At 40.2% G+C, this 249,115-nt stretch overlaps 6 protein-coding genes across 10 annotated transcripts; 3 read left to right on the top strand and 3 right to left on the bottom strand.

The window, feature by feature from the left end:
- Nucleotides 1–5,497: 5,497 nt before the first annotated feature.
- LOC111583110 (transcription factor 15-like) lies at nucleotides 5,498–7,952 on the bottom strand. The gene is made up of 2 exons (XM_023292048.3): nucleotides 7,289–7,952; nucleotides 5,498–6,359 (listed from the first exon to the last, which is right to left on the bottom strand). Exons 1-2 carry the CDS (start codon nucleotides 7,772–7,774, stop codon nucleotides 6,300–6,302), a joined length of 546 nt encoding a protein of 181 aa, XP_023147816.1. The 5' UTR covers nucleotides 7,775–7,952; the 3' UTR covers nucleotides 5,498–6,299.
- Nucleotides 7,953–24,765: 16,813 nt separating this feature from the next.
- LOC111583119 (transcriptional repressor scratch 1-like) lies at nucleotides 24,766–28,264 on the bottom strand. The gene is made up of 2 exons (XM_023292060.3): nucleotides 27,700–28,264; nucleotides 24,766–26,120 (listed from the first exon to the last, which is right to left on the bottom strand). The coding sequence occupies exons 1-2, from the start codon at nucleotides 27,863–27,865 to the stop codon at nucleotides 25,309–25,311; spliced, it is 978 nt and encodes a 325-aa protein (XP_023147828.1). The 5' UTR covers nucleotides 27,866–28,264; the 3' UTR covers nucleotides 24,766–25,308.
- A 16,456-nt stretch (nucleotides 28,265–44,720) lies between these two features.
- Nucleotides 44,721–53,243, bottom strand: ube2v1 (ubiquitin-conjugating enzyme E2 variant 1). Its single transcript, XM_023292036.3, has 4 exons — nucleotides 53,105–53,243; nucleotides 51,447–51,592; nucleotides 48,724–48,849; nucleotides 44,721–46,108 (listed from the first exon to the last, which is right to left on the bottom strand). Exons 1-4 carry the CDS (start codon nucleotides 53,121–53,123, stop codon nucleotides 45,962–45,964), a joined length of 438 nt encoding a protein of 145 aa, XP_023147804.1. The 5' UTR covers nucleotides 53,124–53,243; the 3' UTR covers nucleotides 44,721–45,961.
- A 6,405-nt stretch (nucleotides 53,244–59,648) lies between these two features.
- Nucleotides 59,649–189,721, top strand: plxnb1b (plexin b1b). 2 transcript variants are annotated; one of them, XM_023292067.3, is made up of 39 exons: nucleotides 59,649–60,034; nucleotides 105,528–105,634; nucleotides 133,329–133,417; nucleotides 134,692–135,862; nucleotides 139,474–139,656; nucleotides 149,751–149,879; nucleotides 150,155–150,255; nucleotides 152,421–152,553; nucleotides 156,619–156,775; nucleotides 160,108–160,216; nucleotides 162,310–162,418; nucleotides 163,410–164,354; nucleotides 166,660–166,794; nucleotides 166,877–166,999; nucleotides 167,889–167,982; nucleotides 168,462–168,628; nucleotides 169,210–169,361; nucleotides 169,448–169,553; nucleotides 170,620–170,756; nucleotides 171,717–171,893; nucleotides 171,976–172,201; nucleotides 172,293–172,535; nucleotides 174,371–174,550; nucleotides 174,661–174,809; nucleotides 176,416–176,516; nucleotides 176,896–177,113; nucleotides 177,196–177,374; nucleotides 177,464–177,530; nucleotides 178,621–178,767; nucleotides 178,852–179,017; nucleotides 180,312–180,415; nucleotides 180,529–180,613; nucleotides 181,493–181,659; nucleotides 183,603–183,763; nucleotides 183,848–183,995; nucleotides 184,210–184,274; nucleotides 184,529–184,604; nucleotides 184,683–184,757; nucleotides 187,399–189,721. In XM_023292067.3, exons 4-39 carry the CDS (start codon nucleotides 134,702–134,704, stop codon nucleotides 187,501–187,503), a joined length of 6,780 nt encoding a protein of 2,259 aa, XP_023147835.2. In that variant the 5' UTR covers nucleotides 59,649–60,034; nucleotides 105,528–105,634; nucleotides 133,329–133,417; nucleotides 134,692–134,701; the 3' UTR covers nucleotides 187,504–189,721. The 2 variants fall into 2 exon arrangements, with proteins under 2 accessions (XP_023147835.2, XP_023147836.2); XM_023292068.3 differs by lacking the exon at nucleotides 163,410–164,354 and having other exon boundaries at nucleotides 59,650–60,034.
- A 2,075-nt stretch (nucleotides 189,722–191,796) lies between these two features.
- Nucleotides 191,797–198,192, top strand: si:dkey-19e4.5 (UBA_like_SF and PTH2 domain-containing protein). The gene is made up of 7 exons (XM_023292047.3): nucleotides 191,797–192,000; nucleotides 192,781–192,894; nucleotides 193,418–193,489; nucleotides 193,601–193,675; nucleotides 195,276–195,373; nucleotides 196,384–196,498; nucleotides 196,772–198,192. The coding sequence occupies exons 2-7, from the start codon at nucleotides 192,787–192,789 to the stop codon at nucleotides 196,856–196,858; spliced, it is 555 nt and encodes a 184-aa protein (XP_023147815.1). The 5' UTR covers nucleotides 191,797–192,000; nucleotides 192,781–192,786; the 3' UTR covers nucleotides 196,859–198,192.
- A 2,550-nt stretch (nucleotides 198,193–200,742) lies between these two features.
- Nucleotides 200,743–234,159, top strand: setd5 (SET domain containing 5). 4 transcript variants are annotated; one of them, XM_023292037.3, is made up of 25 exons: nucleotides 200,743–201,164; nucleotides 214,836–215,098; nucleotides 216,851–216,953; nucleotides 217,356–217,618; nucleotides 217,930–217,988; nucleotides 218,098–218,285; nucleotides 218,483–218,521; nucleotides 218,620–218,910; nucleotides 219,215–219,363; nucleotides 219,526–219,643; nucleotides 219,753–219,862; nucleotides 219,974–220,223; nucleotides 220,431–220,514; nucleotides 220,630–220,791; nucleotides 220,878–221,255; nucleotides 221,371–221,631; nucleotides 222,053–222,170; nucleotides 222,431–222,654; nucleotides 224,071–224,127; nucleotides 224,227–224,703; nucleotides 225,119–225,211; nucleotides 228,002–228,288; nucleotides 229,536–229,657; nucleotides 230,241–230,323; nucleotides 231,476–234,159. In XM_023292037.3, the coding sequence occupies exons 2-25, from the start codon at nucleotides 215,028–215,030 to the stop codon at nucleotides 232,037–232,039; spliced, it is 4,551 nt and encodes a 1,516-aa protein (XP_023147805.2). In that variant the 5' UTR covers nucleotides 200,743–201,164; nucleotides 214,836–215,027; the 3' UTR covers nucleotides 232,040–234,159. The 4 variants fall into 4 exon arrangements, with proteins under 4 accessions (XP_023147805.2, XP_023147807.2, XP_023147808.2 ...); XM_023292039.3 differs by having other exon boundaries at nucleotides 217,386–217,618; XM_055010672.1 differs by lacking the exon at nucleotides 200,743–201,164 and adding an exon at nucleotides 203,067–203,087.
- Nucleotides 234,160–249,115: the final 14,956 nt, after the last annotated feature.

A 249,115-nucleotide genomic window follows, 5' to 3' on the forward strand; every position in this document is an offset into this window, starting at 1 on the left:
AATTAGTCACCTTTCACCTCTGCATCAAGGACCACCGCCTTACAGCTGAGGCAGAGCACAGCAGCAGGAACCGAGCTGAGGGCAGTCAGAGCCCTGCCCCGGTGGACTCATATTGTCTGTACTAATGTCTCAGGTCATTCCTCTGCTTCCTCATGGTGCATGTTGAGGGGAAACAACTGTCCCAAGTGTCCGCTGCAGAGAGTGTGTCAACACTACCACCCCGTACACAGCACACACCCATAAACACACTCTTATCTGCTCTGTTACACAATAAGACATCGTGATGTTGTTCCCATTAGACCAGCAAGTCATCCACCTCTGATATACAGTAATCTTTGTTCCTCACTTGCAATAGTTTGCGATGAAATGTCCATTATTTTATATATTATAAACATAGCTTAGATTTTTTTTCCCGATATAATCATCTCAAAGCTCCACTTGCTTGCTGTTTTTGGCGCTTTCAACTCCTTTGTTCATCAGCCAGTTGCTCCGGTGTCATCACACAATTTTAAGGTTTATGTAAAGCCAACTTACCTGTTGATGAGATTAAAGTATCAAAAATATCCCACAGGGTCAAGAAGAACACTCACCAAGCAGTTTATTAAAAACCCCAATTAATAGTTCCTTGCATAGATTCCATGGCCTATGCTAACATGGTGCCATCACATCGTTTCTGCAAATTTTTTTAAGCTGTACATTCATGTTGCAAATCCCCCATTACTCCACGTCCCACATGCGTTCCACTGGATATGAATGTGATCACCGGGCAGTCCACTGAAATCTACTTAACATGTTCATCAAACTGGTTTCATGTTTGCTGGAAGATGTAACAGGATGCACATTTTCAGCAACAACATTCAGACATTCTGTAGCATTTAAACATTGAATGATGATTAAGTGACCCAAAGATGTACCAAGAAAAACATTCCCCACACCATTACACTACCAACAGCAGCTTGGACTGTCTCTGTTAATTCTGGCCTATTATCTACAGGCTCAGCAGAAATGGAGATATGGTGTTCTATCATTGTAGCCCGTCCAGCTAAAAGGCCAAAGCAATGTCATCCAGAGTAACTATCTGGTTAAACAGTGCGTTTCTGAGGTGTTTAGGGCCAAACACAATAATTCCAGCTCTGAATGAACATAGTAGTAGAAAATTATACATCATCCAAGCCTTTAATTTCTTAAGAAATGCTTGGAAGTTTGAGTAACTGCTTAGTTTTTTTTTTTCCTGGCTTGACAGATAAATATAACTGAGTGTCATCTGTATAGCAGTGAATGTTTATGCAGTGTTTCCTATCATTGCCTGGGCAAGTGTCTGAACCTTGTGGAAATCCATAACTAACTCTTGGATGTGTGGAAGAATCTTGACTGACATGAACAAACTGGAACCTATCTGATAAATATGATTTAAATGAAGTGGTTTCATCATCCTAATGACACATTTCAGCTGATTTGTGATATGTCAGCTGAATAATTTGCCAAAAATTGACTTGTGCTTGAAGTGATAAAAACACGGGTAATAAAAGACTGAAGGAAGTTTATGTTACTCAAGTGTTAGTATGAATTTTTGCAAAACAAACTAGATGAAAGTAAGTTTTAAGCAAATATACTGTTGCCTTCAAATGGTCTAATAGGTCAAACTTACTGTACTGTCAAACACTGTCTGGCTTGTTTAACGCCTGTTTGGCTGCTGCAGAGGATTAGTATGCTCCCAGCTCTCCCACTCCACCCATCAATGGAAAACAATCATAAAAATCGGAAGCAGCCTATCCAAGGCCGCTGTCCCATGAAAGGGCCCACGGTGCGTATCCGATGGAGATTATCTCCTCCGACAGGCCGCCCGACCGGGGAACTAACTATAGGGTTGAAGGAGAGGCAGCGAAGGGGCGTAACGTATCTGTCCTGTCAGACCAGTTGAGCTAAAGCACCATAAGGGTCCGTTTAGGCCTAAGTGTGGTAGAGGGGAACTGTATCGCAATCTTAGCCCTTCCTATTTGCCCCATGGTATCCTCCACTAATGCTTACCAGATGGAGCTGAAGATGGGGAAAGCGCCGCTAACAACTCTGACAGATTAATTTACGTTCCGATGGAACTTTATACTGTCCTGTACAGGGATATCACTAACTTTTATAAAGAAAAAAAACACAGCAGTCTAAAGTGGTTGCTCCAATTTTCCCATCATACTTCGTCTGTCTATAAAGAAGATAATAAAGATAGACCTGTTAATGTTTCTCCATCTGTCTTACCATGACCAGCAGCATTCAGATTTGCTAAAATAGTACTAATGTTTTTCCTTTTTTCAAAGACATTGCACTTTTTTCTCAGAACCTATGAGTTACTTACAGAAAGGACATGTGTAATACAGTCCTGAACAAAAGTTTACATACACTTTATAGCAGTCTTGAGTCTCCAATGACTCCTATAAGTCTACATTTTCTAGAATGGAATTATGGAAACCCCCAGTTGCCCTAGAGAAGGGCGTGTTGTCATCCTGGAAGAGACCATCAGGATAGAAATGTGTCATCACAGGATTAAGGTGATCACTCAGAACAAATGTGTATTGCAATAGTTCACGTTTTTCCTTTGTCACTCGTTTGTATGTACTGTCTGTACATTTCACTGTTTATGCGTGCCTGTATTTCCCATTTTCCATTGTCCATAGATCGCTGTATGTGTCAAATTTCATATTTTCTTGACTTTTATCTGATAAGTGTCCATTAATGCTTTTCTTACATAAGGAAGAGGTGAATTCCTAACGTTATTAATTGCAGTTTAATGCGACCAGCGGGACAGAGCCATTAGTGAATTAGCTGTAAAACTGTTCATTGAGTCTGACTCAGAGTTTTGTTCGCTTTCCCACCCAGGAATTAAAATAAGCATCAGCTGAGCCTGACGGACCATCTGGGCTCCCATTGATGTCAAAGCTGGCACTGACCCAGGGCCCCGGGTCCCGCAGGGAGGGTCCTGGCAGGGTCAAGCACTCGGGCCTTTTCCTTCCTGTTCTTCTATGACATCTTCCTGCCTGGGGGGGCCTCGGGGAGCCATTGAACGGGGCCCCGCCGGGCCCTTGGACCTGCAGGATAAGCTCACACAGCAGCTTCTAATTAGTCTTTAGCACTGACAGGTGGAGAGAAACTGGAGGGCTGGGATGCTTTATGCAAGTGTGCAGTTATTTGTGCCGCCCCCGAGGACGGCGAGTGCAATAACTTTTTTCCAGAGGGGTGTACCTCCAAACATCACATCAGGGGTGATTTAAAGGATTCAGTTTAGTCATAACGGCATTGTCAAATGTTGAAAATCTGCAGTAAATCAGCGCATGGTTGGCTATGGCCTGTGATAACGAGAAACTTTTGAGTGGTTTTGTAAGAAATGGTTATGACAGAAATACTGTACACCGCTCTAGGTATCATGTACTGCTGTGACATACACAGATATGCTCAATAAAAATACAACAGAGCATCATATACACAAATATTCTTGTAAAAGCACAGCTACCATAGGAATAAATGCAAAAAAAAAAGAAAAAAAGTGCAGTACTAAATAGTAAGACTCAGATGGGATGATCACACTAAATATGTAGAGTTAGAGAAGTATAATCTTATAAACAGTCCAGTCCGGCTTCTTTAACTTGACAACAATAAAGTTATTAGCGATTGTTTCTTCAGTCTTTCAAGTATTCAAGTTATCTTTTTAAATCAAGTATTTAAAAAAATGTCAAACGCTGTTGTACTTTCTATAAATCCTGCAATGTTTTATCTGTTGATTTCACCAATAACATCAGCTTACAGTCACTTCAGACTTGCAAAACAGCAAACACCTTGTGTGCTTTTATTTTCACCACATTATGTGATGTTGGGAAGAAAAGTTGGTGCAGTTTTTTAGATCCATATGCTGGCATTCATCTTTTAAGCATTTTTGTGTTACTTCTGGCACATCTGATTAAAAATCTGCGCTTCTATCCATTGATATGTGTTCATATATTCTCACACTGGCCACAGTGCTGCTCTCCTGGTGTGATCTATAACATTAATTCATCAGCAGCTGTGTTTGTCTGGACACAGGGTGCCAGGTGATATTAACTGTGACTGATCAACACCACATGTGGATCCCAACCCGGGAGATTTACTACTAGAGCAGAGTCACACCAAAGATCAACCCTGAGATTTCTGCGTTTCCCTGGATCCTGACTGTAAAAGTGCAAAAATGCTGGAGTATGCTGAGACAGATTCCAAACGGGAGAAGACACAAGTATGAACCAAAGGAGCTTGAGGCCTAAAACCAAACTTTCAACTTCTTCCCCTCTGTGGTTGATCTTGCTGGCTGGGCTCCAGTAATGTGCTGCAGTCCCCGATGTTCTGCGTGAGCAATCATCAGTCACCACAATAGATCCAACGACACTAATTTGTCTCTTTCCTGTTTTGCCTTTATGGTGTTCCAGAGTAGACTCTGATTCATGCCTTCCTAACCGGCTCTCAGCACCTACCACCTCGACAGGGCTCTCTGCTCTCCCTTGCTGCTGAGATGCAACTGTTTCAGAGAGAACCCGCTGAGGAAAAGATGGATTACTTCCTCTGTTCGGATTCCATCGAGTTACGCAGACAGAGAGGGTAAAGCTTCACTGGAATTCCCCATGAAGGGTTCCTCCTCTGTACTGTTACAAGATGAAGAAGTGGTTAAGTCATTCTCTGGGCTCTGATTGTCCTAAACTTCCACATTTCATAGATATAAAAAGCAAAAGAATCGCAACCTCACTAATTTACACACTCAGCTTCCAGTGCTAAATTACATAAATTGTCATTTACAACTTGTGCACATACATTTGTATATATTTTTAAAGGTTTTTAGTTATCTGTATGCATTATCTGTCTGCTTCTACCTGGATGAAGCTTATCAGAACAGACAGTCAACACTTTCCATAGCAACTACTTCTTGATTAGAACTACAAACTTGACCTGCTGCAAGAACATTTTTAAGCTAATCCAGGTTCACAAAACTTTTCTAAATGTACCAACTTCGTCTAAATGGCTGCTTTCAATCTAATAAATGCAAACAGTTACAAGTTACAAATTACTTGCAATCTATTTGCATGAATGATTCCTACCTAAGGCTCAGTGAGTGTTTTTATAGAAGCTCTGATCTCTATTGTATTAAAAAGAGGCAGAGATCTCAGAGATAAATATTTCCAAACTAGCATGAATAAAAATATAACAAGGGGCCGCTGCAGGACATTTAAAAGGTTAAGAAAATATATAATTGAGTGAAACCACTTAAAAGAGAAAATAAACTCTGCCAATTTTTGATTAGTTCATATTTTGCTTGGAAGATCTAGTATTGGACAGCTACTCGCAAAACTCACAGAGCTTAGAGTTATAATTCCAAATATTACAAAATATTTCAAAACATGTCAATTACACCTCCTTAAGGATAGTCTGTGCATTATAAATGAAAATGATGTTAACAGGCTTGATCAAGGCAAAATACAAGAGCCACATCTATGTAAAAATAAATTTAATTTCAAAGTAGAGAGCAACAAGTAATGAAAGAAAACAAAGTAGAGTCCCACTGATGCGTCCTGTTGCATTCAGCGCCAGTTCAGGGAGGTTGGAGTGGTTTGTCCTTTTCACTCCTGCAGAGGCTCAGCTGGGTGAGTGTCCCCAGAAACATGTTGAGGATTTAACAATTGTCTTATTTGATCTTAAAGAGCTTTGCAAAGGAGTGTATCTCAACCAGTGCCAAACCCAAACGTCGATAAGATGATGGGTACCAAAGCGTCTCCAGATCCTGCCGCCATTTTTTGATCATCCGCAGTTAAGTCACACACAGACCTGAAACTGATGATAAACAAAACCTCTGGAAGCTACGACCAACAAATAAGCCGAATTTAATGTGAAGAGACATTAAGAGAACCCCTTTTGTTAACATTTAAGTCATTGTTTAGTATTCATAAGTGACTACCATCATCCAAAGTGCTGCATAATCATAAAACCATCAGTCGTCCAGAGCTGGTATTGATTTCCATCTGAGCTTCATCATCATGTGATTCGAATATCCCTGCATGACATTTGATAGCAAACACTGGACCTACTGTATCCGCTGGAGACACAGAAATGGTTTCTGTGCCGATCCTCCCATCTCACACTGGGTTTACTGACCAATCAGGCAAATGCCCAGAAAGTCAGAGAAGCTCTTTAAGACCGCTGTGCTGCTGAGATGCTTCAAGTGTTTAAGGAATGACTGCTGGAGGGATTTTACCCCCCCGACGTCTGCTCTGAAGAGAAGATCCCATCAAACGCTTTCACCGTCTGCTTATTTGTCTGCTTGTGTGTATTTTCACACAGTCTCGTCTGTATTTAACCTGTGGGGAAAGAAGGAAAATACCACCAATGTCAGTTCAAACTCTGTCATGGACACCGTGCACGTATGGGAAATAACTCACTCCTAAACGTCTTCAGAGTACATAAATAGATTCAGTGCAATTATCTATCGAGAATAAATATAAATACTGTCTTCCTTTAAAGGATATATCCATGCACTGAATGATATGGCACTTATAAATAAACTAAATCCCAACAGAGAGATCAGAACACCAACATGGATCACATCCAAATTCACTGGGATGCAGGCAACTCAATCCAAACCCCACAGTGTCAAGTTAAGCTGAGCAGAGACATTTTTCAAACACAGTTGTCAATACAACACAGAAAGTACCATAGGGGGGGGGGGGGGGGGGGGGGGGGGGGGGGGGATGATGTTAAATTAGTAGCTCAAATCATTAAATTTTGGTTTAAATTAACATAATAAGGCAGAAATAAAAGACATACAGAACAAAAAGTAAAATATGATGCTGTTCAGAAGGCCTACAGTACTTGAAAATAATATTTAATGAATGTTAATGTGATGTTGAGTTCACTGGCAACTTCTGAAACTGGTCAGACCCATTTGTAAATATTTTACTCAAGTTATTCACCAGTGCAGTATAAAGTTTTTATAGGAAAAAAGGAGGAAAAGATGCATTTTTTTTTGCTTAAACTAATAATATAAGCATTTATTAATTTAAGCATTTAAGTCTCACCAAAATTTCCATCCAGGTATTCTGCAGGGAAAATGGTGCACTAATGACAGGCCTGAATGTTGAAATTGTGGAATTGTAGAAGAAATATCTAAAATATATGTGCTTTTCCAATAAAATAATACAATTCTGACTCTGTTTCCTGAGTTGCGGGTATATGTGACCATGTGAGGACGTGTCTGGAGCGTTTTTTTGGGTTTTTTTGTTTTTCTTACCCCTTTTCGTTGGTTGCTGAGGCAGAATGTGCAGATAGTCCGGGGCTGTTTTCCGTCTCCACTGCCCTTCACCTCCTTGTAGACTGCGCTCAGACACGGCTGCCCGTCCTCCCTGCCGTCCCCGACCACCAGCACGTTGGCCAGGTGGGAGATGTAGCTGGACGCGAGGCGCAGCGTCTCGATCTTGGAGAGTTTTCTGTCCACCGGCTCCGTGGGGATGAGCGTCCGCAGCGCCGTGAAGGCCGTGTTCACGTTCTGGGTCCGGTGTCTCTCCCTGGCGTTGGCGGCGTTGCGCTGGCGGATCACCACGCCGCCGGACTCCCGCCGGTAAGTCTCCCCGGCGGCCCCGCAGCAGCCGTAGCTCTGGTCAGTGCTGCCGTCGCTCTCGCTGCGGTTCCCCTCCTCGTCGTCCGACATCAAGGTCAGGTCCGCGGGGTAGGAGAACGGATGCGTGGACACCGGCCTCAGCATAGCGAAAGCCATCATAGGTAGGCAAAAAAAGGGAGAAAGCGCTCACAGGGGAAACCAGTCCTGTTGTTTATTTCGAGCAGACAGCAGCTGCGTGCGCTGGAGAGCCGTGCGTAAAAGGCGCTGCAGCTCCGAGGTTCAGCCAGCAGAAGTCCCCGCTGTGTTCTGACACTTCCTCATAGGAGCCTCCGGTGTGGGAGTCATCATGACACGGAGCGTCTCTTATAGCGGCCACAGTAGCCTCAGCTGGGAGGGGAGGAGTGGAGCAGATGCTGGGACTCCTCTGTTCCCAAATGTTTCGGTCCTAAAAGTCTGGCGTGGTGAGGTGTGGACGCAACCAAACTGTGTGCGCCATTAGTTTTTACGACTGGAGTTAGAAATAATTGACATTGACATACAATTATTTCTGCATTTTATTAACACAAAGACATGACAAACTTTGACTTTGGGTTGATATTTTGGTGAAAGATGAGATCAGCAGTGGTGGACTGTGACTAAAAAGCTGCATTTACTCAGTTATTCCAGATCTTTATTTCACTGTATGATGCTTGACAGAGGATTTTCATCTGGCAGCTGTAGATCCAATGTAGCTTATGACTCATTTAGAGAATATGATGCACTGCTATAGATTAAACTGCACTACATGCATTCTTTTAAGATAAGAGGCCTTTATTAATCCCAAAGTGGGGAAATTGGCAACTTTGACTTTTTATTTGGTCGTTTTCACTTAAATATTTTACTTTTGCCTGTGCAGTATTGTGAATTTTACCTGTCAAAGATGTGAGAAACACCCAGCACCCTCCAACATTAAATTAAATCAACAAGTCTGAGCATTTTAACCTTTAGGAAGGGACAATTTAGTGTAGCATTAGACTACAATACTCAACCAGCTATATTAAATAGTGTTACTGACTAATTTTCCAGTATTTTAATGATTCCGTCCATGTGATATTTAGAGGATTTCTCTGTTGCTGTAAAGGTCTGGAATCAGACCATATATTTCTGCCGTGGCCTATAAACTAAACTAAAACATTTCTCTGACCATTCACTGAATTATTCTAAATGCCTCCACACACTTGAGAAGAAGAAAATGAGAATAATCTGTGATCTTCAGATTCAAATGTAGGATTACTGCACACAAAGTCATGAAGCTACCCTTAAAAGCAACTAAACAGTCACAGAATACATGAACTTAAATATTGTTCTTTACATGACAGGGTATAAAGAAGACCCTCCATTGTCACCTCCTTTATTGAGCTGCAGCACCTACACTTGACACATGAACCATGAACCAGGTTGTGTTTTTCAACCTTCTGATATGTATTTAGCTTATTTGCTTATCGAGTTCTAAATGCATTTTAAAAATATGTAGACACGTGGTTCAACTGGCCTAAATGGAACTATCCTTTATTAAAAAAAATAGTCCTTAGTCCGTCCACTGTAGCTACAGATTCAGATGCTCCTGAAATTTGCTTTATTACGCTTGTAGACTTCAGTGTTTTTAGTGACATGTGGTCTAAATGCCATGCAGCTTTAGTGACTTGTGGCGTTGTGCTTCACAGACATCTCATGTAGGTCAGCACTTTGGAATTTCCTCTCAAATTCTGTTTCAGCTACGGCAGGATTTCTTCACCTTTTATGATCTGTTTTTAAGCGTCAAAATTCCCATGATTCCAGCAATTAGACAGTTGTCAAGTGAATGTGATTTAGACAAAGGATGCTCCAAATGATAGATAGATAAATAGATAGATAGATACTTGGAGAAATTTAAGCCACCCAGTACCTCGCACATGTTACATTTAAGAATAATAAGGAAAATAGCATGTAAATCATTGGTAGAACAAATAAAATAAAAAAACAATAATTCTTGGCCCACCAGGAGTGCAAGAATGCCTCCTTAATGGTTATTGTTATGTCTGTTTTTATACTGTACTTAGACTTGTAACACCTTTTTGATTGTAAATACCAGCACAATATAAATCTGGAAGTATGATCAAATCGGCTGAGTTGAAAATATACATACAGCAAACTAAATTATCCAGGTTTGTGATGTAGAAAGTTGTGTTGATCGAATTTTCTTTGCGGCATGACCTCTAAACCTATTGTGAGTGATTACAGTTGACTACAGCTGGTGACTCCTCTGACATATTAACTCTACATAGTTACTTGGTGTTGCAAGTCTAAATATTTGCTTATAAAAAGGAGTGTTACAATGCTAAGTCCAGCATATAGACAGAAATAACACCAAGCATATAGGAGCGGTGTTTATGTCCTGGTCTACGAATGATTGTTGGGGTTTATTTTACTTCTTCTTCTTCTTCTTCTTCTAGCACAAATTGCATGTAATTTTCCTCATTTTTCTTATATCTAACGTGGGAGCTACTAGGTACCCTGAAATTCCCTTCTTCTCTGGATGAATAAAGTATCTATCTATCTATCTATCTATCTATCTATCTATCTATCTATCTATCTATCTATCTATCTATCTATCTATCTATCTATCTATCTATCTATCTATCTATCTATCTATCTATCTATCTATCTATCGGTGCAAAGCCATGCTGGTGAAGAGAAAGTTAAGGTGCTAGTAAAAACAGATGGTGCTGGTACAACAAAAAACAGTATTTAATAGTCTAAATACAGTAGAATAAGAAATATAAGAAGAAAAATCAGTTGCAGGAGATTGCTTGGGCCTGGTGGACAGTTGGTGGATTATTGCACATTTGAAGTGATTCATTTCAACAATTTCCGATCTGTAGCAGCGCAGTTGGCCCCGGCGCTGCTCCTGTCCTCAGAGGACCAACGTGACCAGTGGCTCTACAGTTGCCCCCTCTCAGTTTGTCTAATGGGTTAAGTGCTGTGGGTAAATAAACACTCAGCAGATGCTGGAGGTGATCAAGCCTGAACTTTTCCTGGTGGAAACTAAGCAAATGGCTTCCAGATTGACTGGTGCTGCTGGAGAGGGGCTGTTTTAACAAACACAACCCGTCCACACATCAAACCCCGGCACCAGCGGCCCCCAACCCGCCCCCCGACTCCTCCGGCTCAGCTGCACCAACAACGCTGTGACCTGTGTGCAACCTGGTGCCGCTCATAAAGCAGGACACCATGGTGTTTTAGCATCGCCCGGCCAGCCAGCAACACGACCCCGCTGCACTTTCTCTCCCACAGCACCATCCACCGCTTCACAGTTTGGAACCGTAAATCCTTCACCCGCCTCACCCGCCCAGCCCCTCACCCCCTGCATCAACTTAAAGGAATGCCATTAAATGCCTGTTGAGGTGATTAAAGTCCTAATGAAGTGTGCGGTGGGTGGCATGTGTGTCAGAGAAGACGTGAAAATGGTCCTTGCTTTATTATGTGGTTTCTCCAGATTATTGAGGCTGATTCCAGTCGCTCTGGGTGTAAAAGTTTTCTGAATGAACAGTCTGAACACAAGGTTTAAAGCTGCATTGATCTAATTTTCCTGTATTAAAAGTTAATTGTATTACTATGTAGCCATGTAGCTGTGATTTACGATATTACCATCTTCAACCAGCTAACCTGAGTGAAACTTTTTAGCCCATTTTAAGTCTTTGCTTTGGTTTTACAGCATCTTTTTGCTGTTATTCCATCTAAGAGCTCAAATCAAGCTTGTTTCCAGTTGTTTTCTGTCAAAAAAGAAAATAAAAATGCAGCACCTGACTGGACATTGCCAGCCAGTGCAGTTCAAAACAACAATCATCTAGTGGCTAATGAGCCAGATAACAGAAATACATTCGGATGCAAGAACACCTGAAACAAATAAAACATGTTTGCATACTAAATGTGGAAGTGGTTCTTTTGCTGACAGTTTTTCAGGGATGAGCACATTCTAGATGATTTCTGCCCCCAAGACACCAAAAAGAAGTAATTAATAGACCCGATTATTATTCCTGTGAAGGGAAATCCCTGGTGGATCTAAATACATTAATGCTTGCTGCATTTCTCTTAGATATTCTGCTTCTAGAGTTGTGGCACTACATGCTGGTTCACTCTTACTGGAAAAAACCTAAAGGGACAGAAAACATGATTAATATAACTGTTACAGGGATGCATTTCCTGCTATTATAAATCAGAATGCTTGTTTTAAAGCAGGTTTTACATTACAACAACCTGACCAAACTAAATTTTAACCAAACTGTCATTGGAGGAAACATTGCTTCTAAAATTTGAAACAGGTTTATTCTCCAATAAAGAGACTCCTGGGACAGTGTTTACGATCTTATGCAGTCTTTACCTGGTGGATCCTGACTGTGAACAGACAGTGAAGTGATCCAGAGTATCAGCAAACCCAGCTAGAATTATTTAGATATTTTTGCAGCTACACAATCTTCACACAGTGCCCAATAAAATGCATTTATCTGCAGGTTTCACTGCTTGTCTAACCAAAACATTGAACAAAAAGTGGAGAACTCTATCTGAAATGAACAACCAATCCAATGAAAGTGTTTCTCATTTAAACAATATACATATAAGAATATACAGACAGCGCAGGTTTTCCAGCATCAGGCTTTATCCCCCTGCTGCACAGTGTAGAGTGACGAGACAGTGAGGCCTGTCGGTGTTAATGCTGTAGTGTCTCCTGTGAGGGAATCTGCTGGGAAACACTGCAGTCAGATAACTTGACTCATCGGAAACAGCTGCAGTGGAGAGAAGAGCCCCTACTCCTAGCAGCCTGCTGCAAAGGGTCTTTTATTATGTACTGATGTTTGTGTGTATTTATGAGATGGAAAACAGCCGACTGACAGCAGACAGAGTTGGTGGGGCTGAAATATACTGACATAGTCTGAATAGTTTCAACTGGGGTTCACTGTACATGAAAACAACATCTCTTTTGTCTTCATAAAGAGCTGCTGTACAACTGGAACAGCTCCAGAACAATAACTGTTGGTGCAAAGCCCCTCGTGGTCATAATGTTGCAGTGAATAATCCTGAATTCCACCTGAAACCACCTGTTATACATAACTGTGATGTCCTCATCTTTTCCTTGTTTTTATCTGTTGGATATCAACAGACGTGACCAGGTTGTCTCGTTTAGATATTTAGTTGAATGCAAGGAGAGACTATGATAGAAGAGAGTCCATTTCTCCAGACGGACACTGAAAGTAGCCCATGAAAATGCTCTTCTAGTGATGTCAGGATGAATCACAGTTGAGGTTTCTGACTCATGACAGTCAAATAGAAAAACACACATTAATAATTCATTTTTTTAAAAAATGTTGCTGCTTTAAGTCTTAGAACAAAACCAACCAAACTGGACAGTAGATGGCTGGAATGTAATGAAATCAATTGTTTTGTCATGTTTCATGAAAATACTTTATTTTAATTTCATATCATTTTAAAGGTAAGTTAATTCTAAATGATTCACATTTTGTCAGATTTTGCAAATATCTCCTCATGGTCTGCTAGCTGTCCGCTCTGTGCTAACTATCTAAATAAGCTAACCAGCTAAATAGCAACAGTTTTTCTCCAGATTCACAGACTCCAGCTTTAACTTTTATATTGGGAAAGTGTGTCTCATTTCTAGTGTGCAAATTCTGATAATGTAAGAAAATTTTCGGTTATCTGACTCAACCAAAAGCTTAGATACAGAGATGAGCAAACACTTGAATACCCAACTCTGTCTCATTACACTCCTGTACAGCAGCAAAAGCAAACTTGTTAAAACACATTTGTGACCAAATGTTTTCTATCAGCACAATGAAGAAACATAAATTAACTTGCAAATATGTTGATATTGAATCGATTAATCAAGTTTTTTCCCCCAAAACTGTGGATCTTGCTTAAAAGTTGAGCACTTTGTACACCCGTCCATCCGCCCCACCACCTCCTGCTGACTCTGACCATAATCCAGCCAGTGATTAAGCAGCACCTAAACATTATTATTATTATTGTTAATATAATAATAATAATAATAATAATAATAATAATAATAATAATAATAATAATAATAATAATAATAAACTTGATTTATAGGCACCTTTCAGAACACTCAAGGTCACCATACAGAGGAAAGAAACATTCAAATATACAGTATAAAATGTAAAAAAAAAAAATTGCGAAAGCAATTTAGTTTTTGGGGACATAATTCCAAAGAGGGGCTGCACAGTGGCGTAGTGGTTAGCACTTTCGCCTTGCAGCAAGAAGGTCCCTGGTTCGCGTCCCGGCTTTCCCGGGATCTTTCTGCATGGAGTTTGCATGTTCTCCCTGTGCATGCGTGGGTTTTCTCCGGGTACTCCGGCTTCCTCCCACAGTCCAAAAATATGCTGAGGTTAATTGATTATTCTAAATTGCCCGTAGGTGTGAATGTGAGAGTGATTGTTTGTCTTTGTATGTAGCCCTGCGACGGACTGGCGACCTGTCTAGGGTGTCCCCTGCCTTCACCTGAGTCAGCTGGGATAGGCTCCAGCCCCCCCCACGACCCTAATGAGGATTAAGCGGTGTATAGATAATGGATGGATGGAATTCCAAAGAGACAGAGTTGGAATAGCGCATCAACTTTGTTATGTATCACCTGTAAAATGGGGCAAGATGTATTAATTAAATATTCTGATTTCTCTGAAATGTGCTTCTGACATGAATTCATTTATTTCACAGCTTGACGGTATGAGTTCTTAAACAACTACATTTGTGTTTCGTTAGCTCCTTATATCAAGTTTCAAGAGCCATATGAGGGCTAAAACTGTCCAAAAACCATTTTTTTCAGCTCTTCACTGGACACTTTTGCACTAGACAGACTGCAAAAAAGGAAGAAAAAAATCCTATAACCTCCCGCACTGCCTGTAGGCCCCAAGGTCCTATTATCACACTTGACCTTGTTTTACGGCACTTATCCAGGTTGTTTTCTCCCGACTAGATCCTTGCTTGTGTTGTATCTACTCTGAGATGTACGTCGCTTTGGATAAAACCATCTGCTAAATGAAATTGTAGAAATGGTAGAAATTGTATCTCAGCTTTGCAGTTTTAACATTAAGTTCAAGAAGATATTTGCTAAAATCTGGGAACACAGTAGCATTTTTAAAAACAACATCAGACATGTAACAAGAACCACAAAGCAGTGACAGAATCTGGCTGCTTTTTGAAAAGCAACAGGTTTTCATCCACCCTGGAGATTGATGCAACATAGCAAGGTTTTCCAGGTGTATTCATTAGAATTTATGATCTGAAAAGCAACAGTAGTACCAAACCTGACAACCTAACCGTGATCACAAGACTCATAAAGAATAGAATCTGGGATTGAGGCAAGCCAAAATGTCCATACTTAGGCTTATGCATCAAAAGTACAGTCATGGTTATGGAAGTCTGACTCACCAGATTTACTGCTGATAAAAGCTTGTCATTGGCCAACACATTTCACATTACTTTCTCCTCCCCTGCTGCTGTGTTGCCATTTTCAAAAGCCCCTCCACCACAGAACACAACAACAACCTGAAAAATAAGTTTTTCAAGTTTTGCCGAAGGTTCAATTCGAGTGTTTGAAAGAACACCGTTGCTGCTTCCTGTTTGTAGATCTGCCCAAGACAATTGTAATTGGTTTTAATAAAAAATACAAACAATATTTTACATTTTGTCCCAGATAAAAGTGTGATAATGAGGTGCAGCCAGACCAATCTACAAAGCACTGTGCTAGAGAAGGGGCTGGGTTTGGCTGAATGTGAATAAACTGGCCGGGTGGATGTTGTCTCTATAAAGCAAAAGACTGAGATTCACATGTACACTTTTGTCTGTGGTTTAGGCAACAAAACTAATTTATAAATGAATATTATGTTCATCAGAATCTGGTTTCAATTATATTTTCTGGAAATTAGTTGTGTATAAACATACTTTCTTACAGAGCGGGTTGTTTCTGTACCCAAGATTTTAAAGAGTTTTGTATTTTGCTGTGTTCTTCATCATCAGACTGCAGTAACAACTGATACAGTCATTTAAACCCTCAGTTAACCCAGATAAAGACTAAACGATATATTCATTAGTCCAGACGTCTCCTTGGGTAAATGAGCTGGGAAAAGTAAGCTACTGTAACCCCCCAGTACGGTAGCAACGGTATTATCTTTCATTTGACTTTTAGTGCGACCTCGAGATAAGACTCGGCCCATCTTCCTCTCATCCCGACACCCTCCTCCACCTTCTCCCTCGCATTTTTCTCCGTTTCCCTCCCGATCGTCTTTCACGGCCCCTGACAGTTTGAGCCATCAGGACAGGTGGCGGAGCGAGTCAGTAAAAGTTCAACAAATGGCCTCAGCTACACTTGTCTCACCTCTCATTTGGAGGATGACATGAAAACTCAAGTCTTCGTTTGAAGATGCCAGGTTGTCCTTTTATTTAAAATGACATCACTGTCAGGGATGAGTTCCAAATGTGGAAATGACAGTTTTATAGGTGGATTTTTCTAATGGTACACTTTGACCCGCTAAAGGTAACAGCAGAGTTAAAGTATAAAGCCTAGAAGAAGCAGGTGTTTCTTGAACCTGGAGCTGAAGAGCTGGGGTGTCATCGTTTCCCATGGGATCCCTGAAGTCCCGCAAACAGGCAGAACATCAAGTCAAGCCCTCACCATGCAGGAAGTTAACTCACACGCAAGGATTCTTTTGGAGAAGACCACCGCTGCCTTTAATGTCCGCCGTGCCGAGCTCCGGCCCACGTCTGTCGGCTTCCTCCAAAGCCGCCTGGGACCTCCGATCCAGGGGCCTCCACAGGTCACCAGATTTTATCACACCAGAGAAATCTACAAGTTGGCTATAAACCCTTGTCGTACATGATGTAAGCGACATGGCTCGTGATCTGATAAAGGAGGCTATAAAAAGGCTCATCCGTTTTGGCCTTGAGGCCATTCTGCCTGCTCAGGACATGGCGGTCATATCCTCCATGTTGATTGGCAAGCAGCACTGACCTACAGTCTGCTCCTTTGTTTGCGGTGGAAGCTTTTTGTTTGCCGACATGTACAGTACAGCATAACTGCTTGTTTTTATGGCTGTATCCTATACTAGTTCCAGAGTCTGCACAGAGGAGACAATGCTATACTATACAAAGATTCATGCCCATTTCTGGCAGTTTTTACACTCCATCGATTGTTTTTTCTGCAGTTACGCTACATTAATGGTTTAGTCAATAGAATACTAGAAAAAAAGTTTGTCCCAACTTCCCTGGACCTGAAGTGATGTCTTACAAACCCAAAGATAATAAACTTATAAACAGACTGTAAGCAAGTCAAACCTCATATTTCAGAAGCTGAAATTTGGCAGCATTGGGTCATTTATTTGTTCAAAACTGCCCATTTTCTGCCCTTTGTGTCTTTTTTGTGTTCACTTTCTGTCTTTTTGTGGTCATTTTGTGTGTGTTTATGGTCATTTTTTGCCCATTTGTGGGTGATTTTGTGTCCCTTTGTTGACACTTAATGTGGTTTCTTTTCCTAAACTTTAATTGTTTAGTCAATAAAATACCAGAAAAAAGGTTATCCTAATTTCCCTGGGCCTGAGGTCTACCAAACCCAAAGATAATAAACTTGTAACCAGACTGTCAGCAGATGAATTTTCACATTTGAGAAGCTAAAAATTGGCAGCTCTGGGTCATTCAGTTGTTCAAAACTGTACATTTTCTGTCATTTGTAGTCATTTTCTTTCATTTGTGGTCATTTTTTTTGTCCATTTGTGGGTGATTTTCTTTCTCTTTGTTGACACTTAATGTGGTTCCTTTCTCAATAAAACACCAGATGAAAAGCTTGTCCCAAAATCCCCTTGACGTGACGTGATCTCTTCAGTATCAAAAATAATAAATAACCAGACTGGAAGCAAGTGAATCTTCATATTTGTAAGGCTGAAAATCGGCGGAATTGGATCATTCACCTGTTCAAAACTGGTCATTTTCTGCCTTTTGTGCTCGTTTTGTGTGTGTTTGTGGTCATTTTTTGTCCATTGTTGGTGGTTTGTGTCCCTTTGTTGACGTTTTATGTGGTTTCTTTGCCTTAACATTAATTGTTTAGTCAATAAAATACCAGGGGAAAAAAAGCTTGTGTCAACCTGAGGTGATGTCTTCAAGTTACTGTCCCAAACCCAAACATAATAAATTTACAACCATATGACACTTTAATACTCTAAGTAAGGGAATTGTCACATTTGGAAGCTAAAACATGGTGGAATTGGGTCTTCCAGTTGTTCAAACCTGAGCTAGAAGTTGTGTTGATGGTCCAAAAATACCTCTGTAGGAATTATTTAAAGGAACCTAAGATTAAGCAGATTAACACAACAATATAACTAATTTTCTGTGATTGGAAATGAATAAAAAATAATGCAATTACGTTTTTTCAAAATGTATAATCTTTGTAGTTACCTCCTCAGCATTTATAGAGACAAAGATGATAAAAGTGAGACTTAATTAAACAGTAAAGTTCTGGCTGTAAAACTAGATTAATGGACTGAGAGACACTATAAAGCTCTGTGGACCTGAGGGGACTGCTGAGTTGGTGATGATTCTCTGTAAGTTGGTGCGACCAGTATCCCATTACACTGAGCCATCTGATTCATTGAAAACACCGACTGCTGCAGCTCTAATGTGGTTGGATATGTGTGGAAATAAACCCTTTCTGCAATGCTACTATGGTTTTATGCACAACACTTGGACAAAAGTTGATCTTTAGCCCCAGAGTTCATGACGTATTTTTATTTTCCCATCAGACTGAGCCAACCTCGAGTGCGTGTTGTGTGTATGTACACATCCATGCATACATGAAGACATGAATATGTGTTTTGAATGGTGGCCATTGTGTCTGAAAATAACCATCTCCCGTCTGCAGTCTATTGAGACACATACTTGCATTTCCCTCGAGGGGCTGCTGAGGGTTCAGCCCTGTCTGGTATGGACCAGCAGCTCAGTTCTCATGACACCCGACCCAGAGCACATCCTGTGGTCAGGCTGCAGTGCTGTGAAGATCCAGGATCTGATCTTGGGGACAGGGTTAGGGTTAGGGTTAGGGTTAGGGTTAGCGTGGACGCTGCTGACACACCCTGCTGCAGAGCTTCAGTTCCTGAATGTGGCTGTTTTGAGTGACACATTAATCCTCTTCATGAGTGTAGAGTCCTGACTGTTCCTGGAGAGGACTGATTGTGGATGTGTTGTGTTTATCTAGTTGCCCCCTCTTGTGGTCAGTAGAAGCACTGCAGCTGAAGGACATGGCCCACGGAAACTGAGATGTTCTAACCCTGACATTCTCATCCTGCACATTCACACCAGTCGGAAATGTAGAAGATAAATCTGAGAGCTGCTAAGATAAGACTAAAAAAATATTACTGGTACATGTTCACATGACCAATGTAATCACTGCTTTTAGGGAAATGTTGGACTGGGAGGGTAAAATTGCTGTTTGGTTTAACTATCTGCAACTCATACTCATGTTAGAAACCTCAAGATTATCACCAGGAACAAAAGAAAGTAATGTATGATTTAAGTATTTGACAACCAAAAAACCTATTTACCAACACCAGGTTTTTGGTCTAGCTTCTGGCCTGCACTATTTACATCCTACAGCGGCTTTTTAAAGTGGAATTAATTGTTTTGTGTTTCTTTGTGGTCATTTTCTTACCTTTGTGGTCATTTTGAGTGTCTCTGGAGTTGTTTTCTATCTGTTTGTGGTCATTTTGTATCTCTTTGTGATCGTTTTGCATTCCTTTGTGGTTATTTTATGTCTCCTTTTTGTCATTTGTAATTGTTTTAGTCCATTAGTGGTCATTTTCTTTCTTTTGTGGTCATTTTGAGCCTCTCCGTGGTCATTTTGCATCTCTTTTAGTTTTGTATCTGTTTGTGGTCATTTTGTGTCTCTATGTTATCATTTTTGCCTCTTTGTGGTTGTTTTGTATCTGTGGTCATTCTATGTCTCTTTGCAGTCGTTTTGTGTTCCTTGGTGTTTGTTTTATGTCTCCTTGTGGTAATTTTTTTGTCATTTGTGATAGCTTTGTGTCTCTTTGTGGTCATTGTGTCTCTTTGTTGTTGTTTTGTATCTATTAGTGATCATTTTATTCCTCTTTGCAGTTATTTTACATGCTGTTGTTTTTTTTGTGTTTTCTTGTGGTCATTTTATGTCTTTATAGTCATTCTGTGTCATGTTATGTTAATTTTCTGTCACTTGTGATCCTTTTGTGTCTATTTGTGATTTTTTTTGCTCATTTGTGTGTGATTTTGTGTCTCTTTGTTGGCACTTGATGTGTTTTTTTTGGCATTCCAGTGACTGATGATGTCCTTAGTTCAAATGTCTTGTCACCAGAAAGTTGTCAGGTGGGGTTTGTTCAACTTAACTTGACCCTGTCAAGCCATCATGGTCTATTAGATCTAAAAATTCCATCTCTAGAGAACACAACACCTTGAAAGTGTTGTTTCTTTTCAAAACAATAGACTGTAAATATCCCAGCATGCATTGAGTGGAGGAAACACAGATCCCCTGCTTGAAGTTTAAAGAAATGTTGAAACTGGTGAAATTCTTACATAATGTTGTCTTGGGAGGAGAAAACCCAGGACAATTACCCACATAACTTACTCATTAAAACTGATTATAACTGATCATAACCTTTTTGCCAGAAGTTAAGTTGTTGCTTTTTACTGCTATTTGTACCGTAGATTTTTTGTGTTGGATCTGTAGTAATTTGTGTCTTTGTTCAACATTTGCAACATATTTCTATCTGACCTACTGCAGCTGTGTAGCAGTAAACTGGGCTACTGCACAACATCAGTTATAGCATGCCAGTGGTGGGATTACACTTTTATTTAGGAACAACTCTTCTGTAAACGATTACAATTTTAAATTAAATAATTACATTACAGTTTTTAATCCCATTTGGGATTTGTTGGTCTGACAAGCAGTTGGCAGAGAGCTGATATCACTTTGGTATGTGTTCAGCTGACACACTAGTCTGGTATACAACAGAAGTGAAACATCATTGAAATGTCAAATATTTCCAGATTGCATCACCTTACAGTAACTGCATTAATTGTAAGTTTAACATTCGAATATTTGTCTTTATGTCAAAATAATTCTAACAGTCTACTTTTTACTATCATAAAAATACAGGCCCCACAGTAGGAAATCAATGCAATGAAGGTCAGCTCACCTTTCTTAATTGATATTATTTCATTTTTTTCAAAACTGTGAGTCCGCTTTTATTTTTGCTGGCAACCTCAATTCTGTTGCAGTGTTGCATGAATTTCTGGAGAGATATTCTGCCGTTCTTTTTAGCTGCTCTTTGCTGGAGGGGTTGTGACGTTCTGTTTCAAGTCAGGCAGCATTCTTGGTCAGATCACAGTTTTCAATCTTTTATTCTTCAGTACCTCTTTTGTGGTTATGACGGTATGCTTTGGATGGTTATCAACTGGAATATTCCTCTCCTGTAAAGCTTCTACACTGTAAAATTTTTTTTGGGTTATATTTATGGTAAAATGCCAGCAGCTGTGGTTGCCGGAACACTACCGTAAAATTACAGTCAAACACTTTCTACATTTATGGTACAGAAACGTATTCATATTGTTCATTTTCCAGTTAAAAAAAAAGTGCTTCATTCCATATTTTACTGTAAAAGAAAGTTTTAACCTTTAAATACTTGAAAATTTTAATGAAAATACCATATAAAATAAAGTTTGTGAAACTTGTAAATATTCCATAAATATTTCCATTATCAGCACAACAATTTGTATATTTAGCATTTAACATGTGTATTTTTAGAAAAAATTGCAGTTATAGCCGTCATAAATATTAGAGCATATGTCCGTTATAAACACAAAAGTACATCAATTTGACCATTAATAAACTGTAGTTTTTGTATGAAATAAATGAAAAAATTGCCATGTTCCTTGTCATGAATATTACAGTATGTTCACATTATCAGCACAACTGTGAAAAACTGTATTCTTTTGTAGAAATAAATGCAATAATTACAGTACTGATGTTGTACATATTATGGCATTTTTGCAGTAAATAACTGTACAAGAGTAGGGAAATGTATTTCTAAAAGAGAAAAAAATTTTAAAAGGCAGTTTTCTCCTGATCAACTTGTTTACAGTGATTTAGTGTCATATAAACAGCATCAAACTGTTTTAGAATTTACAGATTTTTACCATCATGGCCTGACAGTTTTTCACCGTACAATTTACAACCATTTTTACAGTGTATAGACTGGGAGTTACTTTGTAAGCGTTTTGGTGTATCAACAGGATTCATGATTTGTATATGTCACCTCCTTAATACTTTTCAGCCGTGCAGCCTCATATAATCATACTTCACTGTCAGGAATTTATCTTGGTGTCATTTAGCCATAGAATCTGATCCCAGAATTCATCGGGCTTCTTTTCATGTTCTTTAGCCCAATTTCTTTTGCAGTCTAGGTCAAAGAGCACTTGACTGAACACTGCACTTTAAGGCTGATGTTATGCAATGTCCTTCACATTGTCTGAGTTGTTACAGAACCTCTGATCTACACTGATAACCCCTGCACTAAGTCTGAAGCACAGGTCTTCCTGTTTTTCAGAGCTAGACTGTGAAAGTAACGCCCTGTCTGTGGCATCATTCAAGCAGGCCGACCACTGCAGCCATGATTAGTGGTGCTATGGCTCGTTATTTACCTCCTGATTACAGCTGCAGCTGAGTAGCCAATATTTTTAAGTTGGTTATCGATCTTCCTATGTCTTTTTCCATCTCTGTAAAGTCTCCCAATGAGATTTCAAATCCTATGGCAATTCTTTTCCATATGGAGCCATGATGCAGGCATGCAGATGCATACAGCCCTTAGGTTTAGATCTTTTAACATTTAGATCATATTACACAGGGGTGTAGTCACTTCTGTTGCATATTGTGTTAGCTTGTTGCAGCTTGGTTGGAGTAGGTGGCTTAGCAAAACATTAGTCAAGTGGTTGTTAATAACTGTTGTGTGTTCATAGCTGGCTTGCTAATGTTAACCAGTGTTGTATATACATTTGAGAGTCACCTAGCGGAGACTTGGATAAAATGTAACTATACCTCTGAGTTCAGGACTTGCAATCACTGAGGCTAATGCTAAGCTAACTGTGACTCACATCATGCAGGCACATGAACATACTGATAATTTCAAAATGGCATAAAAATATATTTAAGGCAACAATGAACTCCTGTTGGCAAAAAACACACAAAAAACTAAATTTTCATTGATTGAACAGTTCATAAATCCAGTCTGAAAAGTACTTTTCACTCAGTAAACCTGCCAAGAACCAGATTTCACACGCCTGCTGAAATTATGTCACATTAGCTGTTCTGGGGCATTTTGTCTGTTTCTCTCTACCTGAAGATGTTCACTGATTTATCAACATCAACAGTTTTTTTTTTACTGCCATTGAGCTCTTTAGGAAATTGCAAATCTCAATATTCTTGATCTGAAAATATCTTGAATACATCTTGATTTGGTAAGATGGCAGATTTGTGTTTTTAACCAACAACAGCAGCCTCCTGTCCTCCCCATCCAGTACCATTATTTCTAATAACAGCCAAATTGCACCAATATGAAATACCTGCAGGGTTTCCCACCTGCTAAGCTGTGTCGTTGACACATGCCAGCTGTTTTTGTTCCTGATCAAGAGTAAATTCCTCCAAACTGATAAATAATGCAATGTGTTACTTTGGCTGCTGAGTTATTAGCAGTTTAATGTTTTGTTTTTTTTAAAGAGAGAGTAGGTAATTGATTACAATTAGCCTGTCTGTCTTGGACATGTATAGTGTAGATCAAAAATATTTCCACATGTTGCCTCTCAGAGCATCTCCAGATTGATCTGTACTTTGCCTGAGTATGATGGCACTCACTTCAAACCGCCCTGGCTGGCCAGCATTGACAGTATTGATCCACACCTGAATGCGCCCGAGTTCTTTTTATCCTGTCCCTGCATTGCTTACTGCTTCTTGCATCTCTCTGAAGATCAAACCAAATATCTAGGTAACATTTCAATTTGTTGTGAGACCAAAGCAATCCTTAAACAGTGGCCAAGTTTGGAAAAAGTGACAGCTTGTTGAATAATATTAACATCATATCTTCATCACTATGCTCCCTGACTTTGACAGAGCTAGCTTTCACACATGATGCACACGACACCAACGTATGCCTGATCTGGACCTGAGTCTGGCTTTTCCGAACAAATCGTGGCACTGATGGTATATTATACTGTATTCAAAGGTAACAAATGTCCTGAAATTTGGGCTCAAGCATGTTTTAGAACTGCACAGAAAAGCAGCTGTGATTATTTGAGTAGCAAAGTCAGCTACAGACCATTATGCATTACCAGACCATTCTCTAGCGCTGACACAACACTGTGTAGAATGGTCTGACTGCAACGTATTATCATTCTGCTGTAGAATCATTTTCATGGCTTTAAGATGACAAGAGTGGTCTTGGGGTATGCTAAGCAACAGTATCTCCTCAAAATAGTGATTAATGAATAGTAATGGTGGAATGTTTGCATGCAGGTTGGTGAGCATTGTCATTAAAACGAACAATTCAATAGAAATAATAGTAGAGCCTTAATCAAAACTGGAAATATTCAATTATCTGTGTGGTAGGTTGCTTAGACAGAAGTTATTGTTGGCTCTTTCTGTAGTAAAGGGGATGCTGAAAATGGTTACATGTAGACAGCAGATAGAAAGGGAAAAGCTGTATGCAGTTTGTGGCCAATGGCAGATTTATACCTGTAGTCTACATCTGTTCAGTCAGACTGACTACAGAGTGACCAACAGGTATAAAGTGACACCCACTATAGGAAATCCAAGAACAGAAGCAATGTAGCAATGGAGATACGCCACTAAAACAGGAGCAACAACGCATCAGCCACTTTCCAATCTCAGCGCCACTCCATTTTGGATTTCAAGATAGAGAAAGTCAGTGAGAGAACTTAGGCCGTTTGCTGGAATAATGCTTGTCATTGGTGAGTAATATGACAAACGGAACAATGTCAGTTCTGCAAAGATGTTTGCACAGGCACGAGCAAAAGCGGAGTTTCAGTAATTATTTGAATCAGTGGTTTTATTGTCATCAACAAATTGATCAGACAGAGAAATATAGTGTCAGAATACATTTTGGCTTTTGTTCTCAACAAATCCAATCCATGGCTTGTAATAAATTCATGTCAATTTCACAAATACATCAACCAATAATAAATAAATAATCTTCAAATTGGCAAATAAATAGTTAAATAAATTAATAAATACGCAAGTACTTTATGTTACTAACAGAAACAGTTTGAGGTAAATTAAGAGCTAGATGGCATATAAAATAATACTGACGTGTAAATTATTGCAATTTGTTTTTTTAAAAAAAGAATATAAAATATTTTATATTTGTGATCAACACAGACATTTTGATGAATTTATCTACATACATGATTCCTGAAGAATTTAAAGTGAGGTTATTGCTTATATCAAAAGGCAGGATTATGATGCATGCATGTGACAAGCCTGAGAAGAGACGAGCTGTTCTCTGACTTTATGAACTCTGAAAAAGTGTATCATTTTAAAAAAGGAAAAAGTGAGTATTTCCCTTTCAGTCCTCGGAGCTGCAGTCGTCCTCCACGTGTTGCCCTTTGAAGCAGGCCGACTCGTAGTGCTTGTTCAGGTAGGACTTGAGTGCAAAGCTTTTTTGGCAGCGTTTGCAGGAGTAGTGCTTGAAGGCCGAGTGCGTCTGCATGTGGGCGCGCAGGTTGGAGCGGTCGGCGAAGGCTTTGCCACAGTGGGCGCAGGCGAACGGCTTCTCCCCGGTGTGAGACCTCATGTGGCCCTGCAGGAGCCACGGCCGGCTGAAGGCTTTGCCGCACACAGTGCACTCGTGCTTCAGGTCGTGGGTCAACATGTGCATGGCCAGCGCCGGCATGGACACGTACACCTTGTGGCAGGTGGGACACTTCCTGGCCTGCTGGCTGTCCAGGCTCCGGTGAGTCTGCTTGTGCCTGCTCAGATTGGACGACGTGGCGTAAGACTTTCCACACTCGCTGCACATGTGGCGCCCTTTGGATTTCCCCTTGATGGGGCTGCAGTCCGCCGAGTCGATGCCCTCGCTGCCGTCCGAGTAGCTGCCTCCCTTGCGAGGACACCTCTGGTTGGGCCTCCGGCGGGAGCGGCCGTCGGAAATGAGGAAGGCGCTGATGGTGCAGGCCTCCAGCTCTGGACCGCTGCTGTCCGACTCGACTGTGGCGCTAGAAACGGGGCTGTCCGGTTGCTCCATGTCGTGGTCGGAAAACTCTTCCCCACTGCTGCTCCCCGAGGAGTACAGGGGCCCTGAGGAGAGCCCGGTCTGCTCATGACTTGACTCCTTTGTGCTCTGCAACACTGAGGGGATGACGTAATCCTGGATGTAGCCTGGGAAAGAAAAAAAAAAACGCGTTTAATGTACAAACAGAAAAGATTTAGAAGTGAATGGAAGATCTTCAGGATCTGAATAACCTCTGATGAAAAGTGGCTTCTTACCACTCGAATGTGAACCTCTACAGGAAGCTATTTGTAAGCGCCAGGTTCAGCAAGCTTTAGAATTGAAATATTAATGAGCCTTTGGTGCCCAAATCAATACCTCCACTCACTCCAACAAGTGCTATCATTTAAAAAAAAAAAGAAAAAAGTGAAAGGCTCAATATAACACAATGTGCTGACACTGAAAAAAGGGGTCACGGAGCAATAGTGCCACCCAGTACTGATCGATCCACCTGTCGGCACCTCATAGCAGCAGCAGCAGTCTGAATCTGTGAGGGGCGTGGAGGGGGGGGCTGGCGATCAAAACAGAGTGTCTCAGCAGCGAAATCCCCTCAATCACTAAATCATTTTAATCAGATCATTCCCCATCTGTGGTGTTTTTGAGAGTGTTCATGAGTATGGTAATGGGGAGATTGAGTGACAGGTGGGGGCTGCGATTTGGCAAAGAAGGGGAAGGGAGGGCTTTGGAGAGAGTGTGAGGGAGGGAAGGGGGGGGGGGCGTTGTCTGATCTTGACAGCAGTCAATGGTATATTGTAGCCCCCCCACCTCCGTCTCCCACACACACACACTCATGAACACACGCTCTCACAAAGGGAAGCAGACAGCTGGCATCCTAAATCTGGGGGACAAATGATTCAACTCGAACACAAGATCTGTGATGCCTGGTGTTGTTGGGGGGTGGAGTAGGCTTGGTGGTGGTGGTGAGTTCCTCAGGGCCAGTATACACTCAAACACACTACATATTGTTTGTGTTGGAGTGCAGTTCTCACACCCAGTCTCTGTAGAAATCCCACAGATGAAAATCTACTGTCTGCCAGCGTGCTGCTCATGTTGCACTTTATTGAATTACCTGCAGCACTCTCTATTTTCCAGTCAATACCCATCCCTCTAAAAACCCCGTTCCATAACCTCTCACTGCTCCACATATGGATTGTGTTGCTGCAATCTTACTCCCTGTGGCTATCTAACATCCTGCAGGATCAGATGGAGAAAGATGGAGAGATGAATGGGGTGGAGGGTAAAAAGAGAGGGGGGGAGGAGGTTGGATGATAAGAGGAGAGACTCAAGGGCAACGGCACCATCTAAGGACAACACTGTCCCATGTGGATATTTGCTTTCTCCTGAGTTTTTTTTCCTCCAGTTGGACCTTGCATCACATTTTGTGCCTAATACCATGCACATCTCATCACTCATGTACACAATAGTATTAAATCCAAAGGCTGCCGTGCGATCTGGTTTGAGTATTAAGCTGACTGAGCCGTGACCTGAATACTATTTAGCATCCATCGAGTTAGAAAACAAAAGTCCTGAGGCATACGGAAGGAGGGTTAGCGCAGCTGGCGGGGGGCTTTTAGAGGGTTTCCAAGAGCAGATTAAAACATGTCTGTTGTTTTAGAATTTCCCAAGACCATGTGCAGCATCAGTGTGTACTGTAGCAGCAGAAATAAACAAGTAGAAAACTCAACTCACCGTTTTCACTCAGACGCACCGCCAAGTTGGTGGCCGACTCAGTGATGGCATGTGTCACAGTGTAAGAGTCGTCCCAGTGCTGCTGCTCCTGCTGGTCCTGGTGATAGTAGTTGGAAGACGAGAAATCGTGAACCTTCGGCTGCTTCACCAAAAAGGAGCGTGGCATTTTTTCTTTTTTCCTTTGATGAAACACTGATTCTAAATCCTCATAGAAAAACACTGCGATGATGATAACAAAAAAGAACCACTGAGCTTCTGGGCGGCCTTCTTGAAGAGGCCAAGAAAAAAAAAGGCAGCTGAGGATTGGTAGAAAAGAAAAAAAGGTGCAAGCAAATCTATCCTGGAATTAAAGCCAGAGGGGGGAGAAGAGAAAGAGAGAAGAAAGCAGCAAAGAGAGAGAGAAAGGAGGACAGAGAGGATGGAAGGGAAGATAGAAAGTGGCAAGAGGGAGAGACAGAGGCAGAGAGAGAAGAGAGAGAGATGCTGGACTAGCTGAGCTCAGCACTACTGCAGCCTTTTATATGTGGGGCACGAGCCCCAAAGATCAGGTGGTGCTTTGGAAGAGGGAGCTGCTTAGCATTAATCCATCAAACATCCCCGGGGACACACATCAAATTACCACGAGCCGTCTGTGCTTCTGCCTGCATGCACTCACACACACATATACACAAACACACACACACACACACACACACACACACACACACACACACACACACACACACACACACACACAGCAGCCAACCACCTCCTCCTCCTCCTCCTCTTCCCACATCCTCCTCCTCCTTTCACCCCTTTCGTCTCCCCTCTCCCAGGGAAGGAGAGCAGACAATAGTGGTGCAGAAGCACGTGGGTGACACTACACACAACATCTTGTCCTCCATTGTCTTTCAATGAAGTAGCTAACACAATTTGTGCTGCCCCCCCTTCACACGCACACACACCCATCCTGCCAACTCCACCACCAGCACCACCACCGATAATATTTTGTCATCATCATCATCCAGCTCATCAATGAAACGTTAAACGGCGAAGACGTGGCCTCAGAATGGAAATCAGAGTACAGTTTGGTTTGTGTGTGTTTTCATCGTGTTACATCTGACGTATCTGTGTTTACATTCTTGTTACGGAGCTACATGTGGAACCCCAGTATGTTCTGTAGTTCTTAACTCCATGTCCGTGGCAACAAGTATCAAAAACTGTAAGCTGGGATCGAATTAATGCAACATCTTCTAATTCTTAATCTTGTTCAGTCATTCTTTAGTGGTAAATATTCTTGTTCAGTTTGTCTGTTCTGTTTGTTCTTCTAGTGTTCCTCATCTCAAATACCAATTATATTGATATGCTAGTATATATTTGTTCATAAAACAGATCTTTTTTTAACTTAAAAAAAGTTTCTGATGGTAATTTTCAACCATATATATATTTCTTATGTATATGTTTAGTGTAGTTCAATTTTACACTGTACTTTATTGTACTTTTCTAATACTCTATTTTAAATTTTGCACCTTTTTGTAAAAAAAAAAAAAAAAGCAATTTTGCACCTTTTTTTGTAGATACCAGCACATTTCATTAAGTAGGACAATTTTCACATTAATTGCCCTTTTTTTTGTGCATTGTTTTACTTACCTGTCTTGAATGTAATGTGTGAGCTAATTGTGCTGGTATTTATAATAAAAAGGAGAGTTACAAGCCTAGGTACAGTATATAAAAAGAAATAATAATAAGCATATAGGAGAGGTGTTTGTGTCCTGTTTGACTAAGAATTATTTGGTTTTATTATATTTCTTCTACCAACACAATTTGCTAGTCATTTTCTTTGTTTGTCTTAAATGTAATGTGTTAGCTCCTGAATAACTTGACTTCCCCCAAAGAGATGAATTATCTATCTATCTATCTATCTATCTATCTATCTATCTATCTATCTATCTATCTATCTATCTATCTATCTATCTATCTATCTATCTATCTATCTATCTATCTATCTATCTATCTATCTATCTATCTATCTATCTATCTATCTATCTATCTATCTATTCTTTAGAATCGGTGGTTTAATTGTGCTTCTGTGAATTTTTCCAGTATTGAAACCTGCTATTGTGTAGCACAGAGTTACAACTGCAGGTGAGCTGGTGTGCTTAAACTGCACTGTGTAGGGGAAGACTTCAAAATGTGCAACTTTGATACAGAAAGATTAGTTATGAGTCATATCAATGACCACAAAGGGACATTAAAACAGCTTTAAATACATATCAAAAGTTCAAAATTCTAGATTATTTCCTTTATTGTAGAAAGGATCTGAAAAGAAACATGCAGTTTGATACAAAATATAGAGGAAGGGGAAATAATAGTTTAAATATTGTCCAGAGAAAAGCTTACAACAAACCGGACAAACAACTTTTCAAAAATCTTTGGATCTAATGGACCTTTGTCTCTTTTGAAAACTCATTAGTAGCTGAAGAAACTCTGGAATTTATCTGTTTAGAATGGGAAACAAATTAACGTGTCTCCTGCAGGAAACTATTAGAAATATTTTGATTTACTGTAAAGAAAATGGCAGAAGCTGTAAAAAATGAAGTTCTTATTTTGGTACCAGTGGTTTTGTATCACAGTGATGCTAGGACATGAAAACATACCCACTTTAAATAAAGGTGCTGCATCAGCTGACGTGCAGGGAATCAGATTATGTAACTTCCATTCACATTATTTAAATGTGCTGTATTAGACAATTGCAGTATGTAAAGTCCACCCAAAAAGATGTCATTTAATCAAACGCAACACAATTTCCTCTCCAAATCTGACAAGTTCTTGCAAACACCTGCAGCGTGAACATTTTCTAATTTTCACCTCCATCCTCTTTACGCTTTCTGGCAGTTTTATGTCTCTCTGAAGGCCCCCCAGCCCTCCACATAATCATGTAACCCTCATCAGGATAAAAAAGGCCCCCACGGTGACTTCCGGCCCGTCGGCTGTGGCAGGTCGACCTCTGGGTGCCTGCCGTGTCACGGGGTCATGTTGAGGTTGGGCGGAGGGACGACAGCAGCTTAAAATCAGGCTGGACGACTCGCTCACAGATGGCTGCGCAGGTTCGGTGTGACGGGATGATAAAAAGTATATAATCTCACAGACAGATGTTGGCGGGGGGATTTTTGATTCAGTAACCCCATACTGTGACATGTTTACAGAAGAGAAATCCTCTCCGGTCCGGGCTGAAGTGGCAGCACCTCAATGATAAGACAAAGAGCACCTGAAAGTATACATATAATATATCACACTTTTTTTCTTATTAAAAAGGACTATCATTCTAACAAGTGTCCTAAGTTGTATTTCTTCTCTGTGCTGCAGAAATTGTGCAGAAATGGTTAAAAACATGTCACATATCTCCATCCGATGTATGCCGATGATTGACTGAAACCCTCACAAAAGCTCCAAATGTGTAATAATCAGTTGCTGAAAATAGTCCACTATTTTCTCCAGTTTGAGTAACACTGTCAAAAACTACAACATTCTCATGACAATTTTGTGTTTTTGTTGTTTTGTTTTTTTTTACATTAAAAGTGTGTCTTATTACGACCTGGCTGTCATTTTTGATAGAATAACTCAACTAAATATACATTAAAATGAATAAAATAAAAGCAACGTGAGCAGTCAGATGCTCAGACGCACTTTTACCATATTATTGCATTTATTTTCATGTGGAGGAACAATATGGTGGAGTTGCAGCAGAAAGCAGGTCTGTAAACTGTGATGGATGAACACCAACAGCTAGCCTGGGTAAATAACTTGACTGTTTATTGTCTTTCAGCTGAGCTAACCTGGGCATTTGAATGTCTTTGTGAGATTATCTGACTGCTCATGGTTGCTGCACCTACTTTTCCGATGCTTCTGAACTTACTTTGGTGAGTAAAGTGTTATCACCTGGTAAAACTAGTGGTTTATTAGCAAACTGTTCTGTTTTTTTGACTTCTTAAAGCTGTAATTTTTGTAATAAGTCACAAAGAGAGACTGCACAGAGCCTGAGCATTCTGCTAGAGCGAGATCTGGTCATTGCAGTCCTTGTGCATGCGATACTGACTGCTGCGGAGTCTGATTAAATGCATGTTAAGTAGCACTGCAGAGAATGCGCCCAGAGACTGTCTATGTAAGCCTGTAGAGCTGTGATAAGTGAGATAATTTGTGTTAATCACATCCAGTCATTAGAGAGCCATCTGAAAAACAAACGCAGGTCCTTTTTACTGAGACGTCTTTTCAGCACCTCCACACGCACAAAAAAAATCTCCCACTTCTGCAATCTGACAATGAGTCAGCTGCACTCGCATGAATGAGAGTGATTGTCTCTTTTCTTTTAATCAGCACTTAGTGAGCGATGAAAAGGAGAATTTCCCCTCTTCACTCGGCGTGTTTTTTCAGGAGTTGATTGTGGTTAGCTGCGGAGGGCGACTTGTGATTAATGTTCGAACACATTTCACTTTTTCCCCCCCGCTTTTAACCAAGCAGTTTTGTGCAAATGGTGTGAGGATCGCTCCTCAGAGATTTGTCTCGCACACTGAAAAACGCCTCCAGTCAATCTGAAAGTGACTGGTTAAAGTCTCGCACAATCAGCCACGTCCACACCACCAGAGGTCAGCGGAGAAGATGGGGAGAAAATTCCCGAGCTGACTGACAGCGGATGGAGAGGGGATGCTAAGAACAGGGAAACCAAAAAAAGGGGGGAGGAGGCGTTGTACAACTGCATTTTAATCTAGTCAAGACCTCAATCCTGATAAAAGGAATCTGTCCATCTCTCTCTTTTCCATTTTGGGGGTCATCAATCACATGTGTCACTGGTCTCTGCTCTGGTTGATGTCAGAGTCTCTGGGGAGAAGCAGGCACAAGCTACAGATGCCGTCTGAAATGGGAAAAACCAGATGAAGAGGAAATATGGTGGATGAAGAGGATGACGACACGCCTGATGGCAGCTGAAGCTCCGCGACAGATTGCGAAACAACAGGTTTATTTATGTTCAATACAAATCTAGATAAAACCCATTACAAATATGCAAAAAAAGCAATCTTTAAGAAATAGTTAGTGAAGTGAATTGAGTGTTAAGGAGCTGGATTCAAGCTGATGGGATGTACTTAGCCTTAAGGCTTAAGACAGGTGAAGAAAAATCTAACCTGCTTCTGTTCTAATGTGTGTTTGGTTAAATGGAAGCAATTAGTTGTTTTTAATGGGGTTGAGATGCTATATGTTGTTAGTTAAAGCACCTACAATCACCCATAGATACATACTATTGAACTTCTAGATCTTTGGTGTCAAACTCCTTTTAGTTCAGGGGCCACATACAGGCTGATTTGATCTCAAGTCGGCCAGACCAGTAAAATCACAGCAACCTACAAATAACAACTCCAAATTTTCCCTTTGTCTTAGGGCAAAGAAGAGAATATTCTGAAATCGTTCACATTTAATGAACAATCTTCTTACAAAACATTATGAACAACCTGAAATTTCTTAAGAAAAATAAGTTCTATTTCAACAACATGTTGTCTTGGTTTATCATTTACACATTACAAACTAGAAAAGCACTCAGAGAGTGCAGTCCTTCTCCAAGGCTGCTCATTCCCCCATATGTCGTTGTCAGAAATGCAACATTTGTTTATTAGTTATTGATGATCAGAAATCACGACAACATAGAATGTGGCCATTTAATATAGATGTACTCACACACAAAATGACCTTGAGCACAGGTGTGTGTTATTCATGTATACGTTATGTATGAATACCAAATCACATGACCTAAATATGTAGCAGGTGGCAGGAATTGATGGGACTCGGAAACACCCCCACAATTTAATTAATTGTTCCTTATATAATTTCCAACGGATAAGTCCCGATAAGTCCATGATGGTGGATTTGTAGTAGTATCACAATCATGTGATCGTCAGCAGGCAGCTGATGTAGTGTTCACTTGTTGTCATAGTTACAGTGACACTGTGTCACTATCTCACAATGAGAAATCTTTAACAAATCCATGGATCCAGACTATAAGTTGCATAACTGCCAAAATCTAATCAGATGGTCCTTGTGTCATTTCTGACCTTCCCTGAAAATTTCATCCAAATCCCTTAGTCCTTTGTTGAGTAATGTTGTTACCAGGCAGAAAGATTCACGTACGCTGATCGTCACATAATTCCGCTGTGGTTTAGTCGTTGGTGGAGTAATTGCAGATCACAGTGTATCTACAAAGGCACAAAACAGGAATCTGGAACTTAACAATATAGTATTTTACTTTATGATCAAAGCAACTTGTCATATTCTAGAAATTATTTGAAACTTGCAGTTTTACAAATTTACAATTTGCAGTTAATGTGTTCTCTGTAATTTTTACCCTTTGCAAATTCATCTCGTGAGGCAGATTATACCCTCTGGAGCACCGGTTTTGGCTCGTGGGTCGTATGTTTCACACCCCTGTTCTAGAGGTTATGTGAGAAACCACTGGGTGTTTCAGCAAATTAACCAAAATTACATATAATTACATTTGTACGATGATGCTTTCTAGCAATTGGAGTAATTATGAAACCAGTAAGGAGGAAGTCAAGTGATGATATTGAGCCAGAGTTAGGGAGGAGGTCGGGGTGGATAGATAGATCCATTTGATGACCAAAACTATGCGGTTATTACTACAGCCATGAAGGTGCTCCAACCTTAACAGTCTACTTATTTCTCTTTCTTTTCCAGTAACTGCACAAATTCCCTGAGTTTTGTCACCACACAAGTGCTGGTGGATAACCTGTAGACCATCAGGAAATAGCTCCAACATGAGAGATAAAGTGTTTTCAGTAGTGTTCAATGGCTTTAAAAGTGTCAGCCTTGATGTTTCTGCTTCAGTCTTCTGTTTAGAACTTAGAGTGGTTTAGTAAAGTATTGACCTGTAAAGAAGACGGTAATCTTGTAATGTTGTGTGTACAATGGCACACAAAATGCATAAAAAAGTATTAATATAGATGATTATTTGTCATTCATTCATTCTTTTGCTTTTTTTGTACAGTATGTTGATGTACACGTGCTTGAACAAATTGATAACAAAAAAAGTGGCACAACGAAGACCAAAAAAGTCCATTCCCCTTGCTGGCTGTGGTGCTCCTCAGATAATTAGGGGGGAAAAGTGTCGTAATATGTGAAAATAACCTTAAGAGGGCTGTACAGGTGGGAAGACAGAAACCTCATAGACAGAACTTGCACTAATAATACCAAACCTGTCTGTTTGCCTTTTTTTGATTTATTAGTTTTTATGTAATCTGACAGAAACAACCTCTTTTGTTTTCAATCCTGTGGCCATTTACAGGAGGTCGATCTGTGCAAGGACATTGTCTTGGCATGTAGAGAACATTTCTGGACAAAGTGTCTTCTGCAGCCTGTAAAAAATGATCATGCAGCACACATTAGTGAAATAAGCCAGTTTATCGCCTCACTGTCCCCTGTCCTGGTGTCCTTGGCACCTGGTATTGACGTAGACCTCCACGTCGCCCCGCGTGGATTCATTTTTCCTTGGACGCTCGACTTAGATTTCACCCTGCCAATAATACTGCATATTTCTGGCCTGGGGGGGGGGGGGGGGGGGGTCTGCACGGCTCTGTTCAATACACAATCAACTGATGGTGTCATTGGGGGTGACATTGTCTCTACAAGTGTCATTCGTGGCCTTGAGAGCACTTTCACTAAATGGCTCTTCACCAAATAGCCCTTCAGCGCCGGCCAGTTCAATTGCACTGTCAAATGGAGAATTACCTGCCGCGGGGTCCCAGATGGGAGCTCTGGCTTGATAAAGGACGCGAGGAATCATCTAGGCTAATGTCTCCGCATTAAAGGAGCTCATTTCGCCCCAAGTGAGAGATTGAGGTTGAATTGCCACATCTGCATGAACGGGGGGACGTTTTAAGCACTGCAGGTCCGTCTTAATTGAGAGGCACGTGTCTGTGTGTTTTGAGGTTGGTTTTCGAACACATTTCAGCAGGTTCCAGCTGTAACCTCACAGAAACAGACTGCCGGCTCATTGTTCGGGGGGCTCGCGAGGAGAAGTGAGGTGGGGACGGTGGGGGGGAGGTGTTTAAATAGGTGGGGGCCTCTCACCCTCACACACCCTTTGTCTAGCGGCCATCTGCTGGGGTTTCATAATGACTCCGAGGGCGAGCGCATGCGGGAGGGGAGGTGGAGGAGCCGGACGAGGGGAGGGGGCTGCATTCCGTCACCTTACAGTCATCCACACTGCAGAGCCACAATGGGCCAGGCCAAGCCGGGCCAGGCCACAGGAGGCTGCAGACGTTCTGTCACACTGGGAGAGAAATTTACAGCTCTGGTGACCCCACTCAGATGACTCTCCATTTCCCAAACACTCACTCTGGTTTATTGCTCATTTTGTTAAGGAGCAGGAGGCTTTGGAAGGCTGAGCACATCTAAAATCAACCTGTCAACATTTTAAAAACAGATTTTTTTTGTGTGTGTGTGCGGATTTGTTTACACAATAGGTGCATTTCCATTCACGAAGTGTTGCGTATTTTTGAATTTGCACATTAGAAAAAGGTGGAAACAGGGAAAACGAGAGAAAAACTGTGCACATACATGAAGCTCAGGACGTCAGCATCCACTGTTACAGCAGCAAAGGGGACAGTGCAAACATTTTAGAAATAGTAAAATGCATAAAAATAAACCAAAAATATACAGAAGTACTAGTTCACATTATCCAAAGTTCTCTGAATGTGGAAATAACAATATTGCACATATCAATGCATTCTGAGGAAATTTGTTGTTTTGTTGTTGGAACAAAATCCACAAGAACTGGAACAAACTGTTTCTTAAGGATATTTAGCGCTTCGATAGGAAGTCTCATATTTTACGATACAATATAAGCCTTCATTAATCACACAGTGGATAATTTTGCATTGTTACAGCAGCAGTAGTAGTAGATAGTGCAAATATGTAGGAAATATCAGTTAGAAAAAAAATAATAAACCAATAATATGCATAAATCCAAGTTCAGATTGTCCAAATTACTCTAGATGTGGAAATATCAATACTGCACATATCAATGGTGGTGCACAGATTCCTTCATGAGTAGAAATACTGATAGAAAAGTGTTATTATTGCACAGAATTGTCCGTATGTCGCACATTTCCAAACATTTCTTCTCGAAAATATTGAAATTTCTCAAGATACATAATGTTTCACAGGCAAAAATAAAAGTATTTTTAGTGCAGAGATAAACAGTATTATCAAACAGGTGCGACTGAACAACAAGGTAACTTTAGACTGAACTAAAATATTGCACATCTCAATGGTACTGGACAGATTCTTATTGCAAAAATTTGTCTACATCCGACATTAATTTCACTGTTTCAGGTTTGACTGGAGCTTTTACGGTTACATCATCTCATTGCACGCCGTTCTTCTGCAACGGTTTAATCACACCTGACAGGAGAATTAGTGCCACCACCTGTTTATCCCAACAAACAAACTCCTGTTATTTGCATAACTGATTGGAAACAGCCTGAATGGAAAATCATTTCCCTAAAATATATGTTTATATTTAGCTTAAGTGAAAATACTTCATTTGCAAGAATTAAAACACTGGTGCTTTTTCATTACAATGGAGTAATGAAAATGCAAACATTTCATGCTTTTAGGTTCCTTTTCAATATTTAAAAGAGCTATCGGTTATATTTACACTGTAATTTTACAGATTTATTTTTCCATATTCATAATTTTTTAAAATCTGCAAAAATATGTCTCATGTAAAATAACGTTACAAACCTGTAACTGTGAATAGCCTTTCAATGTCTTTTTTTTTTTTTTAAAGACACCAAATTGGTAACATTTGTCAGCAGCTTTGCTGTTAGTGAGCTTCAGCGACAGGAAGGAAATGGTTAAATCTGGATGAAACTAAAATCAGCATCATCAGCTGAGCTGGTCAGACTGGGTTAGCAGGTTTTCACTGCACTGAGATTTACAGTTAAACTGGAGCACTGGAGCATACAGGAGGAAACTCATCAGTGTTAAACATTTAGCGACTAGACTTAAAGCAGGTTACATGGTATATATTTTATTTCTTACTATGCTGTCTAGCATTGCAACTCATGACTGTTTTTTGTATTAAGGACTGCTAATTATTTTCTCAGTAAATGTATTGTTTGGTTTGTAAAAAGCAAATCAGAAAATACCAGATAGCTTATTTTGTACAGTGCACCATTATTAGAAATTAAACCACCCAAAAGTGAAACAGCGAGTCCATTACCATGTTTAATCTATGACAAAACATCATATTTTATAAGTTACATGTGATTTGTTTGCAAAAACAGTAATTTGTAAAAAGAAAAAAGAAAAGTTGTCAGATAATCTAGCTGAAATGTACAATATTTCTGTATGAAATGTAGAGAAGTAAATGTACTTAGTTCATTCAGTCACAGCCACAATCAACCCTAACCTTTTATGTCAAAGACAAATGGTAACTAGAGATGGATAAAAGTGTAGAGGACAAGATGTGGAAGGATTGTTGATTGTCATGCTTGTGCTGTTGCCATTTCTGACACTAGTTCTTGTAGGACCTAAGTAACAGTATTTAATAAAAACCCTTCAACAGCCTTGTGTAGGAGAACATACAGCAACTACAGGGATTCTGGAAAGTATAAAAATGCAAGTAAAACAAAATCTGAATGTTGATAACCCAGTAGATCCATCATATTTTATAGTTCCTAAAGAGGTAAACAATAATTAGCAAATGTATATTTTACACTTTCTCTTAATGTTTGCAGGGAAAATGATGACTGGGATCAAAGTACTGGCATTAATGGATTCAGAACAAATCTACACAATGAACTATATGACCGCACAACTGCAAATAAAGATTAAAAACTATTTTGTAGCGTTATATCTGAGATTATGATGTTTCACACAAGAAAATGTGACCTGAGCTTCATATTATTTGTATCTATCCTGTCAACAAATGTGAAGAAATGTGTAAAACTGAAAAATTAATACATTTGACAGAAAATTATTTTTTTCTGGCCCATGGTTTTTGAATCTTCTTTTTCATTTCAGCCCATTAATGTGAGTATAGGAACCATGTGCTCGCCATAAAAACACAAATCACACTGAGCAAAAATCTGTCTCATTTAGCTAATTGGCATCACTCAGCATGGGGCTTTGAGTGTGTGTGTGTGTGTGTGTGTGTGTGTGTGTGTGTGTGTGTGTGTGTGTGTGTGTGTGTGTGTGTGTGTGTGTGTGTGTGTGTGTGTGTGTGTGTGTGTGTGTGGTGTGGGAGTTTGTGTGTCAGCGACCATCTGACACCTCCCACAACTGGTCTGCTCCCCCCAACTCACCACCACCACCATCGTCCCCTGTGCTTTACATGTGAATGTAACAAATAGAGTGCAATCAGGCCAGTGGAGTTAATTATCAAGATGGTCTATGAATGCAAATATTCAAGATGATAATCAGGGAGAATACAAGAACGTAAACCAAACAAAATGAAGGCAAAACTAGATAAAGGAAGTCATATAAGGAAGAGTGATTTCTCGTTTCAGGCTGAACTTTTGCTCTGCTAGTAAGTGTAAGTCTTTCTTTTGTTCTGTCACCAACAATGACAGGAAAATCAGGTTTAAATGTTACAAAATCTGCAATTAGATCCCCCTATACAGAGTCACTTAACTTTTCTTTGCTGCTTCACTCAGTCTACATAAACCTGAAAACATTTTCATTGTAAAAATGCACATCTTCTGCTATGTATCCACACTACTACAAAGTTTTAGGACCTCTAAAAAGAAGTCTTTTGAAAATGCTGAATGTAGAACAACTGGTCTATCTTCCAACTGTCACCGATTGAGTGTTTTGCCTTCCAGCTCAGCTCCGTCTCCACCACAGTGGCCCAGCACAACACCTGCATGACTGCTGATGCTGCACCAATCAGCTTGTCCATCCCACTCAACATGCCGAGTTACTTAAACTCCTTCGCTTGGGGTGGCAACTCACCTCCAACCCAGAGGGAGCAATTCACCATTTTCTGGCAAAGAATCATGGCCTCAAACTTGGAGGTTCTGACTCTCATTCGTCACACTCAAACCACCCCAATGTGCTAAAGATAATATTCTGATGAAGCCTACAGAAGTACGTCTTCTACAAAAAGCACTCTGAGGTCACCAGTGTGGACACCCTCCTCACCCTGGCTGGAAGGTCACCATCAGGAATGGAGACAATCCTGGTGGAGTCCAGCACCAACCGGAAACATGTTTGGCTTTGCATTGAGGATCCGGAAAGCTTTCATTCTGGGTATACAAGGATTGCATGGTTCTCAGCTATGACCCTGGTACCCTGTGCTGTTGCAGTGTCCATCAAAAAATATGGTTGTAGGCCTTCTCCAAGTCCATGACACACATGTGGACTGGGTGGTCAGACTCCTATGACTCTTTCAGGAACTGCAGATAAAGAGCTGTTCCACCATTCCACAGCCAGAACAGAATCCACATTGTTTCTTCTTAATTTGAGGTTTAACAGGAGTCTCCTTTTCAGCACCCTGGAATAACATTTCCTGGGGTTGCTGATAACTGGAACACAGCCTCACAGTCTTTTCTATCAGACAATATAAACTATTAGCAAGATTTGAAACAAATGCAACAAATACATAACAAAATCCAAAAGCAGACTAAAAGTGAACGCACCAGACATCGAGATTTATTCACTAATAGATAGAAAAGTGGTTTCAGTACTGATAGATAACTTGCAGAATAAAAAAGAAAAGACTCCAATAAGAGAAAGTCCTGTGAGCAGAAGTCTGACTTGTACCGTCTCAGGGGACAAGGAGCATCTCTAACCCACTTCTTAGGAGACTGAACAAGGACAAGCTGTTCTAGTAGCTTTAGGCCTTTTTCACATGCAGATGGGTAATTTTTGTATGTGCCGTTTTTATATGTGTTGTGAACTTCTATGCATAAAAATGAACCTTGAGGAAAATCCCTTCCAGAGTAAAGATTTTTTGAAGTTCAGTTTGCAGTGCAGACAAGGAGAAACTTTTGAAAATTAAGTTGTAGATACTCTCATTCACTTCCTGTTTGGATCATATCGGTCACTCTGTCCTTCCCTGGTTCTTCACAATTCATCAGTTGACTCTAAAACTAAGCAACCCAGGACACCAACAAACAATCTTTCAATATATAAGACAGCCCATTATAGCACCTCAGAATCAGCCACATCCATAACAAAAATACAAGACTGCTACTGGACACCTGCAGTGAATCAACTCCACCCCTGACCAAGGAGAAGTAGCACTCCATTGCTCATAGACATGTGGAAACATGTAGAGAAGGATTCATATTGTAGCAGGAAAACGAACACGAATGCACCTTAACGTTTTGACTCGAAGACCAAAGAAGACCAAGGAGTGTTGTGGACTTTCCCCCACAGTCAGCTGACCTCAAACCCACCGAACATTTGTGGAGAACTTGAAGCCTGAGAAAGTCAGACATTCCTGACATGAAAAGAAACTGCTGGAGTCAATGCTGACCAAGTCATTTTAAAAAAAGAATTCAAATAAATACTGAGAGATTCTAAAAGTCTGAAAACGCAGAAAAGAAGCAGAAAAGAACCTTCACAAGGGATTTCAGACCTTTGAACCCCAACGGATTTTCTTCTGATGGCTATCAAGCTGCTCTGTGATGGATTTGTCCGATGGGTGAAGTTCTGGATGGTTGGTCGCCCTGTTCCTACAAGACTGCAATGTCAGCAAGGAGGCAGAGTAATGATGACCTGGTGATATCGGCCTTCTCTTTATGGTCCCTGAGGGTCTTTTAATGACATTTGTAAGATATGTGGAGTTACCAACTGGCCATTTTCCTGCCATGATACGAAAACATTGTATGCTGCACAACTCATGCTGCGGTGATTAAAGAAGAAAAAAACCTTCTTCCAACGACAACAAACCTGTTGAGAACATGTACAGCAATCTTTAAAGGCAGATCTATGATGAGGGGCGGCAGTCTGTCCGGAAACAGCAGCTCCAAGAGACGATATTGGCCTCCTCAGATTAAAAGAAACTACACATGGACAAGTTCAGAGGTTAGAAGTGTGGTTAAAGCGATGTGTGAAAGAGTCACTCGAATGTAGCTAGATCCATAAAGTTCTTTTCAAATGTGCTAATTTTTGAAGAATATTATAATCATGCAATAAATACAGCACATTTCTGATTTTATACACTACATGCGCAAAATAATTCGGAACAATGTATTTGGTGTTATTAAAATATATAAAAATCTCCTGTTATCAGTCTAGGTCAGTATAAGCTGGTAGACAGTATGTGACTCATGTGTAAAGTGGTAATGATTCTGAGGGAATATTCTTGATCAAATAGTCCTTACACAGCTTGGAGATGTGTTTGGGCTCATTGTCCTGCTGAAAAATAAATGATGGTCTAACTAAACACAAACTGGATGTAATGTCATGTCGCTGCAGGATGCTGTGGTTGTCATGCTGGTTCAGTGTGTCTTCAATTCTGAATAAATCCCCAATGGTCTCATCAGCAAAGCACCCCCACACCATCACACCTCCTCCTCCATGCTTCACTGTGGGAACCATGCATGTAGAGACCATCCGTTTATCTTTTCTGCATCACACAAAGACACAGCAGGTGGAACCAAAGATCTCAAATTTGGACTCATCAGACCAAGGCACAGATTTCCACTGGTCTAATGTCCATTCCTTGTGTTTCTTGGCCCAAACGAATATCTTTTGCATCTTGCTTTTCCTTAGTAGTGGTCTCTTAGCAGCTATCTGCTAAAATCTGACGCTACAAACCAAGACCTGTGAAACTGTGTTTCGTTTTTATCGTCGCACGTGGTTTGAATGACAATTCAAGTTGAGTCTGAGTCTGTTTGATAGAGTTGGACCGATGGAGAGCTTGCCCATCACAGCTGATATAATCAGGGTGATTGAGGGCTACACACACACACACACACACGCACACACACACACACACACACACACAGAGTTAACGGTGGTGTCCTTCACGATTCAGACAGTCCTGGTCAGTGAAGACATCCCAATAATGGGATAAATAGTAACTATGGTAAAAACATAATTTCAATTTCATATCCCTTTTTTAGACTTTTCTCATTACGGACAAAAAAAGCACATTTTTAAATCTAATCTTAGCCCATAGAGCACCTCTTTTTATCTGCAGAATCTGTGTCCTTGAATCAAATCCACATATTTAACTCGGTTAGAATTGATAAGCCATCATTCAGTCTTTTTTCTCCCTCTGTGTTCAATCAGGAGTTGGTTTAGCTACCACAGCGCTGGATTTAATAGTTGATTGTGTCTCCTTGGAAGCCCTGCTCTGTTTGGTATTTTAGTTAGTGACTGGCACCCAGCTGTATCACCCACTGTGACTGATCCACCAGTGTTTTCTCCCCTCCGCTCAGGTCACGTGCCACTCTTTGTCCTGCTTCCCCTGAGAAGAGGCAAATCAAAGCGACAACAGCTGCTGAATGAGGATGCTGCTCGTGATTAGTCTGAGAGGAGCATCTTACTACCAACGACCCACACTGGCCAAAGTGATGGATGAGTCTGGAACACTCAAATGGGTGGGTTTCTCTCTTTTAGGCAGAAGGATGAATGTGCAAAGTGTAGTTCTGAAACTAGAGATGCTCACAAAATCAGCCTATTGTTAACCCATGTAAGAAATGGATCAGAATAAGGGTTTCCCAACACATTGTCAAGAATATAGTGCTAGTTATGTGAAATCCCTTATTTTTCTTTACAACGAGGACCTGAATACTAATTTAGTGCCACCTTGCGAATTCAAGCGCTGGCATGACAATAAAGAACCTTGAATCCTTAAAAGGAAAGAATTCTGCATCCATCCACTCTAGCTGTCTTCTGTGGTCTTTTGGGTGTTGCTGAGCTGACCAGTGAATTCCTTCTTTTTTTTTTTAAATATAAAAAATGAATCAATTTGTTGATTTCACAGCCCCTGAACTTTCTGTTCTGTCTCTGACAGGTTTTTTGTTTTTTCAGTCTAATGAACTCCTTCCCTTCATATTGCCTACTGAGTTACTATGAACAGCTACAAAGTGCAAATTTAATGATTGGAATCAGCTCTTAATCTGTCTTGAAATAAGGAGGAAGAAGGTCGCACCGGCCCATGAAACTTCAAAAATAGAAGGACTGGAAAAATAGCTCTGAGATATTGAATGTACTGTTCTTATTAAATCCACTGAATAATAGCTAAAAGTCTTCACTTCCATTGCATCTTGACTTCATTTCAAATCCAATGTGATGGCTTCAGAAGCAAGAGTTTGAACATTTCCATCACTGTTCAAATACTTGTGGACCTGACCATAGTAATGAGCAAATAGCATAAATCACTTCTTAAATCTTTAGTCTTTTGAGGCCACTCAAATGTGCTCAAACATCTTTCAGGATGGTTAAAGATGGTGGTTTCTTAGGTCAGCTTACGATTCCATTTGCCAATTTTGTCAGAAGCCACCAAGAATTGAAAGCAGCTAACCATACAGGGTACAAATACGTATGCCGTAGCCACATTTTAACAAAAATGAAACCGAAACACAGACAGCAGGGTAGTGGATTGTGTGGGTTGAGAGGTTCTTCAAGTACGTTCTGAACCTTTTTTCTGCTGGGAAATCTGGCACCACTGGAGCCCACTTAGTAAGAACCAAATTTTAACACACTTTACACAGGGTAAATGACATTTTCAGGAGGAAAAACTACTCACTTCATCTGATCAATTAGATATTAATCTGACAAACCAGCTGTTAGCTGCTTTTTGAAAAGGAAGGTTTGGTGTTCTAACTTCCATTTCTCGTCATCTGGCTGAGATGTTCTTGTTCTGGTGGTGGGGAGGAAGGGTTGGTGGGATAGTAAATATAAGTTGCTGAACAAAAAGACATTGATTAAAAGAAAAAGAGGAAGTAATTTTGCGTTGACCCGCTATTTTTCTTGCGTTAGATCATACGGAAATCAGTCTGGAGACGACACAAACGTGCAAAAGTAATAACGTTTAATTCAAATAAAACCATGCAACAGGTCACCGTCACCCTGATTAGATTCAACCCCCATTATAAAATAAACATCCAAAGCCATACATTGCGTTCACTGGGGCGGGGGGGGGATGAGAGGAGAGACGACTCCATGGAGTATACACAGGTCAGCCCAGAGACTAAAGAAACCTAAACAAGAACCCCAAAAAACTAAAACAGCAAACAAAAATAAATCACAGCTCCTCCTGTTCCACACAGGCCACAGTACAGTGGTGATCCCGAAAGGGTGCCAAGCACACAAAGCTACGTTCTCTAAAGAGAGAAAGCACAGGGACCAATATCCACCCCCCACCCCTCCGTTCCCTTTTCCCGCTGGCTGCTAATAATCAATCACCATCACAAAGCGCTATGAACCATATGGCACACAGAAGACAAGTCTGAGAACATGAGTGATGAGCCAGCAGTGCCCTGCTGATAGATACGTTGCTGAATGTCTAGTAGCAGTTTATTCCCCGTGTACTGGACATGCACTCGGTTTAAGGAAGGCCCCTCAAATTCACATCGTCGGGATATTGCGGAAGCTAGGGAATTTGAGACCAACACAGCTTGGGAGACCAAGCAAAAGGGGTATGTTTTTTTTTTTTTTTTTTAACTTTTGAAGGGAAATTTTTCAGCATACTGCGAGATATTGAGGTTTGTCGTGTGGAAAAACAACTTCAAATTATCCAAAACCTTTAACAGCCGTATTTCAGTCGGGCTTACAGAAGTGGATTTGTTTTCCTAAACAGTGAATCGATTCAAATTCCTCACCAATATATACCCATATAATAACAGGGACTGACTGTCACCACTTGTGAAGAACCCAGAACACACACATTATGAATACACTCAATCAGGTCATTTGTTATTTTACAATCCGGACATAGAAACACAAAGTAAATAAAAAATAACATTAGTAAGATGTACAGTATTCCTGTTTTTAATGTCTGGTCTGCACCGTGAACTTTAATGGATGACTGGGCACTGGGTGAGGAGGTCGGGTTCACCTATGCATCCCTCTCTCTGTCCAATGGAAGACTCCTGGAGGAGGAAGTGGGAGTCGAAGAGTCTTGGAAACCAATGGCGGTTGTGTATTTTCTTTTTTTTTTGGAAAGTGGCAGAGTCAGTGTTAAGTGTGTACGATGTTATGTGTGTGCGTGGTTGTGTGTGAGAGTGAGTGACAGGGAGGGATAGCAGCAGGAGGATCAGTTGCTGTACACTTGGCCCTCGGGCGGCTGGGAGAGCCGGTTGTTCTCTTTCATCATCATGTGCTGTCTGAGCTCCTGCAGCACCATCCGGATGTTGTAGGAGTTTTTCCACCGGGACAGCGCCGTCACTGACTTTATGTCCACCTGAAGAGAAAGGAAGGGTGGATGTGGAGCTGTGATTATTAGAGGCCACGATAATGCAGTTTAGACTACATGAAAAGGCGCAAAGCCAAGGCTCAAGAGAAACTTTTTCAGGTGGTGGTACCTCCCACCTGGGCACAGTCATTAAACCTATCGATAGACAGTTGAAGTTACAGATGTTCCCTCAAGATCCCACAGATAGACAGACAGACAGACAGACAGAGAGACAGACAGACAGACAGACAGACAGACAGAAAGACAGAGAGATAGACAGACAGACAGACAGACAGACAGACAGACAGACAGACAGACAGACAGACAGATAGATAGATAGAAACTTTATTCATCCTCATCTGGAGTCAGCAGCTGTAGTCAGTTACAATCAAGATAAATGAAGAGGCCATGCCACCAAGAAAATTTGATCAACACAGCTTTCTGCGTCAGCAAAACTGACATTTTAAGTGTAGGTAGATTTTTGATGCAGAGTTTATACTTTCACTCAACAATTTTAAACTGTAGGCAGACAGACAGACCTTTTATTCATCCTCTTGGGGAAATTCAAGATGGAATTCAGACAGGTGTGAGAGCAAAATTACACTGGAAAGATTAAAATAAGGTGTTCTAAAGTCAGATTTGGCCAAGATGGACCTGAATGGTTTTATTTACATGCACTTGTTTCTATGAGCACAGTTTTTTTTCCCAAATGTTTTATATGTATATACTACTATCGATCATGTTCATGTAATGGTGAGAGGCCAAAACCATGACTTATTAATATTAATCCAATTTTGCAGCTCTACCACTGCATTAGCGATTGTAATTGAATGTATAACATCCCTGCCTGCACCTGCACTCTGATCATCAGGTGTGTCGGTACCTCTTCCTCTCAACCAGCCGCCTCCTCTTGCCTCATTTTGTTTTTAAAATGATCAGCTTCAGACTGCTTTATCTTTGGAACACACTGCAGCTAAACAGCTTGTTTTATGCATCAGGAAAGAACAGACGGACAGGTCAAGAGAAGAAATTACCGTTCTACAGTCTACCACTGTGGCTAACGCAGTAGCTACCTGCGCTGATCATCATTCATTTGCACAAATGCAACCACTTGAAATTTTAACACACTCTCAAAAAACAGGTCACACGTGTAAACTTTTTGGTCGCCGCCTGGAGCCCTGCGTACACCATCATAACCAAAAAAAAAAAGCTGTAACCACTGATGATTGCATTCGGTGTGGTGTGTTAGAATGGACAACTGAAGCCCCACCTTGGATGCCTTCGCTCGCCTTGAATGACAGTAGAGACAGGTAATGTTCAGATTTTAACAGTAGTACTACTTTTACCAGTACTGCTTTTCGATCCAGTTCTTTAACGGTAATTTTAGTGGCCAGTTTTGTTACTTCCTTTCACTAAAAAACAGACTGTATACTGTTTTATTCTCACAAGCCACTGTCCCATTTCTAAAGTCTCAAAAGTCAACTAACAGGCGAGTGAGCGCTGAGCTGTTGTGAGTTCATTGGGAGGATTAAATGATCACAGTCCTCTGCTTATGAAACCACATTTGTGCACACAGATCAGAAATGCTCCCTCACGAGTACTGCTTTTCTATTTGCAAACGCTGTTCTGTGCACTCGGGGAGCAGAAATACTCTCGTGATTACAGTTATATGCTTGCAGATATTGTTTTCTGTGCTTGTATCATGTCTACACATCTGTTTTTAATTGTTTATGGGTTTTTAAAACCAATTAAACACCATGAGGGGCAGCCAAGGTTTTTAAGTATTATTACATTCAAATTCAAAAGGGACAGAAGTGAGTAATATGGAGGCAGGGAGGGACTAATGAAATGGGCTACTGAGTCGCTTTAGGGAATCTGGAGGATCCAGTGGTTTTGGAAAATGGCCCCTCCTAGGGACTAAAAGGCAGAATATCCCCGCCTCTGACGAATCCATTTTGACCATTCTTTTTTTATTTGTCTCTTGTGACTCTGGCAATTTTAGCGAGTGCAATACTCAATTGCTTGGTTTACCCATTCCATAGAATGTGGTGATAGCAACTGCACTACATGCAAATTAATAAGCAAGGCAGGTTTAAGGCATGTGTGATTTGTAGGAGAGCTTCTTCAATGTGATGAGGAACTTGGATTTATTTGGCATTCAACAGAGTGGATTAGCAGCATACTAAAGGAAATCCAAGTGTCTTAATGAGGTGCTGGGCCTTCTTCAAGTCACTAGAATGCTACTGGAGCCACAAACACCCTTCTTCTAAATAATACTCCCTCATTTAATGTTTTGATGGTGGTGGAGGAGAGCTCAGCCTAACAGGTGGGTCGAAATCCCTCTTAGGTGTTCAACTGGGCAGCAGTACTCCAACAAATTGTGCTTTTTTTTATATATATATATACTTTAACATGTTGAGTTCCTATAGTGCGCTCAAAAAGTGTAATTTTCACAGAGAGCTGACTGAAAATACATAATTCTCCAGCTACAGTATTGATCAACCTCCTGGTGTCACTGTCAGCTCTCTGTTTCACTTTCTCTTTGACTGAATTACGAATGATCTAACTTAAAATGTTGATCAATCAGGAAAGAATGGATGAGTAGTAAAACTCTCAATACTCACCACGCCGTTCGAACTGTTCACGCCAGTCAGGTTGATCTTGTTCACAAAGCGGACATGAGGAGGATGCTCTGGGTACCTGGTTCCGCAGTCTATTTTCAGACTGTATATCCTGCCGTCATAGACAGTCTGCAATTGAAGAAAAGGACAACAAGTTAGATGATGAACTAAAAGTCCAAGATGATATGTGCAATCCATTGCTTCTTCGTCAATAACTGACATCTGTTGACAGAGCTGGACAGTTCATTCTTGACCTTTGTACTAGGCTTAGGCGAAAAATGAGAGCAATTAGTGATCAGTCGACTATTGGCACAACTGATTTTTGCTGCCTATTTTTCTATTTAAGCAATCTGGCTTATGTGTGTGACGCTGGGTTCAGGGCTGTAGGAAGTGCAATAAGTGTGTAAGAAGTAACATTACCAGCATGTAGCCTGAGTGACTGTGAAGTGTATGTTCACAGGCAAAATTAAGTTACTGTAGTCAGCCATAAAGTGTCTGATAGGCCCAATATTATGTGATGGCCTAAAAGAAAGGAATTAACATTCAAGTCATTCTAGGGAACAACCATGACTTGACTGACAAAATTCTTACTCGGTACAGCCTTAATTTTGACATAATACTTTGTCAGCTTTATCACCCTACACCTACTACGGCTGCAGTTAAAAAAAAAATTGTTGCCACTTAAGCTTCCCCTACATGGCTGTTCTAAAAATTCTGACGGTATAACAGGAAGTCTGACTGTGATTTATACATTTCATCACATCTTTAATAAAGTCTGACAAAATAGAATGAAACAGAACATGAGAACTGAGGTTAGATCTTAGTGAAGACAAACCTTTAGTGGACTTTAACTGAAGAGGTGAGCAGATACTAAAATATTTATCGAAACTGAGTGAACTCTCAGCTCTGACTGCAGCTGCTCAAAAATTCTGTTTGTCATCAGTAATCCTACGGCATGACAAAGTCTAGCATACTTCAGTTTGTTCATAAAATAGAACATTGAGAACTGTGTTTTGTGTTAACAGTAAAGTGGATTTTTGCATGACACATTTTATTTTACTTTACACGTTGTTAAATTTCTCCCTGTACCATGGGGGTGAATGAGCGAAGTTATCATAAACGATACTGCAAAAATACAAACTAGCTAGTGCATGCATGCACTTCTCCTCATTTCTAAACCGCACAAGGAAGTGACGCATCATCACAACTCTCTAGAGGGTAAGCTGAACTGTGCAGGTGGCATCAAATGGAGCACAACCCCCACAATAATGGATCTGAGCAAAACATGCATCTGCCACCTCAGAACTTGTAACATGCTGCAACAGAATCTTCACAAGCTGAAACGCAGTTACTCAAGAGAACATTCACTATGTAAACATCCTGTTGCTCATCGTCGACAAGACTGTATGCTGTTTTATTACAAAATGCTGATGTTTAAAACTGTTGTTTTGCAATAACAAACACCCAGGTCACTCATTTAAAATCTTGTTTTTGCAATATATACTCCACATATGGTGAAATTCCACACAGATGCAAAGTGCTGCACTGACATAAATAAAACATGGCTACCCTGATTGACTTGAGGGAGGGTCACCCAGACTTGAACAGTCTCCTTTGCTCATCTAACTGCTTTATTGGGCCTGGAAACCATCTATTTGATATTTACCAATTTAAACTGCATATGTGGCATAATCCCTGTCAAAGGGTCTTTCAAAATCATCACACCAGATATTTGCCTTGTTTGAAGTTCACCTCACTGCAGCTCATCCTCAACAGCGATCATTACCACAATATCCACACTGTCCTGCTGCTCAGTCATTAGCTGACAAAGATTCAGAGACACAAACGTAGCCTCATTTGCCACATGCAATCAAGAGGTTTTTCCTGCCCGAGTTGTTACGTACATCCACACGGCTGCACAACATATTTATCATGTTGCTTGTGTTTCTTTTCTCAAGAACATAAGCTTAAAACATAAGCTCGTAGAAAGCCTTGAAAGACACATGGTAAAATCTGTGATCACTGATCCAAAACAGTGACTCTAAGTCGCATTGTGAGACATGTCGACCATATTTAGTTTAGAGCTTTGGTAACCAGTGACAGGTTGCTGCAAAACTTCAGTATCAGATATTTAGGAATAAACTCCCATCTACAAAGCACCCAAAAGAGTATCTCATAAAAATAAATGACTTTGACTACATTGGACAGCACAGTATGTTGCATGTGCTTTTTTTGACTAAAAAACACTTATGGAGAAATGGAAAAAAAGAGCTGGTGTGATTGGCAAATAAGAACACCTTGTAAAGTTGCCTTTTCAAAACATAAGATGCAGGAGATGGATGACACACACTGATAATGTGCCTATACAGTTTATATTTAAACTATAGTGGAAATATTCTGCACACGTTTATCACACAATCTTACAACCTAAAATTAATACTGTTGACTCCAAAAAAACAAGACTATGCTACAATCCTCTTGCACAGTGTGGCATGCAATAAACATTCACAATCTTTGCTGCACAGTTTAAAGATGTATTTAAGGACAAACTGAAACTGCACCACCTAACGTTTGGAGTGCACCCCGTGTTTTGCATTAACTCTCAAGTGTTAGATGGTGTCTTTCCTCTTACAGGGACAATTCAATGCAAGGCTGAAAGTGTACTGGACAACTGAGGAGGACAAGCGTTTTGTTTTTAAGTGTCATAATCCCTGAGTGTGGCTCACCTTGGCGGGGCCGATGATCATGCCATTCCAGTGAGTTAGCGTCATGTCATCATCATCTGCGAGGCCCCAGCTCACTGTACCGTCTCCACCTCCCTTCTGACCTTCTTCCAGTTCCTCCAGCAGCCGAAAGCTGCGGGGAACTACGACTTTAGACATGTGACACACACAAAAAGAACATTAAATGATCTGCCTCATCACATATTGGAAGACCGTACACTCACATCATACTAAATAATTTGCAATAACACAAAAAACTACCCAAAAGCATATTAACCTGGAGGAGGGTATGTGTAAAAAAACAAACTACTGACCCACTAATCACACTAAAATGACACAGTTGGGTTTGATTACTAACCACTATTTTGGCAATTCTGATATTTACAGGACATCAAGACAATACAGTGCAATTACAGCGAGGGGACTGATTGTTTCTGCGCTGTGAGTGCAAGTAGACTGTTGAGTGTATTTGCAACTCTGAGACTGTGGGGTAAAGGGGAGACAACAGAAACGGAAACAGAAAACCATGTGCCTTTCTTTGCATAATCTCTTTTTGTTCTTCATTCTTTCTCTCCTTGCTTAATTGTTTGCAACACCATTCATCAGCAAGAACGCCTTGGTGAGACAGCAAATTACCATTCTTCTTATAAGTCGCAGATAATCTTCTGTCATTACACCCTCAAGCGTACCTTACCCTTACCTTGAACTGTTGCTTTACAGCATACCTGTTCTTCAAGGTTTTTAGCATCACTGCAAAAGCTAAAAAGTTACAGGAGTTTTCAGAACATGGGCAATGGAAAGGGGTAACACCTAAAACACTTAATTGACATTCTGAGAGAATGTAAACTAACCACACAGGTGTAACACTTGAAACCATTAAACTTGGTTAACACTTATTTATTATCAAGTTACTAAGAGTGTCGGTCTGCTTTATAAATCACCTGAATTTATTTACAGCATTGCTTATCCACAGATCAATAAAATTATTGCTAGTCTGACCAACAGCAAGTTCTTGACTTTGGTTTAACGTGAGAAACTATGCTAGGTTGCTAGCTCTTTAAGGAGTTACCTGCTTAACAATAAAATGTAAACACGTGCCCCTAACGACAAATTTCCGCATTCAAGAAGCAGCTGGACTGTGCTTTCGAGGTGTAAAATCTTGCCTTAGGTACTATTACTTTGTTTTACTATTTCCGATATAACTCCAGTTGTTGCCCCCCTTTATTCAGCTGCCAGCTAACGTTATCTGAGCAACCAACTTATCCAGCTACCCATCAAGCTAGTCACGGGCGTCACCGCCTTGCTAACACAATAACCCACCAATATCCCTGGTAATTGTGATCTGTTATGTAGAATTAATCACTCTCTTAGCGTTTTTCTAACCGGCAAGCTACATAAAAACACACCAAGGTTGACGCAGATGGCCGTGTGGTGCTCAAAGACTGTGGGCCAGTTTCGCTAGCCATTTAGCCAGCTAGCTAGCAACGTTAGTGACAGTATTTTCTTTCAACCAGAGTCTCGTTCCAGTTAAAACTCCACCGCAGACGAACGGTATGGGATTGTTAAACTGTTATGCTACTAATGCGATGTGCTGGAAAGAGTGCATCGACGGGAAAATTAACAACAACACACTGGGTAAACTGTCGCTGAAGTCGGCTTACCTGATCCGGCGACCGCCATCTTTGTCACTGCTTTACGGAAGCGCGCACGTACGATCTCGCTGCGCGTGTCCGCCGCCACAAAAACACAACTTTGATTTTAAAGTTGTGTTTTACGTAAAGTATTTTTTATTTTCGTTAACGTCATCGTTTTTGCCGTGATTTTTTGAAAATATTTCTTACTATAGCTTAAGTAAAAGAAGAACACAGCAGATGGTAAATGGCATTTGATTTGGATTGTCTATATTATGGAAACAACTCAGAATATAATTACTGATCCGACGTCGCCGTCTCCTGGACAATGTGAAACTGTTAGACAAATCATTTTGTTTTAATACATATATGATTTTTTTTTTTTAAAAAGCTGAGTGAAAATATTGTTTAGAATTTTTATAACTCTCAGACCGGAAGTTGTCATAATATATTCCATCAGTCAACTTTACCCTGACAATGCAACACTTTCACCTAAAATAAATATTAAACACTGCTGCAGACAAAATAAGGTAATCCCACTTTTTCTCCCACTTTAAATATACTCTTACATCACGTGTGCTCTGTCTACAAATAAAACTAGTTCCTGTCCTGTTCCAGCAAATTTAGCAATAAAAAATAACAGTTTGCCAGCATTTGTACCAGTTACAGTAAACATATCTAATTTAAAGGCAGCTTTACTACATAAAGTGCCAAAGTCAACAGTCTACACTTATATGATGTGTGATTTCACGTGTACAACTGGATCCCCACCATATTTTAATGGGTTCTTCCTTTGCCTATGCTTCTCATCTCAAACAAGACATTTTTTAAAACAGCAATTTACTTGTATTTGCTTGAGGACAGTATTTGTATAGCAGCTTTCAACAACAAGGCATAACAAAGTGTTTTGCATGGGGCACAAAAGGCATCTAGTGAAGATATGAAAGTTACACAAGGCAATATAAAAAGACTTTTGAACATTTGATAACTTCTGCTAAAGATTTAGGAAAATATTTATAAATTTGTCTTCATGGAGTGGGAATAAGAGAAGGATTCATTCACAAAACCTCTACACAACAAGAAATACTGCAATACTGCCGCTGAGTTGGCTAAATTGCTCAAACATCGGATCAAAAAGTGATCACAGAGGATGGAGGGAAATCAGACAAGAACTTACTGCCCCCTTCAGTCCAATTGAGCTGCTGTCACAAAACAAAACATCTCTGGGAGTAAACATTTCACGGGCTAAACTGGGCTAGACTTCACAAATTCTTTAAGATTTTACATAATAAGTCGATACATTCTTCACAGTGAAATAACTCAGCGATAATGGTGGAGCAAAAAGCACTTTCTTGTCACCAGTGGTTGTCTATTGCACAGTTCAACCTACAAGATAATTATATTTTCAAAAAGGAAGTAGTTTGGGTAATATAGTTAAGCAGTTGCCTGGGAAGGAAACGTCATATAGCTCCATTTCAAATGGAAAAATCTTTTACAAGATAGCTGCTAATGCAACATATGGCAGCTGTGAGAACTACATGGTTTATATGACGGGTTATGAAAAGGATTTGAATCTAAATGCTCAAAAACACTCATGGGCAAAGATCATTTCTAGTGAAGGGGGTGTACAAGAGAAACTGAGGTAAATTTAACACTTTAAGAATCTTAAGATGTCCATGACACTGTTTTTAAATGGTGACATTATGTCAGCATATTATGACCCTAATTAAGAAAAGAACAAATGAAGCTTGACTGAAGGAACAAAGTTTTAAAAAACACTTGAAAGAGCAGCAAACTTTTTAAAGAACAGAGTTGATGGATCAGTTGGTTAAAATAATTCTCCAACTCCACATCCTGATTCAGGTTTTACACGCAGCCATGTGGAGGTGCTATTAAATCTGGAGCAGCACCAAAAACTAATGTTGTTCTGTCATTTAACTTTCCAGGAAATTGCATTGTTACTTTAGAAGATGAACTTACTAAAATAGATGACTGTAAAAGCACAGTCAATACCAACAGTAGTGCACAGTTTTACCAGAATACAGCTAAATACTGTAAAATGTGATGAATGACCATTGACAGCAGGCTGCTGTAAAAACAGAATTGGTGGAAACTGAGCAAAAAAGTTTTGCTTGTCAGTTCACAAAAGAATGTTTAGACAAGTGATTTGATTTATACAAGCAACTACATTTTTGTTAATGGTAATTACGGTGGCTACTCTAAATAAATACAGTATATTTGTTGATTGATTTGGTTGATGTAATGGATTTTGCTTTTTTTTAATCACACTTCTTAGCACTAATTTTATTTGTTGATTTCTTTATTTTTTCAGTTATTTAAATATTTTAGTCTATTCAATGTATAATTTGTTACTTCATTCTTTTTATTAGTATTTTTTGTAATATTATATTTTCAAATTAATTTTAGCTTCTAATTTGCACATCATTTATTTAGCTATGTATATGTTAATAATATTTATTTGATTTGAATTTGTCTGGTGTTTCTTAATTGCATGTGTTATTTAGGATAGTGTTTCTTCTGTTCCTTAATCCCTTTCTTTAGTTCCTTAATCCTTCATTTAGAGCACGATGGTGGTTTGGTTGCATTATTGGTACTGCTTTATTGCAATTGACTGATAGATTGATTATAAGGTTAAAGAAATTATTTATGTAAATTAATAAGCAAACAAATGGGATGAACCTCTGATAGTTAACACGATATTTCAAAGGACCCATCAGAAGTAAAATTTCAGCGTCATATATAAACAACTTTGTCAAAGCGAGCTTGAATTTTATCCGGGTCATTGCTGACAAATTTCCCCCAGATTACTGGTCGGATTTTTGAAAGGCGTGTGATTCGCAGCTGTTGGAAATCCTCATTTTTCCACCTATCAGTGTAGAGTATATTAAAGCAAATGGGGAGTCTGTCACTCTTTCTGGATACGTGATAATGAACACACTAGCAGAGGGGGAAGGTTGCCCTCTCTGCCTCCCATCCACCCTCCCACCCCTCCCCCAGCCATCCATGGCCTACCAACCCTCCATCCCCCAGAGCAGCCGGCAGCCCATCCAGCTCCTCTCCGCTCTCCAAAGACAAGTTAGTCTTCAGTGTGTGTGTACGTGAAGTTTTGAGATGAATGGCTCAGTGTTTTTCACAGGGATGTGAATGCAGCGTGTTGCCCCTGACAGACAGGAATCCTTATTCACACTCTGCTTTTCCACTTTTCTAGCTCAGTTCTCTGTCACCCAGCTATGAATACAGACTTGTGCTCATATGTACACGCAAATTCCCCACAAACAGGCCAAAGGGGTCCCAGGATCCTTGCGTGTTACAGTACTTTCTGCAGGAATGACAGCTAAAACATTAGACATATGGAGTTAAACAGTAATAACAATATCATTATTATCATTAGCAACTTTAATTTTCTCAATGGTTTGTTTAATATCAGTGTAGTATTTCAGTTTCATGTGTAATATTTTGCTTTCATGTACAAATTTGTCAATGTAATGCGCAATATTTCATTTTCATCTCAGTTTTAGGTGCAATATTTCATTATAATGTGTGGTATTACATATAATCTCAGTATAGTTGCCAGCATTACTTTACACTGTTCTATTCTAGTCTTATTTCATTTACTTATTTCAGTATTATACTTATATCTTTTTGCTTTTCTACTTTTCAGGTCCAGCATATCTTATGGTGTGTAATTCTGAGCAATGTCTGTCACAAGAATTTTCTTTTGGGATTAATAAAGGGTTTTCTTGCCATATCTTAAAAATGTATTACTAAAATACAGTAATTCCTCACACAGTGGCCCTGAGTGGTACATTTTTACATGTTCACATTTTATTTAGTTTATTTCTGTGTTGTTGATGTGCCAAACAGTATTTCCAGGATTCTACTGTTTTATGATCCACATGATTGATATGCAGCAGAGAACATTTTTACATTGGAATAGTAATCATTTCTAAGGTAACAGTAGTAATAATAATATTAGTAACTAGTAATATTCATTTACTGACAATTACATTTTTTATTACATTTGCTAAAATTTCTCATTGAATGAAATGTTTGTTTGGTGCAGTTAATGTTAAAAAAGTCTCATGACTTGTTCCTTTTTTCACTCTAATGGGAATCTTTGCTGCATGAATTCCCCAAAATTGTGATGAGTGAAATAAAATATAAAATCCAGTGACTGATTTCTGTATTTTCATTGACTTTATGACATATTTGCTTTTCACACAGTTCTCTTGGAGCTTTATGGATTAAAAAGGGATTCAGATTTTGCAATATTAACTGATGACTATAGTTGTGGTCTGTATTGGAGGAGCAGAGCTGAATCCACTGTCTTGTCTTTGAACTGGGAGTTGGGTGGGGTATTTAAGGGTTGGCATGGTGGGTGGGGCCCAGTGATCTTTGAAGTGAGTGTAGCTTATCTGCCTTCAGTCCTCATTACAGGAGAATTAAGAGGAGGGGAGATAAAAGGCTTCTTTTCACAAGAAGAGACAAAGATACAGGAGGAGAGACCCTCCTTACAGATGACAAGTGTGAGCTGAGGGCTCTGTGTGGTCTCTGTTGATTTGCATCCAGTGCCTCGTATTGAAGCGTGACCTCTATAATCTGAGGATTGAATAAAGAACTGCTCTGTGAACAACATCCTAGTAAATATTTACAGATTCATTTCCATTCGAACCATTTAAATGCTTTATGAATGCTTGTTTCATGCCTCATTATAGCACAAGACTGCTGTTTGTTACCAGTCAGTTCATTTTTCAGATTTTTTACAGCCCATGCATATGTTACATGCACTCACAAGATGAATTATAACCCTGGATAACCTATTTTTGTTTCATCTTCTGCCCCTTTGATTTATCTTCAAGTCTCAGTCTCTCTGAATAGATGTTGCTGCTGATTAGAAAACTGGATGTGTGTTTATTCAAGAGGGAGTCTGACAAATCACAAAGTTTGAGGGTCAAACCGTAACAGATTTGTAGGATGCATGTTTCCAGTTGACCAGAAGGGGTCTGCCAAGCACCAGTCATTTCTCTAGTAGCTAGTGATGCATTCAGGGACTGTGGGAAATACAGGACTTACAGTGGAAGCCCACATCATGTCACAATACAATAAAAATTTTAGTACGTTATTGATTTATTATACAACCTATATTAGCACATTGTAAAACCGAGAAATTATTTAGGTAATTTCTCCCCCAGAATGTCAAAGATTTATTGATGCTTGTCAAATGTTAAATCTTTGTTGCTTAATTCCCCTATTGTCAATGTCAATAACAATGTACGCACAGTTTTCTCTGTCCTGCAGTGGAATTCACATGTTAATATGAACATTTTTCATTGGATGGTTGAATTCTGGATGACTGACAGTTTTTTTATATGAGCATGTAACCATACAATTGTAAACAAAAGTTTATGTACATTGTAAAGACCCGAGAAAGACCTTGAATATAATTGTAGTTTTGAGTTTCCAATCACTCCTACAACTTCGAATTTTCTGTGATGGAATAATTGAAACACATGAATCCAAAATATATATACAATTAAAATGTCAGTATTGGTGATGTAGAAAACTGTGTCAATCACATTTTCTTGGTGGCATCGCTTCTTAACTTCTCTTGAGTGACTACAGTTGACTACAGCTGCTGATTCCTCTGATGAGGATGAATAAATTATCTATCTATCTATCTATCTATCTATCTATCTATCTATCTATCTATCTATCTATCTATCTATCTATCTATCTATCTATCTATCTATCTATCTATCTATCTGAGTTTAAATAACGATTAACTACAGCTGGGGACTCCTCTGAGCCAATCCAATTGGGGACTCATTTGATAACATAATTTGACTCAGCCACCAGCACTAAGTCATCAGTTTTGGTGATGTAGAAAGCTGTGCTAATCAAATTTTCTTAGTCCGTCTTTGAAGTGATTTTGATTGACTACAGCTGGTGACTCTTCTGAGCCAATTTAAAAGGGCCATTTAATACACTAATGAGACCCAGGCACAAACCCCAAATTATCCATTTTGGTAGAAAGTTTTCTTAGTTAGAAATTTTCTGAGTGGCATGACCCCTTACCTTTTTGTAGGGGATTATGACTGACTGCAGCTAGTGACTCCTCTGAGCCAATACACTACAAACACTACACGCTATTGTCCTTATTTTTCTTAAATGTAGCATACTGAACATGCGGAATGGATGAAGAAAGTATCTATCTATCTATCTGTCTGTCTGTCTGTCTGTCTGTCTGTCTGTCTGTCTGTCTGTCTGTCATGGAAAAGTCTAAATAACTTGACTACAGTTGGTGATTCTTCTGAGCCAATTGAAATAGAACCTATTTGATGCACTTTTCCCTTATTTTTCTTAAATGTAACATGCGTGAGCTACTAGATATCTTGAAGTTACCCAAAGGAATGAACGTGCAAGCAATTTTTTGTAAGAACAAGGAGCATGGCACAGTCTTGTCGCTGCCTGAGCTTGGTTTTAGAAAATACGAGGAGCCTCTGAAGGCAGCACAATATATCCCCTTTTGCCAAACCCCTTTTTACGCCTGTTGGAGAGCTGCACCAAACCGATCCCACCAGCACTTACCGGCTACATGTGGGGGGAGAAACCTGCAGAGTGAAACCAAGCAGAGGACGCAAACTGAACGCAGCGTTACTTTTCAGCGCACGGAGGAACTGCGCTGCTTTCTTCTTGTTCTGTCTCCAAACGGAGCGGTTCATTGCGCGTAAACTAGTGAAAGTTGGATTCCTGAGTGGAAATGTGTAAGTCTGGACAGTGAGGACTGGTGCTGTGTCCACCTCGAGGAATAACGTTACCTTCTCGGCGTGTACGAGCGCAGGTTGCGGATAAATTGGATAATTCAAAGGGAGAAAACTAGTGAAACTTTGCCGTGACGAGGAGCGAAGCTGCGTCCTGAGGAGTTGGACTCAGTTTAAGGTGAGCGTAGAAACACTATTACAAATGTTTACCAACTTGTTTCCCTCTAAATGTCCCAACGTCGACCTTGTGACCAGCGTTTATTTAATGAAGCTGTAACGTTATTTCACCCCATGTCACCATTAGTTTTCTTACCTCTCGCCTGCTTTGTTTTCATTCAGGGTTTTCTGCTTTATTTATCGCTAATTGTTCAGCAGTTCAGGTCAATATTAGCTAGTTGAGCTAAAGCTAACTGTGCACTTCACTGGAGTTCAGTCATCCCATTTATCCAGTACACTGTAAAAATATTTTAAAAAACATATTGGACTGATTTTAAAAAAAGTAGTGTTTATTACAGATATTTCCACATTTTGTTGAATTACAACTAATTCTAATGAATTCTGAATTTATTTTACATCTGAAATCTCTGCAAAACCACTTTTTCTACATTTACAAAAATCTGTGCAATATCAGTTTTTAATCAACTCGTAGACAAATCTGTGCAATATTAATACTTCAAAGGATTTCTACTCGTGAATGAATCTGTGCAATACCACTGAGATGTGTGATATTGTTATTTCCACATCTAGAGGAATTTAGATGTAAACTAGTATTTATGTATACTTTTTTGGTTTATTGTTTTATTTTTCTTCTAATGTTTTTTCAATGTTTGCACTATTCCGTTTGCTTATAGTATGATAAACACTCAAAGGACAATAATTTTTTGATTAAATCATAAAAAAAACTGGCCAAAAGTGTGATGTCCAAAAATTATTTCTGTTTCAATAGGTTCTTGTAATTTCTTTAATATAAACTTTGTTAACTTTATTGTCAATTAATTATTAAAAAGATATTATGTTAAATTACCATTTTTTTCTGCTGCTTTTAATATAAATCATTGTATTGTATATGTTTATATGTTTAATAGAAATAGCTATATACTCATTATATTTGACATACTACTGCCACATTTTCTGTTTTGTCACAATCATATATATTTTTTAACAGTGTTAGAATTGAAGCTTAAAGCCTCCAACTGTCCACTAATGAATAGTATTTTGTATGAGATGTGACCACTATTTAGTGAACTTTAAATAAGAAGTGATAAAACCACACCTCAGACACTGGCTAAGTTTTCTAAAGTTTCGATTTGATTGTGCTGCTCTACTCACAGGCACAGCTTCTCAGGAAATTTTACCATTAGTTTACCTCTGGGTCATTTCTTCCATAGATGATGCTAGTTTGACTCAAGGATATCTTTACTTTGTTTTATTTCTTCATGCTGTCTCCCAAAAAAAAGTAAAAACAAAACATTAAAGTTTCCATTTATTCTCTCACTGAATTTTCCATTTCAGTGAATACTTCTTCCTGTCCATGCATAACAAAAACACAATTAGTTGTCTTTTCCATTGAACTTCTGTTTGTGGAACTTCTTCCATTTATTACAATGTGAAAGTGAAAATCCCATGTGAAAATTTTTAGTTTGTTTTCAATTTAGCAAGACTTTTAATGTCCTGCATTGCAATCAATCATGGTTATGTTTTCAGTAAAACAAGCAAAAATGCTGCCAACATATAATGTCAATCAGAAATCATCAGTTTCCAGGACAGTTTGTGCTGTGAAGTTCCACTACCGGAACTTTTGTGCATGTTCCGATTTAAAGATCCGCCCCTTTAGACCAGCCTTCTCTCCAACATCACCATCAGATTCGTCATGTTGGCCAATATAACAAACCTTCATTGTTCTGTTTCCTACCTGCTCTTAGAACTGGAGTGATGCCCTCTAACTACTATTTGTCTTAGTTTTGTTGCATTCGGAATTTAGGTTGCGGTTGAAACTGTTCAATCCTGTAAATGTTTGCACCACCTCAGTCTCGGCAGTGGAAAGCCGCCTAATTATACTCTTCAAACTTAAACGTCAGACCCAGGTCTATGTGTTATTATGTCAACACAATAACTTGTTTACTATTTCATTGTGTTTATCAGTACACACTTAGTTACAAGTGTCATGGCTGGCAGTCCAGCAGTGGGACTATCTGTGAGGGTGTGTGACCTTTGTGTTTTTGTGTCCCCTGGGTGGTGGGCTGTCGTCTTAAACCGAGGCCATCTGCTCCTATTGCCTCATAACAGAATTGATGGCTTAGGATAAGCCAGGAAATGAGATGGAGTATCTCCTCCCAATGATGATGAGGATGATTGCTCATTTATTTCAGATTGTCGGCAGCATTTGGTGAATTAGACGTTGTGCCCGTTGGTTCTTGAGCTCACTCACATGATTGTCTGCCTTTTGAACGGAAACTCTTAAAAATCCCCACTTTAGTGCCATTAAAAAAAAATGAAACACATCTTTACACAGTTCGTTAGTGATGATATTTTTCTACTTGCAGACAGATTTGCATAAGTTTTTCTACTCAATACCACTGATGTATGCAATTTTGTTGATTCCACATCCAGTGTAATTTGGACAATTTGAACCAGTACTTGTGTACACTTTTAGTTTTCTATTTTTCTGCTGACATTTCTAAAATGTTTGCACTTTCCCCTGTTGCTGTAACCATGCAAATTTCCCTACTGTGGGATTAATTAAGGCTTATCATATAGCGTCTGTGCTGTATTGGTATTCAAACTGTTTAAAATATCTGAAGGGATAATATTTTTAGTGCATTTTTGACAGGAGTGTAAGACCATGGTAGCTGCACTATACAGAAGGTCCTTTGAGCTTTGACATATGGTTAATTTGCTGACAGAACAAACTCAAATTATCCGTAGTTCAGGTTCTAATATAATGAGAGACTGTAGCTATTGAAAATTGGATAAGTTTGCTGAATACAAATGAATCTTTCCATTGCTTCATGTTAAAGTTGCGGCTCGTGTCAGATTACGGCATTAGAAAGGATGTTTGAGGGGTCTGTTAGACTGAAGGGGAACACATGTTTTCATTGTCTCTAAAGTGAACGACTGTTTACCAGCAGAACCAGTAGCTGGCCGAGTATTTATACTTGTACCTGGATAAAGTCAGACACCAGCACCCAGTGTTGTCTGGATTTGTAAGTGGACCTTTGGCCCTGTGTATAAATACCGTCATTATGGTGTGCACATTTGACCTTTAGAGGCTTGACCTGTGGTGACCTTAGATGGGAAAAAAAGGGAATTTTCAAAGGGCAACAGATCAATATATATGTGATGTTTCAATTGTTTTACTTTCAAAAATCTGCAGGAAAAAAACTTGCTAAAGTAATGGAGAATTTCAGGGTCAATATAATTTTTTTTTCATGTTTCATAATGCAGAAGTAAGTCAACACTTTGGTAAAGACTTTAAAAGTGCTTAATTTTTTCCATTTCTTTCTACCAACTGAACAGACGTCTTGCGTAACGGCGATTACTTAAGGTCACTTAAATAATAATTAGCAATCGAATTTTACGGATTTCTGCATTTAACAGCCAGGATTTGTGACAACAGAGGTTCTTAAGTGTCTCTCCGATAAACAATAGTCACCTCACAAATTCTGTCAAAGTCAAGGTGCCAAAGGTGAGGAGGTGAAAGGGGGATGGGTGTCGACTGCTGTGCTTTGTGTCTGGCAGCTGGAAGGGCTGCGTGGAGGCATGAGGTGTCGAAACCTTTCACCATCACCCCACTTCTAACCAAACAAATGTGTCAATGCAGGCTGTAGTCAACTGGTGTTATCATTTGAAGTGAGGGTAAATATTGTCTGACGGGATAAGGTAACGCTATTGTCTGGCTTTGCGTCCGCGGTGACATTTATGCTCTCATTTCGGTAATGAACAGGTGGGGAGAGGTCAAGGACGGACCGAGGGCTTTGATAAACTGGCTGGTGGTGGCAGTAGATCATCAGCTCGGTTGTTGATTAAGTGTCTGTGAACGCTGCACCATCACGATAGCGCTTGACATCAAAAGGTGCTAAGTCACGTATGATGTAGAGATAAGGAAGTGTCGGGGCTGTGCTTGAATAGAGCTAGTTTGACTGATTTAGCGTTGTATTGTTAAAAGATGAGGGTAAAAGAGCACATTTTCCACACAGTTTCTCATTGAAGTGTTGTATTAGGTTATGAAAAATGACAGAAAAAGTTTTGTAAAGAATGTAGAAACGGATTGACAAGTTCATACTCAGGCTCTTTAGGGGGTAAACCTTCTTCTGCAATAAACATACTCTCTTATGAAGAGAAAAGTCTACTCACATGAGCCTTTACATTTCTCAATAGTTACCAAACCATTGTCTTGTCTTTATCGATTATCATGGGCCAGAAACCAACAGGTAAAGTTTCTTGAAAAAGTCAAAATTATGCTTGAAATTATGCATGAATCATCAAGGTGGGGATGATGGTGGATGTCATAGATAGATAGATAGATAGATAGATAGATAGATAGATAGATAGATAGTATCCAGTAGTAGTGTTTGTGTGTGAATATAATTATTGTATCAAATGGGATCTCTTTAAAACACTATATGGGTGCACCTAACTTGGAAGTCTCACCAATTAACTAGAAAGGGTAATTATGTCAAAGGAGTCACCAACTGTAGACAATTGCAATCACACACAAGAAAGTAGGGAAGGAATTTTGACCAATGCAGCAGTCTACATCACCAAAACTGATAATTTATGTTGCTGTATGTATATTCTTGACTCAGCAGGTTTTGTAATATTTCCAGAATGAAAAGAACCAAAATGCAAAATTGTTTTTTGTGACAGACACGTTTTTCAATGATTCTGATTCTGATAGGTATCACTGGAAACTCAAAACTGTCATTATATCCAAGGTCTTTACAAGTGTATGTAAACTTTAGTTCACGACTGTATGGTTATGAGTCCATACAAAAAACAAACTGTGAGTCATTCATAATTCAACCATCCAACCAAATATCATATTTGTTAGGCAGGCTCATGGTTTATCAGTCTAATGAATGTACTAAATGGCCCCTATTTAAATTGGCTCCGTGGAGTCACCAGCTGTAGTCAATCATAGTCACTCCCGATAAGTTAAGAGGCCATGCTACTAAAAAAATTTGATTAACACAACTTTCTACGTCACAAAAACTGATAGTTTACGTGGTATGTAAATTTTTGACTCATATTTCTCCATCTTATAGCCCTTAGCGTAGCCTTTTGCTTGTCACTGCCTCGCCATCAACGGTATGCTTTCTTCAACTCGACCATAATGGGATGTTTAACTGTTCTTTTCCCAGCTGTACACATTGTTCCAAGTAAAGAAAACTGCTAACAAACACTTTAAAAACACTTGCAGAACAGATACCCATGGAGCTACATGGACTTGCTGCCATTGGCAGATACCTCTGCTCATAACGAACATTCATTTTGTTTACCTGGTGTGTGTCATTGTGCATGTAGTGTCACAATGTTTGGGTTGCACACAGATGTCTGCAGAGTGGGCAGATGATGACATGTATGTCACCTGGACGCCTGCGTGAACGAAGAAGGCCTGAATTTTGCTCGACACCCTTCTCACCTGAGACATACATATGTGTGTGATTTTGCTGCCAGGTAATCCACGTGGAGGTAATTTTCTACTACTAGCCTTTATCATCTCGTTGGAGAGGACAGTCACCCCAAAGATGATCAAAGTACAAGTTATCTGAAATGGCAGCCTCAGGACTCGGGATATGACCGCTGTGTTTGCCCGGCCAGGGTCGAGGGCTCCTCTACGCTCATGGCCAGATTAAATACTCAATTTAATTATGTCACGGAGCATTAAGTCAGTAACCTTATCAGAGTGGTCTGGCTGTGTAATGGGGCTTTGTGAGCCAACAGATGCACCGAGATTAGAAACAATATGCTGGTGCTGCAAACCCTGAGTAGAGGGATAAAAGACGGACTTGGAATCTGATATGTGGTTCCCCGTCCTGCTGGATACCACCACTATGGTGCAGGACACCTCAAGATAGCTGACTATAAATATAACCTCATCTGAGGAAAGCGCAGTATGCAAAGCTCATAGTGCCTTAACAGTAGTAATGTAATCTGGGAAATTATTTAAAGAAGTTTAAATGCAAAATTAAATTGTGGAAATCTTAGTCCTTCTCAATTTGAGGCAGGATGGATGAGCCTCCTGTGATTCATCCTCTGAGATGTAAATGAACGGTAGCTGAAAGTGAAAATAAGTGGTCTTGATGGGAGTCATTATCTGAGTAAAAAAAGTGTGTGAAAGTATGCAGCTTGTAGAATTATTTCAGTTGAGCTAATTGCATGAACTTACAAGCATCTTAGAGTCTTCCTCGTGTATGAAAAGAAGGAGCGAGTAATTAACTGAGTGAGTAATTTACTGTATATACAAACGTTTGTTTGTTCTCTGGAGTAGGGTGAGTGGGTTTGCTTGGTGCTCTGTCATTTTCCAAAATGCTGTATGGGTGCAGTGCTTTTATTTTTTGAAATAGAAGTAGTTTCTTCATCTCACCAGAGTTGATCCAAGTTTTGCAAACAAGACGTATGCACCGTTCACCGCCTCAGCTTTTGTGTTCCTCCCTAAAGACAGCAGTTCTTATAAAAATCTACAGTTTTTTTTAACCCACTCCTAATTGGCGGTTTTATACTCTGTGCTATTTTGTGCATTTGTTCTGTTGCCGGGTCAAGTCACATCTCTTGCACATATTAATGTGCCAATTATGCACAATATTTGTTATTTAAAAATCACAGTCAGAGTGGCTGATTTAGTTTTTGTGCATATTGATGTAGAGTGTCAGGCTCATCCCTAAAGTAGCAACACTATGAATATCTAATGGTTTGCCACTGGGTACGCCAGTATAAGGAATCAGATCTGTCTACGCATTCCTTACAGTAGACACTAACTCTGAGCTGAACAGGATGGAGCTCCTGTCTTTTTGTTTCCCATTATGTGAATCAGCAAAGGCTTTAAAAAATGTTTTAAGGGGGCCGACGTTTTTCTGTGATAACAAGAGCAGTAATAACCCTCTTCGGGATTCTCCAAGGATTTAATTAGACATGGTAGCCTGTTCATTATTCAAATATGTAAATGGAGACCCAGATACATGTGGCGCTGCGGAATGTAAAATAGATTTGAGTGTCGAAACTCTTTTGAAGCAGCAAGTGAAGTGCTCTGTAAGAGTGTGAATTATTAACTCATCAGGATACGCTGCAGCTTCCACCCCATGCTGGTGATGTGTATGTATGTGTGTGTGTCCTCACAGTTGTTTCCCTTATGAATGAAGCTGGTGTGTTTGCGTAAGGTCAGTATGAAGCAGGAGTACACGTGATGGGATGGTTTACCCAAGCACACTCTGTCCCTGGCTGACTGACAACCACAAAAGAGCTCTTGTGCTGACGAATAAGACTGACATACTTACTTACATATTGCTTAATGTGATTTTTGTACGTCAGACATTTAACAGATCACAAATTAGAATGAATAACTTTTTCCATGTCTGTTCTCTAGCAGTATTTGGTTGAAGTGTGGCTGTTTGTGTGTGAGATGTTTGACTTATTTTGTGCATTTTGCAAGTTACTTCTTTAGTAGGAGAGTGTCAGAGTGCTAAAACTCAACTTTCACATTAGCACTAATAGATGTAGCGTGAACAGTATGCAGTCCAGTATGATTTGCACCAAGGCACTATGCAGTGAAGTGAACATGCATCTTGTGTATAAAGTTCATGGTGGCGAGAGGAGGAATTTAACTGAAGTGTTTAACTAAAACATCAGTTAAAAATTCTGTTGTGTGAAACAGTGAGTTACATTTTGAAGCATCTTCATGCAACATTCAGCAGTTTTCAATCAGTTCGCTGCCAATTAATTATTATTAATTTGGTATGAATTCAGCAACTACAGTACGATGCTTTTGTCTCCACTTTGCTACAATGAAACACGCAGAATTTCTTTGAAGCTCTGATTTAGGAGTGAAACTAGCTTCTTTAAAGCAACAAGAACATATTTTGCCAAGTTATATTTGTGAATCCACAGGACCTCAGTAGCCTGCATGATATGAATGTGTGCGTCTGTGCAGCAGCGGTTCGGACTGGACACCACCAAATGTTTGATCATGAATGCAGACATGCAGCACAGTAAAAACAGAACCCTGTCTATGTCTGTCTGCATCGGACTTCGTTTTGGACCATATGGGGCCCCTGAGGCTGCTGAGGATATATACATATCTTTAGTACAACTCACCGATCTGAAGAAATATACCCAAGAAAGTTGAGATAATGTGAACGGAATCAATAACAGAACAATCATTTTTTCCCCTTTCTCACCCTATTTTAACTTCTATACACTAAATATGATCACTCTTGTCTTGCAAAACTCCAGAAATTACATCTTTTCCCTTCCTCTCCTCAACCCATCACTCCTAACTCAACACTTTCTGCAGCTCTCGCTCTCTCAGTATTCCCTCGTGCCTGCATTCATGCACACCCAGGCTCCCGTATCATTTCCCATCTTTCTGTGCAGCTGAAGCAGCCGTTTGTAGGACGCCTTCAGAATAAGAGGCCCGGCTGGTAAGATAGGGTGACGTGTATGAGAAGGGCTTTATCACTGCTGTGGTGATGAGAAGACGAGACCTCCACCTGAACAATGAACACACACTAACATCATTCTTCTGTCCTTATGAGGCCCACCTGAAGGAATCCCTTCGCTTTAACCTGAGCTTCAATCCTCTCTACTGTCTTAAATTCTAGTTTAATCCAAATCTGATTCTAACAGACACTAATTATAAACCAAGGTCAACGTAGACACAAGGTTGGATAAATGGAAAATGATTTTAGAATTATTTTAATGTATAAGCAGCTGCACACAGATCTGATAATACACACCTGAGGCATAGTACAGATACCAAAATGGAAGATTTTTTCATTTCATGTCATTCTTTCATTGAACAAAAACATCAGTATTGAACATTTTCTGAACAGAATTGACCATAATCAAAGGATTGATGTAAATGACGACACATGGGAAAAGAGAATAAGCAAATTTGCACACTTTTCCTATTCTAGATTTTTGCTTTTTTTTTTTTTTTTTAAAAATGTCTGGTTTTGTAAATGCACGGACAGGACTTCTGCTTAATTTTGTACAATGACAATAAAGCAATTCTCTTGTATTCTAGATAAAAATAAGAATCAGACTAAGCAGTTGCTTTTCAACTGGCGTTTCTTTGCAAGTTTTGATGCTTTGTTTGGTTCTGTGGACGTAGTCAGAATTCACCTCCACCACCATCTTTTTGCAACAGTCTAAATATTGATGTATGAATGTCACTAAAACTGCAAAACTGCAACATGTTTCTCAGGTGTTTAATGTCATTTGTACAAAGATAAAACAGGTAAATGAGGGGAACTGAAGATCATTAAACAAAAAGGGTAAATTGAAACATTTAGTCGTGAAATCTCTGCATTGCTGTGATGGTAGTAGACTGATAATATGCTATTAGAGATGCACATTTTATACAACAGACTGTCACTGATATATCAGGGCAGTAAATGCTGACAACCAGCCGACACGGAGAACATTCTAGGGACAGAACAGACTGGATATCATAGAACATAATAGAACTGAATAGATCTTTAATGTCATTGTTAAACAACAGCGAAAAGCAGTTTAGCAGCTCTTTTGGTTAGCAGCAACAACAAAAACACAACAAAAGAGCACAGAACATTTCAGATAACAAAAATCATTACTAAAAATATAATAAAAAGCCAAATAAATTTTTTAAAAGGCATCATTGTTGTGGAATTACAATACTTGCGTATTGACAGAAGAGGTCCCAGCAATTCATTGTAATTAAATAGTAGATTTGTAAATTATTACAAAGTGCAGAATATTCCTAAATGACTATAGGAGGGAGAATGACTCATTGAGAAAAGCTGATCTCACCCCGAAGAAACATCGTTAGTCCAGCGGTCTAAATCAGTGACTAGTTCCTCCACCACAGAGCTCACTTCCATACTGTCCCACATTTTTCATTCACATTGGGCTGCACTGTGCATGCTTTAGCTGTGGGAAAACTGATCCAGAATGTACAAATGACAAAATAATTAAAGTTTTTGTTGTTTCCCGCTTTTGCCTTTTGTTTTGTCGCTGTCTGCACCTACACATTTCTGTGCATGCGCCACAGAGATGCTAGAAAAATGCTGAAATGTTGTTTTGCATCCTGTTTGCATGTCTTTTGCATGTGGCGATAAAAGTTTTGCTTGCAGATGCTTTTTGCCGTGCTTGGTCTTTACAACTTTGAAAGGGGTGGTCTTGTTACCCCCCTTCTTCTCCTCTCTGCAGGGGGGGTGTGGGGTGGGAAAGAGGGGAAAGTGGCCCTGCCTCCTTTGTTTCTTTTGTTGGAACGGAGGCTGAAAAGACCAGCCAACCAGACCGGGGGAATTGTAAGGGAGAAAGTGGGGGAGAGAGGTGAAGGCGAACCTTGAGGAGAGAGGGGGGATGTGAGAGAGTCGCTTCCTTCTCCTGTCAGTTGGAAAACAGCTGGTGTTGACTGGTGTTGTCTCCTCAGAGGAAGGACAGGTGAGTGGGTGTGACTGAAGAGGGAGTGTCCACCATCTGGAGGATAACGTTCAGCATCTAGCCTTCAGTGTCCGAATAACTCCCGTGGAAGTAAAGTCATCTTCAAAGTCAATCAATTGTATACGAGAACATTTTGAGACATGAGGATTAATTGGCAGATTTATTGGATTGTAATTAGTGTGAAATATCTGTTGCTGTTGCTGAATTGTTGCTGCTGCGTTCTCATGGCTGCAGCCAGACAGGTGGCCATTCACACCGGATTATGATTTAAAATGAATGGACTTAGAAGTGCGCTTGAAATTGAATATCGTCTTCATGACGTCAGGCGGCTAGCTTTTGACTCCAGAGGCAACAATACGAGAAGCATCTGCTGTGGTGACACTATCCGGCTTTTTTTTTCCTCATCTCATGCTAGCGTGTGTGTGGCTTTTCGTGGCACACTGACAAGCGTGAAAAGTGGCATTTTGAAATACCGACAGTCAACTGTTGCCAAGTGGCAACCATGAAAGCTGCCGGAGAACAGTGAACACTCAGTTGCCCTAGAAACGCCCTTTTTCTCAAGACAGCACCTCCACCAGAAAAAAAAGGAGAAAAACTTTAAATGCCTTGGTGGGAGAGACCCTCTGTCCTGGGAAAAGGGGGTTGCTATGGAAGGCTTAGACAAATGTTGAGCAGGCGTGTTAAAAGTTCAGGACCTTGGCCGGCTGCTGGTGGAGTCCACAAGTACAGAGCAGTGTTCCTGGGGCAACTAACACTACCTTACCTAGCTTTAGGTATGCAATCTGGATACTCCTGTCCATGGCACAGCTGCTTTTTAAAATGGTCTCACAATGAATGCCTTCAATTTTTTTTCCAAGACCAATGATTTAGTGCGTCAGTCAATCTTACGTTAGGACAGCTCATATGCCTATCTTCCTTAATCCTTTAAGAAGAATCATGAGATGCTGCTGACACCTCTTTAAAAAGCTAGTAAGGGGACCTTAAATTAGGATTTGTCTCTTTGCAGTGACATTAAACAGAAAATTGTAGATAGTAAAAGTGTACGTTTGCTGTGCAACATTAAATATATTCCTGTAGATGAGAAAACCTGAGGAGGAACATATGCATATTTTTAGAATGTGCAGTATTTTCCCAGTACAATATCAGTTTAAAACTATTGGCAGAAGTGTATTATCTCCTGCTCAAAAATTTGCATTTTTATAAGTTTTTTTCATTTACACAACTATATAAATTCACATTTTGACTTTTTGCTGTTGTTATTACATGGCTAAATGAGTTACTGGTACCCTCATGTTCTCTTACTTATGTTATGTACAGACAGAAGACACTAGACTGTCCCAGCAGAGCAGTATTTTTACAACCTGCCTTTCATGTGTCTTCTTGCCATGACACTAGCTGTTGGTTCACACTCTCACAGGGGTCAGGGGTCACAGCGCTCTGTTATCCTTGCACTGACACTAAACTCCCCCAATAGTCGGTATTTGCCCCTTTTGGCTTCAACAGCCCCGAGGTACTCGCACCCGCGTCGTAATGTTTGCATGAATACGTGACTTGATCTGCGTGTTTGTGTGTGAATGTGAACGCCCCGTGAGCCCACTGTTTCCTGGCAACCTTTGCCGCTAGCTGGTAAGCTGAGCTCCGGCACAGTGTCGCAGCACACTGGCTGCCCTGTAGCTCTCGCTGGGCTGGATTTACAAGGCTTTGATTTGGACATTCCTTAAGCCGATCTAAAAATTCTGGTTCCATTCCTCGTTTGGTGCGCTGTAATCCTGGTAAATAAAACCAGAACCGCACTGTGGGACTATTTCATGGTTCAGCGTGTGTTTGCACCTAGAAAGTGCCCGGCTGCTGTACGAGTCGTAACGCAGTAGCTCGACTTACAACATACTAGACGTCTGTGTGTGTACACCAGTGAGCCTTGAGGCGGCTTTCATAAATAAGGCTCTCTTCATGTTATTAATGGAGAGCTTAGGGCTTTTTTTCTTGCTTACCAGGAATAATCTTTTCCACCCGCTCCACCTCACTAGCTTTAATCTGGCTGCAAATGAACCAGGCCTCTGTTTCCAGGGTTATGGAGCGCTCTGAGGGGGTTTTATGTGTTTGTTGGTGTGTTTTAGGCCCCACCTCCCAGTTTCACCCAACTCAGACTTCACTACTTAGATTTTGCAGTTACTCCATAAGTGCAAAAATTCAAAAAAACAGTTTTGCATGTCCAGTTTGTCGGCTGTAAACTCTCCTCAATAAGAAATGTGATGGAAACTAGATTGGAATCTTAAGCATTATACAGGATTACACTGCAAAAAACGTTTGTCTCTGTTCCTATCTTGACCACCTGGTCTGCCACATTTAGTCAGCTTTTCAGTTGTCTGCTGTTTGGTTTCCCTTCGTTTTAGCCTGCATTAGCTGCCATACTAGCACAGAATCAAATATTTTAATTTATTTATTTTATTTAAACTCTCATTCTTTTGTTTCTTTGTCGCATCCTCATATTTATTTATTGTTTGCTACTGGTCTGCCCCAGTTTTTACAAATTTTCCCAAACAGGTGAGACATAGATTACTGTTCAAAAGTTTGGAGTCACCCAGACAATCTCTTGTTTTCCATGAAAACTCACATTTTTATTCATGTGCTAACATAACTGCACAAGGGTTTTCTAATCATCAATGAGCCTTTCAACACCATTAGTTAACACAATGTAGCATTAGAACACAGGAGTGATGGTTGCTGGAAATGTTCCTCTGTACCTCTATGTAGATATTCCATTAAAAATCAGCCGTTTCCAGCAAGAATAATCATTTACCACATTAACAATGTCCACACTGTATTTCTGATTCATTTAATGTTATCTTCATTTAAAAAAACTGCTTTTCTTTCAAAAATAAGGATGTTTCTAAATGACCCCAAACTTTTAAACGGTAATGTATGTTGACATATTAGAGTCATCTTAATAATATAAATAAATAAACAAAAGATTTGTCACATGGAAAAGTTGAGTACATTTGTTTATTCAGAATCTCGGCTTCCAGATTTGGTGGAACCTATCTTTTTTTTTAAACCTCTGCCCTGCTGTTCTCTTTGATATTTAAGTGTGTGATGTTATCGTGCTGAGATCTAATGAGCTCTCTTAGGCCTTGAGAAAACAGGTTACCTATGAATACCTATGAATCTGTCAAGAGATTTAAAAGTATCTCCACATTATTTGGAATAAATCATTCCACTTTGAGTAAAATCATTTACAAGTGGTGGAGATTTCATATGGCTTTCAGTTTGTCCGTTGCAGCAAATTCAGCCCAAATGTAGAGAAGTTGATGCACAAAACGTCTCCAAGAAGCGCAAAACTTCATCACAGGATCTGCAGGTAACTCTGCAGCTGTTAGTGTCAAACTGAAGTGTCTACAAAGAGGTTGGACAACTTTGACCTGCATGGGAGGCGTGCAAGGAAAGGTTTACTGCCAGAATTGAATTTTAGAACAAAACTACACTTTAACAACAAACATACAGGCAGATAACAGGACTTTTGGAATAATGTGCTGAGGACAAACAATGCAAAGATCCAGTTGCTTGTCTGCAGAAAGAGTCAACATGTTTGGATCAGAAGAAAAACCTGAGTTGTGGAAATGTTCAGGTTTTTTGTTGCAGCAGGAACTGGGAAACCTGCAGTCATTGATTCATCTATGAATTCTGTGTCACATCAAATAATGCAAGAACATGATGTGAGACCACCTTTAAGAAAGCTTCTGTTTATTTGAAGCTTCTATAAGATACTTTGGATGTTTCCTCAGAGGGAATATATATAATCTCAAATGTGTTTCTTCATATGCGTCTATTTATTTGTTTGCGTTATGGAGCTTTCCGTCATATTTATCTCCTCCTATGCTGCCTTGTTGACAGATAGTCAGAAGGACTATCTCATGCTGTCAGCTATTAACATTCCTTCCACTGAAACATCCATCCAACCCAAGTCCTGGAACCTGCTGAGTTGCTGCCGATAAAACTGAGCACAAGGCGCTGCTGCAGTAAAATCAAAAATGCCATTATTATTGCTAATTCTTCTCGATTCCGCATCTTTAAAATGTACCCAACTTGGCTTCCCCGTATTTAGTTTCCTTGTGTGCAGACAGAGAGCAGAGCTGTAAAGTGTTGCTGGTTTAGTTAATGTGTTGTACAGCAGGAGCGATGATCAGTGGAAGAAGCCATAAAAGTTTTACAGCACAAACTACCCTCCTGTTTTAATGTTATTGCTGCTTTCTGCAGAAACACATTAGACATTGTTTCCACTGGAGTAGCTCAGAATTGGTATTTATCATGTGCCCTTAGCTCACAATGACCTTGTGATACACTCATCAAAACATCGCCTACTACTGTTTTCTTGCATCTTAGTAGTGTAGATATGTGCAGACTAACGTTCTTTGGTTTTGCTGTGTGCGTTTACTGATATCTGGTTAAATATTCCTTGGTGATATTCACCGCAACTAGGCATTTTTTGAGTCATCCACAAGCTTCTGGTTGTACTACTGGTTCTTTATCACAGTCCACAGGTTCTTGTTGGTGTTCAAATAAGGGCTTTGATGAGACTTGTCTAAAACCTTATTCCTAGCCTGACTTAGCCACTTCTTCGCCACTTTTGATGTGTGTTTGAGGAAATTGTCTTGTTGAAACAGCCAAATGCATCCAACACCCAACATTCTGGCTGACTATTTTAGATTTTCCTTAAAAATCTCTTTTTATTATTTTATTTACTTTGTTTAAAGCAACAGTTCCACTGGCACCAAAACAGCCCCAGAGCATGATACTGCCGCCACCATGCTTAACTAAAAGGCCTCACCTTCATTCCTCAAAAGATATCACTGGTCATTGTGGCTGAATTGCACAATTTTTTTTGTAATTGACCACAAATCTTTCCTTCAGAAGATCTTTTCTTTGTTGAGTTGCAGGATTCATTGAAAACTCAGAAGTACTATGATATACATGGTCTTTACAACTGTATGTAAACTTCTGTTCACATCTGTACCAGAAGGCTTTATCTTCTCCCTAAAATATTGCTAGACTTTCCTACTTTTATCATCTGTCACCTTGAACCTTTGCTTCTGCAAAACATCGCAAAAATGTTCAGTTAGTTTTTGTGAGCAATTGGTTGCAAAACACTCCCTTATGCTTTTCTCTGAATTTAAATCAATGTTATCAATTTTTTGGATAACTTGTGTTTTCTGGATCACAACTGCTCTTTAAACTGCGCATGCATGAGCAACATGAAGTGTAAATGTTCAGCACAATGCCCCAGTGGGATCCAGCTGGAGTGCATTTCAGTAGCAGAATCCGTGTCAGGACCTCAATATGAAATGACACGTGAAAACACACACGAGTGCTCTCCCATCATCCTTTATTTTTGGCATGTCTCATTCCACAGTATCAGGGGTTAACCCAAATTATGACTAAATTATGTAAAACATTCAGTTGGAAACAGCATCACACACACTGAGAGAGCATGGGAGATCTCTCCCCTCAGATTTCATCTCAAATTTCTCAAATTACCTCTTGATGTGTGATGAGACGAGACAGTGGGAAACCTGCAGGAGGCTTTTGTGTCTTCATTAAAGTCTGGTTTGGTTATTTGCTTCCAAAATATGTGGTGAAGTAATCAGACCGTTAAACCACATATTCATACCAGCCAGCACTGTGCATGTAAATCAAACAATACAATACTGTAAATCTCTGAAAACCTTTTGTTGAATGCTCAAAAAAATCAGACTGAGGGGTTTGCTCCAGATCCCAAACCCTACGCCATACGTCAGACGTCATCAGACCATACTGACCCTGCCCTCCTGGCCCTTATTGATTACACATGTTCACTGTGCTGCCTATTGATCATAGACAACGAAGTGATTACTATACCGACCTCATGACCCCGATGCCCCACGTAGTTGAAGGCAATGGCCTCATTTAGATCTTATACTCATCAGTGTTACAGTTGGACTGCATGGACATGAGTCTCTGGTAGAGTTGATGTCTGATTTTCTTCAGATCTTTCACTGGAAATTCATGCAGAAGTCCTGAGCTTCAAGAAGCGGATTTCTTTAAATCAGTTCAGTTGAGCTGCATTGCTTAAACCGAAACCATTTTCATCGCTAAAGCGGTAGTATTAGCAGCTCATGAAGCAAGCAGATTACATGTATGGAAGCTTAGGAAATGAGCAATCCTCTGAGAAAGTTGGCCATAATCTTACCTGCTCCTGCAGCCGTTGTTTTTGGATTAAGTGGAAAAACTCGGACACGTTCTTTTTCCTTTCACTGAAGTTTGTATTGAATTGAATGAAATCTAGTAGATGGATAAAGAGTCCTTTAATTGCACAAAATGCCCAGTCTTTTCCTGAAACTGACCACTGTAGTTTTTGAAAATATTACTACATACGAGCAAACATTTTGTGGTCCGTTGGGTATTTCTGTTATCAAGACACTATATGCAGATTAAATATACAATATGTAGTAATGCCTCAAGATTCATTTAGTTGCTGTTTTGTGTAAAGTTTAGCAAAGTTCTTCTTTTGTTTGTCCCACATCTTTTTAATTAAAGACCAGAATTATCCTTAATTTTAGTTAAAAATAAAGTTTGGTTAATAGAAAGAAATTATTTTCTAGACGATTATTTCAGCAGGACATGAAATGTAATTTTACTTTATAAATTTGCTGCGCCAGGATGTTTCTTGACTTATTCAATTAAAATGCATGTTGGGATTCCTTGATTATTACTGTATGTTCTTCTAGTTTTAATGGTGCTTTCGTGTGCTTTGTTCCCATGAGAAATCTTGAGTTTTTACCTGCTGGACCTTGTAGAGCCTCAATTTTACACAAACAAACATTGTCTTTGGTTTGTCTGACTTGAAATCCTTTGGGAGTGTTGGTGGCAGCGGCTGCTGCTGCTGCTGCTGCTGAGTGAATGTAATGGAAACACACAATGTCCGTGATGTGATTTACTCACTATAATTTGAAAGAAATGAAAATTAAACAACCGTGCCCTGTAGTCAATTAGGCGTCAGTCCAGCTGTGTGTTTCCAAATCAGACAAATTAAGATCTAAGTCATCTGTGGTTAGATTTACGCTGCAGGACTAGTTCTTTTTCAGCAAATTTCAGTTTCCTTTACTAATAAACTCTGATTTGTTTAACATAAGTCATTACAATTATTGCTCTGTCACACTGATTTGTCCTGGTTTCCTGCCCTGTGTTTAACAACTGAACTAAATACTGTCTGCTTCATGAGTCTGGCTCAGTGCCAGCAGGGAATCTCCTCATTGATTGCCCCTGGGCCTGTGTTGCTGCTGCTGCTGCTGCTGCTGCTGCATATCCGATTCATTATCAAGCGCTGACCGAAAACAAAAGCACAAGTTTGCACTTATTCCATGCTCTGTTTGATGTTCAAAAGAACTCTCTGCTGCACAGCTTGTGATGCTGCAGGTGCATATTCGTGTGGCTGCTGTTGATGATTTAAGCAAGACGTCATGTTCAGTAAATTGAATCTTTGATGGCTTTGGGCCACACAGCCGCCCGAACCCGCCGCCTGCTGCCTCTAAATCAGACTGAGTCGGAGCGCTGTTGTAGTCTTTGACTCTGTGTGAAAGTAGCTGACAGGCATGACAGACACACACCACAGTACTGAGAGAAACCATGAAGCAGCAAAGGGGGAGTGACTCCCTTACTGATTCCTTCATGCATATTCATGTTAGAGCTGCAGCAATTAGTTCATGCATCAAAATGATTTAAGAGAATTAATTGACAACCATTCTGATGATTATCCCAAATAGCATAAATGATAAATATTATCTCCAGGTTCTCAAATATGGGAATTGCTCTATGCAAGACATGAAAGCTGGTAAAAACTGTTAGATGTGTGTTCATAAATTTATTTTACCGATGAATGCCGCCACGTATTTCTAACATGACAGCTGCACATTGAAGCTGTTAAACTTTAAACGTCATATATTTAAACACAATATTGTACTGAAGTGCATTTAGGTCCTACACTATCCCGTAATGCAGCATATCACTTTAATTTTTCAGCAAATCGAAGTAGAACTAATGTTACTGATTGAATATTCTCTGTAGTAAATGCCAGTAGAATAATCAATTTTCAATCAGCTGCAGTACCAGCAGTTGACGGCAAAACATAAAACCATATTTCTGCATCATCAGCTGAATACATGGCAATGCATACTGCGATACTGCAACGGCACAGCTTCATTCAGTAATATTACTAACATACGGCTCCACAGGTTGTGCAGATAAAACATATTCCTTAAGCTGAAAATCTGTACTACTCATAGAGAATCGTCAGGAAACGACTTGGTGAAAGAGAGGCGCTTTTTACAGCTGATTTAAATCCAAAACTCTGAGCATTTCTAATCACAGGATCAGTCTATGAAAGTCAAACACAATTCCCTGGGAACAGGGGAGTTGCAAAGCCAGGTCAGGTGATATACACCAACCCATTCAGTTCAACTACTGATGTAGTATTTATCTGTGTCAGTGTGTCACATGGAGAGGACCCTGAGTGTTACCCTTCAATTTAAACCCTGAAAATATGAATAAATCTGGGTTTATTTCAATCAGTCTTAGCCACATTTGTGCTCCCCACATGGCATCTAATGGTTGGATTGCTGTGATGTTTATACAGATGTTTACGCCTCCCACAGTTTGATTTGTAATGTTTCATCTAACACAATCATCAGATCGGAATTTTAATTTGTCCAATATTTTGGTTTATGATCACACCTGCAAAACTAATGCAATTCCCAGAAATCCCAACTTTAATTTATGTTCCAACTGCAAACAAATGGTTCTGCTAAGATGCTATACTGAAACGGTTAACAATGTAAAGATTACTTCTGGTAAACATGTAGAATTAGTATTGTGAGCATGTTTTCATGTTTGATTCAGCATATAGGTCAGAGGATGGCTGTTCCTATTTATTTACTCATCAAGTTAGTTACTGTATTTTGGTAATTGCCAAGAAGTCAAGAAATGTGGCAGCCAGTTAAGCAAAACTTAAAGACTGAAGAAGACAAAGACAGAAAAAAAGGATATGGCAGACATGATGTGTAAGTCAGTGGAGTCATTTTCATGGGTCTTTAAACTACAGTGGACAACCAAAGGTCTGAAGGAAGCTTTGGCCTACTGTAGTCAGTGTATTTAAATGCCCACAATGAGGGATATTTACCAGTATCAGTGACTAAAGCCTTATGTATCTGAGTAAACAGTCTTGCTTTGTTCCACTCTGCTGTAGTGATCTGTTCCCAGCTCTCAGGCTTTACTTTGATGAGTACAAGGTTATTATAATGGCTGTTTCAAACACTACAAAAACAAGATCAAAGATGTGCTAAAATAGGCTGGAATTATCCATTGAAGGGTGGAATCACAACTGAAAGCTAAATCCCCATCCTGTTCTCATAGACATTAAAAATTAAGAGTGAAACTCACGTCTATTCAAGGGAACAGTTGTTTAAGCTTGAAAAATAAAATGGGATTGAGACATAAAATTAAGCATTAATTTATATTAGGGGGAGTGTGTGTATAGATAAGAGATGATTAGCACATTTGAAAGGATGTTTGTGACATAGTAAAAAAAAATCTCTGCACCACAGTGAAACTATTAGACAGAGGGGGATGTGGGGGGATTGGACGGCGAGTTAAAAAGCATTGGTAATTAAAGTAGGCAGATGAGGCTTAGCTGATGACCCTTGTGTGTGCGTCTCCCCCAAAAAAATCAATCATGGCTAATACGGGTTGGGGAATTGGCACACATGCCATGTGTTGTTGTCAGATTATGATGATGACGTTTATCCTTTTTGCATGCCGTTACAAAACAAGGCATTACAAATAAATGAATTGGCCATAAAGACGGCATACAGCTTGTCACGCTTAGTGTGAGAACACAATTAGACTTAATGACCAAGCTGTCGCTGGAAAGCGTTCATCCTCTATCGTATTCATTAAGGCTTAGAGAGATGCCCAGTCTCTCATTAGTTCACTATAAAGTGAAAAGTTTAATCCCTGTGCTTCCACTTCTGTAGAGTTCTTCCAAGGAGGACTTCTGCTGTTTGGAAGCACCGACATATTTATTTATTTTTTTCCACAATATTTTTATTTTGTTTTTCACAGCAATGGAAACATCTTTACATTGTATAGAAACTTGAATACAAACTGTTTTGCTGCTTTTTAAAAAAACAACACAAAAAACAAACAAACAAAAAGTAACAGCAAACAAATAAACAAACTGCTTCTCTCCTCTATAAACTTTAGTGCAAGTCCAGTTACAGTCTATTTCAAAGATAACACAACAAAATCAGCACTTAACCCTCTAAGCGCCAAAGTCGCAATATTGCGACAAGCAACATTGCTGAACATAACAAGCTATAGCTGCAAATATGGTGCCTCATATGGTTAGTACTTTACACCAGGAGATGGCGGACATCTGGAACTTCAATCTGAGCATCATTTGTGGGCGTGTTTTCATTCAAAGTTTTGGAGTTTATAGCGTTTGAAAACCGCCTCCCGGTCGAGGAGACGAGGGTCGCAGTCGGAGCGCAGCAGAGCGCAAGACAGCGCGAGAAAACTCACCATTCTGAGAGGTTTGTTCACTGTTGACAAAGTACTTCGTCAAGTAAAGGCTGACTCAGATTCTGAAGAGGAATATTCACCCTCTGATGAAGACGTTCAGTCGTCCAGTGAGACAGAAAGTGATGCTGCGTCTGTGCGTAACGGCAGCGAGTCCGTGCGCCATGACAGTCCACAAGCAGCACATACTGGAGCCGATGCTTTGCTTCACTGTGTCCAGGGTGGCAGGAGGGGACGTGGTGGGTGTAGCAGGAGTGGTCAAAACACCGCTAATAGTGAGGTGGGTAGCGGGGATGCAAAAAACCGCGGAAATAGCGGCAGACGCGGGAGAAAATGCACTGATAATAGCGGCGGAGGCCGCAGTGGCGTTCAGGCCCCACCGTAAATGACGATCATGATGGCTGGGTTTGCTTGAGAGATGAGGAACAGTGTCACAAGTGGATCAGACGTTTAGATGAGCCTGCTGGGTATCGTGGAGAAAGGAATCTGACAAATTCTGAGCCAAGCAATGCCATCTTGATCGATAAACATCTGTGAAAGTTATGCAATCCATATGTCCGCCGCCTGGTGACGTCATGATATGCAAATTAGATGAGTGAACTTACTCCCATCACAAACTTTGGATCATACCGATGATTTTACTCATTTACAGTATGCCTTTATCTCTAATCATTTTCAAGTTACAACCTTTTGAAAAAGTGATATCAAAACTGAATATTTTATTGAAAAAACTGTGGCGCCTAAAGGGTTAAGTGCCCTTATATTAGTACATAAGTGCACATGCATTCCTATGAGAATATACACAAAAATAAAAATGCAGGTGCAGAAGCTGCATGGTCCATCAATCACTCGTCAATCTGAGGGTCTGCTAAATCTTGATCTTTGACGTACTTCACAAAGGGTCCCCATATGTTTTCAAAGACCTGCTGCTTGTCTTTCAAAATGCGAGTTATTTTTTCTACAGGGAGATTTGACAGCATCTGTCTCAACCACTGGCTGATACTTGGTCTGCTCATTGATTTCCAAAGTAATGCAATACACTTCTTAGCAGTAAGCAAACTGAGGTCTATAAAAGCTCTTTCATGTTTTTTATATTTGGAATTTTTTGGATACAGTCCCAGGAGGAAAAATTTTGGATTTGTTGGAATTTGTTTTGAAATAATTTTTTCTGTTGTTTTCCTCACCTCCTCCCAAAATGGGCTTATTTTCCTACATTGCCAGATACAGTGAAAAAAAAGTTCCCTTCGCATCTATGCATTTTGTGCAGATGTCTGGAATGTTTTTGTCATATTTATTTAATTCAACTGGAGTGATGTAAATCCTCATTAACCATTTGTAATGAATTAACTTATTGCGTGTGCTTATAGAATCGGTGTGTGCTTCAGCAGCACCGACATATTTACCTCTGGCCCTCAGGAATTCCACCGCAAATCTATTTAAGTTTCAGCTTGACAACATGGCTTGGCTTTATTTTTTTCATCTCACGATTTGTGGGAATAACCTTTGTTCATTCTGAGGTGAAACGACCAGATGTGGGCTGAGGAATGAAGCAGGATGGCATCAGCCTTGTGCCAGCGAGCCTGAGAGGGCAGGGCACGAGTTGTATTTAGACGCTGTATATATTTTCCAAGGAACAGAGAGGGGGAAAAACCTGAAATTTCTGGTGTTTAATTACAGAGCGGCCGTGGCCAAAGGCACACTGTCAATGGTAGTTTTAAGACCGACAGCTTAACAACCACAGGAATGGTGGCACTATTGGTTTTTGTGACGCTGTGTCATTTCCCCCTGTGAGGAGCCGTGTTTTTGATGTGTTTGGGATATGAACATGTTCCAGCTCCGTTGAATGGACAAAATTAAGACGCAAGTTTAGAAGAAAAAGAAATGTGGTGCTACCATGTTTACCAAAATTTACCACCGTTGCCAAGTCAAGGGTGAACACTTCCACTAATTTTAGGATTTTATACTGCCTGGAAATGGCTTTTTTTTTTTTTTTTTTTTTCCAAGTCTGTTTTCTCGTGAGAACCTTTTTTTCATGACAGCTGTAATTGCTTTGAAGGACTTGTCTGTTTGCCTCGGCTGTAGCGTTGATATTTTTCCTTCCCATGTTAATCTGACCTGATTAGTGTTGAGTCGGGTTCAAAAAGTCCTTGTGTACATGTAGCTGTGGATGTGTTTGAGAGGACTCTTTGGTGTGATGACCCTCTCTGTACAGTTTGTGATGGGAGGAGGCGGGTGTTTGCGCGCCTGATTTGGCCAGTGACTCACTGGTTTTGGCAAGAGTTAGTGAACACACCATGTAACCAGTTGAGTCACTCCATATTTCCCAACAACGGAAAGCCTGGCAGCAACTGGTGGAGTTCTCTTTCATAGTCACAAAGGGATCCATTAAGGCTTAAATGCATCCGGATTCAAGTCGCCCCCATAATCTGTGTATTCTTACATCAGGTTTCTTGATTTGGTCAAAAGATCTAATGCCTAAGGGACCAACATCCCTGCTTCTACTCCCTGAAAGCCCACTACTGTTGTCAGATGAAAGGTCCTCCAGGCTGTTCGATAGCTCTTCTACAGCCTGTTTGCTCAACCTGATGAACCACAATGTGATACAGGTCAGCTTTAATCCTTGAATAGGAAACTTACAGAGGGGAACAAACATTAGAGCAAAGACCGCAATCCTTCCTGTTCCTGTCACATCAATCCTATCAGCCCATCAATCTTGCCCACAGTTCCAACAAACTCCTCTTTGCACTTTCAACTTCAAGCTTGTCTCCACACAGCTCAACTCCAGGCCTCACCCTCACAGTCTGGGTCAAAGAAAAATTGGAACAATATATGCGTGGGCCAGCCCCTTGAGGCAAACAAGACCCAACAAATCCCAACCAGAGGCCAGAGGTAGGAGCTGCTGGATCAGCTGGTGAAGCCTTTACATTCTAAAGCCACTCTTTTTTACTGCTTTGAGAATAATTGGAAAAACTCCAAGTTTGTCCACATTTTGTCCATGTTAATGCAGCATTCCTAGACAATGACCGTCATTTGGTTCTCCTATGGGAAGGCTGTGGTGTAACCTTTACAGCTTCAGGACACCTGTGGTGAAAAACAAGCATAAAATGAGAATTTACTCAGGTTACAAAAGGCAATTTAGTTTATTAAATCCAAAGTATTTTTCAGACTTGCTGGCTTCATCTGCTAAAGTGACGGCATTCTGTCATTCAGACAGAGGTCACTTTTATGTTAATGTTCCTGTCTGCCTCATTCAGACAAACCGCTGCAGTGATGGATTATTACAAGCCCATACAAGTAGGATTGGACAGTAGATAAAGTGATGTATGGTGCACTTAAAAAACAAACGACTAAACTGAAACTGATAGCAGCTTATCAAACTGTCCAAAAACTAATAAATAGTTTATTTAGGTTTCCTAAAAACTGAAAATTCTGTCAATTTATGATGATGTTTTGCCTGAATACCATAACTTAAAATGTGTTTTCATTGTCACACGGCCTACTTTTGCCATATTTTGGTATTCACATTACATATTTAGGTGTGGGACGCATCCATTAACACAACAAGCCAGTACTGCAAATATCCTGTCTGGATAATTATGGAAGAAGTCTTTACACAACTCAAAAAAAGTCGTATTCTAATGTCTGTCTGTTAATGCAATGGCATGCAATCTAGACTTGAGGCATGCTGAAAGTGATATGGAAATGTTGCAAGGTCTGACCTAGCATCACTAGACGGTGCACAATTTGACTCAAGAAAGTCATGGCTAAAGCAAATCACACTTTTGATCACCATTCACACCTCAAAGTGGATCACTAATTAACTGCTTCATCATCAGACGGTACCCCAGTCGCAGGCTTTCCACATCACAATGAGCCCAAACCAGTCAGTTACAGCTGGTGCTTTTGCTAAATCGTACAAGTGCTAAAAGGATATCCAGAACTGGAAAGCATGGACAGAGACAAGGTCCAAATCTAGTCAGGCATTTATTATCATACATGCTACAATGGCTTTTCTCCATTGACTAAGCTGGTACTTTCTTAAAGACAGATGCTGTCAAACACTGTATACCCAAGTGAAATGTCAGGAATGTATGGAAAAATATACATTTCCAGCTTTATTCAGTGTGGCTGTGTATCTATTTAAGCCAACATTTCCAAAACACACAGGTTTTTGCACCATTGGATGTTTTCACAGGAACTTTTTTTAGTGGCTTTTGACTGTGATGATCCTTTAACCAGTCCCTCTCCTTAAGTTTCACTGTGAGTTCACAGTGACAAGGTTTCTGTTTAATATTACCTTTGTTTCGTTCTTAAAAGGAGACTCTTCTGTCTGCTCTGTCCTCTACATGTTCAGCAAAGGTCTGTTGTTGCACTGAACAATAGTTGCTTTGTATTCAAAGCGGAAGCCCTCACCTGCATATCATGAATTAGGAAGACATGGCAGGCGTTGCAAATAGTTTTAGCTCACTTTGCAGTGGAGAATTTTGCCGTCACTTACTCCTGCTATCATCATCTGTTTCCACATTATGGTTTCTCAAAGACCATTTGTGTTGCACATTATGTCATGTCTTGGCTTTTAGGAGAGAAAGCTGTTAAAAAATGCTCTCTGTGGATTTTCTAACTGCTTGTCTTCCTGCAGGTTTGTACTAGTCCTCATGGGAGCTATGGAAAGTTTGGAAATGACAGGAAAAGCGTATTGAGCTTCCACAGATAGGAAACTCATATTTTCTCTGTTTGTGTTCAAATTGTAGCCCTCATTTATCTTTATTCTCATATAATCATTATAAAGGTGATCTTTTTTTTGCACCATGCTAATGTAAATAGCCAGATATATCTAGAGAGCGATCCCTCAAGTCTTTTAAATGATTTCCTTCAATTCATCTGAATTACACAATGGCTCATGGGATTTGAGTTTCCTCCTCCTGCGGTGTCAAGTCCACTTCCCCCCAAACCGCATCCCACCGCAGTCAGCAGCTATTTAAAGTGTCAGCGGCTGCCTCCAATTACTCTTCCCTGCACCAAACCAGCAGCTCGGGCCACGCAAACGGAGTCCTCCCCACTGTGACTTTTATCTGTTTGTTTTCATATTTCCCTTCCTTCGGTCAGCCCTCCTCCCTTGTGCTCTTACTGTTTTTGCCTTCGCCAGGGATTATCGTGTTTTTCCTTCAGTTGACCTTGGTTACATAAACTAACTCCTGATCCCCCTTCCTTGATTCTCCTCCCTGTCCAAGTCCTCCTCCTCCTCCTTGTCCCACTGCTCTGCCAGGCGGCTATCCTCTGGGCGCTCCCACAAAGCCCAGTGTTTTGATTACATTGTGAAATTGGAGCCAGGACTATTTATTCCCAGGCTGAGGTAGAGTGGAGGACCTGGTTGGAGGATAAGCCAGAGACGGGAAAGCCAGGAAGCTGTTGCGGTTGAATCAGGCGGATGGTGTTGGTGGGTGAACTGTTTATGTCTTCTCATAACCTCTCTTTGTGGGCCGTACATCCAGACAGCTGTTTCAAATAAGCAGAAACACCGCGGGGTCGCATCCCACTGTCAGCAATTTCGGCACATAACCCAAAACCTGTATTTCGGCTCTGGACATTATAGGGTAGCAGATGTGCCAAGAAACCATCCAACTGCCCTTTAGCCCTTTAACATAGACTCTTTTTTTAGGGAAGCATACATCCTGTCAAAGTGTCAGATAAAGACACCAAATCTTTATTTTGTAAGTTTTATAACAGGAATACTATGCATTTACATATTTATATATCTTGCCCTTTGCATGTGTAGCCTCTTCTTGACTCTTTTTATATCCGTATCTGTCTTTGGTTTATGTTTTTGAGTTATCATCCAAACCAATTGTCTAGAATGTTGTTCTGACCAATGGAAAAGCAGTATTACAATATTGGTACATTTTGGCATCATTCATTGTTGTCATGTAATGATGGATAAGTTTGCCTAACACATACACTACCCTTCAAAAGTTTGGGATCACTTAGAAATGTCCTTATTTTTGAAAGAAAAGCAGTTTTTCTTCAATGAAGATAACATTAAATTAATCAGAAATACAGTCTGGACATTGTTAATGTAGTAAATAATTATTCTAGCTGGAAACGGCTGATTTTTAATGGAATATCTCCATAGGGGTACAGAGGATCATTTCCAGCAACCATCACTCCTGTGTTCTAATGCTACATTGTGTTAGCTAATGGTGTTGAAAGGCTGATTGATGATTAGAAAACCCTTGTACAATTATGTCAGCACATGAATAAAAGTGTGAGCTTTCATGGAAAACATGAAATTGTCTGGGTGACCCCAAACCTTTGAACGGTATTGCGTCTTATTTTGTGGGATGGTTGAGTTGTGGTTGACTGACAGTTTGGTTTTTATATGGGATTGTAACCATGTAGTTGTGAACAAAAGTTTACATACTTTTGTAAAGACCATGTATATCATTGCAGTTTTCAGTTTCCATTGATTCCTACTCATAATTTTCCTCGATGGAATGACTGAAAGCCGTGCATCTCTGTCACCAAAACACAATCATGCAGTTTAGTTCTTTCATAGATTTATTATAGGTCTTTCTGGAAATATGACAAAATCTGCTGGATCACTAAAATACATCCAGTAACTTTAATTGGCAGTTTTGATGATGTAGAAAAGCTTTTTTAATTAAATTATCTTGGTGGCATGGCCTTTTAACTTCTCGTCAGTGATTACAATTGACTACAGCTGCAGACTCCTCTGAGCCACTTTAAATAGGGCCTATTTGAGTTATTGGAAACTTAAGACTGCCGTGATAAACATGGTCTTTACAAACGTATGTAAACTTTTAATCTCGACTGTTTATGTGGCAATATTCAATGCTTTTCACAGTTTCGCACATTGTGTGTCTATTTAAGGCCTAAAATATGTTATTACCATAGAGCTCCCACATTAATCATTCTTACACTGTTACACAGGGTGACATGCTCCTCACTCTTCACATGTTCATACCCCGTGGTTTATTTTTTTGAGTTATAGTCCCACATACACTGCTGTAGGAATTATTCACTAGAACACAAATACAGAAGCTACTACCAATAGTGGCAAGATGTGTCAGCCAGTAACTAACTCTTTAGTTTTTGATTACTTTTTATTTGACAGTTTTATTCAACTTTGTGTCTTCAGTTGGAACGCACGACTTTCAGGTCTGTTGTCAAAGGCAGGAAAAGTGGGAAAGTACTGAGAGACAGACTAACACAATTGTTTTGTTCTTTTTTTTAAAAAATGTGGATACTGTCAGCCTTATTCTTTAATGTGACCTAATCTGAACCTAACTGAATGAATGCAGCAGCACTAGCCATCCACCGTCTGTTCTTCTGGTTGTTTTGGAAAAATCTGTCCTTAAATTTCTCCTAAGGTGTTCTGGAATATTTCTACCGAGGCTGAAATATTATTCCCCGACTGAAATTTCTTCTACGAGGTAATGACACCTGGTCAGGAAGTGCTGTCCAGCATGTCAAGCATATTTCTGAAAGGTTTATTAATCATGAAAGTAGAAATCATCTTGGAATCTCAAGTCTTTAAGGTGTATGTGGTATGAGTTACTACAACAGTAAAATCCTGGTTTTGCATTAATGCAGGAATAATAACAGTCTAATAATATAAAACCCTGCATCACAGTAAAGAGTGTATAAGAATCAGAGGAGATATTTTTCTGCATTGAGAGCTTTACTTTTACTTTAAGTGACATTTTTAATGCAGAACTTTTATACAATATAGATCTGAATAATTCCTTCACTGTTGCTCAACTTACTAACCCTAATGAACACTATGTAATTATAGGAATAGTATAATTATTATGTTTTTTAATCATTGAGTTTACACAGCCACAGCCTAACTGCACATTTAAGGAAGGAGGTGATGTAGACTAGTGGGTTTCTTTTGCTGAAGCTGGTCTCTACATGTGTGTGAGAGATGTAGCAGCATGTTGATATTGTCACAGAAAAGTTAAGTAACAAGCAAAATAGGTTTGAAAAGTTTCTTTGTTGTGTTCGCTGTCACAAGTTGCTGCAGCAAATTCCTGCACTCGTCTCAGCCAGACACTGTCATCTTCCACTAGCTGCTCCATTAAACTGCACTACTCATTGACTCATTTGTGTTTCTTCTGGTTTGTGGTCTGTACATGCTGAGTATTGCATGTAATAGTGACTGGTTTACCAGAGTTTTGTTAAAAAGCTATTTGCCTTAAACGATACAGTAGAATAATGGATTAGAAACTGTGTCTCTTTGGATGTCTTAAAAGATTTCATTGGTGTTGAACTTCAGTGCACTAGCTGTTTCCTGCTGTCACACTGCATTATCCCGTGCTATCTGATACCCTACTGTTGATGTCTGAGCAAAACCATTGAGGCCTCAGGTGACTTTTGGTTTGGGATGGGGTCAGCAGATTGCTTCATTTGGGAGGGGTTGGCTAGTAGCCCCCACTAATTATAGATGCACTATTGACCAGTCCGTAATAAACCCACCACTTCCTGCAGCTAGCTTCACACCCGTTGTCTATGTACATTTGCAACCTGATTGTACTGTCCCGTTGTTGGAGAGGAGATACAGCAGGCAGCTTATTACACTGAGTTTTTTGTTGTTATTTTCAGAATAAATGAAGATCATCTCCAAGAAATCCTAACATGTCACAGCATCCTCTTCATAATGACACAACACAGAGTTGCATTGTTTACACGTAGTACTGTGGCAAAAAGGCACTGAAAAGTTTTGGGTGCACCAAAATTCTGTTCAGGCAACGTATTTGGCCTGAGTGACCAGAAATATGCTTGGAGGAGAGAAAGTAAAGCCCTTAACCCCAACAACAGCAAACCTATTGTCAAGCATAGTGGTGGCAGTATTATGTTCTGGGGTTGTATTGGAGTAAATGGAAAAATGAGGAGGGTTACCACATTCTTCAGGAAAACCTAAAATCATCAGACAGAAAGTTTGATCTTGAATCCAATTGGGTGTTCCAACAAGACGATGACTGAAAACACACGTCAACAGTGTTAAAACTGGCTAAATCCGGCTGGGATTAAGGTTTTAGATTGGCCTACCCAAAGTCCTGACGTAAACAAATCAAGAAACTGTAGGTTGTGATGAAAAAACAAGTCTGTATCAGAAAGCCAACAAGTTAAAAGTTAGTGCACCAGTACAAACAATGTAAAAGTCTGAAACCCCGAGATGCATAACAATGTGGAATAGAAAAGGGTAACAAAGAGTTGAGAAGAACTGATTTGTGCTTAGTTGGCTTTTCACCTGAATTAAACTATGAAAAACTGTATTAAAGCTCATCATGTTAAAGTGTAACATGTTATAATTTGGTGTTTTAGGATCTTTCCAAAGTAGCTGTTTCCCCTCTACTTTTTCTACTTAATTTGCTGCTGAACAGAACACTTCTCAAAGGTTATCATTTAGTCACCTTTACTACACATGAACTCTTCCTGTGTTTAGCACTTAGCCGAGCCTCTGAAACACTTATTTACTCTACAAGACTTTTCACCTATCTGCTATTTCAGAACTCTCTATCACCATCTGATCAGGACACACATACAGTGTTCTCTAAACAAACACTTGACCTTGTGTTTGATGCAAAAACATTCAAATATTGAGGTGAACATGCTCGCCGGTGCACTTGCAAACTTTTGTACCTGTGCCTAAGCTAATTTCTATTAGAGAGCAAAGTTCATTTAAGCCAGCTGTCTTTGTCATTATTGAATCACCGGTTCAGTATTGTTTCCAGAAAATAAAATTGTGACACAGAGACGTGCACACGTGCGCATACACATGGGTAAAGCCAACCGGAGATGAGCAGCCAAGCGTTAGATTACAGTGAAATGATCAGCCGGGGTAGACAGGAAACACAGCAGGAGAGTGAAGTGTGTGTGTGTTTCACAGTGTGTGTGTGTGTGTGTGTGTTCTTACCACAGACGGTCTCATACCAAAAACAACCAGACCATGCAATGATTTCATTTGAAAATCCATGTTTGGCTTGGATAAAACACAAAGTTTGCCAGTAACAATTTATCAGTTTTCACACAAAGTGAAAGATTGATCACAGAGAAAGAGGTGAAGATAAAAGTGCATTCACAAACTGTTTCTGATCTGATTTAGGAATCATAGGATACACAAAGCGGGGCAGTACTTGCAAATAGGTCTTCTGTCTGGCTTCATCCAGCCATGATTTAGTTTGGTTTTATTTGCAGTTTGGTTGCAGGCCAGGGCCCATTATTGTAACTGTGCTGTTGTTGTCAGACTGAGTCACAGGGCTGCTTCCCATTCACAAATTTAAATACTGTAGCATGCTTGTACTGTTTAACTTGGTTTGAGCGTTAACACATTTTTCTACATCTTCATATAACTCAATAAGCCGAGTTCCTCTCAAGTGCATCTATTTTTGTTGTTTTTTCAACAGCACAGCAACTGTGCTGAGTAAAATTGCATTTACCATAAAAATAGCAGAACTGAAGTCAGAAAAAGATTGAGTAAACAACAGGCAAATGAAGTCTTCAATGTCAGCTTTTGATATTTGACTGCAGCTTTTGGAATCTCTTCATTTTTCAAGAAGAGATCGAAGCAGCTGGGCTTCTTGTAAAATGTTCAGGTTTATATTTAAATATTTGATGTAACAGCCGCCCTGGCAAACTTTTTACGGTGACTTCTAGAGGTTTAAATGTATTAATCTTGTTCAATTGGGGACAAATTGTCTTTGTGGCATTTCCTATGACCCAAACAATGGCAGTTCAAAGTCTATTTATGCCCACTTACTAGGTTACTTACTGAACATTTTGGCAGTGCACCAGCTTTTGTCTATTAGCTAGCATGCTAGCATGGTTAGCCTTCAATGTCACCATGGGGAGGCCTCACTGCACCAACACTAAGTCTCTGTTTTGTTTGTTCACTGACGGTAAGTTTTACTTTCTCAAATTTATTTTGGTTCGATCATTTTGACACAAATCTAATTCCATATTGGTGCAGTTGGAACTTATTTTGCTGGCAGTATTAGTCTGTCACAACTAGGTCTGCTGTGCCTGTTAGCCAGTGGCATCTTTCCAACATAAGATGAACCTTAACAAGCTCTCTAGCAGACACAACCTGCAAAATCTGAACAAGAAGCACTAGCCATTGCCACAAATCAGAACATTAGCTTCATTCTGTAGCACATAATGGTCTGGCTGCACCACACCATCATTCTGCTATAGTGGTAAAATCACAAACTGGTTTGTTTGTATCTTTTACAACCGATCACAATCACCATATGGCAGGGAGGTTAAGGCTAAGGCAACGATGCCACTATGGTGGTTCTTCAAAACAGGGATGGTGGAATTGTTTTGCTGGAACAGTTGCACACAAGGAGGCGAGCACTGTAATTAAAATGGATAATCCACCAAAATAAATAGTACGACTGCTTCACTACATGACCCAAATCCTCTGCAAAACTTCAAATTTACAGTGGTTGTTGTTGTTTTCCGGAGTGAATGGGATTTTAAGTCAGACTGGCAGTGAGCGAGACAGACTAATTTACATGTTGTTGCAGGTGCAATTATTTTCCATTTTTTAGGCCTAATTATGACCAGTTTTTGTTTTTATAGGCTATGGCTGTGATTTATCTTGTGTGATTATTGCATTTTTTGTAGACTTGCTATTTTCATTACAATTTCATTCCAAACAATACAATACAACAGAAACTGATTGAATCCATTTTTGTCTGTCTCTTATTTTCCTAACTCAGTCAATGCTTTGAATATTCACATTTATCTGACTGAAGGTTCGAAGCCCTGAAAATGGGTCCAATGTGTCCAGTTAAGTCCTTGGTTAAAAATATGTTTATGTATTTAGAATGGAGGAAAACCTTTCTGTGCCTGTTTTTTTTCAGTGCAAACCCTTACATTGCGAGCTATTTACAAGTCAGGTCTGTATTTTCTTTCTCTGTTCTAAAGTACAAAATATTTTCATAATCATTAAAGATGTACAAAGGCGCCAACTAGGTACACTTACATGATTAAGAAAAAGTAAAGCACCATAGATTCACCAAACTCATAATATACAAACACATACACAGAAAATGGTATAAAGAAAGAAGGGATGGCCTCATTTCTATTGCATTCCTTAAAATCACTAACGCTTCCTTCGTTTTAGTTAAAAAACATTTTTGCACCACACACTCGCTTTCATGCCTACAGTATTCCAAGCCTACGTACTAGAACACAGTTGGTGTGCTTTGCCACTAAATGATTTGAGCCTAAAGGGTGGCTCGGTGGTCTAGTGGTTAGCACTGTCAGCTCACTGCTAGAAGGTCATGGGGCTTTGTGGGTTTGGTCCGGGTGCTCCAGCTTCCTCTCACAGTCCAAAGACATGCCTGGGAGCTTAACTGATGATTCTAAATTGGTCGTAGTTGTGGGAGTGGGTGTGCATGGCTGTCTGTCTCTCTGTGTTAGCCCTATGATGGACTGACGAGACCTGCCCTGTCCTGTGGATTGACTGTTTCCCTGCTTCCTTTCACCCCATGTCAGCTGGGATGGACTCCAGCCCCACTGCGATCCTTCACAGGATGAAGCGGGTATAGCAAATAGATTGATTGCCTTGAGACCCAATTAAATAAGCTTTATCCAGCACATGTTATTTGTGTGATAGAAAGATCTAATTTAATAGCAAAGTATGTTCTAGTTCCAGACCAAAAGTCATCATGATAATGCATTACAGCACGTCTACGGCAGATCTAGCAGATCTAATGCTGTGGCTCTACACCACGCTGATCTCTGCTTGGAGGGATGGATCGAGGTCTGCAGATTAGTGTACTTTTAAGCGTATCAGACATCTTAACTACCATTAGGGGGTTTGATAAAGAATCTGGAGTGATACCAACTAAACCTGCTTAAATGGGCCCATACTGTGTCCACAGATTAGCTGAAGTCAAAGGCTTCATTAGGGGACTCTAAATGACTGTCACAGCTTCTAACACACTGCTTGTCATGTTGGAGGAGTCGCTGTGATGTGATGGTTGGATCCGTTGTAGATCTGTGCAGGTGCTCTTCGACTGTATGCATTTTTGGATAACATATTTCGGCACTGTTTTGGCTGTGCAGGCTTTAAGAAGGCATTGTCCAGAAATCATATCGTCATGAGACGGCTGTTTTCTGCTCCATGAGGTGCCTCTGCTGCACCAGATGAAAGAGACACAACAAAGTAGGAATGCCTTCTCAGACTGATGTTAAACAATGCTGCCAGCACATGTCACCACACTGAGGCTTATTGAAAGCAGGGTGAGACTTGCTAATGACGACAGTGATGACGAAAATGCTCTTCTCATACCAGTGCAACAGTCTGTCAAGAGTTAAGGGCCCCTTTCCCAGAAGCCTAGATTTTTGTTTGTTGCTGAGAAAAAATGGGAGGACTTGCGCTATTTGCTCATGTGAAAAATTAATACACATGGAAACTCTTGATTTCCTCATCATCCACTGCTTCATCTACCTTTTTCTGTATTGTATTGCAACTTAGATTTGAAGAAAGTTCAGCGGAGATTGACGGTGTTCTCTATTATAAACCCTTTTAAATAATCTGAAAAGAAAATTTAAACTACGTTTGCACCATCTTCATTTGAAACACATTGCAACCCATCTTGTAGCTCTGTGCTGCTGGCTGCTGCTGTCAGTGGTCCCTTCATTCCTTTATGCGTAATAAATGCTGCTTTTCAATCTCCCGGTGGAAACATCCTCATTTTCAGCTGTGGCACTAATGCAAACTTCTTTAAAATCACATGGCAAAGCGATGCTGCTGACCCGGACCAGCTCCCATTTAAGTAATGATTCTTAAATGTTTTAAATAATGAAGGATTTCATTCAGATTCAGATTGCTCTCCGATATTCACAATGCATTAGACCCTGGTGGAAATGAAAAGCACGGGAGGATTAGCAAATTGCTCCTGAAAGATGTGCAGCAAAAAGGACAAATGGCAACATTTCCCTCCTGAGGTAACCGCGAGGGATGAGATGCCGTTTGTAATTGGCACTCAGGTAGTTTAAGTCTTAGAGGTGTATATCCATTATCTCTTTGTGTGTGTGTTTTGTTGTGTGTATGCCTACAAAGATGCGGTCATCTCAGAAAGTGGCCACTAATCGCAAATCCATTCCCCATGGGGCTTTAAATCACCGGCAGACCATTCACTCCCTGAGACTTAATGTCCTGATGACAAAGATGCTACTTTTGTAAAACCCCTTTCAGACATGTAGCGTTTTCCATTAATCTGACAGCAGTTTATGTCTCAATAAGCAGCCGGATCACTTTTCTATGGAAATCACAATGACAGTTTTGCCAGATTGGACTCGATATTGGAGCAAGTCTGAGTGAGTGCAGTCATAATGACAGACAAGATGTTTTACATATTGTGTGAATACCAATCGCACAAGCCTTGAAAATACACTCATTTTCAATCATTTGGAAGCGGTGGGTTTAGAAGGAGGAAATTAAATGGAACGAGTGGAAATATTTACAAAAATGGCTGCAAATTGGTCAAAATTGAGCAAGATTGAGTCATTTTTTGGCTAAAGCTTGTTAGCTACACCCCCATTAGAGCAGGTAGGTACTTTATCAGTGTCACTGCCAGAAACTCTTTCAATGTTCAATTTTTGGTTAGCTTCAGAGGTAAACCTCAAAATTATTGAGTCTTCTTCTTTGTGTCTCCTCTGTGTGTTTGACATCATCTCAAACGAGTGATGTAATGCTAATCGACCCCGTTTATCTCCGTACCCTCGGCAAGACAAGGTGACTTTACCAGAGCGAAGCAGCTGCAACACTGGCAGCAAGCAGAACAATATAATCAAATCATGTCGTTTAGTTGCCCTCTTCTCCTCTTTTTTTCTTTCAACTACATTTTCCGAGTCGCACGAGCTTCACCTGAACTTCACATGACTTCTGCTTGCTCATTTCGCTGATTGTGTCCTTTTTATTTTTTTAATTTAAAGTCACCTACATTCGTCTCGGGCTTCCCAGACTAGCCGAACAGGGTGCAGAATCTCAATCACTCGCCTGACCACTTCTGTGTCATTCACTCTGGCTTTTCAGTGGTCTGTATCTTTTCTCCATTTAGTTCCATGTCTTTCTTCCTAATGCTCCCCTCCTCCTCCTAAGAGATGCTCCATACCTTAAGGATATTAAAGCCAGGAAGAGATGAGTGCTTTTACCGAGGGATGTACCTTTTTTTGATGTTGGGTGGATGGGAGAAGCTGTGAAAAGGTGAAAAAAGTGGGTCATCCATGCCTTTCCATACAGGTTCTGTAAGGAAAATTATAAAGTAAGGGTTTGGAGAGGAAGAAGTTTGATCATTTGTTGACATCCTCAACAATAATGCCCCACATGCAGAGAGCTTTTCTTGAATTCTGTCTAAAATTTGTAAATGCAAATTTGCACAAATCCCCAAGAGACACAAGAAAGAAGGCAAAAAAACACTTCAGCGTGAAATCTGACTCCATGTTCTCGTTGCAGTCCTAATTAGCTATTCTCAGCTGGGCCGTGGTCTGCATAACTCTCTGCTTTTTGCTATTCAAATATATTAAAATGAGAGGATATGCCAGTTGCTGCCCTGCTTTGTTGTTTTGATTGTGATTATTAAGGGTTTGGGCTTCATGAGAGGGGTTTCCAATTTGTTGCAGACGTTTAAAAAAGTAAATTTTATGTAAACCTTTATAAGGATTACAGTTATTGCAAGAGTGCGCCGTCTCTTCTTCTGAGGCATTTCTAAACCAGGATGGATGTCTCTTATTCCCATCCTCCACCTTGTCCCATACCATCGCCTCCATCTCATTTAACCGGTTGTCCTTCTCCCTCCCCCTCCATCCATCCAAGACAGACTAAATTAACAGACAGACTGAGAAAGCGCAAAGTAGAAAAAGGGACAGAAAAAGTAAATTAGATAGCGAGAGATGAGGCCGGTGGGGGTGGGGCTGGAAATGGATGAAATGGAGGCTGGTGGGAATAGAGTGATAAGATGAGACGAAAGAGTAGATTGGAAGAGACAATGGACAGATTAGGGATGGAGGCCAGATGATACCCAGAAGTACAGTTAAACACACATGAGGCCGATCAATAAAGTTTGCTCGTCCTGAGGGAGAAGGTCTGACCCAGTGACACAAACACAACCTCACAAACCTCCAGGGGATGAAAGGACAATGCGCACCCACGTTTCACAAACCTCAACCCCGCCGCCTCACTACATCCACATTTACACACAGACACCATCGCTGGTCTCTGGGGGGGCTCAGGCAGTTGACAAATTGGATGCTGTCCTCACTGTTTGCTTTTTGCTCTTAACCCATAGAGCAATTAAAGCCTGAGATAACAGTGATAAGCTGCTTTGTAGAAGTTCTCCATACAGTTTAGGACCTCCTGCCGCTGAAATAAATTGTGATCAGAATTGAGATCAGTGGGAAAATCTGGTGTGTTTACTGGAATTTGATTAGATTAGATTCAACTTTAATGTGATTGCACCGAGTACAAGAACTAAGACAAAGAAAGGCAGTTTAGCATCAAACCAGAAGTTACAGTATAAACAGAACAGTTTGGACAGAGTGCTATGAAAACACTCATATATGAATATATATATGTGGATTCAATATAAAACAATCTAAATCTAAGATAAATAGAGGTATGAGCAGTATAAACAGTATGAACAGTGTAAACAGTATTAATGCTATCAGATATATGCAGTATATATATACAGGATTAACAGTATGAACACTATGAACAGTATTAACAATGTATAAGATATGAGATGATGCATATCTGCAGTATAAACACAATATGAACAGTATAAACATTATAAACAGGGAATATGGAAACAAGGTGGGAGATACATGCAGTTAATACACAGTATGAAAACCAGGGTGAACATGGAGGAGGGGTTTGTTATAGTTAAGCCCAAAAATATTCATATCCATAACATTTTGTGATTTATGGTGAATTTTTATTTGACCAGGAGCTTTCTTCTGATTGAAAATGACATAAAGTGACAAAAGACAGTAAGAGATTGGGATCTTTTATATTAATATATATTTTTTACTTTCATTAGAAGTCAAAACTTGGCATGGATTTGAATCATTTTAGGCTGAACTGTATACTCTGCATTGACTGGGAACAACAGGCAAACTCTTTTACCTAACATTGCACATGAATACAGTGGCATTATCTAGCAGGGAATTGTGTAATAAACCAAATACAGGACTAGGAAGAATAAATATTAGCCCCCAAAGGTGCATTTCATTCAACATTCAAGTTTTGCAAAGTTTTAATGACAGCTGAGATAACATGGTGGGTGCTGATGTCTAGAGTGTGGATTCAAATCTCTGATAAACTCACTAAACACGAGTTTAACAGAACTGTGATGTGAATTCAGCAATATTTTGAGGGAATTTGAAACTACTTCCAAGTCACAGAAAACGAGTGGTTTGTGAAATATCAACTTTGTCCATGTTGTACTTTGTTTAATGTTCTGTTTCCATTAGAAGGATTAAGTGGAAACTCAGGTTTCTTTTGGCGTTGCACTCTATGTTGGAGTTTTCAGTTTTTCTCCTTTAATTTGTAAACCTTTGTTTCCGTTTCATACTGAGCTGCATTTTACAATGACATACAGTTTATCAAATTATACTTAAATAGAATGACCATTTTTACTCTTTTGGGAGAAAATCTACCATTTATATGATTTAACTCAAGGACTATACAATGGATAAAGTAATTGGTAAGAGGCAGCCCTATTAGTAGAACCAGGAAAACTGCCAAATATCTGTGAAAACTCTGGAAACAAAACAATGACACTATGTCAAAACAGAAGATGTAGCTGAACCAGCATTTTGGCAGAGCAGCAGGAGCTCTGTCTGGGTCTACAAAAGGAGATGTTTTTACATCTTTTTTGAAATGTTTGGGGCCGAGATACATTCACACTGACTGATGCACATGTACAATAAAGAAGCATAAAAATCCGCTTCAATTCATGTTTATGGACACACAACAGATGCATTTTGCCGATGCTAAACCGCATGAAACACTTAATCTGCTGCTGCTCAGGGTGTCCAGGTTACTTCCTTGTTTTCGACTGAGGTGTTATTCTGCCTTATTTGGCCACTCATACTACAATATTTCATCAAACATGCTGTATTTCCTAGTAAATGGGATGTCCTGGTTGAAGCTGGGAACATAAAATGACATGTAAACAGGGATGTGTAGACTCCACATAGCAGGAGGTCTGATGCTGAGTCTCCATGGCGATCATGTCTAATGAACGTACAGATTCTTGAAACTCACTAGAGAGTCGGCCACCTGATTGCGCTAGTGTGGACACATGGCCTGAAGGCAGTTAGTTAGCAAACCAGATCAGCTGGGGAGCGACTCTTCACTTAAAGTAGAGCTTTATTTGTAGTTGCAGAGCAGGAGAACAGGCCCAATGCAGAGGACTCGCTGCTGTGAGGAAGAATTAATGAAGACATTTGGGAATTGTAGAAGCTCTGCAGTGTGACTCTGTGTTTGCGCTAACATGCTGATTAGATGTTTGTGTGTGTGTGTGTGTGTGTTAGAGTGTGTAATTACTGGTCTCTAGTTTATTGCCAGCCTGCGCATCTGTTACCTGACTCCTTCAAAGCCTCCAAGATCCAAAGGACTGGCGACCAGCAGCCTGTGAAACCAAATACACTTTGTGTCTTTATCTGCTGTTTACTAGCTTTGCAAACACATCCGCAACATGCACGAGGAGACTAATGAATACCCAAACTTACTGAAGCTGTACTACACTGCAGCTGTCAACTGCTAAGAAACAGCCTGAGTGCAAACAAAGTGCTGGACTGAAGTTTAAAGTATCCATGAATTCGCTGTGTAATGTGTAATTACATGTGTGCGACTGTACCGGTGTCAACATTTGTGCAGCATCAGTCATGGTGTTACATTAAGCTGTGGCTGTGAGTCTGGCTCTATCTGAGCCGGCCAGCAGGGCGGACAGAGTAATGACTAGTATTTAGACTGCTGTCAGGCCACTGTGCTGATAACAGTGTGTGGGAGCGGCTGTGGAAATAGACTGTCAATCCTTCAATTTGACTCCCATAACCACTGCGGTACCCCCAATGCACACAACAGAGGGGAAGATAAAGTACAGGGGAGTTCTTGTGGAGCTTTAAACAGGCAATCCAAATATTTTCTGCCCCTTGAGGGTTTCAGACAAAGCAAAAATAAACACTGTTTTTCTTTGTGGTGTGGGACCGAAGCACATCACAACACAATGAAGTGCTACTGTGACAAGCCAGAGCGTTTCTTTTAATTTGGCCCTGCACATTTGAGACTCTCAGATTTGTAACTCCTCTCTTCTTTCCTGTTTTTTTCCACTTTCGACTAGGACTGAGCTATGAATCTTTTTAAAACTGAAATCGTGATTTGAACAATTCAAAATGCTGCAGTTTAGGGTACATGTTATGTTATGTGTCTGAGTCAGTGTGCAGACTGTTTTCCAAATTCATGCCGTTCTCCTGGTGTGACAGTCATGCTTTCAATTGTATCTCATATGGTAGATGCTCCATCACATGCTTTCTAATCTAATACAATCATAATACCACAAATCAAATTGCAGTGACAGTATGTGTCCATTGTTCAGCCCTTTGAACTTCATTCCTTTTAGTTATGGATTGTTTCCAGCGTCATTACAGAGATGAGGCCTGATCCAGAACCAAAAGTATGATCATATTTATTCTAATCAAGCTGAAGGTCTTGGGACTTGATTTTCTATTCTCGAATAACACAATTGGATTCAAGAGGACGGCATCATCACAGGAGAGGAATAGGTTTTTGATTAAATACGCCGAATATGAACTTTAAAGTTAAAGACAAATATGTATCAAGTGGGGACTGGTGGTAGCAGCTTCTCAATCACAAGCTGACCTCGATCCAAAACATAACCTGTTTTATCATCTGCTTTGCTCCTAATAGGACGATAATTTACAAAATTGGAGTCCTGGTGTTTTGAAGGAGATCTAAAACCTGTGATTCCAACCATAAACTCACTAGAAAATGGGTTATTGAGGTAACAAATCAAGTGAGAAGTACTCTCATTTTCACATAGATTTTAATGCAATCAGACTTCAGAGGAGGCGCCTCCTGTTGGCTGTTAGGAAGAATGCAAATCTAAGTCACTTCGGCACCATATTTAGTGATACATTCAACTTCATTTTCATTTCATTGTCCAAAACCAGAGCCTAGATGACCCATTAGAGAGTCAAGAACAAAGATTTGATCACCAATGGTCCCAAATCTCAGCAAAAAAATGAAGAATGACTAGAAAGGAAGAGTCAGAAGCAGCTGGTATATCCCAACCCATGAAAGTGTAAAAGCTGATGTACAGGCTTTGCTTAGGCAACAGCAAGGTTGCAAACAGTTACCAGTGTCAGGGATGGACTTTTCTCATGGACTGTAACTTTAAAAGAGCAGACAGACTGTAGACAAGAGCAAACAGAGATGTGTTTGTTGATAGTCTCTTGCAGAGTCAGGGTGTGGTTGGGTTCAGTGGCTGGAGGTCTATTGTTGTCTGATTGTCTAGTTGTAGGCCAGAAACAGTCGGGTGTGCACACACTCAAATCTGAACACTGATTTACCTTTTAAAAACCTGAAAGAGGGTATCTGACCCTGAAACACAGCAGCACACTACAGGGCGGTGACACTACTGACTGAAAAACTTACGTTGACATTGAGACATTTTTTAGAGGTATAGATTAGTCTAACTGAAATCTGCTTTTGTTTCAAATGCTTTGCCAGATTCTGAGCCCTGAAGGAGGACTGTACTACAACGTAAGATTAATGGTTTAGCGAGTAATGTTGAGCCTAAAGTCAGAGTTATGTGTCAGGAAGATTCCTCTCCTTTAACCTGCTAGTTAACCGATGCCTGAAAGCTAGCCTGCCCCTGAGGAGGTTATGTTCAGAGTTTAGGATTAAATCAACTCCCTTTCACCAGTTCTTTTCCCGATGATTCTGTATTAGCGATACTGATTCTACAGTTACAGTATCACACCCTATATGCATCATATTGCAATGGGAAACTAAATGCGTTTACTTTATGAGGCAGGAAATGCATAAACATGTTTTCATATTTAGTACTGATTTGCTGCTAAGTTCATTTTGCTGCAGCACGTGGAACATAGATTGATTCATCTGTTGTTATTTATCAGAGAATATTCAGTCAGTAACATTATTTCCATTTTAAATTCACCAAAATCTAAAGTACTTCCATATAACATTCATCATAGAACAGTTTCAGACCTAAATGCACTTCTTCAGTATCATATTTGATTGAAGTGTGAAGTTTAGCAGCTCTGATGTGCAGCTGTTGGGTTAGAAATTAGCCGTTGCATTGATCGGCAAATAAATAGTTAACTCACACAATCAACAGTTTTCTACCAGCATTCCTGTCTTGCATCATTTACAGTAGCAGCACTTTTTACTGTGAGGATTTTTTGTATTCCTCATAGCTCTCCATCTTAACAACTTGTTCCTTGTCACTTATCTGAGCACACAGAGCCTCATGAAGAAAACCTAACAAAGAAAGGCCTCTGTTGTAGAACCAGTTTACACAAAGAAGGCATGTCAAAGCAGTGATGAGATGTTTATCAGCCGTTATTGTAACCCAATATGGCAATAACTTTAAAATCTATATCTGGTTGTTGATTTAACCCTGAACAACTACAATTTTGTGTATAAAAGCTCCATATTTAGTTGTAAAATTTGAAGAATTCAGCCATATATATGTTTAAGTGATTCTGAAAAAGAGTAAAAGATAGAGAAATACCCACATTGCAAATTGACAGGATTGGTTTATTGGGTTGCATTAACTCTTATTTTCTCCTGATGTGTCTTCTAACATAAAAAACACCACATGGACATGATAAAAAGGAAAAAAAACTTGACTTTTACAGTTGAATTTTAACAATAGTAACATATAAGTTAACATTAGGGTGCCCAAATCAAACATAGACCCATTTTTTATCAAATGATAATAGTTCTAGATAGTTTGATTGTTGTAAAGAATTTGATCTGTATAAAGGAGTCCATCAGGTGCCGGAAAACGACTTAATCTGCAATTTGCATGGTGTTTTCCAAGGAAATCAGTTGTTCCTTGAATAGCTGCTGTGCTGTTAATGAGCATCTTTTTTTGGACCTTTTGATTAGTCACTGCCAACTGCTAGCTGCAAACTAGCAGGACAATGATGGGGGCTGGGAGGAAGCCTATTGTGTTTCTAATGCAGCTGACTGCCCCTTGTTTTGGAACTGAAGGGCCGACAGATACTCACACAGTATCAACCAGCCCTAACACGCACCCCCCTCTTGAAATTTCCCAGCCTCCCCTTCTTTTTCTGCCACCAGGGGAGGACGAAGTGGATGCAGAATGGGACCACTGATGCATTTTGATTGCACCACGATGGTTAGAATGAGTCATAAATCAAATCCCTGACTTGTCCCGGCCTCTACGTACATAAGAAAATGCATCGCCTTGTCTTCATTTCGGCTTGGGTTGGACTGGTCATACTGGGAATGTACTGGGACCATAATTACATGCTGATGGATGTCTGAAGTGTACCAGTGGCCCCTCCGGCTTTAGCTCTATGAGATGAGCACATTATGGATTTTTCTTTGTGTGGAGAGAGAGCTAAGAGTTTTCTACCTTGTGGATCATAAATTTATCTCTGAAAGTACACACGTTTATGTACAACTGCACCTTTATTCCATTTTTGCACTACTTTAAGCCATTACTTTTTCATATATGTTCAGCCATGTGCAAAATCCAAAAGTGCAGCATCGCTTAAACTGATGTTTTTATCACTTTTAATACACCAATTAAGCTATCTTTAAAAGAAAAAGCAATGTTTTCATAGATGTACTTGCACATACTGTTTCTCTACTAGATTTATTTTATATTTGCTTATTTCCTACTGTACTTTCAAAATGCTGTCTGATTTTGTGCATGCACTGACAAGATCGCAGCTTAGTTTCATTGTACACTGTGCAATGACGATAAAGGTGTCCTATTTTATTTTATTCTACCTCCTGGGGCTGGGAGGAGGAGGCCTGTCGTAACACTGAGTGGGAGGTTACTGTGTGCGAGTTGGAAGTCCTGACACACACCCCTCACCCCTTACCCAGCTTATCAGTGCCCAGGCAGCTGTGTACCTGATGCTGTGTAATCTCATTGATCCCATTAGCAGCAGTGTTGAACCACAGCTCAGGCTTGGGAGCTGCCTACGCTGGTGTCAAAGGGTCAGCTGGATGTGGTTGGTTTTAAAGGAGCACCGCAACATTTTGGGAAACATGTTTGGTTTCCATTTTTTGTGAGTTCGCTAAGAGGGTGGTTGTAGTCTGGGACCAAGCCGAGCCAGGATAGCTTGGGAGGAAGAAGGAAAACTGCTTGCTTAAAGGTGTCTGTACGCTCTACTTTCTTCTTCATTCAAGTGTAAGATTTTGATTGATTACTATTTGAATGTCTGAAATGGGATGGACCAGTAATTTCAATAATTATCCAGTTATCGGTATTGGTGTTTTTATTGACTGATTATTGATAAATTAAATGGGCTACTTCAGGTCTTCTCTCTGTCTTTCGTCACTCTGTGGTCTCAGAAATGTCTCTCAAGTAGAGACAGCAAAAACTGAACAAGAAACACAAGCCGTTGCCACAAACCAGGAAATTAGCTCCTCTCACAGTTGCTAAGGCTATGGTAAAGGCTAGCGGCTAAATTAGAAGGCAGCCATAGATTAACCTGAAACAGTCTGGAAAACAATAATTAATAATATGTTAAGGTCTGGACCTTAGTGGACAATAAAAGTGATAGAGGAACAGCAGATGGAACTGCAGGAGACAAGCTGATCAATCTCAGCTGACCTCACATAAACAGGGGAGAGCATCTTAATTTAATCACTGCTGTTTCTGTTTTACATATTCAGTTATAGTCACTCTTATTAATGAAAAAGCCAAGTTGTGAATGACAGGTTCTCTGCTATTACATGCTGTTAAAACATTGCATTTAATGTATGTCGTGTCAAAAAAATCGGTTATCTGCCTTTCTTGATTGTCAGTCATCAACATCGGTTTCAGCCCCATAAAAACAACGAAAAGCCCACAAAAATAAAACAAACCAACCAGCAAACAAATGAAAACATATCAGTAGATTCTGAGTGTTCACTAAGAGGATGATTTTAGTCTAGGACAAAGCCAAGCTGAGACTAGCTGGGGAAGAAAGAGGAAAACTGCTTGTTTAAAGGTTTCTTTACAGTCTCTACATGACTGATTACTATTTGAATGTCTGATGCAGATCACATAAAGGTTTTTTTTCACCTGTTTTTGCTCTGTAATCTGTATTTGACACTGATGAGAAAATGTTTTGTCTCCTTGTCTAATGTCTAGACGTCTCACCATCGAGTGCCATCCTGTCCGGCCATCAAACCTGGCAACCCCACTTCCTGTGAAAAGTCAAATGTCCGTTCTGTTGTAAGCAAACCGCAGTGAATCAGGTCAGTGTTTTTTTGTTTAGTTTTGTTTTTTTACCCAACTGTTTTCACCAAACACAGAAACATTTTGGGGGAGATATCAGTGAAACAGCTCCAGCAGAGATCCTGGCTGCTCCTGTTGGATGCCTGGTGTTGTTTACCTGCCTCCTGGCCAGATGAAAGCAAAGTGCTGGCTGCTGCCTGCCTTCCAAGGTCAGGTCACTCAGACCTTGTTTGGATGTGAATGACGCTTTGGGTGAATTTCGAGCAGAGCCAGTGGATGCTGTTATCCCTCGCCTCCCCGTATAATGAGGTGTATGTTCGTGTGCACAGTGGAGGGTTGGTGACCCTTGTGTTGTCTTGAGCACAATGATGAATGGGACTGTTAAGAGTGGAGGAGTGAGACTTCACAGAGAATCTCTTAACCATCATTCTCACACACTTTACACTTTGCTCTTGGATGAATCTGTACGAGCGGATCTTCATTTCTCTTTCTCTTCCTTGGAGGCGCATTTAAAAGCCAATGCATTATTTCTCCACCAATTTATTCCCCATATTGTCTTCTCCTGGGTGTAGGAGGAACATTTTTCAGTGCAGATGTCATCTTGAAACATGAATTTTCTTATTAATGCTAAAACAATGGCATTTCAAAGCTTTATGTTTCCATGAATCCTGTTTGGTAAAATGGAAGAAAACATCTCTTATGCATCAATTTTTTAATGTTTAAAGCTTTGCATATATAAAATTTGCACAATTGTCATTTAAATTAGTGAACCGCAGAATCAGAATGATTTATTGCCAAGTAGGTTTACACATACGAGGAATTTCACTTGGGGTTTCAGTGCAAAAATAATGGTAAAACAGCATGAATGTGTTGACAGATGTCACTATCAAGTGTAACAAGATATGCTATCTGAAGACAAGCAGACAAGACAGACATTGCAGTGCCACTGGGGTTAATTTGAAATTTATGATTTTTATCCTGACAGTTTTGGTTGAGTTCAGATTTAAGGTGCGAAAACAAATCTACTTATACACACTAGAAGATGTACATTGCACCTGCCGAGTGGAAAGAATGAGTCTGTAAGCCACGAGGACAGTGTGTGTTTAGTTGACCGAGTACTGAGAGTGTTTAGATTATTTTCTTTTGGCAATGTTCTTCTACAGCTGCTCAGACCAGTTTTTTTTAGAAAATGGGACTTTTTTATTGGTGAAAAAGACATTCATATTTCGAAGAGGCAGCCAAAGAGCAAAAGTGAAACTGGAACTTTTCGGCTCCAGCCCAGAAGTAAGAAAACTTTGCTGAAAACCTCATAGAAATTTACAACTATACTTATAAGTAGAAACCCAACCTTGGAGCACAGACGTTTTCTGGGGCCTTGATTTGTATTGCGGTAGTTTTCTGGAGAAATCATCAAATATTCTTCTTTCAATGTAAGAGTTTTAACTGATCTTTAACAACGCTATTTCACATCAGCATTAGATGTTCATGGGTGAAACACTGACAAACTTTGCCTGTACAAATATATCAGTGCGTTTAGTTGACCCCCTCAAGCCTTTAAGGTTTGAGATGTCACCTCAACACGTCTTGGTGTGGTGTTACATTTGACTGCAATGAGGCTGTCAACGTCATCTGCTGCTCCAAAAACAGTGTGAAGGCAGCTCTTCTCCTTCCAAATGAATGCCTTTCAGTTCTGCAGGCTTCTAATTTGATGAATGCACAGTGAACGGTTCTTGAGCTGCTGAAAATAGCCACCAAAATGATTTAACGTCCACCCAGAACACTGCAAGAACCACCAAAATCCAAACAATATCACCATGCAACAAGCAGCACACACAGTGACGTTACTGTGTACACTCGACCACATTTAAAACAAGCTGCTCCACTGTGTCCTCCCCGGAGGGAAAAAAAAAAACATGCTCTTCTCAAACGCAGATAAATTTTCAAGACCTTTTTAAATTTTTACATTCCCCATTGTCTAGTGTAACAGAAATAATTTAAAGCCACATTCTTTCTGGTTCACCTTTAAATGCATGCTGTGCGGCGCAGATTTTTACTGTATATTCCCTGTAGGAGGTGAAGCCGGAGCTAAGAGCAAAATGTTCCCAGTGTGAGCATTTAACTCTGAATGCAGAGAGTTGCTACAGAGATGCTGCACTATTTATGGGGAGAGAGTGAAGAAAGTGTAGTGAGCGACGAGGCATTCCTACATCTGTGCTGCAGGAGTGTAGACTCAAATGTTAGGGTTTAAAGGCGGGGGGATCTGTAGTAAACAGGCTTATTCCCCCGCATTGTGTAGTATTTTTCATTGGAATTAGTTGATTAAAAGAAAAGCCATGCTCTTTTAAAATGTAGACGTGTGATCAGTGATTTATAAAATGATGCCCGTCAGTTTGTGTCGTTGTTTACAAGTATAGTGGAAGCAGTAAATGATGGGCCAAGCTAAAGGAATGGGATGAGATCAAAAATAAGGGTCACTTACTATATTTAGGCACAAGTTTTTCTTTCAGTTTTGCATGCAAAAATAAGAGCCATGTGATGTTTCAGAACACAACAAAAACACAGCAAAACACCAATAGAGACTCACACTGAGCTAAAATGAAACAAGTGCACATAAATTATTAAAATAACATAAATAAAATACTATGTCTTTAAACTCACTGTTTCTGGAACGCCACCTGGCCACTTCAAACTACACTTTGGCTTTCATAGTGCAGTGTCGAAGGTACTCTCAGTATATTTATATGCATGGGAAGGTTTCAAAGGGAGGAACTCACATGCACAAACTTGTGCACACAGTCCTTCCAGCTGCTAAAACACAGAACGGAGAAGCTCAGATTACAGCAACAGAGAGCAAGTGTGACTTCAGACTCTTCTAAGGGCCCCCCTTTCTCCACTGGTAGTTGTTTGCTGCTGCATTATTGCTGTATTGTTTAAAATATTGCATATTGCACCTTAAAGAAAGAGTTGCAGTAAAATTACATTAAAGATAAAATCAAAGTTGGTTTAAGTCAGTGTGTTTTCTGTCACATCACCACATGGTGTAAACTGGCAGGAACTTTGTCCAGAAGTGGAACCTTTTGAGGACTTGAGGATTGGGGTTAGATGATCTTTAATCATGGACAATCTTAATACAATGATGGAGACATTCCAACAGCTACCATCTTGTTAGCAATAAACTGAGGTTATGGACACTTATGAATGGTTTTCAAATTGTAGTGCTGCATTTATAAAATGCAATGCGTTACATTGGGGAATTTCTAATAGAAAGTAGTGCCAGGAACACAACTTTTTATGTCTTAATTGTCAAGGGTTTTGAAGAAGTTTTATATACACAGTGAAATGGCAGAGTAGATACAGGGTACCGTTATGTGCCTGTTCTCCCTTCAGTGCTTCTGTCCCCACTTTGGGACTCACTCATATTATGTGACATATATATTATCTGCTCATTAGCTGGCTAAATGGTTAACCTAGAGGCCTTAGGACGCCATCAGTAACGACCACGTTGGCACTACCTCGCAACGCTGTTCTCACAACTTAATGTAACCCGTTGAGCACAGAGCATTTGACTTCCCAAGACTTAGTGGCAAATTCACAAGCTCAATTCAAAAGTAGCAATAATGTCTACCTATAGGGTTGTGAATTCTACAAGAGGTGCACATTCTTTTGGACTCTTGTGAAGACCCAAAACCTAATCCCATTAGAGGGAAGAAATTGTCCAACCAGCAAAACATTCAACTAACAGTGGTGGACTAAAACAAACTTTAATTAGTATTTTTAGCAGATTGTCCCAGAATGTGTAACATTTGAATTGCAACTTGCAGCTGACACAAGATACTACTGACACTATAACTGTGAAATTTGGGGTTAATTTAGGGCTTTATAGCAACACAGAAAGCGAGTTTAACTATCAAATGGTAAAGACTACAAGTATTTATCAGATCAATATATCTTTTGCACCTATATTTTGATTTGAAACAAAATGATTGACATTATTGTCTGGCAGGTAACTCATTCACTGAAGATTACTTTGATGAGACCTTACATGATCACAATATCTGAACCAACAAAAGAAAATCTAATTTTGGTGATTTAAAAAAAAAAAAAAAACATGCAACCATTGCCCCTTATACTGTAGTAACAGGGTGTAGTTGCAAGCTTTTGTGATTTTTTTAAATGAGCAACGGTAAAGAAAAAAGCCGGCTTTTCACTGTCTGAAATATGAGGGAAATTCAGGAAATGCATGACAAGCGTTCAGGAAATACATACATGTTTCTGTATAGGAAATATGTCTTGAAAACTGGATTATGAGGGCAAGCCGAAGCCCCTCTCTTCTCCTTTTACTACTCACTTTATCCCTCTTGACCTCTACAGTCCAATAACCAGACTGACAGTCGCGTCCTTCAGCCCCGTATTGTAAACCTCTGCCTTGTAAAACAGGCTGAGGTGATGATATCTCTTCTCTCTGCATGGAAGCACACTGCACTGTCAGTTGGTTAGCAAACAACATTATGCAGTCTGCAATCTGACAGGAATGCGCTGAGCTTTTATCTGTTGTTCTTTTTTAATTTACATTTCCCTTCCGTGACGTTCCTCCTTGTGTCAGTTCTGTCGGACCAGCATGCTTTGCTCCAGCCAGCGGTGACCTCATATGGGCGCGTTCACTAAGGGTGGCCCAAACCACAATGGCACGTCCACCTTCAGGGTGGTCCACTGTGGCAGAGTGGGTTTTCTGTTCGAGGTTGCTCATAGCTTCAGACAGTGTCATAGTTCTCTGGTTGTATTACACTGAAAGGTAACTGTAGCCGTAGTTATCATGGTGTTACCTCAGATAGTGTGACTTTAGCACAGCTGCACTGCCCTTCAAGGCATTTTCTAACATTAACTTGCACATTTACTTAGAAATGCATCCACAGAGGTGCACAAAAACATACCCTGAAATATGACAGGTAAGATAAGGTAAAACTTCATTAGACCTGAAGGAATAGAATAGAATAAATGTCATTGTTACACTACAACAAAAAGCAGTTTAGCAGCTCCTTGGGTTAGCAGCGTACAACAGAAGAGCACAAAGTCATGACAGAGAAATAAGTTAAAACAAAATCAAATAAGATTGCACTGTTTATAATATAGGGCTGCACAGTGGAGTAGTGGTTAGCACTTTCGCCTTGCAGCAAGAAGGTCCCTGGTTCGCGTCCCGGCTTTCCCGGGATCTTTCTGCATGGAGTTTGCATGTTCTCCCTGTGCATGCGTGGGTTTTCTCCGGGTACTCCGGCTTCCTCCCACAGTCCAAAAATATGCTGAGGTTAATTGGTCATTCTAAATTGCCCGTAGGTGTGAATGTGAGAGTGATTGTTTGTCTGTATATGTAGCCCTGCGACAGACTGGCGACCTGTCTAGGGTGTCCCCTGCCTTTGCCCGAGTCAGCTGGGATAGACTCCAGCACCCCCCGCGACCCTAGTGAGGATTAAGCGGTGTATAGATAATGGATGGATGGATGGATGTTTATAATATAATAAAAGAGCAGGTTATGTCCATTCTTGTTCAGAAAAGACCAAAATGACATAACATAAGAAAAGCAGTACCTAAAAAGTAGAAGGGCAATGAGATAAAAGCACGCTACATTACTGAAATAAAAAATATAAGCTAAAATAAGACAGTAAAAAGTAATGTTGGAAATGATACCATGAGGTAATAAGTAATACCACATGTTAATGAAATATTGCACCGGAAGAATGTGGTGAAAATGAAATATTGCACGTTACAATGACAATGTTGTACATAATAACGAAATACTACACGTGAGAGTGAAGTATTGCAGCTGAGAAATGAAAATATGAGATATTGCATTGCATTACATTTTGCACATTAAATGAAATGCTACACATGATATGGAAACTGATATTACACAAACTATTGAGAAAAGTAATAGTGGAATTATATTTATATTATTGTTTATATGGAAGTCCTTACAGTGACATAATATCACACATGATAATGAAATATTGCATGTTTCATCAACAATGTTACACATGAAAGCAAAATACTGCACACGTAATTACAGTTTCGCACATGAAAATGAAATATTATACACGACACTGAAAGTAATATTGCACAAACTAATGAGAAGAGTAAAATTGCAAATGCTATTGACATTATAGTTCAGATCTATGTGTCTTATGTTTTAGCCGTTAGCTTGCATTGAAAGCAGCTCATTAACTTAACCTTGTCTGAGCTCCATAAGAGGCTGTTGTGCTGTGGTTTCTTCTCCCACCCTGAACAACTAAATCTGGGATAAAGCAGCAGCAGCAGCAGGTCCAGCGCTGCGTCGCTCACCTCCATGAGGAATCCCAGACATTTGACAGGGTCTGGAGAAAAGAGGCGGCCGAGTGAAGTCAACAAGAATGTATTTAGGACAGAGTTTATCCCCAAGTGCCCTCTGTGGATGTTTCAATAACTTTAAGTAGCTTCTTTACTTATATTCCAGGAAATATAGGATATATTGAACAACAATGTCAAGAAACAAGGAAGTGCTCAAATCTGATCATGGTCAGAACTTAATTATGTCTGTTCAGCGTTTTAGGAAGCAGACTTTTGATAAATTTTTTTGATGTTAGGTTTAGAGAGAATTACAGATTTGTTAAGAAATAGTTATTTGGTTGAGCAGCCTAGCAAATTCAACTGTATTTAAGTGCTTCGTTCCATATTGGTCTTGGTTATCAGCCTAATATCAGCTGTAGAAATGCCCTCTGGCTCTTGATGGTTTCATGGCTTGTTAAAATGGTGCAGAAAAGGGCGATCTGTTGGTTGAGCGGTTAAGACACAAACCACATGGGTGCCTTCAAGCGGCAACCCAGACCTTCCCGACATGTCATTCCCTTTTTTTTCTTTCTTCACATATTATATCTCTACTCTACTCTTTTGCTTCTGTTAAAGGTGGAAATGCATTAAACTAAACCGTGCAATGGCTGGAAGCACTCTTCCTTTGATATGATAATGACTTTCTTCCTTTCTTATAATTTGTTGGTGAAGTTCATTTAGCTTTTACTCCTCTCCAGGCTCCTTTGCAGTCTGGATCATAAGAGCTGAATCTGTTTTACAGCTTCATTTTCACCTCTGTATGCTGCGCAACGAGCCTGGCTCCATAAGCAACACACACCGTAATGTTTTACTGAGGCAACACTATGGAAAAGCAGCATTAGCCACATGGGACCACAAAGAGGCTCTGTGTGTACCGGTGTGTTTTACACTCACAGCATTCAGAGAGGACCAGACAACACAGCAGTCACACTAACATTTACCCTTCACTCCCTCTGCACTGCCCTTGTTGTTGCCCAGGCAAGCACAGAAAGGACCCTTTATATACGTCCAAGTGTCTGTGTGTGTGTGTGTGTGTGTGTGTGTGTGTGTGTGTGTGTGTGTGTGTGTGTGTATGTGCAGGTCTGGCCGACCCCTCCGTGAGTTACCCAAAAATCACCTCCACTGCCCTTTTCTTCAAGAACACCGCCTTTAATGTTATCCTCAGGTTGCAACAGTTAACTGCTTCTCAGAAAAACACGAGCGTTACGAAGAAAAGAGGATTATGGTGGCGGTTTGTAGAGAGAATGAGACAGAGAGGGCTGTGCTGTGTAAAACTGCTTTGAGGTGAGTAACGTCAGTCGGAAATGAATTTCCAGAAGAGTTTCAGTGTTTTAGAGGATCGTTCGGGGCGAATCTCTGTTTCATAGCAACGCTGCTCTTCTTGTTACCTGAAGCTGAACATGTACAGTTAAGTTTTGTCTCACGATGTAAGAGGAAAAAAAAAGATTTGCAACCTCAAATCTATACTTATGATCTAACTCCTCAGGTGGAAGTCTTGAAAACTCATGTTCTGAGTGTAACACACTTCTAGAAAAAGGTTGTCTCTTCAGATGCCATTCGATCCCCAGCATCTGCGTGAATGAGAAAACTGTCTAATTGGTATTTTTCTGACAGATGTTGCAATTTGATTTACATTTTTTAAACTTCAGTGTTTACTGTGTGACAGATTTATGTATTTATACCACATGACAAACCAATAAAACCGTGACTGTCACACAAGGAGGACAACATAAATTGACAGTTTTTGTTAAATTCAGTGAATGTGTTTTTGTCGTCTGCTAGCAGTCCAAAAAAAATCCAGTTTTTGTACATTGTCAATGGGAAAACAAAGAAACTGGCTCGAATTTATCAATGCAACACCTTTCCATTGATCTAGCAACACTCGCCCTTATTTTTTTGCAGCGCATAGTATAACAGCAGATGTCGACAATTGCAGAGCAGGTGTAAGATGACACTAAACAAGCTAGCCTTTGCTCCCCAAACCAATTGGCGTCCGCGACCCTGTTGCTGATTCACTGGTTCTCCTTTATTGGACCACTTTTGATCGAGTTATATAGTCGTTGCAGTTTGGTTCTTCTCAAAGTTGCTCAGATTCTGCCCTTTTTTCCTGCCACATCAACCTCAAGAACTGGCTGTTCACCTGCTGCCTTCTATTTTCCACCCCTCGTTTTAATGTTTTTCACTTTCCCTGGCTGTGGTTTTAATTTTGACGCTGATCGGACCTCTTTGATGGTAACACTCGAGCACCTGCAGTGCTGACATGGTTTATCAAAGCTAAGAACAAAGGGGAACCGGCAGCTGCACAGGTGTGTTTACATCCAATGTGTGGTTATTTTTTCCTGAATTAATTTCCATACATTTGAATACTGTGCTGTTTATGCAGTAGAGTGCTGGTATCACACCCGTAGCTCCTATTCTGTGTTGGTAGTTCCCTAAACTACTGCTTCAGCCCATTGTCCTCTTTTTTACTGTAATGTGCCAATGGCATCAACTGAAACTAAATGGCACAGTGCACACCGACTGTCTTTTGGGGCGTTTTTCTGTGACAGCTGAACATTTGTGTGATTTAAGCAGTGCCTCCTGTTCTTTCTATTGTTCTCCGCCACACCACTCCTTTTCTTCAGGGCTCCGTATGTTTGTGAACAGCATAAATTCAGACTTTACTGTGGGTTGGACAACATTAGCATTGTGCTCTGGGTCGCTGTGACATTATTTCTCCATATTTTCTGAATTTTTACAACCCAAATAGTTGATTCACTGAGCGAATAATCCACAGATTCATGCATAATGGAAATGATCATAAGGCGCAGCCATTAACAGAGGAGTTAAAAATAATGCTCAACACATTGAGCTGTGACATCGAAGTGCTGCTTATTCATGGATTGTTATTTTCTACTCTAGATACAGGCTGATGATTAAATTACATACTTAAATGCCACTTTTAGCTTTTCCTTTTCATTGTGGTATTACTACGTCTACTCCAGTAAAGGATCTCAGTGTTCTTTGTAAATAGTACCAGGAACTATTGTGCACTATGAGCTGGGATCTTTACTTGAAATTCATCAAATATAAATTTTACATTTAATGTTGTAAATAAATGATTTTACACATTCTAAGATAAGATCAGGGACATTTCCATGTTACAGCAACTGGATACAAAGGTGCAATAAGGCTATAAATAAAGACTCCAGAAAGGTATAATAAACAGAATGGACAAGGCATGATGAATTTCCAGTACTGTAATGTTTTTGTTATGGATACGTAGAGATATGACTTGGCAAATTTGCATATGGATATGTAAATGATGGTTAATGTACTCAACATTTGTGTTATTGCAGTCAAAACATTATCAACATTGCACATGAAGAGCTGTAAGAGAACACAATTTTACATTTTGCTCTTGGATTATGGCAAAAAATAAGCTTTTACTTAGAATTTTTCATATAAACTAATAATGCACTATTGCCACTTCACATACCATGGTTTAGTAGACTGAGATTATTGGAGATCATGAGGATCTAGCAGGAATGTTATCTGTTGATGATTGCCAGCTCAGTTAGTGACTAAGTCAACTGAACGACCCCCTGCTGAGGTCCAGTGTTTGGTTTAAAGTTTAGAAAAGTAATAAGCGAAACGAGTCTCCTCATGTCGGTGTGTTTGCGTTCTTGTGTGCCACTGTGGTCACTTCTTCCATCCTCCCAGTGCACAAAGTCTCCAGCTCTCCCCTGAGAGCACCAGACTCTGTCCTCCCTCCATCTCCCATAACATCCATCTGTTGGTCGCTGGCTGCTGTCCCTCTCCCACTACTAATTCTAATAATAGCTTGTTTTTGTGCTGCAACGCTGCCAGTCATGATTGGGCTTCAGGAAACGTTTTTCTTTCTCCTCGGTGCTTGAAGTTGACACAAATGACAGGCTGATCTCAGTAACCAAGAGTCCATCTTTGCAGCATCTTACACAAACACTTCAGAGTTTATTTATTGTTTTTATTGGCTCCATCCATCACAGGGCAAGGTTTCCTCCCTTACTTTAGTGATTTAAAGCCATTACTCATTAGAGCGGCCTCAATCTGAATGCTCTAGAAGTTTTGTTTCAATGCTGTTTGCTCAGCCTGGCTGTTTGATGAAATGGCTAAATTTTGACAAGAATGTAACAAATGAAAATCTCATAAACTGGCCTTGAAGTTAGTACAGTCTTTCATGAAATATTACCTGTTTGCTGTCATTCATTCCTTTCTTTTTATTTAAGAGTAATAGTGTTGAATGTCATGGGGCCTTTAGAGAAGCTTCAATAATTAAATGTCAGTTAGTTTAACCCACTAAGTAACTTTAAGGATGGATTGATGTTCTCGTGATTGAAGAGCTGATAAATAATGCATTCATTTTAATGCTACATCCATGAACTAATGAAATAGTGCAGCTTTTTGTGTCTTGGATCTTAAATATTAATGGCACAGTGACATGCTGTATACTGAGGGTTCAAAGGAGACTCTCTGGTGTCTGTAGATCAGTGTCAGTGGACCACGTCGCTCTACCTGAAACACTTTATTTAAAATTTAATTTCAGATTCATGAGCCCGTGGAAGATGTGGATAAATATGCAGTCATGTTAGTAGAGCCAACGTTTAGCAGCATACAGTGGATTATGTCAGATAATTGTCAAACTGAAATCTCCTTACTGCAGAGCGGCATTAAAAATGACCACAATAATTAAAGCACAGAGAAAGTCTGAATTGTTTGAATGGAGCAGGGCCCAATAATGCAGCTAGAAAAGATAATCCCTGCCACACAGCTTTTCCTCCCTTCGACCTCGCTCTCTTGCATATTTATCCATTTTTGCCCAATATTATATTCTCTGCACTGGAGTGTGTCTGTGGTATTAAGCTTATTTGGTGGAAAATCCCCGAGTGGTATCCATGTTTGGAAAGAGGAATAGTTTTTAGATTCAGTGGGATGTGTAGCTGTATAAATACTAGCACTATGCAAACTGAAAATCAACTGCTCACTGGCACTTTGACCTCAGATTTGGTAGAATTTTTCCCAGTGTTACCGTCCCCTATACTAGTGTCATCTAGGTCATTTGATTTATTTATATTTTTGCTGTTGTCCAAAAAAGTCTGCACTGTACGTTAATATTATCATGATTTGAATCATGGGGAAACATACACTACTGTTCAAAAATTTGCTGTCACTCAGACAATTTCATGTTTTCCATGAAAACTCACACTTTTATTCATGTGCTAACATAATTGCACAAGGGTTTTCTAATCATCAATGAGCCTTTCAACACCATTAGCTAACACAATGTAGCATTAGAACACAGGAGTGATGGTTGCTGGAAATGTTCCTCTGTACCTCTATGTAGATAATCCATTAAAAATCAGCCGTTTCCAGCTAGAATAGTCATTTACCACATTAACAATGTCTAGACCGTATTTCTGATTAATTTGATGTTATCTTTATTAAAAAAAATGCTTTTCTTTAGCACAAACCTTTGAATGGTAGTGTACATAGTGTTGATGTCACAGGACTGCTGTGAGATTTTTCAGCTATCACCACATCTGGACAGGTGAAAGGTGTGAATCAGTGCTACTGCGAGCAGGCTAGGTAATCCCACACAAAATGAATGGTTTGGTATGACCTTGGTTGTGGAATCACAGATTTCAGCGAACAAAAAAAAAGCTTAAATTTTCATTTTTGTCATTCATTTTGGCGAGTGTAAATGTCCCCCTGTATCAGCCGAGGCACCTACATTTTGGTATATTTTCACTAACAAAAATAAATAACAAGTGCGTCATATTCATGATTATAAAGATTCATCATGAAAAGCAGTAGTTTAGTCTCGGCTTCAGCGTTACACAAAGTAATGCTTCCTTTCTCTTCTTTAGCGGCATTGAGGACACAGCCATCTTTTTTGAATAAACTTTATTACGATTGTCGACCTCAGGATTTGTGCGTTACTACGTTCACTGTGGGACAACTGGATAAAAACTAGAGCACTGTCAAAACGTTCTCCAGAATTTCTGTTAACTTAGAATTAAACAGACTTGTGACAGTGTGCCTCACACTTTATACCACAGCATGAAACAGTTTGAGACTTAATGCTAACCCCAACCGAACAGTCTGATGGAGTCTTACAAATATTAAACGTTGTAAAGTGGCAGGCAGCTTAAATCACTAATGGTTGTCCAAATATAGTTTTATCCTCTTTCTCAAAATTAGGAAGCTATGCATGCTACCTGTGGTATTCTGAACGTTCCTACCAAAAGCAAATGCAAGGTAGGCTTTTGTGATTTGAGCCATGCATGAGGAAGAAACACACAGTAGAAACACTCTTTGTACAATTACTCCAGTGCTTGTAATTTTAAAATACATAATCTACATTTGAAGTGTTATGTTTATGTAATTTCTATACTGCCACGCCTAGTTTAGTATTCTGAGATAGGACAGTAAAATGACTTATTGTCACTTTTATTTTTGAGTACACTTGTGTCTTGGTCCATAGTGGCCAAACAAGTAGCAGTGCTAGTAGTGTTTGATGTGTCGATGTGAAGATGACTGGCTCAGTGATCTTTGAGCAGCTCACAAATGAGATACAGTAAGACCGTAACACTGGACAAGTGAGGATAATTAACAGAAGTGAGAGTTTGAGCTGGTGTCTGTCTGACACACACAGGAAGAGACGGGAAAGCGAAGTTTTAATGTTGCTGTTACTGGGGATAAATCTTTCCTCTCTGTTGCTGGGAAACTTTGGCCAATCACACTCGGTTTCGCTGCTGCACTATTGGTTCGATTCTCGGAGTCAGCATTGTGCTGCCGGCATGAAATCCTGTACTGCAAGGCCAAGTAGCATTAACAAGCTGTCAAGGCCTGAGGGGGGAGTGTGTGTGTGTCTGGTCCCCTCTCCTGTGACTGGAGTCATAAATATGGAGCAGCTTCTGGCTTTGTTCAGTCACTCACACAGCATCAAACAAAAGATAAGGCTGTCAGGGTGAGAGTGTGCCTTCAGAGCAGGTTAGACCAGCTGAATTACAAGCCCTGAACCAGCATTTTATCTGGTGAAGCAGAGAGAAACACAGGTGGAGGTGAACCAGGGATGGCTGGAGGATGTGGCAGATGTGCTGCTCAAGTTCACTCCAAATTTGTGGGGATTTTACAAAGTTCGTGTTTAATTTAATTTAATATGAGTTAACATTCGATTAAGTTTTATGACATTATTAACTATTAGAATATATTTACATAATTTCCAGCACCTTTAAGTTTTAGTAACACATTTTCACCAAATAAAGTACTGAGATCCACTGCTTGGCACGTTTTTGACATTCCCTTAAGTAACGCATCAGCTCTCTGAAAGCATTATATATTTAACAATTTTAGAAACAACAAAACCTACTTGGGGTAAGAGGGAAACTGTGTGTGGACAGATAGATTTCTGCTGCAGAAACTGAGTGGAATAGATTAAAGGTAGGGGTGGGATCCCACAGAAAATTCATGGCTTGATAGTTGATTCAGTGTTAGGTGCATTTTCAGTACAACGGAAAAAACTAAGAAAATGCGTACACTTTCATTTTTGTGACTCATTTGGACCAATGTGAAGTGTCTATACAGCTGTAATTCTTCCTGAAGCAGTTGAGGCAGTTAAATTTTAGTATATTATTCATAACAAAGTGTCGCTGCCTTACTCTCCTTTGGCCACACTCAAGACACATCTTGTTTGAATAAACTTTCACAGCATTAGTGGCTATTATAAACGCGACTGGCAACACTCCTTTAAGTTGTAACAATTCATCTTCATCAAATTAACTACTGGGAACTACTGCTAGGCATGTTACTGACATGTACTCAAGTAAACTACCAGCTTTCTGGAGTGACATTATATATTTAACAGCTTGTAAACAACAAAACATTCTTGAGGTAAGAGAGAAACTACTGGATTTCTGCAGCAGAAGCCTATTTTAGACACAGTTTTGGCCATGGACGCCGCTGTATGAAAATTTTAAGCACTTTTGACGTTTGAGATTTGGATTCATCATGCAAACTCAATAGGGAAGCATCTGTTCCACCTCAAAATATGAAAACAAGCTCAAACATCCAGCCAAACAACAGTCTTCAGCCACAGGAAGCACTTGGCACAGATGATCTGGGCTGCACAGAGCCCTCTTCACGACATCATAGAGTTAGTCTGGGATTACTTTAGGCCTTCATGCCACCATTTTTGAAAACATCCTCACTTAAACCTAAAGCTTTTGCTCTAAGGATATTGATAATTAATGAGTAATCAATTGATTTCTGCTAATAATGTAACTGATTTAAAGAATATATTAACTGATCAGGCAGAAGATGAAGGGCATTCATTTCAGAAAATGTATTATAATTTAGTTCTTGTGCTTGATTGTGCCACTAGTTAACGCTTCTTACTGTTTACTGAGATGAAAGACTGTGTTTTTTATGTTTTATGACACTGTAGCACCTTGAGGAGTTTCATGTTGGCAAGTCAAGAGCATTGTGGGGGTTTAGCTAGCAATGGGGCACCATGACATAGACTTCTGTGGCGGTTAATGGGGTCTGGCCAGAACTCACATTCATAATATGAGCTGGAGTCTACTGGAGGACAGCGTTCCTATGGTCTGGTAGCTAATGAAACCAATTGCACTTTTAGTATATGGAAGCATGTACACTGCACTTTAGTTGATTTGATGAATAATTGATTGTTAATTGGTAATGCTGCCAGCTGTTTTTTTAAACCATTTAAAATTTGCATCCCTATTTTATGAGCTTCGTCCTCGCTAAAATAAGTGCAGATCAATACGACAAGCCTGCAGTAAATTCTACCTGTGTGAGAGTTGTTTACTATAGTTTTTGCTGAAATTCTTCCACTAAAGGTAGGGTGACTGTAGACTGCTTTGGTTTTAGCTCAGTTTGAATGATAGACAAATGACTGTATAGTTCTCCAAGGGCATTACAGAGACCACTTTTATGGAAGTACATCTAATCACAAAACAGTTATCTCAGCTGTCTGCCATAAACATCCATTATATTTTGCTGAACCCTTCCTGCTTTTTAAAAAACTTTCTATGCTATTTGCGTTCTTTCACTATTGTTTCCTTTCAAAGAGTTTAGATAGAATCATTGTAATGACTGAAATCAGTCTGGTTGTTACCTAATGGGGTTCACTGCTGAACAGCCCTGGAACACTTCAGATAAAGACCTTGTTGAATCAGCATCATTCTTAACACACATGCCTTCAGGAGAGACACATTTCTGATGTTCATTGTGTTGAGGCTTCAAAAGCACGTAAAAGACAGAATTCTTCAAGAGATGTCAGGGAAGCTAGTTGATGCAGCCGGGGGGAGACTTGTTACGAACCAGTAGAAACACTTTTACCTTTAGACATCGTCAGGCAATCATACAATTCATCGTCATACACTGTTATTAGTCTCAGTTGTAGAGTTTGGTTTCCACTGTGAGTTAAAACTGCCTCTCAATCAGAGCCTGATTGTGAATTTGAACACCTTTGATACACATTTCATTTTCACAAAGTTTTAGAGGTTTTATTTGTGGCTTGTCAGAAATGATGTCAGCGAATATGAATAGAAACATTCTTCAGGGACTCTGATGACTTGTTGAATAATTTAGTCCTGCGTTGTACTCATACTTCACTTCTCACCCATTAAACCTTACAACTCAGTATCTTGTGTATGAGAGTTTCTACTTCCTCACCACCTTGTCTTTCATGTGTTCTCCACTCTCGAGTGCTGCATTTCCAGCAGCGTGTCGATCCAGCAAACCTCTCGCAGCTCCTTATAGACCCATTACTGCTGTGCATTGTGCCGCTGGAAACGAGCAGACAGGAAAAAATAGCTCTTGTCCTTCCTACTTTTGCTCTCTGTCAGAGGAATTTCACTGCATTCTTTCTGATAATGTGTGCATAGTTCTCCTTGCCATAATCAGCATGTAAGAACACACGCTGTAATTTGCCTGTGAAGACGTTGCCTCATGAAAACACAAATACGCACCGGGTCGGGCGTGCATGTACGTGCACACTGATGTTTCTTCTCTGTCTACCGAGCTTGTTATCACTAGACAGCATTGTTTATATGAGCGTGATTGCAGCTGACATTGTGGTTCATTGAAACAGAGAGACAGTCTGTAGCTTCTGTTTGCGTCTAAAAGTCATAGAGTCCAAATGATCATTGACTTTATCTTAATGTTTGCTCTCTGGCCTCTTTTATGAAGTGTTATCATCTTCTCAGATTTTTTTTCCTGAAGGATTTTGGACAGAGGGTTATATGTCATGCACTGACTCGTACGTTTAGATTGAACTTATGCATGAAGTTTGCTGTTGTTTCTTGTGCAGATTGTCATTGAGAACCACTAAAGTGGGGTCACAGTTTGGTGCTTAAATTTTCCTTTTTCCATTCATTTTGACTAATCGGATAAATTTCTACCTGTAACAGTTGAGGCACTTAAATTCTGGTATATTTTTAAAAAATAGTGTCATTTCCATTTGTTTAATGAATAATTTCACTTTGGTCACCCTTTGGGCTGTTGCAAAGTGCTATAGAAATACATTATGATTGATTGATTTCAATCTTTTCTCACCTGAATATTGTGTCTCCATGCTCCAAATGGTTTTGTATTGGTCAAGATTGGAGTTGTCTTACATTGGAACCTCTTGGAGTTGATTTCTGTCGATAGAAAATGAGACGGAAAAATGGAAACCCAACAGCAAAGCATGTGCCAGCCACCGAGTCATCTGTATCCTCTCAAAACACACGACCTAAATGCGAAAAATGGCTGACCTTGTGGAAGCTACTGGGCCCAACAAGGGCTGTAAGCACACAGCTGTGTCCATCACTGTCCCAGGAACTGCAGCTGGCAGGGCCGAGCTGGCGGCCAGAACAAACCAATGTCAGAGGTCTTGTTTGGGTAATTTGCCCCAGGATAAGTGCCGTCCTGCCTACAGGGGCTTCTGGTGGAACAGCACTGCTCCTGACTGCACTCACTTAACTCATTTCCAGTCCGATGCTGAGTTCTGGGTGCTTCAGCTGGTACCGTACTCAGTGTCTCCTGCTGGAACGGATATTAGATTGTATTTACTGTTGTATTAATTTGTTGCACGTGTTTCCCCATCTCTTCTCTATAATGTTTCTTCTACTTGCTCTCCTCAGTGGTCCCTTTACTCCACTACTGTCTGACAATTCCCTCACCTGGTCACATGTTAGGCCCTTTGGCAGCTAAACACAGTGTCCAAAAAGTGCGTCTCAGTGTGTAAACCTGGTAATGACAGCATGCATTCTTGTGTCCCCACCCTTCTGTTCTGTATCAGTGTGAGTGCTTCACTGGACAGCTGCCATCTCCGCTGAACAATAGAATTATACACTAGGACTCAACACACACTCTCACCACTCTATACTTAGCCTGACCCACTGTGATGAAGAGGTTACACCATACATGTGTTCAATACACACCTACAACAAGCAGACCCCGGCACCCTCAGACATATTGGTTAACTATATGGAAACACAACTTTACATGTTTTTTAAGAAATTTCAATCATATATCTATAAAAACAAACAATTGTTTTAAACTTCTTTTTTAATTTAGTTTCATGTCCCACTACTGATACATAAAACAGCTGATTTCCCTTAATATTTGAGCCAGGGGTAGCATTGTCTGTGTCACATTTTTAAGTTGTGCGTAAAACAGTCAGTGGAAATGCTTAAAATGTTAAAAAAAAAAACAAATATCTCAAATTACAGACAAAAAATTTTTATGCTGGAGAGAAGTTGAAAGCTTGGTGTGTTGTGTCAAAAGTGGAATGGAAAAAGGTTTAGTTTAGTGTCACTCAAGCTCCAAGAGCACATTAGTTTTTTAAAACTCTCCATGTCAGTTATCCCGTTTGTTCTCTGCCACCAAGCTTTCCATCATGTTAATACATTCACAGTTTGTGTTTCTTCATTTGAGGTTTGACTCTTTAAAAACATATTCTCATTGTGCCCTTCTGTAGAATTAATTTTATTTACTGCTTATCTCGATGAATGAGCTCTTCTTATTTACATAACAGTCATAGATGGAACCTCGCCTACATTTGCATCCATGCTGTGTTCCGTGTTCCTTCAGATGCTGCACCAGTACAGAATTTGAGGGTCACCTGGACAATAACAGTTAGTGTTGGCAAAATTTTGTTAGCTGGCTCATCTGTATCATTGGATTTATACCTAAAATGTCCCCCAAATAGGCATTTCAAATATGATACTTTTGAATTTTACTAGACAGAGTTAAGATGAAGCAGGTGGCATGTAATAAATGTCACTGATCAGGTATGTAATTATGTTGTATCTATAATGCCACCAAAATGTCCTCATCTGTTCAGTTTTTAGGAGACATTTGTTGGCCAAAATGAAAACAGCTTCTCAAAAAATGTCCATACAGACAGACTCAATATGAATCTTTTAAATCCATAGTTTTCCATTATGATATATCAGCATTTAAAGTTTCTACCCATTGCAGCGCCAACATCGTCTGTATGTCATGTGAAAGTGTGTTAAAAGATAGCGATGGGAGTGGCCATTATACAGGATGTGTATTAAAGTTATATTTACAGCACTGTGCTACAGTTTCTTCTATCTATTAAGTGTTGCCTCAACATGCCTCATCTCTGTCTGAACTGTTTTGGTGCTTCTGGGCTAAAATGTGGCATGTAGATGAAGATGCCGCAAACATGTTGTGTCAACTATCAGAGTGGAACATATGATTTACCCTAAAGCATTATAGCTTCTCTCTCTGCTCGAGTGCATTGAAAAGTTGTTGCCCTGCACTACTGTAGATGCTTTATGATGTGTGTGCTGCTAGCCACACCTGTCTGTATATGAGTTACTATCCAGATAAACTCGACAGACTTTTATAGCTTCCTGTCTGGCGGTTGTGGCTGTTTGTTTATGATAGCCGTGTTGACTCGCTACTTGCTCCCATTTATGCCCCTTAACATCTGATTCCACCACACATTCGCCTTTTTGTCATGTCGGCACGAATCAAAGGACTGTTGCAGTGTGATCTGTCTGGTTTTTTGCTCCTTTTTTATTGCTGAAGTGAGTATGTTTTAAGTACTGGTAATAAAGTAGAACTCATTCATTTAACAGTTTTTTTTTTTTCAGGGCTGATAGCGATTGTGAGTAACCAAGGAGACAAAAGCTGATATTTGGAAATGAGATGCACTTGCAGTCCTTGCACTCCAACACAAATCTTTGTGGAAAAGTCAGATAGTACTGTGGGTGGGATGTTGCTTAAGACCATAGAATGGCTACAGATAGAAAAAAAAGAGGCTGCCTCAAGTACCACATTTTTCAATATATTTATCTGGAATCAGTCAAAAAATAATAAAAATGGGGATGCCAGTAATCAGCAAAATGCTTAATACCGAATCGGATATTTGGCCAGGCTGGTAATCAGTTGACCTCTCATTGAAACTGTAAAATCTTGTCTTTGGTTTGTCCGTTAATGGATGGTTGCTGACAGAAGTCTGATGGCAATAAAGATTTTGAGCTTGAGTAAATCTGAAATAGACCAACATCTGGAAGACATAAAAAAATAAATCTGTGATAGGCAAAAATGCTAAAAACAATTAAATGCCAAAATTTTAAAACGCATAATCCTCCTCTTGCTGCTCATCTCTTTCCCATGTGTGTTCTAAGCCCCCCGAACCCCAAGATAGTCGAGCTAAAAGTCAATATTCATTTGAGGTTTTTACGCCAGATTCAATTCCGGTCTGCCCAAATAAAAATCCTTAGCCTGATCCATTGCACCCCCCAATTCCACTCTTACTTTGGACTTTATTGCTTATCATACTATCTCTGATTGGATTAGTAAAAAGCCCAGTGATTGGCTACAATCTTCCACCATGGGCTAAATTGTCTAAAGCCTGACAATAAAACCATGAGAAGGAGCAGAAGTCTAGTTTCCTCTCAGATCACATTCCAATTGCAATGTTTGCCCAGTGATGCCAAAAAATACTGCCTACTCCAGCTGTAAAGTTGTAATTTCAGGGGAAATAATACAGAAAATAGACATAAAAAGATTAAATATGCATCTTATGTTGTTTCCAGTGTTCTTGAATGGAAGTATGAAAATTTAATTCTAAATCTTACATTTACATGCTAATAAATTAGCAGATTTGCAATATACAATACTTCCCAAACAACTTTTGACCAATGATGCCGAAAAAATACTGCCTGCTCTTGCTTTAGAGGTGCAATTTCAGGAAGGATAATTGAAAAATGAGACATTAAGTGTCATATGTTGCTTCCAGTGTTCTTGAATTAAAGTATGAATATTAAACAACGATAAATCTTGAAATTTATGTGCTAGTCAATTAGCAGCTTTGAAAGATCCATTTGTTGCGTTTTGTTTACTGACTGAATTAGAAATTTCTGCCGTCACATCTAGTAAACAGCAGCTTTTAGGACAGGAACAGTAATGTCCTTTTGCGCGTTTCAAGTTGTTGACATTGCATAGTATGTAGCCTTGTACTTTCTCAGGGGAATCATTTGCACCTTCCTGCACACTGGAAGCATTTTTATTACTTTGTGACTGATTACACTTACTTCTTATTTGTCTTGTAACACTTACTGTCTACTGACTATAAAAACCTTTTTAATCTATATGTTACTTTTTACTGTTATACACTGAAACTTTAAGCCAAACTTCTTCTCGGCACTGAAATCTTTTCTGATTCAGATTCATGTTGAGGAAAGAGGAGATGCGTGCACGTGTTCGTTCAAAGCCATTGAGTTCCACCCAAACGTGGAGGTGGTGCCTCAGATCCGGCTATCTGTCCTGTCGTGTATCCAGGCTCAGGCTCTGTCACCCGGGGGTGATTTCTTCAGGGCCATAAAGTTTAACAACCATGGGAACTTCCTTTACCCACCCAGCGACGAGTGGCTCTCCCCTGACCACTGAAACATGTCCAGAAAAGCTCATTGTCATGTCATTGAGGGACTTTATCCCTTAAATGGACCTGATCCTGGAAACCGAGGGACTTTTATGTCTTAATTTCTGGAAGGACGTTTTCCGGAAGAAAGAGCGCAGGGCGATGATTTCCCTCCTCCTCCTCTTTCCTCCCTCTCTATGAAGTTCATCAGCCAAGGAGGAATGTGTTCTTTTTTAGATGGGCGGCGATTCTTGAGGGTTTCTCTATAAATAACTTCTTGTCAGCCAGTCAGCCGGGCCTGTCCAGCTCCAGCACCAGCAGGGTGACTGGTGCAGCGACTGAGAGGGAATGCTGGATGTTGGAGCAGTAACTCCTGCTACTTCTGCACACGCTTGTGAATAAAAATGGAAGAAAGGCGGCGCTTTAAAAGTAGAACCAAGATTTGCTTTATGTGAAGGTCAAAAAGATTTACAGTCGTGTGCTTATGCATCGATATATTTTTGCAGTTTTATTCCTTCACGCTGTATAAATCATAGGAATCTAACACTTTGGCAGCTGTGCAGGTCCAGTGTGCAGCTCCAGCGTCTTAGAAGGCAATGTTGAACACATACAGCAAGATGAGTGATGTGGCCGCCTCTGATATTGCGTCTCTGTTGTTAACAGTTGTTGTACAGTAATGCTTTGCAGTTGTCCTGTTCACATTTGTTCATGCAGTGCCACAGTGGTGCTGAGCATAAGGTTTACATTGCATTCACTTTGTTAGATGTTTGTAACCGAGAAGGACATGAATAATTGAAGGTTTTCTTCACCTTCCTTTGTGTTTTCCTGACTCCTTCCCAGCTCCAGTTCTTTATAAACCTATAGGGGCGTAACCAGTTGTATTTTGCAGTATCGTATGAAGAATCTGAACGAGGATAAGTTTGCAATGATGCTCTCAACAAAATCCTCCAGTCAAACACAGCCATTAAAATGTTTTCCTACACAAAACAAATTTAACTTCAGAATTTGATTGTTAACCCTGGAAATATCTGTGCCCATAATATCTCTTACCTCTCTCATGGAACACAGTAGCAAAAAGGGAGAGGTAAAGATGGGAGACAGCTTTAATGGAGGAGGGATACTCACTAGGTATAGACCGATTACCATGTATTGTGGCTGGTTTTTGGCATTTTTCCGTTTACCTGTATCAGTATTTTTATTGACCAATTATCGCTAACTTAAATGCGCTACTTTCGATCTGAATTAGCCTCCTCTCTCTATCTGTCGACACTCTGTGCTCTCTGAAATGTTTCTCAGGCAGGGAAATAACCTGCAGAAACTGAACAAGCCGTTGGCGTTAGAAGGCAGCCGCAGATTAACCCGAACGATAAAGCTTTAAGATTTGGACCTTGGTGGACAATTAAAGTGATGGAACAGTGAAAGATTAAGAAAATAGAGAAGAACAGCGGGAGACAAACTGATCAATCTCAGTCGTTCCCACATAAACAGAGGAGAGGCTCCTAATTCAATAACTCCTGTTTGTGTTTTACATATTCAGCTGTTGTGACCCTTATTAATGAAGAAGCCTAGTTATGAATGACAGGTTCTCTGCTAAGCTGTTAACACATTACATTGAGTGTTGGTTATCTGCCTTTCTCATTTACCAATAGTCAGCATTGGTATTAGCCCTGAAAACCCCATATCGGTCAAACCGTATCACGTATCACAAAAGTAGACTTTGGGGCTCAGAGACGTAACATTCCATGTTCCATGTCTTAACTCTGGAAGTGTAACATTCTGTGCTACATCTATTTACATTCATTTTGTGTAATTATAACACAGAATATTGCTAACTCTGACTCTGTTATATCAGCCAGTGATGCAGCATCTGTCAATCCCCGCCTTCTGACTTGCAGTTACATTTCTGAGTCGTGTGTAAACTCGCAGCCTATAAATCCTGTTTTCCTCTCGAGTGACAGTAGCGAACATTTGCAGAGCCCCTCGTCTCTCGTGTGAAGTGTTACGAGGTAGTCCTGATGGTTTACGCCGCTCGTATAGCACAGCTTGTGTTGTGGAAAAGCAGGAGGAGGATGTTGGCAGCCAGTGTTTGTGTAATTGAACACCGTGGGCTCTCAGAGCTACTAAAGCATCCTTTGTAAACATTATTTGTTGATGTAAAGGCAGTGACTGATTGCAGATGGCCACAAGGCCTCGCTGCTGCTTCTCCATGTGTGTCTGTGTGTGCATTTTGGAGGGTGTTTATTTGTTTAAAATGTGCGGAGGAGGACTTCTCATTATAGTTGTGTGTGCGCGCGCTTGTGCACTTTTGTGTGTTTATGCTTACAATCATGTCACTAATTAGAAACTTGCTTTATTTCCCCTCCCCCTTGTTCTGCAAGTGAGTGAGTGTTGAATGGGGCCTTATGGGTAGGCACTGTAATTAATGGCCACCTCATCCTCCTCTTCCTTCACTCCCTCTCTCCCTCATTTCTCTCTCTCCCCCCTCTGTCTCCCTCGCTTTCTCTCTGGCTTATTATCATTAGTCACATTCCATCAGTTCTCAGAGAGCACTGAGGCTTGCTGGCACTTGTTTGTGGTGATTTCCCCTCGTCGTTTCCCCCACTTTTCTTCCACACCCCTTATTCCCATTTCGCCATTGTCTTCCTGTAACCCTGTTTTCTGTATGCTTGTACTCTGCCAGCCTTTTTTTGCTTCAGATATGCTCTGCCCGTCCCCCCTCCCTGCTGTTGTCTCCTCCAGAATGCTGAATTGAAAATGAATGAAAGGCTGGACTCAATGAAGCGGATGATGGCTCAATTGAATGTGCCTCTCAGGAATGCTCTGTTGTGTTGTGGAGTCTGGTAGACTTTGGTTTGTCGTACAGGGATTCCATCCTGCTGGTCTTGTCTATCTGCTACAGGTGCCGTAACTAGTTGTCACTTTAGCAATACATGAGTACAAGTAAAGAAGTACATTTACACTTAATCTCTGTCTTTGTGAACAAGGCAGGGGGGCCTTTTGCTTGCACCGTCTTTGGCAACTCAACATATCTGAAGGAATGCTGGTCTGGTCTCTAAGCTCACGCCAAACCAAACCCTTTCAGGCCATTTAGACATCTGAAAGGATGCTTTTCTATCAGCAGAACTATTCAGTATGACATTAGCGTTGTCACCTTCACACACCACAACAGTGTCTAACAAACAACAATCACCACCGTCAACTAGTCAGTTCATGGTATAGAATTTGGGTTCAAAGCGCTTACTACTACAGACGTTTAATATTCACTTAAAACTCCATTTGATATCAACTATTCAGTTCAGTTACACCGTCCTGGTAACTTTCAGTTACTTGAGGATTAGTCGGAAACCATTAACCAGCAAAGAAGGCTTTGTCATGGTGGCCTGTTGTTAGCTATTCCCCTATGATTATGCTGTCTTTTTGCTAACATGTAACTGCCTGTAATATGAGCGTCCACTAAACAGTAAAATACTCTACCTAGTGGGGAAACAAGGTACTACATCTGATCTACAATACATTTTCTGACTTGCATGCCCTTCATCTTCATAATTGATTATTCCCAATAATTATTTAATTAATCATTAATCGTTAACATCGTAATAGAAATCTGTATATGAATGGATAATGTTTTTTTACTTGAACATGCTTTATGATGTTACAGAAAGAATTGTGACAAAGATATATGCATATCAGGGAATTATTAAAATATATGCTGAAGTAGATTAGGGGTTGTCTGATTATTGGACATTAAGGAGACTGATAGCTACTATTTGGACAACATTTACAGTAAAATTTTGAATCCTGGTGTTAATGCTTGCTTAAAATAGAACAGTTAAATCTTCTGTCAAATCCTCAGTGTTGATTGCCTTTTACTCATGATATGTAATCAATCAGACACAAAAAAGACAATGATATTGATTATCAGAACATTGCTGAGTATGTCTAATGTGCTATCTTTGGCCTATATATTGAAAGAGGTGATTTACCAGTGGAGCACAATCTAAAATTTTATTTCCACTAGATTCTGCAAGACTTTTTAAGCCATCTAGTCTTAATAATACTAGTTTTGTTTTTAGGACACCTTTCAGAAATAAATAAAAAAGTGCTTGACAAAGATATAAGCAAAAGAAAGAAAGTTACTTGAATAATAATGTAATACTGGGTAAAGGTAGAGATGATACATATATATAATAAGTGAGGTCAAAGCTGGTGGAAAGGCAAATTTTAAAAGCAAATTTCCCTGCCAACCTCACCCTACAAAAAAAAAAAGCCATATAATCCATAGAAAGTGCATTAAATGCTGTACGATTTTGGCTCACTTGCACTTAACTTAATTATTATTTCTGATATTAATTATCTTATTTATTATTTAATTCTAAACTATTTTTCTTTATTAACATTTATGTTATGGTTTCCATTTATGCATTCTTTTTCTGCTCCAGTGTTTATTATAAGCTCTAAATCAGTAGTTACTTTGCAGCAGATTCAGTTGTGTTTTTTTAAAAATATTGTTATCTATATAATTTCTACCAAAGACTACATGTTTATACTACATATTGCACTGAAATAGATTGTTAACCATAAGGAATACTTTGACTTTGGGTATATTTTAATGTTAATATTTTTATACAGCAGTATAAGTATAGTATAAGAACAATGTAGGTGTTTCCACAGTGAACTATTGGTACGTTAACTTCCATGAACGATCTCATCTTCCACCAGTGCTGGAGTGCCTACTGTGTACACTTACCCTTTGAACTGAGGAACTGAGTTAAGTGACTATTTCTGCAGAAAGTGCCGGAATGCGGTAGAGTCCATTACACAAAAGCGAGAGAACATTTGGATAAAGGCAATTACAGGAACACATTTCCTTTCCACCTCTCTCGTCAATGTGATACCTTTTGACTCGCTGAAGTCACCTCAAAAAACTTCTGCCTTTCTGAGGCCGAGTGTGAGGAAATTGAATCAAGAGTCCATTCTCTTTGTCTCGGGTGTCAAAAACTCTGAATGAAGTTGAGCCTGATTGGATTATGTACTGCAGGAATTTGAAACTTTGTCTAAATAAGATCAGCCAGGTGTAATAGCAACCCGGTTTACTGTACTTTTTGACTACTTCATTTGCAGCTTTCAGCAAACAATAATTTGAGATAGACAAAAATCGCTATCATGGCTAAAGTGACATAATCTGTAAGTTGCATGGAAACAGGCGAAACACTGTATTAACTGAAATGGGGCTTCTATGCTGGGAGGCACTCTTCTACCAGAGAGTTGATGAATACTAAAAATGAACACTGGCTCTCCCCAACCCGACGGGTCAAAGGAGTCTGACTTGGTTTGGATTTAATGATTTCAGGATCTGTTACTGAATCAATCTGTAAGTCATTGTCAGTAGATATACATGCCTATGAGCGGAAAAACAGTTGCAAGGAGGCACCTCATGGGGACTTTTAAATTGCACTGACATTTGATTTAAATTATTTAGATAACAATGGTAATAACCATTATGCTCGTAGACATTTTTTTTTCCCCTTTTGGCCTCTTGCCAGGCCTTTACCCTCATTCCCACATACAGGAGATTGCCACCAACAAAGCATGCTTTCTAATGCTCTTAGTGTGGCAGGGAAAGAGTTGTGTGTGTGCAGAGTGTAGAGTGTGTGAGGTTCGGCGTGTTCACTGGGATGAATAGTGTCTTTTTCAGTCTTTGTCTGTCTTTTTCCCCAAATTCCCTTTTGGGTAAGCTCACTGCAGATCCGCCTGAACTGGTAAGGGATAATCTTGCTTCTGTGCCAGTGATGGAGTGTTGGGAGGCCGTGGAGGAGGTGGATTGAAAGTAGAGGGAGGTAACGAGCAGACTACACTGTATGTGGAATGCAAAGGAGAATTGAGTGTAATTTAGCAGTCATAACCAGAGGAGACATTATAGTATTTCACACTAAGTAAGCATGAAACCATAGATTCAGGTGTCAAAACACGGGAACTCTACTCCTCCTCTTAATGCTATTCTCTTTTACCTCCCAGCAACTTGTTTTTCTGGCAGGGACTCTGAAACTAAAGGGTTTTGTACCTTGTATCCTAGCAATGAGTGTGGATTGTATACTGGGAGAGAGTGTGTGGCACTGAAAGCCCCTCTTGGACTCATACTACTTGACTTGGCCTCTGCTGCAGGCTTTTTTACACACAAAAACGGATGTAGTCTGTCAGACATAGGTCTGACAGGAATTTCAATGGGAATGAGCTTCCCACAAAGTTTAGTGGACTGCAGTGATGCCAAAAATACGAGTGGTTTGAATGTCTGTGTTTGTGTTAGAAGCAAAGACTGAGACTTGGGATTGGCCTACAGTATCCTAAATATAAATATCCTTCAGGTGTGTCGTCTTTGCATTTGGTAAATCACACACAAACCTGATGTATCTTGTCTTTTCTTTGTTTTGCAGGTTGCATCAGGAAAGATGTGTTTTTAAACCAAAGCTGCCGGGAGATCAGGAGGTAACATGCCTCTGTAGAAGACCACTGGAAACAAATGGTGATGAGTCTGAGATGGTTTATTATGCTGTGTCTTCCTCTTCCTGTTTTAGCAACTGAATATCACTTTGTGTGGTCATAAATTCTAAAAGTAGCAAATATTTAGGTTTTCTTTTCTAGCTGTGGTTTTTCTAAGTTGTCCTTGCAGACAGAACAAACTTTTGCAGACACAAGCATGTGGCATATGTCAACAATAGGGGCTGATTAATATATATCTTTTAAGACAGCTACAAATGGTTAGTAATTAAACAAACTGACAACTGACAAATGGAACTAATACACGTGTATACATGTACATGGCACACATTTGCAGTAAAAATGAAAGTGTTGCTGTGAGAATTTACAATAACAAATTCCATCACAAAACTTCAATGAGAACTTTTCAGTAATTCTCCTTCAGTATTGATAAGCCTTTACCTGCTATGTAACTATGAGTAGAGTCATGATTTGTCTATTACAACTCATAGTTCAGGCCCACTACCTACACTGCTTCCTTTGAAGAAGCCCCAGAAGCCAAGTTGTGTGTTAATTCTTCTTTGTTCAATTCTTGGATCGAAGGACACATTATCAGCTGGATATGGTCCTGACTGACGCCCAAGTTCTGCTTTTGTTGGTGCCATATAAACAGTTTAGAGAGTCTCTGCTGTCTGCTTCCTAATCGCATTGGTCATGGAGGACAACAAAAATAGTTTTGTTGGGGACCAGCATGTCATCTGCCGTACCTGTCAGCCAAGTCATGGCAAGAATTTATGACTTTTTACCTAATGATACTAAAAACTCAACGACCCCAGTAGGGAGGAATCTGCCAGACCCAGCATTAGCTAGATAGTTCCAGCAGTGATTGGAACAAAGAACATGCAGTTCGAATAGGTAAGATGTCATCACATACTGAGGCCCCAAATGACTTCATTTATAAAACAATATGTTGTTGTGGATAAGGAAGACTCATTTGGCTTTCTTGTGGCCTTGAAACAAATGTTCCTTGGCCTGTTTACAGCCTGATCCACAGTGTGCACAGGAAATGAAGAACAGTTTTTAATATTATTTACTTGAAATGGACTAAATTAAGGATTGTCTCATAACAACACTGTTTCCTCTATGTTCAACAAAAACAGCAAGTTACAGCATATACCACAAAGAAGTTCAAGAGGCTTTATCCAGCAAGTCGTGATATCTGTTTTTATGTCTGTAATATTAACAAAAATGTTTGACAAATCCTGTTAGACTGAATAGCAACATCCTTTCTGACATCCTGTCTTGTCTCCTTTCCCTCAGCTCTGCTGCCATGCCTCCGGGGATGGTACGTCGTCTTTCAGTGCTAGCAGTCCACGCACTGCTGTCCCTCCTGCTGCTAGCCATCGGCTGGCCCTTCACTTCACTACCCAGTGTTGTGGCCCAAGCATCAGACTCTTCCCACTCTGATCTTTATCCCACCTTTATCCGGAATGACACTCTATTCGAGCACCTGGCCCTGCATCCTGACCCCAGCGTGGGTCGGGTCTACGTTGGAGCCCGGGATCACCTGTTCCAGTTAGATCGATTTCTCCAACCTGAACTCCAGGATGACACCGGACCGGTCACAGACAGCCGGGAGTGTTTGCCTCCTGTAACCGAGAGCAACTGCCCTCAGGCGAGAGAAACCAGCAACCATAACAAGCTGCTGCTGGTTGATCCTTACTCTATGGAACTTATTACCTGTGGGAGCGTCAACCAGGGAATATGCCAGAAACGTAGTCTGGATTCTGTGGATATGGTACTTTTCTCCACGGAGAGGCCGGTGGATACTCAATATGTAGCAGCTAACCACCCCAATGTTAGTACTGTCGGACTCGTGGTTCGCTCTCATCCTGACAGGCAGCCGGTGCTGTTTGTGGGTCGGGGTTACACCAGCAGCCATCCACCTATTTCCACACGAAACCTCGCCCAGGATCCTGTCTTTTCTTACGAAGAGACTGCCAAGTTGGCCGTGGCTGGCCGCCTCTCAGAGTACGACCATCATTTTGTGGCCTCGTTTGCTCACCGTCACCATGTTTACTTCCTCTTCTACAGACGGGACCTAAAGTCACAGTCGCGCGAGTACCGAACCTACATATCTCGCGTGTGTTTGGACGACCAGGCCTATTACTCCTACGTGGAAGTACCTTTGACGTGTCGATCCAGGGCAGGTAAAATTTACAACCTTCTGCAAGCTGTCCAACTGGGATTGTCCAAGGATGGTGGAGAGAGCCAAGGTTCAGAGTCTTTACTTGGTGTCTTCTCTACTCGTTTGGCTTCATCTACTCGGCCCAGCGAAGACTCGGCTCTTTGCCAGTTTAACCTCGAAGATGTGGACCGAAGGATCAACTCCACCAGAGACCTGTGCTACACACAGATGGGCAAAGAAGCTGGTTTGGAGGCGGCCTACATCGAGTACGAAGTCAAATCCAACTGTGCCAACCTGCCAGAGGTGAGGTTAAATTAATTGTTTCTCAATTTGTGTTGCTCATTTTTCCAAAAAACTTACCAAGTGCAAAGCAGTAAACACATAATTTGTTCTAGAATTAATTTGGATTGAATCATTGGAGTCAAATCCTAAACTTACAAGTGACTGTGGATTTGTTGCCGTGGTAACTTTACTGAAAGGCTTTGACCGGACTGTCACTCTGTGGTGTGTTGGGATTGTAAAACTTATCTATGATCAAAGCATTTCTTTGACTGAGTCTTACACAAGCAAATGTATGTTGTCAGATTTCAGGAGTTACTGTGTGGGAAAGTGAATAATATATTTCTCATTGGCATGGAAAATGTATTTGTATTTGTAAAAAACAAGAAAAAAATTACAGGTAGAAAAAAGGGGAACCACATGCACTCGAGAAATTCAAAAGAAAGGATTATGCCAAAGCTTTAAATAGGCAGTAGTCTTGTCACATTTTTCCTCACTGTGGCCTCATTTTTTTTACTGCATTATAAATGCCTATGGAAACAGCACAACAATGGCCAGAAGTAACATGGAGTCAAAAATATCTTCTACGCAGTATGACTTGTAAATTTAAAAAAAAAAAGGCTTTTTTTTTTTTTTTTTTAACAGAAGTCAAGAAGATGCTTCTAACTCTGCTGGAGAAAGTCAAATAGTTGTTCTAAGCTTGAACTCAGTTAATGTTTGCTTTAGTTCGTCCAAACTGCACCAACAAAGAGGAACTGCAGCTACCTAGTTTAATGACAGGGCATACGATAGATTAAAGTAACATTTCGCTATATTTAATGCTCAACTTGTAGTGCCAATGGAGTGGAGACAAATAGAGTTGGTTAATATAACAATAATAGTGCCATAGACTATAAAAATTGCGAACCTAAAAATAATTCTGATTTTAAAAAACAAGTTTTATTATCTTCCTTCTTTTAACAACCACCACAGAATTGCACATTAGTTAGTAGCTTTTGCCAATGAGACCACAAGTTGAACACAGATAGCAGTGACGGCGCTCCATTCCCTCTTGTCAGTGTGTGTAATTGCACGTTTGTGTGACAGGGTGTTTCTAAAGAAGAAAAATGACTGCCTGCAAGAATAATGGTGGCCTTGTGTTTTATGGTGTAAAAATGTCATTTGTGGCTATTAAGATCTTCAGGGGGGTATTTATTCTTGAGTGAAAATCTTCTCATAGACGCTAAATTGCAAGCCCAGCAGCCTGCCATGCCTAAACATGATGGAAGATGCTTTTTAAACTACATTTACAGTGAGGTGGCTCACTTTAAAAAGATATAATGGCTGGAAAGTTCACCAATTGTGTCAAAGATTTGCGTCTCCACCAAGTCAGCAATGCTTGGCGAGCGCCTCGTCCTTGATAAGTTACCTCAGAGACTATAGCAGCCGACCTGACTGCTGCCATCAGTCTGTCCAGCACTAGATCCCCATTAATTAACACAGTTGGCTGCAGTTGTGTAGCTACTAGATCAGTCAAAAAATCCATTAAGTTTTTAAGCAGCCGTCTCTTTACCTGCCCACTTTGTGTGCCTGTCATTCATGGTGTGAATAAAAGCAACTTTTCTGGCCGAAATTGTGAAACCAATCACTAAATAACCCAATGGACATGACATTCACCTACATAAACCTCCTTGTTTTTTATGGTTCTGTTTGCAGAACACGTCCTATTCTGTGTTGTCCAAGTCATTTTTTTATTTACTTCTTTGGCCACGACTATCCTGAATAAAAGCTTCCATCTGCCAGAGCTCGTGCCATGCATCTGAAGCTGTCCAGGTCTGTCCCCTTCCAGCAAAGTGACCTTTGCATGAGAGAGGATGAAATTTAATTTGACTTCTTTTTTTTTGTAACAGACAAATGTAGTGCTGTGGAGGAAGGATTGAATCAGATGTCATAATACTATATGTGAACATCCTGACACAAGATGATGTGTTTGTGTGTATTCTGGTAAAACTTTGCATTTGGAGAGATATTTTTCTGTTATCGCGTCCTTTTCTGTTCAGGATGTAGGACCTTCAACCTGTGCAGCCACGTACAGCAGACTGGCTCGAGGGGAGAAGGTAGTGCTGGTGGTGTAATTAAATAAAATTGCTGTTGAGGGAGGCATCGATCGGCGGCATTAACCGTACTTAGTTGGGTGGGGTTGGCGGTGATGTTTAACAAGGCCTGACAAGGACGGGGATAAAGACACACCGTGCAGAGACAAAGGTCTGAAGGGCGAAGACGAAAAAGTGAAAGAAAATAAAATAGCTGGACAGAATGGACAGATGGGAATATGTGTTTTTTGAAAGTCAGCGTTAAAAAAAGGGGGAAATCAAAGGAAGCCTTATGGTTAGCAGGGAACAATGCGGAGAAAAATGAGACTAAAAAGAGATTTACAGCATGATTAGGATGTCAAATCTTGATTGGATCCCTGTACACAAACAACACACAAATCAGGCTTCATCCCTGGTCAGTTTTTGCAGCCCATCTGCAGACTCGCACGCGAGCTCTAAGCTGTTGGAAAGAAACGCATTGTTACTCGTGATCAGGTTTTTGGGCCTTGTACTGAATGTTAGTGGCCAAAAAATGCAACTTTAGCAATCTTTTGTTATCATCTTACTGCCTCGTGGTTATTATTCTCCTTAGATGATTGCAGTCTGCACAGCACTCATCAGCATGTGTCATTACAGTGTAATCACAGGCTCCTAGAAGCCAAACCAGTGACAAGCCAAAAGTTAAGCTTCCAAGCCATGTTCCTAGACTGGACGTCATAACTTCATAACTATTCCAATAGCTGTAATGCAGTTTGGATCTATTCTTAGCATCCAGTCATCTCTGCTTGTTGTCCTTTAATTTCTGGGGCCTCGTACATGCTGGATAAACTACTCTTCACTCCCCATGCTTATCTTATTTTTACAACCAAAGCTCTGTGCAGTGCTGAAGTCAGGAAAATATCTCGACTGTACTGATTGTATGTGTCTCAGTCATGTAAATTCTGCAGTGCTTGTACATAAGAAATCTCTATTTCTTAAGCACAGTCCAAATAAGGAATCCATTCATAACATTGCACCAGCCAACAACATGCAATCCATCAAAACAAGTAGCTTTCAGCGGCCAGGGCTCTCAGGTTCATTGCCTCTATTTCCCATTGTTAAGATTACCAATGATGAAGCAATGACCCCGCTTTCAAACATTCTTGTGGAAAAATAAATTGCTCGGAACAAAAAACAACAGCCCTGCCGCCAGAGCAAAGACTCCCTACTGCCAAACTGTGGAAGCAAAAACAAATCTTGTGTAAGCTTTAAAGCACAAGAGCGTAGAGGCCACTGGATCCCAGTTCTACTTTGTTCCCAAACCCCAACCCCCTTCACAATAAATCCTGCTGGGATTTTACAAACCACATTAAAAGCAGCGCTGTTATATTTTTGGCTACTGGCAAACAGGCTGAAAAATTAATAACAAATCACCTGAAGGGCTTCATTTCTGTTCAGAACAAGCCATGCAGTTGACAGTTTTTCAACTTATATGGAATTTATTGTGTCTTTTTTTTCTTTTTTCTTGAACTTGATGTTGTGGTCACTGTACACTGACTTCTCTCCACTATCCACCTCTATTAGAACACCCTGGACGCCTACCCCTGCGGCTCTGACCACACCCCCAGCCCAATGGCCAGTCGCATCGCCGTGGAGGTTGAGACTATATTGGACAGCCCGTCCGCCCGTCTCACCGCCGTGGCCGTCAGTGTGAGGGCGGGACATACCATCGCCTTCCTGGGAGACTCCAGAGGGAACCTGCACAAGGTAGCTCACCGTTGTAGACTCTAAGACATGCACAGACAGGTTGTCGACCTGCGTCCTGCTCTGAATCTGTTCAGGCACTCAAAAAATCCATAACAAGGTGCATTACATACATGTGCTAACTGTGATGTTATGCAGAGATTGTGATGTTATTTCTGGAAATCTGAACTAATGCTCTGGTATGCTTGACATCTTGGGTCCTTATTTTGACTGCAGAGCCTTTTTGGGCAACGTGTGTTGGGTGTTTCTTATGCAACTGTAATACCTGCACAGATGTGGCAGTCAACAGATGCCGGTTCAAGTCTTCTCTCCGTTCATCTCCAGATGCTGCTTGTTGTCTGTTCTTGTGCCAGACAGTGGAGGTTTAAAACAGTCTGTGTGAGGAGGAAGGCACTGTAGAAATAATCTCAAGAGCAGGGTCCTGGTTTGAAGACTTTATGTAAATGGTCTATGACAAGAACACCAAAATCGTCAATGTTTTCCTGGTAAATCAGCACTTCCTGAGCTCCTGCAACTGATCCACTGTTAATACACAGTCTATAAGACTGGGTATTTTCAGTTTGTAGTGCTAAAGTAGCAAGGTTTTTATTTTTACAACTTTAGAACATCAACATGTTCATATGCGTATTCATTACTTAGACCTCAGCTTTTTGCCAGTGGACTGCAAAAAACTGGTAGACCTGCTTGCAAATGAGCCTCACTCTGTGTTTTGTGTTAGAGCCGTTTCCTGATAAATTAATGGGGAGTCCAAGGGTAGAAAAGAAGGGCAGTTGCTGCAGCTGCCCAATTTGTTGCAGCTGTTATTATGTTTGGTTTTCTCACCTTTAGGTCGTAATTACAAATTACTCAACATAGTCTCATCCTGTGTTTACAAGGGTTGTCACAAGATACAAACTACCCCTGATAGTTTAAATCTGCTTGAAGTCCTTAAAATTGAAGAACGGTGTTTGTCTCATTGTTTAAGTGCTACACGCTGTATATCCTAAATAGACGCAATAATTGCGATTTTCATTTATAATCGATTGATTGTTGAGTTCTGTCAGATATGTTTGAGGTGTTTCATCCTTTAAATGATCTGTTCCATTTGCATTCTGGCTTTTGGTATTCTATAAGCAGTCACTGATCATCAACTCAGACACTGATTTCCTCCATTCATGAGTTTTGCAGTGCTTTTCTGTTTTTGCACATGTTGTCTGTTTCTGTTGTTATTGCCCAGTATCTGCAGTATGATGCTTTCTCTACTTTCAGTACCACAGAAAAACAAGTTCTTTGAATGTTTGCATCCACTGTGTTGCAGAAGCACTTGTTCTTGTGGCCTGCCTTGTGTCTACACATTCAGTGTTCTTACATTTTTCATCCATCTCACGCAAATCTGATGGAACAGATGTGCTCTGATTTAGTTAAATTAATTTGTCTGCACAGGTGGAGAAACAGTCTGTACACCTGAGCTGAAGCAAATTAAAAGCTTTCGGATTATTTTCTAGCATTTCAGCTCTCGGCTTGAATAGAAAACCTAGAAATCCTGCACACTGTCAGTCGCACCATATTAACAAAACCATATTCCATCTTCCACGAAGTAGTAGATTGTGAAAAATCACTGAAGTCTTAATTTCCTGTTAATATTTTTTGTATTTTAATTTAAAAGTAGCAATACTTCAAATCTTCAAAATCATGTTCTGGAAACGGGAATGTTCTCCTGGAGTTGGATTAATTATGGCAATTAGTTAAATACTGTAATTAGTTATTGTAGAAAACACCTTAATGTTAGAAACTAACTAACCTCATTACATCTAGTAGGAACTAAGGCTCTCATTAGACTCTTTTTACACTGTGTTTGTTGGGTTTTAGTCATTTCTGGGTTTTTTTTTTTTTTTTTTTTTTAGTTTGTTTTGGTGTTGAATTAAAGTGCATGTTGTGAAATGTCAGTCTTTAAAGCACAATCTTTCTTTTTTTTGTGGTCAGAGCCTGGCTGGAGGTCAGGGGCAGGAAGCAGTAAGTCAGAACTTGCCTATTTTTAACAAAAGCTCTGTCTGTGAGTTGGGGGGGATAGTTGAGCTGCTACTTGGTCCCACTGATCATAAATGCTCGCACCTTGCTGTCATGTTGAAATGTAGACTGCAAGCGTCGGGCTCAATGGTCGGATAGCGTGAAGCTCCACTGAGGTGATGCGCTGCAAGTCTGATTTGCAACGTGCTGCAGTTGAACTCAGGGGTGTCATTTGAGTCACAGTGGGGGTCACTCATGACAGCATCCTTTGTAGGTTCAGATGGAGGCCAGGGTGAAACTCAGTCACGCACAACAAGACAAGGAATGCCCTGTTGTGGATAGAAAATCAGGGAAAGTAAGGGCATAACAAGTGTTTGTGATTGAATAGAACATGTATATCTGTTGTTGTGTTTCTTGTAATAGTGTATTTGTTTGTATTTTGATTATTTATAACTTCCACTAGGAGGTCAGTGGATCAGGGAGGTTGTAGAGAGATCCACTGATAACAGGAGTTTACAGATTCTGAGCCCACTTTCACACAGTTGGCTCTTTGTGTTGTTTTTTTTTCAGCAGTGACTTGTGGTCGGGGCCCCCCCGCAGAAGCAGAAATAGCACAATGAAAGCCATTAACATATTTTTACACAGTTACGTCACAAAGATCCCAGCTAAACCTCGAGTTGTACATCACTGTGTGCATCTTATGGAGCTCCATACTTTTGTTGTGCACCGTCATCGCTGACTGGCAGACACGCACTTCCTAACAGAGAGGCTCATTCACATTTCTGCAGTTATCAATCAACAGCAGTGTCAGTGTCACTGTCATTAATAGACACATTGTCAGTCTGTGACCTCCTGACTGCATCCACCAACCATGAACATTTACATTCAAACTTGGGCAGCCGCCTGCTGTTCTCCTGACGTACCAGACTGTATGTGTTTGGGATTTTCCAACTTGTGTCTGGTATCACTTTGCAGATCAATCTTCATGACAAGTCTTTGTGGAAAAGCAAAATACAGACTTTTAGACATGAATAACTTGCAAATCCATACAGTTACTTTCTTCGTTTCTTTCTTTTTTCTTGTGCAGCAGAGAAAATATACTTTGTCCTCTCAGTATTCAGTTGCGCTGTAAAGCAGTACACTGTGCCCTCTATTGGCTGTCATCATTAAAGTGTGAGGAAAAAGTTGGCAAACTGACAAATAGGACAAAAATAAACCTTGGTATGCTTTTTATTTAACAATATATATTCAGGAAATGTATGTACAGTCAGAATATTTAGACAGTTTTGCTTTTGGCGCAGTAAATAATGTTGTATATTTAATTTTAAAGGTGTGCACTCAGTAACTCAATGAAAGTGAAAATGTATACTTAGAAATGTTTGCAAATCTGTAAGAATTTTTCATTTAAAAAAGTATTCAAACTCTTAGGTTACTACTATGTAGAGGCTTCTTTGGCTGCAGTTTGAGCCTCCAGTATTCTCAGTTAAGTCTTTTCAGGCTTTGTATGCCTGAATTTGGATAGTTTATCCCATTCTTCCTGGAAGATCATCTCAGGCTCTGTCAGATTGCATGGGAAGTATTAGAACTTCCATCTTCAGGTTTAAGTCTGGGCAGTGGTTGGGCCACTCAGGGACAATCAGACTTGTCCTGAAACGACTCCAGTGTTGCTTTAGGTCACTTTGTATAGCATTAAAATCCTAAAACAGAGACTCATTAAAGCAACAAAGCTTTGTACTTGTTGACATTATAAGACTGTTCCTCAGTCATCCTAGCCACAGGTCAAGCAGTCTGAAGCAGTTTTTCCTCCGTATGCATTTGTGTATTGGTTGCTTTCATCCATGCATGATGCTGCCCCACCATGCTTCACTGTAGGGACACTATTAGCAGGGGATCGGCAATTTTTAGAGGTCAATTTATGTCTGAGAAAGGGGATTGTTTTTGTCACACTCTCAAAGTTCTGTCATGTGCTTGTAACTAAAGTTGCTTCCATCTGGCTACCCAACCATAAAGGCCTAATTGATGGAGAGCTGCTGAGATGGTCATCCTTCCAGTAGGCTTCTGTCTCTGCAGACGACTGTTGGGTTCTTGTCCACCTCCCTGACACAGCCCCTTGTTGCCGGGTTACTCATTTTGAGTGTAGATTGATGGACTAAATGTATCCAGATAGATAAAATTCGCAGAAAATGAAGATGTCTGATTGCTTTCCAAAGCAACTGTGTTTGTCATAGTTACTTTGTATAGCGTTAAAATTGTAGAATTCTGGAAAATCCTAAAACAGAACTTGATTAAAGCAATAAACCTTTGTACTTGGTGATTCTTATTCTTTGTGGAGCGGGTTTTCTTTAAATACATCTGTGTATTTAATTGCTTTCATCCATGCATGATGCTGCCACCACCATGCTTCATTGTAGGGACGTTATTAGCAGGTGATGAGCAACATATGTAGTTTAGTTCTTGTCCAGGAACAGAGAATCTTTTTCTCGTGGTCTCAGTTCTTTAAATGCAGGCTGTCATGTGCCTCAAGTTGCTTCTGTCCAGCTATCATTAAGGCCTGAATGATGGAAAGTTTCTTAGATGGTCATCCTTCCAGTAGGTTCTTCTGAAGCTCTGTTAGAGACTGTTGGCTTCTTGGTTACCTTTCTGACCCAGTCCCTTCTCATTCAGTTATTCAGTTTGAGTGTAGATTGACGGACTAAATGCACCAGATAGATAAAATTTGCAAAAAGGGAGGGTGTCTGATTGCTTTCCAACCAATTGTGTATGTAATATGTCCATGTTGACTTGTCTTTTCTACCACGCTACGTTAAATGTGTGCTCAGACCCAAGGCAGTGAAAGTTTGCCTTGTGTAATGTGTGATTTTGACTGCCTGACCATTTGTACACAGGGCAGTTATTTTTGGTATTTATATCCCTGTACTAGCTGTACTGTTTGTGACACGGATAAGGTTTTCATTGATTTATGTCTCTTAACTGTGCTCACACTAAACACTGTGATGCTGTGTCAGTGCTCCAGTTGAAAATGGACTCTCTGTTTGTTGTTGTTGTTGAATCTCTTCAAACACTCAGCAGTTTATTTCCCAGCTGATTAAAGCGCTCTCCTTTGTAGATCAGTGTTTATGTTCATGTTAAATCATGGGGCTTCCTGTCTGCTCTGCCAAGTCAGCAGCCAGTAATTCCTCAAGTGGCAAGTAAAGTTTTTTTTATTAGTCATTCCATTTAGTCATTCCACGGCTTTGGTAACAATACAGTAAATGAACTGAATGGTCACAAGCACGTAGACACATGACAGTAGAACGCCTATTTCTGGAAAGGCAACAGGAAAAACTACAAATGTCTCCACAAAATTGGAAGTACACTTTTGTAGAGGATGCTTTAGCATTAACAGATCAAGTTATTGATGTCTCTATGAGGCCTTTGTGGCAAAGCACGATTTAATGTTGGCAAAGGAACTTTAGCTTTAACCCTGTATTTCCAGGATGAGGTTGGTAGTTCACGTACATCATGACAGTAACTTGCTGCATAGTTGACGTGCTCCAGAGCAGGATATGTTCAAGATCAACACACCATCATTCCTGGAAAGTTCATCATCATTCCTGGAAAGTCCATCAGAGTTCTATGCTCAGATAGTGAGAGGTTGCTGGGAAGGCAGTGGTTTTACATACTGTCTAAACCCTGATGAGAATAGATATGAAAGATACAGATCCTCAGTGGAGAGAATTTCAATCATTCTCACCTTTTCTTTTTCTGTTGATGGCAAGAAATGTCAAAGCAGTTATAATGTTCTCAAGGCCTTTGTATAGCAGTATGAGCCTTAAACAGACTGATTAAAGCAATAAGGCCTTGTACTTGTTGACCTTATAATTACTTACAGTGAGCCCAGTCACCGGTATGAATTATGTTTTTATATTTTGTTCTTTAATGCTCACAAGAATGAAACAAGGCCAAAACTAAACTAAAGAACACATATAAGCCACACATTAATCTAACAGAGTACATAAGAGTCCCATCTGTTCATGGGGGGCAATGATATTGATCAGCTTTCCTTCCTGACTTCAGCTGCTGCAGTTGTGCTGCTTTTAGTCTGGATTATAGTTTTTAAACTCCGCATATTGGTTAAGGATTATAGTTTGATCCCATTGTGAGAAATATGCAGCTTCAGACCTGTGCATGTGTGCAATTGGTCATCTGGTACTCACACTGAATGAGCTTATAGTGAGATTCATTCATTCTTGTTTATATTTCTCATCTTGTCAGTGACTGCTGATCCTTAGAGCAGCAGAGACTTTAATCTGTTTTTGAAAAATTAAGTGTTAATATATGTGTTGGCAGTCTCTATTAAATAATGCATGGAATCAGAAGCTAGTTTTTCTGTCAAAGGTGTAAGAATTCATCTCAGAAGGGTGAAAAACAGTGAATGCTAACATTGCTTAACAATTTATAACAGGAAAATTGTCATGATACACATACATAAACATGTACAGATCCATGAGCATTCTTATCAGCAATTTCTGTTCTACTCTCTGAACCCCACAACACACAGGTGAGCTTGAAAAGCCTGTTTATGTGAAAATAAATGATAAAAATATACAATTTATCATCTAAAAACTGTAAAAACAGAATGAATCCTTGAACTAAACAGGTGTGACATTAAAAAAAAGGTTTTAAATTAACTGTAGTATGGTGATAATTGTTAACACTTGTGGGCACTAGGAAAATACTGTGCATGTTGATTTCAGGCTTTTTTTTTAGAAGGCCGTGCTGTTTCCAAAGAGATGCAAAAAACAAACAAAAAAAACCAAACATCCAGAAACTTCTTGCAGTTCATAGTTTGAAATTATGTGTAACTATTCTTGTTATGATGTTGTGTTATCAATACAAGGAGACAGATACGGTAGCTGAATCTGCAACTTTGTTCAGCTTAGTCCTATTTAGCTGCATATAGGGATGATAAGAATAGAGCCAATATTTCGATGTAGGCTGCTGACACGTTTTTACTGTATGACAGAAACAATAGGCCTTGAAGTATTAAGTAGAAAGGGGGTTGATGACGACCAAGTCAAGGAAATATGTTGTTATGATTTATGCTAAAAGGGAAGGAATCATTAATGTTGACTTACATTTTTTGATTTGAAAGAACACAACTCCAAGGCTTGCTTTTTAAAGAAACCTTCTGCTTGGTGAGAAAAGATAAAGTCGAAGTAACCAAGCCGAGCTGTTCGAGGTTTGTTTGCAGCTTGTACTACTGACCTATCACTGGCTCGTTTGCAGTCAAACACGGTGCGCTTTGATTGGTTAATTGCAACTGCTAGGAATAACAAGAAAACTAAATGAAGCCAAGTTGGTGCTTTGGGCACAGGAACCAGTATAATTGTAGGGGGGAGTCTAATTCCTGAAACCTCACCCGTCTTATAAAACGCTGCTGACTAGTTAGGATTCCACCTCTAAATGTTTGTTTTGCTGAGGGCAGCTCAGTGCATAATGGTGGAAGAAAGAAGGGTTTGTGCTGCAAGCATGCAACAGTTGTTATGCAGCATTCAGTTTACCTTCCTGTCTTACATTTCCCACTCCTGTTTTGACAGTTGTAGTAGATTTCATTTTCCAAATTTTGTGTTTTTTCAGGGCAGACAGAACAGAAGATGGTGTCCTAATTTGTGTTCCTTTTTGTTTACCTGCAGGACAACAGAAATGTTATTCAGTCACTCGTCTTTGTCCCTCCATCTGTTGTGTACTTTGAATAATTCAGTGTAGTCTGAATGGACAGGTATTACATCCTGGACTGTCTGTCTTTGAAGAGTTGTGGGATCAAAGAGTGCTGGACTGCATAGCTGACCTCAAATCTCCCTCATACCTGAAGGATTAGATTAGCCTGGCATCAGTGAGCCATATCACCATATCATATTCATCACACCCTACGGACTCTGCTCCTGCACACACACACACACACACACACACACACACACACGCACACACACACACACACACACACACACACACACACACACACTGAGTGATATGTAAGGCTGAACTCACAGTACAGATCCTCCTGACCTGCACTGGATTTTCCCATTTGGATGATTGCCATCTTTGTTCCAGCAGACTTGCCCTCACAGTGAAATATCTCGCTAATGACATTAGATGGAATGAAGCTGATGTTCAGGCTCCTGTAAATAACATCAAAAGGCTGATGTGGAGCAGTTGGTCAGGCTGCCCCCTCGTATTAACCCACATTACAGCAACTATAGACTTTTAATAGCCAGCACGTTGTCGGACTGAGGCCTCCTAATGCCGTCTGACTGTTTATTGGTTTCGACTGTTTGGATTCGTGTCTGCGTTCTGTCAGACTTCACTTTGTCTCGCCAGCCTGTGGGCTTGAAAACGCTTCCAAACACGACTGTGTGTTGGCACCGACCATCTGGATTTGCCCCATCATCCTCATTTCCTTTATTGGTGTTGCTCTGCACAATTAAATTCTGCTGATTTTACTGCTCAGTGTGCTTGCAGTTGTTGGCGCGTATAACTCTATATGCGAAAATAGATGCATAAAACCCAGTTCAATCTACCCAGATGGAGCTGTGTGCAATGAAATGATGTCACTGAGGTCAATTGGGTCTGACAACAACAAATTTGAAGTATAAATCTGACCTCTGTGGCCTGCTGGTCGACTCTGTTGCAGCTGAGACTCTCCAGGCTTCATTAGATGCCACTAACACAACAATTTCAGAATAAATAGTCATCGGTTGACGTGCATTGAGGGTAATGGAGTGTTCTTTTAGAGCTTAGGAAATTTTCCTTCAATGTTTTTTCAAAGTAACTTGCTGAAACTTCTGACAAAACCAGTGTAGTGTTTTAATATTTTCCACACATAGATTTAAGGTTTTTAGTTTGAAGCTATACTCTGGAGTGCGATATGGAGCAATGTTTTTCTGCTAACGTTTCACACTCCTATACTGTCTACAGGTAGTGTTCACATACCAAGAAATGCAACAAAGAAATTAATACTGTTAGCAAATATAACTTGATGCAAACAATGTAAGTTAACGAATCCCTCAAGCAACTAGACTTCTGTTTAAGATCGTAAAAGAGAAGTCCAGCTGCTTTCTACTGAAGCTCCAATGATTACAATGACCTGGATGACTGAGAATTGACACAGAAATCTGTGGATAATGTTTAATAATGAAGGAATCACATTCAACATGTTTAACTGCAAGAAAACTCTGAAGGGTGATTCTTGAAGCATCTGAGGTCCTTCCTCATCTTGAAAACATCAGAAATAGTTTTACCAAATAAATCAGTCTGGACTAAGGTTTAAGGTCAGAACTTCCAATGTTACAAAAAGACAAATTAAATTCTTACATCATGTCTGGTTTATGTCCTTTAATAGACCTTAGAGTGTAATGAAAATGACGAAAATGAAAAACAGTTAAGCTGTCTATTTTTGTCCCTCTGCACCTTCAGTAAATTTCTTGAGATTTGGCACAAACATTCACTTTGACTGAAAGATGAGCTGGTTAGAATTTGAAGGACACAACACATCTTTTGGCCGTAACGCAAGCTTTAAATCTTTCATGCTAATATCTAGAATAATAAACTAATGAGATAGTGACATTTTCCATCCAAAACTTCAAAGATCAGCTTCACTGTGACACCAAAATGTTCCGCTAAAAGAGTGTCCTGGACATTTTTCAACAGCATCGTTCAGAGGCTTTGTTACTATAGTTCACATTTGTTCAGATACTGAATTGTTGACAGTTATCTTGGGTGTCTACTTTAAAACTGTGGTGATTGTTTAAGGTTGAAGATGTGTGTGAAGCTTCTATGTTTTAGAATCTGTAGCTTCTTTGCAGCAGCAGTTGAAGAAATGTCTACTGGCATTGCAACAGCTTTTTGTTCTGTCAGAATCAGTTTTATTGGCCAAACATGTGAACACATACAAGGACATAAATGATATAAATCTGGACAGACGCGGGTGTAAAATGCAACTTGACTAGTTGGTGGAGGTGTATATCTATGTTATGTTCTCATCCTGAATGGAGGTTTTTATGAATAAACTCCCATGTTCAGTTACAGCTCGGTGTGCGTATTTAAAAATGTGTGTATTTGTATTTCCTCAGGTGTTCTTGGGTCCAAACGGTGAGGTGGAGGAGTACTCTGTGATCCCTGTACAGGTGAACACAGCCATCAGCTCAGACCTGATCCTGGACCAGAAAGAGGAGCATCTCTTCATCATGACCAAAAACATGGTATATATAAAACACACACAGATACAACACACAGTACCCTTCCTGTGTTGCAGCGGTAAATAAAGAGAAATCATTTTGACTCTCCTGTTTCTGCCCCAATTCTCCCTCTTCCGTGAAGGCAGCATGTAGTTGGGATTATTCTAATGACCATATCTTCAATTTGCATTGTTGTGCTGTGAAATGTGGGCCAGCTATTCTTGTTTTAATCAGATTTTTAGAAGCTTAGTGTGGGTGGTTTGCACGACTGAACATGACTGTCGCTGTCCCGGTTCCAGCTGCAGAAGAGGCCGGTGGCTGAATGCCAGCAGCACACCGACTGTCACTCCTGTCTGCTGGCCCACGACCCCTACTGTGGCTGGTGTGTCCTGGAGGGAAGGTGAGACAAACACTTGCAAAGATGTTCTCGTCTAGCGAAAGGATGCACTGACGGTAGCACATTAATCATAAGAAAGTTTACGAAGTGAGTTTCCAAAGTTCTTCACAGACAGGACGAAAAGAAGAGAAGGAAACTCAGGAAGACTATTGAACAGCAGAAGGTCGGTCAGTCCAAACAGAAAGAGGCAAAAGTGGAAAAATAGACTTAAACATGCTAAAAGATTTACAGAATACATCAATACAGTAACACCAGATAAAATATTGATAGAAACAAAAGTGCTGCATCCAACTATGGAAGAAGAACAAGCGGAATAAAAGAAAATAGAGCGTAAATTCATAAAGACAAGGCTAGAATATTAATAACAGTTGGGGTAATTAATAAGTAAATGCATAAATAAATAAATGGTAAATGAGAATAGAATGAGCAATGCAATAAATATAATTAACAATAAATAACTGAGTAATGGAGATGTGAGAAAATTAATTCGTGAATAACTTTTTCCAGATCTCATTGTAAAAAAAAATATTTCAGTCTGGAGAGGATTCAAGTATGAAGAACGAACAGCACGATATCATATCAACTAGTGAATTAGATTTCTGTCTTTTATTTGCATTTCATCAATGCAGAAGCTCAGTAGTTGCAGCGCTTATTTGTTCTTGAATTTTCAGTTTTGTATCAATCTCATTTAAATGTATGTTTATGCTTCTTGTTTGTCAGCAAAATCTTCCTACCCCCCTTCAAATGAAACGTACAAAAGGGATGATTGCCTGCCTATAGAAAGTAATCTAAAACGCACAGTCACAGTTAAAGCTCCTTAATATTACTAATCAGATTTACTATTATTAACTTACATTGCTACTGTTAAAGCCAATCCAAATATGTTTTCCTGAGTACCAGACACTTACATGCTAAATGCTAAAACATAGGGCTAACATTCTTTCTGTTTATTTCTTTATTGTATGTGTGAATCAGTATGAATGTATTTATGTAGGTATATTTTGTATGGATGTTTGACTGCTAATATACTTAAAATATAATACTTCTATAAGTTTTAACATTAAATGATGATTAGCCACCATAGTGACTAGCAGTATAGTGAGAGTTTTGGTAAAACTTTTTGTCTGTTACGACTAGTCAAGTCAAATAAAGTCACTGGTTTTAATTTTGCTATATAAATAACGCTAAGTTGACTTGACTTGCTAATAAATTTATCTTTAAGGTTGAGCGTTTAACTATTATTTGAACTCAAAAACAACAAACTTCTGCTTTAAATGTATGATGCATTTAGCTGCCTGTTGGTCACCACAGCAACACTTCCAGTCAGTTGTGATGAGTCATTTTAGTTTTTTGCTGAAAAAAAAATATACTATTTTAGTGTTTTTTGTACAACATTTTTCCTGAGCAGCAGCCACAACTGCATGATAATTCACTACAACACAAGTAGAGACGAGTTGTAAAGTGTGAAGACCCATGATGACATAAAGCTAAGTTAACATGAGCTTACCGGTCATTTAAGACCAAGTAAAGTTGAAGCAGCAGCCATTTGTGTGTGTTAAAACAAAGAACATGTGCTTGTTTTGCTTATAAATTGTACTTTTTTATTTTTCTGGGGCACTAACAAGATTTGTTATGAGCAGAATCCATTATAAATGACCTGCAAATGAAGTTGTGCAAATGTTTTCATGAGTATTCGTGCAGATCTGACTGGAAAAAAGGACGAGAATCCTGACAGCATCCTTTTTAGCTTTTGATGTGTTTTTGCAAAGTCACGTTTAAAACTGATGGGATTATGTTTGAGTCTGATGAAAGAAAAACACCGACTCTGTCCCATCTGTGTCTCCTCCCCTGTCCTCTCCTTTCCCCCTCTGCTCTGCCTCACCAGCTGGCCTCCGCCTCTTTTCTTAGATGTTTTACGATCTTTTTTCCATGTTTACTTCTTCTATTCCTTCCATTCTGCCTGAGTAGCCTTGATTAATTTTGTAATTTTTTTTTTTTTTTTTTACAATATATATTGAGGTTTTTGTAGCTGGAGTGGAAATTAGTCTGGTATGAACCATCAATATACACTGAAGATCACTTTCAGGGTTTAATTTGATAGTGAGGCTAACTTCCTTTAAAAAAAAAGGGCGAATACAGTGTCCATAATGTCTGTGTTTCCCCTGCAGGTGTGTGTTGAAGTCACAGTGCAGTCGTGGGAACCAGCCTGGTCAGTGGCTGTGGAGCTTCGACATGGAGCAACAGTGTTTGACCGTCCAGGACCTCAGCCCCTCCAACGTCAGCAGGGAGGAGAGCAGGATGGTGAGTCTGTAATTCATTAAGTCAGGGAGTCAAGGAGCAAAACAGAACTCCAGTACAGGCAAAGGATTTGAGGGAGGAGGATGATAATCTTTCTTTACAGAGCCGGTTGACAGAAACGCACCTTTTTTTTTTTTTTTTTTTGCTTTCTTTTCAATGAGGTCAGATAATCATCCACCTCAAGCACCTCAGAGCTTGCAGAATGGAGTCATAGTCTCCTCACATACCTAAACACCCCAAAGCTCAGGGCAACACATCGACTCGCTGTAACTCATCCCGGATCCCTTATCGGCTGAGCTCAGAGCTTTACTGTTCCTGAGGATGGGGGTAATGTGTGTGTGTGTGTGTGTGTGTGTGTGTGTGTGTGTGTGTGTGTGTGTGTGTGTGTGTGTGTGTGTGTGTGTGTGTGTGTGTGTGTGTGTGTGTGTGTGTGTGTGTGTGTGCTGATGTGTGATTTTCAGTGTCATGGGAAGACGACGATCGCGGCCCTGTCCTGTCATGTTCTGGTGTTGTAGAAAAACATGGCATCTGTAATCTGTCTGGAAGATAGAAACAGAAAATATATACACAATACACACACTGTGTTTCTTCATAGGACGACTCAAGGACGGTGTGTGATTAAATACGTCTAAATAACTTTGTTGCTGTAAATTAGACCTGAATCAAGCCTGTATTTATTTGGGAATATTCCCTCACCTTCACTTTATTAGGTACAGCTTACTAGCACTGGGTTGGACTACCGTTTGTGTTCAGAACTGTTTTAACTCTTCATGGTGTAGATTCAACAAGATGCTGGAAAGATTCCAGAGAGATTGTGGTCCATGATGCGAGTCTTTTGTTCCACCACATCCCAAAATACCTCTATTGGATTGAGGTCTGGTGACTGTGGAGGCTATTGGAGTGCAGTTAAATCATTATCATGTTCAAGAAACCAGTTTCAGATGATTTGAGCTTTGTGAGATGGAGCATTATCCTGCTGGAAGTAGAGATCAGAAGATGTGTCATGAAGGGATGGACATGGTTAGCAACAATACTCAGGTAGGATGTGCAGTTTAGGTGATGCTCTGTTGGTACTAAGGGGCACAAAGTGTTCCAAGAAAATGTCCCCCAAGCCTGAACCATTGATACAAGGAAGGATGGATCCATGTTTTCATGTTGTTTAGGCCAAGTTCTGATCATCTGAATGTTCCAGTAGAAATGGAAACTCATCAGACCAGGCAACGTTTTTCAAATCTTCTGTTGTCCTTTTTTGGTGAAACTGTAGCTTCAGTTTCCTGATATTGGCTGACAGTAGTTGTACCCGGTGTGGTCTTCTGCCGCTGTATCTGCTTCAAGGTTGGATGTGTTGTGTGTTTAGAGATGGTCCTCTGTGTGCTTTGGTTGTAACGAGTGGTTATTTGAGTTGCTGTTGCCTTTCTATCATCTCCAACCAGTCTGCCCATTCTCCTCTGACCTCTCACATCAACGAGGCATTTTCATCCACACAACTGCTGCTCACTGGACATCTTCTCTTTTTCGGATTATTCTCTGTAAACTCTAGAGATGGTTGTGGGTGAAAATCCCAGTAGATCAGCAGTTTCTCAAATAGTCAGGCCAAGTTGTAAAAATTAATAGTCACTTAAATCACCTTTTTTCCTCATTCTTATGCTCAGTTTGAACTTCAGCAGGTCATCTTGACCTCATCTACCAGTCTAAATGCATTGAGATACAGCCATGTCACTGGCTGATTAGATATTTGCGTTAACAAGCAGCTGAATAGGTGTATCTAATGACATGGCCTATGAGTGTAAATACTCTGTAACATTAACTAGCTAAATGTCAGGTATCATGGATGAGGTCACAGCTCCTGGATAATGATCTGTTCTGGTAGCTCTAACTGTAAATGTGTTCATCCTGAGCACTGAGCTACTTTCATATTGTATGAGTGTCACTAGAAGTTAATTGAGCTTTTATTTTAGGTTCTTGATGATGAGAGAGGTGAAATGTCTTCAAGAATTTATAAAAAAAGGCATTCCAGTCTTAGGATTACCATTAGCTGGATGACTGAGAATCTACAGACTAGTTTCATATTAGAGCCTTCAATTTACATTTAAACTATCTGAGACACAAGGCTGAAACAATTAGTTAATTAATCTCTTGGTTGATGTACAGAAAGACAAGCGGCTATTTCTATAATGAGCTCTTTAGGAGATTTTTCAGGTGGAAATGCCAAATATTTCCAGTTCCATTTTCTCAGTATTTATCATTTGCTTCTGTTGTTTGTCTTATGAGAAGAGAAATTAACTGAATGAATCTTTGGATTTGTAAATGGACAAAACAAACACATACGATGGCATCAGCTCAAGCTTTTATGATGGGGTTTCTGTTTTCTTATGTTTTCTGGACCATGTGATTTAATTTAAAAAAATAACTGGCTGGTTAATAGATGGAAAAGAGAATTGTTAGTTCAAGCCATCATTTGTGGACCATTTTATGAATCACCCTCGTCCTATTTCACATGTTGCCTCGAGACATTCTTTGAGAAAGATGATGTGAATCTATGCAGAAAGGTTTAGTGTAACGAATCGGGAAGCAGGAGTCACTAAATAAGTTGCTAAATAACATAAATATAGTCAAATTAGTTATAAAAAACAAAGAAATCCATCTGTTTTTATCAGCTAATTCAACTTATATGGACTCAAGTCAAAGTCTGTTGCTGTGGGTGAATTGTTTGTGCACATCAGTAGCTGCTCTTTGTATATATGATTTAATTTTATTCATTTTGATTTGCTGCAAGGGGAAACAGGACATTTTCAGTATGTACGCTTTATCTGTATCTGTAAGCTACTGTTGTATACACTGTTTAATGTAATACAGCTTCTATTGGATTATGAGGATATGCTGTCTGTTCATATTGCTGCAACCATACAGCATAGAAGCAGCTTGTTGCATCTATAAAAATATAGCCTTAAAATGGCTCTGTGCTGATTCAAATCAGGAAATAAGTTAACAAAGGCAACTTTTAATACGTGAAAGTAAGTTTCCGTCTGAGGTTTCGGATGCTGTTCCACCAGTAAATAGTTGAAATGAGCACAAATAGGCAACGTTGCAGAGCAGAGACACTTTATCAAAAGAAAATCCAAGGAAGACATCACTGTAGAGGACGTCCTGTTTGATTGACAGATGATATCTTTGAAGTGCAGCACAGAAACATCACATGGCTGAGAAACATACAGCAGATGGAGCCAGAAAGTATAAAGTACAATAACTCAAAGAGCTCCTTTGTCACTGTGATTCATGTTCCTCTGGAAGGAAAATGCAATTTAGTTTTCAAATCCGATTTTTGCACATTGACATTTACAGGTGAGCGGATCAGATTTGTGTGTCTCGCTGTCATCGTGACCTCTGATGTCCTCTGCAACAGCACAGGTGTGGAGTTAATGAGGTCGAGGTTTCTGTCCCACAACTCTGGAAGTTGTTTCCGTCATTCTGTTTTTTTTACAATGTTAGTAGATGCTCAGTGGGTCTGCTGCTGCTGCTGGTTCACAATGATGTTTTGATAATAAAATGACAAGAAGAAAAAAGAGAAAGAGAAGGAAGAAGAAGGCAATCAGAACATAGAGAAGGAGGTAGAAGAAGGAAGAAGAAAATGGAAGAAGAAGAAAATAGTGAAGGCAGAAGAAGAAAATAGAGGAAGAAGAAGAAAATAGAGGGAGAAGAAGAAGAAGGGAAGAGGAAGAAGACACATCCAAGACATACTGGAATAAAACAAAATACAGGGTAAAACCATAAACACAGAACTAAAAACTATAATAGTAATAATAAATACATAAATAAGTAAATAAATAAAGGGGAAAAGAAAATGAACAATAAAATATAGTGCAAAAAATGAATTAGACGATAAAAATATGCAATAGAAATAGATGTCACATAAAAGCAAGCCTGTAAATAGGGTTTTAAGAAGTGATTTAAAAGAAGATTCACCATTTCAGCACCTGTAAATGTGATATAGATGTAGTTTAAGTCTAACCTGCAGACATGAATTTAATTTTTCCCATCTTATTTTTCACTTTCATTATCTTTCCTCAGGTTTCTCTGTCCATCCCAGGACTTCCAGTGTTAGAAAAAGGTGAATCCTACTCCTGCGTCTTTGAGGACAGCCACAGTCCGGCCACCGTCACTGAAACTGGAGTCACCTGTCATTCTCCCGACACCAGCCGAGTTCCCATGGTGCCTCCAGGACAGGGTGAGTGTCTTTCAAACCCCAGATCTGACCAAAACTCATGTACCTGGAGATTAATTATTGCTTTGAACTTTTCAACTTAGTGCCTGGAGGATTTGACTGCTCCCTGGATTAATCTTTGTGTGCGTCTGTTTTTGCATGCACAGTATGTTTGTGTTTGCATGACCAGAGATGCCCAACATGTATTCACTTCGGTCTTTTTTTTGTCAGTAAATTTAGGCTAACCCAATCCATTTTTCTAAGCCAGCTTACACAGCAGGGAGTAATCTCTATTTTAAAGCGCAGATCTCCCTGTAAATCAATTTCAGCCAGTGATTCTATGCCTGGACGGCAGATTTTGGTTTTCCTGGTTTGGTTGTTGTTGCAGTGCAATAAGAGCAGCTTGAGAGTCAACGAGGGGCCTGTAAATAAAAAGCGAAGGTCACAGTCACCCAAACATTTACATTATTTTTGTGTATCTCTTTCTCACACACATAGATTGTGGTTCCCAGGCCGGGATTCCTGAAAACTGCAGTTTGTTGTAGTTCTCAGGGTGCAGGACTCAGCAGGAATCAGCCCAGGGGGGGGTTTACTGAGATATGGACAAATGGGCTGTATTTAAGATTTTAGCTCTCATGGCTTACCTTTACTTAAAGAGGGTTAGAGCCACTGATCACCTAATAAAAGCCAGTTTTCTGTTTGACAAAGCTTCTGCATTGGACTGGAATTCAGTACACGACCAAACAAATCTTAAACTGCAAATCCTCTGTTTAGGCTGACTAAACTTCATCATCTGAATAAGTCATTTATGTTTCATACAAGTGAGTCAGCGCAGGGTTGAAAGTTCACTGAAACGTTGTAGAATCCTTTGTTATTAAACCTTTGTTACAGACAAGTAAGTGATTGAAGAGTTGTTTACCTTACAATTAATGCCTGTTAGGACCAGTTTGTACTGAAGTGCAAAAGACTAGATTTAGAATCTCAGGCAGAATCTGTGCCTGAACTGTAACTGTGATCTACCAAATCAGTAAAAGTGACAGTAAGTTTTTTTGATTTAGGAATAATTTCTCACCAAACTGATAACTGTTAGTTTTCACCTCTTAAGACAAGGTTCAGATTCTCAATTGTCCGTAATGAAATGGAAAATAGACATTTGAGATGTTAAAAGGAAGTCCATCCATTATCTATACACCGCTTAATCCTCACTAGGGTCGTGGGGGGGAGCTGGAGCCTATCCCAGCTGACTCAGGTGAAGGCAGGGGACACCCTAGACAGGTCGCCAGTCTGTCACAGGGCCACATACAGAGACAAACAATCACTCTCACATTCACACCTACGGGCAATTTAGAATAATCAATTAACCTCAGCATATTTTTGGACTGTGGGAGGAAGCCGGAGTACCCGGAGAAAACCCACGCATGCACAGGGAGAACATGCAAACTCCATGCAGAAAGATCCCGGGAAAGCCGGGACGCGAACCAGGGACCTTCTTGCTGCAAGGCGAAAGTGCTAACCACTACACCACTGTGCAGCCCGTTAAAAGGAAGTGAAAAACATTTTTTGTTTTTTTTTTTATTCGGCATTCCTTTTACAAATAGTGAAATATTCTAGATTGAGATTTGTTAAAGTACTAAAGTCACAAACCAGAAGTTTCAGAACGTGTACTGCACAGTGCACAATTTAAGGGTTTGACCAATCAGATTCTAATGAAAAACAAGAGAACGTGTAGTCTAAACCAAAATCACAAAGTGAAACAAATATGTAGGGAACTGAAACTGGTGAGGGAGGACCAGAGATAAAAAGTGAGTTTGCTTAAGATGTGATCTAAGCTTCTTTCTCAATGGGAATAGGAATCATAGAAACACAAGTTGTTCATCTTGCAAGACAGGTGTTTCCAGATGTGCTGCTCTCTTCTGAACAAGCACAAAGAAACAGATGATCTGAGTGCAGCAGAGGAAAGACGCTTTCATCTTTCATCCAGCAGTATCAGCTCGGAACAGAAACCTGTGGGACCTTGATAGACCATCTACAGTCCAGAGAAGTCTACTTACGAATGGTGTTTATGGAAGACTTGCAGCTAAAAAGCCATTAATCTGATGTGGCGATGAATCCAAGAGACCCCCCTGTGCACAGAAACACAAGAAATTGGTGAAGATTTACAATTTAAAACATTAGAAACAGTTTGTTCACTGAATTCCTGGAAAACAGTGAAGCACTGGAGGTTCTTTGTAGGTTTGGGACTGCACTTCTGCAGTTTGATCAGAATTATTGGCCTCTTCACTGATTCTGATTGATCAAATTCAATCAGCAACATGATTGTGTTATACGTTGGAGTCACTGTTTCTTAGATGTTTATCTGTCTGTGTGTTATCCAAACCGATCTTCATTAAAACTGAACAGAGCTGAACTGACAACGAGCCCGAAAGTCCAGCCAGAGAAGAAAAACTGTCTTCTGCTACAATAATAACAATAAGTCCTGCTGCAGATGGTTCACAGAACATCGTGGAGTCAGTCTGGGACTATATGAAGACAAGAGAACAATAGAAAAACTGTGACAAGTTCAAGATGCTGAACAGCCAACTTGTCAAATACCTTAAAGATGTCTTCAAGGAGGAGAACTGGTGTTGTTATAAAGCCAGAGAGTCCTCAAACCCAATCTGAATTTGATATTTTACTTTTTATTCACTGTATTTGATGTTAATCAATCAATAAAAAAATACTCTAGACATTGTTAATGAAAGCTTAAGTCCCTTAAAGCTCTGTGAATACTGTGTAAAAGAAGTAAAGGACATAGAAAATAGAAGATATGGAGATATATTATCCATTATCGTACCAAAATACCAAAAATAATAACCATTTCTTGCCAGGCTAAATCCCGCTGTAGAGTTGCGCTTGACTCGCCAGCATTACCTTTGTTGTTCTTTTAGCATGACTAATTGCAAGAAAAGGGAAATTATCTTCTCATGCAAGTTTAGTTTTTTGTATTTTTTCCACCATTTCCACTGTTTATGATTGTTTGGTGCTCACCGAGGTTACCACTAAGATCTGGGAATGTGGTGACTTATTTGGACGAGAAAACAAAGGCAAAGGGTGGAATTATTCCCCCCAAACTGTCCATTTTTAACCATCCATCAATGTTTCCACTGACAGAATTTTAAATGCTGCCGTGTCTTCGTCTGCACCCTCCAGGATGAGGATGGAGGTTGCACATCGGTTTCATCAGGCCTCTGTTTTCTGGCCATCTGACCAGAAACTGATCTCTTTCCTCTGCTCTGCTCTGGGCTGATGTGTTGTGTTTTTTTTTTTTTTTTTAGCTCTTTCTTCACGTTGTCCTTCTCTCTGTGCTCTGTTGTCAGATTTTGTCACGGTCACCTTGTCTCTTCGTTTTGGCGACGTCACGGTCACAGGGAGGGGTTTCACCTTCTACGACTGCACGGCTGTTAAGCAGCTCTCTGGCAGCATGCCGTGAGTTACCACCTATGATTTATCAACTCTGCTCTGTCGACTCGTCTCCTCCCTGATCTACTCGCTGCAGACCTCATAATCAAGTGCTGCTCTGTCTCTGAGACTCTGCTTTTCCATCCTTTGTCCCGCCATCGATTCACCCTTCAACGTGTTTTTCCATTTCTTCCATCTCCTGTTTCTAATTGTTTTTCTTCTTCAAACCTGTGATCCCATACTTTAAATACTCCCTTTTAGCTCAGCCACAAGTTCGACGTACAGTATATAATACATATGTCCGTGAAGGCTGCAGGCACTTGACTTTTTGCCCTTCACTCTGATTGATTTGATTTTCCATCTCAACGTTTGCGCATCACATGTCTCAACCTGTGCTGCTTGAGCCTGAATTTAACTCCAACCAGTGTCCATCATTTAAAAGATAGAAGACATTGGACCTCATGCATGAACATTGCAGTTTTTATATCCTAAAATTCTTGTTTTGAGTATTTAGTGAACACTCTTAACTGCACATATGTACAATAATCAGTCACAAGAATCTTTTTCTTGGAAAATGTCACATCTTTACTCACTGCCGGATAATTGTTCACTGTAATATAAAGTCCTGCACCTTTACTAAAACAGCAAAACCGTGATTAGAATTGGAGAGAACTATTAATATGTTTGTGCATTAAAACTGCATTATTATGCCATAAATCATAAATACAATACATTTTTTGCCATTTTTCACTGCTAGATAGTCCTACACCTCTGTGGAAACAGACAGAACATGGCGAGAAGCATAGAGAACTAAAAATGTGTTTGTGCATTACATCAGAGTTACAAAGCCATAAATCCTAAAAAGTTAGATTTTTTTCTTTTTTTGTATTATGTTTTGCAAAAATTGTAAAAACATGTAGCCCCTCACTGCGGGATCATTTTTCACTGCAGTGTAAAGTCCTTCACCACTCCGGAAAAAGAAAACCGTGACTAGAAGTAGAGAGAACTCAAAAATGTGTTTGTGCATTAAAGCAAAGATATAAAGCCATTAAACCTAAAAAAAAAAAAAAAAAACAACAAACAAACATTTGATTTGTTTATCATTTTTTAATGCAGTATAAAGTCCTGTAACTCTATGGAAGCAACGAAACTGTAGCTAGAAGTAAACAGAACTCAAAAATGTATTTGTTAGAAAGTCATAAAGTTAGAATGCCATAAATCTAAATATAAATGTGTTTTTTTTCTGTTATGTTTTACAAAAAATGGAAAAAGCTGCACCTCTATAGAAGAAGCAAAATCCCGACTAGCTGTAGAGAGAACTTAAAAATGTGTTTGTGCATTATAGCAATGTTTTAATGCCATTAATCATAAAAAAGTTAGTTTATTTCTGTTATATTTTACAAAAAATGGAAAAACCCTCTTAATTCTCACTGCAGGATTATTTATCACTGCAGTATAAAGTCCTTTACCTTTATGGAAACAGCAAAACCGTGGCTAGAAGTAGAGAGAACTTAAAAACATGTTTGTACGCTATAAAAATGTTGCAGGTTCAGATATTAGGCTTTTCACTTGCTTTCAACTCTACTTCATGTTCCCAAACAACTAAAAGTAAAACCATTTAGTCCTGCCAGAGCTCAGTATAGAGTGAACTGTTCTCAGAATACACTTCAATAACAACCAAATAATATGAGGTGAAAAGACAAAGCTGCTTTTTTTTTTTTTTTTTTTTTTTTTTTAAAGAAATTAATAATAATAGTGATCCCTGGAAGAACATGTTGCACCACCTGTGTGTTGATTCTTGCTGATGTGTTTTCCTTTCTGTTCCTTCTCATCCCACCACTCTGCTAAGAAACTGAGGCTCCATTCAATTAGACCGCCTGACCTTTCTTACCACTGCAGGCAAACTGGCGGCAATTGGATTATTCTGTGTGATCCAAGCTCTACAATAGCTGTATCTCTTCCTTTGTATCATCCTTTCTCCCTTTCCACCTCTAGATAAAAAGTCCACGCTACTTCTGCTACTTCTTCTCCAAACCCTGACTCATTGTTTACCTCTCTTTTCAAACAGGCACAATTACTTTCTGCCTGTAACGTGTGTCTCCTGTTGTATTTTGGTGCAGCTGCCGTGGTTGTGTTTTGAGCCGATGGGGCTGCAACTGGTGCGTCCACCAGCACTCGTGTACCCACAAACCCACCTGTGACGAGGGAGTCATCATCTACAACCAGCATGTAAGTCCCAGCGGTCGAAATAGGGATTGTGTTCAAGAGCAGGTACAACCGTCACTAAAGCGTTAAAATAGAAACATTTATTCAGTCACCACTTGTGTTCTATCAATGTTGAAGCTCTTTTCAAGAGGTAGGACATCAGTAATATCTTTTTTTAAACTATGTGGTCTGTTTATTATAGGTATTTAGGTTATTTTTTTATTTATCCAGGTTTAACTTACATTTTACTGCAAAATGTTGTTTGTTCTGTACGCTGCTGGACCTGGGTACAAATTTCGCTCCCTCGTGTTTTTACATGTCTGATAAACATGACAATAAACTGACTTGGACAGTAGCGCAGAACAGTAACACGTCTAAAATTAAATCCACAAAAAACACCATTAACTGGCTCAGTTACTGTTTGAAACCAAAATTATTGATTCAACAGGAAGATTTTTGATTACGAAAAACTGAACTGAATCAAAGCACAGTACAGTAAACCTTCTCAAATTAAATCCACTGTAAACACCATTAACTGGCTCAGTTATTGTATTTTTTCCAAAATAAAAGCTTGAAATTGTTAACTCTAGAGGAGTATATTTGATTGCTTAAAACTGAACTGAACAGAATCACAGTACAGTAACACATCTAAAGTTAAATCCACAAAAACGCCGTCAACTTGTTCAGTTATTGTATATTTTTCAAAATAAAAGCTCTTGAATGTTTTTATTTGAAACCCAAAATTGTTCACTCGGCAGGAGTATTTTTGATTCATAAGAACGGTAAGTAGCTAAAGGTCAGGCTTCCTGTTTAGTGCTTTATTGTGTCTCATACCAGTAAACATCTGCATTTTTTGTAACAAAAGTCATGTGTCATAAGCAACAATAACAGCAGCTCGTGTGTTTAACATCACATTTGAGTTCGATTGTTTTCCCATTTCCCTTTAAGTTTTTCTTTTATTATTTCTGTCTCACCCTCTCCTCATGTCTTCCTCCCACCTCCTCCCTCCCCCCAGTTTAAACTCCCCACCTCACCTCCTCCCACCACCAAAACTATTAAAGTCGTCACAGCAGCCGCTACCACAACGGCTGCCCCGACAACCACCACCACGACAACCACCACAACTTCTCTTCCCACCACCACAACAACAACAACTATTGCCACTACGACTACCACCGCGGCCCCTGTAACTATAGCAACCACTCAGGAGCCCACCACCCCTCCAGCACCCACCACTCCACTCATAACCACCACCAGCCCCGAGCCGACCACCCTGCCCACCACCCTGCCGCCCAGCACCCTGCCGCCCAGCACCGCAGCGCCCACCACCCCTCCACCTCCAGAGGTCATCACCAGGAAGGGAGAAGAGACGGAAACGGGCGAGCTCGTCATCACCCAAAGTCACTCTGGAGATGCTGCGGTTACGACCAGCGTCGCCGTGGGAGCGGCGGAGTTGATGCCCGTCACCGTGGCAGACGGTCTGAGCGGAGATGTGGACACCGTGGTGCCTCTGATGATCCCGGACTCCTCACCTCCGGAGGTGCTGACCGAGTCGACACCCAACGTCTCCCAGGAAGCCGAGGGAGTGGTGAGTCTGGCGGAGCCCCCCAGCCTCGGCTCCTCCGGCTTCCCCCTGCCCACACCCTTCCCTGTGGACGCACCGGCCGGCTCTGAGCCCCACCTTCACTCGGATGTGACTCCGACACTGCTCCCCCCTCAAGACTCCCAAACCGAGGCAGGAAGCCCCGACGCCAACCCCGAGGTGATCCTCTGGCCGGAAGAAGCCGACGTCCCCGCCGAGGGTCCCGTCCAGTCAGAAAATGACACGGCAACATTTTCAGCCGCCACCGTGCTCTCAGGTGACGGTGAGGTCAACCACGCACCCCCGTCCTACCCCCGCCTGCTGGATACCGACTCAGAGCTGGACTACCAGTATGATTCAGCCGATGCCTTCCTCCCGGTGAGTTCAGACGCCTCCGTTTTCCTCCTCCTCCTCCTCCTCCTCCTCCTCCTCCTCCTCCTTCTTCTTCTGCTTCTTCTTCTTCTTGTCAAGAATGCTGATGCTCCCAGCTCCTGACTGGACTCCTGCTATAGCAGCAAACCAGCTTCCCCGTCTGCCCTTCTCTCCATGCTGTCCAACTCCTGTGTTCTTTTTGTTGGCTTTCATTGTTTAAACTGACCAAAAAAACAGCAGCTGTACTCTCAGCACTTTTTTTTTCGTTTATTTTTTTATGCCTCAGCAGCTCTTTAACTCTTTAAAAATACACTTTGAAACTGAGTGTTTCTGTGAATGTGTGAGTGAGTGAAAGTGAAACAGTGTCAGTATCTTTGTCCAAACAGCTTATTATGCTTCATACGCACACTGAAGGTGTTTTTATTACAGCTCCGGTGGGATTTTTTAGGTCAATGTCAGTATTAATATTTAATACTGGTTAATGTGCATCTTTTAAACGTTAGCAACCATCAACATCAGTTTCTTCAAAAGGTGCTAATTCAGACTTTTGTAAGCTGGCAAATACATGTGACCTGCAGGTATGCCAACGAGTGCATAGTGCATTTAATAAATTAAGGCATACCAATGAAAATTTTTAGATGCCACAATGTAAAAAGCGTAATACCTAACTGTTAAGCTTGATTGAAGGTGAGGAGGGTGAGTAGGGCTGAGGTAAAGATGCAAATTATTGCCAAATGTCAGAGTGACTGTACTTGTTTATAAAGTTGTAAAGCCAGATAGTTAGATAGATAGATAGATAGATAGATAGATAGATAGATAGATAGATAGATAGATAGATAGATAGATAGTTAGATAGATAGATAGATAGATAGATAGATAGATAGATAGATAGATAGATAGATAGATAGATAGTTAGATAGATAGATAGATAGATAGATAGATAGATAGATAGATAGATAGATAGTTAGATAGATAGATAGATAGATAGATAGATAGATAGATAGATAGATAGATAGATAGATAGATAGATAGATAGATAGATAGATAGATTGATAGATACTTTAGTCATCCCCTTGGACAAGTTCAACATATCTGTAGCTCACATCTGTTACATTCAAGATAGTTCAGGAAACATTTACAAAAGAATGTGCAACTAACATGCAATTCATGCTGGTCATAGAAATAGCAAAAAGGTGCTAAACAGCAGGTAGTTACAAAAAAAATGCAAAATTGCTGTTACTTACAATAAAATTGAGTACTAGAAAAATACAAAAGATAATATAAAGCTAAAACTAACAATAAGCACACAGGACGGGTGCAATGCATGGGTCATGGTGGATCAAGATTATCGGTGTGTTGCACAGTTGAGTAGAGAATGGGAAATGTTTCAGTGCCGTTTCACTCAACTCTTAACATTAACTGAGACACCAAACGCAAAATTCTGACTTTTTCGTCAGCTGTGACATCCATCAGTGACTCCTCCAGTGCAGTTGGCGTTCCTATTAAATTACTCCTGCCGTACTTCTCTGCATGAGACATTACCTGATTCTCAAGAAGACACAAAAAGCTGCATGTACATCCACTGAGATGACGCCCGACAACAACCCATAAGTTGAACATTGCTTATTGCTCATAGGTTTCAAGTGAAGTGAATCATTTTTCAGGAGAATATTTCGCAACTTGCAGAGAATTAGTTTTATTAACTAAACGACATGGCCTCACTTCCTCTGGAAAACCACCAGATTTTGCCACAGTATGGCAGCCGCTAGTAGTGGTTGGGAATCCCTGCCAATCTGAGGTCTAAATGAAGTCATACTCCAGATATTTATTCCCATATTTCCTGCTTTCTGCTTTTCTTCCCTCCTTTGATTCTGTCTCTGCTAGTCATTCTTTGGCATCGTTACCTCCGGGTTCACTCGACGTCTCTGTAGTCTAAAGTTACTTGTGCAAACAGGAGTTGATGTCTGGAGTGTTTATTTGTCAAGCAGCCTATAGGTGGTGCTGGTTATCCAAGTATTTTATTCACTCGTCCTCGCCCAGGACAAACTTCATACCGTCTGGGACTTTCAAAATAGATAATACAAAAGAAGGGGGTTAAAAACAAGGCAAACAAACATAATCTGTATCATATAAACGGGGAATATTAAAGCAACTAGTGAAACTTGTGTAATCATATCGGAAAAACTGGTTAGTAAATGATTGGTTTTGATTGATCTCCCTGGTTTGTAAGGAACGACTGTGTGTGCATGAATGTAAACATAAGCAGAGTGCAAATAAGAGAGTGTGTTAATACTGTTGTATTGAACATCAGGGAGATGAAGGCTCCTACGTCAGCTGGGGCTCCTCAGCTTGTCCCTGTGTGGAGAAGGTCCAGGGTTCATCGCTGCTGCCTGTCAGGGTGGAGAGGAAGATCACTTTACTGGCTCGCAACCTGCATTTATATCAGGTAAAAACACACTCTGAGGCTCAAACCACAACAGGAATGAGTTTGACCCCTTTGCTAAACTGGAGTCTTGGTGTGTTTTCAGGACGCAGAGCTGGACTACGAGTGTGTGTTGGTGATCGAAGGCCAAACAGTGGTGGTGGACGCCTACGTGGAGACTGATGATATAAATCCATCAAACTTTGACATCACGTGTCAACTACACAAGGTTTGTTATTATCATAAAAAGGGTCATACTCAACAAGTCACATAATCCGTCACTGAAAAGGTGATTTAAGGGGTAATTAACTACCTCATCCCTCAAACTGGGAAGGAAATATGCAGCCGTTTCCATGATTATTTGCCAACAAATTACATCAGAGTTTTGGAATGACTTTACACATTTTTCACCACACTTTTCAGCACCAAAAACACACGTGTAACAAATGGAGAGGATGCTATGACACATTGAGATATCCAAGAAAAGGAAAAGGACGGTACAGAATGGCTGCGATGTCAGTGGTCAGTAGGTGATTACTGATAAAAACCCATTAAAGCTTGTACCCAAAACATGAACATGAAGCTAAAATAAAACACCAAACTGCAGTGACTCTTAAAGGCTTGCCAAAAACTATAGAAGCACCTGTGAGTCGAAGCACAGGGCACAGTAGTGCAGCGATGAGTGGATGAATCAGCTGCTGCAACTTGCAAATCAGACAATGGTAGACCTGCGATGTGAAGCAGAATGCAAGTGGAGAAAAATGCAGCTGTGCAATCAATGAAAATGTTGCATATAAGATCAAAATGCTCACTTCTTGGAGCCCTTTTGCACTAAAAATATCAGGCAATAATTTACAATTGTAGGTAATTTGGTCCAGCTTTCATATTTTAAACAGGACAAAGTACAGCTTCAGAGCTTCCGAAGTTCTGGCAGATAATTAATTAATCCATATCTTCAACCCAACTTTGATGAAGCCTCTATGTTTTCAGTTTTGTGTTGATGTTGTCAGAAATGGAGTAATTCTGCCTACGCTAGATTTAACAGGTATTGGTGAATGCAGATCTAGTAGATGTAACTGACATTAAGAAATGTTTTGCTGTTTTTTGTGTCTGTCCAGTACTCATACTCTGCTCTAGTGGAGGAATATAACGCCATGGTGTATGTGAAGAGGAGGGACACCTTCCATGTGGACAGTTCTCCTGATCTCTATGGTGAGGTCAAATTATAGTTTTAGATTACACTCTGTTTCATTTTATTCTTCTCCATTGTTTGCTCTCACCACATCTTGCATGCAATTTTTGCACTACTTCAGTCAGATTTTTTTCAGATATGTTCAGCAATGTGCAATATATAGATGTGCAATGTCAGTTACATCAGTGTTTTTTATGATTTTTTAATGCAACAAATATGCTATCTTTAAAAGTTTTCATAGATACACTTGCATATAGGATTCTTCTTCGAGATTTTTCTATTTTCTATTTCCACATTTCCTATTGTGCTTTAAAAATGTTGTCTGATTGTGTGGCTGTCTTTTATACTGTGCAATGACAATAAAGGAATTCTATTCTTTTCTAGTTAGCATAGTGGTAAAATTTTAAGAGAATATTTTTCCAAGTTTGACATCAGCCTGACCACAACATACACCATGAACATTCCTGAACTGTAACCCTCCTGCATGTTGTGTCCTCAGTGACTCTGTACAACTGCTCTGTGGGTCGATCCGACTGCAGCCGCTGCCACACGGCCGACCAGAAGTACAGTTGTGTTTGGTGTGGAGGTCCTCAGGCCAGCTGCTTGTATTCAGACTCCTGCAGTGAACCCGTGCAGCAGACATGCCCGGCCCCCGTCATACACTCAGTGAGTAATGATCTGTGGAATATTACATTAGTAAACTTTAACCTGGAGTAGATATGTAATTAATTTGTTTGCAGTTTTTAACTGAGCTCAAGCTTGCTTTTTACCCCTAATGTGGTTATCGCCTGTCCTTATGACATCATGATGACTTAAAACGGACAGAAAAAATGACATAAATTCTAAAGTTTCTGGTTCTTTTTGTTATTGGTTTTTTTTTTTTGTGTTTCGTGTTTGTTTTTAAAGCTTCATAGTTACAGAAATTTTAAATCCAGCTGAAAACTGTGACTGTTTTTAAGAAGAAGGTTCAGTTTAATGGACAGTTAACACACACATTGATAGGGTGAGGGTAAAATTTAACATTTCTTCACCATATATATATACTAAAATTATTGCACAGAAACATCAGCTGTGTATGGATGGTTCAGGTGGGGGGTACTGATTGATTTTTCATGAAATGACCCAGTTGTGTCATACAGAAGTCATAATTACAAGATGATCCCTGTCTCTGGTGAATGCAGTGTTGTTTTATATTGGTGCGTCGACAAAGTTTCTTTTCAAATGAAGCCTTTCCTGGTTTCCTCCAGATTGAGCCGCTCTCCGGCCTGTTGGAAGGAGGCACCACGGTGACCATCTCAGGCTCTAATCTGGGCCAGAAGGCTGAAGACATCCTCCACTCTGTGTTGGTAGCTGGGGTTCCCTGCACGGTTATTCCCAGCATGTACGAGGTCTCCTCCAGGTACAGACCACCTGCTGCTGTTTGACCTTAATTAGACATTGCCAAAGTGCATGCAGGACTTACATTAATACACGTCTGTCTTCCAGGATCGTGTGCAGGACTAAAGCCAGCGGAGGAGAGAAGACGGGCCACGTGTCTGTGGAAGTCAGCGGAGGAGAGTTTGGTTTTTCCAGCCAGACATTCAGCTACCAGGTACTGAAGATTAAAGTTGACAACAGTGGATTATTCTGGGTTTCATTCATTTTTTTCATCATATCTCTCCTTCTGCACCACCCTTAAAATTTGAAAACTTATCGAGTATAGCCAACTTGTGAGTGAAAACTGCACATTATAATGTTTATAGATAGATGTAAACAGTAAAAAATGCACAATGATATATTAAGAAATCTGATGTTTTATTATTGTTTTTTAATCACTGATGTGTTCTTTTAATTGAGATGATTTAAATTCTCATTAATTGATTAAATTCACAGAACTACAGATGTCTGTAAAGGCCTTTTTTCTTCCACACAAACATTTCAAAACCAAAAGACACTGAATTCTCCAAATAAAATGCAGAAAAAATGCCGGAGAAATTTGAAACTATTTGGCCATATTTCTTTTTTTCTGTCTCTGCAGTCACTAACAAAAGCATGGACATTCCTTGACTGAAAAGTTGTTTGGAGAAAAAACACCTTATGTAACTTGTTCCATTCTTCAGAAAGCTAACATGAATAGTTGTTAATTTTATACAGAAGTTGATTTTACACCCTGAAATAGACATCTGTTATGATGTAGCAGTTTGCACCTGCTACAAAAGGTTTTTAACAATGAAGGGATAGAATTCTAATGTTTAGACTTGACAGCCTGTCTGTTAATATTTTTACCTGGAATCTTTCGTATTTGAATTAAGCAAATAAGCTTTTTAACCCTGCAGTGAAAGTAAGTGTAACACTATTAATTCACTCCACTCACTCTTCCATATACCAGGGTATTTGCATTAACTGCAAAATGACCTGAAACATCTCTATTGTTAACATTTCTTTCAGGTGTTCGACTGTAAAAACAGTAGATACACAGAAGTGTGCAAAAGTATGTTCATTCATCAATTCATTTGATTTTGTGGTTGAAGATGTGCCTCCAGATTAATGAATTTCAGACAATTAGACATCTCCCTTAGAATTTGAAGCACCTAAAACCTTCACACAGTACTGCACATTTAAAAGAAGAAGTAAACTGAGCTGTGATCTTCCTTCTTCCATCCTCTCCTTCTTCTCAGGACCCATTTGTGATGGGGGTGTCACCTGAAAGAGGCCCCAAAGCTGGAGGAACAACTCTGACCATCACCGGCCGAAACCTGCTGACGGGTCGGCCGTCTGACCTCACTGTGACTGTAGGAGGGATTCCCTGCAACATGTGAGATAAACACAGCAGCACGTACATACAGAGGCGGTCAGGTTTTATTGGTTAAATGATGGATTTATCCTGCAGCTAATGCAAAGTTAGCTTTTGTTTAGGAGCTGCTGTTGCCACTAATTCTCTCTTATTCAACACACAGACTTCTTCATTTAGTATTTAAAAGTTAGACTAAAGGAGGGAAAGAGAGAAAAAGATGGAGAAGCTTTTTGACATTTCAAAACATTGTACTTGGGAAAAAAATGAGACTGGCATTGCTCTGGTACCAGTGCAAAAGAAATAAATCATTCCACCTCAGTTCACCAAATGTTAAAGAAAAGTTCACACCTGACCCTGTAAAATTTATGGGTTTTTTTCTGTGTCTTTGTATGTTAGTAAAATGTCAATTTTTTTGATTTCAAGTGTGAAAAGTGAAAATTCTTAAAGAAGGTGAGTTCATGTTGATTTTTGCATCGTTTTCTTCACGTTAATCTGTTTCTATGTTGCTATGTGACTATTTCTTTGCCAACCAGGTTATAATGAATTAAACATATATGTCTGACAAAATGCTTATGGTACTTGATTTGATCTAACTCTTCAAGTTGGAACACTATTGGAGTGATTTCACCATCAGACTTGCTCATTGACTGTCTTAATATTGGCCATAAATGCCAACAAATTAATTTCAATCATTTTTTCTAATAAAAGATGCCTCTGACTGCCACCATACAGTACATTTTTAAAGCTCTCATTGGTGCCAATCACAGGACAACAAAGTCTCGATCAGTTTTCACCACTTTAAAAAACTCAGTTAAATTGAAGTTGGTCAGGTGTGGGGGCTTCTGGTGAATTGAGACAAAATGACCCAAATATAAAAACAGTCGAGCCGAGGTCCACAGAAGATAAAAACCTCCTACTAAAAATTATGCAGCATTGAAACTGCCTGTTTGACTCATCATTTATGAATGTGTGTCTCCTCAGAGTATCAGAGGTGCAGAGCTCCAGTGTTCAGTGTGTGACGGGCAGCAGTAATAAAACAGGAGATCATCGAGTCACGCTGCATTACGGCGGCAGCCAGCGTCACCTCAACCTCCATGGTTACCGCTACACCCACAACCCCAACATCACACATGCCACACCGGCCAAGAGCTTCCTGGAGTAAGCCTGGGAACCTTCACCTCTTGTTTTCATGACTTAACATCGAAGTATTGTGGATTTACATCTTTTTTTCCCTGTTTAGTGGCGGTAGATTGATCTATGTGAGGGGCCACAACCTGGACGTGGTGCAGGAGCCTCGGATGGTGGTGACCGTCGCTCCCTTCGAGACCATCACTCAGAACAAGAGGAAGAAACGAAGGACGAGGAAGAGGAGGAGTGCAGAAGAGAGGAAGGAGAGGGAGAAAACCAAGGGAAGGATTGTGTCTGACGGGGCCTGTTCTGGAGACCCTCTCTGCTCCATCAAACAGGTCAGTAGGTTGACATGGAAGAGGAAATGTGAGTGAGCTTTGAATTTTTCCACCAAACTGACAGCTTTGTTCACTGTGCTTGTCCCATCAGTTCACGGAGCGCTGCCAGGTGAACTCCTCCTCCCTGATTCTGTGCCGCTCCCCGATGGTGGACTTGTCCGTCTGGGGGTCCAAGGTCACCGTAGAGTTTCTGCTGGATAACCTGCGATTTAATTTCAACCGTCTGAGCCCTCAGCCCTTCAGCTACGAGCCCAACCCCATCCTGACGCCCCTGAACCAGCAGGACCCTCTGAAGGCCTACCGCTACAACCCCGGCAGCTTCATCCAGCTGGAGGTCAGTGACTGACAAGAGTTTTACTAAGTGGAGCAATGCTGGCAGTAATGTTACATCACCATCACTGCTCTGTTTTCAAAGGTAGTGATAAATGGATGCACAAAGAAAACCACAACTAGAGTCATTTGTTGATGTATTTGTCCAAACAGGTCATTTGTAGCAGAAAAAATCCACTAAAAGTCATTCATGTTGTCTTCTGCTGCTGCTGCTTCTCATTTATAACTGAAGAATCCAGCTGTTTTAATAAAAAAAACAGACAGACACAACTTTAGCAACATTTCTACAAATAGCATCATACTACCTAAACAATCAGCGCTATTGATGGTTACAATACAGGAGTGCTTGATGATTGTAGAGCTGAATGTTAACAAAAACATTTTAACTTTCCTATTACAGTCATACCTCTTATCTCATTTCACTAATTGCACGTCCTGGACTCCTCTCCTTGTGTCTTAGTCCTTCCTACCAGAGATTTGAGCAGAGAAGGAGATGCGAAGAGAGAAGAGTTGACACAAGTTTTTAACAAAAGGAGATTTCCTCACCTCGGAGCGTCACTTTAAACCAGCATCAGTTAAATATGATGTGTGGCACAGCTGCATCACCTTATTATATCCTACCACACAGCAGTTTTTATGATAATATATAGTCTGTATTTTTACTTATAATTCAAGTCACAACACAGTAGAATGTATGTAAAGAAGATTTTTATTTTTTATTTGACACGGATGTGTGGTATGAAGTATAAAATAGTCGCGGGGTCCAATACAACACTATACAGATGAACAGTGACATATATTAATATTGAATAGCATAAACACACATTTGTTAGATCTGATGCACATTATAGTGGTATCTCTTTGTATTTGTGTCTCTTCATGGTTGTTTTGTGTGTTTTAGTGGTTGTTTTGTGTCTCTTTGTAGCTGTTTTGTGTCTCTTTGTGGTTGTTTTGTGTCTCTTTGTAGATGTTTTGTGTCTTTTTGTGGTTGTTTTGTGTCTTTGTGATTGTTTTGTGTCTCTTTGTAGTCATTTTTTGTCTCATTGTGCTACACAGTTTGTATATTTGCATCTTTTATGTCACGGATGCTAAAAAGACTTTATCGAAGACATAGCACGGATACACCTGTGCATCATCATAGCACCTCCAGCAGCCTCCTAGATCCTCAGTATGCATTTCAGAAATTGAGACGTCCTTTGTTAGGATGCACCAAGATCGGTGTCCGTGTCACAGACCAGAAGACAGAGGAGTCAAGGAAGCTGAAATTAGTGAACTGACATGAGCCTCTGAACTTACCTCAGGTTCCTTACATACTAACATTTGCACGTCAGTGTGTCTACATTTAACTTGACAATGTAGAAACAATTACTGGATGGTGAAGTTTAGCGTGTGACCTCCAGTATGTTATCACAGAAGTGCAACTCACGCAGATGGAAATTAAAGCATAAGAGGATGCCGTGTTAGGATAGTCTGTATTTTATTTTTGCCGTTGCATTTTCCATCTAAATGAAAAATCATTTGACGTCTGATGATGCCCTTTAATCCAGCGGCTGTTGGATATTTCATTCTGGGTCAAACAGATGAAGGTTGCTACAACAGAACTACTGTCACTGTCTGAAAACAGCAGAAAGTGTTAATATTGTATTGGAAAATTGCTGATTTATTATTTAGCAGTGGTATTTGCCATTGGGTTAAAGAAAAGAACACCTTATTATAGTAAATAAACATAAATACTAAACCAAAAAACAGAAATCAGACTGTCTACTTTTGCATCTAACAGTAATATGTAATGACAAGAGCTGGAAGTAGAAGTTTTATGTCCATGTGGTTTTTTTTTAGGGAGAAAACCTGGACTTGGCCATCACTAAGGATGAGGTGGTAGTGTTGGTCGGGGAGGGTGTTTGTGCTGTGAAGACCCTGACCAGAAACCATCTCTACTGTGAGCCGCCGCCTCAGCAACCTGCACCGGGACCCAACGGCAAGAAACGCGAGGGTTCCGACAACCTGCCTGAATTCACCGTGAGTCCACCAGGATTTGACCTTTAAAAAGTCTCCACATTTTAACTGCACCTGCTGCTGCCTGAAACCCTTTTAATGTTTAATTAAAGAGGAATGTTGGTGTGTTCCAGGTCCAAATGGGCAACCTGAACTTCTCTCTCGGCAAGGTGCAGTACGACAACCTCAGCCTGTCCACCTTCCCTGTGGAGGCTCAGATTGGAGTTGGAGTCGGGGCCTCCATAGTGGCCCTCATCGTCCTGATCATCGTGCTCATCTACAGGTCAGTAGGTTGACTGTTCCTGAGATTGTCTGCACGTTTACTTTGTAAACAAGTACAGAATAGGAAAAATTCTGCATAAGGGCATCTGTTTTGGCCACCAGTTGCAACATAGTTTATTGGTTTGATGATGAGACCATTTGGCTTACTTTTATCATTCAATTATCATCTTTAATGCACAAATGATAATTTTAATAACCATGAGTAGCAGATTTTATGCTGTTGAGATATCATGCTCTATAAAAATGATTGTTCTCTTCTCACAGTGTGTAGCAAAACAGGCTAAAAACAAGAAATGGATGTAGTACACTGGTAATATCCAGACCAAGATCACTTTTTACCTTTATTTGTCAATGCTGCTAGCTTAGATGAAATTGTTCAGCAAAACACCTGACTCTAAAGAATGACTACTTCCGGCGCTGTTGATATTTTTTGTGCTGCCAGAACAGTTCCAAATCATCTAAGGCATGAATTTCACAAGAACTCCAAAGGTCCTGTTTTATCAAGCACCAAGACCGATGAAAAGAATAGAACACATCTCCTAACATCTTTGGCTCTTCTCCAAGTACATCAAGTCTTTACACCTGTCCATTACTCTTGCATTGAATAAGTTGATTATAAGAACCAACTGTTCATGCACTGTTTAATATGTGATTAGATTTTTACAATATGATCCACATTAGTTCTTTCATCTGTGAGTGGTCATAAATGCATAAATACCCACAATCAACATCCTAACATGATTTGTGGGACTTCATACAGCAGTTTACATAGACAGTTTACATTTCTCACTGAAGGCTTTAATAGCAAAACAGATTTTAAAACGTGTCAGCGTTGCAGCCTGTGGAAGAACTGAAAAAACTCTCCTTCATTCTTAATATAATTCAAGTCCTCCAGCAGTGACACTCTCTAAAGAGCACCAGCTGTTAGTTATGACATGTAGCAGCACTGTTGTAATGGTCAGGTCAAAGCCAAATGGTGCATTTATGGAACAAACACCTCCTGACTAGTGAAAAAAACTTCACTTTAATAGCTTGTTGAAGAAACTAATTTAGCTACGGAATGTCTACAAAGGGCTTCACATTTCCGCAGTGCCACAGACCAGGTGTAGGGTCTGTTTTCAAGTTAAAACCAAACCAAATAAGTTTGTTGCATTCCTCAAGGATTTAATTTATTGCTTACTGACTAATTATCTTTTTGATGGTATTTATTCAAATTCTTTGGGGAGGGAAAACAGACTTGCATTGCTTTACCAGGTGTCTTTGCATTGACCACAGTGACACTTTTGTTGGTTTTACTCAATTGATCTAACAGTCCATCTTCACTGGTAGATAACTGTGGCACTTTATCACCATCAAATAGTGTGAGCAGAGTACAGTCGCAACGTTTTTAGCATCAGGAGTCATTTCTGGTTGTTACTAACCAGCCTGTGTTTCCTTTGTGACCCTGCGATTAACCCTGATCCTTTACTGCTGGGGGTTTGTCGGGTCAAATTACTTGAGTCAGCCCTTTCACAATTTCACTGGATTTCCACTAATCCAGTGTGAAACTGCTGTTACTTGTCCTCCATCCTCTATCCCCGCCTGACCCCTCTGGTTCTGTCTGACAGGAGAAAGAGTAAGCAGGCTCTCCGGGACTACAAGAAGGTTCAGATCCAGCTGGAGAACCTGGAGACCAGCGTGAGAGACCGATGCAAGAAGGAGTTTACAGGTAAAAGAATGCGAGCAGAGAAAAGTTCAGTGACAAAGCAGAGAGTTTAGAGAAGAAGAGCAGTTTAAGAGAGGAAAGCGAGAGACGGAAGAAGAAAAAAGTTTGTTTTAGTTTGTGGATTCCAACAGATCCTCTTTGCTTTCACACCATTAGCCCATTACATCACACCGCCTGGATGAACTGTCTCTTATATCCCACATGGTTGCTGCAGAGGAGTTTAATTTTAGTCTGTCTGCCCTGTCCAGTGTCAGTATTTACCAGCTCCTACCTCCATGCACAGTTCTCAGCATGCACTTTGAATGTTATTAGTATGAGAAGTGAGAGACTGAAGGGCTCGTAGCAGCATCTTCTGACTTTTCACCCCTCTTCCTTCTTCCAGACCTGATGACTGAGATGATGGACATGTCCAGCGACCTGGTGGGCTCAGGGATCCCCTTCCTCGACTACCGAATGTACGCCGAACGCATTTTCTTCCCCGGCCACCGGGAGTCTCCACTGAGGCGAGACCTGGACGTTCAGGAGTGTCGGCGGCAGACGGTGGAGCAGGGCCTGGTGCAGCTGTCCAACCTGCTCAACAGCAAACTCTTCCTCACTAAGGTAGGCACCGTCACCTCTGGCATCACGGCTTAAATGTGGCTTTGTAAAGAACACGTGCTTTAACATCTATTCTTCTTCTCAGTTCATTCACACTCTGGAGAGCCAGCGAACGTTCTCTCCCAGAGACCGAGCCTACGTGGCCTCGCTGCTGACGGTGGCCCTCCATGGGAAACTGGAGTATTTCACCGACATCCTCAAGACTCTTCTGAACGACCTGGTGGAGCAGTACGTGGCCAAGAACCCCAAACTGATGCTGCGAAGGTAAGGAGAGGAAGGAGATCAGAGTTTAAGGTTAAAGCTGTTTTGAAAGATGTTCTGCAACTGCTACAACTGTGTGTGTTTTCCTGCAGAACGGAGACGGTGGTGGAGAAGCTGCTGACCAACTGGATGTCCATCTGCCTCTATGCTTTCCTCAGGGTCAGTCAACACATAAGAAAGGCGATAAAACCAAAAGCACTGCTTTGCTTTTTGTTACATAGCATTAGCAGTATCTGATCTTTGTTCGTCAGTAGAGGAGGTCTGGTTAGAACATGGTGGGAAAAATTTGCGTGGGAAAGTCGCTGAGCGAGATGTTCCCCAGATGTGCCGTTCCCCAGTTGGCCATGAGAAGAAAACATGCTCTACTGAACCTACTTTTAATGATTTCACAGTCCTCAGACAAAAACGGTCCAATTATGTTGACAGCACTTTTAAGACAAATTTAATACTCTGAACAATTTGCTTGTTGCACATTTTATTGTGTTGAGTTTCAATGAATTTCCAGATTAATAACCCACAATACATAAACCAGTAAATCTACTTATTCCCCTATTTACTACTTTTTCTGTTATTGAAAATTAAAATGTATTTCAGGCTGTAATCAGAAACAGCCAATGAGAGGAGAAACAAACCTACATCTTGTTTGACATTAAGAGATAATATCCAGCGACAAAGATTCATGCAATTCGATTCACTGCTTGATTGTGAGTGATCCAAATGTTCTCATTTAAAATTAAACAAATAAACGATATACACATTTCAGATACTCATTAATATCTGAAAGGCATTGTGTACTTCCAGCAACAGTCCAGTGTAACTTTTTATAAAGCATAAAAATGTGCTGCTGAAACATCAAAGTACTGACATGTGTGAGAAATGATCAAATATTCAGGCAACCTTCAGTCATTAGTAAGAATGTGAATTCCTCTTTTTCTCAGAGTTTGAATCTGCAAAACGATCTGCAACCTTTACAGCCTCTTTAGCAGAAAGTTCTGAGCCACTGGTTTAAAGACGGTGAAAGAATGTCCTTCATTTTCTCCTGCAGAGCGTTCCAGCCTCGTACTAATTGACTTCTTTCTGTGTGTGTGTGTGTGTGTGTGTGTGTGTGTGTGTGTGTGTGTGTGTGTGTGTGTGTGTGTGTGTGTGTGTGTGTGTGTGTGTGTGTGTGTCTGTGTGTGTCTGTGTGTCTGTGTGTCTGTGTGTCTGTGTGTCTGTGTGTCTGTGTGTCTGTCTGTGTGTGTGTGTTCAGGACTCAGCAGGAGAGTCTCTGTACATGCTGTTCAGGGCAATAAAGCACCAGGTAGATAAAGGACCAGTGGACGCTGTGACTGGGAAGGCCAAGTACACCCTCAATGACAACCGCCTGCTGCGTGAGGACGTCGAGTACAAGACCCTGGTGAGGAGACTTTAAATAATCACTCGCATCTAATGAAAGATTCCCATGACCTCCAACCTCAACCTTCATTCTCTTCTTTTGCAGACGCTGAATGTCCTGGTTCAGGGTGGAGGAGTGAATGAGAGCCAGCCGCTGCCCTCCAAAGTGCTGGACTGCGACACCATCACACAGGTGAAAGAGAAGCTGCTGGATCAGGTGTACAAGGGCACCTCCTTCTCCCACCGACCCCACGCCGACTCACTGGACCTGGGTGAGAATCCACACACAGGGCAGATTCAGATTAAAATAAATACATTCTGGACTTTACTTCACACCAGGAATGTTTTTGCGGTTTGAACGTGCCTTTTCATGCATGAGTTTGCATGCATTCCCTGTGCCTGGTAGGCTAATTTGTGATTCTAAACTGGATGAAGCTGTTAGTGTAGCTACAGGGTAAAGCAAGTATAGCTAATGGATGGATCATACAGATTAAGACATGTATTGATTTTAATAAATTAATGAAAAACAGAAGTGGGAAAGGTTGCAGTGGGTGTTTTAACTGCTCACAGTTCACACATATCTATTGCAGCATAGAGTAATTGTGAGCTAGTGCTTGCCCTAAAGACCTTCTTTTCTATACTTGTTGAGCTGTGGTGCCCCCTACAGGAAGAGAAAAATAAATGCAAGAAAGTTTATTAAGTGGTTAGTCTGACTCATTGCATTACTGTATTTATTGGTGCATTATCAGCTCCTAGTGATCAGTGGAATAATGCAACACCTTTGGAGAAGGTAGGTAGGAATGTATATTGCATCCTTCATGCACACGGAGACCCACATGTTCACAAACATAAAAGGATAAGATTCAAGACTTTTTATTTGTCACACGCTCATACAGTATGTGCAGTGACTATTCACAGGATATGATAAAAAGAGATAAGAAAATGATAAGATACTTTATGGATCCCTTACAGGGGAAAATTACATGTTACAGCAGCTGGATGCAGATGAGACACGGAAGAAGCAAGATGAGAATTACAAAAGTACAGTAGGGCAAAAAAAAAAGATGTAATAAAGGTCTCATAAAGACAGTGTGTGAAAGACATGATAAATTTACACATGTACAAGTATAAAGCTTCCACTGGGTGCCTTTGAAATGTTAGCGTAAGTGGTTAATACCAATATGATAATAAAATAAAATAGAATAGAATATCCTTTATTCGTCCCACAAGGGGAATTTTGCAACGTCACAGCAGCAAAGTGACAATAAAAAATCAAGAAGCACAACTATAAATTAAAGAGGTGACGCATACACACTGTATATACAATATGATTAAGAAAAACAGAAGAACACAAGGATGCTAAGAACACAAATTTAAGAATATAAATTATATATAATATAAACCTAATTACAACATTCCACTGAAGGTCATAATAGAAGGCACCAAAAAGTGTTAATGCACATATTCCACAGTGAGTACATTACATTTAGAGAAGCACGAGGTTTTGTTGTGGCACTGAAAGCACACCACACTGTGCTGATGGCGCTGCTGCTGTCTCCTGTTCAGAGTGGAGGTCTGGTGTTGCCGGTCATCTCATCCTCTCCGACGAGGACTTGACCTCCGTGGTTCAGGGCAACTGGAAACGCCTCAACACACTGCAGCATTACAAGGTAAGAACGATCACCTGACGCTCTGAAAAGCACATATCTCAGTGATGTAGATGGTAAAATGAAAAAAATGTGTTGTTAGATATTGATAATGGATGTTTTGCTTTGCTCATCAGGTCCCAGACGGTGCAACAGTAGCTCTGGTCCCCCGACACACGAAACACATTCATCATGACAACCACGACTACGTAGCAGGAGAGAGTGAGTTCCTCTGCAGTTTTAAGTCTGAATTCATTTTCCTCATAATCAGGTTTTTACTGAGCTTCTTTTTCAGATCTTTTCTGCTTTTGTGTGACTGTTTTGTATCTATGCAGCAGAAATTATAGTTGTGAACAAATGAGTGAAGATTTGTAAATCACAGCAGACTCAAGTTTCTAAATGGCTCCTATAACTACGTTTATTTTCTCAGGAGAAGTCAGCAGCTATAGTCAAATGTAGTTACGCATTAGATGGTAAGAGGTCATGCCATTGAGAAAATTTGATTTCCACAGAATTACACATCACTAAAACTGATATTCCAAGTTCCTGTGTGTATATTTTTGTATATTTTAGCCATATTTCCACAAGGCTTATCAAAAATCTATGAAAAACCAAAATGCTTGATTTTTTTTGTCACAGTCTCATGAGTTTCAGTCATGCCATTATAGAAAATACAATTCTAGGTGTTTTTGGAAACTCTAGGCTGCCTTTATTTACGCAGTCTTTAGAAGTGTATGTAAGCTTGTGTTCATAACTGTATTTAACATGTGCTGCACCTTTACAGTCACTGTGCTACATTTGCCATTGAAATCTGGACTTATTTACAAGAAACAGGATGTTTAAAGGCTCACCTCAGAATATGTGCATTTGTAAAGTTCAGTCAGAGACTGAAAAACATGTAAATGAGTTGCTGATTATGCAGGACATCAGAAAAAGTCGTTCCACAGAAAGTCCTTGAGCTGCAAAAGTATTTTATTATGGTAGTTTTAATTGAGATCCTTTGTCATTGATGCCAGTTTTGTAGTAAAGACAGTGACAGATGGTGAAGCGGGGCAGTGCTCGTCAGTGAATCCCTTTAAAGCCCTGCTCATGTTTGTGCAGAGACTCCGATGCTGGAGGATGCAGATGAAGGTGGAGTGAGATTGTGGCATCTGGTGAAGGCCAGCGAGGAGCCTGAGCTGCCCAAACACCGCCGAGGTAGCCTGAGAGAGCGAGAGAGGGCCAAGGCCATCCCCGAGATCTACCTGACCCGCCTGCTGTCCATGAAGGTACACCATGCACACACAGAGCCAGAGTTTTATATACAAACTTTGTGTAGCGTCTGTAGCTGAACTATTTCACCAAACTCTATACGCACACAATGTATAACTCGATTTAGTGTGCACTTTATAGCCACTACTGTCATTGCTTTACCATTGCCATCGTCACTTTATACAAACCAAAGGCACAGCACACCTTACGTCCACTGCTACTTTCAGTTTCAGCCTGCATACTTATTTAGTATGGCTTTAGTTTTTTATACATTGTGTACATTTGGTTAAGGAGGATTGGCAAAGTAAGGATTTCATTGTACAGTCTAACGATGGGGTTTTCTGTGCATATCACAATAAACCTCTTGACTAGCATTTACATGTCTCTGGATGTGAATAAAAATAAAATTACAGGTAAAAAAACAATGGGTTAAATACAAACACTACATATTGGGAGCAGCAGCTTTCTTGCCATTAAAAATATATTGCCTGGCCAAGAAAAAAAGTTGCCACCTGGATTTCACTAAGCAGAGGCCTTCCAGTGGATAATTACTGCAGTGATGAATATGTTTCAGCTGCAACAACTTATTTAACCCTAGCTGATGCAGTGAGGAGCTCCTCATTTCTTAAACAACCATGTCGTAAGACGTATCTTGTGGTCATGGAAAGGATGTTAATCTTTTTAAGAAGGGTCAAATTATTGGCCTGCATCAAGCAAAGAAAACAACTAAGGAGATTTCTGAAACTACTAAAATTGGGTAAGAACTGTCCAACGCATTTTTAAAACCTGAAGGATAGTGGAGAACCATCGTCTTCAAGGAACAAATGCGGTTGGTCATGTGATCTGATGAGTCCAGATTTACCCTGTTCAGTGATGGGAGCATCAGAGTAAGAAGAGAGGCAGATGAAGTGATGCACTCATCATTGTTAGTACCTACAAGCCTGTGGGGGTTACGATTATGGTCTGGGGCTGGTCAGGTTCAGAAACGTTATGTTCCCAAATAATGAGGTCAGCTGACTACCTGAATATACTGAATGACCAGGTCTTTCCATCAGTGGAGTTTTTCTTCCCTGATGGCATGGACATGTTCCAAGATGATGATGCCAGGATTCATGGGGCTCACATTGTGAATGAGTGGTTCAGGGAGCATGAGACGTCATTTTCATTCATGGATTGGCCTCCACAGAGTCCAGACCTCAGCCCTATTGAGAATCTTTGGGATGTTCTGGAGAAGACTTATCAGATGATGCCACAGCGAACGAATGCCACACTCAAAGCTAAACGTTGTCCAAATATTAGAGTGTGCAACTTTTTTTTGGGCCGGGCAGCATATAAGTGTGTATGAAATTTAAATTCCACAAAAACTAGAAAACAAAGGCAAAAACCAAGCTACAGTGAGTGCCCTCTGGCTGGTTGAATGATGTTCACTAGTGTTAGCCACGTCGTACCTGCTTTCTGAAAGTTACCTAGTTGATTCTGATATTCTTAACACCTTAAAGGATGAATGCTGGAATTAGTGTTTTATCACGCATAAGTAAAGAGAGCAACTAAATCTGAAAGACAAATGGAGAAGACAGAAGCAAATAATAGCAGCCCTGCTAAAAGATAGCTAGCGTAGTTTAGCAGTAACCGATGTCTCTGCGTCTTCTTGCTTCCTCATATCTATAAACAGTAATGACCACCCTTGTAAGTTGTCCCTTTTTATTGCTTTTCAACAATGAATCATAGTCAATTTCATTAGGCTTTTTGCCAAGAATTGACAAAAACTACTTTTTCAGCTTGCGAATCCACAACAGTCTGACTTTGTAACCAGAATGGTCACCTATGTCTGAGCACAAACACAATAAAACAACCATACATGCATTTTTCAGGCCCTCAGTTAACACACTGACACATTCTAACTCTTATGCCGTAATGTGAACATTTCTGTGAGCTCTTCCTCTTCCTCTGTGTTTCTCAGGGGACGCTGCAGAAGTTTGTAGACGATCTGTTCACAGTGATCCTCAGCACCAGTCGTCCCGTCCCGCTGGCTGTCAAATACTTCTTTGACCTGCTGGACGACCAGGCGGGACATCATGGCATCTCTGACCCGGAAACAATCCACATCTGGAAGACCAACAGGTAGAGTGCAGACTCACACAGTGAGGTTGAGGCCAGTGACAGTAGATGATGGTATGATATTAATCTCTCCTCTTGTTCCTTCAGCCTCCCGTTGCGTTTCTGGATCAACATTGTGAAGAATCCTCAGTTTATCTTTGACGTTCAGGCGTCGGACCACGTGGATGCTGTACTCTCCGTCATCGCACAGACCTTCATGGACTCCTGCACCATCGCAGAGCACAAACTGGGGCGGGTGAGCAGTGATATGTTTGTCCTCTAAACTTCTGAACAAAAAGACTTTTTTGCCGATTGACTAGAAGGAAGAAAAATGGTTGAAATGATGCAGATTCTGTAGAAAATCTGCCATTCCTCTGCTGTGGAGATCTGTTTCAGAAAAAGCTGACATAAGAATCCAAACGAATCTCAAAATAGCCTCTCATTCCTTTATTTTCTCTCTTTTTGAACAGGATTCTCCCATCAACAAGCTGCTGTACGCCAGAGACATCCCCCGCTACAAACAGATGGTGGAAAGGTTGGCTCAGCTTCCCCTAAATCCTTACCTCATGATTAAAACTGCTTCCATAGCAGCTCCTCAGCAAACACGAGATAGATCCATGCCTAAATATAATTTGGAATGAAATGATCAGGTTTTTTTCATGTAACGCTAAAGAGGAAGCATTATGTAGTATGGATTTTATGGTGTTCTGTGAGCAGACGTTCAGTTTTCATTCACTTCTTAAAGCAGTTATTCATGTGGAAAGTTGATGACGGTGATGTTCACTGCAGGTACTATGCTGACATCAGGCAGACTATCTCAGCCAGTGACCAGGAGATGAACTCTGCTCTGGCTGAGCTGTCCAGGGTGAGTGCAGCTAACAGCTAACAGAATAAACAAACGTCGTACACAGAGGCACAGTGTGACATTTGATTTGTGTTTCAGAACTACTCCGGAGAGCTCAACTACCTGGTGGCGCTGCACGAACTCTACAAGTACATCAACAAATACTACGACCAGGTGTGTTGATCGCTCATACCAGCCTGTAGAGGTGCATTATGGGGCTGTATATATGATGCTGTGCACTGTGGAGAATGGCTCACAGTGCAGGTTGGATTCATTAAAATACAGATTTTTTTTTTTTTTATGCCAGATTTTTTAATTCTGGGGATCAGTATGACATCTTAAAAGTTACAACCTTGGCATGAAAATTCTGCCACAGAGAACATTTACTCACAAACCAAAGGAAGAGAAAGTTAGTTCATAAAATTGAGCAGCATTAAAGATGAAAACACTGGTTTCCAAACCCTCACAGCCAAATGAGTGAAGTAGTGGATCTTTGTTTCATTTCAAGTCTGTATTAGTTGTTAATGGTTGAAACATCTACATTTTTCCACATGGTTTCATTCAATGAAGTGTTTGAGACCCATGTGTTCAAACTTTCACTATTTTACAGCGAGATGAGAAATCAGACAATAATACTAAAACCTGAAAACTGATTTGTGTATCAGAACTGAAAGAAACTGCCCTATTTTCTCTGCCATAAATCCTCTTACAACCCTTTAAATTTATCTGGGGGCCTAAATTCAGCACCATTGGACTAAACTTTCTGTATAAAGTAGTTAAAGCAAGATCTATCTCAAGCAGCTTCAACTTTCAAGCTTAAAACTTTACCTGTAATGCAATATTTTGATGCTGTAATTCTGGAACTTTTATGAGTATTTCTCTGTTTTGTGGACTGAATAGGGATGCTTGTGCAGCCGTAGTCATCTTTTTTTTTTACTTTTGCAGCCCAAAGTGATAGCAGCAGAGACAACCTTCTGACAGACAATAAAAATCCTAAATTAGTTATAACCAACTATCTTTTATTTAGTTATTTTTTTATGAAGTGCAGTAGCAGAGCTGTGATCAGTTTATTGTGTTTAGCAGGATTACTAGGGCTGCCAGTCAGGGAATATAAATAGTTTTAAACAAAATCTGTGTACAAAATGGCAAATTAGAATAATGTATGAATAATTTTTAATGTTGTTCAAAAATCTAGTTCTAAAACAACAACCCAATCACAACTGACTGTAAATTAAAGAGTCAAATATCATTTTTTGTAATCACTGAAAAGAAACAGACGGAAATTTCAAACCCATTTTTCCTTTGATCCCTTTTAATGGTTCAAAGGACTTGAAAGAGTTAAACTGACTCTTTTTTATAATTTTACCTCAAGTACATTTTGAGTTGTGCTTTGGAGTCTCACAGGATTTATTCATCTCCATTTATAGACAGTCTGATGAATACCCTAAACTCTCCGAGGTGAATGTAAATCCCAGCTTCATGCAAAAATGTGTATACCTCAGAGTAGCTCAAACTCACATCTCTAATCTGGTTTCATTGAGTGGTCACTCCATGTTTGCTGGCCTCCTACTCCTGTTAGCTTTTGTTGACATTGTTCGCCTCATACACTAGCTCCAACCTCCACTGTGAAAGTTTGAATGATGTATTCAGTGTGGACAAGAATAACAAAATGTTTAGCATAATGCTCATTAAAACAAACTGTGTTTGTTCATAAGTGTTATATAAATGCAAATTGCCCCAAGGACTTTGCACTAGCTGATGAGAGGACACACTTGGTGTAGCTACAATATTTTCTTTTCATTTTACATGAGTGGAAATACCTGCTGTGTCGCTTAGAAATAATGCAGTTCCTAAAAGGCGACACAATTTAGAATCATTTGATGTTGAAGTGATATTGTATTGTCTACTGCATCACTGAACCTCCTCCGTAGACCAGAGAGGATGCTGGGAAAGCCTGTGAAGCTGACAAGTGTGCATCTAGGCTGACATGAATGTGTATTTTAAGCCTAATTTACAATAAAAATGGCCCTAGTAATAAAGCTGAAACCGTTACAGAGCAGTAAATCCATGGCTGAATGCACTGTGCACTGAATTGACACTGGTTTTCAGTTGATGCACAGAGTTGATAAGTCTCCCCTGAAACTGGTGACACATATAGAAACAAGAAAAGCACTCAGAGAGCGCAGTACTCTGCCAAGACTGTTTATTCCTCAATTAGAGTATTCAGAAATCACGGCAACATAGAATCTGACCATTTAATATAGACCTACTCACAGACTAAATAAATTTTTAAAAATGACTTTGCGGTAAGCACAGGCATGTGTTGTGCATGCGTACGTTATGTACGGATACCGAACTGCGTGACCGAAATATGTAGCAGGCGATGGGAATTGATGCAGGTAACTGACACAGTGTTCACCTGTTGTCATAGTTACGGTGATGCTGTGCCGGCCGCTATATCTCGCAATGAGAAATCCTTAACAAATCCATGGATCCACACTATAAGCTGCATCTCTACCAAAATCTAATGAGGTGGTCCTTGTGTCATTTCTGACCTTCCCTGAAAATTTCATCCAAATCCATTAATCTGTTTTTGACTAATGTTTCACACGGACAGACAGATTCACAGACAAACGTACACCATTCGTCACATAACTCCACCGCGTAATAACTAGCAGCAGTTTTAATATGATTATGACATATACTGTCTTTGGGAGTTTGTGTATTTTCTATCCATTACTGCGATTCTCCAAACAGAGACAGTAAGTCTTTGCATCTTCTTCAACTGTTCTCTTCTTCCTCATCATCTCCCCAGATCATCACGGCGCTGGAGGAGGACACCACGGCACAGAAGATGCAGCTCGGCTACAGACTGCAGCAGATCGCCGCCGCTGTGGAGAATAAAGTCACCGACTTGTGACAGAGGAAACGACTACCAGTGTTACTGCAGACGACACAGCGTGGGAGACGAATAAGAGAGAGAGACAGGCGCCCTGGTGGTTGAACTTTACCGACTGATGGGGAAACAGACTCTTCTTTTTGAGGAGGAACGGTGGAAATTAGGATTTTTTTATTTTTTTTTTAAAGCGAAGGATCAGAAGATTCACATTGATGTTGAAGTTCACATCCAAGCACCTTTTTGTTTCTGGTGTTTGCTGATGGATACTGAGGCCTTGAGCTCGCTGTAGAATCAGGACGGCAGACGGACGCTGAACCAGCCTGGAGCAGGAAACGGTGGATGTTTAAAAGATGCCAGTCAGGTTTGCTGTCAAATTGTTAACTTTATGAAGAGACATTTGAAGTGTTTTCACTCCAGAACAACTACTGGAGTCCCGCTGATCCACTTCCAGCTGATCTAATCTGAGGACTGATTAAATGGGCATTTTATGTCGCCGTTTTCCCTCTGGAGTCAGTTTTATGAAACTGTACCTCTTACGCCTTGTGTGCTTGTCGCTGCTGTACGTTCTGAAGTCATTTCTTTGTGTGTGTGGATGGTGATTTGTGTGTGTTTGTGCAGTTCTACACTTTGCCCTGGCTGTCAGTCTACATCCTGTATTGTCACGTTTCTGGTTTCTACAGTCTTGAAGTAACTGGGTATTATATTTCAGATCCAAGAGTGAGCAGTATTTGAAAAGCTCAACTTGAAGATAATTTTTTCACATTCAAGAAAACTTGGTCACAACTTCCTTTAAAGCAAATATTAAAAAGTTGTATTAAGTCACTGCCACTCTCTACCTCAGCCTACTGTGCTGCATCGACTGCTCTTTTTTTCTGTATTGTTGTTGACCCAATAAACACACCATATGATTCTTTTCAACCAGCTGCATCTACCAGTACAGCAGCGGCGCACAGATCTGCCCTCACATACCTGCTTTCCAAGCTGTAAACACACATTTCAGACATTTCTAGTTCGTTTATTTTCTGTGTGAGTTAATAGAGGCGAAAACCTGCTATTTGGAGCATTTTAAGGTACTTAAACCCCGACTGAGTTTACTGTTTCTTGCTTTTATACATATTCATGTGGATGTGTCTATAGTGTACAAGTCACTGGAAAGTCAATAGAGAATAAAAACAAAACTCATGTTAATGAAGTGCAGTTCTAGTGGGCACCACAGTGTTTTATTGTGTGTTTCTGTTTTGTACATGTTTTAACATTCCTTTTAGGTTTGTGATGAATCCTGGTTCACCTTGTCAAACTCCAAGCTGAGGCTGAGGTACATGTTGTTGGTGCACAGTCCCTGTACTGAACACAGGGTGGCACTGTTTCCTGTCATAAAGTTGTCCAGCTTTTATTGCTTTAAGTTAATTCTGCTACTGGTTCAGGAGAGGTAGTTGATCCTTTGACACAGTTCGAAGACTTTTCAAACATGGCCTAATGTTTGCTTCTGTATTTCTTAATGAAGGTGGCTTTGACATTTGTTGATGCTGATCTCTGGTACCCTTTGAAAAGTGTTTATTAAAAGCACTTTATCTAGGTTGAGGTTAGATATCTGTCCAAATCCATGTGTAAACCTGGACACGGCACCCGGACCAGTGTGAAACCATAGTTCTAGTACAGCTTATATACACATTTATCAAATAACATCCAATCTGCTGTTGTTAAATGCTGTTTTATTCTTTAAATCACAATATCTGTGAGGAGACTAGATGCCAACTTCACTACTCAACTTCATCAGTACGCCAGTCAACACTGCAGGCAATAAGTCTCCTCTTAAAAAGTAATGAGACTTGATTTGCAGTCCTTTTCATCAGTGACCAAAACAGATGAGGATTTGTGTCCATCTGAAGATTGTTTGAGTCCGAAGTGTGTCAGAATGTAGCTCGTAGGTTTGTCACTACATTACTTAACACAGCAAACTAATGACTCATGAACAGATGGTTTGTTCATCTGAGGGGTGGGGAGGAAGCTCAGCAATGATCGAGACGAACCGTCTGAGGGAAAAGCTGTAACTGTCGTTAGGCTGTATAAATTTGGTGATGTAGAGCAGGCTCTGCAAGGAGCGGCTTTAGGGATGTTTCATATTTTGTGTGTTAATATCATTGTACATACTGATTCCAAATGTAACTGTAGTGATTTAACCTGTTTATTAAGAGAAGTTGCAAATTCTCACAGATGTAATAAAGTATTCTTAAAATTATGCAGTGCTTTTCTTTCACAAGATCTGATAAGTCAAAGTTACGATGTCCAGGTTTCAATGAATGCAGTTGCTGTGTCCGATTGCAAGTGAAAGCAGCATCAGAGGAGTTTAATATCTACAGGTACAACAGCAGCAAGTCATCAACAGGAGCTAAAGTTTAGTTTGTTGCTTCCAGCTGTTTGTGGGAGTTTTTTCTCTGGCATTCTTAAATACCCATATGAGCGTCTCCTAAAGCAGGTGTGTGGCTTTATGAGCTCAACACAACACAGTGGTAACTTCAGTAATTACTTTTATTGTAATTATTAATTTCCCTAACACTGAGACAAGATCAGTCACAATCTAACAGTAAACTCTTCTCTTTACCTCAGACAGATGAATTGTCAGAGGATGAGATAAAATTTTAATCCTGAAGGAAATTCTTGTGCCAGATATTGCTCAGAAAAAGTACATACATAAAATAAGAAATGCAGCTCCTAAGAGTAAACAACAGCAAGATAGACATGTGATGCATAACTGAAATAAACTAAGTGAGCTAAAGAAAGGATAGAGTAGAACAGTATAAAGTAATGCTGGCAATTCTACCGAGTTAATAAGAAATATTGCACATGATAATGAAAAAAATAATGAAATATTAAATTGCTGAAAAATGAAATGAAAATGAAATATTGCACGTTGATGATGCTAAAATCCAGCATGAAAAAGTACAAAATATTGAAATAAAGTACAAGGCCACATTGTTCTACTTAGAACAAACATAGTCTGCTAATTTCATTTTGAAAAGAAATGCAGAAAAAGTGACTAAAAAAAAACAAACAGCTGCAGTTAAAAATTTCTTACAGCTGAATCCTGAGCTCCTTCACAGCTGGATATTGTTTCACTATAAGTCAGATCCATTTACTAAAACCAAAACATTGTTGCCACATCCATTTTTTAATGAAGGATATTTTACCATTTCACAGCAAAAATTTACATTTTATTGTACAGCAACTGTTTGTAGTTAAATAAATTATCACATGGATAGAATTTTGAATACTGTAATCAAAAATAAACTATGAATGTCCCCCTAATAACCACAATTCCAACTGTAATTGCATTATTCTGTGTGCTTTCGGTATTCAGTGAGACTAATAGACTTTAAAATAGGAAACTAAAGTATAGCAGTACGTGATTTCTTCTCTCATATTGACATAGATTTTTAATGATCCTCTATGCTGCAAAAGCGTAGTAGCAAAAAGCAAAAACATGATTTTTTTTATCATTCTATTTTCCAAATATATTTCTATGTTTGCACTGTGCATTTGGTGAATTTTGTGTGTTAAAACACAAGAAGATCCCCTGGAAAAGCAATTTCTTTCTGCCTGCACTACACCTGTATGTCTGGCAAAATGACAAAAGTGGGATTTGACTGATTTGATTTGAATTCCTGAGATAGATAGATAGATAGATAGATAGATAGATAGATAGATAGATAGATAGATAGATAGATAGATAGATAGATTAAACCTTTATTGATCCCACAGCGGGGAAATTTACAGTGCAACAGCAGCAAGTAGAAGAACAGTTTGAATAAAAAGAGAGCAGCACACAGTGCATAGATATAAATATTTTCTCCTTCTAGAAGAACAAAATACAATAATTCAGTTGTGGCTTTTGGCTTCTGTGTGGCACAACAAGATTTTCAGTGTTCCCATCTGTGGCCACCATCATGTAAAATCTCTGCCCCTACATGAACTCCATCAAGGTCCTCACAGGTGTGATACAGGTGAGGGTGCGGTTACCATGGAGATCAAGAAGCTGAGGTGTAGCCAAATTTTAAATGATCAGATTTTATCTCAGTTGCACCAGGTCAACTAAATAAAAGCCAAGTACATTTTCACCTGTTTAAAAGCTTTTTTTTTTTTTTTTAAAGAATCAGAATTAATAAATACATAAAATTGGAGTGACTATTTTGTGATTTTAAGTGAATAGCTGTTTATATGTTGTATATTAAATGACGTAATAAATATACAAATGATCAAAATCCGTCCTCATGTTTATGCCTGCTTTGTACACACGTATATCATCATTAATATCACCAGAGAATCCGAAACACCGTCCTCGACAGGAGGCAGCATCCCCAGCAACAAACACAAAGGGGCCAAGATGGAGTAGCGCTGAAACACAGCACTAGACGGGAACCCTACTGCATGTAACCTCACATTCAAACAGGAACTGTTCAGTAGTGAGTGTTTTTTTAGGACGGATATACAAACTCCCGTGGAGCTCGCTGAGAAGAACAGGTAACTACCCGCTAAGCTAGTCCCGTTAGCGTTAGCGGCTAGTGCTAATGTTAGCCAGCTAGCGTTTTACCGTTTAACTGCAAAGTTTGCTTTAAGTATTTGTCAAAAAACAATAATGTAAATAATTTTAGCCCCGCTTATGTCAAGTATTTTTACTGACATGGCGTAATACCCCCAAAAGAAGGCTTGCTTTATGTGTGTTAGCCACAGTGCTATCGATGCTAATTTGAATGGCGTGTATTCGGTAAGCTAGCAGCTGTCACCTGTGCACAACCAGCTAGCTTCGTGTAGTTTTTCCACCGCTGGCTCAGGACTTGTCTTGCACTTAGTTTCTATCTGTTAGGGTGATTTTAGTTATCTTGATATTCTGTTGTTGCATGTGTAAGAAAGTCAAGTCATTCATTATTTCAAATACGGGCCTTACTTGGAGTGAAGTGCGTTCCTGTACGATGTAACCTGATCCAGTTCAGTTGGGTAAAATCCAGTTTACTCGTAGGAATGATCTGTGTAAAAATCCTTCCATCTCGTCTATATAAACGATTAAAGCGTGTGTCCTATAGCTTGGCATGTTTGTACAAATAAGCCATTCTCGTAGCCATATGCTAGTAATCACATCTGTTTTCACAGCCATACATAGCATCACTACAATAGCCATAAGAGCATATATGAACACATGTAGAATTGCTTTCCACAACAGCACTGTTACTACTGATATCCTGGTTCATTTGGGTTGGTGCTGTGCATGCAGGGTGCTCAGTGCTCTTGTTTCTTACATTGCAGAGAATAATGGAGCCAGCAGAGCAGCCAGGCCCAGATTCAGGTTCTCAGGATGTCAACCCAGTGTTTCTGCAGCAGCTCAGAGAACTGGACATCCCAGAGGAGGCGGCCAAACAGGTGCAGTAGTACAACATACTCGTTTCCAATGATGAATGTAAGCTGCTACCAGTGACGTAGTGGTAGATAATGCTTCAGTATGCCCACCAAATTTAATCATGGGTCTTCTCTGTAACTGTAGTTGCACAGTAGGTAACCATTCATTCTGTGTGCTAATTAAACTTACATCCAACTCTGCATACTGTATTATGAGAGCACCTTGCTACTGGACAAATTCCATGCTTAAAAAAATCTAATTTTCTTGTGCTTCACAGAGTATATTGCCTTTGTTGATGCTATACAACCTCATTAATTGTTTGTACCAGGACTGACTCACGATATAGCCCTACCATTTCAACTCAAACAATAAATGACAAAGCAAAAAAAATGCTGAGTACTATAAAGTATATCCCACACATGAACCAACTGTCAAACATAAGGTTTAATAATATAAATGTTTTGCTTGTTTTATCCTTTTTCTGCCCAGATTACAGTATCCACTGTTTCGCTCACTGCTCTTTTTCATTGTTTCTCACCACTTCAGGCACTTCTCCACACTCGGAATGTGTCTGCCGAGGAGGCGGCCATGTACTACTTCAACAAACTGGAGAATGAGGTGCCCATAAGCTAGCCTTAGTCCCCGCAGGTACACCTTGGTACATTAGACCTCGTGGAGTTTGTCCAAAACCAAATCTCAGTGTCTCTCTGTTTCTGCTCTGGTGTGCAGGAGGAGGGCGACGATGACCTCATGTTCAAGATGGTGTTTGTGGTGAATATGGATCTGGCCATGGGTGTTGGAAAGGTCAGTCTAGAGGTGCCGGTGTGGACTGTGTGAGATGTGTGCTACGTTCAAAGCCCCCAGTAATTCTTAAAGTGGTTTCCTAATATTTAACAACAAGGTCTGTTGCTCCACAGGCAAAAAATAGAGAAAGCACTTTCTAACTGATCTGACATTTATGCCTTTTTCTCTGGTTTTACATTAAAGTAAAGCTTCTGTTCTGGGTAGGTTTGGCCTTTAAAGTACACTACCGTTCAAAAGTTTGAGGTCACTTAGAAATGTCCTTATTTTTTAAAGAAAAGCATTTTTTTTCAATGAAGATAACATTAAATGAATCATATGAATCATAAATCCAATCTGGACATTGTTAATGTGATAAATGACTATTCTAGCTGGAAACGGCTGATTTTTAATGGAATATCTACATAGGAGTACAGAGGAACATTTCCAGCAACCATCACTCCTGTGTTCTAATGCTACATTGTGTTAGCTAATGGTGTTGAAAGGCTAATTGATGATTAGAAAACCCTTGTGCAATTATGTTAGCGCATGAATGAAAGTGTGAGTTTTCATGGAAAACATGAAATTGCCTGGGTGACCCCAAACGTTTGAACGGTAGTGTATATTATATTTTTTAGGTACTTTGTGTTAACAGTAGGCTCTAAATGACAAGATAAAACTGTTTCATTCAACAATGCATTTTCTAATGTAATGCCACCTGAATTTGATGTTTTTCAACATTGAATTAGTTTCCTTTAACAAACTGCCGTGTGCAGATGATGACTGTCATCATGTTTGCAGACTGCAGCCTCAGGTGAAACTTCATAGAAACATCTTCACACTTCACTTCCTCTCTGAACATGGCCTCATGTTACAGTAATTGTTCAGGAAGCACCACCCAATAACACAGCTTTAGATTGGACAAAGGAGTCAACATGGCTGCCAGTATTATAATTTAGCAAAACAGTAGTTTGTGCGGTGATATTCGATCAGTAGGGTGAGTTTGAGAACACAGCGGTTCCTTGATGGTTTAATAAGCCCCTGGATGGATTATAAAAACTAGTGATGGCTCATTGTAACAGCTGAATGGTGTCTTGCAGGACAGATTATAAAGTCCATCTGTTACAGAGATATTATAGAAAGTATCAAGTGATCGCTTTTGTGATCACAGACAACTGGATATGAATGAAAGCATGACAGTGTGTTCAGGGTGATTGTTTCTCCATGCTAGCTTCACTGTCTTGTCACGCACACCTGCCTCTCCTCGTCTAAATGCCACACTGACAGAGAGAAATGTTCAATCTGATGTGTTGTAGTCCAACAATTTTCAAACAAGAAGCCCTTTTTTTTCTGAATTAACTCTTACGATATACGAGTTTTGCCTCCTCCCGTGTTTGTTGTGTTCATGGGCTCACATTACAGATACAAACATGTCCCCACAAAACTATACCGTCAATCCAGAATGTCATATTCTTGTCATGGTGTGGAATTATACGTGTACTTTGTGAATGATATGATGGGACAGCCCTGCTATATATCCTCTATTTGAACTTAAAAACAGCACACATTATTCATATGGCTTCAAACAGTGACTCCTTGAACTCAGTGTCGTGTGTTTGTTCAGGTGGCAGCCCAGGTCGGCCACGCTGCTGTGGGTTTGTACCAGGCTCTGCAGGAGAAGAACAGCTGGAGGGAGATGGCCTGGAAGTGGGACCACAGTGGGTAAGGCAGATTCAGTGTGTTACCAGAGAAGGTGTGCTGAAAAGTGAAGCATTTGTTATAAATCTTTCATTTAACCCTAATGTTGTCTTGCGAGTCAAAATTGACCCGTTTTAAAGTTTGAAAATGTGGGGGAAAAAATGTTTTCACAGTGTAACTTCTGATGTCCATATTTTCAACATTTTTGGGAAATCTTCGAACATTTTTTGGTGGGAAAAAAAAGAAATGTCAAGAATTTCGCTGGATTTTGGTTGATTTTTTTTGTGAATGCTCAAAGAAAATAGAAGTTTTACTGATACATATGTAATCACTTTAGATATTTTTAGGATTTTTTTTCGAAGATTTTTACTCATTTTTAAAAAATATTTACAAGAATTTTCTTGCCAAATTTGAGGGGGGGTTTTTTGTTTTTTGTTTTTTTTTTTTTAAATAAAACCTTTAAGGGAAACTTTTAAGGAATTATTGGAATTTTCTTCCTGAAGGTTTTGCAAATTTTCAGACATCTGGGGAAATTTTTTGCTGAATTTTTGCATTTTTTTCAGACAGGGAAACAGTATTTTTTGGTGCCCGTAAATGAGGACAACAGGAGGGTTAAAGATTCATTAGTTAATCGGCAAACCTTTAAAATGTATGAACTGGTTTAAGGAGGATGCTCCCAGATTTTAAGGCTGTGTAAATCTCCAGTTCACTGTTTTAATTTCTGGAAGAGCAAGCTCAGTCTGCTGCTGTTGCTTTATTTAGGAGGTCTTTTGATGTATTTTTCTTTAGATGTTATCCTTCTTTGTCGTCTGGGATACATGGACTTCTTTCTTCTCCAGTTATTGCTCCACCCTCCATGTTTTGCCATTGCTCTGGATTATCTGCTGTTGTTTCTTTCACTCTGTTTATTGCTGACATTATCCATTACAGAGAGACTGTTACATATGTGTAAAGCTAACATTTCTAAATATATTATTAAAATGAATCCCAAATAACATTAACAATAGAAATGTAAATGTTTGTGGTTGATACAGGGCCAAGAAGGTGGTGGTCCAGGGCACCAATGTGGCTCATCTGCTGGAGCTGCAGGCCCTAGCCATGAGCCTCAGCCTGCCCACTTACCTGGTCCAAGATGCAGGACTTACCCAGGTGACAAAACAGACCACTGTCAATTTTATCTTGTCTCTATAATGTCTATAAGAAGCTCCTGCAGTCACTCCTGAGATATTGTCACTCTGTTACTACTGTCTGTCAAAGTACTTAGACACAATACAACAATACTAAAGAGATATATACATGCAACCAGATGTTTACATAGCTGAAGCAACAGTTCAGTCTATTTCAGTAGATTTTATACAAGTAGTGAGAGAGCAACACTGTCATCCATGTCAGAATAACTGAGCCCCGTTTTCCTTTTGCCAGGTGGAGTCTGGATCTCGCACTGTCCTCGCCATCATGGGCGAAGAAGAGATGGTGAACAACGTTACTGGCAGTCTGAAGCTGCTCTGAAGGGCTCAAACCTACAGTGGGGGAGGCATGGCTCTGCAGTGGCACGGTGCAACCAGCAGAGGGCAGCATTTCCCAACAGCAGGGAGAGTCTTGGCATGCAAGAGTGTAACAACCTTTTTAAGAAAAAAAAAAGAAGACCAGAACAGGGGGAAACAAGCTATGTCCCAACACCAGAAAACAAACACTCTCAGCCATTTGTTTCCCTTTCATTCTTTGTCTGAGCCGCTTAGTTGGCCATTGAGAACAGGAAGGGAGAAAGAGGCCGGTTCCTCACTTAGGAACACGACAAAGTCAGTTAAGTTTTCTTTTTCTGGTGACCTTTCTCTTTTTTAAACAGGCCACCTGCTTAGTCTCATTAGAATCTCGATCAATTTATGAACACATCTAATCCGTCCAGTTTCACATATGGCAAAGTCAAATCAAGTATTTTTGGTGATCTACCAATATTGTAGTTGAGCTCATTCAAAGGGCCGTGTACTGTAGAGTTGTGTAATTACAGTTATACCAATGTCAGATGTAGTATTTCCCCATGGATTCACTACTCCTGAGTGTGGGGTAACTAACTGATAGTATGTGAACACTCACTTTTGATGTTTCATTGATTTTTTTTTTGTGTCTGTATGCAACTATCCTCCCAAAGATCCCTAACCTATAGACTCCATACCATCACATAATACTGATAAATGGCTATATTTTGTATACATATGCCTGTTAGGGCCATATCCTGTATAATCTGTGGTGTGCCATCCTAAACAGTATGCACAGTTACTGGACTTTGTTGTATTGTTTTTGTTTCTTTATGCAAAAAGAAAAAAAACATCCTTAGTTTCAATATTTGAATTTCTGGGTAGAATCTGACTGTGGGCAGAAGTAGAGGTCTGTGCTGGGCCTAACTTTATGCACTCTGACTGCCTGCGGGGAATAGTTTACAATACTGAATTTGATCAACTTATAGCTTGAGAGAACGCAAATGATTGTGTGGCAATTGTGAATAGTCCTGCACACTAATAATCTTAACACACCAAGAATGACGTTTGAGCTGTTGTGTCAGTGTTGTCACTAACAAATATTTGTGGGCATGAACTGCCACTGCCAGATTTCCATTCTTAGCTTATTATCAAAGATCTTACCTTGTTACACAAATCTTAAAAAAAAAAATGGCAGTGTCATGCATGCAATATGAAATGTATATTTGAACAAAACGGACCGTAAGAATTCCAAAGTTATGTCAATTTTAGTAACATGTCCACACTTTGATACCTCCTGTGTTCTACAGTCATTTGTGTAAGTGCTTCAGACTATGGGGACGATTAAAAATGCCTCCAGATTAAGTATCAAGCGTGTGAGTTGTGTTTTTTCTACCTTACAGACTGTGCAGATGAAAGAGATGTGCTGAAGCTGTGGCAGAGAGCAGTGAGTGTGGGGGAGGGTTGAACACAGCCATGTTGCCATGTGTGGTTTGGACCAGCCATATGACACTGCTTTTTCACTGCGGTAACAATGGCAGTATTGTGAAATATTGCCACGGTGGATCGTGGCAGCACGGCTGGGAAAATTGTAAAGTAGCCATCAATTATTAACCTCATGACGTGCAGTCGGAAATTATTCCTGTGGTCGGGGTTTATAAAAGGCAACAACCAGAGGCGATGGCGCTAAAAAGGGACGACAAAGCGGAAAATTGATACGCTGATAAGCCGCATATACTGAGATTATAATGTTAAAGATGCTCATGGCACTTATAATATGTAGCATGGTGGACTACTGTGGGTCACAGCTTTTACATAATTCACTAAAAAGACACTTTTTGAAATTATTGTTGCATTTCCAGCAAACAGGAACCTCCAGGAAGTGTTCCAGCAATGTTCCTTGAAGGTTCTTGTTTGCTGGAACCTTTACGTGAACCCATTTCAGTATTATGGATGCATGCCCAGCAAACACAAACCTTCTGGAAGTGTTTCTATAATGTTCCTTAAAGGTTCTTGTTTGCTAAAACCTTTAAGGAACCCATTTGAATATTATGACTGCATGCCCAGCAAACACAAACCCTCGGGAAGCGTTCCCATAATGTTCCTTGAATGTTCTTATTTGCTAGAATGTTCAAAGAACCCATTTGAATATTATGGCTGCATGCTTTGCAAATAGGGAGCGTTCCCAAAATGTTCTTTGAAGGTTCTGGTTTGCTGGAACCTTAAAGGGACCCCATCTGAATATTATGATTGCATGGCCAGCAATAAGGAGGCTTTAGGGAGTGTTCCAGATATGTTCCTTGAAGGTTTTTGTTTTCCAGAACCTCCAAGGGAATCCATTTTAATATTATGGCTGCATGCCCAGAAAACAGGAATCTTCAAGAAGTGTTCCCATAATGTTCCTTGAAGGTTCTTGGTTGCTGGAACCTTCAGAGAACCCATTTGGACATTATGGCTACATGCCCAGCAAACAGGAACCTTAAGAGAACCTTCTGGAAACGTTACAACATGCAATTTTCTTGTAAAATTGTATTTATTCAGTACTGTCTAATTTGTAACAGTGGCTCAAACATTGATTCCACACACCCAGCATCCTGATAATGTTTTATGGCTTTATTGGTGTTGAACAGGAACGTGTATTGCACCATATTCATATAACTGCTCCATAAGGCTTCATTCCCATCATCATATGCATCCAATTTGCAATACTCTGACAGCTATTTCTGTGTTTACTGCTTCTGAGCTAACTTTATTACGGAAGCCCTATAAGTAGCAGCAGCACTGTAATACTTTCATTATTCTGCTGTCTAATCTCATCGCTCCAGACCTTTGCAACAAATGACGTTGGCATTTGTCAGCGCAGCCAATCCAAAGTCGCCCTCAAGTCTCATGACACGACAAGAAACCAATCGCGTCATCGTGACTATTTGTTTATAAAAATCGTATCGAAATTTCTCCTTATTTACTTATATCTGGTCTAAATACCAACGTGTCCATTTCGAGGCTTTGTTTGTACATCCGGTGTGTACGCTACTGTTCGATGAGAAACATCAGCTGCGTCTCATGTGTTCCTCTTTGTAATTTTTTTTCCGCACCCCGGACACAACTCGCAGGAATTTTATTGAACCGTTGCTGTTATTGGTATTTTTTGTTTGTTTTCGTTGTGTCGAGTCACTTTTTTTCGGTGTCTGTGAGAAAATAAGAGACACAAGCGGGAACACGAGTAGGAGGGACCAGGAATAAGTAGATGCAACCCAGGAGCACTGGTCAATTTCCCTGTCCAACCCCTCGCCAGATGCTACCAGGGCGACACCTCATACTCCATTCATCTGACATACCGTAGGTGGGGCTGACCCAGTGGGCTAACCATGCCTCTGGTGTCCCTGGAACTGGGCCCCAGAGACCCCGTGTAGCTAACGCTTGCTACTATGTGCTGGTAATGAAAGCTCCTTCCACAGTACGTAGATGAATGTAAACCCACAAATAAAAAGCAATAATCCCACTAAACGAATTGAAATTAATTCCATGGCATTTTGCACTTAATAACGAGTATTTCCCCGAGACTTTTGAAGGTGCGAATCCTCTGCCGGGTATCAAATTTGTCCCCCGAATCCGGATACTCTCTCTAGCTATCCTTCTTGAACGCCACCAATACACACATAATCATAATGGAACAGGATTTTCGCACCCCTCCTCAAAGCAGCGCCCGCCCTCTCTGACGTCGCGAATGGAAACAAATAACCGACGCCGTCACTGGCCAATCACCTTCGCGTATTTCTCGTGCGTAATATGAGCGACACATTGCTGGCGAATCGCTGACGAGAGGTAGGGACTTGTCGACAAGGGCCGCCCACGGAGAGAGCCCCTGCACGGTCGCCCGGGAAACCCCGTGGCGTGGTTGTGTGTCAGTTTCGCTGGGACCCGCGGTCGATGCCGGTGAGGAGGGGGATGGGCGCCTCTGCGAATGTAAGGACCCGAGACAGAATCAGAGCCCTGTATCACATACAGCAGCATATACCCCATTATAAATAGCGACTGTAAATATACAATACACTAAAATAAATGGATTTACTCACCGGGGATCTATTATAGACACTCAATGGATGCAGTGCACCTGAGCAGGACGGGGAATTTAACTTTCCACCTATGCGTGGGAGACACTGAGAAGTTTGTTTCCTACCCCTGGAGAGGGAGCTACTTTTGAGGGCAAAGGATACAGGAGACTCCGAGGCCGAATTCTAGGCCTACTGGTCTGGTTGGAATTGATGTTGGGATACTCTAAGGACTTCGTACTATACATGAATTTGCCTCGTTTTTACAACTTTGGAATGCCTCTTTAGGTGAGTACTTTTAAATCTGTGTTGACTGCTAATACACCCCTCTATTTTTAATCGTTGAACACTAACTAACTAACCATGTTTTCTGTCCACCACCACTACGAGGCTAGCTAACTTAGCTACCTAACTACCTTGCGTGTACTTTATTAGAACAAGTTAGTTGCCCCCACTGTGTTTCCACTTTCAAGTGCCCGGCTGGCTGAGAAGCTGCCCGGGTTGATGGTGAGCCTTGCAGGGCTGCTCTGGGGCTGTGTCTGGACCCATCTTCCGTGGCTTTTTGATCAGACCCTCGTGTTGTTTTTTTCCTCCTGATAGCTAGCTTATTAGTCAGGGAATCAGTTAATGTAGAGGTAATTTTTCAGCCACCACGTCCTCTTAAGCTCTCTCCATCATTCTGCAAGTTTCCAGGAGTTTAACTCGTGTAACGTTTAGGCCATTAGGGGCTGCCTTCAGTTCAGTTTTTCGGCTTTTTTAAAAAGCAGAAATAAACGAGTCACAGTTCGCTATCGTTATTACGTTACATTAGCATTGGTAATTACTGAAGCCTTGTTGCTCCCTGGGCTAATTAAGTTACAAACGAGTGTCGTTTTGAACCAATTACACATAAACCTTCATTTGCTGGGGAAGTTTCGACACAATGTGTTTCCGCAGAGGCTTAACATACCCAACAGCCAAAACACTAATGGCAGCACACGATTGTGGACTTTTATTTGTGTTTGTCGCATAGTTGTTTTCATTATTAGGTGAAATTGAAAGTAGAATTAGACCTGCATTCAACCTCTTTGGGTTTGGAAGTTGAGAATTAGACCGCCTTGGGTGAAAATGCAAACTTGTTTTGTTAGCACCAAATATAAAAACAACTTTATTGCGCCAGTGGCGTGTTAGGTGCAGTTTTTAGGGCACGAAACTGTCGAATTTTTTCAAAGTTACCCGCGACACAATTTGCAATTTGATCATTATTGACGACTCATGTTAGCTAAGCAACCAGCTGCTCTCCTCTTGGTAGCTGTTAGCCGACAAGCCATGGGCAAGAAATGCTATTGTAGCCTTTTAGCTAACTTTCTGGATGTTTTCCAGTTGATTGTGTCCTTATTTTGAACCACATCTTCACGGACACACACGCGCACACACGCGTTAGCATAAAGCCTTTAGCTTAACACGAAGGTGCAAACTAAACTCCCATATTGTTGTGGCTATCTTGGACTAATTCGTGTAGTTTTGATGGAAATATGCTCGTCTGCATCATGGTGGTGTTTGGCTACACCATGTTAATGCATCTGGCAGCATTCCTAGCTTCTTCTCTCTTTTTTTGCTCAGGCTTGTGAATCAAACTGAAAGCTCGGGGTTGTGTTTTCCTCTTATTTTTTCATGAAGTTGGCATTTAGCAGTCAGAAAAAGCAGAGCTGCTGGGGTAGTGACTTGCTGTTCTTCACCTCCCCCCATCTACCAACCCCCAGCCTCGGTGGCGGTTAAGAGAAATGGGTGGTATTTTAGAAGGGGAGCTCTTGTTTCCTTTTTTAGCCTCCATTTTTTATTTCAACGTGTGAAGCAGCCTTGTGGAGCCGGAATGTGGCAATCACAAGTTTCGATCCAAGTTCAGCTGCCGCGCAATGCTGCGTTATTTGATCATCTCGATCACGAGGAAATGTTTTTAACTCACACCTCCGTTTTGGGTTTACAAATCTTAGCAGTTGTTGATCATTTTCTTTAGACTGTGAAATATGCGAGCTGTTCCAGATAACATGTGATACTAGTGGAATGGCTGGCCGGTTATTTAACGCCCCCTTTTCTTGATTAGTGTGATTTTTGTGCGTTTTTTCCCAATCAGGACCTTGTGTTTTCCCGAGCACAAATGGCTGCCCCCAACCGTCACCTGAGTGGCTGTGATCCACGTAGGCTTGTGCATAGTCCGGAGCAGTGGACACAGTAAGCAGAGCAGAGAGGAAAAGACACGTTGTTTTAGGTCAAATAATGTGCCACTAAATGTGTGACTACCCCTCTGCAGTTACATTTGTGTCATGAATTCAGTTGATAATCTAAAATGATTGCTTTCATATCACCAAGAGGACAAAGTCTGATTTGACAGTGAATCATTCTAAGTCGTATTTGTTGCTCGCTGATGAGGTGTTTTCCCCAACCAGGCACGGTTAAAAGTCCACTTAATGAACTGATCTGAGATGCATGTGAGCCTGCGAGTTGCTGTTTTTTCCCTGAGCCCTGGTCGACCTTGCTTCATGAGTACAAGGATTACACCCGTGGCCTGCTGGGGGGGTGTTCAGCCAGAGCCAAGTATTTGGATTGATCTCGGTGCCTCTTGGAAGCCAGATTGCAGTGTGCCGAGCCTTGTTTTCATTGGTTGCGACTGACATTCTCTGAATATGTTTCGCATCTTTTAATAGACTGTGTGGGTGCCAGCTTGCAAACCTGGCCACTCAGAATCGTTGGAAACATGAGCCCCTCCAGCACTCCCCCTGACCTGACCCTTCTTGTTATCTTGAACAAACACTGCGCTCACTAACAGAGACGACGGCATGTGCACGGCCGAGTAAGAAATGCAAGGAGTATTTGGGACACAGGCAAGCGCACAATGCAAGCCTTCTTAGCTCAACCTGCCACCCTGGGAAAGCCAGGAATGTGCCGCTTGGTCGCTTGTTACTGCGCTGCTGTGAATTATACCACCATGTTGGTTTTTCCCGGCCTCTCAAGCAGCTTCAGGTTATGTTTTAGAGTGAGATACATGTGTAAGGGGTGTTGAGTTACAGCAAATGGTGAAAGAGCACTGTCTTTGGGAGTAACTCTGCACTGTGTGGGGATCTGTCTGCAGGATGTAGACCCTTCTTTCCCGATATGGGCCTCTGAAACTTTGGAGATCAGAGGAATGTGCAGACATGCAAGGTTAGCTTGGCCCAGTTTTCTGTTGGAAAGGAAATAAAGTGTTGTCTCACCCATGCACATTCACAGAGCAGTTACAAAACAAAGACATGTAACTGCTGGGTGACATGCCCTTGAAAACACAATTAGAATGGGTGGGCACTGTGCTGTGATAAGTCGGGATCATATTCTGTACAGAATTGTAACCCTGGTTTTGTGTACGCGCTTGTACAGGAGGGATTGAAGCAGGATGTTGGCTTATTTCCAAAAGAAGAAGACAGGATTCTGTCTCGGCACAGACAGTCAGAGGAGAGAGAGCCAGCGAGCAGGGAGTGTTGCTGTGAGGACTTGGATTTGGAGGGGGGGGTTGGCCCTGTCCTTTTTGCTTTCCATTTACATGCTGATGACACTCTATCATTACATGGAGGGCAGGTGTAGCTATTGATATGTTAATAAGGTTTCATGTGTGTTGTGGCTATGTGACCAAGTCAACCAAGGCAGTGTTGTGGATTTGTAGCTGTCTCGCAGCAAAAAGCTTAAATTTACACAAATGAGAAGCAGTCATATGTATTTTGACCCATTCTGACCCACTGCATTTTGTTATAGCAAATGGTTAGTTTTTCTTGAAGTCATGTGAAAAATGAAATAAAACATATATCATTTATTTTTTTAGCATATCAGTAAGTATAATATATAGTAGATTCTTTAAAGACTCGTGTAGATTTGGTTTTCTTGATGTTCTGTTGTACGAGACACTAACTTGAGAAGCCACTTTTAATTTCAGGGACATGTATAACATCAGTCCAGTGCCTTCCCCTCTCTGTTGCATGCCCTCTGCAGCTGCTGTGTGTTGTGCGGCTTGCCTTCTTGCACAACAGGGTTAAAAACAAGTCGCTCTGACGCCTGCCTCACAGAAGCATTCCTATTGGTGCAGGAGCTCTGGAGCTGCTCCAATGGGGCGCAGCGTTACCTCGGCACAGGGGGAGCGGTGTTGCAGAGGGCTGTGCTGGTTAATTCTGTTTTGTGCCAAGAAGCAATGCTTCTTGGGAGAATAATGGAGGAGGAGGAGGAGGAGGAGGCTAGAGGAAAAAAACAAGGCCGAAAGGGGGGTGAGGCAGGCAATCTACGTAATCATCTCTCTCTCCCTCTCTCTCTCTGCTTTCCCTCTCTCCTGTTCTTGTTTTATTGCACAGTTGTGTGTTGTCCTTCATTTCCTTTTCTTTCTCTCACTGTCACATTGCCTGTCTCGCTCTCTTGTTATACTTGGTTTAGCATACAGTCGGGGGGGCTCACCAATATTCAGAGTTTCTCTCTCCACCTTTTGAACTGCAGGCAGCCATTTTAGGCTTCACCACATTAACCCTTCTGTCGCTTTCCTTTCCCACCCTTTCCACCGGTCCTGTCTGCTTTTTTTCTATTATGTAAATACATGGAACATGAAAGCAGAACAAATAATAGTCGATAAAATGCCCAAATGAGGTGAAGATTGCGAGTGTGTGTGCTCAGAGGGTGTTGTCAGGCAGGGAGAGCAAATAAAAAGCAGGGCAGAAGAAAAACAACCAAGAGAGCTTTTGCACCAAAGTCAGGCCACTTGACACGAAGCCGTTTGCAGCTGCCCTATTTTGTAATTCATAGCACCAGTGCTTAAAAGAGGAAAAGACCGCCAGGTGCCCGGTTTTTCCTGCTTATAATCGCCTTGCTGTCACCTTGAGCAAATGGTTCTTATTGGGAACAGAGAGGTGGGAATTTTTGCTTAGTTTTTTGTGAGCAGCCTTTATATGTGGACATTCACTCGTGCTTTTACAACAGTTTTGGTCTTAAAAATACAATGCTGCCTCTGAACCTTTTGAGTCTAGATTTCCTCCTTGCTAAAGCTTGACAGACATTTATTCATATGCTCCATCACGCACACGCACTTCCCCATCATTGGGATTCATCTGTCCTCACAAGACTGTAGGTTTGTTGAATAAATGTCCTCGATTTGAAAGCCTCAGTGTAACATTTAAAGCCCTGCAGCAGTTCAAAATGGCTGCCGTCCCTCAGTGTTTTTCCTCTGAGTGACACCTTGCAATCTTGCACCGGCGAGCGCGACATATGTGTTGTGCTACGAATGTTGTTGCGAGGTGGAGCCAGGGCAAGCCCTCGTGTCATTCTGGATAGGACTGTCGGCCAAAAGAGGAAATGGAAATGTCATGTAAATGTGTTTGTCATGCAGGCAGATCACGTGGCGAGAGGCAGAGGGTGTCTCTGGTTTATGTTGTGCCAGAGCAACTAACTGCAAGATGGGGTTTTTTTGGGCTCCGTGCCTCTGTTAGACTACTACTTGGAAAACATTCCTTCCCACATTTGGGAGGACACATGGTTTACAGGGAATACTGTAGAGTGTCCGTCTCTCTGTGAAGCTCTCTAAATGTAATATGTTCTATTTAGGATATCGGGTTAGAACATGAATTCATTACCTGTTGTTAATTTGTTCTTGTTGTGTTATTAAGATGTGACTTTCTTCACAGACGTGGCCTTTTTTTTTTTTTTCTGACTTCAGAGGTAAAAAAGGGGTAACCGAGGTAGTCGGGCCCAGCCAGGTGGTCGGATTTTGCTTAGTCCTTTCTTTTTGCCTCCTCTGGGTTACTGAGCCTCAAACAGACACTGACTGGCTTGTTTGCCCTGAAACAGATGATTGATTTTGTGTCATGCTAGCCCTGCTGTCGACTGCTCTCTCCCCCACCCCTGTTATAGCACCCACTTGGCCTTTGTTCTCCATTGTGCGTCTCTCATCCCTGGTCTGGTCCCGATCCATTCAGGCAGCAGGACATTGTTGTGTTAATGGCGGGCCACACTGCGCTCCCAGGACGCTTGACCGCTCAGCATGACAACAGCCACATTGCAGTTCGAGTCGAGGCATTATCTAGTGATGATAAAACTCAAATTATACTGTAGTTCCTTACTGTAGTGTCAGACGTTTGCATTATTACCTTCTATTATGTTATTCCATTAGCCCTACATCTCCAATTCTTGCAAACTAAGCGTTGTTGTTTATAGCTGGCCAGTGCCTCTGATCACGGCTTGGACCAGGAGCATTTTCATCTGGCTTGCTGTGTGGCAGCCATATCTGTTTCAGGCAGCTCTTGTGTTTTGTAATTGCGGTTAAGGTCTGTGATTGTACCGCTGTGAGAAATGGTTTGTCCCAAGCAGCTGAATGCTTCATCACGTAATTGTTTTATTTAGCCTGGTTCATGGATTTTTTTGGGGTGGGGAAGAAACACAGCTTGGAATGGATAAGACAGGGATGAATGCGCTGTTGTAATACCACTTTTGCGGTGTGTGTGTGTGTGTGTGTGTGTGTGTGTGTGTGTGTGTGTGTGTGTGTGTGCGTGCGCGCTTCCACTTCTCGTTATTGTAGCCTGTCATTGAGCACAACCTAGCAGAGAAACAAACTGTTATGTCACCAGGACATTGGAAGCCTTCGTGACTCATGTTAGAATGTACAAATGAAATGCAGAGACATTCAAATCCCCGTCAAAGCCACCTGTGATATTCTCATGCTAAAACCTTATTATCCAATGTACATTTTCTATTTCGAAAACACGAAGCAGGGTGGTAGTGCTTGGCAACAGGTTGAGTAGAAATCTATTATAGTCCTTCACATTCTGTCTTTTGTGTGTGTGTGTTTTTACCGCTTTGTGATAATGTAAATGTGTTGGAGAGTGTGAAATAAGATCTACAATGAGCCAGCCTCTCTGCCTGGCCACATATCCCGTTTGTCTTAAAGCCAGGCCCTATTGATTTGCCTCTTCTTCATCTTCAATTTCCTCCTGCTGCAGCTCAGTGCCGTTCGACCTGCGCAGTGCCGGAGAGTAGCAGATATATTCATATCCTGCCTTGTACAGCAAGCATGTGTGCGGGGGCAGACTGAGGGGGCTGGTGTAATCTCACTGGACTGGATGTGTTGTGGAGGTTTGGTCAGGCACAGGTGGACACTGCGAGCACGGACATGCTGTTCAAACAAATACTGTGTATATGTACGCGTATGTGAAAACCTCCTAGTGGTTTCCTGGAAGCTATACGTGGTAAAGATGTGGTGATTGAGCTGCTCTGCCTGTGCCAGTGTATTCAAGGTATTGGTCAGATATAGGGTTGAACAATTACTCTGTTTCAAATGGCAATATGAAGCAATGTAATTAGCGAATCACACAGGCACTTTAGAATATTTGTGCTGCAGTACGTCTTTCAACTGCTGTCGATGATTTTGCAAATTCATGCTGTTCTTCTTGCGTGACAGTCAAACTACAGATGAGGTCTCACATGTAAATCTATTACACACTGAAGCAGGAGTTTAAAAATGTGTATTTCAACCCTGATCGGAATTCCAATGCCTTATCAAAGCACACAGGAACAGTGCACATGTTTAGGCAAGTATTTCTCTAAAATTAACATCTATGTAATGGATTTGCTTGTCTGTTCAAAGATCAAATTATTTTGATTAAATAAAAAAGAAAAACTAAGTCATTATTTGCTGCGCTTTCTCTTTTTGTTCAGTAGGTGCTGGTCACATGTTGTTCTGTTTAATTTCTTACAGTTGCATATTAAATAACCAGATATCAAGGTATCCACTGACAGCCTTGTGGCCGTTGATCCCCGACATATTTGTGCAGTTAGTCATCCAAACAGGAGCTTTTATTGTATTAAGATTCTGTTCCAACATGAAAAGCTTTGCATTAATTCATCATTTGCTTCTAACATTGTTAGTTTAAATACAAGACACTTGATCTCCAAGGTATCAAGGTAGACCTGCCAGCAACGTGTCGTAAACAGAATGTTGTGTTTCCAGGTGCTTTCCAAACTGTCTTAGCTGATACTGACATATTTGCAGTAGCTTCTTGCCAATTAGTTTGATCGCATCAGCAACAGATGAAGTTCAGAAGTTGTAATTGGACAATTTGAAAGCTGAGGATTTGAATCAATGGCATATCTTAGTGTCCTAAGCTGCCAAATTGTTGGACTCCTTCAGAAAGAAGATCAACTTCAGCCATAATTATGTAAACTAATATAATGCGATGGTTGTATTTGTCAGCTTGTGCTGCCGCTTTGTGCACAGTAGTAGTAAGAAAGTAAATACTGTATTTCAATAATGCCTTTCAGGGAGTATTTAAAGTTATGGAGCCAGATTAGGCATTTTTCCAGCTTCTAGTCTTTATGCTAAGCTAAACAGCTGCTAGAAATAGGGTTAGGGTTTGTAATAATGATATTGATCTTCTTGTTTCATGCTTGGCCAGTAAGCAATTTTCTTGATATTTTGAGCTCTAGAATAGGCTGGTGTTGAGATAAATGCTGTATCTTAGTTATGCAGTAGCGTTAATTGAGCCAGTGATGGAATTTACTGAATGACAGGCTGCCTTGGGCATTTTCAGTTTTGTCAATTGTGTTACTTTGCTTTGTTTTTTTTTCCCAGCAGGGACAGTAACTGCCATGTGATCTTACAGTAAATGAGTGTACATTTTGTTTTCTTCGTTTTGTTATTCCAGAGTCCAACTATAGACCTTCAACTAAACGTCTAGATACATTAAAAGTAGACGGTTTGTGCACATGTATCTAAACGTATTCAACCCATAATGAGCTTTCTATTTCTGTTTATTTACAGCTGTGAATTACAAGTTGTTGATTGATGATGATTGAGGTCTGGCCTCACCCACTCCACAACAGCAACATTGTTGCTTGTTTAGCAGTCATTCCTTTGTGGCTTTGGCTTTATTTGTGCAGTTGTTGTCTTTCTGGAAAGTAAATCATCTCCTAAATTCAGTCGTTTTGCAAGCTGCAGTAGGTTTTTTCTCCACCAATAAAGAAATATTCAAAAATCTGGAACAAGGTGTTTAAAATGAATCATCATGGTGTTGTAAACTTGGAAGATGGAGTAATAACATCTCTATGACTCAACTGGACAAGTCACTTCCATTTTTTTAAGCTTGAAAGAATGATGATGTGAAAAATTGAATTGAAAAAAATGTATGCAGCTTTTGCTATTTAAATATATATTAATATTTCTTCTGATGCATCGTCACCATCACAGTGTAAATAGTACAGGCTAGTGTTTTTCAGTATACATATAAATTTAAAATTTTTGCAGCAGTCTTCAGTGTTTTGTGAAGTATCAAAACTCAAATACCAGCAGTGCTTGAAACATTAGGTTACAGTCAAAGGTTTCTGTGCAGCATGTAGCCTATAAGAATAATAAATAACTAAAGAAGTTTTCATTAATGTAAAAATGTACCATGTTGTAGCTTTGTTTGATATGTCTTTTAAGGGTTTCAAAATTGAAAAAAAAAATTATGGCCACAATATTGTGGCAGTTTTGTGTCAGCAAAAAATGTTTGTTTTTTTTGTACTTTTTCAAGGTATTGTATCAAACTTACAAAAATCAAGATAGTTTAAGAGCAACCTGCTAAAGAGCTGAGTTAAATTTTGTCATTTTGCTAAGTCACTGATGCTAATTAACTCTAAATTAGCATAATTTCTGCCAGCAGCTTTTATCCTTTAGAATTTGTTTGCCCTACTTTAAATTATGATGCTAAAAAATAAAAATGAAAACGGTCCTCACATGGTACAGTAAAATGGACATTTTGCACGCCTGTATAAATCATTTTCATTTTTTGCCATCTCAGACAGTGTTAGCTGATAACTGTAGTTGACATCTGTCATCTCAGGAGCAAAAGATTTGCATTGTGGGACGTACCAAATGATATGCCAAAAGAACAAACTACGAGCACTGCCTCGTTTGCTCTATGGTAGGAATTTTTTTGGGTAATATGTTGTATGTTGTGGATTGGTATCAATTAGTATAATGTAAATATAAAATGATATTAATATAATTTGACACTTCAATGCACTTTTCTTAAGTGTATAGTGTGTATGGATTTATTCTGACAGAACCTGGATATTTCCAACAACAGCTTTCCGTAATTTGTGAACCACTGTGGAACAGTTGTTTTGTGTTTTAGTTCTTAAATTACTTTGATATGTTGTATATTGTAATCACTGTAATTAGGTCATGTTGACCTAATTACAGTGATTGACAATGAATACTTGAGTCATTGTGAATCATGTATTGTGAAGCTGTTTCTCTTCCTTAAGTAGGACATTTAATCCTATGAAAACTTTTTCTGCTTACCTGTCTGTAGACAAGGTGTGGCACTTTCTGTATTTGTTCTTTTGCACTGCGGTGGCTGAATTTATTTGTGTCCCTGTGCTCACTATTTTACCTCAGACATGTTTAGATTTTAAAGGAAAGTCAAATAGCTTATTGCAGGAGGGTACAGTTGACATCAACGTCTGTTTAATAATGCGGGAAGGCTGTGTTTTTTTGTTTGTTTTTTTTGAAGAGGAGAGGAGTTATGTGATAGATGATATGAGAGAGAGAGAGGGAGAGGGTCTCCTTTGCTGTTCATTTTGTGTGCATGCTCCTCCCCCTTGGACTTGTCTCCAAAATGGCCTCTGTTCTAGTGAAGTGAAAAGACTTTGTTGAGCCTGCTGGTAATTTGAGCCTGGTATTCATGGCCAGAGGAACGAGCAAAGAAGGGAGGGAGGCGGTGGGGGAGGAGAGGAGAGGAGAGGAGAGGAGGGAGTGAGGTAAAGAAAGGCTTTCCTTCTTCATATGGAATTTACCTCCCTAGTTCACCGTCTGGTTCTTTTGGAAGAGGCCCAAATAGTGACTCCCTTTGTGAGTTAGGAAGCAGCGAGGTGGCTATTTTTGTGAGGCGGCGATCAACTACAGGGATACTCAGCAGCCAGTGGTTTTTGAAAAGGCTCTGAATGAGGCACCCCGGGGTCCACTTCATGCCATCATGTCCAAATATGTTGCAAACTCAAGTTAACCCTTCATGTGCTGGTCCCTTAAAGAGGCCAGTGCCTAAATTGCCACAATTCTCAGTGTATTCTCATTTGTGTGTCTCTGTTCCTACTCAGGCCCTTCGAGGTGTAGCAGAAAGTCCACCTCGCTGACATTTCTTGTTGCTACCTACCCAGTGTTGTGTATCCAGCTGGATGGGGCTGACATTCTCTGTTTGACAGTGAGCAGCTGAACTGACCTTGACATTATTGGAAGTCCCCTGTCTTGCTGTGGTTGCCTCGGTGCCGGAGCGCAAGGGCAGGACTCACTGTAGCCAAGGGACCACTACAGAAATGTCATGCATCCTGTTGCTGCTAATTCATGTGACTCTCTGCTGGTGAAATTGTTGGTTGGGGGCAGTTTTTGGTGTCAAAGACATGATTTGCTGTTATGGACTGCAGTGAATCCTGATCAGTTCTGGGCTGGTGAGGTAATGTATTTGCATGTGTTTGCCCACGGGATGACCTTGCCGTAAGCCAAATCCTCTCCTCGGCGTGTGAACGGAGCACAGGAAGGCCCGTTCCTCTTTCTGCAGCCGTGGCCACTGCCTCAAGCTCTGATTCTGTCTGGGCGGGCGGGCGAACGAGGCGGGGAGGAAGAGCAAGCGAGGAAAGAGCAGAGAAGTGTGGGTCAGTGTTTCAGCAGAGTGTGGTCACATGACAAGAGGGCCGGGCTTCATGTGGGATGACTCACACCTCTGGGCGTCTGGGTGGAAAGCGCCTCCTGTTGGTCGTCTTTATTAGTGTATCCTAATGGGACTGTAAGCAGAGCTGTAAAGCCCCTGGTTGTTTTTCTGCTCTTTCAATAGCCTTCCCCTCCCTCGCCTCCATACTGGAAGCGTCTGTATAGATGAGACACCGGCCTATGGCACCGTGTCCGTATCGAGTTATCATTTTAGACACAGGCGGATGAAAAGCTCTCTGCTGCTTCATAAGGCCTCCATTGTCAACATGAGTCAGCAAATTTGGGTATTCATTAAGTGTGAGTGGATGAGTTCCCTGTGTGGTATTGGGGTTATGTGGTCATGGCAACCTTCTGTCTGCATTCATTTGAGGAAGGTGTGACCTCTGATAATTTTGCTCTATTTATGTTTGACACAGTGCTTCCATTTTTGAACATACCTTTACTTTCTGTTATATCTGAGACTCAATAATCAGTTACCAATCTGGTTGTGTCTGACCAGTGATGATCTCTGGAGAAAGAATAGTTTTAAATAATGCTATTAAAGCAATTAATTTACAAGTAGGCACTGACTATAAATGTTTTGGAGCCTATTAAAACGTATGGCTTGGTGTTTAAAGGCATTTCCTCTAGGGTTACATTCAACTGAACATTTTCGACTAGTAGCTATTTATATATACGGAAAATGTTTTGAGTTCAAGGGGTGATAGAGAATGTCATAAGCAGGCTAACATTAAAGGGAAATGGAAATCCGTTGCGAACAAATATATAAATATTACAAGTGCAGGCTCAAAGCTTGCAGCAACAAGGCTAGTTTTGTAGGCTAATTCTTCTGAATGTGTCTTGAAAAAAACCAGTGAGGAGACTGAACATACTCTAAACGTAATCAAGCAATGCGCCTCAGATCAATGAAGCTCATCATGTCTTTGATAAGTGGTCACAGAAAATGTAAGACCCCGCCTTAGTGTTACCGTCAGTCTGCAGTTTGTCCTTGCCAGTTCCAAAAATGACACTCAAATGCTGCATCTGTAATTCAGTGAACCATCAAAAAACATGTATAAAATTTTTACTAGCCTCGTCTGCCTCTTCACTTGGCCTCTCTGTGTGCTGGATGTTCTCAGACTGGGTCAGTTAGCCTAAACCAAACCAGCCCCACCTGCCGAGATGTGCATGTCACCTTTCTGTGGTCATGCTTTACCCCGTAAATTATCCCACATTTTGGATTTATTGCCTATTATATGTAATTACTGTCCAATAGCTGCAGGAACCAGCTGTGTAAAGGATAAAGTCTGTCGCACTGTTTTTACTACCTGTGGAGTTTGAGTTTGTGTTGTTTTTTTCCCACGGTCAAACCCCCCAATGAAAACTTGATTGACTTAGTCTCCGCTATCAACTCACGTTAGGTCAACTACTAGGGGTAGTAGGAGTTCTCTGTTCTGAATCAGTCGATAAGTATGTAAACTTTGAGTGTTTTCCCCTGAGTTTCGTTTTTTTTTTTTCAAACAGGAACAGGGGCAAGAAAGTAAATACAAAAAGAACGTTCTGTGCTCTGGATTAGTGAGACATCCGTACTTTCTCTGGCCCATTGTTGTAAAATACTACAACAGGCGTACTCTGCTACATACCAGAATGCAAAGCACACCTGGCTACAGGAGCTGTTTAACTCAAACTTGCTGAGTACGCCTGACAGTTGGATTGGATCAAGGTCAGATCACTTTACCGCCATAAACGAACCACTCAGGATTTGTTTGGGACCACACCAAGACCACCTCCTCTCGAGGGCCTCAGTGCGGTCATCTCCATCCGCTCCGGAGCGCAATCACACCTGCCATAACAAGTCGTACCGAGAGTTAAAACAGAACAGGGTCCAATTTACCCGGACTGAAAAACAAACGTGTGAAAATGCCCTTTTCTTACCAATCGTATGTATGCTCAAGATTGGTGACGGCGCTTCTCTTTTCCTTCCACAGTTGCAAAACAGTTCTGTAGCAGCAAACTGTGGAGCTAAAACTGCTTTCATAAGGAAAATAGGGTTAGACTGAATTTGGATTTACTGGTGTAATGTTACATCTGAGCTTTTTGTGCTATAAAACATCAATAGAATTCTTTCTGTAGTGTTTGTGTAGTAGTGCAGGGTTTTTCCGTCTGTCACATGATCTGCTGAGTCATGGAGTTGGCTGTTTGTCTGCATGCAGGCTACATATCTGCCCGTCACTGATGGTCTTTTGTCTCTCTGTCCTCAGGTCCCCCATGACCGTGAGCCGTGGGCTACGGCTCAGCGGCGCCCCACCTCTGGAGCGGTCGATTTCTGTAGCTGGGACCCTGTGATTCCCCTCCCCACCTCTTCTCCTCCCCCCCATCCTGTCCCTCCCCTCCCCCTCCCTCTCCTCCTCCCCCCTCTTCCCCCCCTCCCACGCGTCGCTGTGCTGGACGACATGAGCATAGTAATCGCGCTGGGAGTCACCACACCTGAAACGTCTTACTCAGATATGGCTGCTGGATCAGAGTGAGTAGCCGCCACCAGTTCCAGTCGAGGTCTCTCCTTAAAGACAGATTTTGTTTCCGTACATCCTTGGATTTATTTGAGTTGTTAGGTGCTACCTGTTAAAACAGTTTACTTTGCAACTTGCTTGCTAATATAAGGTAACTTTGCTAAAAGAAGAACAAGAGTGACAGGTAAGCAAACTACCTGCTTAACCTGATCATCTACACCACCTCGTGTAGAGTATGCATCCACATAAGCAGCAAACCTGACTGGAAAAGAAAGTTAGAAATGTTTCTGAACAGCATCTTTGACCTTTAACTGCAGCAGACCTTCTAAATATTTCATATATGTGTGTAACTCACAAAATTTGCCCTCATGAACTTTGTTATGCTGTCATATATTCAGGTATTTCCAAGCACGCTGCAGAAACAAATATATAACAAAAGCCAAAAATAATCAATAAACAAGGCTACTGAAACTAGTAGTAGAAAGATTTCCTTTCCTGTTCTATTACAGGTGTAGTGTCTTTAACTTTTGGTTGTTTTTGAGGAGGTTCCAGTCAATGAAGAAAACTCAAGTTGTTCCATTTAAAATGAGATATTGTTGTCATAATTAGTTTCAGCCCACCACTGCGTTGTTATACAGGTGTACAACTCTGTGGCCCAGATCAGCACAGCGTGTTGGGGCAATGTCACTGAGTTCTCCGCTGTGTTTACGTTCCTCTACAACCATAGCAAATTGGGTTTTGATGAATATGCTTCCTTCCAATACATTGTCAGTAGTTGTCTGCAGAGTCTGCTGGAGAGATCCAACAAGATGGGAAGTGCACTAAACTTTACCAGACAGAAAATAAGGAAATACAGCACGAGTTTCAGTCAGACTGGTTACACATGAACCTGAACCCAGCTACAAATGAAGCAATCTGGCACTGACGTCTGCATAGGGCTAGATGATATACTGGCATTTTGTCTTCTCATCAAAGCCACCTTTTCATGGCTGTTTTAAGATAATGCCAAATTATCTGACACAGCCAACTGCTGTTTGATAAAGGGTGTAGTTATCTTTTTATCACTTTGGACAACTCACCCTCAGGAGCCTATTTATCACCCTCTGTATTTTTTCTGATACAGTATTCATTGGTTATTCTTATCCTGTGTAAAGATTGTGAACTTTTCCCCACATTCCTCCACATTGGGTCGTAACTGTTGAGTAGTGTCTAAGGAAACATGCACAGACAACCTCAGTGCGAACAGTTGCCACTTCTCTGTTGGTGAGCTGGCTTACATGACTGAGGTTATTAGGAATGCCGTTGGCCTCCCTCCCATCCAGCCCTGTTCGCGGCCCCCTTCAGTTTCCTCCAAAACTCTGCCGGCAGGGTCAATTCTTACACAAGAAAACACACCGTGGCTGTGGAGATACACAAATCCTCTGGTTAAAACAACATTTTGTCATTTTGATTCTCTTGACATTCAAGTTTGCTCCACAATTACAGTGTAAGGCAGGATAAGGCAAGGTTGTTCACTCGCTGGCCAGACCTTAACTAAAGGGCAAAGGAGTTGCATAACATAATGGCGGCCCACATTCCATTTCCTAAATTGCCGTTCTGCTAGGTTGGTGAGCAACTTCAGAGTTGTGGTGCCATCTAGTGACCGACTGATGTCGCTTATTAAAACTGGTGTTTGCATAAGAGCTCTGGAAAAGTAAAGTGGAAAAAATTACTGAATTATGTATATACTTCTTCAATTAATATGTTTTTTTATGTATATTTTCCAGCCCTGAGTCAGTTGAAGCAAGCCCTGCAGTGAATGAGAAAAACTACAATAACCACAGCTGTGGGAGCGCACAGAGTCATGGGTATCGGGGACTACCATATGCTGTGAGTTCATACTGTTCTTATGTAATCATCAATTCTAATCATAGCATGTCTTACTGTATGAAATAAATGTTGCTCTTTATTAATAAGACAGTTGGCTACTTTGTGAATGGTTTGAAAGCTAAAAACAAATAACTCAGTTTAATCTGTTCAATCTCTCCTTTTTTCTAATCTTTTCAAGGTTTGAACTGAATTAAAATAGTAAAGTAAGAGTAAAAGTAAGGACTGCTGGTGCTTGTAGTTCCATTATGTACTTGAATGTCTATCCTGCTATTAGTCTTCTGTAACCACAGACTACTTTCGTTATTAACAGCTGTACTGTTTCACATACCTGTTTTTTTGCCCTCATTTTCATTCGTCTCCATTTTCCGTTTCCCTTTTTGCCTGAACACCCGTTGTTTGAAGATGCAACAGTCTTCCGTTGTGTGTTGTCAGGATCACAACTATGGCGCGCCCCCTCCCCCTACCCCACCCGCCTCCCCGCTCTCCCAAACCATCATTCCCCGCATGGATCTCAACGGCGTGGTACGCAGCTCCCGCTATCTCGAAACTGCTGAGGACAACTCAGCCGACAGCGACAGCTCCTCAGAGGAGGACGGGGCCGTGGCCAGCTGGTGTCACTGCAGCCTGACGCCGGACGGCCTGCTCATCAAATGTGATAACTGCAGGTGAGGAAGGGAAAACGTGTCCCGTCTGGACCCTGAGCATAAGATCCATGTGCTGTGACTGGTGCAAGTGTGTAGTGACCAGAAGGATTTCATAAAGAACAGCAAAACACATTTCTGAAATGATAAGATGAGTAGTTATGGACAATTTTCTATTAAAAATTGCCGCATCCTGCTTCTTAACATGACAAACATTGTTCAGATCATGACATCATGGCTCCATTTACATTCAAGACTAATTGCTCTGCTCCTGATTAAAACTTAATGTTCCTGGGCAGTGTCAAAGTCACGCTGATGATGTGTTGTTGTTGCAGAGGACTGGACAGGAGGAAAGGAGCAGAAGGGCAGCACAGAAAAGCAGAAAATGTCTCAGGTATGGTGGTTAATCCGAACCCAACAGTTGTTTGTAAAGTGCAATACAAATCAAGTTTTTTTTTTCCCTCCATTACCTCTGATTAACATGCCAGTTCTTGCTTTGATAGCTGGAGAGAGCAGTGCAACAGAGAGTGGTGATGAAGAGGTATCACCCTCCACCATCTCCTATACCGCCACCCAACATACGCCAACTAGTATCAAGCTCACTGTCAACCGAGTCAAAAGGAGCAAATCCAAAAAGAGGAAGAAGAGCACGGAAAAGGCCCGTGGAACACCGAAGAGCAAAAAAGTTAAGGTACGTAAAGTGTAGCGTGTAGCAAAAAAAAGCAAACATTTGATACGTAGAAGAAAATGTTAAACTGTTAGATGAAGGTCCAATATAGAGCTTTTATTTTTGTTACAAACTTTCCACACTGAAAATAAAGTTTTTGCTCTTGGAATCACATGTATCATGCACATCTATTTATATAGGTCTATGTTTCTATCTTTCAGGCTTTTCGAGAGGGTTCTAGAAAATCCATGAGGATGAAGGTAGGATTGCAGTTACCCTGTTATTTATGCCATGCTTTTCCTTCTCTGTGAAGTCAAACTCTTTTCACAACCCGCTCCATCTTTTTTTTTCCATATAGAACTCAACCACAGAGGCAAATGTGCTGGATGAGAACACAGCAGAGGGATGGGAGAGCAGAATCCGCCAGTGGACTGACCAGTATGAGGAGGCTCTGGCCAATCAGTACAGCGCCGATGTCCAGACGCTACTCCAGCTTCACCGTCCTGCCAGCACCACCATCTCAAAGGCAGAGAGCGGCACCACCACGCCGCCTTCCAGCACACAGATTCACGTCTCGGTTGACGCCATGGACACAATCAATCGCACCGAGCTGGCCTGTAACAACACGGTGCTGGGCTCACAGATGCAGGTCAGAAACTACACATTTGGATCACAAAGTGTATTTATATAACTTTTTAACAATAGTATTGTAAGAGTTGCACTATAAATTGCCAAATTTAATCCAGAATTTTACAAACATAAAAATAATTTACGACACCAAGTATTTATTCTTTGATGAATGTAGAAAGTTAATCAGTTGGACACAACATCTGCTGGTTTTGCAGCAATGCAACAATCAGTCAAAATTATGTGATCATACCTTAATAGAACATATGGGATATTTTCCTGCAGTTGCAAATAAATTATTTTAATGTTTGATCTGTTGTTTGCAGCTGCAGCTTGGCCGGGTAACACGTGTGCAGAAACACAGAAAAATCCTCCGAGCAGCCAAGAACCTGGAGCCAGACACACTCATCATCGAATATCGGGGAAAAGTCATGCTCAAGCAACAATTTGAAGTCAATGGGCACTTCTTCAAAAAGTAAGAGCTCACAGTATATGAGTTACTGGACTAGTAAGTTATATGCAATACAGCATTTCGTGCAAAGACAGAACATTACATTCACCAACATTCCAACGTTATCTTACCTTTTGCATCACCTCTGTACTCTTTATGATTCTGTTGTGCATCATATTTTTCCAGACCATACCCTTTTGTACTGTTCTACTCAAAATTTAACGAAGTAGAGATGTGTGTTGATGCAAGAACCTTTGGAAATGATGCCCGATTCATCAGGAGATCCTGTACACCCAATGCTGAGGTCAGAGATTAAGCTCTTTTTTTAATCTCAATGTTTGCCAGTTAGCTGAGTGTCTTTCTTTCAATTCTTTTTTTGCCACTAAAATAGCTCATGCACCTCCCTTTCCCAGGTTCGGCATATGATTGCTGAAGGCATGATCCATCTGTGTATCTATGCCGTCAGTCAAATCACCAAGGACACTGAGGTCACCATTGGATTTGACTACGAGTTCAATAGCTGGTCAGTTCTGTTCCTCAGCTCACAGCTCTGCCTTCTCACCTTATCTGAATCAGCCACTGAAAGCATTTTCTCTTGTGTAACCTTCTATTTTGTCCCCTGACAAACTATCAGTAATTACAAAGTGGACTGTGCCTGCCATAAGGGCAACCAGAACTGCCCGGTGCAGAAACACAACCTGAGCCCCAGGGAGAGTTTGCTGAGTCCCCCTTCCCTGCCCCCTCCCTCCCCTCTGGTTGGTGCTGAGACCCGGCGGAGAAAAGCTCGGAGGAGAGAACTGGAGGGCTGTCTGGCTGGTGACAGCAACCAGACCCTGGACCAGCAACAGGAGGCCAAAGATCTACCGGGGACCAGTGACACGGAGGTATAAGTCTTTCTAGCTAAGATGCAGACATTTTCCAAATAAATCTGGTAAGCACAAGATACAGTTCGCTTTTAGCTTTAGATGAAAGTCCAACAACTACTATTCTGACCGCAAAGGGAAAATAAAATGTTCTCAGAGTTGTTTTTGCATTATTTATGCCTGCTGGTTAAGATGTTTTCCTCATGTGCTGTCTGTCTGTGCAATCAGGAGAGGCTGCTGGACGAGGTTAAGGTGGAAGAGGGGGAGGAAGGAGAGGTGGATGAAAATGGGGTCGTCATCTCCAGTAAAAGAGTATGCCATTTCAATTATTTTTCAGTACAGCTGTAATATTATATTATTATAAATAATTCAAAAATATTTCAGGCAATTCTCTGACGCTGATTTTTGTTTTTGCGTATTTATTTAGACTTTCAACAGCTTGGACAGGAGGAGGAGGAAAGTAGGAGGAGCAGATGTAAAGGAGGAGGGTGTAGAAACTGAGGATGGGGCAGGAAACCCCACAGGAAACACCCCCGTATCTCACAGTACTGGTGTGGGGGTCAGCACACGACGCACCACCTATGTCATGGTCAGTGAGAGAAAACACGTTCAGCTATCTGCTATTCTGAGGTGTTGCACCTATTTGACTCCTTGTATTCATACATTTTCTTACAGGAAGTGCCATCTATCGAAGAAAAGACCTCGTTACCCAACCTGCCCGCACCAGTTGTTCCCCCTAAACCTGCGAGGCCTACCAAGCCTCGGCCTAAAAGTCGGATATCTCGCTACCGGTCGAGCTCATCCCAGCGTGCCCGGCGGCAGCGTCAAGCCCTGGCCCAGCAGGCTGCGGCAGCTGCTGCTGCAGCAGCGATGGCAGCTACTCCTACATCAACCGATCAGGGCGTCACTCTGGATGAGGAGGGTTCTCAGGGCCCATATGGTGCTGAACATGGCCACGGGGAGAGTAGCCTGGGAGGTCATCTCCTAGATGGAGATGGTCAGGGCCTAAACTGCATAAACAGAGGCAACCTGCGCTACCCCAAGACCAAGAAGGTTAGACTCTGCAGAATATGTGAAACAGTTAACTCAACCCCCCTTCCCTAATCATATTTATTCTTTTATGTGTTCTGCAAATGGAGAGTTAATTAATGTTTCTGTTTCTTCTCAGTACCTGGTGACGGAGTGGTTGAACGACAAGATCCCTGGGGGGGAGAGGGTCCACCAGGAGGTGCCCGTTGAGCGCCCACTGAGGATAACCACTGACCCCACGGTGCTGGCCACCACCCTCAACATGCTTCCAGGCCTCTCCCACTCATCGCTCATCTGCACCACACCCAGACACTACGTCCGCTTCGGCTCCCCGTTCAACCCCGAGAGCCGCCGGCCTCGTCCACTGCAAATGGACGGCACTTATGGCTGCTACAAAAAGGTAAACAGGCAACAGGGCATCATATAGAGATGACAAGAATGTATAAATATAACATGTACGTAAATGTGGTCATCCTTAGGGGATTCACATTTAATGCTAGTGCTGTTTGCAGGTCCTTAAACGGTTAAAGAGCAACTTTAAAATGTCTCGAGAAATGTTGCAATTACCAAATATGTTTTTTTTTTTTTGAAAAACTAGGAAGAGGAAGTTTTACCTTTAATCAAACTTGAGTTTCATTCTGTTCTCCTTAAAAGTGTAAATACAAATATGTTAAAAATCTATCATCCATACTTTTGCTTTTACGTAACACCCTAGGCTTTCAGAAGACCTTGGTTAAGTTAAAGAAAGTTTTGAGTGTCAATCCTGCACAAGCCTCTTTATTCTCAGGTCTTAATCTGTCATTTCTTTGGTCTTGATGCAGAGATGGATCAAGCAGGTGGAGGATGAGAGCTGCTCCGCCAGTGTAGAGGACGGCACAGAGTCCACCTCCTCCCAGCAAAGTACCAGTAGCAGGTCCACCCCCAACCCTCTGTGTAGCGGTATGTACATCAACACCTCCCTCTGAATGACTCATTTCCTGCTGCATTTTCTGAAATCACCAGAGTTGGGCAAACAGTGAAACATCAACACTACGCAACTAGTTGCTATTATTACTTGAACTCGATGAAGGGTGTCTTCATTTAACCGAAATCCAGGTCAAAGCGTTTTGCATTCTTCTCTTCTTGTATATGTTGTTGATGCTGCAAGTGCATGTTTTTACAACAGCATTTCTCCCCATTTCTCATTGTTAAAATCCCAGAACTCAATGCACCGTTTAAAAAGCGTCGCTCCAAGTATATGACAGAGGCGACACCAGCACCTTCAGACCACCTGCTTCGCCCGCTGTCGCCAATCACACCGCCGCTCCCAGAGGACTCCCTCCACCCGTTGCTCCACCCTCCCTCCCTGCTGCCCAATGGCTTGGTCTACTCACCCATGCCTTCACTGCCCGCCAGCCGCTGCAACACACCACTGCAATTCGAAGTAAGGGGCACAACTACATGAAAACCTACAAATACAGCTCCTGACACAACACTCCATAATGATGTACATTTGTTAAAAATACTAAAATATTCCATTCACAGAAGTACTCAGGCACTTTGTTGTAACACTCACAGTTGAGCTGTGGTACTTGCCTGCTTATTTCAGTGGTTCTTGAGATGTTTTTGTGACTTCATTAGAGTCCACCTGTGCATAATTGAATTCATTGGGCATAAAGACACAGTTACTGGTGTATATTGGGGTGAAAACCAAAACAGGAGGTGGAATAAATTGTCTGTAGACTTATGAGACAAGACCGTATCAACATACAAATCTGAGAAAAGGGTGCAAGAGATTGTCTGTAGAACTGGAAAGGCCCAAGAGCACGCACAGCCTTTATTATTCTCAAATCAAAGAACTGTGGAACCACTAGCAGTCTGGCCTTCCAGCCAGCCTGAGTAATTGGGGGTGAAGGACTTTAGTTAGTCAGGAAACTAAGAACCCAAGGATCACTGTAATTCAGATCCCCAGTTCTTTGTGAAGATGGAAGAACCTTACAGGACATCCACCAATGCAAAAATGTGAGAAGACTTGAAGCAATACTAAGTGAAGTGTCACAATATTTATGGAAATACTCAGTTTGCTGTAAACATCCCACAAACCTGTTTTTACTTTGCCATTGTACACAAATGGGAATAGATTGTTAACAAAATGCTGCTTGTGTCCAGTATTATCTATCTAGTATGGAAAAAAACACCCAGTTGCATAAATAACTGCCATGTGAAACATAACGAGACCTATAGATCTAGTTTATGATGTTATTCTCAGCCAAATTTCAGCTGTAAATCCATTTAAATGGGCCGTTTTTTTCTTGTGATTAATCGGTGCATGAGTACAACACCTATTGTTACCTTTTAGATTGAGAGTATGTTTATTTTAAAACCAAGTAAATATGTAGCAGCGTTTATTCCATGAATTTATTTAGTTATGTTAAATGGTATCTGGGGATCATGTTAATCATTGAGGATAAACTGTTGTTTGTATGCAAATTAACCTTTTGGTGCTCATTGTAAATAAATATGGATATAACACTCATAACAACTGAAACGCCAATTAACACTACATCTGACGTTGTCAACTAGTGCTAGAACATATCTAATTGAACATTTTCCTACAGATCTTATGATTTGATTTGTAAAACTTGTTAACTCATGTCATAGTTTAATGTTCACTCTGTAGTGGAAAAGTGTCACTGTCTAACAAAGAGCCCTGCATTCATTTGTACAGCAGTTTAATCCCTGACTCATACTCATTGCAGCCTTTGTGATTTGTTAGTTGCATTGTTTCAAATTGCAATTTTGACTTGAAACTGATCAAAGCTACTGTGAAATCTCTAAAAGCCTTTGTTTTTCCCTCTAGAACATATCATCTCCCGAGGCTTCTCCTGTCCACAGGCCAGAGTCCATCTCTCCAGAGGTACATTCTCATCTCTCCGCTACTAACTCACCATACAAATAGCTAAATGCTACTGCTTTCTAACTGATTTCTCTCTGTCTGTTCCTCCTCCACCTGCAGCCATGTCTTCAGACAGACTTTGACATCTCTCGGCCTCAGTTCCCGGACTTGTCGCTCCCCTCCAGCTTGGAGAGCCCCGTGGCCGTGACCTCGGATGACTTTTCACTTCCTTCAGGCCAAGATTCCCAGGGCCCGTCGTCTGTAGGGACCAGTTCTCTCAACCCAGTGTCATGCCCTTCCTCGGACCTAAACCCCCAAAACAGGGAGCAGGCCTTCAGGACAGAGTTCAACCTCATATACACCTGCTCGCCCCTCAACGCAAACCTGGGGAACCCCGTGGCCACCGATCGGCGCCTCTCTCAGTCAGAAGGAGGCTTTTCCCCCGCCGAGTCCTTCCACAGTTCCATAAGCTGCCAGGGACTCGTTGGAGACGTGGGCCCTGGCTCCATGTCACCCTACGGGGAGCCCCATTACATTGGAGGCTACCCAGACAGTGGCACACCACCTCACACCAACAACCCACCGCAAAAGAAGAAGGCAAGTTCTCCACATTTTAACGCTAACAATGTGAAAATGAATCAAAATAGCTTCGCAGGTAAATCTGTTCTTCTCCAGCACAGATGACTTTGAATGTGATATGTGCCAACTGAGAAGCTCAGCCTCATTATGTGCTTTGCCCCTTTGCTCTTTGTTTGCCCACTGACTTTGTCTTTAATATATAACTGGTCCCTTGTGTCAAGTAGTCGAATCCAAACACAACAGGCACCTAGAGGGACGTTTTTTTTTTTTCTATTTTATGTGTTTATCTGAAATGATTTCGACTCTGTAGCTTTGACCCTTCCTTCCTCCCCCTCCTCCCCCCCACCCCCCTTCCTCCTCCCCCTCAGTCCTCCTCCTCTTTGCTCCTTGACACTCTTTGCCAAGTCTCTCTTCCACTTTTCTTCCAAGGCAGAGGGCCAACCAGCATACCATTAGTCTGCTGACAGGGAAGCCAGATTACCAGGCTATAGCTGTAAGAAGTGAATACAAGCCAGTACAAAATATGGTGAATATTCTCCCTACAACTACATCTTTAGAAGTGTGCATGTAAATATTGTTTCTTTGCATCTGCATACAACACCCACCCCATGCTCTGACAACTCTGCCCCCCTCCCCTCCTTCAAACCCACATTGAATTACGACTACATAGTTTTCAGAAGGATTTTTAAGTTAATATGTCATTTTTAGCCACAAATCATCAAAGTGTGAAAGGGTTTCATCCATTGCCTTCAACACAAGAGGCCGACGGTTCATGAATTCTCATGATGGTGCTGGGATGAAGCTCGTGTGTCGTCGCTCCATCTCATCCCATGGCTCTTTCCAAACTGTGATTCATCCACGTCTGCTGTAAACGAGGTTCAATCTGTTAAGGTGGTTTACAGCAAAAATAAATAAATAATATCACAAGGCACCATGGGATACTTTTAGGGCTCAGGGTGAAATAAAAGTGGAAAGAATTCTTAACTATTGAAGTGTATTATAGGTTTTTAGGGTTTTCCTAGCAACATGAATTAGCACCCAACAAAAATAGTGCTGCAGCTAATCCATTATTTACATTATTTGTCAATCTGTAGTTTATTTCTATAATTACTACTCCTAAAATTTTAAAAACAAAAAATGTACCATCACAATTTTTAAACCACAAACGGACCCAAAAAAAAAATTAAGTTTAACAAATGTGATGCTCGAGTAAATTAATATTTTTTGTTTCTACTTGCTTGAAATTACTAATTGTCAAATTTAGCGGCCATTAATTTTCTGTCAGCCTGATTTATATTCTTGTTGTTAGGGATGTTAGTTCCAAGCTCACATCCAAAATCTCAGGCCAAATATTTTTACTGAGAATAAATAAATCATACAAACATGTTAAAGACATATGAATATCTGTCCCTCAGGTTTTCTTTCTCACAGGGGCCCATGTAAATTCAAAAAAGTAAATAAAGGTAAAGTTGTTTGTGCAGATTCTCAGTCATCTAGGTCACTGAGTAATTATTGGATATTCAGTTAAAAGCAGCTGGATTTCTCTTTAAGGGTCTTATAAGTTCAAGAACCTTTAAGAAACATCCAGTTGCTTTTTACTCAAGCTCCTAGGGCTCGATTTAAAGTCATAATTAAGATCTAATTCTCTATTTTATGCACTGATTTAAGTTTAATATCCAACTAAGACAGAACTTGGTCAGTTGATTATTGTAGACGACAGATAAACAGGAGTTAATGTATTCAAATGAATGTTGGTAAACCAAGTCAATAGTTTGCAAGTTCTGACAGATTCATCAGCTTATCTAACTCACTTTAAATGGAATAAAAGTGAAAGTAAGTGCACCTGAAATACCTTGCATCAGGCTGTAGGGGAAATAATTTGACCATTCAACTTTGTTTACACTTTAAGTTAGGTTCTAAACACATGTTTATTGGATCTCTATGCTGACCTGTGCTGCTCTAATAGGCAACTAACCAGAGAGCTTTTTGAAATAAAGCTGTCCATCTCTGTCTGATCTGTAGGATAACCAGCCCTGACCACCTGGCCATACATACACTTTTACTTAATAAATAGGATCCCAGTTATTTTGGTCTTTCTGGCTTAATACGATAAGTTCTATGCTCATCTAAACTTTAATCAGGTTTTGCTTGCTGTAAACATTCCTCAACCAAGTATGTTTATCAAAAATAGAAAATTCTTAGTCGTTCTTCTGTCCGAAAATGCATTTTATCTAAAGCAAATGAGGTGTGAGCAGTCTGACTTGGTCTTCCAAAGTTAACCTTCTTGTTGCTGTCGCTCCACTGCAGCTCAGCATCGACAGCATGTCCAGTGAGTCACAAAGGAGGAAATTTGCACTAAATAGTCTGTAATTTTGGAAAATATCCATTTGATTTGTTAAACTCGGACTCTTGAAGCATCATGTTAATGTTAGTAAAAGTGTAGAATGCATCTTTGCACAGACTGTGGACTGTTTAACTTGTTTCTGGTCACTTGAGTTGAAAGTACATTAGAAATGACCTGAAAATGACCCGTGTAAATCAGATAAATGTCTACAACAAGCAAAGCCAGAATCAACCCCGGTGTTAACTGAAGACTTTATCGATGTTTTTTGGTGCTCTGTGGTAATTCCAGACTCTGAAACTGTATATAATGTGAGCGCTAATTCAAAGATTCGAGGCAAGAGCCATCCATGTCAGTATCTGGCCTTGTGGTCGTCATGCCGCCCCCATGCCTCTTCCATACACCTCCCGCTGTTCCCTCTTCTTTGTCGTGATGACATAAAGCTGGGACGAGTGCCCTCATTCTCATTGTTAACAGTGGAGGTGTGTGTACGTGTGTGTATGTTCAAAAAAAAAAAAAAAAAAAAAGCCTCCATGGACATCGATATGAGTGTTTGTGTAGTTGTTGTTTCAGCGTGGTTGCATCATGGTGTGGTGCATTTACAGTTGCCTGCTCTTTTGTCAAAGCTTTAAATGCTGTATGTTACTAACAGTGCATTCATAATACATTACGTGACCCACAGTCTGCTGTATTTGAGCCGTTCTCATGACTACAAGTAAGTTAACGGAATGAAACAAGAACAGAGCTGACGTTTTCATTTCCAAGGTAACTGGTGATCAGGGTGTTTTTCTTTTTTTATTTACTTGTGAATACTGTTTTCAGGTGAGTCGTCTCTGGTGTGGTGCATGCAGTCTGCCCATCACTCAGTGCAGTTTTGGTGAATGATGCGATTGAATCAGCGACCCGGCATCAGTGTGAATGATACAAAATGTGTGTAGCGAGTGTTTTACGTTGTCCCTCCCTCTGCTGCCTCAGGTGTCTTTGCTGGAGTACCGTAAGAGGAAGCAGGGCAGCGGCCGCGACCCGGAGCCGGCCGGCAGCAGCTCCTCTCTCACCGGCACCTCCACCCGACCCGCCCCCCACTACAGCAGGGACTCCCATCATCCTCATCCCCATCAGCAGAAGCAGCCCCCGGCCTCCCCACACAGCTCCTTCTCCTCCTCGGCTCTCACCGCCTCTATTCCACAGATAGAGGAGGTCAGTCCTCCGGAGCCCCAGGGGCCCCCAGTGCAGTCCAGACGGCAGGACAGCAACAACCAGTGGTGAGACGCAAGAAACACTCACTATATTCCTCCAGTTATTCAAGTAATTTCATTACTAAAATTCCACCAGGCAAAATTCTCTGAATCGAGGCTTCGTTTAATCGACTAAATCCCAGTCTGAATCCAGACTTCATCCTATATGGATCAGGACCGATAAACAATAAATTATAAGGGGACTTTTAATTTGAAGGGACGCTTCTATTTTAACCACCACAGCTATTCTAGTGTTTACCACGTTGGTTTAGCAGATCAGAGGACTGAACTATGAAGACAGTTTGACAGTCAGGCTTTCTTTTTCTGAGTCGGCTCAACAAAAACTAAAACCTCAGTCAGAGTTAACAGATATAAACGTGATTATCAACTTTCATTGTTAACTCAGACTTTCTGCTTCAAAGTCGTCCGCACAGAGAGAAGCATTTAATGCATCATTTGACTCACTGTCTGCACAAAATGACCCGACCGTGTTCAGCTGCTTCAGCCAACAGGTTGTTTTAATGGAAAACAATGAGGAATATAAAAATTTGTGGCGGTAAAAAGCTGCAATTGGAAATTATGTAAGCTGGTAGAAAACTGTTAAACGTTTGTAATGTCTTTGTTTTACTGATCAATGCAGCTGATTATTTCTAACAGCTGCACAATAAAACTATCAAACGTCATATATTTAAACATGATATTGTACTGAAGTGCATGTAGGTCTGACTCTGTCTCATAATGAAGGAAATCACTTAAATTTATGGCCAAATCAAAGTGAAACTAAAGTTACTGATTGAATATTCTCTGTAATAAATACTAATAAACTCATCAGTTTTCTTATTTATGTTCTGTCAGCTGCAGTAGCAGCAGTTTAAACGGACCAAACATGAACTATGTGATTTCTGCATCACAAATTCAATACATGTGGGGGTTTCCCATGGATTCGAGTTGTAGTTGAATACCCCTGTACTGTGCTATATATGTACAATACCTCTGTACTATACTATGTATGTACAATACAGCGCAGATGTCTGCCCGTGTACCACCAGGATGGTTATTTCTGTTGCACAGCGCGTTCACTTCTGTTTTTGATGCTGTAACACATATACCAAGCACGGAATCCGATTACTCGATTAATCAATAGAATACTCGATCACTAAAACAATTGATAGCTGCAGCCCTACTATGTATAATACACATTTTAGTACCTTTAACACCGCATGGAAGTTGTTGAGTTGCCTGGCAGATAACCTTTAGATTGGTGTTTCTCCAAGGATGGTCCCCACCACCGTTGAACGTCTAAGAGAAGGTCAGGGGGTTCGAGAGCGAGTGCTGAGAAACATCAAGATGGAGCGGATGTACAAGAGGAGTGACGGCTCCACAGAGAAGGATTCTGGTATGAAGGCCTTTGTGGATTAAGAGAAAAACAAGAATATGCGTATTTTATTAAATTTTTTATTCATTTCAGACAGGGCTGCACAGTGACTCAGTTGTTAGCACTGTTGCTTTGAAGCTAGGAGATCCCCGATTCCTGAGATCTTTCTGCATGGAGTTTGCATGTTCTCCTTGTACATGTGTGGGTTTTCTCAGGGTTATCCGGCTTCCTCCCACAGTCCAGAATCATGCTCAGGTTAACTGGTGATTCTAAATTGTCCGTAGGTGTGAATGTGAGTGTGATTGTTTGTCTCTATGTGGAGCCATGTGATAGACTGGTGACCTGTCCAGGATGTCCTCTGCCTTCACCCTAAGTCAGCTGGGATAGACTCCAGCCCCCTACAACCCTCATGAGGATTAAGCGGTGTATAGATAAGGAGTGAGATGTGATCCAGTACGCCATCTAGATATTTGTTTTCATTTGCTCTTTCAGTATTGGAATAGCTACATATAGAAGTACTCATACAGTTGTGTATCCTGAGCTGTAACTTGCAGGTTTTTTTCAGTGCTGGAGCTGATCCTAGTTCCTGTGTTTTCACATGCAGATCGATATGAGCTGCAGGCAGCATCCGTGGCTTCTCCCATGAAGAGTCCACACACATACAGTCCCTCTGTGTACTCTCACCAGGTAGCAAACCTTTTCTCTCACTCGATGTCTTGGGAATTACTTTTTTATTCGTCTGTGTAGATTCTTAGTCATCCAGGTCATGGTAATCTAAGGAGCATCAGTACAACTGGACTTGTCTTTTAGGTTTTTGAAAAACTTGAATGTTTGTTATAATAATGTTCACATTTCTGTATGTTAGTTTTCAATACATGCTTCTTTACTGTTAATTGTAAATAAGGTTTAGTATTCATACAGTTGAGGCCAGAGTCTCTCTGGTTGCAATCCTGACCGCTTCCTGTAAAAATCAAGGTTTTCTTTACCTTCTTATCATGTCCATATAGTGTTTTTATAAGTGAGACAAAGTCAACACCGTGGCTGCATATTTCCACCTTGAAACTGTAGAGTACTGATGACAGTCTCAAGAACACAGATTCAGACTTCAGGGTTTCATACGTCACAAACCTAATTAACTAATTCTACCCACTTGTGATGTGGGACTTTGTTTATGAATACTGTTCTTCAGAATATGTTTCTTATATCATTATGTATGGCTGAATTGCTCTAATATTCTAACATGTACATGAGTAGTTTTCCTTGTCATTCTAGCGGAAGCAAAAGTGTAGAGTTCCATCTGAATATGTGACTTTGAGATGAATTTTTAACCAATGCTGCAGGTTTATATTCTCATTTCTGAGGGGGTCAGGTGGAAGGCACTGATTGATTTTATTTTAGTTTTTTATTGCAATGACTCACAAATGTTTACTTAGAGTCGAGGGTGAACTGATGAGAATTTGGTGGTCAGAAGTCACTTTGACCTTGCACAATACATTATTAGTCATAGCGGAAGAATTCATTTGTTACAACAAAATTAAACCCAAATAGGATAAAATGATGGAGTGATGACATTTTATTCTCAGAGGTCACATCTGGACAGACTAATGGATGTTTAGTGGACATTTAACATTGATAATTCTATGTCCTGCATTTTCTAGAAGTGTTTGTAGATAAATAATCCAGATGTCTTAGATTAGTATTCATGTTGCTTCAGTTGGTAATTGAAACTGAATGTTAGAACCAGCAGATGTCACCTTGATTTATTGGATTCACAGCAGTTGCAACTTTAAAAACGTGTCCTTGTGTCAAAGTGGTGATTGTGTGTCTTTGTGTGTTCAGTCGATAGACAGCCACCGACAGACCGACAGCCCATCGTTCCTACAGCAAACCTCCAACTCTCCATTCCGGGGTTCCTACAGTCCCTCATCAGGCCAGAGCTTCTACCCTCGTCTCTCCTCCTCCCACCCAGGACTCTCCCAGGACAACCCTCCCACCTCCTACCCGAGTCCCGGCCCCACCTCCTCCTCAGACTCCCGGCCGCCGACCGGCTCGCTACACCAGCAGAGTGGCAGCAGTAACGTGGACGGAGGCCACGGCTACAGCGGCAGCCACCTAAAAGCGAGCCTTTTGAACAGTGGCCTGACGGGGGCCCCTGCCCCGGGATCCAGGACCCACGGGCAAACTAAAGTAGACTCAGGCGCCCAGGGCTCCAGAGGGAGTCAGCAACAGGCGTCTCGCGGCCTGAAGTCGGGCAGTCCGGGCCAGGCAGCGCTGCAGGCCGGCTCCAGGCTGCTGTCGGTCTCCGGACCGACACACTACCCACAGCGAGGGACAAGCCTCAGTCAGTTCCAGCACTCCCCCCTCCAGGGACCCGGAGTAAGGACACAGTCAGGAAGCTTTTAGGACCTTGTTCCAGTGTGTATGTGTGAGTGTGTGCACGTGTGAGTGTGTATGAAGCTGCAAACCTCCTCAAACCCCCAAAAGCTGCAGTGGATGGAGGATCGGGGGGTTTGGGAGGGCAAAATGTACAGACCTAGGAGGAGCAAGGACTTCTTTACGGATTTCTCCTTTTCTTATTTTCTGTCTTTTCTTTCTTTATTTTCAGAGAAAAAACAAATTACCACATTCTGCACAAAGATTAATCATTGACTTTGGACATCATCATGGAATCAGTGGAAAAAGCGATTTGGACGACACATTCTGAAGTCAAAAAAAATAATAACAAGAAATCACATGTAACTTGAAATTGTCCCCAGTGTTTCCTCTTGTGCCAGACTGTGGAAAATAGGCTCTATAACGACAGAAAGTAAAAACCTTCCACACAAATGTCTGTACAAAGTTCAAAAAAGCCGTACCTGACATCCCGGTAACCAGGTTGGATAAATGCTGAGATGCAATGTAACTGAAAGCAAGAGTTGTTTTATTTTCTAATGTTTTTTTTGTTTTGTTTGTTTGCCAACGTTACTTTTTGTGATTCGGCACACGGCCGAGTCTGCTGCAGTAAATAAGTGTTTTGATTTGGATTCGGGGAAAAATGATGCACGTGGAAATCATCCGTTCTAAAGATGCGTTGGAGAGGCGGCGGTTCTCCCTGGAATAGGATCATTCCATACGATTACTAGCTTCTGTGTTCTCTCACTAAACAAGAAATTGGCCCTTTTTTTTGTTTTTTGTCAAAGGTTCTTCGTCTGTTTTGTTTTCAGTTCTCTTCTGTTCTCTCATCCCCACTGGACTGTTGTTTTTTTTTTTTAATTTCACTTTAGGACAACTCCACTGTAGAACTCTGATATTGTACTTGAGACGTACAGGTCTTATGATTCATGGTGCTGCATTCTTGTTTTATTTTCCAATAAATTTGAAATCCAGTTATGTTCCCCATACATGGCTGTACTCATCTTGTCATTATATAAATCTGTTTTATTTTCCTCAAAGTTCATACTGATCATATATAAATATATATATATATATATATATAATAGTGGTGAAATGCAGGAAGGAAGAAAGGCAAATATACTGACTTTATTTCTAAGCTAAGATGTGGGGTTTGACTGTTGTTATCCTGCAGGTTTTTTTCATTAAATATGTTTTTTTTTTTTTTTCTGACCAATCCTTGCATTCCGTTTGGCATCGAGGAAAAAAACGGGATCTCTGAGGGAGCGTTTGGATTGATCTAGGTTATTAAAAAAAAACAAAAAAGCTGCTATGTTCTCCCCGGAGAGCTGCTTCCCTTTCCACAGAATGCTGTATTTTTTTATTTTTTAAATCCTCACAAACTGACTGGTAAAGAAAGAGACGGTTTCTCCTGACCGCCGCTGTGGGACCTCAGACTGACGTTACGGCAGCAGGACTCGCCCTCTCCTCCCTCTCAGACTTTTTCATTCAGGACCGGATGTGTCGGGAAAAATAACGGCTGCGTTTGTGTGGAAGAATTCAAGGACCGAGGGGAAACCGGTGGTTTGACCGGACCCCTGCCCACCACTACAACCCACCACCCCCTCCCCGACAAACACACAGGAGGGTACTCATGTTACATGAATGTTTGACACATTAAAAAAAAAAAAAAAAAAAGAAAACAAGTTGTGACCCAAAATTAACCAGCACCTTAAAACGAAAGAGATACAACGTAAAAGACACAATAGGACAATATGTATGATTATGTATGAAATGTGATATAGACTTGTATGGAGAATATAGTACACTGAATTTATCGCATGATATTTGTTTGTAGGGTCTGAGTGAGCAACTTTTGTCAAGATGGTTGGAAGCTAAGCATCGGCTCCGTTCCTGGGTTCCTCCGAGGAGAAAAAAAAATACAGACGCTGCATTTTTCTCTTTCTGTTGTTGTTTTGTAAAGATTCATTCTCTTGGTTTTTGTTTTATTTTTACACAGATCATAGTAGTAACTATTTCAATTGTTCCTCTCCCAAAAGATTTAAGAAGCAAGAGATGTAATGCATTTTGATAATAAAAATAATCATGATGGTAATGTATTTTGAAAACTACCATTGTGATGTGTCATTTGAGGGACTCTCTTGTGTGATTTGCAACATTACAGCAGCACGATCAGCCAGCTAACTACAGTAATATTAATATTAACTACAATGTTTCCTGCTATTTGATGTCAGTGCAAAGTAAACTGGATTTTCTCATCATCAGGACGCATTAAAAACCCTCTCAGATTTCTGTAAAATCAGTTGTAAATGTATTAACATAAGCCATAAAAAATGCAGGGGAAATAAAATGGATTTTCTCAAATATTAAGTGGATGAGAGATTAAAACATTTATGGATGCATTAGAATCACGAGTTTGATGTGTTAGCGAGAGATCCGCACTCGGGACTTTAACACAGAATGTCTTCTACAGGATGTAGGACATATTTTACATTTTTACTATGAAGATGTAGCTCCACTTGTTGCTGCATCCATGATTCTCTCAGGGGTGGAAATAGGAAACTATGACTGTTGCAGATGCAATTTTGAGTGTCAAGTATTGTTTTTAAATACATTTTTTTTTTGCCATAAAGTGATTTTTAACTCAAGTCTTGTACATTGTCACACTTCAAATGGCCTGAAGAGACATGAAGTCCTAATAAACTAGGAAAAGTAAGAAAACTGCAGCACAGAAGAAACTGCTGGTTTGTCTGCAGCTATAATAGTAGTACAGTGATATAATCTAATTTATCTATAGATGATGTATTATCTCTATCCCAGGAGTCACTCCATTCCTCAAAGCAATGCTTTATTAGAGAGATTATAATAAAGAGTAAGACATAATTTGCACAAATAAAGGCTCCTGGCTGATTTTAATGGGGACGTAATGGTTCATTTGTGGAAAATCTAGGAAATGCACTCATGTTGTAACTGGTTCTGGGTCTGTTGTTTCACATGAGTGATACAAAGCAGATATTCTACATCTCTGGCCTTTTAGTATTTTAATTGTTTAGCCTTTCCAAAAATAAATCAGTGATAGGTTGGTAACAAAAATATGTCCAAAATGACAAAAAAAAAATGTCCAAAATATTTTCTAAGTTGGTCCAGAATGATGGAAAACTCCCCCAAATAAGTCAGAATGTGATGAATCGGACAAAAAAAAAAAAAAAAACAACTGAAACTGCTCAAAAATTAGTCTAAAATTCTGAGAAAAAGATGTCCAAAAGTAATACAAAATCTTTTTTTAAATGGCTCAAATTTTATTCAGTCTAAGTATTTTGTGTGGTGTTGGTTCAGTAAAACACCACACAAAATAACTATTGGTTGAGTAGGTTTACATGCATCATAGTGAATCAGTATATTCATATTAAATTGTATTTCTATTGAAGCTTAAAGATTCCGTTTCTTAATATTTTTATGTTCATGTCTGCAGCTTCAGTGCTGTTTGCTTCCACTAGAGGGAAGCATTGAGCTACAGGTGAGTGATGCAAAGAGGAAATAGATGTGACTCACCATTTGTCTGTCTTTACCACCAATACAGAAAATCTCAGGGATGCGGTTTACTCATATATCTGACTGTCTTTGCAGTACAAAAGCACACACATGACACAAAGTAGAATGTATCAGATGCTGGTAAAAGAAATCTGAGGCTGCAGGTTTCAGTATTTGGTTCCTAATGATCATCACTAGATGTCATTTATTACCTTCTGTTGATTTGTTTCTGTCAGAGAAGTAGAAAACCTGCCAAGACCTTTATCATCACAAATTTATCATTATCAGGATGGAAACACATTATGGTTCAGAACATCTGTCTCTGAGACTCTGATTGCTCTCATGGACCTGAATGAGCTCCAGAAAACAGGAGGAAACACTTGTTTCCAGTGAGTAGGTTTGCTGAAGGCTGCAGTGATGACAGGTTGTCTGAAGTCATTCACAGACATTTAAAAAGTATTATTACAACTTCCTCAAAAACTCAAGTAACTGTCACTAAGTCCCACACTGATCAAAAAGACGGAAATAGAAAGACTTTGTTGTCGGCGCTGTGACGTCTCCTGCTTTGTTGTTGTGTTTGATTTTGGAGGGATTTCAGTAGTTTGCATCAGAGGTCTGAAAGTTCGGAGAAAGTGCCGGTTTTATTTTTATTCAGGTCCATCTCTTTGTTACACACATGTTGATGGGAAGTGTGTTTGTCTGGGATTCACACAGATCAAGTCAGTAATCTTGTGAGTGATATGTTAGTTGTTATTCTGACACACAAAGTGAACATGTCTTTACATTAGGAAGGTGGAAAAGTGTGGGATGTATGTGTTTCTTCCACTTGTTTTCATGCACATTTTCAATTCTCACATTAAAAACCATGAAATTAGAAAGCAGTGGACATTTAAAGAAAACATAATAGAAAGTCTTTATTATTGGCTAAAAATTGAAAGATTGGTGCATCGATAAAAAGAAATGTGAGAATTACAACAGAATGGCATGAAAAAATGATGATATAAGTGAAGTACATGAAGAGTTAAAAGACAAAAACTTTACTGCTATATAAATAAACTAACTTTACTGATGTGTAATAGTCACATAACATTAGTAGAAGGAAACGCAACATTGACAATTTTCTAGACTTCTTTCTGATCACATCTCTAGACAATTTTCTAGAAATTTCTTTTTTAATTTGCGATACAAAACATAAAAATATAAAATGAGACATGAGAAACAAAACACAATGTAAGAACAAATGGACCCGGAATTGACTCTAAACAGATGCAAAATGATGAGGAAGAAACATAAAACCACGATAAAAAAAAATCTGCCCCAAAGAGATACAAAACCACCACACTGAAGTAGAAAATGGCAAAAATGGGACACAAATCTACCATAAACAAACACAAAACCATGATAAGGAAAACAAAACCCAAAATTATAAGAAATAGACCTAAAATGGCAAAATTTAGATGGAAAATCCCAATGAATGCAGACCACAAAAGACACAAAACCACAACAAAAAGACGCAAAGCAGCCAGATCAAAACACAGAATGAAAACCAGGAAAAAGGACCTAAAAATACTACCACAATCCCATGCAAAATAACACTAATGTTACAGAGAGAAAGAAAGAAATCGACTGCAGGGTTTTGTTTTTTTTTTTTTTTAAAAAGCAAAATGGCCTCAAAAATGTACAAAACTACCATGATGACACAAAGTACACAAAAATTTACTATAATGAGATGCAAAATGACGTTACTCCACAACATTACAAAATGTCCAACATTACTCCACATATATACAAAATAAACACAAAAATTAAGAAGCACAAAACTGAGATGTAAAATGGTTATTAAAAGAAGTAAAACTCACTAAATCACACAAAATAAGCACGAAGAGACACGTAATGACAAAGAAAAACTCATACAAAAAACCCAAAGAATAACACAGTTACACACATCAGCAGGGTTGTCTTTCAAAAAACTGCAAGAAATTATTGTTAATTACCTTAATCAGCTAATTAAAAACAATAATAACAAAAAATCACGGTGTTAAATGTTGCCTTCATTGATTGTTTGATCAGTTTCAGTCTCTCTTTGAATGTAAATTTAGCAAAAAGTGCAGTTTTGTCAATCTGTTAATAAAGCTTCCTTTTTCATTTCTAGCATAAACCACCCCATGAGCCTTTATTTACATAAAGCTGTACTTCACTATAGACACAGCAAGACCAAAATAAAAGACTAAAAACACAAATGCAGAAAAATGGTGCAAATATAAAGTTTACAGACTGACAGAAAGGAGAAGAGGAACAACCTGTTTTGGATGTTTTCCAGGACGTCTCATACGTGAAATGTGACTTATTATACTGGATTATTATTAATTATATTAAATATCTCAGCATCACTAAAAGATACTGGTGATAAAAAATCAGTATTGTGGCTAGCTCAGATATACTTGCATTTATTTTAAAGTTGGTTCATGCACATTCTCTCTTTATGAACTAAAAAACAGAAATTAATGTCAGTGGTTTGCACAAATTATATAATGCTTTATAACCTTCGCTGCACTGAAAAATATACTTTTGAAACAGTTTTTAATTCAATTTTTTTATTGTATTGGACGTCCGTCGCCTCTTTGCTGTATCGTTTCAGGCCTCTGTGGGCCTTCTTCTCGAATCGCCCCCATGTGCGGAACATCAGCGCCTTTGCAAACAGTTTAGCAAAGAAGGTTTTCACCTTCCCTGTGATTCCTTTCTGGGGGAGTTTCTCGGCGTCCTGTTCCACAGATGGAGGCTTCACTGGGGACAGCTGGGAGTCTGAGGTCGGAGCTCAGCTCTCTGAAATCCACCGACAGCCTGAATACGACCATCAAGAAGGTGGTCCACAGTATCATCCAGAGGATGGTGGATGAAATGACGGAGCTGCTCACCCAGACGAGTCTGATGTCATGCAGCCATGAGGAGATGGAGAAGCACATCAGTGAGGAGACGGAGAAGATCTCCTCACACATCTCCTCAGTCCTGGAAGTCAAAGTGTCTAAACCTGTTGGGCTTTGTCCGCTTCCAGCGCTTTTCACCCTGTTCATGCTCTCTGTGGACCGGTAGGATATAGACTTCCTGCTGGTCCCACTCGTGGAGCTGTGGATCATTTTGATGGCTTCATCAACCATACTGTTGACCCCCTGTGGAGGTGTCAGTCTGGGGCTAGAATCTTCGCTGGAGGATGAAGATCTGAGGTTCTCCACCACCTCTTCAACCAGCAGTTCCTTCAGGTTCTCTGACATGTCACTGCTGATGTGATCTTCTAAAGCCTCCGCGAAGCTCTGAGGAAGAGCGTCAGCTACTGCAGCCAACACGTCTTCCTCCAACATCTGGATCTGTGTCCTCCTTAAGTGTTCCAGAATTGACTGGACGCAGGTCTCAATCATGTCCAGCAGCAGTTCTGCTAGAAAGACTTTGGTCGGGAGGTCCGGGTTCCCTGCGACCAGCAACTCCATCTGCTGCGGTCCGATTCCTTCAAAGAAGGAGCTGATCTGTGGACGGAGGGCTTCCACGGGGATCATGTGAGTGTGTGATTCCGCTGAGTTTCTCTGTGAAGCCATTCTTCTCGATTCTCCTCACTGTTGTTTCTCTGTCGAACAAAATGAAGTGGAACTAGGTTGTCTGACTCCTATTTATACCTTAGTTTACCCGACTGTGACGTCAAACGTGTCGTCATACAGCGGTGTGGCGACACGTTTGAAGGAAGGAACTGCTGTTGCCTTTGTGACGTCACAACACGTCTAGTTGCTTTGCACAGCACTCTGTGATTTTCATCAACAGCTGGAAACAAACAGATGAGGGAATAAATAAAAACTACAAACATGGATTCAAGAATCATACCACTAAATCTATTTTTTAAAGTATGATTTTAGTAGTTTTTATCTTTAATGTAATCAAACATTGAAAATCTGTAAAATAATAATTTCATTGTGGAAATATAGTTTTAAAAAGTGTAATTTAATGGACAAACGTAAAAAAGCAAATCATCATTTGAAAAAATATAAATTTTTGAGGTGTGCATCAAATACCTGTTTACGATAAACATATTTTATGATTTTGCACGTTTTTCTGTGTAATTTAACTGTAAAATTCCACTTTATAGTCGTTCCGTGTACGGATCTGGTAATTGGATTTTCCGTTCTGAAACGGGTATTGAAAAACAAAAAACGAGTGGTTATTTGATTTTCGTTTTAAAATACAAAAATTAAAATTGAAGTACAAGGCGTTTTTCCTTTTCATGATCAAAAAGGGATATAAGATTTTTTTAAATGCTTTGATTTTCGTTTTATATTTAGAATAACAAGAAAGTAAAATCAGTAAGAGACAGAAACGAAAAAATGGTCAGTTTTTTCCATTTTCTGAGACCGGAAGTGGTCATCAGCAAGAGTGGAGCCAAACAGAGTACGGTGCATAGACTGTACATACATTTTTTTCGTTAGTTTTCATAGTCAAAATGAGAGATCAGGTGGCCAATCTTAAAATAAATCAATATTGATTTCTTTATAGAGCGTTAAAGTTTTGCGGAGCCATGGGGCGGGACTACTTGATTGACAGTCCGGTCTGGAATGATTGACAGGTCCTATGGAGGAGGCAGCAGAGACTCTGCTCTCCTCGTTTGGATTAATTCTGATATAATAGCTGTTGGTTTATTTATCAGTGCAGCAGCAGAACATTTTCCACAGACAGTTTTCCTGCCCGTTGGCTTGTTTTAACCAGTTTTCTACCTTCGGCTGATTCTACCAGCAGACACTGAAGGACTCTGATAGTTCGGTAAGTAAATGTTTATTTTCATGCCGCTTTTAATGCACTTTATATGCAGCTTTAGTGTCAGATATAATGTGTGCCATGCACTCCAGATGTTGGTGGAGTTTGTTTCAGTGTGTGTTGACCAGAGAAGAAAGTTAGCATAGTAAATATTAGCTTTAATGTTAGCGATGCTAACCGAGCTAGCTGCTTAGTGGTAGCCTGATTAAAGCTAACGTAGCATCACGCTAATGTGTTGAGTTTCATGTAAACAGCTGAAGTGTGTTGTGTTCCTGTAATGTGGTTCATTCAGTTCATAAAACTGTGGCTGGTTGACATTAATGTAACGTTCAGGAAACTTAAATGTGATTAAAACAGTAACGTTAATGTTCTAGTTGTCAGTAATCAGCTTTAATTTGACACTAAAACAGACTGATAGTTTTAAATGGCATCGGTTTCATTAATTTGTTGAAAATTGTCTCATTTGTTGTTGTGATGTTGCTGCTGATTCATTAAAAGCAGATGATCCATGTTGAAGATACGTTTAGTTCTAGTGTCAGAAGTACAAGAAGGAAAATGGAAGTTTATTTCTGCTACGTCAAAGATTTCAGGAATAAAATAACTGAAAGTCTTTAGGCCTCAAACTTTATTTTACAATAAAGAAATAATGAAATAATCACAGATAATAAAAATATAAATAGCAGAGAAAACCTGAGAGAATAATTTGCTGAAAAGTCTGTGAAGGAAAAGCAGCTTTTTTATCCTGAAAGATCAGAATCAGCTCCAACATCTGCATCTGACAGCATCAAGTCAACCAGAAAGAAAAGAAAAAAGAAAATGACTTCTTTCTGATCACATCTGTTCCGCTGCTCACAGTCTTCTGCTGCTCACATTCTTCACATTTATAGTCCACTTTTAAAAGTTCAGCAGACAGGTCCTCTGCTTTGGAGTGTGACGATGTCGTCGGTGATGTGGAGAGTGAAGTTTCCGTTTCACCCACAGCGTGCTTTAGGGCGCCTGGGTTGGACTTGATGTTTGAAATACTGACCGACAGCTCAGATTTAACTGTCTGTAGTTCCGTTTTAATGGGTGTTAAACTTTCTCTCAAGGTCGCCAGGAGCTGGGTCTTTAACATAACCGCCGTCTCATTACAGAGTGAAAGTAGCAGTTCCTCCTTAAGGTCAGAGATTGCAGCATCTGAGGGCCTCTTCAAAAGAAAACGTAGTTGATGAAGGCGTTCTGGAGCAGGACCAGAAAGACCACGACCAAGCAGCCTTGAGATCTTAGGCAGCGTCTCCCTCAGGTGGGTGTCAACGGTGTTCACGGTCAGGTCTGTGGTAATCCCATCAAAAAACAAAACAGAAAAAAATCTAGATTATAAATCAACATGTAACCAAAGCACTCTGTATAATGCCATAGTATAGGATGTAGTTCAGAAAATGTCAAAGTATAGTATACTTTTCAAGAATAACATAGTATGGGCTGTAGTTCATAGTAGAGCATGTCGGCAAAAAAACCCAACTGATTTTTATGTGGTTCAAAAAGTGCAAAATGATAGGATGTTGCCTAAAATTGTCATGTATGATATGTGGTTCAAAAAATATAGTCATAGTCCAGTATATTGTCAAAATAGTATGTTATTCAAGAAAACATCAGAGTATATGTCGTCTAAAAAATGCCATAGAATAATATTTCATTGCAGAAGTAAAAGTATAGTAATTTTTAAAACTGTTCAAATTCTTAAAATATGTTGCTAAAAAATGACAACAAAAGTAAAACAAAAAAAATCATAGTAATATGTCAATTTAAAAAGCCTATAGTATAGCGTGTCGCCCAACAAACATCATAGTATGGCCTTTGGTCCAAAAAACGTCATAGTATAGCATGTCGCTCTAAAAACGTCATAGTATAGCATGTCGCTCTAAAAACATCATCGTATGGCCTTTGGTCCAAAAAACGTCATAGTAGAGCATGTTGCTCTAAAAACGTCATAGTATAGCATGTCGCTCTAAAATTGTCATAGTACAGGCTTTGGTCCAACAAACGTCATACTATAGCATGTCGCTCTAAAAACATTATAGTATAGCATGTTGCTCTAAAAACGTCAGAGTATAGCATGTCACCCAAAAAACGTCATAGTATAGCATGTCACTCTAAAATTGTCATAGTATAGCATGTCACTCTAAAAACAACATAGTATAGCCTTTGGTCTAAAAATGTCATACTATAGCGTGTCGCTTTAAAAACGTCATAGTATAGCATGTCGCTCAAAAAACGTCATAGTATAGCCTTTGGTCCAACAAACGTCATAGTATAGCATGTCGTTCAACAAAATGTCATAGTATAGCATGTCGCTCTTGAAACGTCATAGTATAGCATGTCACTCTAAAAACGTCATAGTATAGCATGTCGCTCTAAAAACAGCATAGCATGTCGTCCAAAAAACGTCATACTACAGCAAGTGACTCTAAAAGCGTCAAAGTATAGCCTTTGCTCCAAAAAACATCATAGTATAGCACGTCATCCAAAAAACGCCATAGTACAGCATGTCGTCCAACAAACGTCATAGTATAGCATGTCACTCTAAAAAAGTCATAGTATAGCATGTTGTCCAAAAAACGTCATAGTACAGCATGTCACTCAAAAAACGTCATAGCATAGCATGTCGCTCTAAAAACGTCATAGTATAGCATGTCGCTCTAAAAACGTCATATAGCATGTCGCTCTAAAAACGTCATAGTATAGCATGTTGTCCAAAAAACGTCACAGTATAGCAAGTGACTCTAAAAACATCATAGTATAGCCTTTGCTCCAAAAAACGTCATAGTATAGCACGTCGTCCAACAAATGTCATAGTATAGCATGTAGCTCTAAAAATGTCATAGTATAGCATGTCGCTCTAAAAACGTCATAGTATAGCATGTCCAAAAAACGTCATAGTACAGCATGTCGTCCAAAACACGTCATAGTATAGCACGTCGCTCTAAAAAAGTCATAGTATAGCATGTCACTCAAAAAACGTCATAGTTTAGCATGTCGTCCAAAAAACGTCATAGAATGACATGTCGTCCAACAAATATCATAGTATAGCATGTTGTCCAAAAAATGTCATCGTATAGCATGTCGCTCTAAAAAATGTCATAGTATAGCCTTTGGTTCAAAAAACGTCATAGTATAGCATGTCGCTCAAAAAAGGCCCTTGTATAGCATGTCGCTCTAAAAATGTCATTGTATAGCCTTTGGTCCAAAAAACGTCACAGCATAGCATGTCATCCAACAAACATCATAGTATAGCATGTCGCTCTAAAAACATCATAGTGTAGCATGTCTCTTTAAAATTGTCATAGTATAGCATATCATCCAAAAAACGTCAGAATATAGCCTTTGGTCTAAAAAGTCATAGTATAGCATGTCGCTCTAAAAACGTCATAGTATACCATGCCGCTCAGAAAACGTCTTAGTATAGCCTTTGGTCCAACAAACATCATAGTTTAGCATGTCGCTCAAAAAAGGTCATAGTATAGCATGTTGCCCAAAAAACGTCATAGTGTAGCATGTCGCTCTAAAAATGTCATAGTATAACCTTTGGTTCGACAAATGTCACAGTTTAGCATGTCACTCTAAAAATGTCATAGCATGTGGCTCTAAAAACATTATAGTATAGCATGTTGCTCTAAAAACGTCATAGTATAGCATGTGGCTCTAAAAACGTCATAGTATAGCATGTCGCTCTAAAAACGTCATAGTATAGCACTTCGCCCAAAAAACATCATAGTATAGCATGTGGTTCAAAAAACGTCATAGTATAGCATGTCGCTCTAAAAACGTCATAATATAGCATGTCATTCAAAAAAGTCATAGTATAGCATGTTGCCCAAAAAATATCATGTATAGCCTTTGGTTCAAAAAACGTCATAGTATAACATGTTATCCAAAAAACGTCATAGTATAGCATGTCGCTCTGAAAATGTCATAGTATAGCATGTCGTCCAAAAAAACGTCATAGCCTTTGGTCCACAAAACGTTGTTTTGTCCTGGCTGTCTGAAGTAGGTGAGGAGCAACACAAAAACAGTCCAATCGCTGGTTTCCAGAGGGTTAGACAAGTATTTATTTGAAAGAGGAAGTTTACAACAACGCAACATGTGAGAGGGTTAAAAGCAAATGGGTGTTAGTAAAATAAAAATAAATAAACAGAACTAAAAGTGAACTTCATGTTGATGGGCATTCCACCCAGGAACAAAGTAAAAGATAATCAATACGAAAAAAAAATAACTCTTCCTGTTCACCTCTTAAAACCCAAAAACACACCGCAGTAGCACCCTAAACTAAAACTACCAATGGGTTCCCTGTTTTCCTTTCTGAACAATTCAAAGGTCTCTCTTTCCAGAGACGGCAGGCGGGACGAGTCAACGGAGGCCGGGTGGATGAAGGCATGCAGCTGAGTACAATCCAGAAAACAACAGAGGAGGAGTGCAGCGGCCCAGGACCAGAACAACCACAGTAGCATCGTATGTCTCTTAGAAAACATCATAGTATAGCCTTTGGTATGAAAAAACGCCATCATATACATCGTATATTGTACAAATAACAAGTCAAAGGAAAGAGACATACATTGGAGAATTGTAGTAATTGTGGGCTGACTGATTTACTGATTATCAGTATTTTATTTTTTACTGATTTACGGTAATAAATACATTTAAAAATGGCGCTGCTTTGGCTCTGAACCTTAATCTACCTGTGGTCGCTCTGTCTTCTGGCGTGATTTGATTGGTTATACGTCATGAATAAAACTCCTTTAACTTAACATCTGTAAACAAAACAAAAACGTATCAACAAAGTTTTCTGTTAAAGTTTGTGTTCTTGTAAGTTTAACGCCAAGATTTTAAATGCTTTCATTTACTGCAAATGAATATCTACTCCAAATGTCTCACTAATAATCATTATCAGCCTTAAAAACCCACAAAACACCCCTTTATACTCGACCACACTTCGTACAGTCCGGTTCCCCCTTCTATAAATCTGCTTGGAATCTTCCACTTCCTGTTTGTCAAAGTGGCCTCCTACCTGGACAGGTTTTGTTGGAGCTCATGCAACAAACATTTTGGGTAACTGCACTTTAATATGGATGAATGACAATGAATTAGAGTCTGTTTTAATGAGAGTGAGTTAAGATGTGTAGCTCTGTCATTAAATGGGAAATTATTTCTCAGAATTCACAGAGAAAAGTCTGAAATGTTTGCTAGGTTAGCGTCCCACATGTTCTTTGGCTCAGCTGAAGCTAACTCTCTCCAACTTCTGGATCTCTCGAGTTGCTTGTTGTTAAAATATCTTGCTGTAGGTGCTGAAGCTCAGAAAGTCTGAGATGTTTGTTCAGAATCAGCTCATTCTCAAGTCTTGTCTGAACTGTCCTCTTTTGTTTGAACTTTCCCGAAACTTAGGAGTTAATGACAGAGCAGCACATCCAGACTCAGTCTCATTTATGTAGAGATTAAACTTCAGTGTCATTCATTGATGTTAAAGTGCAGTTTTTCAAATGTTTGTTGCACATGCTCCTGACCAAACCAGTCCAGGTGGAAGATGATGTGAAGAGAAAGCTCCAGAGGATGAATATCACACATTTACGTTGGAAATAAATGTCCTTTAATTTGACATTGTCATGCAAATGATGTTGGTTTCCAAATGTTTTTTGACACTTGGCCCCAAAGATTAAAACCTTCTACGGCTCACGAGCTGCAACAATTCACACATTATCAACTATCTTTCTGACTAAACTAAGATAAAAAGTGAAAAACTGCCTGATTCCTGCATCATGAATGTAAATCTTTTTGGTTTTTATGACGGTAAACTGAATATGTTTGGGTTTGACATTTTATAAACCAAAACAAGAAATGAATTAGTGGAGAAAACAATCAACAGATTAATGGTCAAAGAAAATGTTTTCCAACATATATGGCTGAATTACTCCAACATTACAAGATACATACAATTTGAATTCAATATTATTTATGTAACGCCAATTACAGGTCAAATTGTCTCAAGACACTTTATTTTTATATTTTTTGTCGTATTTAAAATATGACAAAGTAAGAAATTTAAACCTCTTGACTAATCCAATTCATTATTTGGTTTTTAAGAGACTAATCGACAACTAAAATAACTTTCTCCACTAAAACTAATAAACATGAGGTCAAATAGAAGGAACAGTTTTAAATACTGCAGTCCCACGACGACAAGAATAAAGTTTGTCAACAAAAAATAAATCTGCTGGTGGATTCCATGAAAGTCCTAATAAAGGATAAAGTGTGATACTAAAGGTTTGTGGTGCTAAAAATGTCAAAGTAAAGATATCGAGTTGAACATCTGGATGGAGGTTGATAAAAGTTGACCTCCTTTCATTTCTCTGGAGCCGACTCCATGGATTTTATGGATGGTGGTTAAAGACCTGCTCTTCTAGTCGTCGTCCTTCTAGTCGCTGTAAAAAGTCAGTCCATCCTGACCGACTTCAACACCTCTTCATGACAACTTGTTCTGCCTCCGACCTCGTGGAAACTCAAGAAACTCGGGAAAACCTGTTGAGACTCGAGGAACTCATCGAGACCCGAAGAACTCGTCGGGCGGGGGAAGGTGTGGTGGGCGGTGGGGGGGAGGTGGGGGAGTAGAGGGGGGAGGCCGCCACCCACCGCCCCGCCTACTCTCCACCCTGACTCCACCCAGACTCCGCCTTGGCTCCGCCCATGTGGTCACTTCAGGAACTACGATGCCAAAGGGACGACGAAATTATTTCTTTTCATCTGATCTGTAGCTCAGTGAGTTAAGGATTTGCCTATGGAGCTGCAGGTCGCTGGTTCAAGACCAGACCCTTCTTAAGGTTTTTGAAAATCCTGACAAAGCCAAAGAAAGAAAATGCCGGTGGTGGGTCTTGAACCTGCGACCTTCCACTTGGTAGTCCTCTTCTTATCCCCCTGAGCTACTCGCTCAGATAGTAATTCTTCTTTTTTTTGCGCATTTATCATCTAGTTTTTGCCATTTTCGAGTTTTTTTTTTTCTTGAGTCTCGACTCGACCGTTTTTCTCAGGAGGTTGGACTTCAGCCTTTGTGCTGGAGGGTTGAACCCTCAGTTCCAAGACTTTCCAAGCCTCCAGACCTCCCGAGTCCTCAGGACCTGAGCTTTCAGACAGTCTGAGGGCTGAAATTTTCTAAGTCCCACAGTAGTTCTCTGTTAGATTGAACTTTCAGACAGTCCAAGGACTGATATCTTCTAAGTTCCTGAGTAGTTCTCTGTTAGTTTGAACCTTCAGGCAGTCTGAGGACTGAAATTTTAAAAGTTTCTCAGTACTTCTCTGTTAGTTTGAACTTTCTGGTTAACAGAAGCCTTAAAACTTGTGACCATGAGTCTTGATTTCACATTGACCATCCATCTGAGTTCTTCTCAGACCTTCACCTGTGGGTTTTTCAGAAATCCTCAACAAACTTTGATTCTCCTCACTGAACAGTAAAGTTTGTGGAGATCAGAAGGTAACATTAGTTTGATAAATGCCTTCGTAGACTTTATCTGGAAAGCAGTTTTCTGAAATGAGTTCTTAGTAAATCTGTCCACAATCAAACCAAGAACATAGAAAGAGGAAATGTTTGAAGAAACGTGATGTTTTCATTTCAGACTAGAAAACACTTTTAGACTTTTATCTGTTTTTGCTCTTTTTGATCGTTTTATTGTCTCTTCTGTTTAATTTGATCTTCTTAAGTCTAACTGGTGTCTTTTCAAATGTTTTGTCTTTAGTTTGATTCTTCTTAAATGTTTAGTTTTGCTCTTTTCTCACCTTTTATTCTTTTCTAATGTCTGATTTGATTTTGAAATGTTTTGTCTTTTTAATGTTTGTTTTTTCAAATGTTTTATCGGCTTGTTTGAAGTCTTTTTCCTTTCCCAATATTTAATTTTTAGATTAAATCTTTAAGGTTTTTCTTTTTAAATGTTTTACCACCTTTTAATGTTTAATTTTCTTTTTAAATGCTTCATTGTATTTTCTGTTTAATTCCTATTTGAAGTTTTATTGTCTTTAAGATGTAATTTTCTAATTAAACATTTAATTTTTTAATAAAATGTTTTGTCTTTTTAAAGGTTTAATAATCTAATTAAATGTTTTGTATTTTTTTAAATGTTTAATATTCTTGTTTAATTGGATTTTTTTTAATGCTTAATTATGGAAAATATTTTTTCTGTAATTTTGAATATTTGTATTTTAAAAATTTTGTTTAATTTCATAATTACCTGTATTGTATCTTGTTTAATTATCTAATTCAATATTTTGTCTGTTTAATATAGTTAAACATTAAATACAATTAAATGATATTAAACAGACAAAATATTGAATTAGATAATTAAACAAGATACAATACAGATAATTATGAAATTAAACAAAATTTTGAAAATACAAATATTCAAAATTACAGATAAAATATTTTCCATAATTAAACATTAAAAAAAATACTTTTTAATAACAAAACTTTTTAAAAGTTTTATTGTATTAAAGATTTTATCCTTTGATTTAATTGCTTTTCATTATGTAGTTTATTTCTTTAATCTTCTTTTTCTGTCAAGATTTTAACCCCAACCTTAAAAATGAAATAAATCCTTAAATCACAATGAAAATACTTCTGTTATCACAATCATGAGTTAGTCAATTATTCAGTTTATCAATTCAACTTTATTTGTTTAGCACCTTTTACACAGATGACAAAACTAAACAAGCAAAGACAAAAAAAAATCTATGCTACAACTATGATTAAAA

This window comes from Amphiprion ocellaris, chromosome 5 (genome assembly GCF_022539595.1).
Source record: "Amphiprion ocellaris isolate individual 3 ecotype Okinawa chromosome 5, ASM2253959v1, whole genome shotgun sequence".
NCBI lineage: Eukaryota > Metazoa > Chordata > Actinopteri > Pomacentridae > Amphiprion > Amphiprion ocellaris.

Excerpts from the sequence above, each read along its gene's own strand:
- plxnb1b (XM_023292067.3), top strand. The coding sequence starts at position 134,702 with ATGCCTCCGGGGATGGTACGTCGTCTTTCAGTGCTAGCAGTCCACGCA. Across the intron at positions 177,375-177,463 it reads CCCAAACTGATGCTGCGAAG|AACGGAGACGGTGGTGGAGA; the intron begins GTAAGGAGAGGA and ends GTTTTCCTGCAG. Across the intron at positions 183,996-184,209 it reads CAGAGCACAAACTGGGGCGG|GATTCTCCCATCAACAAGCT; the intron begins GTGAGCAGTGAT and ends CTTTTTGAACAG.
- ube2v1 (XM_023292036.3), bottom strand. Across the intron at positions 48,850-51,446 it reads TGATCATCGGCCCCGCCAAG|ACTGTCTATGACGGCAGGAT; the intron begins GTGAGCCACACT and ends CTTCAATTGCAG. Across the intron at positions 46,109-48,723 it reads TGAACAGTTCGAACGGCGTG|GTGGACATAAAGTCAGTGAC; the intron begins GTGAGTATTGAG and ends CTTTCTCTTCAG.
- LOC111583110 (XM_023292048.3), bottom strand. The coding sequence starts at position 7,774 with ATGATGGCTTTCGCTATGCTGAGGCCGGTGTCCACGCATCCGTTCTCC. Across the intron at positions 6,360-7,288 it reads TCAGCAACCAACGAAAAGGG|GTTAAATACAGACGAGACTG; the intron begins GTAAGAAAAACA and ends CTTTCCCCACAG.
- si:dkey-19e4.5 (XM_023292047.3), top strand. The coding sequence starts at position 192,787 with ATGGAGCCAGCAGAGCAGCCAGGCCCAGATTCAGGTTCTCAGGATGTC. Across the intron at positions 193,676-195,275 it reads TGGCCATGGGTGTTGGAAAG|GTGGCAGCCCAGGTCGGCCA; the intron begins GTCAGTCTAGAG and ends GTGTTTGTTCAG. Across the intron at positions 196,499-196,771 it reads AAGATGCAGGACTTACCCAG|GTGGAGTCTGGATCTCGCAC; the intron begins GTGACAAAACAG and ends TCCTTTTGCCAG.
- LOC111583119 (XM_023292060.3), bottom strand. The coding sequence starts at position 27,865 with ATGCCACGCTCCTTTTTGGTGAAGCAGCCGAAGGTTCACGATTTCTCG. Across the intron at positions 26,121-27,699 it reads GGTGCGTCTGAGTGAAAACG|GCTACATCCAGGATTACGTC; the intron begins GTGAGTTGAGTT and ends TTTCTTTCCCAG.
- setd5 (XM_023292037.3), top strand. The coding sequence starts at position 215,028 with ATGAGCATAGTAATCGCGCTGGGAGTCACCACACCTGAAACGTCTTAC. Across the intron at positions 215,099-216,850 it reads GATATGGCTGCTGGATCAGA|CCCTGAGTCAGTTGAAGCAA; the intron begins GTGAGTAGCCGC and ends TATATTTTCCAG. Across the intron at positions 218,911-219,214 it reads TGCTGGGCTCACAGATGCAG|CTGCAGCTTGGCCGGGTAAC; the intron begins GTCAGAAACTAC and ends TGTTGTTTGCAG.